This window comes from Myxocyprinus asiaticus, chromosome 2, assembly GCF_019703515.2.
Source record: "Myxocyprinus asiaticus isolate MX2 ecotype Aquarium Trade chromosome 2, UBuf_Myxa_2, whole genome shotgun sequence".
NCBI lineage: Eukaryota > Metazoa > Chordata > Actinopteri > Cypriniformes > Catostomidae > Myxocyprinus > Myxocyprinus asiaticus.
Genome location: NC_059345.1, coordinates 57,040,409 through 57,250,752, shown reverse-complemented (window position 1 = coordinate 57,250,752; position 210,344 = coordinate 57,040,409). Strand labels below are relative to the sequence as shown.

The 210,344-nt window shown below is 37.0% G+C and overlaps 4 protein-coding genes across 7 annotated transcripts; 1 reads left to right on the top strand and 3 right to left on the bottom strand.

Moving 5' to 3' along the window:
- Window positions 1-32,962: 32,962 nt before the first annotated feature.
- Window positions 32,963-70,811, bottom strand: LOC127412492 (palmitoyltransferase ZDHHC21). 3 transcript variants are annotated; one of them, XM_051648903.1, is made up of 8 exons: window positions 70,362-70,811; window positions 66,719-66,918; window positions 63,180-63,278; window positions 60,062-60,173; window positions 57,966-58,104; window positions 54,626-54,742; window positions 41,676-41,719; window positions 32,964-39,469 (listed from the first exon to the last, which is right to left on the bottom strand). In XM_051648903.1, the coding sequence occupies exons 2-8, from the start codon at window positions 66,870-66,872 to the stop codon at window positions 39,340-39,342; spliced, it is 795 nt and encodes a 264-aa protein (XP_051504863.1). In that variant the 5' UTR covers window positions 66,873-66,918; window positions 70,362-70,811; the 3' UTR covers window positions 32,964-39,339. The 3 variants fall into 3 exon arrangements, with proteins under 3 accessions (XP_051504885.1, XP_051504863.1, XP_051504874.1); XM_051648925.1 differs by lacking the exon at window positions 70,362-70,811 and having other exon boundaries at window positions 32,963-39,469; window positions 66,719-66,912; XM_051648914.1 differs by lacking the exons at window positions 32,964-39,469; window positions 41,676-41,719 and adding an exon at window positions 47,919-48,052.
- A 9,297-nt stretch (window positions 70,812-80,108) lies between these two features.
- Window positions 80,109-82,161, bottom strand: LOC127412576 (bolA-like protein 2). The gene is made up of 3 exons (XM_051649045.1): window positions 81,962-82,161; window positions 81,714-81,811; window positions 80,109-80,492 (listed from the first exon to the last, which is right to left on the bottom strand). Exons 1-3 carry the CDS (start codon window positions 82,022-82,024, stop codon window positions 80,393-80,395), a joined length of 261 nt encoding a protein of 86 aa, XP_051505005.1. The 5' UTR covers window positions 82,025-82,161; the 3' UTR covers window positions 80,109-80,392.
- Window positions 82,162-82,477: 316 nt separating this feature from the next.
- On the top strand, window positions 82,478-93,200 carry slx1b (SLX1 homolog B, structure-specific endonuclease subunit). The gene is made up of 5 exons (XM_051648941.1): window positions 82,478-82,877; window positions 82,985-83,036; window positions 87,598-87,918; window positions 88,042-88,257; window positions 88,498-93,200. The coding sequence occupies exons 1-5, from the start codon at window positions 82,705-82,707 to the stop codon at window positions 88,525-88,527; spliced, it is 792 nt and encodes a 263-aa protein (XP_051504901.1). The 5' UTR covers window positions 82,478-82,704; the 3' UTR covers window positions 88,528-93,200.
- Window positions 93,201-96,138: 2,938 nt separating this feature from the next.
- LOC127412361 (semaphorin-4F-like) lies at window positions 96,139-204,665 on the bottom strand. Of its 2 annotated transcripts, none has more exons than XM_051648657.1 (14): window positions 203,280-204,665; window positions 122,019-122,167; window positions 114,344-114,403; window positions 110,734-110,838; window positions 109,990-110,101; window positions 109,727-109,846; window positions 107,116-107,270; window positions 106,733-106,914; window positions 106,434-106,575; window positions 102,891-103,113; window positions 102,566-102,675; window positions 102,300-102,445; window positions 102,144-102,196; window positions 96,139-98,809 (listed from the first exon to the last, which is right to left on the bottom strand). In XM_051648657.1, the coding sequence occupies exons 1-14, from the start codon at window positions 203,365-203,367 to the stop codon at window positions 98,058-98,060; spliced, it is 2,397 nt and encodes a 798-aa protein (XP_051504617.1). In that variant the 5' UTR covers window positions 203,368-204,665; the 3' UTR covers window positions 96,139-98,057. The 2 variants fall into 2 exon arrangements, with proteins under 2 accessions (XP_051504617.1, XP_051504626.1); XM_051648666.1 differs by having other exon boundaries at window positions 96,141-98,809; window positions 110,740-110,838; window positions 203,280-204,664.
- Window positions 204,666-210,344: the final 5,679 nt, after the last annotated feature.

The following is a 210,344-nucleotide window of genomic DNA, read 5'->3' as shown; positions in this document are numbered from 1 at the left end:
CCGAAATTGAGATTAGTGGCTAAAGATAGGTCAAATTCCTTTGTGTATTTTGGCCTTAGGGATTTAAAATGGTTCCATGTGGTTAATTCCTTTATAAAGTATGGCAGCAATAAAACTGCAAATAAATAAATTAATAACCTATTTTAATAATAATAATAATAATAATAATAATAATAATAATAAATTAAGGATGATAATAACAGTGCTCTGAGTCTGAGAGAGCATGTGGGTATGTGTGAGTCTCCTGTTTTAATAGCTAATGTTAATTCACCTTCTTTTGCTTTTAAAAGCTTTAATGCCATTCTAATAATGCTATAGACAGGCCAACTATAAATCGGTGGACATAAATAGCCTATAGGCTATATATTTATTTTCGAAAGCTTTGTAAGATATTACAGAGAAAGACATCACTGTTTGAGAGCACAATGATGGCATTGATCCAGACCAGCACACCACCGTCTCAAAGCTACACACGCACGCGCGCGCGCACATACAAATCAAACGTGCATTAATATGAACATGTTTACCGATGCACTTGCTGAAATGGCTGCTGTGGTCACTAAACCAGACGCAATCATAAACAGACAACAAGATACATGAGAGTAATAAAACTGTATACATAGTGACTATTAATGTTTAATTATTTGTTTATTGTTATTTTAAATTTAAAATGTTTTTATTATTATTATTATTTCTATATATGCTATACCACAAGATATGATTTATTATTATTATTATTATTATTATTATTATTATTATTATTATTATTATTCAGTGATTCAGCGTGTTAATCTAATTACTCTTAAATCAACAAAAGAATTTCCAGTTTAATAAGGCAAATACGTATATCGTTTATTATTATTATTATTTTAGAATATTTTTTTTATCTATTCTCTATATAATTTAACCACTATACAATTGCATCCTATTATTTAAATTCGATATTAATCTGTCCGATACACATTTTTTTTTTTTTTTTTTTTTTTTTACTCTTCTCACCTACACTAAGCGTTCCGCTCCGGACTTCCACACAAAGACTGAACTGTCATTTGTGGCACATTTTTGCTCTGCACGACACAAGTATCAGCTCGAAAAGTTGTTGTTCAGTCTCTAATCGTGCTCAAATGGAGAACGGGACTAAATAAATGACGCACGTCAGTTTGTGAAGACAAATGACATATGGAACTGTATGAGTTATTCGGGTTTACATGATCACACTTGTTAAAACAAAAGCACGGCTTGTTGGAGCATTATATCGAGCATGGAGTGTGAAACGAAATTCTTAAAAGTAGCCCAGACTTTGGCAAGCTCCGCGACGAGAGGAGGACAGGGAATCATTATCCATGCAAGTTTTTTTTAAAGCATTAACGCACAGATAGATCGATGTTCTGGAGATATTTGTTATTTCTGTTTACTTGTGGTTGTCAAGTTCACATGTGTTCGGATGTGTCGTGTGCGCGCAGAGAGCCTCGAGACTGCCTCCGATGTTCTCATTTTATATACAGAGGCAGGCTACACTTAAGGCATTCAACGTCGGACTTTTCTAGTCTAGTGTTTTTACCTGTACAGTGTGAATGTAAAGCGGGCACATATGCAGGTTGAAGGACCAAGGCGATATTTCGTTTCCAAAATCTCTAGACATTATCAAGAAGATTCTTATCATTACTGTTTTAGCCCATAATGTAAAGAAGAGACAGATCTAGGTTGATAAAAACAGCATTTATTTCGCTGTTAAGTAGGATATCCTTTCCTCAAGTCCAACAAGTATATATTACAACTGGATTATTAATTGCTTGCAATTAAACAACTTGCTTCCAACTTACAATTTTTTAACTGGTGAACAGTGGCAGATGTTTTTATTAAATGGTAAATAATGAATATATAACGATGTTGATTTTGAATAAATTCTCCCACACATTCAAACAATGATACTTAGTAAGTGGACCATAAATCAGTTAACCGGCCGTAAAGTGGCGCATTGCTATCTTAATTACCTCGCCATCAGATATGTTCTACATGCTTCCTTTTTACATCGTTTTTTCTTCTTCTTCTTCTTCTTCTTCTTCTTCAAGAGCGCAACTTCTCTTGAAAGCCTGTTTTTCCCCATACTGATAACAGCCCATATATGCTGTTTGAACCTTTCACTCTGGAACCTACAAACGCTTCTCTCTCATGAATTAGCAGGTTTTCAAATTAATTTGATACTTATTAATTCATGTTAGGCTATTTTTTACGAGTGCTTTAAATTTGTTGTGAGCCTGCTTTTTTCTACATGACAATTCAGTACCCCAAAAGCTCTACAAAATAGTAAACAAATAATGTATTCTTTTGTTTATATAAAGTAGATATTTTAAGTCATGTTTCAGAACTTAAAATATGGCATAATGATGAAAACCACAGTATAACCTACATGTATGGTTTTTGTTTGCTTATTTGTTTATAAGCAAAGTATTATGTGTATTCCATCATTTAAAAGGCTATATGTATTTTATATTCATTCTGAAAGCAACTGCAGAAGAATAACCCGATACTATGTCTGTATATTTGAACATTAATTTGAATAAATATGAATCTGAATCTGCTCAATTCACTTCTGAAATGAACAATGTAATTTTCCCATTTCAGCAGGAAAAATTGGTCAGTAGTTTACTTGTTTTCAATGAATGTTACATCCTTTGAAAAAAAAAAAAAACTTTTTGTGCAAATTTAATGACATTTTAGATTCAGGCTATAATTTATAATAGCCTACATTTGACATATTTCAGTTGTAAGTAGTAATGGGATTTCCTTATAATTGGAAACCACGTGCTGTGCTAAATGCAAGAATAACATTTAAGACTAAAGATTAGCCTACAGTCAACATTTTTTTTTTTTTTTTTTTTTTTTTTAGCTGCAACTGCAAAACACGGAAAGGGATGCACTTGTGGAAGTGGTGATAGGCCTATTTTTATTTGTGTTGAAAGAACTGTCATTTTTAAGTCTTCTAATAATGTAATTAGTAGTCTCTGCTTTTAAGTGGTCTACCATAAATATATTTTTGGCTTAATAAACTTTCATTTTTTGCCACAAGGCCACAGCCAAAAATGGCTATCAGCAGTATGCTGTGTGCCGCTGCAGTATGCAAGCTGTAAATCAAATGTGTTGAGAGGTTGGGGACGTATTCGATTAATAACACATTCAGAAGACGCGTTTTGATCTACATTTTAGACTGCAACCTCTTCTAACATAAGAATGCTTGTTCGGGAACCATGACCTCACAGGGGAGCACGCGCCATTGACCTCATTCTGCACTACGTCTTCGCTTTAGAATGTATTACCAAAGTCTTTCAAGCAATTCAGTCCACTGTCGGCCATCTTTGGAACGCTCTCGGGAGGCTATTTCCAGTCATGCCAGATCTACTTGAATGGAGAAAAAAAAAAAGATGACGATCTAAGGACATTTTTCAAATCGACAATAAAATCTGAAAATACTGGAATAATACATTGTGATTCTTTACCTCATATTACGCAAAAAAATAAATAAATAAATAAAAAATCGCAATTTTCCCGGCTTATGTAGCTAATGCGCATGCGCCTTCTAAAGATGATTGACAGGCAGTGACTGTATCTAAAAGGTGATTGGCTCTTTTAACTGTAAGGTGGGACTTCCTTTCTACGTCCGTTGACCGTTGGGTGCGCAGAGCTCCTTGGTTGAGCTTTCCAATTTCTCACATTTATTTAAATAGAAGTGGCCCATCTCTGCTAAATAATCTCTGGTATAACTTATAGTTGACTTCCAATAACAATTGTTTTGACAACTGTAGAGACCAAAAAGATAAATAAATAAATTCAGTTGACCAATGCGTACACGAATGGAGTTTAACCGGATCAATTTTGCAGTATAATTAGCCTATGAATCAGTTCAATATTGCGGGTTTTAATAGGCTTTAACAGCAAGAGTCACTTGAAGTAGACATGAGTCATGACGTAAGGTCCACGCAATATATAAATATAGTGTCACTTAATAAATAAATAAATAAATAAAAAACAGTCCATAGAATAACCATTATAATACTACTGTGTCTATATAGAGTTCAGTTAAAATGACTGTAGCGTAAATTACAATATTTGCTTTGGAGTGGTGTACAAGACAATTTTAATACCAATTTATTCCCCAATTCTCCGTGATTGTGTAACGGTTATTGCTTTTGCGTTGTGACCGCAGCCACTCCGATCCGAATGCAGTTCATAATAGGAGTAATTGTCAACAATTTGAGCAGCAATTTTTACGCTGTTCCTTTATTAAACGTGCCAGAGTATAAAAAGTGACAAACTTACCGGTAGAGTCCATTACTTGTATATTACATTTGATCATGCAGAGCAGTATAGTAACTGAAGGTGTACTTCATTTTGAATGTTTGCTTATATTAACTCATTTTTGTCTTTTCATTTTTGTTTTTTCGATCATTTTGGCTGTGTTAATGCCAACGGCATAAATTTACCCAAAGGTGTGTATTTTGGGGGATATTTTGATATTTCAACCTCAGTTCCTATAATACATCTATAATACACTGTGTACACAAAATAGTTACACTCAGGACCTTCAGGACAAAAATATCCCCATTGAAACCCATTAAAACTGCAATATTTGATCCCAGTGCCATTAAAGCATAAAATCATGAAATCTATGATATTATGCTTTCATTCAGGAGCCCTGGCTTCAAAATGTTAATTTTTAATATTTTCCACCAGATGGCGCCATTTTTCTCATGTTTAGCCTATGGAGCAAATACATGCTTTTTTCCTATTTTCTGTTTGCTATATTATAGAGCACTGCAGGCCAACTGAATAAATGATGCAGCTAAAATTGTGTTGGTGTATTGGTATGGATGTTACTGAGTGTGTTTTTATGTGTGTATTGAGAAATGTGTGTGTGTAAAAAAACAACAGTGGCATTATGTAATCAAACTGGTATTTAAAGGGTTAAAATCCTGAAAAAGAACGAATATTTGGTAGTTATGATCAGGACTGGTGTTGGTTAAAAAATCAGTCAGTGAAAGTGAAAAATAATATTAATATTAATATATAATATTTTTATGGCAGTTTTTTGACAGACATTTTTGTCCTCTAAGGTCCTTAATGTGAGGGTTTTTTTTTTTAATCTGACATTGCACAAAAAATAATAGTGCATCAAAATCAGTGTTGTTGCTAATCATTGACATATCCCAGACTGTGATAATCCAAAAAAATAATAATTTCCCCTTAGTATTTAGTATATTAAAAAAAATAAAAAAATAAAAACAATTATATATATATATATATATATATATATAATTTTTATTTTATTTTATTTTTATAAAAAACAACAGTGACATTATGTAAACAAACGGGCATTTAAAGGGTTACAAATCTAAAAATGAATGAATATTTGGTAGTTATGATCAGGACAGATGTTGGTTAAAAAAATTAATTCATTGAAAGTGGAAAATAATATGAATATATAATATTATAATGGCAGTTTTTTGACGTGGACATTTTTGTCCTCGAAGAACAGGTAACTTTTTTTATAGACGCACAAGGGTTAAGATATTTTTGCAATTGCCTAAGCACCGTTTTGCTCTTTCCTGAGTGACCGTTTGTAAAGAACCACAAAATACCTGTTTGTCGAAGGCTTAATATTCGGCACCATAGCTAGAGAGGAGTCATGTTATTAACTGAGTATCTGTAGAAATATCTTCGTAGTTTACCATTCACCCCAAAAGGAAGCAGTAGTGCGCTATTTGGCATTAACTAAAATGTCAGTCGCCTGCTATTAATACTCTGCGTTGTGGTCGAAGCAATGTCGGTTCGAATCCCGGTCACGACAGATGCTCTGACAGTGAGGAGTTGCACATTTAGGTGACAAGCCTATGTATGGTCATGCTGTAAAAACGGCAATTCAATGCCAAACGAATATAAATCATTATAAAATTCAGCCTTAAAAGTATTGTAAGGTAATTTTGGTCATATTTGGCCACTGTTTTAAGGATTTTGCACATCTGAACCTACATAGTATATAGGCTGTAGGACATTCACTCATGCCATAAGCACCAGAGGGCAGCAAACGACTATGTATAGTCAAACCACTGCCTACAAAGGGATCATTATGGCAAATTTAGCAAATGTAAAGACTGATTCATTTTACTATATCAGTTTGAGATTACTGCATCTTTAGGAAGTTTAGACAGTGCTGAATAATGCTCCATAATAGAAATGCTGTGTGCCTTTTTGCTCAATTTTACCAACATTATCTGATCTCAAACACTGTAGCTCTGTCTTACCTGCGTATGTGTTTACAGTGAGTGTTTTCATATAATTAAAGATAATTGAGAGGAAAAATCTGATATTGCTTTGTTGTTTCTTTTATCTTTTCACTTTTCACTGAAATGTACAGTAGTGACATCGCAATTAAAGCGCTATACAAATAAAAATGGCATGACTTTATTTAATAATTGCCAGAAAACATTTTTGCTAAGATTTCACCAATGTTATCGTGCCTCTGTCTCTGTCTGTCTGTCTGTCTGTAGTGACATGCAATAAAAGTTAGAAACACACACACATCTATGTGTCATTGGTACATTTTTAATTTATAACATTTATTATTTTAAAGGGGAGTACGTTTTCTTATTTCATACCTCTTTGCCCTGTAGTCCAGTCTTGAAAAAACTAATTCTCTCTCATACATCAACAAAACACAAATGCATATTCAAACACATGCAGAGGGAGCTCTACTGCACCTGTTGGCAACCATGAAAGGCTCTCCTTGTTCCTTGCTACCACAAACCAGCCATCAAGAACAAGAGCAACAACGAGACGCACGCTCAAATAAACAAGGAGAAAGCTTATAGTAAACATGGAATCCTGCCAAAACCACTGCGCCCCATTCAGACACACACACACACACACACACACACATACACACACACACACGCATGCAACAGAAAACCTTTAGCTACAAGAAAGAAGCAGCAGGTCTTCACAGAAGAGCCAGGCGAAACTGTTGTGTACTTGCTTTCTCTCTCTATGTGCGTCTGTCTCCCTTCTCACTTCAATAGGTCTTGATTGACAAGACAAGCATGCACCTATGTCGCATGAAATGCGCATCTCTGCAGGCTTTTGTCTGGTCTCAGAACACATGCTCCTGTAACAATGTGCATCTTCATTAGCCACAACTTTGGAAGCATTATGGTCTGATATTTAGTATTTATTAGCACTAAAGAAGGGGTTTCCTCCATCCTCAAGAAATCCTAATATTTTTTTATGGTCACTCCACATAAAAAGACTAAACATTAAAGAGTATGCAAAATAATACAAAATATCTTCAAATAGAGTACTGTACTATAAATAGTCAAAGAATTCAAAGAAAATATGCACACCAAAGATTAAGAGTTTGGGGTTTGAATCCAACACTCAATGTAAATGTGCAGCTAAAACGATAGCGAAAATTTGGGTCAATGACGTAATGCTAATTTTTATTACAATTATTCTAAAACACTTTACAAATGCAATTCACACAAAATAATAACTTCACCACACCACGTCTATGATGAAAATGTTTTTAATTACTGAGTTCAGAGTCATTTTGATATTCGTTATGGGGCTTAAAGTAAAAAAATATCATGTGATATAACCATTTAGAGACACTAAAGTTACTAAAAGCTGAAATTCTTGGAGGAAAAAATGCTGGCATGAGTATTGGAGAATAATATTTTATTATTATTTAATAAAAATAAAAATAAATATTTTGCCCGTACGATCAAACTGGTGTGATCACACTAGACTGGGTTCAGACGTGTACAATCAAACCAGTGTGATCTGCATTCATGCTGCTGTTTACCAGCAAAAGAGGGACTGAAGTGGTTGTCATAATGAACCAGCTGCTCAACCTCACAATATTTTTATTTTTATATATTACAAACATTCAAACAATTACTAAATAAAAGTTTAAAGCCATTACCGTCGTTTTGATGCAGCGATGCTATATACAGACTAATTAGTCCACTCCAGCCATCTCCCACTCCATCCGTCACTCATTCTAACCACTTCCGGTGCTGGGAAAGTGGAAGGGCTAGGTTTTTAGAACCTTATATGCTTCTCTAGTGAACTAAGAGTCCCATGTTGCATTGCATGTAAACAAAAATGTGAGCTGAGTGATTTTAACTGTGGCATGATTGTTGGTGCCAGACGGGCTGGTTTGAGTATTTCTGTAACTGCTGATTTTCTAGGATTTTCATGCACAACAGTCTCTAGAATTTACTCAGAATGGTGCCAAAAACAAAAAACATCCAATGAGCAGCAGTTCTGAGGACGGAAACGTCTTATTGATGAGAGAGGTCAACAGAGAATGGTCAGACTGGTTCGAACTGACAAAGTCTATGGTAACTCAGATAAACCGCTCTGTACAATTGTGCTGGTTGGTGCTGCACAAGGGGGCAGCACAAGGGGGACCTACACTATATTAGGCAGGTGGTTTTAATGTTGTGGCTGATCAGTGTATATATATATATATATATATATATATTGTATAGAAAACAGAGAGACCCCTTCAGACCCTCAAGATTGTTTGTGAAATGCAAAAACGTTAAAAATATATATTTTCTCATCATTAAATATTTTGACATTTATATGAAAAGGCATATCTTCTTCAGGTCATTTGGTGAAACCCTGAGAAAATCAAATTGAAAAATATGCTTAAACTTTTTTGAAATTAATGATTTAGTTGCATACACTTTCATGTATTCAGGGTGCAAGGAAAGTATTTTAATACCTTTTACTTGGTGGTTACACAAAGTGACATTTTAAAAATTATTAAATTGTTTTTTTACATTTTTTTTATATATATAAAATATTATACATTTGTGAAACCAACATGGTTTCTATGAAATTGATTTGTGTGTTTTAAACTACATTTTAAAAAGATTTCTCTTTTTTTTTAATCATATATATATATATATATATATATATATATATATATATGTCACGGTATGTAGCAGAGATTAGATGGGAGTCGATGGATCTATATGCAGGTTTTTAATGAAGGTGATGATGGAGATACAAAACAACGTGGAGTTACACAAAGTACCAAATAATCTATGAAAACCAAACACAAGAACATACTAAATAACATACAAGGTAACTTAAAGAACTGACAATGAGTTGGAAAAACTAGAGGGTATATATACAAACTTGGGTGATGACAAAACACAGAACACCTGGGAACAAAGATGGGGAACAGATGAGTGTAATCAACAGGTGCATAATGGGAAGTGTAGTTTGGGGCCAACTAATGACAGAAGACAAACACCATACCAAATAAAAGTCCTAGGAACAGAAAGGTGACAAAACTGTGACAGAACCCCCCCCCCCCAAAAGGGTGACTCTTGTCGCCCAAAGATGGATAAGGAGGGCAGGATGACACAGATGAGGAGGGATCCAGGGGATGAATATAAGGAATTGGCGGATGATCAGAAGGCCAGGGAGGTGACCACAGGACAGGGACAGGGTCAGGGGACCTGGGAGGTGGCCACAGGGCAGGGACAGGGTCACTAGGCCTGGGAGGAGTTGGAGGGTCGGAAGTTCCCCTTGTCCGAGATGTCACAGGGTGCGATGGTCTAGCCGGTGTCTTGGGGGGAACCAGCTGATCAGGAGGAGGAGGAGCTCATGTCCAGGGTGGAGCCAGCAGAGGAGAAAGGGCCATCGTGCTGGATGGAACAAGTGGAGGAGGAAAGGCCATCGTGCTGGACGAAACCAGTGTAGGAGGAAGGGCCATCGTGCTGGACGAAACCAGCGGAGGAGGAAGGGCCATCGTGCTGGATGGGACCAGTCAAGGAGGAAGGCCCATCGTGCTGGACGGAACCAGCGGAGGAGGAAGGGCCATCATGCTGGACGGAACCAGCGAAGGAGGAGACTTAGGGGGCAGAGCCATGGAAGGCGGAGCTGTGGAATGTGGAGCCACGGGAGTCCCGAGGGGCGGAGCCATGGGAGGCTCGAGGGGTGGAGCCATGGAAGGCGGAGCTATGAGAGGTGGAGGCAGGGAAGGTGGAGCCATGGGAGGCTCGAGGGGCGGAGCCACGGGAGGCAGAGTCATGGGAGGTGGAGCCAGGGAAGGCGGAGCCATGGGAGGCTCGAGGGGCGGAGCCGTGGGAGGCTTGGACGAAGGAGCCGTGGGAGGCTTGGATGAAGGGGCCGCGGAAGGCTGGGAGCTAAGGGCCATGGAAGGCTGGGAGCTAAGGGCTGTGGAAGGCTGGGAGCTAAGAGCCGTGGAAGGCTGGAAGCTGACCTCCATTGTCAAAAGCATAGGCGGTGACCGGGGAACTGCCACCATGGATGTAAGTGCTAACATCTACTGGGGAGTCCTTCTCCTCCTCTTCTGGAGAGCTGGGAGCATTATTGCGGGGACCGTCGAGGCTACAGGCGTTGACTCTGGCTCGTTAATCGTGACAGGCATTGGCTCTGGCTCGTTTACCGTGTTAGGCATGGGCACTGGCTCGTTGGCTGTGGTAGGCGTGGAGCAAGGGGTCGTGGCAGGCTGTGGGGCGTTCACTGTGGGAGGTGATTCAGTGTCCTCATCCTCTTTACCCACAGTAAAAGGGGAACCACAAAGTTCCAGAGCCACCTCCACGTATTCACACAATGTCCAGTGGGGATCAGCCGGAGGCATCCGTGCCTTTAGTGCACTATTTAGACCAGTTCTGAAGTAAATTACCAGAGTACGGTCATCATAGTTCATTACATTAGCCAGTTCGAGAAACTCACGGACATGATCCTCCACTGGACGGTCCCCTTGGGTGAGGAGAAGAATTTCAACAGCCGCTAAAAATATGTGAAAAATATAAAATATATAGCCCTTAAAGGAATAGTTCACCCAAAAATGAAAATTATCTCTTCATTTACTCATTTACCCTCATGCCATCCCAGATGTGTATGACTTCCTTTCTTCTGCTGAACACAAACAAAGATTTGCTGAAGAATATTTCAGCTCTGTAGGTCCATACAATACAAGTAAATGGGTGCCAAAGTTTTGAAGCTACAAAAATAACATAAAGGCAGCATAAAAGTAATCCATATGACTCCAGTGGTTAAATCCATGTCTTTAGAAGCGATATGATAAGTGTGGGTGAGAAACAGATAAATATTTAAGCCCTTTTTTACTAACAATCTCAATTTTCACGTTTACATTCTTCTTCTTTTGTTTTTGGCGATTTGGATTCTTTGTGCATATCGCCACCTACTGGACAGGGAGGAGAATTTATAGAAAAAAGAACTTAAATACTGATCTGTTTCTCACCCACACCTATCATATCGCTTCTGAGGATAAAGATTTATCCTTATGGATTACTTTTATGCTGCCTTTATATGGTTTTGTGACCTTCAAAGTTCTGGCCACCATTTAATTGCATTGTATGGACCTACAGAGCTGAGATATTCTTCTAAAAATCATCAATTGTGTTCAGCAGAAGAAAGAAAGTCATACACATCTGGGATGACATGAGGGTGAAAGAATAACCCTTTAACTTACCATATTAATTGAAACAGTTGAGCACCTTAGAACATACAACACACTTTGGACGTGGTTCGTTATTTAGTGTCATACTTCCATTCCACTGGTGCCCCCAGCTGTTGGCGACCGCCTAGTTTTTTATGATTTCTTATCAACTGACACTGGAAAGTTTATGCACTGCAGCATATAAATAAATATGAGCAGCTCCAGGGAGATTAATAAACACTGGCTTAATTACATTAGAACTCGGTTCTTTGAGAGAAGTGAAGAAAGACCAAACTGTAACAGTAGTTCTGTCTGGAATACTTCATGTAGGTGATCTTGGCACGATTCTGCTCTTACAAACAAATTTGGCCTAATCCTGCAGGTAAACAATAAATCATATAAACATAATAAGTCAATGCAGGTCTCACAATGAGTCCCTGGAAGGGCATGTCGGCTGAAAGTAAGCATAAATGAAAGTTTCAACAAAAGCCATGCTAGCAATCCTTGTCTTGTTGGACAAAGATGAACTTTTTTGGATCGTTTTCATGAGCACAAGTGAAAATTACAGTAAAAAAGAGAACTACATTAGTAATTATTAGTTACATAGTTATTATTACTGTATTGCTAAAAAAGTGGCCAGATTGTATTCTATTCACACCATTCCTTCATACAGCACTTCTTGTCCCATACCTTGATGCTTCCCATTTTACTTTAAGTCACCTTCTTTATTTTCTTTCTCAACGTCCCCTCATCGACTCCCCGACCCTTGATAGAACAAAGAGGCCTTTTGTTCCCTAACTGCCCTAAGCAGATCTTCGTCAGGCATGGCTACACATCGCTGTAGTAGTTAAGGAACCCCTGGTCGATCATTCTCTTCAAAATGGTCTCCATCTGATCTCTAAAAGATAAGTTAACTGATAGTCAGTATACTCTCTCCTTCATAGTGTACATGCCTTTTCACAACTTTTTGACAATGCTCTCTGCATTTAAGGAATATTCCGGGTTCAATACTAGTTAAGTTCAATCGAAAGATTTGTGGCATAATGTTGATTACCACAAAAAATAATTTTGATTCGTCTGTCCTTTTCTTTAAAAAAAAAAGCAAAAATCGAGGTTACAGTGAGGCACTTACTATGTAAGTGAATGGGGCCAATTTTTGGAAGGTTTAAAGGCAGAAAAAGCACTTACATTCAATCTTCTGTTACAACTCAAGTATTATATGAGCTGTACAGTTGTTTAAATCGTAATTTTGACAGTTATTTTAGGGTTTTACATTTTGTTGATATTATATCGTCATGGCAAGGAAGTTGTAAAATTGGCCATAACTTCACACAGGAAAAGTTAGTCAGCTATTTTATCACACTAAAATCATGTTTACACACATATTGTGTCCTGTCATGTTTCACGCTCCATGTGAACCAAGGAAGAGGGCTGGACTCAAAAATTCAGAGAATGGGTATTTATTAAATACAGCAAAAAGTAACAAAACAAGCAGATCAAAGCAAACAGGTAACCAAACCGGAGGACAAGACCAACAGGAACAAACTGGAAAGGTAACAAGACGAACTGGCACAGGACAGAGCACATGAGGAGACTAAATAGGAAGAGAAATCAAACAGGTTAACAAAGAGGGCAGGTGCAACTAATGAACTAATAATAAGCAGACAAGGAGGCGGGGTATGACGTAAGACTGAGAGACACGTTGCAATACGGAAACAAAACAAAGCCATGCGCTCTCACAGACACAAACACACAAATGACACAAGCGCATATCGCCAGAAACTACAAAGCAACATGCACTCATGCCAAACGACAGACGAGACAAGAGAATGCACGGCAACACCAACAAAGCAATGCCATGCACTCTCACACTAGACAAAAGCCTGAGCGTACACTCAGTAAGTTTTGTTTTGACTTATTGAAAACAGTTGTTTTAAAATAATTAGCGTTACAAAAGTTAGACAACAATGACATTAGACATAACAATTGCTAGTCATATCAAATAAAATGTGGAAACTATTATAACTTAACTAGCAGGCAAATAGACCAAGGTAGTAACTAGATTAGAGATTGGCATTGTTACCAACATAAACATAAATTTTTTTCCATTGTGCTTCCTTCCTCAAAAATGAAATTGAAAGCACTGCAGTATCACAATCCATAATAAAATTCCCCTTAAGAGTGGCTAACGCTATCTAACAAACTACCTCGCTAAGAGAGCTACCTGGCTAACTATCGGTCCAAAAAATATCTTACCAGTCCAGCAAGAAAAACTCCATCTTTGGGTCAGATTTAAATCCTTTAAGATCACGGAGTTGTCGCCACCTCTGAAAAGCCAATCTGATGTTGTTTCGTGTTTTATTACGGGTTCTGCTGCTTTCCCTTTCTGCTTGCAGGCTCTCTTCTCGGTTCAAGGTTTCTTTATTTTGAAAATGGGTGATTCCCCAGAGGGTTGCCTTTTTGAATGATCCATGGTCAATGTCGCTCATTTGTTGTGGCTACAAGCTTTCAGCTTCAAACTACTACCACACCTACCACCGGACATATACACACGCTGTAGTAGCTGGACCTTATTTTCTTTATTTACGGACATGACGTAAAAATGCACAGATGAATGATGGTTCGTCTTATTTATTTATTTTATTTTTTTATCCTCTTTTCTCCCAATTTTGGAATGCCCAATTCCCACTACTTAGTAGGTCCTCGTGGTGGCGCGGTTACTCACCTCAATCTGTATGGCAGAGGACAAGTCTCAGTTGCCTCAGTCCACTTCTGAGACAGTCAGTCCACGCATCTTATCACGTGGCTCGCTGTGCATGACACCGCAGAGACTCACAGCAAGTGGAGGTTCATGCTACTCTCCACGATCCACGCACAACTTACCACATGCCCCATTGAGAGCGAGAACCACTAATCGCAACCACGAGGAGGTTACCCCATGTAACTGTACCCTCCCTAGCAACCAGGCCAATTTGGTTGCTTAGGTACCTGGCTGGAGTCACTCAGCATGCCCTGGATTCGAACTCACGACTCCAGGGGTGGTAGTCAGCATCAGTACTCGCCTAGTGTTGACAAATGCTGGAAAGTATGGTCTGTTTTATATTAATATTGCTCATTTTCACTCAGAAACATGGCAACACAGTCTTAGAGGAATGGGTTCGGGTTCAGTACAAGATAATCAACAGGATTTGTGGCATAATGTTGATTACAAAATAAATTGTAAAAAAAAATTAGACTCATCCCTCTTTATTTTAAAAGAAAAGTAAGTTAGACACTTATGATGGAAGTGAATGGGGTCAGTCAAAAGTTTCAAAAGTATGGCTACAAGACTTTAAAGATTTTAGATTGATAAAATCAATGATGTATACCAAGTTGTAATATTGGGTATAACTTTACACAGATATGTTTAGTAAGTGATTTTATCACATTTAATATATCTTGACATGTATAATGTTTACGTCTTGTGGCTATACTTTTAAAATAGAATGTATTTTAATGTTTATGGACTGGCCCCATTCACCTCCATTGTAAGTGTCTTACTGTAACTGCAATTTTGCTTCTATTTTTTATAATAAACAAAGGATGAGTTGATATTATTTTTTAGGGTAATCAACATTATGCCACACAGGCTGTTGATCAAGCTTAATTTGTATTGATCCCAGAACATTCCTTTAAGTAGTCATTTAATGGTGCACACTGGAAATTGATGGTAAGGTAAAGGCGGTCGAAGCTCTAGATATGCTCTAACAATATTTAGTGCCAACAGTGTCAAAGAGGACTTAGGGGAAGTCAAGACTGATCCCTCTGATAAGTCTAAAACTAACCTGAACTGTGCCCATGAGCCAGAATAATTAACACTGTGATTACGGAGAGACTTTAGCTGCCAGAGAAACAATATCGTTTACTTATAAGATCAGTTAGAAGATTTGAGTCTAGACCAAAAGCACCAAAGTGACCCATCTAAAACCACAACATCACTACTGTCATAATGTCAGCTGACACTAATCCCATGTTGTGATCAAGTTACATGCTGGTCATTTTAGAGTTAAACCCTAAGCTTCTCATGACTTCTCATTTCAAGAATACATGTGCGGTGTGCAGATGTAAAATTAGCACATGTGAAGATGTTCACAGATGTAAGACAGGCATTCATTAGTTTTAACATGTACAAGTTCTTACATAAGCAGTAATTACTCTGCCTAGCCATTATTAACTGGTTTATTATTAACATTCTCCCATCATCATCTGACCAACAGCCCTGAGCTGATGAGCCCAGTGGTCATCCAATCAATATAATAAACACAGTTGTCACCGAATTTCCTCATTTATTTCTACCCCTACTGCTAATCCTTTTAATTACCACCTTACTCAATGCTAATGTTATTCACGATTAGTTGGTATTATGCTAATCCTCGACCCACATTCGGCAGGATAGCAGGAGCATCGTCTGAAGGCCAGATTGCTGGGAGGCTGCATGCAGGCTGACATCGGTCTCCCAGCTGCACAAAGCAAGCCAGACAGAGGGACTCTCGCCAAAAAAAAAAAAAAAAAAAAAAAGAGAGAGATCCTCAATAAACAAAAAAGAGGGGGCCACAGTGTGTACCTTAATGAACAACTGTTGGCCACAAGGATTAGTGATAAATGCTGCTTTCCTCTCTGCATAGCCCACCCCAGCATCTGCTGACAGTGCACCAGTTTCTTAGTTTTGAGTGTCTGAGTGGTTAACATTTCAAACTGAACATAAAAACATGTCTGCACCCTTTCATTGTTTAGATCATGCTTATGTCCATCTGCAGGTGAGTTCATGCCAGATCCAAGTCATTTTTGTGCCACATTTTTTTATTTCGCATTACGGGACACATGGAAAATCTAAATATTGTTAAATGTGTTGTGTTCCAAATTCTTGATTCAGTTTGACGCTGGTTGAAAAAGATAAAGTCTCCAAACAGTCAAAATGAAAATAAAGCCAAGGAAAATGTTTGTCAAAATGTGATTATTTTACATTAATAGTGAGTTTACTGAATTGCACTTTTCATTTCATATTAATGTACACAATAGGGGATACCTACAACATCCATTGAAAAGAGACTCGTGTGTGTTTCAAAATCAGTGACTGCCATTTTCAGTAATAATGTCACAGAATGCAAAAAAAAAATAAAAAGATTAGAAAAATGAGAACATAGAAATGTCACAAACAGCTGAGCAATTGTGAGTAACATACCAAAGAAAGTCAAAAATGTTACAAAACAAACTTTCCTGATAAGCACATAACACATGTTGTTGCGGTTATTATGCTAAAATATCTCCTTAGTAAAATAATCAGCTTTATATATAACTTAAAATGATGTATGTAACTTTAAAGGAATATTCCAGGTTCAACACAAGTTCAACTCAATCGACAGCATTTGTGGCATAATTTAGATAACCAAAAAAATAATAATAATAATATTTCGACTTGTGCCTCCGTTTCTTTAAAAAAGATCTGGGTTCCAGTGAGGCACTCACAATGGAAGTGAATGGGGCCAATTCGTAAACATTAAAATACTCACTGTTTCGAAAATATAAAGTAAAAAAGTAAAGTTATCTAATCTAATTTTACAACTTAGTTGCCATGACAACCCTAAAACCCTGAAATGACCATAAAAAATATTTAACAACATTACAGCTCAAATAATACACAAGTTTTAACAGAAGAGTTAATGTAAGTGCTTTTATAAAATTATAAACTTCACATTTCTGCCTTTAAACCCTCCAACCAACATTGTGCCACAAATGCTGTCGAATGAGCTTAACTTGTATTGACGAGAAAATGAATGTCTTAGATCAAAGAGTTTACCTGGGAACTACCACAGATAAAAATACCACAAAAGTGTTTAATTGCAAAGTAAGCGACCGCAAAAAATGCACTTTGTCCGAAACAACAAAGATTATTCCTTTCGAAAAAATGTTGTTGTCATGAAACTTTTACGTAGTGAAAACACCAGGAGAGAAAATATCCAAATATCTAAAGTGGCTTGGACTGCAATAGTATAAGCGTCACTTTATACCCCAACCCTTAAACATACATTGTTTTAGCTGTCTTGTAAAAAAACACACAGTTAAAATGAAAACTCACAAAAGGCTGGCAGGCGGAAAAAAGAATGGCAAAATTAATATTCATAGTGCAACGAGAACCAGCAGTAGCTTCTTTGAAAGCGAAGCTTCAAACAAGAGCCTTTTGTCTGCCAGCAGGGGAAATGAACAAACACAGAGAAAAATGTCAACAAGTGCAGAGCAAGACCATGTTTTGAGTGACAATATTCATAAGCTACACGACTAAAACCAGAGGAGCAAGTTACGATCAGAACTGCCACTAACACAGCACGGTTGCAAGACAGATCATCTGGAATAACAAGACAGCACCATTCGTGCACTTGATCTCTCCAACTTCTCACCTGAAGTGGCCATTGATCATCACCAACTTTTTGACATACTCTCATTACTCCGAAACCACTGAAAACTGCTTTTAAAGGTAAGTTATAATCTGATATAGTACATAGGCGGGGATCTCTGAAAATATCCTGACCTTCTGACCCAAAGTCTAGCTCAGGGTCTTGACCTCACCTGACACCAGTGACATCCCTACCCTTCATGCGGTATGGTAAAGAACAACACACGTTTGGATTAGAAGACCAGGTCTAAGGCAGGATTAGAAAAAGTAAGTTGCTAAAAGAAGCATTTAAGAGAAATAAAAGTACAGCAGTGAAAATTAGGTAAATATCAAAACAAGTTAATACATTAATTAAGAGTTTACTGTTTTAAACAGACCACAAAACGTTTCTGTGAATAATTGCTCTTTAAACCTTTCCAAAAGTCTCTAAATGCAATGGATCGCACTGAAGGAGGAGTTACGTCTCTGAAAAATTGTTGGGGGAAAAAACTCGCTCCAAAAAAAAAAAAAAAAAAAGCTCCAAAAACCACCAAACTTACCATCCACCAGGTCCTGGCTGTCATGTCATAGCATAGCTGCCATTTGATGGAGCTGTCTGCCGTTTTCCCAGCCATTCTCCCGTCAGTAGCTTTCATCAGGAGCAGCTCAGGAGTAGATAACACACTAATCAAGCCTTCATCAGATGCCACTCTCTCAGCCCCATGTAGGCCAATCCTTATCACACTGCATTATGGGAGAAAAGTGCACACACACACACACACACACACACACACACACACACACAGATACGCACATAGCCCTGTGCTCCAGCGATGACTCCAGCCTCCAGTGCTGCCCAAAATGACAGGATCAGGATCTGAGACCCACAGACACACACACACACACACACACAGTGCCCCCCACCTCAGCCAGGGATTTAATTTTTTAAGCTGTGTAGAACAGGATGGATCTCTTTTTGGCATCTTGAGCAGTACAACAAGTGGGCAACCAATGAGGGGCTTTTGTGATAAGACACTATTCAAAGTTTATTTGCATTTTCATCTGTTATATATTGCTGATTTGTGGTTTTTGGAATTGCCCCCCTCCAAACACATACATATACACACACACACACACATTTCAATCCCCCCCCCATCCCCCGAACGCTCCTCACTACATGTCGATGTGGGGAGGCCCAAATGGGAATTATATTCCCCAAACAAAGACTGGGGAGTTTCATAGACATGAGAGCCGGGCACGGTTCAGATATCACAGACTTATACACCAAGTGAGGGAGGGAGAGAGAGAGGGAGCGGGGAAGCGAGAAAGAAAGAGAGGCGCAAACACCGACAGGTATTCCAAGTCCATTCACTTAATAGCCAAAGGCACTAACTTCAAGGTTTCAATTGGACAATCTTTAAATGTTACTTAGAAACCTCAGAATCAGCAAGAGGATCTAAGCAGACATTTCATTCAAAGATAAAGCACAGAAACTGCAAGTTCTTATTACACTGTAAAAAAAATGTTTCATCATGTATAACTTCGGTCATTTTACTGGAGTTTCAACTTGATTCTCTTCATCAGAAATTAAATTCAAAGTGGTTGAAAACTTTGGGATGTAACTTTGGCACCACTTTGATTATATTTAAAAATGTAAGGTTTCAATTTAAGTAGGCTGGATTTTTTTTTTAAGTGTATCTGCCACTTCAAAAGCTGAAACATTTGCTTCACTGGTGTAGTTCCATGTGTTAGAAGATAATTGCTTGGCTATATGAGTTTCAGGAAAATTATAAGTATGATTATGAATATGTGTCTTTTGGATTTAGCTCTACTGGAGTTCATTTTCAGTCACTCCCACAGTAAAAGAAATTTGGTAACACTTTACAACAACGTTCCATTCATAAACATAACTGATGCATTAGGTATCATGAACTAACAGTGAACAACATTTTTATACAGCATTTATTAATCTATGTTAATTTTAGTTAATAAACATACAATTATTCATTGTTAGGTCATGTTAGTTCATAGTGCATTAACTAGTGTTAACATATACAACTTTTGATTTTGAAAATGTATTAGCATATGTTGAAATCAACATTAACCAAGATTAATAAAAGTAGTGGTCATAGTTCATGTTAACTAAGGTTGTTAACTCATGTTAACAATTGGAATCTTATTGTAAAATGTTACCAACATGTTTTGTCAGGTAACCTATCAGGTAAATAGGGTGGGTTTATTTAAGTCAAAAAATATCATTTAATATGGATTTATAAACCTGTCTACATTAAGTTACACCAGCAAAAAAACATTGTTAGGGTCAGATCATGTAGAAATAGCTCCTTGAGTTAACAAATGCACAGTTTCATTATTTGCAGTGCACCACTAAATATGACGGGTTATATAAGGTGGAGGTAATGGGCTTGTTAATGTTAATTTAATGTCATCGCATATTTCCAAACTATATCATGGAATTTCTAAGGCTGCCGTATAGTCGATTCTGAACTGAAACAGGAGGTTGCTGTTGATAGGATGTTGATTAAACATTTGTGTGTTGAAATTCTTTATAAATTACACAGATGCAGACAGGGAAGTGCATTAGTAATGTTTATCATTCTGTCATGTTCTCAGGTATCACTGAAACATGAAGAGTCATTTCAACAAAGGATCAAATGGAAACAAAGTCAGAAAAATGTATTTGTGCTCATTTAAATCAAGTGGTGAGGAAAAAAACAGAAATAGCTTTCCTTTTTTTGTTGTGAAACAAATGTTGGCCTTTTTTATTGTGTTTCATAGAACTGAGTGAAAATAAAAGAAACTATAAAAGCATATTCCAATTTAAAACGGAAAGCCCAGAGGTGTTTCAACTCAAATAATCTTATTTAAAGCATCAATTGTTTAGTTATGGACCATTTTTAAGACTTCAAAGAATGCCTAGTTTGATGCACCATGGAGGGATGAAAACTTATTCTCCATCTTGAGATGGAGAAGACAATGGGTGTATTGTTCTGTACATCTCTAGATGTTAAAGGACATTTTTGGGGGGGGGGGGGAGGGAGGGACTTGAAGGAGAGTGAATGGTTTTCTGTTGAGTATGTTAAGCATCGAACTATTAAACGTAAAGGTCTTGATAAGATTAAATGAAAACTTTGCAGCTATTTGCCAAATTTAGATATTCAGGGACAGTTTTGTGCATGGGGAGGTCTAAAAACTAAAAAACTAAAAAACGAAATAAAAAAGTCTTCTCTTTACTTTATCACTTCTTTATCTTTATATTATTATGTGACCCAACAGAGTATGTCTTTAAAAATGGCTAAAGACACAACTTTTTCATGAGCACTTGACCTTAAACTCCAATTACTACTACTACTACTACTACTACTAATAATAATAATAATAAAGAAATACGATTATTGTTGCACTCTAATTTCTGTCTTGCCTAGTACTTTTTGAATGCAATTGAAACTTTGTAATGTAGCACTTTTTGTGTTACTGTCTCCTTAAGATGAATCGTTTATTTTGTAGACTATTCTTCATTATTTTGAAAGTCGCTTTGGATAAAAGTGTCTGCTAAATGAATAAATGCAAATGCAACAGGTGTATTTCACTCTAATATTTATTAGATTTGGGTTAGGTCTCCTAAAGTCATGGAAAACTCAGCAACAGAGCAGATTTACTATTTTGGGCCGCTTATTTTCTTAAGCTGACATGCTTTTTTATACTTTCCCTGGGTTTTTGGGACTTCATCAGGGGCTGACTGGACTATTTCATGCAGGTGTGTAATCCCTTGATCCATTTAAAATTTAGTTAGGTTGAATATGTCATTTTTAGGTTTTACAAACTCATTTAACTTGTTTATAATGTACAGCTTAAGTTTACATAAAACCTTTATTCTTAGAAAGGATTTTAACACTTTGGATACATTATTTCACCAGTCAATCATTACAGACATTATTTCGACTCCTCCCTCGTTTATATATATATATATATATAAAAACAAAACAAAATCATGGTTACAGTTAGGCACTTACAATTAAAGTAAATGGGGCCAGTTCATTAACATGAAGGTACACATTGTTGCAATAGTATAGCCACAGTAAAAAAAATATACATGCTAACATGATTTTATTGTGATACATGATTTTAGTGTGATAAATTTGCTTACAGGGTTTACCGGCGTTACCTCGTCAAGGCAACGAAGTTGTATTATTGGATATTACTTTACACATATATGGTTAGTTAGCATTTTTATCACACTAAAATCTTGTTAACATGTATAAAGTTTACGCCTTGTGGCTAAATAATTGCTACAGAGTATTTTAATGTTTAAATGGCCTGGTCAATACACTTCCATTGTAACTGCTGAGTCAAAATAATTTTTTGTGGTAATCAACATTTTACCACAAATGCTGTAGATTGAGCTTAACTTGTATTGAACCTGAAACATTCTAGCAGCAACTTTATTAGCAACAAGTTTATGCAGTTGCAGTTAGTCTACAAGACACAGAATGGCGGAGAACTTCTTGCAAAGTTTTTGAGTGAACAGCAAAGTCATGTCCTCAAATGAACTTGAGGCAAATGAAAACACATTCAACTGACCTAATTTGTTCAGTTAAGATATTTTCATTGATAATTGCTTACATTGTCTCTGTAAACATCTGTGTATACTGCTCATCCTCACTGAAAAAAAATATGTGTTGGCTTTACTTAAAATATATATGTAGCATTTCTGCATCACGATTCTAAAGTAAATTCAACTTATGGTCAATTTATGTCAGCATAACTAGAAAATCTTTGTTAAAAGATTTAACAACAAATAGCACGTTGTTTCAAATTAACTTTAATATTTTAGTTTCTACTTAATTTAATTGGCTTAAAAGAAAATAATGATTGAGGTCAGTCATTAAACAATTGATTCCCCAAAAAAGTGCAGATAAATCTGCACTTCAATTACACACATTCACATGGTTAAGGATACATGGATTGAACAGGATCCAACTTAGCCAAAGAAACACTAATCACCCTAATTGTGACTTTACACAAAACAACTAATTACAGTAAAACAACATCAATAATACTAAAAAAAAGGCTCAAATCTCTATGAATTTTTAATAACAACTAATTAAATGCCCAATTAGTTCCTTTTGACCAAACAAATGTGCTTAAATTATTCAAGCACAAGGGCTTATTATGGATATTTCCCACAACCTCAGTTCTGTACTTGATCATTTGAGAAAGTAGTACTTAAAAACGTATTTTTATGGATTTTTAAGCCAAAGAAGTTTAAGGAACTGACAATTATTATTTTACTTTATGTATCTTTCACCATATATATTTTGTGTTGTGCACATTAATGCAAATTAATTGAAGCTAAAAACGTTTCTGAGAAGACGCTATTTATTTTCTTACATTATGTTTTTTTTTTGTTTTTTTTCAGTTTTGGCAGCACATACATTCGATGTAAAACCAACAGCAGTCTCTCATTGGACTCAACCACTAAAATGAATTCACACAGCTGTAAAAGCTATCAAGTCTCTAGAAGGTTTTCAACCAGTCAAGCGATCAGAATTTTCCAAGAAGCTGGTGTCTTCACAGGGCGCAATGACATCAGCTAGCACGTAATAACTGGCTTGCATTAATAGCATTAGCACAGCTTTGGCTGTTTAAAGCAATGCAAAGTAGGCTTTAATGAAATTTACTAATTATAAGGATTGTCTTGCATTGGATGTGCAGACTGATCTAACTGTGATCCAACAGATACTGTCAAGTGATTTAAAGTTCTTGTCTGAGCAGTCCAACACCCTCATGTTTTAGGCCTTTAAAGCATGCTTTTGTCCCACTCCTTCGGAATTACGTTCAATACACATACATGCGCAACAAATGAAACAGTGGTCATGCTTTTGACATTTGCAGATTTACGCATCAACCTGACTCTCTGGTGTGAGTAGTGGGGTTTAACGCTGAATGCCAGCTTTGTTCCATGTTTGGGACTCTCTTTGTAACCTATCCAGACCGTTTTCCCTCAGCAGTGCATTCCCAACCTCCACCTCCTCACAGAATGTTCCCGCCTGCAGCTGCTTCCCTCCACGTGAATTGTGGGATTGTGTGAGAACGTCCAGCGAGTCAGGGCACAGCGAGTCTGGCATTCATGGGCCGAGGCGGCATTTCAGAAGCACCAGGGCCAGAATAATACCTTGAGTGTTGTTTATCCTCCTCGCCTTTTGCGTTGTGTCTATCTATTTCCGAAACCTTTCCCAGATTTCTATGCAGGATCCAAAAGAGATTACTCTGTTTTATTACACTTTGGATTTCAGGGTCCTAACTTATTATATCTAAAATACACCTCAATCAGGCTCATCCAATGGAAGCATTAGTCATGTCAATAAAATAATTGCATCAATACTTTTTTTGCTGAATGCTAACTAAAAATGCTAATTTAATTCTAAGTAAAAGACCATAGAGAATCATGTAAAAGCTTCTCAGCAAACACAGAACGTTCCCCTTACGTTAGCACATTGTTGGCATTTGGTTATTTTTTAGGGAACCAATCCCTAACGTTCTAGGAACGTTCGCTTTAGGTTCTATTTTTTATAACCATAACCTAACGTTCCCAGAACACTGCAGTGAGGTTTACATATGTGTGACAACCTAAAAAGAACTTGTGCAGAATTTATTCTAAAGTTATTGTTAGGTTTTATTTTTATAATCACAAACTAACCTTCCCAGAATGTTGAAAAGTTGATGATGTGGTTAACTTTATTTTAATGATCAATTAAACAATGGATCAGAAAACGACAATGAGTTGTAGATTTATTATTGACGTTCAGCAAGGTTGCAGAGAGGATATCGGGATTTAAAGATTAGGAGAAGGTTAGGGGAAAGTTCTCCAAACCTACAGGGAATGTTCTAAAAAGAAGAAGAAGAAGAAAAAAAAACGTTCCTGGCTAACCAAAAGAGAACGTTAGAATGTCCATTCTGGGATCATTCTTTGAATGTTCCACAAACATTCTGTTAAACAATTTTTTTTTAGCTGGGTTTATTTATTGTTACCATTGTGAGATGCTTTCAATGTTTTGTGAACATGCAGCCATTGGTTACTGCAAGGCTAATTGACTTCATTGAAAACATTCTTTTGACATTTCACTTGAATTGTCCTCACACACGCAGTATTGATTTTGACTCTGCAGATCAATACATTTTCTCGCCTTGATTGGATTTGGATTATGTTTTTCAGACCTTAGTTTTAATTGGATTTCTACTCTCTTTCAGTCGTGTTCGTGAGATTTACATGAAAAATCAATGGGCAAATCAATAATTTGAGAGGCCTGAAAGTGAGGACTGTTGAATTGATCCAAGTAACATGAACACCTGCTACATTCGAAACACTAAGAAACAGACTCTGCGTCTATATAAATCTGTTCGTAGACTCTTAGTTTTACGAAATATCTTGGTACTTCCTACAAGTACAATTTAAACATATATATACATATATCAATTTAGGATTTATAAGATATCTACTGCACAATACCTAATTAATTGTTCTAAAAATGTGATATGGTCCAAAAAGTCTCATTTAATTTCATATGGAAAAGCATACACCAGTCAAATGTCAGGGTCATTTAAAGTTTATTCATGTTACTGAATGTATAGAGCATATACAGCCTCGGGTTGACCCATATGGGTTGGGCAGTCAGGCAAATAGGAATATGACAGCGCTTGTCTGTTACTAATTGATTATTAACAATATCCAAAGATGCTTTTTAATCCCAGTCTAGGGCTGTTCAAGAGACTTTGGGATTATAATACTTCCAATCATATCCTTAATAGCTGTGTAAAAGGGATATCGTCCCTCATATCACTCCTCTAGACACCCCTATTAGGTTTTATTCCCATAATTCCCTCTTTTGTTTCACCAGATGTCCACTCCACGAACACTAACAGGTGGTTAATTAGGCCAGTTTACTTAGCAAGCCAGACACATGGGGAAGCAGCAAATAATAATTCAATATACATACAATATATTCAATATACATAATTAAAATACATAAATCCAGATGTTCTTAAAAAAACAAAACAAAAAAAACAAAAAAAAACATTGTGAGCCAGTTTATGATTCCTGTATTTGGTGAGGGTGCAAATAGCAATTTAATTTTTATTTAACAATATTAAACTAGATGAAATGGGATTAAATAAACAGTATTTAATGCAAGAATAGACAATGATTGACAGTAATGAAGTAATCTTGGCTTTTGGAAAGAATAATTTGTTCTTAAATGACCACCTGTTGTTCCACAGAGGAAAATGATGTCTGCATCAGGACAATGGAGAGAAATTAGGATTAATTTACTTCAGTTACAATCCAAATGTGTGTGTGTGTGTGTGTGTGTGTGTGTGTGTGTGTGTGTGTGTGTGTTTTAAGGGATGTGGTTGCTCTTCGGGAAATGCATGAGACCAGATAAAGGATGTTTTCAGACCTGTAGCTTGTTTGATTTGTTCCGAAACAGAGGCTAAAATTGTTACAATGTTGCATTTTCTTCTTGATTCGGTTCGCTTTCACAAGGCAACATTTCAAAACGGACCAAAACTGTGTTGATAAAAGTCACATGTGAGCAAACTGTCCCCCTCATTGGTCAGAATGTTTGTGCACTGATCTGGGATTTAGCTCATAGGCTACACACTGTAAACCCTAATAAGTTAGCAGAACTCAAAAAATTTGAGGCAGTCAGTTATATGCATTTTTTTAAGTCAATAAACTCCCACGTTTAAGTTAATATTACTTTTAGATTTTGATTTTGTACTACACATGCATGCTATTTGCTCTTAACTTGACATATTGAGTAAGCTAATCATACATTTTAATGGCACTTAACTTTAAATTTAACTTTTTGGCTGAACTTAAAATCACCATATAAGCTCAACTTAAATACTTCAAGCAGAGGGAACCTAACTTGCTAGTACAGTGAATGCTAGCATGCTGAATGCATGCTAATTGGAAACACTATGCTTTGATTAGGATAGCAATTGCACAATAAATAAAACAATATACTGTAAAACAGTCTTAAATTGTACCTATCCTCATTGTTAACTCAAGCTCCACTATACACCATAATGATAACCCCCAAAATTTTAACATAACAGAAACTCTTCTAAATAATACACAAAACATTAAACACTAACAAGTATCTCCCTTTACACTGATCTTGCACAAAGACACATTATAAAACACTTAATTTTAACATTTACACTCCCTGTTGAGTGCCATGCAAAGCATGCTGGGAAATAAAAGTTCCCTGCCTAGTTTCAGGTAAATGTAAGTTTCTGTATATTTAAAGAGACATTAAATTCAAAACAATAAAACAATTCAGGTTACTTAAAAGGTGCAAGTTTTGTGAACTCAAAAGAAAGATAAAGTTCTAAATACTCATCAAGGTTCATTTGTATGGTTTAATTTTTCCCTACTCAAAAAAATGTATTATTTCGAGCATTAGGGTTTACAGCGCTTCAATATACTGATTAAAAATATCCAGTACAAATTTTTGAATATTGTTTATGTCACGGTTATGCAAAACGTTGCTGCATGGTACAGAATACATTCCAGTCAGAAGTTGTGCGGCAAATAAACATCATCCGTCAACTGGATGAATATAAGTTGTAAAATTAACCTCATGCTATTTTGATCCATCATTAGTTGCTTTTGCATTATTTCTGCATTGAAATGTGTCTGTTTACAGAGCTCTCCCTCCCTCTCTCACGCATGCGCACAAACACACACACACCAGCAGAAAGAGTGAAGCCATGTAAAGATGGTTTTTATCTGTCAAAAAGTTCCTAGCGCCATCCTACCTGTGTCTGTGCCGCTATCAAAAAGAGAGAAGTGATCGTACTAAAATTACCTCAGAAATTATTAACCAACTCCTATTTTAAACATGCAATTATATTTAATATTGTTACCAAAAGCCTCATGCACGTTTTGATTATGAATTACAGTGATGTGCTGGCCTACGGATTCCTATAATGGTTTTACAGGGATATTGTTTGGTTAATTGGTCCGTTAGGTCGGACTGCATTCTCACCAGAAGTGAACTGCTTCAGGGTTCATTTGCAATCGGACCGAGACTCCCTCATCCAGGCACTTGATCCGAGTGTGATTGCTGTGTTCATATATGCCTAAATGAACCAAACTTAGTGAGAAAATGCACCAGGTTCCCAAAAAATGCTCCAAATGCAATACATTTTAATTTATGCATCGAGAGTTCAGTGGCTTGATTTATTAATACAAAATATTTCTTTAAGATGGAAAAATATAGCTGTATTAAAACAGTCTTGTAACTACATAAAGTATTGATAAAATCATGTCTGGAGAGATCAAATTAACAAAGTCAGTGTCATGAGACCAAATGTCACTCCATATTATCACATACAGTGGCCGCAAAAAGTATTTTGAACACTTAAGCCACACTTAATTATTATTATTTATTTATTTTTTATGTTTTTGCAAGACATAACAAAATACCAAATCAAGTGGCATTTATTTTAAAGAACTATAGCAAAAGCACACTTTTTAAGCAAAAAAGAAATCAAAAAAAAGCTGTGAAAAGCTCTTGCATGACTTGTTTGCATATGCCACTTGATATGATATCTTGTTATGTAATGCAATTAAATGCATATATTTTAGTATGTGGTTTAAAGGAATATTCCGGATTCAATGCAAGTTAAGCTCAAACGACAGCATTTGTGGCATAATGCTGATAACCACATAAATTAACTGGTCCCTTTTCTTAAAAAAATTTATAAATCTTGGTTCCAGTGAGGCACTTACAATGGAAGTAAATAGGGCCAATCTGTAAACTTTTAAATACTCAGTTTCAAAAGTATAGCCACGAGACGTAAACAATATGCCTGGAAACATGATTTTAGTGTGAAAGGGTTAGGGTTAAGCTAACCTAACTTAACCCTTACCCTAACCCTAACTTAATCTAACCCTAACCCGCTTACTAAACTTTTCTGTCTAAATTTATAAGTACCTTTTACAATTTAGTTGCCATGACAATGTAATGTCAACAAACCCTAAAATTACTGTAAAAAATTATGATTTAAACAACTTTGTATGAGTTCTAAAACATGAGTTTTAAAAAGAATTAATGTAAGTGCTTTTATACAATTATAAGCTTTACATTTCTGCTTTCAAACATTCCAAAAAAAAAATTCCCCATTCACTTCCATTGTAAGTGCCTCACTTCAACCTCAATTTTTGCTTTTTTTAAAGAAAAGGTTAACTTGTATTGAACTCGGAATACTCCTTTAAGTGTCAATTCTTTTAAAGGCCACTGTATATCTAGCTATGCAGCTATTTTGAGAATGTTTTATCATCAGAAAAAGGAAAGTTATTCAGCTAATATCTGTATTACCTTAAAATGTACATTTGCGCTGAAATTAAATTAAAAATGAGATGGAAAAATGTAACGGCTTCCTATTAAAGGAACATAATAGAAACTGATTTACATCCAGTGGAGCTCGCCACAAACATGATATGTCCTAGATTAATTTTGGCAGAGAGGGGCAATGCAGGCGAACACTTGCTCAGAGGTCATGACTCAGTCTCTCAGTGCGAGGGCGACATTAAAGAGTCCCAGCCAAGACTTTTTTTCTCTCAGGGATGAGGTGGTCCTGCCATCACACAGGCAATCTTTTAGGTTAATTCAAGGGAGGTACTATATGCTGTCACTCAAGTGAAGAATGCTGAACGCCAGGGAGCCAGTCAGTGCTGACAGGGGCCGTCATTCACACCAGCACACAGTGCAGGACACACGCCGGGCCAATCAACAGAGGCCCCTACTGGGAATGGAGAGCATCAGGGTGGGAGGCATCCAACCATGGCAGGGAGAGAGAGGGTGGGAGCGGGTGGCCGTGGGACCTTCTGGGGCTCTGCCAGAGTTTTACAAGAGTTAATGGAGGCAACTAAACAACCAGTAGGATTAGAGGTTAGGATACAGATTAGTTAAATGAAAGGCCTTGACATTGAATCAGAAGCAGAAGTGAATTTCTATGCAACTAGCGTCACCGAACAGAATTGCAAAGATAATCTCTGTTTTCAAACAGGTTCAAGAAAAACAACCCATCTTTCATTGGTTCTACACACAGTCAGTCCCGCCCCAAACTCACACCATTGGTCGAGCCAAACGTTGCTGTGTCTGGCTGGATGGGCCATTCATACAAACAGAGACATTTTTGATTTGTGTTACACATTTTAGTAAAATCAACCTACAAATTGCTTGCTTATACGATATGAAAAATAATTTTAAAGGTTACGTGCATCAGCTTTAAATTGATTAAGGGGAGTTTTTCCTGAATGAACCAGAAATTGGATCTAATTGCAGATGAAATGAAAAGGCAGAATAGAGTTCAAACAAGGTGGGCAGAAGACAGGGGTAAATCTCACCATAGTGCTGGTTCTTTCTGGCCCAGGTGCTACCTTTCAGTGAGGCACAACAAATGCACACACACACACACTTAACTGATCCAATGAATTGTTCTTTATCCGACACACCATCCGAAGCCCTCTCTCTAAAAGACGTCTCCTCGCAACCGTCCCCTGTGCCGCGGTATTAGACCTGCCAGCCGGGAGGAAGTACATAAGGAGCTCTTTGTTAGGTTGTACTGGAGGGACATTGTGTAAAATACAGTGCCTGCCCAAGATAAAAGGCTTGCCTTTCCTCTCATCTGAGCTAAGTTTATCCTGCCTGAAGTCTCTCCTTTCTGCTCCACAGACAAAGGGAGGACTTTAGTTTATGGACCAACGACCTATCAAAATGTTCATCATTTTAAGAGAGTGCAATCAGACATAAGAAATTTTCCAGTAATCGGTTGAAAGTGGGAGTGTCATAATATGCACATGTACTGGACGCAACCCAAACATGGGAAGGAGGAAGTCCCTCCATCAACGAAATAAAGTACTTTTAGGATATCAAAATCAAACTTATATGACACAGAACTGTTTTGCACATTTGTTTATGCCAGAAAGCCCCATTGAAACATGTACAAGTCAATTCTTTACAGGATTAGACTGCTGCAAATTGAGTCTTGGCTAAGAGGTGGTCTGTGGAGAGCAGTTGGAAGCAGAAGTCAGCCAGTTCATGACTCAGGTAACAGAGTTTTTGGTGAAACACTGAGCCCAGTAAGGCAAGGACAAACAGGATACACACTGTACATTTCCATGGCAACAAACGTTGGCAGCCAGAAACCCTACATTGCTAAAAAATCTCAACAAAGAGTTGGCAACTACCCTGCTCGTAGAATTACCAGATTGTTAGTTAATTTAGGATTATTTTGTAATCAATACTAATAATAGGTTTGATGTCAGAATAAGAGAGTCTTGAGAAAATGTCAAGAGAAGTTTTAAGAAAACTTCACTGAAAACTTATGTTTGAGAACTTACAATGGAGGCTATACTAAACACAGTATTCCAAAGTAGTGGTACTTAACAGGTGGGTCGCAACCCAAAAATGGATTGCAAGTCTGTTCTGATGGGGTCTGATGGGGACAGCAGGGAGAAAACCCTCAATACAATGTGCAAATACTAAAAGTCAGCTAACCATGTAATCATGCAGTCAGAAAATCAAAATAAATAGGCTAAAGAACTTCAAAAAGGGAAGAGAAAACACTTCCTAAAGTATATCTTTTGTTGTTGACATTAAAGGCCATAAATGACATTTCAGCTGTTGATTATGCATTTCCAAAATGATCAATTTTCGTATCCAGCCAAAATAATTTGGGATATTGTTGACCCTGCTAGTTCATAGTTATATTAAGGGAATATTCCAGGTTCAATACAAGTTAAGCTCAATCGACAGCATTTGTGCCATAATATTGATTACCACGTAAATTAATTTCGACTTGCCCCTCCTTTTATTTAAAAAAAAAGAAAATCAGTTCCAGTGAGACACTTACAATGGAAGTGAATGGGCCAATTTAGACATTAAAATACTCACTGTTTCAAAAGTATAGCTACAAGATGTAAACAATATGCGTGTTAACATGATTTTAGTGTGATGAAATCGCATACTAACCTTTTCTGTGTAAAGTTATAGCCAGTTTTACAACTTTATTGCCATGATGATGTAATGTCAACAAACCCTAAAATAACTGTAAAAATGAAGATTTTAAACAACTTTACAGCTCAAACAATACATGAGTTTTAACAGAAGAATTAATGTAAGTGCTTTTATAAAATTATAAGCTTCACATTTCTGCCTTTAAACCCTCCAAAGATTGGCCCCATTCACGTCCATTGTAAATGCCTCATTGTAACTTGGATTTTTGCTTCTTTTAAAGAAAATTAAGGAATGAAATTCATTTTTGTGGTAATCAGTATTATGCCACAAATGCTGTCGATTGAGCTTAACTTGTATTAAACCCGAAATATTTCTTTCATGCATTTCAATGCTTTGGTGCTGTGTTGGGTAACTACTCGATGTCCAGTTTAAAATATGGGTCCTGAATCAAAACCAGTTTAAAATCACTGTTCTAAAGTAAACAGCATAACAGCTGATTGGAGTCATTTTATAACTGTTAAAATCGATATAGCATCGGCTTCACAACTGTCTCATTACTTTCAGAAAAATAGGCAAGATGGAAGTGAGTGAAGACATTTCAAGGCGATTCAGTCTTTACGGAACAGTTTATAGCTAATACTATAATGTTTTATGTAGGAAGTATGATAAAATGCTCCTCTTTATGCTTTTCATGCTCTTCTATGACCAAAACTCCACGTGAGTGTCTCCACGAAGACAAGGTCAGGATTTTGAGCTGAATTTTTGATCATTAAACAAAAGCAGTGACAACTAGCAAACAAAAAAGATGGCCCAAACTAACACTCCATAACACTTAAACTTTTATTCATATGTCATATATCTCTATATTTTAATGTACATAAACTACAGATCTGTTAAGCATCATAAAAGTAAGGGATAATGTACAGCCAGTGGGATTAATTTGGCAAACATGACTAGCCGACTGTATATTAACCAGCTTATTACATGATTAACCCACTTATTACTACTTACCAAATAAGAAAAATAATGGGCATTAAATATTGATTTGATTTTTATGTGTAATATGAAAAGAAAAAGGCAGCAGAGTGATACAAGAGAAATAATGAAATTGGTTACTAGGGACAAATGACGTGCAGGTAGCACTTTTTAATAAGGTAATAAGCAGTAAGTAACTTATTAAGGTTTAATAAGGCTTTAATAAGCAGTAGTTAACAGGAACAGTGAACACACAATACTTTTACAACATTTATAAAACTTAATGTTAAGTACATTAATTACAGGACATTTTTAACATTATAAGATGTATGCGATAACATCAGTCAATGCATTACGAGCACGAACGAACAATATTTTTTTAAAATTAATATTAACCAAGAACATGTAAAAGAATATTGTTCATTGTATTAGTTCATAATACCGCAAGCATTTAACTAATGAATAGAAGTAAACAAAGTGTTACCAATGGTCAAATATACAGTTTAGCGGGCCGCAGAATTCATTGATTGACCAATCAATAAAGTATAACAGGGAGCCTTGTAATAATGTTTGTTAATGACTTATTGAGGAACATAATTACCAAGGTCTGTGTTAAATGTATTAATTGTAGTAAAAAAAAAAAAAACACAAAAAACAATGCTAATTGCTAAGTGAAAAATTATTTATTGGAAGCAAAAGTAAACGTTATGGTAATGGTTTGATGTCCAAGTTTTTGAGAATACAGACCTAATCAAACAGACCTTTTGCACTTTTTCAACCACTGGTTAGAGAGATATTGGCTATCAGTGCATGTGTGTTGCCAGGGCCTCCAACTGGAACCCCAAACTGGCACTTAACTGTCATAGTGACCGTGTGTGGAACAGTGCCTATCACCAGAGAGACCCTGGCACACACCAGGGCATGAGACACAGAAGCAGACAGAGAGGACATTGGGCAACTGGCCAGGCACATAGTGGGTTGCTGGGAGGCAAAACACCGCTGCCACAGCCAACAATATCTTGCCAAAAAAACACACCACAAACAAAACCTTTAACTGCCCAAATAAAAAGGTTATTTCGAAGATAACCCTTGAACAATATTAACCATATCTGCAAAAGCAAAATTTCTAGAGTTGAGGCAAACAGGTTCATTTTTCAAATACCTCAAAGGAATAGCTCGCCTAAAAATAAAAATTCTGGCATTATGTACTTAACCTCATGTTGTTCCAAAGTGATATTCTGTTATTTTTCCGAAGAATACAAAAGGAGAAATATGATGAATCTTCACATTAAACTTTTACATACAACGACAGTTCATAAGGTCCATGGGCTGTCAACACTATATAAAAGCACTATAAAGCACCATAAAAGTAGTTCATACAACTTGTGCACCATATTCCAAGTCTTCTGAAGCCATACAAAAGTTGTGTGTGATCAGCGGACTGAAATTTATGTCAATATAAGATTTCTTGTATTCCACAGAAAATTTAACTGCATAAAGGGTAAAAACAGCATAAGGTTGAGCAAATAATGACAGAATTTTCACTGTTTGGGTGAACCATTCCTTTAATAATTTTCATAAAAAGACCACTATACTAACTCAAAAAATTTAAATAATAAAATAGCTCTTTGGCTGAACTGAATCGTGGACAGTGATTACATGTGTTTGAAGTGAGTTTTCTTAACATTTCTATGTAAGCTCAACACAAACACTTTGTGTAGAAACAAAAAAAAAAATAGTTGAATTGGGTAAACCTAACAAAATTAGATGTGTCAATGTAACGCAAATAAAATCTCTTATTTCTGTATGTACTAACTAGTGAAAGTGAATGTTAGCATGCAAAATACATGATAGCTGGAAGCACTACAGTGTAAATGGAAGTTTACTTAATCCATTTAGGTTGGGACTACATGAATACTTTTTGTGTTAATGTAGCATTGATAAAAACTGGGAAGGGGATTTCCATTTGCCAGCATGCTTTGCATGAGACTGGATAGGAAGAGTAAATGTTGAAATTAAGTGTTATTTTATGCATTTGTAAACAAGATGAGAATAGGACAAGATTTGCTTATGTTTAATGTTCTGTTATTGGTATTTAAAACGATGCCTGTTATGCTGAGGTTTTGGGTGTAACTTTTGTGGTGAAGAATGGTGCTTTTGCATAGGATGAAGATGGATTTTCACTTTCAAGCGATACTTGATCAGAGTGCTGCTTAGCTCAATACTGTAAGCAGTTGCTATTTAATTGGGAGTCCAACAGTTTCACTGTCCTTACACTTGCTCACCTAGTATATACTAATGATTTATAAATTAAGTTGGACCATCATAAGAAAATTAAGTAAACCTAAGTACATCGTAAAGGTTGACAGTACACTAATTTGACCTAATCCAACTAAATTACGTTGGCTCAATGAAACTGACTTTTTTCTGAATGAAAGACATTCTATTATGTGTAAAAACTTTCTATAATTAAATTCAACTAGATGGAATCATAGTTCCATTATGATTTCATTATGACTTCATTTTTTGAGTGTAAATACTTTCCTTTGTTGACAACTATTCAGAGAGCAGGAATATACTGCAGAAAGTGCTTATTGTTTTCTAGGAGGCTTACGGTTTGTCTTTACTATAAACAGCTTTAGAACAGGTGGAGAACCAGCTGACAACTCAGATCAAGTCAGTCATTAGATAAAGGAGACCAAGGTGTTCAAAATGTCAGTTGCTGTAATCTCATCCACAGGCCTCAGAGCTAATTGTTTAACTGTCTCAAGAAAAGCTTTTGATGCAAATGATAAACCATGGTGTTGCAACAGAATAAATCTGGTGTTACAAAGCCTCCGTCCAGACGGTCAGTGTGTGTGGATCTGGTAAGAAATACATGTACTCTAAATGAACATAAATGTATAGGGTTAACTGAAAGGTCACTGTTTAACAACAATGTACAAGTGGAAATGAATGTAATTAACTGAAATTAGTGGATAGAATATTAGTGAATGGGGGAAAACAGAATTTAAAGAGAAAGTTCACTCAAAAATGAAAAGTCTGTCATCATTTACTAAACCTCATGTTTTTCCTAACTTGTATGTCTTTTGTTCCTCTGTAGTCCACTAAAGTGGAAAACCTGTCACCATTAACTTTCATTGCTATTTTTTTTTCCATACAATGAGAGTGAATGGTGACGGAAGCTAAAATTCCGTCTAACATCTTTTGTTCTCCACAGAAGAAAGTCATACCGGTTTGGAAAAACATGAGGATAAATGATGACTGAATTTTCATATTTGGGTGAACTTTCCCTTTAAGTCTGAGACGAAGAAGTAAAAAATGAGAAGATGACGGCACTGGTTTCAAATGTGCTGTAAGAGGTTGTGCAGGGAAGGATGAGTCAAGCTTTATTGGTTTAAGCATATGAAAATAACTCACACGGTAGATTGACAGCCAAAATTCCACAGCAGATGGGACGATTTCATCTTTATTAAAAAGAAACAAATGAAAGGAAGACCTTTGCCCCTCTGTGATTGGACATTGAGGTTGTCGCTCAATATTCCTGTCGTGAAATGAGCTCAACAACATTTATAAACACAAGTTTATAAATCAAACTAATAATGTACAATAAATTACTCTTAAATATACAGTTTAAATATATAGTTCATGTGAAAAGAAGCAAACGTTATTTTTATTATTAACGTCATAAAAATGAACAAAGATCTAGCAAAAAATGATAAAAAAAAAAAAAAAAAAACACCTTCATAAATAACAATTTATATCTGATATACCTCAGGATCCCATGATTAAAAAATAAACATTTTAACTGACACCACATGTGAACAAAATAAACAAAAACACCATTTCAATCATGAACCTGAATAGGGTTGCAGCAATTAGTAGTTTCAATATTCATGAGGAAAAGATTCAATAATGTTCAGTAAGCAGCCTGCATGTACAATAGTATTTGCTATAGGAATGGGGAAATTCTAACAGGCCTTATTATTGCTTCACAAGGGGGACACCGATACATGAACACACCCTATATAAACAAAAAGCTACGAGTACATCATTGCACATCTTAAGCTCTCTTAATAATTTATATAATGTTAATATAAGGATATTATAGTTGCGCCGTAATATTAAACATATTACATATTATTTCATCAAGTAAAGGAATCAATCATATAGCGCCAGCACTGCATCTTTTCCCCAGCATTAAATTGTTGGGCAATGACGAAAAGGATTGCACAACTTCATATCACTGGTTTGGCAACTAAGAAAAAGTTAATGAAAACATCTTGTATGTAAAATATAAAGTGTATCAGAAATTAGTGAAATAACTCACATAACCAAACCCAGTAGTACTTTTACAGCCCATTATACAACCCCTTACATAAAATCACAAGATACAAAATGTAAACTGAAAGTAACATGAACCAGAAAAATGTCAATAAAAGGCTATTTAAAAAAAAAAGATCTAAATAAAAAATGGTGAATGTTTGATATTCACAATACATATTCAGGTAGGTACAATATGTCTAGTATTGAGCTAATGTTGTCAGCATTTAATTGCTGTATCGAAAAGCCAAGCAGCCATTTTACGCGATTATTCAATTGGAGTGTTATGTGTAACCAGTCCTGCTCAACCCATGGGAGGGGGACGCGCTAACGAGGAGGCTAAAGGCTAGTTGCTAGTGCGCCTCTTGAGGCCAGGGGAGTGAGGTTTACACATTCCACACAGCTATCGTGTCCCAGCTGGCTCCCGTTACACTAACCCCCCTAAACCTCACTCCTATCTAGGTCATGGCACCACTGTAACCAGTCCTGCTCGACCCGCTCAGAGCGGGATTCGAACCGGCATCGTCTGGCATGGGAGGCAGACGCGCTAATGAGGAGGCTAAAGGCTACGGCCCCTTGCATCAGTCAATTCAAACTAATCAGCTTTAATAGAAGGGCCTTCACCTCTCAGAATTTAAACGTTGACATTCAGGCCAGAAAGGGTTACCAGCTTTACTCTGCGGCCCAGTAGACAAACACCAGTATTGCACATTGAACCATTTGCTGCAGGTGTAATTCAATATGGATTGTCGATATTAATATGTTAAATACCAATTTGAACTAAAAATTTTGCTTGAGGAATGGGGCAATAACAATATATTATTGTGTATTCAGGCCATTGTAAAGAATATCTGATCTAAAACCACTAAAGTAGCATTGGTGCATGTGGAAAGTGGTGCATGGTGCATGTTTAGAGGCACTTCAGACTATTGGAAATTTGGTCCTTGATTTACAAAAGTAATTAAAAATCCATTTAAATGACAAATCCCATTTGTTTATGGTGTTGTGTAATAGCCTTAGGTAAAATCTGGGCTTAAAAATTAAAATTGTTTCATCCTTGCCTTTTTGGTGAATAAAGTATTTACATCAAGTAAAGCAATTTAGTGACTTTAGATTCTAAAATGTTATACATTTTCACAATACCATTTTCCCCACATGAAACGTATTATTTCATAAATGAGTATTATTACTAACATTGGCTTAACTTCACCTCCAAAATCGTAAAAATAATCAAGTTTGCAATGTGACTTGAATATTGTGATATAAAAATAACTGAGTGAAAAAAATAAGACACAAATAAGTTAAAAACTTGTGGATTTAAAAAGGCACGAAAACAAGAATCATGAAACAAAAGACAAAAGCGTAATCAAACGCAGTTGTAATAGACAACATTTCAGAAGAGGCATTAGCAGTGTTTGGTGAGGTATGTGTAAGCACAAGACAGCATTTGTGTTTTCAAGTCATTGTAAACCACGTTTCTATTTGTAAATGTGTGCATGTGTGTGTGCATGTATGCAATTGTGAGCGACCAGTTTTTGGACTTCAGCAGTGTCTTTCACTCATGCCAGAGGTCATGACTCACCTCTAGAGCCATCAACCCTCAGTGCATAAAACCAGACAACAATCTCCTCCCACTCCGCTTCCCTACTCGCATGACAACCGCTCACGTGACCCATACCTGGGGGAAGCGGGCTGGGCCAAGATGTCAACAAATAAGGGTTACCCTGGAGACAACAAAGCCACAAAATCAATTATTCTCCTTTCATTGGTAAACATGCAGCCTGACCCAAAATTTGAAATTAAAAAAAAAAAGAAGGAAAAAAGAAAAAGAAAAAAGATTTCTGGAAGTTTATGGCATCATAACTTTTTTTTGACATGACATTGTTCAACAGAAACTGTAAGTTTTTTTGCATCTATATGAATAGATATGAGTCAGATCATTGTCAGTTGTTTCAAGAACCTGAAGGAGTTTGATCCTTTAGAGATACCAAGTCATTGTGGGGATGAGGGGGAAGAGAGAGGGCAGAGGGTGGCCCACATTCCCCACTGGAGTGCTGTATGCGTCTCTGTCTGGCTTTCTACACATGAGAGCGGGAGGTCAGGTTCAGCTTCAAAGGCTGTCTGCTCCTGAACGGCAGGAACCACAGGATCTTCCAGCGAGTGCCAAACACCTCAGCCATAGCTTGCTGCCACGGCCGCCGATGGCCACTGGGGGAGAGGAATACATTAATGTATGCATCGTCAGTTGATGTGAATTCATATCACAAAACATTTAAAATAAAACTATACAGAGAAGCTAAGAGCATTTCTTGTATTAAGGATGTAGATGACATTTCATTATTACTAGGGCTGTCAATTTGGTGCAATCAATTACAAAAGAGCAACGCAATTCAAGCTTGAAATAACACCAAAATGCAAAGCATGTTTTTGCAAATTGAATTCTGCAATCAGCGCAGCCCATGCTCCTACCACAGGAAACGTGCTTTGCCAGACCACACTTAAGACTGGATTACACTACACAACTTTAACACTGATTTTCAGTCGGGTCAATTCAGTGCTAGTTGGTGCTAGTCGGCTCCAGTCTGCAGATTTTGGGCCAGTGGGAGAACATCGCATAGGATACAGTATGATGGGTACCGACTCTTCTCGATGTCTTACCCTCCTTCTATGATTCCATCTAGTTGGAATGTAGGTGTCTTGAGACTTGAGGATTTCCAAACTTAACATAGTGTCTTAAAGCCGCACTACGGAACTTTGGTCTCTCTAGCGACATCTGTAGTTGCGGAGGAACATTTGATTTGAGTTGTGTTTTGGCACTGATCGTCTGTGTGGATGAATCTCGTGGTTTGATGTAACTTGCTTAGACTGTGACCGGGACTTTTCCCAATGGGCCGGTCAGTCGAGTAGTGGGACACACAAGATACTTAAAGTGTGACAAAACAGCGCTACCCGATTAAGCCGCACAGCGTATCCGCCGCTGGCCATAACGCAAGAGCAGACGGGACCCGTCTCTCTTACTGACGAAAATAAAAATCATTATAAATATCATTATTGTAGGCTTACAATGGTGAATCAGGGTAAGACAAGGACAGGGTATTGAACATTTTTCTCATGAAAATTACGTGACCCGTCCCACATTTTTGCAAACCAAAATTACGTGCAGTAGTACACGTTTGGCTGCAGTTTCCCAGTGAAATGTCTAGCGGGGGGTGTCAAAATGAGTGAAATGGTGTCGTAAGCAGACAAGGTTTTTAAGGTGAATTTTAGATGGAGGTTTTAATAAGTAAAACGCACTTCCCTAACCTAAGACTTTTGCCTAAACCTAACCAATAGTGTCTTAGAAGCACATGAGAGGTGAACAAAACAGACATCCTTACCCTAAACCAACACCTTAACCTAATCAATAGTGTTTTAAAAGCAAATATGACATGAAAAGCACATTTTCTGAAGGAAACACGTCATATCATGTAGCTTCTATGACATTTCGGCTCACATGTCAGCTTGCGTCCTTGAATAGGCTCGCACCGTGGTCTTCCGAGTCCAAAGTCCAACACTCAATTAGGTGAACTACCGCGGAAGTTAACCACGCTGGAATAAGTGTGTAAATGTAGGTGGGTCTGTAATACAAAATTTACATTTTTCAAATGATGCGTTGAAGTAAAAGTGTTTAGATATCATAACACAGCAGTGTGTGAGTGAAAGAGTGAAAAAAACACGTGTTTATAAAAGTCATAATTAGCCACTGCACTTGTGATTTGTGTGAAAGTTAATAAAATGCACAGTTGTAGCACCTTTAGTGTTAATTTCACCAGGAAAATGCGGCAAAACGTAGAACGAGGCACGTGAAACTCAAGTCTGCAACGATTTAGTTAGACAATGTTCATTTTATAAGACTAGGTGGGTTGATTTTTTTTCATGTAATCACTCATAGTGAACTTTTTGTAACCCCCAAAAAAATCTTAAGGAAGTGCAGCTTTAAAAATGTGCCATTCATGGTGCAAGATGCTGAAAAAACATGTGAGATGTGACAACACATATAAATACGTCTGTTTGACATATGTATACATATTGTATACAAAAAATGGCACAGACAGAATACAAGAACATCTTATGTGTGACGGCCCCCAAGTCTACCCCTGATTGACTAACAAACTTGATTGCAAAATGGATCGCCGTGTACTTGGCCTTTCTTCGATGACAGAAAAAAACATACAATATATTGACTTCTAAAGCCACTTTTACTCTGTCTATTATTCACTAGTCTGCCACGATGTCTTTGAATTATTTTCATTTTGGGGCTTTTCTCTGCAAAAATGATTAATATATTTTATTTATCGAAAAAAAATTTTTTTACCAATTGACAGCCCCAATTATTATTAAATGGCTGAAAGATGCAGCAAGTTCAGATACTTACATGTCTTCCAATGAGTGGGACATCTTCTCTATAGTAGTTGTGTCCTGTTGTGGAAAACATGAAAGATGTTACTTCATATCACCATTAAACCATGAACATGTAATTTCTTATGAATGCAAGAAACAATACAATGACGATTCATGAAATTATCTATGACAGTGAGCCAGTTGATGCGAGGGGGTGAATTAGATCAGTTTTTGATCTTTCTCACGCTGGGAATGAAAACCACTATGGCATACACAGAGACAAAAGAGAGACAGTGAATCTGACAGCAGTAAGACTCCCTTGGTGCCCTCCTCACCTTGCCAAGTTGGCACGGGGGCAAAAGGGCATCTGCCTGCGGACAATAGGCCTGTGTGCATAGGGATGCTAAAATTCCCCCTGCTTGCCAGGTGAAGAGACGTGGCAAACAGAGAAAAAAAAAGACTGAATATGTAAATAAGCAGGGATTAACGGAGGCGAGACTGAAGGGCCTGTTTGTGTGAAACATGGTGGAAGTGTGATTGACAGTGGATTTCTAGAACAATCTGTGCTTTGTGAGTGATCCACTAGACAAATAAATAAAAAGGGCACCATCTCAGAAGTCATGAGATGTTATGCAAGGATTTCTGCAAGTCTGACTTGAATTGTTAAAGAGAAAGTTCACCCAAAAATGACAATTCTCTAATCATTTACCAAACCCATTTGACTTTCTTTCTTCCATGGAACACAAAAGGAGGCATAATGTTAGCCTTAGTCACCATTCACTTTTAATGTGTGGAAGAAATAATCAATAAAAATGAGGTTAACATTCAGCACAACATCTCCTTTTGAGTTCCAAGGAGGAAAAAAAATAAATACGTTTTTGTTTGGAAAAACATGAGCAGGGAATAAATTATATCTTAAAGGTTAAGAACTCTGCATTAGCAGTGAAGTCAAATTTAGATTCTAAAGCACTAATGGACACACTTCTGGCCCAGAGCAGCCAACGCCATGCCAATCCGGCCTGGCTACAATTCATGATGAACTCAGTTGGCCTAAAAGAGGAGGTGTGAGGAAAAGATCTTAGCAGGGATCAATGTTTAAGTCTGCAACCTCAATTGCAATGACTGGCACAGGGCTACGGGCTAACCACCATGTCAGCCGCTAAATCTTGTAACACATGACAACATAGGATAGTAGGCTAAAGGGGCAGCCTGTGTGAAAAAGCATCTAAACGTTGTGTAGCCTGTGGATAAGGAAAAGGCTTAAGGGTAGTACAGGACACAAGATAAGACAGTTTAACATGGATTTTTAGCAACCCAAGTTAGATTAGTGCAGCCACAGGACGTCTCCAGAGGAATAAGTTAGTGTCAAAGGTCACCTTGAAGAAAGGCTGGACACAACTTGCAATAATTAAGGATAACACGATTATGTTGTTTAGTGGTGCATCTTGACTTGCGCAACTGAATAGGAAAACAGAATATGCTAGGGTAACATGTTATCGACAGAGTCTTGAATGAGATAGGTTCAATTAAAAAAAGAAAATTCTGTCAATATTTACTCACCCTCATGTTATTTTTGAACCCATATGACTTTCTACCATGGAACACAAAAAGAGACAGAATGATAGACTCAGGAACCATTCACTGTCATTATATTGAAGAAAAAAACAAAACAACATGCAATAAAAGTGAATGGTGACTGAGGCCAACTTTCTGCCTAAATCCTTTTAAATTCCACGGAAGAAAGCAAGTCATAGGGGTTTGTAACAACACGAGGATGAGTAAATGATGACCGAATTTGCAATTTTGGGTGAATTATCACTTTAACTATCCCTGGTGGTGGTTGAGGAGAGTCCCCCTATTCACCTTATTCAGCCCCGCCACTTTTCATTGCTCCGCTCTTCCGACTTTTGTCATCTAACTTCCTGTTTATATTGATTCTACTGAGAAGAGTTGATCAAAATGGATTGCGTGTGTGTGGGAGCACAGAAAGTATTTTTCACCAAGAGTTGATGGCATGAGTCTACACCACCCCTCTACTACGTGAAAATGCTCGTGAGGTGCTTTGCTGTCACTGTAAATGATCGTTTTTTCCGATGCCTGCGGAGGTAAATTGGACCTGGCAAATCACATTCAGACAGCTTACACACTGCACTTTTTCATAATACAAGCATTTAACTGGTATACGTGTAAATCTGCTTAATTTTTAGGTTTCAAATTGTTAATAATGTGTTAAAATGTCTAGTTGACATGAAATTTCAAACAAGACAGTTCGTATTATTTTACATGCAAGTTCATGACATTAAAGGAAATTATTTTGTACATTTTAAAATAAATTTTTCTTCACTCTAAACTTTTAAGAGGCTTAAATGTGATTAAAATAGTTGTAAACGCAATACAAAATAAAATGTGCACTTTTATGTGTGTGTGTGTGTGTGTGTGTGTGTGTGTGTGTATAAATATAGCTGCACCCTTCCCCCGTCAGGGTATAACACTAAAAAAATCTGCTCAACTAAACTATAACGCATTGGGTGAATGACATGAGAAGATGGCCAGAGGTGTCGTACAGAGATATTTTTAATGATTTTGTGTTGTCTCTTGGAGTTTCATGAGCACAGGAGCATAACAGGATGTCCACAGCGTGAAGGTAAGATCTTGTAAGATGTATTTATGAATGAAGTACTCTTGTTTTAAAATCTCTCTGCTCTACATTCTGTTGTTATGGCATCCCCTGGCCTGAACACTTTAAAATACTCATGATAGCTTTTGACAACTCTATAACCTGTAAATCCACTTCGCTAGCTAATTACACTTTGAAATCAACACCATAGATATCTATATAACGGCCGCTAGAACAGAAGTTCTGAGACAAAATTTTCAAGATGGCTGCGCGCTAGTTTCTCTATATAGTGAATACTATGTAAAGCACTTTGAGTGTCTAGAAAAAGTGCTATATAAATGTAACGTTCATTGATTCATTCATTTAAAGTCAGGTTAACAGAACAAACAACGCCCAAGCAAGTATAAATTGATTCATTATGAGACGACAGAAGACGATAGAACTGGGGAAAGGATTCGAAGAGGGATTAATTCTTTGGCCAGTAGGAAAATGAGGAGTGGGAGACACTTCCACAGCATATGGTGGACGCACGAGGTCAAGTGAACATGACTTGGAACCAGAGAATGTGATTAAGGGGAGGTGGATTCTTTCTTTTCTTTTTTTTTGGGCCACACTTTTTTCCCCCAATTTAACTAGGTCACTACTAATCCTCTTTGCCCTGGCTATTACATAAAGTCATCAATTAAAGGATAAGAGTCAAATGTGATTATCCCACTCCCCCAATCAAAGCCATGTTTTAACCTAATCAACAGAGAAAGGCTGGAGAATATAACAAAGGTTGGTTTTGCCAGCCAAACAGGGCAGTGTGGTTATGATTGCTACACGTTTTTTTTCCCATGATTTATTTCCTTGGTTCACTTGGATAGAAAATATATTTTACAACAGTGAACCAGCAGGTGTAAAGTAACTAGATTGCATTTATATATCATTAAATACCAATGATTCCAAGGCAGCAGAAGAAAACTGCTTCTGTTTTAGGCTGCATCAGAGCAGCAAACAGATAAAAGAAAAAAGTCAATTTGAAATTCAGTATGCAAATTTTGTTAATCATTTAGGGTTCCCACTCTTTTTCCAGTGGGAACCCTAAATGACTTCATGACATACACACACACACACACACACACATATATATATATATATATATGTGTGTGTGTGTGTGTGTGTCATGAAGTCATTTAGGGTTCCCACTGGAAAAAGAGTGTGTATTATTTTATTATTTAATTTTAATTCTTGAATGAAAAAAAAAATGGTAAAACTATATATATATATATATATATATAGTTTTACCATTTTTTTTCATTCAAGAATTAAAATTAAATAATAAAATAATAAACAATAGTTAAGTTGTCCTTTATGATTAAAAATAATGTCAATTTGTTAAAAAAAATTTTTACCTCAGCATTTTTATTGGCAAAAACTAATCTGAACTGAGAGTCGTTTTAAAAAAAAAAAGGACCATGTGCAGTTTATGACACGTATCTACGAAATCAGTTCTTTAATATGAGCTACAGAGATCTTAGACATTGACAAATTGATTAAAACTGAATACACACAGTATCAAATATGAAACTTTATTAGCAACACCGAGGGTTGTTGTACTGTTTAAATAAAATATTCATGGTTGTTGGTATCGTTTTATAAAATAGAAAATTATTAATATTACTGTATAATTATAATACAGTAATGACTGTGTTTATTTATTATATTTAATAATATACAAGTTTTAGGTGATTTCCAACCAGTGGTGCCTGCAGGATTTAATCAGAGGGTATGCACAGAACCCTGCCAAAGTAAATTAGTGTACCCTTGTTGTCTTGGGAGGTCTGGTGGCATGCTCCTCTAGAAGAAATGTTTTGCAAAAACGTTCAATTCTGGTGACTTTGAGAGAAGCATTTTTTTATTTCTTAAGTTTGTGTAGCATTTCTGTAACTATTGGCTAAAGTATACACTACCGTTCAAAAGTTTAGGGTCACTTATGTTTTTTTTTTTTTTTTTTTGTTTTTTTTCACATTTTAGAATAATAGTAAAGTCATCACAACTACGGAATAATAGAAATGGAAATATGGGAATTATGTTGTGACTAAAAAAAATCCAAAATAAATCAAAACTGTGTTATATTTTAGCATCTTTAAAGTACTCACACTTTGCCTAGATTTTGCAGAAATGTACTCTTGGCATTTTCTCTACCAACTTCTTGAGGTATCACCCTGGGATGCTTTTTAAACAGTATTGAAGGAGTTCCCATCTATGTTGGGCACTTAGTGGCTCCATTTCAAAAACCTTTTTTTTTTTTTATAAAATTTTAGTTTTGTAATTAAATAAATTAATATGTTGGCACAATTATATTTTTGTCTACAATTTCAAACATTTGAGCATACACCTTCAGATAAAAAGGTTTTTAAGATCATGAGAAACATTTCAGGCAAGTGACCCCAAACTTTTGAACGGTAGTGAATCTAATAGACTTCACACTAACTGTGTTCTTACCACTGATATATACAGGTGCATCTCAATAAATTAGAATGTCGTGGAAAAGTTCATTTATTTCAGTAATTCAACTCAAATTGTGAAACTCGTATATTAAATAAATTCAATGCACACAGACTGAAGTAGTTTAAGTCTTTGGTTCTTTTAATTTTGATGATTTTGGCTCACATTTAACAAAAACCCACCAATTCACTATCTCAAAAAATTAGAATACATCATAAGACCAATAAAAAAACATTTTTAGTGAATTGTTGGCCTTCTGGAAAGTATGTTCATTTACTGTATATGTACTCAATACTTGGTAGGGGCTCCTTTTGCTTTAATTACTGCCTCAATTCGGCGTGGCATGGAGGTGATCAGTTTGTGGCACTGCTGAGGTGGTATGGAAGCCCAGGTTTCTTTGACAGTGGCCTTCAGCTCATCTGCATTTTTTGGTCTCTTGTTTCTCATTTTCCTCTTGACAATACCCCATAGATTCTCTATGGGGTTCAGGTCTGGTGAGTTTGCTGGCCAGTCAAGCACACCAACACCATGGTCATTTAACCAACTTTTGGTGCTTTTGGCAGTGTGGGCAGGTGCCAAATCCTGCTGGAAAATGAAATCAGCATCTTTAAAAAGCTGGTCAGCAGAAAGAAGCATGAAGTGCTCCAACATTTCTTGGTAAATGGGTGCAGTGACTTTGGTTTTCAAAAAACACAATGGACCAACACCAGCAGATGACATTGCACCCCAAATCATCACAGACTGTGGAAACTTAACACTGGACTTCAAGCAACTTGGGCTATGAGCTTCTCCACCCTTCCTCCAGACTCTAGGACCTTGGTTTCCAAATGAAATACAAAACTTGCTCTCATCTGAAAAGAGGACTTTGGACCACTGGGCAACAGTCCAGTTCTTCTTCTCCTTAGCCCAGGTAAGATGCCTCTGACGTTGTCTGTGGTTCAGGAGTGGCTTAACAAGAGGTATACAACAACTGTAGCCAAATTCCTTGACACATCTGTGTGTGGTGGCTCTTGATGCCTTGACCCCAGCCTCAGTCCATTCCTTGTGAAGTTCACCCAAATTCTTGAATCGATTTTTCATGACAATCCTCATAAGGCTGCGGTTCTCTCGGTTGGTTGTGCATCTTTTTCTTCCACACTTTTTCCTTCCACTCAACTTTCTGTTAACATGCTTGGATACAGCACTCTGTGAACAGCCAGCTTCTTTGGCAATGAATGTTTGTGGCTTACCCTCCTTGTGAAGGGTGTCAATGATTGTCTTCTGGACAACTGTCAGATCAGCAATCTTCCCCATGATTGTGTAGCCTAGTGAACCAAACTGAGAGACCATTTCAGCTCAGGAAACTTTGCAGGTGTTTTGAGTTGATTAGCTGATTGGCATGTCACCATATTCTAATTTTTTGAGATAGTGAATTGGTGGGTTTTTGTTAAATGTGAGCCAAAATCATCACAATTAAAAGAACCAAAGACTTAAACTACTTCAGTCTGTGTGCATTGAATTTATTTAATACACAAGTTTCACAATTTGAGTTGAATGACTGAAATAAATGAACTTTTCCACGACATTCTAATTTATTGAGATGCACCTGTATATCTATATATATATATATATATATATATATACACACATACACACACACACACACAGGTAGCCAAAAGTTTGGAATAATGTACAGATTTTGCTCTTATGGAAAGAAATGTGTGCTTTTATTCACCAAAGTGTCATTCAACTGATCACAATGTGTAGTCAGGACATTAATAACGTGAACAATTACTATTGCAATTTGAAAAAAATTTTAAACTACTTCAAAGAGTTCTCATCAAAAAATCCTCCATGTGCAGCAATGGCAGCTTTGCAGATCCTTGACATTCTAGCTCTCAGTTTGTCCAGATACTCAGGTGACATTTCACCCCACACTTCCTGTAGCACTTGCCAAAGATGTGGCTGTCTTGTCGGGCACTTCTCACGCACCTTACAGTCTAGCTGATCCCACAAAAGCTCAATGGGGTTAAGATCCATAACACTCTTTTCCAATTATCTGTTGTCCAATGTCTGTGTTTCTTTGCCCACTCTAACTTTTTCTTTTTGTTTTTCTGTTTCAAAAGTGGCTTTTTCTTTGCAATTCTTCCCATAAGGCCTGCACCCCTGAGTCTTCTCTTTACTGTTGTACATGAAACTGGTGTTGAGCGGGTAGAATTCAATGAAGCTGTCAGCTGAGGACATGTGAGGCGTCTATTTCTCAAACTAGAGACTCTGATGTACTTATCCTCTTGTTTAGTTGTATATCTGGCCTGCCACATCTCTTTCTCTCCTTGTTAGAGCCAGTTGTCCTTTGTCTTGGAAGACAGCAGTGTACACCTTTGTATGAAAACTTCAGTTCTTTGGCAATTTCAAGCATTGTATAGCCTTCATTCCTCAAAACAATGATTAACTGACGAGTTTCTAGAGAAAGCTGTTTCTTTTTTTGCCATTTTTGACCTAATATTGACCTTAAGACCTGCCAGTCTATTGCATACTGTGGCAACTCAAAAACAAACACAAAGACAATGTTAAGCTTCATTTAACGAACCAAATAGCTTTCAACTGTGTTTGATATAATGCAAAGTGATTTTCTAGTACCAAATTAGCAATTTAGCATGATTACTCAAGGATAAGGTGTTGAAGTGATGACTGCTAGAAATGTCTAGTCTAGATTTGACCAAAAATGACTTTTTTCAAATAGTGATGGTGCTGTTTTTTTACATCAGTAATGTCCTGACTATACTTTGTGACCATTTGAATGCCACTTTGGAGAATTAAAGTACCAATTTCCTTCCGAAACAGCAAAATCTGTACATTATTCCAAACTTTTGGCCACCAGTGTGTCTGTGTGTGTGTGTGTGTATGTGTATATATATATATATATACACACACACACACACACACACACACACACACACACACACACAGTACTGTACTAAGTTTTAGGCACTTGTGAAAAATGTTGCATAGTGAGGATTTCTTCAAAAACAGTGCCATAATTAGCTTTCATTTTTCAATTAACATCATCCAAAGTCTAGTAAACAAAAAAAGCTAAATCAATATTTGGTGTGACCAACTTTGCCTTCAAAACAGCACCAATTAGGGACACCTGGACAAAGTTTTTCTTGGTTGTTGGCAGACAGGATGTTCCAAGCTTCTTGGAGAATCTGCAACAGTTCTTCTATATATTTAGGCTGTCTCAATTGCTTCTGTCTCTTCATGTAATCCCAGACTGACTCGATATTCAGTGGGGGTCTCTGTGGGTCCATGCCATCTGTTACAGGGCTACATGTTCTTCTATTCTATTCTATTTGCAGAAGGAATGCTTGGGAGTCTAAAATGTATATTACCTATTGACACACTACAGCTAAAGATATAAACATCTTAAGACAAATGTTTTTGTTAAACATCTTATGTGCCTAAGACTTTTGCACAGTACTGTGTGTATGTATATATATATATTGCTATGCCCAAACATTCCAATGTGCCTACTGACTTAGCAGAAAATCATCTCATTTCAGTGAATAAACATTGGCCATTTAATCATTTTTTTCCCTAAAATCTGCCAGTACATCCCTACAACGCAAACGTCCTACACATGTAATTATTTATTTGAAGTCGGAAATATTTCCTGTTTTTTAAAGCCTGATCGAGTTATGTATATCTATATCAAACAGTAACTTCATTAGTGAACAGATCAGCTGAATGTCAACAAGTTCACTGAAACGGAGGAAAGATACAAGCAGACATTTTTATTTCACACGTCGAAGTGTTCGTTCAAAGTTACTTGTTTTACGTACGGTAATGTTTTCATTGAAAGTGCCTTTTTCTGGGGGCCTGGGTAGCTCAGTGGTAAAAGATGCTGGCTACCACCCCTGGAGTTCGCTAGTTCGCTAGTTCGAATCCCAGGGCGTGCTGAGTGACTCCAGTCAGGTCTCCTAAGCAACCAAAATTAGCCCAGTTGCTAGGGAGGGTAGAGTCACATGGGGTTACCTCCTCGTGGTCGCTATAATGTGGTTCGTTCTGGGTGGGGCACGTGGTGAGTTGAGCACAGATGTCGCGGTGGATGGCGTGAAGCCATGTCTCCGTGGCAAAGCGCTCAAAAAGCCACGTGATAAGATGCGCAGGTTGATGGTCTCGGATTTTGAAATCCCGGTCCAACTTTTTTAAGGACCCTCCAAGGGAAAGGATGTGTTGTCACCTTAAAACAAGCAGGTAATATAGCTTTTCCTATTTACATTACAACCTGTGGAAAGTTTTGCCATGTCCCTTGATGATCGTTGTGCTGCACCCAGGGACAGGTGAATGCTCTGACATTGCAGATGAATTATATCTTGTCCCTTGTTACATATATTATCCATAACAATCAAATAAAACATTAATCATGACTGTCCAGTTCTATATATATATATATATCTCAGTGGTTCTTTTTTTTTCTCCCCTTTTCTCCCAATTTGGAATGCCCAATTCCCACTACTTAGTAGGTCCTTGTGGTGGCGCGGTTACTCTCCTCAATCCGGGTGGCGGAGGACAAGTCTCAGTTGCCTCTACTTCTGAGACCGTCAATCCGCGCATCTTATCACGTGGCTCGCTGTGCATGACATCGCAGAGACTCACAGCACGTGGAAGCACATGCTACTCTCCGCGATCCACGCACAACTTACCATGCGCCCCATTGAGGGCGAGAACCCCTAATTGCGACCACGAGGAGGTTATCCCATGTGACTCTACCCTCCCTAGCAACCGGGCCAATTTGGTTGCTTAGGAGACCTGGCTGGCGTCACTTAGCACACCCTGGATTCGAAATCGCGACTCCAGGGGTGGTAGTCAGCATCAATACTCGCTGAGCTACCCAGGCCCCAATATATCAGTGGTTCTTAAGCTAAAAAAGCAAGACGTAGCAGAACGGTACGCCTGAGCAGAACGCACGTATCTCTGTATGCATTTTTAATAGTTGAAATTCTTTTTAACTTGACACAGTGTCTAAAAATGCAGCGCCTCTCTGAATGATGCAAAAGACACAATGAACGCAGCAGAGAAGTCAACAACATCCATGTAGCGCATGTTGGAAAACACATCTTGAACTCAAAAACAAGTGCAGTGTGAACGGTCCCTTACATGACACAGCACTGATTGAAGTTTCTCAAACTTACCTCTTAAAAAAGTAGCCTTTTGTTTCAGTTGATTGTAGGCAAATATCCACTTTATCAAGTTCTCTGTGTTCTTAAAGGTGCTGTAAGCGATTATAGCCGTTCTGGAACTTTCCCCAGACTAGCCGATGAATTAGCCACACCCCCTCTTTCCAAAACGCTGCACTCCAAAGACACGTGCACACACACAGACACATAAGAGAGACCGTTGTGTTGGAGCAGATGGAGGGCGTTGTGTCCCTCTGAGCATTTCGCTGTCCAACCCGGAGCGTTTTGGGGGAGTAGGAGAAGGTACCGGCAATTTTACAAGCATATATGGTATATAACGCGCACAATGCTTGACAGGCATAAAGTCTTCTGAATGGCTAAACAATGGACCTGACCGTGGCCCAAGGACATATTTTACCCCGCTGTTTACTGAGCCTAGGGCTGTTACAGAGATATGTGTGATATTTCATGGCAACCATTTCAGTGATATCTGACAGGTAATAGAGGTGTTTTCTTCATATCAATTCATTAAAAAACAAAACAAAACAAAAAACACTTACAGTACCTTTAAAGGTGCACTCAGTAACCTTTGTCTTTGTGTCATCTTGGACTTACACTGACACCTAGCGGCTTGGATGCAGCATCATTTAAAATCAATAGTTTCAGTTACAGATGCCATTGTCGAAATGTTGCATTCACATGATTACTTTAATCAATGAGTGAAAGTGTCAAATAACAGGACGGTTACTGAGATTAAGCGAGTAGTATTTGGCTGGTCATGTGATACTAATATGGCAGCCCCCATGTGCAGACCCTCTCCATGTAGAATAAAACAGCTTTGATAATACTTTTTATAATAAGCTTTTATATTCAATCATAAGTGGTTATGATTTCCTACATTTATTGCAAAATTACAATTCTTGTCTATAGGAGTTAAACTTTTTAATGAGGAAAAAATTACTGAGTGCACGTTTAAGTATATCCGGATAGTCCTACTGTTTTACTGAGTGAGAAACCGCTCCGAATGATTCCGTGAATGAGCGGGCGTTGAAATACTCTCAGGGAAAATGTCTCTCAGGTCAGTCGTAGCACTCATTGTACGCACAGAATGTATATAGCTGCAGGCGCCACTGTATACAGCTATTAGGAGTGTAAATATTTGCTCTGATGAGAATTCGATTACGATTCTACATACAGTATGTTACAGATATTTCTTCATACACATGCAAAGAGTGTGCGCACAGAGAGAGAGAGAGAGAGAGAGAGATAGTGCGCAACATTATCTAGCTGCTGCATGCACCACTGAGAAACATGACCTGAGGTGCGTTCAATAGCAGTGGGGCTTGAATTGCATTTTCCAAGATATAGCTCACGAGTCAAGCTGCTAAAGACTGATTTCGGGGCTGGTGCTGTTCGTTCTCGTAATTTAGAAATTATATAATTATGAGAATCCTACTAGTAAAAATCGTTCACATCTTTGAAGAACTCGTAATTACAACAAAAAAACAACAACAATTTGACCATTGTGACATCATGTAAAATGAAGCAAAACAGCAGTGGCCTATGCAGTTAGTTTACACATTTCTATTTGATATAACATTTTATTATAGCCACTGTTACCTGAAGTGCTTTCAATAGAGGCGAATTAATGAAGTAATGTAGTGATTAAATATTTTGCTGTAATCAACAACAAAGAAACACATGGATCAGTTTTGCCATTATGAGTGTAGCTTAGAAACAAATACTCTTCAGAAACAAATCGATTCTACTCCGTAATTCCCACATGCAGAAGTCAAAGGCCAATTTTCAAACTTTATTTATTTTATTTTAATTTTTTTTCTCCTCCTTTCTCCCCAATTGGAATGCCCGATTCCCAATGCACTCTAGGTCCTCGTGGTGGCGTAGTGACTCGCGTCAATCCGGGTGGCGGAGGACAAATCTCAGCTGCCTCCATGTCTGAGACCGTCAATCCGCGCATCTTATCACGTGGTTTGTTGAGCGTGTTACCGCGGAGTCTTCAAGCTATTCGCCGCGGCATCCACGCACAACTCACCACGCACCCCACCAAAAGCGAGAACCACATTATAGCGACCATGAGGAGGTTAACCCAACGTGACTCTACCCACCCTAGCAACCGGGCCAATCGGTTGCTTAGGAAGCCTGACTGGAGTCACTCAGCACGCCTTGGATTCGAACTTGCGACTCCAGGTGTGGTAGTCAGCGTCTTTACTTGCTGAGCTACCCAGGCCCCCTCAAACTTAAATTTATTAAGTAATTTAGAAAGTGTGACGTTTATATTTTTGTTCGTTTTTAACTCTATGCAAGTCTCTATGGCTATTTTCAATGCAAAATCCAGATTAAAATCTAAAAACCTTTTTATCCCATATAAAAACCTGTATAACCCATATATTTAAGATCCATTTTAATAACAACTCTCTAACTGATTCGGGACTGACTTTGTCAGTATGCAGTTTATAACGACCAACATCAGTACAAAGACTGAAATTATCTACGTTAAATAGTATGAATGGAGTCTGTACATCAAGCTCAATTAATTGCAGAAAACTGGAGAAGAAGAATGTGCTGCCTTGCAAGCAATGTAATTATAGCTAATCAATACAACGATCTCCATGAATAATTCAGTTAAATCTGCTGGATTTACAAACTCATTTATCAAATTCATCCCGTAATGAAAGAAAGAGAGAGAGAGAGACTCACTGTGAGGATTCCTTTGAGCTGTGTGTAGAAAAGGCCGCCCATTCCACCAAACATGATCAGCCCCATGAAACAAGACACACGGAGCAGAGCTAACTCATGACGTACCGCAAACTCCTCCTGAGAGAAAGAAACATGTTACACACGTGATCCAAATGCTCACAGTCAAATCAGCAAATTCCCATGTAAGATTGTTCTGCTACACACACACACACATACACGAGTGATTTTCTAATTTCATAAAAGGGAGTTATGAAAAGTGATGTGACACTATGTTTATGTCCTTTGCTGAAGGCGTTTCTGTGACTATTACACCAAAACACATACAGACACAAATAAATATACAAAATCCACAATATTTTGCCTGGTGTGGGAAAGTTAAGCTTTTCCATGAGATAACGCCACTATCTCTCCAATACAGCTGTTTCTGTGCACATTTCCGCCATCTCTCGCTTCTCAGCTGCGTCTATTTACTCGCATACAATGCTCCGCAGAATAAACAACAACAGGAAATTAAGCGTTATGGGTTTTTATTTGCAGGCGGTCTGCTGTTGTCATGATGGCTCAGCTGTTCTAGTGTTATTGCGAATGAAAAGCATTCAAGTTGTGGGTAAGAATGATGCTCCTGTGAAATTAAATGTTTTGAAAAAAAAAATAAATATATATTATATATATAAAATTATGCATGCATTAAAACGCAGAAAAGGTAAGGTAATATAAGCTGAGGCTTTGAACATGTGTTTTGGGTGAAATGATATGGCATCAAGCCAGGACCAGAACAACTGATCATTGCACAGTTCAGATTCTCTGATTAAGTAGAATAAGGTATTCAGCAGTATTCAGTACTTAGCAGTAATACTAATGCCACCTGAAGGTCCTAAATGCCAGTTAAGAGGTGCAAATCAAGTGCCTCCATTGAGATGATTCCATACTAACTTACTACATTATGTACTATTTGCATGTTTTCTGTATGTATAGAATACCCAGATGTTTAAACTGGCCAAAATGTGTAGTAGTGTACAACAGCATACTGCCTTGGGTACTATATCCCACAATGCAATGCTTCTGACTAGATCTTCCATTTACAATGTGCCAAATTAACTAGAAATATGAACTGCGATTTTACTCATTATTTGATCAGACTGCCAAAAACCAACACATTTTACACAAATTTAAAACATGTTATTACCACCGACAAGACGACTATACTTCACTCATTGAAAAATTGCGACAGGGTGAGCACACTTGACAACAATGTGGCATCCGACTGTTTAAAATGCTTATAAACATTTAACTATTTTACACATAATTATCGTTTTAAATAGAAGGCACAATACAGTATGTTGTGCTGAACATATCCATAGTTTTCTCAAGAAAACATGTAATTTGTGGCACTAGCTCTCATTTGCGGTACCACACAATAAAAATGATTTTGCATTTAAATGATCATAACTTAAAATGTAGAGTAAGAATAACTGCCCTGGATTGATCTTGTTGAGATTACTCAATTATACACGTTTTTACTGGCTAAACTTGTGACAAGTTATTGAATTTAGAAAAACTACTCAGCTGAAATCCAAATTATAAGCCAAAAGAACTAAGCACATCACACACACACATATTCGGATTCCCAGCATGCACTGCGGCATGAAAACATTATGCAAAATGCAGGTGTTACTGACTTTTCATTTTTTACTCTGCTGTTTTTATATATGCTGTTGGTTGTTGTGTATTTGTCATGTAGCAATATTTCAAAGCTCATCTTTTAACTCATGATGTGTTTGATGATTGTCACCATCATTGTGATTTGCATGCAAAGTGTTGAGGACCATGCATTTCTCCTTGACAAGCTTAAGACTAAATGTTATAGAGGGATCAGATTTTGGTCTCTGATCATCAACCTGCCATTTACCACCAAATTGCAGTTTATTTTACCTCTCACAATAAGATGGCCATAACTACTTTATGATTATCAATAATATACAATTATAAAATAATTGAATTTACAGTATGTATTCAGTTTAAACTGAATTAGATTGAAGTTGATTGAACCAAGAAATTCACATTAAGCTCATTTAACAAGTTATACTGATTTAAGGCAACTTCATTTTCTGTTTAAACAACTTTCCCTCTTAAGTTGACACAACTTAAAATTAAGGCAGCATGAACACTTACTTTTTAAGTTAAAACAACATGATTTTTACAGTGCAGAGTTATACATTTCTTATCAAAAACATCCAGTCAAGCAGGGTGTTTTAGGTATTCTTGAGAAAGGATATTACAATAAATATTTAGTGATCTTTCAATTGCAAAGTAACTGTAGCATTAAAACAGCTATTAAAGAAGAGTGTGTTAGGTAGATAACTAAAATATAATAATGTTTAATATATACAGTACAAAATGGAAGCAGGAATTTATAAAAATATCAGAAATGTGAAGGGAAAACATTATTTTTATTTTTATAATTATCAAGTCATCTCCAAATTAAATTTCAATTCTTCGTTTTCCACTTTGTTGAATGTTGTAAAAGCTACAGCTATTCTACAGCTACCTAAATGAGAAATTAAATAAAATCTAGACACAATTAAAACCAGTACCATGGTATTACCATGGAAAATAACATGCTTTGTGGACATGTACCCTGTAAATAACATGGCATAAGGATATGGTAATTATTCAGTACCATGGTATTATTATCTGATACCATTAAAGTACTTTTTATAAGAGGAGAAAGGGAGACTTTTTAATTTTTTGCAATTCCATTGCTTGTTTGTGGGAATTTTTGGTAACACTTTACAATAAGGTTCCATTCATAAACATTAGCTGATGCATTTGGCTTCATGAACTAACAATGAATGATGTCATATATTTTTTTTACAGCATTTATTAATCTTTGTTGATGCTAGTTGATAAAAATACAATTGTTCACTGCTAGTTCATGTTAGTTCATAATGCATTAACTAATGTTAACATATATAACTTTTGCTTTTAAAATGTATTACCATATGTTGAAATTAACATTAACCAAGATTAATAAATGCTGTAAAAGAACTGTTCAGTGTTAGTTCATGTTAGTTAACAAATGGAACCTTATTGTAAAGTGTTACAGATTGTTCAGTGTTTTACAACATTACTGGCCATATGTATAGTGTATCATATAGCGTAAAACAATGTGCACACTGAACTTTGAAGGAAAAGTAGAGGGTGATGATGACACAACAGCTCCAGTGGTATAACTTTTCTTTAAAACTGTCATTAAATGATTTAAACCTATAAAACATGCAGTGATTTAAAGCTCTTAGGACAGCAAAAATGGAGGTGTGTAAATGTAAGCTGGCCTTACCAGGTCCACAGAGGACAGAGGCTGGAAGTAGTAGTACTGGCAGAAGTCCAGCACCAGAGTGTAAAGACTCAGAACCTGAGTGTAAAAACACAGCTGCAGAAAGAGCCAGTGGTTATCCTCCCCAACACAGTTATTAATCCTGCACACATAGAAACAGAGGGATTAAATGTATTTGAACATGTCAACTGACAGAAGCTAGCAGAATGAATTGAACAAAGATTTAAGCTGAAGTGTGTCAATATTTGGATGTTAAAATACCTTCTCCTCCATTTCAAAAAAGTAATGGTATCAAATGGAAAAACCATACTAAAATTCATGCACCATGGTATTTAGTTCCAAGCACACCATGGTACACGTTTAAAAACACAAGGTAGTATATAGTGCCTTTTGTTCACCTCACCTTTTAAACAGTAAGATTGTGCGGTCATAAACATTAATAACATCACAAAGGTAATAACAAGAGGAAGTCACATCAGAGGAAGGAGCACTAGAATAAGCAATAAGAGAGGGGGAGAAGAGGCCAGGTTGAAGTGTTATTCAAACGAAGACGGAAAACGATATGACCACTTTTTTTTCTCTGCCATTACAGGCGATGACAGGGAGTCACGACTTGCTGAATCCAGACAGACAGCAGCCTTCTTCAGCCATACTGTAGGGCTGGATTTAACACGGGCTCCTCTGGTCACTCGATATCGCCTCTCACTCTGTTTTACCTCTCTACAGAGACCACATTAAACTTCCTTCATACAAAACCCAGCAGGAATGTAAAGCTGTCCGGGGTACGGGGTCATTTAAGGTTACTTCGTGACCTTAGGTCAACAGGCCACATTTCAGTTTGTATCCCAAGACGTCATAAAAGATCTGAACTTGTCTCACAGACATAACAAGCCTGAGCACACGTGTGTTAAATTACATTAATTACGTTATTGTTAATAGTTCAAAACAAATTTATTGAAATGTATAATAAAATCATAACAATATTATGAATATAACTAAAATATTAAAGCATTTAGCAATCTTTCTTAAAGTTAATTTCTACATATACCAATACATTTTATACATTAAAAGTTGTATACGTCAAGTAAGACTAAACGGAGGGGTCTTGAATCACTTGGAATGCTCACAGATGAATTTATTTTGCGATAATGACCGACTGACTAGACATTATCCCACTTATAACACGGTTACCTACCAAATAAATACATAAATTGACATGAACTATTGATTTGCGATTAAACTGTTATTATGCAAGAAGAAAAAACTTAATAATTAATAAAAGGGACAGGAAACTCCAAAGAGCCATGTAAAAACAGTAGTTAATGATAAATGAACTAACAAGAATAAATTATAATTAATAGTATTTTGATAAATTAGAGGAGCAATATGTAACATTGACATCAAGCGTTTAAATTAGTTACTGCAGTCCAAATTCAAAATATTAGAGAGAGTTGTCTCCCCCGCCCCCTCCTCCCTAGACTCGAAGCTCATGCGGGTTGCCAGGTTGAGGACACGCAACAGGAACAAGCAAACTGACAATGGCAAGCAACGAGCCTTACACTGTAAGCTGATCAGCTAATGTATACGTTTGCAATGTTTTTATTGTTTGCAAATTATATACCAGCTCATGTGGATTTTTTATAACTCTCTCAATGTTAGCTAGATGTATTGCTGGCTTCCATGGCAGCAGTGCGCTGTGTTTGCCCGCTAACTTGTTTCAAATCTGGCAGCTCAATACTATTGGGAAAGGGGCAGTGGGCGGGATCACACAGGCCAAAACACAAACAGAAATTATGGCCCGAAACGGCCATTTCAAAGTAGAATACACTGGCTGTAGCATTGTTTCAGAGAAGCCAGTATTTCAACTTAGCATGTTTCCTAAATCTCTGATGACACATTATGATAATTGTATGCTTTAGTACAGTAAATATATTATATTAACCAAGATTAATAAATGCTGAAAAAAAACAAAAAACATTTATAGTCATGATATCTAATGCCTAATGAATAGAACCTTATAAGTGTTATCGAATTGTTGGTTTTTACTGCTTTATTTAAAAGAAGTCTAAAACAACTGATGGTGGTGATATTGACTTTACCAAGGACAGTGGTGGTCCATGCGACGGACACAGTGGCCGCAGCGGCTGCAGTGGTGTGACCTCTTTGGCCTCATCATGTTACATTTATTGCACAGTTCCAAACTGTCTCTCTCTGAAACAAAAAGACAAAAAATTAGTCAAGAGAACCTGTCACAAAGTTCTCACAAACCATCAGTGTTGAAAGCACTAGGGTTGGGGTTTGTTTCAGAGTAACAAAAAAAAGGTCTTCATCGCCATCTAGTGGTAAATTAAACAATACATTTTTATTTTTATCATCTTATTTGGAGTATGGATATGCAGGAAGGCAAATTTAATTGAGAGAATGATTAAGACAGCAAAGAAAGGCAACAAACATAAAATGTAGACGAGCCGAATGCTGAACACTACAACAACAACAACAAAAATATGAATGGAGGATAAAAGTTATTTTTATTTATCATCGATTGCATACTGGTATGTATCCCAACTGGTATGTATATCTAATTAATCACACATATAAAGTGGCCCAAAAAACTATTTGGACACATAAGGCACACAAAACTGTATGAATTTTATTGCAATAGATGGCAAAATATCAAAGCAAGTGACATCTGCAAACAAATGATGCTAGACCTTTTCTCAGAACCAACTTCACTTTTCTGTGAAATCATTTTTGGAAATAGGTTTAACCAACTGTCCCAAGGTAACTTTGAATAAATGTATGAAGTCTGCACAGGTGTCCTAGCAGTGTAACCACAGGTGAAGTTCATCACATTAACTATGGACATGTTTCACAAAGTTTGACAACTTGAACATGTCCAAACGATTTTTAATTGTATAATTTAAATCAAACTTATGTTCATGAAATATTATAGTTGAAAAGTGTTGTGCTTTTGCTATCTTTCTTGAAAAGGAACATTGCGGGTTCAGAGGCATAACGCTGATTACAAAAGAAATTAGTATAATAATAATAAATAAATTGACTTATCCATCCTTTTTGTTTTTTTGTTTAAAAAAAAAGAAGAAGCAAAAGTCAATGTTAGAGTGAAGCACTTACAATGGAGGTGAGTGGGGCCAATTTTTTGAGGGTTTAAAGGCAGAAATGTGAAGCTTAGAATTTTATAAAAGCACACATTAATTCTTCTATTAAAACGTCATTAAATAGTCATTTTTACAGTTATTTCAGGGTTTGTTGACATTACATCATCATGGCAACAAAGTTGTAAAATTGGCTATAAATTTACACAGAAATGATTAGTAAGCAATTTCATCACACTAAAATCATGTTTTCAAGCATATTGTTTATGTCTTGTGGCTATACTTTTGAAATAGTGAGTATTTTAACATATACAGATTGACCCACATTCACTTCCATTGTAAGTGCCTCACTGAAACCGAGTTTTCTGCTTTTTTTTTTTTTTGTAAGAAAATGAGGTCAAAATTATTATTTTTTAGTAATCAATATTATGCCACAAATGCTGTCGATTGAGCTTAACTTGAATTAAATCCGGAATATTCCTTCAAGGCAAGACGTTTATTTATTAATTACACAATAGTAATTCACAGTGCATTAAATATAAATAATAAAGAGAAAGAAAATAAAAGTACATAGAAATCCATTTTAAAATCACTTAAGAACATTTATTTGCTTTTTGGCGCTTCAAAGTTCTGGCCACCATTCACTAGCATTGAGGACCTACAGAGCTGAAATATTCTTATGTTCTGCAGAAGAAAGTCATACACATCTGGGATAGCATGAGGATGAGTAAATCATGAGATCATTATTTTGGGGTGAACTATCCCTTTAATTGGGGTCTACATATTCTACTGTTGTTATGACCTTATGGTGGCCATATATACATCATAAAATAACTTAGTGAGAGGCTAAACATTCAAATATCATTATGACCTCATCAAAGGCTACATTTTCCAAAGTCATTTTGGCATCATTTGGGACTATACACTGCAAAATCATTATGAGCTCATCTGAACTATATGTTCCAAAATCACTATAAGTATACATTCTAAAATCAATATGTACTTTTAAGGGGCCTCTGCTTTCCAATAGCATTATTATGTCATCAGAGGTACTGTAATAATTAATGAATAATAACCTTTAAGAAAGAACTTGTTAAAATGCCTGAAGTAAATGTGTTATTGTTTTATTCCGAATCCAACCGCAAATCCCCTCAAACAAGTCAGATGCCACTTTTGTATGTTGTCTTTAAAAGTCATAAAACCAAGCGGATGTCAGGTAATCTGAGCACAGCTAGCTAAGAAAAGCTATTCAGTGCTAACTAGCTTAGCGACAAGCTGCTAATCATAGCAAAGTCAGAGCTGAGTCTTCTGATTCTTTCAGCAAACTGCTATTGCCTAAAAAATCCTTTAAGAAAATGTATCAACCAGTTGTGACAGGAACAGGTTAAAGCAGCAGGACAAATAAGGGAGATATGGCCAGAGAGAAACTTTGTTTTCCTCACCAATGTGATGCACTTTAAAGGTGAAGCATTTCGTTTCTGCGCCATTAGCGTCAACAAACAGAATTAGCTAAATAATGAATGTTTTCAAAGAGGTTTTCTGAACATTCACTTAGTCTTCCATTTAAAAGTCCAACCCCAAACTCACGCCATTGTTGGAGCCAATGATGTTATGTTGGGCTTGTCAGGATGCTCAAACAAACAGAACATTTTTACAACATCACAGAGCCACAGTGTTTACACTTGTTAGGAAAATCAACCTTTGAATGGCTTACTTAAGGTGCCATCACACTGGGTTTTGAGCATGCAAAATTACTTTGGGCACCGCAACAATGCAAACCATGCAGCTTTGGATTGTATGGAGCCAAGAGGTCAATTTGTGAAGTTTAGATCCTCTAATGGTCAAGTATCTTTTCACTGTACAAATTTGCAGGTGAAAGGTTGTTTTAAGATTTTAAATAGGACAAATCAAAATCCAGACAGACCATACTGTTGTAATATGACAATAACTAATAAAGATATGAAAGATATGAATATGAACAAGGGGTGGGAGGAAGTGAATACTTTCGGTGCAGACTGTGGATCAGTAACATAACAGGGCTATAATGCTGTGCAGAGCAAAGGAAAACTAAATATATTGGGGAGTGTTATTTGTTTCTTACCAGCAAGTGGAATTTTGGGTTCCTGAGCAAGTTTTCCGGGGTCAGCGGTGGAAGCCCTGAGCAATGCTGAGACACACAGCAGTGATGCTAGATAGTAACCTCAAGAGAGATAAGAGGGACACAAGGAGAGGAATGCATTGGGGTCCAAAAGTCTGAGACCACTAATGAAAATGCTTCTGCATTTTTCCAAATTAATACATTTTTTAATTACAAATTGTATTATCAGCGTAACAATTAACGTGAAAAATTAACATGAAATTCAGAATGTCTTAGATGTGGTATGTCAAGCTGGCATAAACTCCACAAGCTTGTGCAAAATCTTATGATTCATGATTTTCCAGCATGATTCGAGAAGAGAGAGAGTTCTAAACAGCATCTTGTGTGCTTCAATGAAAGCAAGGAAATCTGGGGCCAGATTCATGGAAATGTTTTTAAGAAAAAATAATAATAAAAAAAAAAGTTTTTAAGATAAATTATAAGAAGTTCGTAAAAATGTTCCTGAATGCAATTCTTGAAAGAGAGAGAGAGAGCTATGCAGTGCATCCGTTTGAATTGACTACCACAATTGGTCACTACATTAAGAAGCTTCAAAACAATATTTGTTTACATTTCGTGATAACCTTTACATTGTTTTAAACCAAAAAGGAAAAACGTGTTTTGGTCTAAAGTGGAGTGGTGGTGGCGTAGTGGGCTAAAGCACATATCTGGTTGCTGGTTCTATCCCCATAGCCATCACCATTGTGTCCTTGATTAAGGCACTTAACTCCAGGTTGCTCCAGGGGGATTGTCCCTGTAATAAGTACACTGTAAGTCGCTTTGGATAAAAGCTTCTGCCAAATGCACAAATGTAAAAATCACATTTCTACATAAACAGCCCATTGCGATTATCGACTCAACAAGATAAAATGGGTCACATTTGAAACAACCTAGTAAATTCATTAAACATCTTACCATTTGGGATTTAAGACAACAGTGAGGTTATCCTAACTTTAAGATGTTATGACAATTTTTAAGAACTTTTTTTTTCTTCTCAAGAATTTTAATTCTTACGTTTTTTTCTTAAGAACATTCTTTAGAGGGGGCCTGGGTAGCTCAGCGAGTAAAGACGCTGACTACCACCCCTGGAGTCGCGAGTTCGAATCCAGGGCGTGCTGAGTGACTCCAGCCAGGTCTCCTAAGCAACCAAATTGGCCCGGTTGCTAGGGTGGGTAGAGTCACATGGGGTAACCTCCTCGTGGTCGCTATAATGTGGTTCTCGCTCTCGGTGGGGCACGTGGTGTGTTGTGCATGGATGCCGTGGAGAATAGCGTGAAGCCTCCACACGCTCTACATCTCCACGGTAATGCGCTCAACAAGCCACGTGATAAGATGCACGGATTGATGTCTCGGACGCACCACCACGATGATTTAGAGCGCATTGGGAATTGGGCATTCCAAATCGGGGAGAAAAGGAAAAAAAAAAAAAAACATTCTAAGAACCAAAATCTAAGTTCTAAATCTAAGAACTTTTAAAAGAAGTTTTTTTTAGGGAAAAAAAAAAAGTTACAAATATTTTGTTAAGTTAGAAATTGAGAAGAAAATGATAATTAAGAATTTTCTTAAGAACGTTTCATGAATCCAGCCACTGATCTTTCATACATATTATTTTGTATTGTCAATGTCAAATATTAACTTTTTTTTATTAGCGACCTAGAAACAGTGCTGAATCTTAAATATTTCTAATTAATTTTACGTCACCGTTTCCTTTTTTTATTATTATTAAAAGAAGAAAAAATTATAAACCTTCAAAAGTTCCTTTTATTTACAGGTTTAAATTAGCCTAGATTTTGAATCCCAGATTTTCAATGTGATCACTTTGTACAGACCGAAAATTAGGTTTGTTATTCACACTCAAATCAAACCAATACTATTAATAAACTCTTTAAATCAAATATGGTGACATAAATAACAACAAACCTCTTTGGTTCTTGAGTCATGGTGTCATGATGTTTGGTCATGAGATGTGCAAGAACCAATGTGATTTGATTAGTGGTGTCAGTCGAGAATTACCTTTTTTAATCACGATAAATCACATAATTTTTTTGTAGTTAATCATGATTAATCACAGATTTTCAAAAATGAATTTTGACTCTAAATATAATTATTTTCCTGTCAAAATTTATTTATTTCCTTCTTAGAAAAGAAAGCTAAACAATATGTAACAATATAATGCTTTATTTTAATTTTTCAAACAAAGCTTTCCAAAGTATAAAGATAGAAATGCACTAAAATAGCACCAATTCAAGTCACATTAAACATTTCCCAGAGCCTAAGTGGGAGTTTGACTAATTGAAAGAAATAGTCCCCACATAGGCTGCATATCCATTGCAATTGGCATTAAATTCTTAAGCTCCACAATATTAATCTGCTGGTTGCAACAATCTCTTTGTTGCAGCAATCGTAAAGGCGCGTCAGGCTGCTTGGAACTCCACATGAAAAGCGCTTGCAGAAAAAATTCCGCGTTTTGGTGATAGTTAAGACTTGGCGTGCTTCTGTGGCAATTAAAATACACCTTAACTAGGCTGAAAAATACTTGATTTCTGGGTTTGTTTTGTACAACAAATAGCGTCAAAAGCTCCTTACTCCATCATCTGATCACCGACACGGCTGTAGTGTGTGTTTGTTGTGTGTGTGTCAGTGTAATGAGTCCGGGCGGACACATCGCAAAGGTTCCGCCCTTCTAACCACTGTTTATATTGTATTAACTGTAAATGTGTTAACTGCAATTATGAAAAAATTAACACATTAAACCTTTTAAATTAACAGCATGCGTTAACGCTCTAGATTTTATGTTATTGAAGTGCCGCCATATTTGATTTACAGAGTTTATTAATGATTTTATTTTATTTGAGAGTGAAAAACAACTTACATTTCAGACTATTCATCATACAAAGGGACTGTTTTTCTTCAGAAGACTTCTAAAGTTTTATGACACTTCTGGCTGCTTTATTAAACTTTAAGGTGAAGCAGTATACACTGATATTGAATGGAAATCAGCTCTCGGGACATTCTTTAAATACATATCCTTTTGTGTTCAGCAGAAGTAAGTCATATTTGTTTGGAACGTCATGAGGGTAAATAATGTAGTAAATAATGACAGAATTGTTGTTCCTATGATTTACTTCCTATTCATTTAAACACATATCCAAGTAACTAGAACTAGAACCGATATAACACCAACAGACGTGGAAAAATATTAAATACCGTTACGGTTCAATGAGTGTTTGTAATTAACTCTCAATAATTGGTGAAGTCTGTTGTAAAAAACCTGTCCTGCAACTACTTTTGTGTTAAACGTGACCACATTATCTCACTGTATTGTTCTAATCTATGAGGAACTCAGGTTTTAACTGAACCATTTGAAGCCTCTCCTCATGTACTGCAAAAACCAGATTGTAGAACAAGATTTCAGTGAAACTATTCTTCATTGAATACAACATTTGATAAGAGCTGTCATGAGCAGATCGTGATCAGAATATTTCTTTTGTAAAGTAACTTACAGACCACTAGCGCAGAAGGTATATGTTCCTCTGCATAATGTGGCAACAGCACCAGCTTGGGAATGAGGAGGGTATTATAGAGCCAGATGAACAGCACTGTGCTAATGCAGAACCAGCCCATGGGGTCCACCACAAAATGCAGTCGCAGCTTCATCCTTCCGGATAATGTACAGTATGTGCCAGGATAACTGGAGCAACTCCTGATCACAGACAGAATGCAGACTTCAGATCAATATGAGCCAAAAGTACAGTTTATTATGGAACGTATTGATTTGGTTGAGACAAAAATAGGAAATTAAAAAAATAAATAAAAAAAATCAACCAGTCTGTATAATGTCTTTACAAATGCATTCACTACAAAATAACAATCAGTGAAAATTCTAAATTGTGCAAAGAGAACAATGATATACCGGAACAAAAAATTTGTTGTAATGTAGCAAATACAGTTTGCACAGAAAACAGCACTACCTGCATGTTTTGAAAGATAAAAAAATAAAAAAAACTTTGAAATGAAATTTCTTTGTAATAACAGCATCTCATATTGTCAAAAGAATATGTTATTTACCACAGAGATGGTGGAATTAAGGATATAAGGTTGATAATTTTTTAATGTATTTTAGTATGGGACTTTAGTTGCAACTTAATACAAATGGTACAAGAGATGTTTTACATATAAGTGACAATAAGCATCTACAGTGCATCTGGAAAGTATTCACAGCGCTTCACTTTTTCCACATTTTGTTATGTTACAGCCTTATTCCAAAATGGATTAAATTCATTATTTTCCTCAAAATTCTACAAACAATACCCCATAATGACAACGTGAAAGAAGTTTGTTTGAAATCTTTGCAAATTTATAAAAAATAAAAAAAAAATCACATGTACATAAGTATTCACAGCCTTTGCTCAATACTTTGTTGAAGCACCTTTGGCACCAATTACAGCCTCAAGTCTTTTTGAGCATGATGCTACAAGCTTGGCACACCTATTTTTGGGCAGTTTCTCCCATTCTTCTTTGCAGGACCTCTCAAGCTCCATCAGGTTGGATGGGGAGTGTCGGTGTACAGCCATTTTCAGATCTCTCCAGAGATGTTCAATCAGGTTCAAGTCTGGTCTCCGGCTGGGCCACTCAAGGACATTCACAGAGTTGTCCCGGAGCCACTCCTTTGTTATCTTGGCTGTGTGCTTAGGGTCGTTGTCCTGTTGGAAGATGAACCTTTGCCCCAGACTGAGGTCCAGAGTGCTCTGGAGCAGGTTTTCATCAAGGATGTCTCTGTACATTGCTGCATTCATCTTTCCCTCTATCCTGACTAGTCTCCCAGTTCCTGCCACTGAAAAACATCCCCACAGCATGATGCTGCCACCACCATGCTTCACTGTAGGGATGGTATTGGCCAGGTGATGAGTGGTGCCTGGTTTCCTCCAGACACGACGCTTGCCATTCAGGCCAAAGAGATCAATCTTTGTTTCTCATGGTCTGAGAGTCCTTCAGGTGCCTTTTGGCAAACTCCAGGCGGGCTGTCATGTGCCTTTTACTGAGGAGTGGCTTCCGTCTGGCCACTCTATCATACAGGCCTGATTGGTGGAGTGCTGCAGAGATGGTTGTTCTTCTGGAAGGTTCTCCTCTCTCCACAGAGAAATGCTGGAGCTCTGTCAGAGTGACCATCGGGTTCTTGGTCACCTCCCTGACTAAGGCCCTTCTCCCCCGATCACTCAGTTTGGCCAGGCGGCCAGCTCTAAGAAGAGTCCTGGTGGTTCCAAACTTCTTCCATTTACGGATGATGGAGGCCACTGTGCTCATTGGGACCTTATAGTATTTGAGTCAAATATTTGACTCATACTCCTAAAAGTGGGTTTGTTTATTCACTACACAATTTCACATAGTTAGCTAATGTATCTTTTTTACCATTTATAATTTTTACATTTATTGCTTGTTTCAGTTCTATTGTCTTTTCCCTACTTACTTTATCATCCATAATTTTTACATTTATTGCTTGTTTCAGTTCTATTGTCTTTTCCCTACTTACTTTATCATCCATAATTTATTGCTTGATTTTGTAACCAAGCCCCCTTCTGGAGTAACCCCACCCTCTTTTGGAGATTCCGCCCCCATTTGGAGGTCTCCAGGCCTGCAGCTATCCACTTTTTTCCTGAACGTGAAAGTGTTCCATGATTCGCCTGTTTTCAGTTTATGGTATATTGTATTATTATATTCTTAGTGGGTAAAGTAAAACATTTGTAGAAATTGTCAAAAAACATGTGGCTCTATAGTGCCGATACTTCACAGAGTCGAGATGACCGATTTTTTTTTTTTAAAGTGCTTCACCTGAGTGCGTAGATGACATGAAGCCATTGTCTGAGGTTAGTTGCGTTGATATAAGCAACTACTTTGAGTTGTTATGACAGCCAACAACTGCGCAAGTTGAGCGTGAAATTAATTTTTACTCCAAATAACACTTAAATGGTTGTTCTCTGTCTGGATCGCTCATTTTGGTTAGTTTTTCATTGCATCTTGAGACCAGAAATTGAAAACAGGCAATTCGAATCATCATGGTGTCACCCAGTGGTTACTCAGGAAAACTGTGTATACCTACTTGGAAATGTTGCCAAATTCGGCCCAAAGGTACTTGCTTGTATCTGGGTTTTAATCTGGGTTGTAATCACGGATTTGAATTGTCATTTAATTATTAACTGTTCACTTGTTGACCATTTTCACCAACCAGTGGCAATAAAATGCTCATTTCCTCATTTACCCATTCAAAAACAACACAGGTTTGCCTAAGTTTTAAAAAATGCAAAGTACATTAAGGTGATGGATACAGTCGCATTAAAGACACCTCCTGGACTGCACAGGCTTTGGTCATGTATATATAGCAGTGGTTCTCAACCAGGGGGTCTGGACACACTAGGGGGCCTCAGCACACTTCCAGGGGGGCCTCAAGATCTCTTAAAATGATTGAAAATATGACAGATTATTATAACTGTAATATAAATTGTATAATTCAACTTACTGAAAATGCTAAAAATGTAATAACTCCCTTCAACAGCTTGCTTTTTATGAAGAATAGACAGTTCTAGACATTTCTGGAATCACAAGTTTTAAGGAAATATCTTATAATATAAATATCTAATAGCCTACATGGGGGGCCTTCGAATATTTTCTCCGACAATGGGGGGGGGCCTTGGAGTCAAAAAGGTTGAGAACCACTGCTGTATAGCATGTATATGCTCGTGTAGATAAAATGATATATCGAAATATTTCAGCCTTTCCGTGAATAAAATTGCTGATAGTCAAGGAAAACATAATACCACAGTATCCGTGATTCCCCTCTTAATATATGTTTTCCTAACAAAGATGTAGTAACAGTTTTTCTTATGAGAACAGTTAAAAAAACAAATCAGTTGGTTTCTAAAACATTCCTAATTTAAAAACCGCATGTACTTGTTTCTATCTTCTAAAACAGTTCTGTTCATTTGTGTCTAATGCTCATCTAACATTGTGACTTGTAAACATGCTCTGGCAATGGCTCATAAGGGATGTACATGAGAATGATACACAAACCAACCTGGAACACTGAGGAATAAAAATCTCGACACATCAATAAATATCACATCTGATTACCTAATGAAAATAATACTTAACTATTTCTTTACACGGCGGATTGTCAGTTCAGCGTTGAGGGTTTGGCGTAGTCTTCTGACTAAAAGGTATCAACGCTTCTTCCTGGACTGTGATTGTACGGAAGCCGCAAAGTGCGAAACACCTTTTGTGAGCAGCACCTCTGAACTGTCAAAATGACAGTAACACATGAATGCGGTCTGTGTGAGAAAGCCCAACTTCCATGTGTTCTGCTTCAAACAAGAAAGCGATCAAAACATACCTGAAAAGAAATATTACCTCAACTGAAAGATAGGCTATTTGTTCAAAAGTGTGTTAGCTTGTCTGGAGGTTTATACTTATTCATTTATTTGTTGTTTTATATTTGTAACTTTATGTATGTGCTTTATTTGTTATTCATTTTCCAGTTTATTTTATGCTGTATTGCTCTTTGCAGTATGTACGGTTTCTAAATTCAAATGTAAGCATTAAATAAAAAATATACTATACAGATATGGAGAACCCCTCTTTCTTTCACACTATATTAGTAGTAACTAATCGGATTCAAGCTTTGGAGCTCGCAACCATAGTTCTGAACAAAATACCATACTTACTATATGTAGCTAGCTACGTACCATGGTATGAAAAAAATTTAAAATATTTAAACTAAATAAAATTGTAACTACATTAAAATAAAATGAAACAAAATAATACATTTTCTGAAAGCTTCTTACGCTGTATGAAAAATATTCCATATGTTTTATGGTTTTACAGTAGGCCAATAGTAACAATAAATTTAGAAACTAGGGTATTTTTGAGGAAACTTTTACCTCAGCAAAATATGGAAGTAAATTATTAATGAGCTGTGTTAATAAAGCTACTTAAATTAATTAAATGAGTCTGCAAGCTTTAATAAAGTGTTTACAAGTAGTAAAAATGCATTATTTATTTATTAATTTATTTATAATAAGAGTTGTGCTTATATTTTGTTCTAAACATATTTTTGTACATGGGAAGCTTCATAGGACTTCGGGGACTTTAATTTTGAAGGATTTGCCTGCCACTGTTTTTGTGCCTTCAGTAGCTTGAAGTACGCTGTTAATAGTGTTTAAATGGATATAAATACACGGTATCCACATTATTAATCTTCAGGTATTTGGTTCAAGGGTAAACAGCGGGACTCGGTTTGTTTTTATGAACATGAATCCACATGTGACAGGCATCGGTGAGGAGCAGATACAGCTAGTGTTCAGCTGTGTTGAGGATGCACTGAAGGCGGCTCTGCGCAGGGCGTTTGAGGTGGCGCTGGAGATCGCCGTGAATGAAATCAGCAGACTGAAGGGTCAAGCGCTGCGGGATGTCCACAACCAGATACATGAGACCCAGTGGGAGAACAGCACCCTCAAATTACGACTACAGCACAAGACAGCACACTGTGTACAGTCAGGCTGATCCAAACCAGAGTAGGACCACATCAGACATTCAGGATGAGGATACATCGAGGAAAGTGTGTGAAAAGCAGGAGTCCGAGGAATCGGATCAGTATGTTGTTGCGAGTGCAGAGATAACCTGTGAGAGGCTGAATGGATCTTTTCATGAAATCCGTGATGAAAACCAACACATCGCCTATTAATGGTGCGTTTATTTAAAGTGTCAAAAAAGTGAGAAGGAAATAACATAAGAAATCAAATGATGTAGTTCCTGATAAATGAAAGAGATCGTTCACCCAAAACTGGCAGTTCTCTCATTATTTACTTTCTTTCATCTGCAGAACACGCATGAAGATTTTTATAAGAATATCTCAGCTCTGTACTATGCAAGTGAATGGTGACTAGAATTTTTAAGCTCCAAAAAGCACATAAAGGCAGCATAAAAGTAATCCACACGACTCCCGTGTTTAAATCCATATCTTCAGAAGCAATGTGATAGGTGTGGGTGAGAAACAGATCAATATTTAAGTACATTTTTACTATAAATTCTCCTCCCTGCCCAGTAGGTGGCGAGATGCACGAAGAATGAGAGTCACCAAAAACAAAAGAAGTGGAACTCATGGGAGAGAAAAGAGAGTGAAAGTGGACATTTATAGTAAAAATGGACCTACATATTGAACTGTTTCTCACCCACACTTATCATATCACTTCTGAAGATATGGATTTAACCACTGGAGTTGTATGAATTACTTTTATGCTGCCTTTATGTGCTTTTTGGAGCTTCAAAGTTCTGGCCACCTTTCACTTGCATTGTATGGACCTACAGAGCTAAAATATTTTTCTAAAAATCTTTGTTTGTGTTCTGCAGAAGAAAGAAAGTCATACACATCTGGGATGGCATGAGGGTGAGTAAATGATGAGAGAATTTTAGTTTTTGGGTGAACTATCCCTTAATCACCCTCTTGTTGTTCCAAACCTAAATGACTTTTTTTTTCTTATGTTGTAATTACTCTTTTTTTTTTTTCATACAGATGCGTTCAGTGCTAAAACAAGCTAGACGCAGTGCAATTATTAGAACTGAACGCAGGTGTCTCGAGATGTGTTTTTAAAAGTTTCCTTTTTTTTTTTTTTTTTTTTTTACCTGGCACGGCGTCTAAAAAGCGTGATGCTGAAAATAACAGTGAGAAACGGAGCAACGGTCAAGAAATGAGTGCATGTTTACATAGAAAATTTAATTTTACCATTGAAAAAACTGCTTTTATGTTCCACGAAAGAAAAGAAGTAATTCAGGTTTGGAACAAGTTGAGGGTGAGTAAAAACCAAATTTATGAACTATACCTTTAAATCTCTAGAACTTCACTTTATTATACAGTACTGTACAAAAGTCTCGGGCACATAAGATGTTTCACAAAAGCGTTTGTCTTAAGATGGTTATTTATATTTTCAGCTTTAGTGTCAATAGGAAATATAAATGTTAGATTCCCAAACATTCATTTTGCAAATAGAAAAGATTAGAATAGAAGAACAGGGAGCCCTGCAACAGATGTCATTGCCCCCACAAAGCCCCCCACTGAACGTCACGTCTGTCTGAGATTACATAAAGAGACAGAAGCAATTGAGACTAATAGACAGAAGAACTGTGGCAAATTCTCCAAGAAGCTTGGAACATCTTATCTGCCAACAACCAAGAAAAACTGTGTCCAGGTGTACCTAGGAGAATTGGGGCTGTTTTAAAGGCAAAGGTGGTCACACCGAATATTGATTTAGCTTTTTTATATTTACTGAACTTTGTATGTCATTAAGTTAAAATGAAAACTATTTATTTCATTATTTGATTCACATCAAGACATCCTCACTATGCAACATTTTTCACAAGTGACTAAAACTTTTGCACAGTACTGTATATTATAACAATAAAGCAAATTTCACTCAAAAAATTGTAGAAAGTTATTACAATAAATGTTATATCTTTCATTAAGATTTATTCAGTTTCATTGAGCCAACATAATTGAGTTGGATTAGGTAAAACTAATGTACTATAGTAGTTTAACTTAACTCAATTAGGTTTATTAATACATTTTCTATGTTGGTCAAACTTAATTTATTTTATTGACATTAGTATATGTCAGGTGAACAAGTGTAAGTACAGTGAAACTGTTGCATTATCAATTTAATAGCAACTGCTTGTAGAGCTAAGCAGCACTCAGATCGAGTATCACTTGGAAGTGACGTCTATACTCAAAATATGCACAAGTGCCATTCTTCACCACAATGTTAACACACAAAACATCAACATAGCAGACACTCTTTTTTAAAATACCAATAACAGAACATTAAACATTAATAGATCTCCTCCTATTCGCATCTTGCACAAAAATGCATAAAATATCACTTTGTTTCAACATTTGTTCCCCCTATCGAGTCCCATGTAAAGCATGCTGGCAAAAGGAAATCCCCTGCCCAGTTTCCTCAATGCTACATTAACACAAAAAGTATACATGTAGTCCCAACTCAAATGGATTAAGTAAACTTGCATTTTGCACATTTAAATGGATAGAACGCAATGAAATCAATTTGTGACAAAATGTTCCAGATTTGTGTTGCTTTAGTTCATTTTAAGTAACTTGAACAAGCAGTAAAAATCCAGTTTATTTATGTATGCTTCTGCCTTGCCATAAATTCAATCTTGAATAATAATGTGTCAATCATTTTGCAATCATATAGTCATTTAATAATAGGACTGTCGTAATAGTTCATGTTTTGTTGACCTTTTTTGTGCTAGAGAAAGAAACCTTAAACTCAAGACACGAGCCCAAGACGGACCACATACAAGACGTAGAGCCAAGTGATCAGGACCCATCATCATTTCTGCCTGAGTTTGAACCAGTTATGGTAAAGTCTACAAAAGCCAGAACCAAAGGAACTGTTGGATGGCAGCTCTGGTTGTGGTTCTGATCCTAGCCCAGACTACAGCTTTGACCCAAGGTCTAATGAGGAGTCTGGACTTGACAGAATAGCTTTTGCCCAGTCTAAACTATTAGAAGACAGGAGGCCTGATCCAGAGCAGCAGCAGGTTGAGACTGAACCTTTGCATCAAGGAGCCAGCTGAAGCCTTGGCAATTGTTAAAACTATTCCTACCTTCCTGAAACATTCTCATTCTTTTGGTTGTTTCTTTTTTCCATCCTCAGAAATCAGTTTGTCCACCCCATTTCATAGCTTCAACCAATCAGCGGACAAAACTTCCCTCAACCAGTCAACTCAAAACTGTAGTGATCCAGTGAGGAAAAAAATCCAGTCCAGCCTGCCTGTTTGTAAATTCTGTGGTCAGGTGTTTCACAGTGGAAGTGAACTGTGTAATAATCATCACATTCAACATCACAGAACTATACTGATAAGAGTGGGAAAAGGCGCCATTGCAACCAGGTGAAAAAAACAGCTTCTTTTTTTCTTTTTTTGCAGCTTTACCCCCCAGGGTGCAGCCCATATCACTGCAATGTGTGCAGCCGAGACTTTAATCGCCTGGAACTTGAAGACTCACTTGCTGATACACACCGGTGAGCGTCCACACGCTTCCGCGTTCATACTGGAGAAAAAACCGTATGTATGTGGAGAGTGTGGAAAGAGTTAGGAACTGTGGAGATCTACCCTTCCACCAGAAATCACACTGCTGAAGACATGTGTGATATTTTGCCTTTTTTAAAGGAACTGAAAAGTGAACAACCACCAGCTCTCTCCATTGGTTTTTAAGGGATAGTTTACAAAAAAATGAAAAATCTTTCATCAATTACTCACCCTCATGTTGTTCCAAACCCATATGACTTTCTTTCTTCCTTAGAACACAAATGGAGTTTTTAGGCAGTATGTTCATTTCAGTCAACAATCACTGTTTTGGGGTGAGGGTGAATAAATGATGACCGAACTGTCATTTTTTTTTTTTTGGTAAACTATCCCTTTAAGATGGTCTACTTGATTGTACAGACCTATTGGTTTTCTCCATACTTGACTAGCACTGTGGGAAGACGGCATTGTAACTTCTGAGATAATACATGCATTCAATAGCCAATTTTAATAGAAGATTTTTAGGAGGATAAACCATAACAAGTGAATGGTGACCAGTACTTTTAAGTTCCAAAAAGCACATAAAGTCAGCATAAAAGTAATCCATAGATTCAGTAGTTTAATCCATGTCTTCTTGATCTAACTGGTCCTGGATGAGAACAGAACAAAATATAACTCTTTTTTTCACTGTACATCTCGCCTTTGCAGTCTCTAGGCACGATCATGATTTCAAGCTCGATTACACTTCCAAGTGTGTGATGCATGCGCTGGGTGCTAGATGGTGCTAGGAAGTGTAATCGAGCTTGAAATCATGATCGGCAAGGATATTGCAGATGTCAAGATTTATAGTGAAAAGCGAGTTATAATTGTGTCTGTTCTCACCCAAAACTGATTGAATCACTTCAGAAGACATGGATTGCACCACTGGAGTCTTATGGATTACTTTTATGCTCCTTTGATGTGCTTTTTGGAGCTTCGGAGTTTTGGTCACCATTTACTTATGTGTACCAACAGAGCTGAGATATTCTTCTAAAAATCTTCGTTTGTATTCTGCAGAAGAAAGAAAGTCATAAACATCTGGGATGGTATGAGGGTGAAAAAATGATGAGAGAATTTTAGTTTTTGGGTGAACTATTCCATTAACATCACACATTGTTTAGAATTTAGTTTGACTACAAACTCACTGAACACTTCTAAATTCTGCAGGCTACTGTGGGCCACTTACTATGGCACAGTTGGTGGTCTTTAAGCAAATGCACATAAGCAATTTCATAAGAAATTACATTTCCGATAGCATGCACCTTTCAAAATACATTGTCATTTTTATCCATTCTATGTTTGTGTATGAAATATAATGTGGCTCCTATATTTAGTGCACAAACTGTGTCTTCAAAGACAAACCTGCAAATGCTGATGAACATTGAGTAATCGATTTAGCATTGGATGCATGATGCAATGGAAGTAAATAAAAGTAGGTATCAAGCATACAAATGGCTTGTCTGTGCACTTAGTGACACAGCAGGATGTGAGGTTATTATAGTTAACTGAAACTAAATTCCAAAAAATAACCTAGAAAAACTCAATTAAAACAAACTAATTTTTTTCAAAAAACTAAACTGAAACTATCATCCATTGCTTCAAAACGAACTAAAACTATATAGAAATGATCACAAAAAAATGTCAGTTTTCGATTTAAATTCTTCTGCATGTTACAAAATCGTTTTTGTTTCTTTTAATGTCTTCATCTGTTGCATCACAAACATGCCATCAACTGGCCATGAGTTTCGTGTGTGTGTGTGTGTGTGTGTGTGCCCACATTCGGTTATGTGCTCTATGTTTCAAGATGAATGGATTAGTTTTTTTTAATCACATCATCCATTGCTGTTAAAAAAATAAAGGGATACTTACACTCACCAACCACTTTATTAGGTACACCTGTACACCTACTTCAGTATTCATGCTATTATCTAATCAGCCAATCATGTGGCAGCAGTGAAATGCATAAAATTATGCAGATACAGGTCAGGAGCTTCAATTAATATTGACATCAGAATGGGGAAAAAAATTTGACCTCAGTGATTTGTACTGTGTCATGATTGTTGGTGCCAGACGGGCTGGTTTGAGTATTTCTGTAACTGCTGATCTCCTGGGATTTTCATGCACAACAGTCTCTAGAGTTTACTCAGATGGTGCCAAAAACAAAAAACATCCAGTGAGTGGCAGTTCTGTGGACAGAAACTCCTTGTTGATGAGAGAGGTCAACAGAGGATGGCCAGGGCTGCGTTTCCCAAAAGCATCGTAAGCCTAAGTAAATCATAGAAACCATTGGTGCAATGCTTTTAGGAAAGACAGCCCAGACTGGTTTGAGCTGATAGAAAGGCTACGGTAAATCAGATAACCACTCTGTACAATTGTAGTGAGCAGAATAGCATCTCAGAATGCATAATATGATGAACCTTGAGTCGGATGGGCTAAAATAGCAGAAGACCATGTTGGGCACTTTATTAGGAGCATAGTGTACCTAATAGCTAATAACTATACACTATGTAGACCTATGTGTAATCTGGACTGGATAGGGAATAGTTTAATTTAAAGAAAATTGGGTGAGAGAGAGCACTTAAAGCTTGCTGCAGTGGTTGTCATTATGTCTGACAGCAGGAGGGCGGTCTGCACATTACTCAGGTTCAGTATGCATAGCAAATGCTTTTAGCTTTATGAAGTAAACATTTGCTCTCGCATTGCTGTTATGACTCACACATTTTACCTGTCTGAACGTGAGAGGTGGGCTAAACCCTCGATCAGAGACAGGTTCCCATCTTAACTGCAACCTGAAAGATTTGTTTTCTCATCTTCTGCATCTCTCTATCTATCTATATACATAAACATACAGTATATCTATATTCTTTAATCCATATATTGTAATACAGTGAGTTTAAAGACTTTCAACTTCAGTGCTTATTCTTGACAAAATCAACATTTGTTTATCTCTCAAGTGGGCCACTGAGATATTTGTTTGGTGGAAAAATCACTTGTAATACACTGATGAGCCAAAACATTATGACCACTCACAGGTGAAGCAAATAACATTGATCATCTCCTAACAAGGCCACATGTCAAGGTCTGGGTAGATTAAATGGTAAGCGAACAATCAGTTCTTGTAGTCAACATGTTAAATGCAGGAGAAATGGGCAGAAGTAAAGACCTGAGTGATTTTGACAAGGGCCAAATTGATTCCGCCAGACGACTGGGTCAGAGAATCTCTGAAAGCACAAGGCTTGTGGGGTGCTCCAGGTCATCAGTGGTGAATACTTACTGAAAGTGGTCTGAGGAGGGACAAACCACAAACCGGCAACAGGGTCCTGGGCGCCCAAGGCTCATCATGCGTTGCCAATGAGTGCAACAAAGGCTATCCTGTGTGGTCCGAACCGACAGAGGTCTACTGTGGTACAAGTTACAGAAAATTGTAATGATGGTTACGGGAGGAATGTGTCACAACACACAGTGCAGCGCACCCTGCTGTGAAGCTGCAGACCGGTCAGTGTCCATGATGACCCCTGTTCACCATTGAAAGTGCATACAATGAGCACACAAGGGTTGGAACTGGACATTGGAGCAGTGGAAGACTGCCTGGTCTGATGAGTCCCATTTTAATTTACATCACACTGACGGCTGTGTACGTGTACGCCTTTTACTTGGGGAAGTGATAGCACCAGGAAGCACTGTGGGAAGACGGCAAGCCGGTGGAAGGAGTGTGATGCTCTGGAAAATGTTTTGCTGGGAAACCCTGGGTCCGGCCATTCATGTGGATGTCAGTTTGACACGTGCCACTTACCTAAACATCGTTGCAGACCAGGTACACCCCTTCATGGCAGTGGAATTCATTGACGGCAGTGGCCTCTTTCAGCAGGATAACGCACCCTGCCAAACTGCACGCATTGTTCGGCAATGGCTTGAGGAACATGATGAAGAGTTCAAGGTGTTGCCCTGGCCTCCAAATTCCCCAGATCTCAATCCGATTGAGCATCTGTGGGATGTGCTGGACCAACAAATCCGATCCATGGCAGCTCCACCTCGCAACTTACAGGACTTGAAGGATCTGCTGCTAATGTCTTGGCACCAGATACCACAGGACACCTTCAGGGGTCTTGTAGAGTCCATGCCTCGGCGGGTCAACGCTGTCGACACGCAACAACATAGGACCAACAGCATATTAGGCAGGTGGTAATAATGTTTTGGCTCATCGGTGTAATTGTCATTAATGGACTTCAGTGTAGTCACTACAAAACGTATGAGAGCTGAAGTCTGATTGTTTATTGTAACTACTACTAATTGTCTGCCAATTGTACTTATTCTTCAGTTTAGAACAATAAAGCCTACAGCAGTAAAAAACAAACAAACAAAAAAAAAACTTTAATTCCAACACTGCAATATAAATTAAATTAACACTAGGTTTAGATGATATAATGAAGAATGTTAATGAGAAAAAATTAATAGTTGGTTAGATCGGAAAGTAAACGTTTTAACACTGATATAAACTTAATCATATGCCATGAGCTAAACACCTTTATATACTGTATATTCCACCACTGGTCAAAACCAGTAGGCAATAATCAAAGGTGGTGATGATATCCTGAACTCCTGGACAGCAAAGTGCATCTATATAAGCATAAGCATTAAATTCATGCTGCTGTACCTTCCATTTCCCCAATATTTTCACGATCAATATCTTGTTTCTGACCCTGAACACAGTAGCAAGTCTTGTCACATAATAACTGTATAAGACTGATTACATACAATACATTCTGTCTGAGAAGTGTCTTTATTGTCAGCATTTCACATTTCAAAATACATTTTCTGCACAGCAATTAATACATTTTAATACTTTGAGATGTTTTCCATAAGTGACAATAAATATTGAAGCATAACTACTTCATAAATACAATCAACTGATTTCCATAACACTGGTATGATTATACTTTAGGATGTAAAATGGGAATATATACACACTAATAGGAGATTAAGTCACCGCTGTTCCATTAGATGGTTGCATGAATGTGTTTTGTGCGTACTGTATGTGTGTGTTTGTGTCACTGTGCTTTCTGTTTCTCCCACTGCTCTGGTGTCAGTGTTTTCTGCTCAAATGCGTGGATCTCTTTCAGCTCCTCAGCAAGGCAATTATTCACCATCCTAAACAACAAACATATAAATACACACAGACTTTTATAAAAACAGTGCATGGGGCCAGTGAGTCTATTGATCCCCAGCATGGCTGCAACTCAGAGCTTGCTTCCACATGACTTGGCCCTATGTAAAGATCCAGATCATTCTACTAAGGGTGCACATCTGTTTCCATGTCCGAAGCACTTTCTCCTAACAATAATTTAGTGATGACTTGAAAACAACTGAGAAATGTCATTTTTAATCACGCATGTATATGCAGTAATTATATACAGTTGCCAAAAAGGTCTTCAGCATGTCACGGAAGGCATCCACATTCAATTAGGCAAAGAAATGTGTGATGTAGCAGTTTCCGTCAGTATCCGAAGCACATGCTTATCATGTTCTACTCAAAAGAGTGCAGACCCATTTTTTTGTGCAACAGAAAGTGGTGTCATTCTGAAAATGTACTGGGATAAACCATTTGGTCTTTGGTTTCATTAAAAAAAATTATCGGAACAAATTTAAATGGTTATTAGCCAGTTCCCAGCATTTAAAAATAACGTTTTCACTCTGGAACAACTAAAAGGGACTTTGTTCTGTTTTTCGGATATGTTCTGCAAAAGCATTTTGTTCGTTTTCTGTTTTCGTTCCTTGAACCATTTGAAGTTCCTGATATTAACAAACCTCTCAGACCTTACATATTTCACTCCCATTCTATGTTGTCATAATTGCAAATTGACCAGATCTCAATTCTGTTTGTTAACGTGAGAACTCTATAGTTACAATAGACATAGTGATTAGACTTATTAACACAAGTAAAATCAGGCATTAATCATTTGCACACCCATGAAACCTATGTCCTCTCTCACCAGATTATGTTTATAAACAGTCTGAGACTGCATAGAAAATCTGAGATTTTTTTAAATGTTACATTTTTTTTTTTTTTTTTTTAACTAATACAAGAGAATAAAAGTTATAAAAACAAATCTGGTAAAAGTTATCATCATATAAAAAAGAATTATACATTTAAGATTCTGCACTATTTACGACGTCACAATTCAATTTAGCAATCGAACTGTTATGCTTATATAATATGATTTGTACTGAAAACATTTTAATTAAATTGGAAAAACACAAAATAAAAGCTTTTCACTAGTGGTCTCAGACCTATGGACCCCACTGTATATAATACAATATTCAATGATTGTCATTGTGTGCAAAAGTTATTTCTATTGAAACTGCACTCACCTGTGCCTTTGCAATAATGGTTTCCCTTCAAACTGAGGAGAAACTACAAGAACTTTAAAACTGGCGGCGCATCTATTTGGAGACGTGTCTTCAACATCCTGAAAGAGACATGCAAGGATTTTGACACAAGGAACAATGGAAACATAGACTGCTTTCTGTTTCATTCCAACTGTCCTTCTCCTATTAAATTCACAGGCTCAAAAATGTGATTCTACCTTTATATGGATGTGTGTGCAGTCATTACATACCACGTGAATCGCAGCAATCCCCGCTATCAGTTTTTCACGAATCAGATCGGGGGTGATTGACATCTCTCGGAAAAAAGTACACCTTTCGGTAAAGAAAACGTTTTATTAGATATAAAGAATTTTAACATAAACAGAGTTGTCTCTGATTATCTGGTCACTACCGGTTTGTTTGAGAGGAGGTGCTTGAACACATTAACAAGCCACGCCTCTGAAATGCAGTGGTGGCCAATCAGTATTTCGACATGTCAAGCAAACGCATGAAAATTGACCAATCATAGAAGAGTATCTGGGGTCCTCGCTTTCATAGCAGTTATCTCCATTTGCCCTTTTCGAAAATGTCAGATAATCTGATAAAAATGATCAAACTCACTAAAATAATATACAACGTCGCAATATTTACAGTGTATGAACGTGAAACAATACATAATTCGTGAACTCGAGATTCTATACGCTAAATACTTTACGGCTCAATCGTATATTTTTTCGGGCGATATCTGAGCACCTTTAACGGGTAACATTTAAATGAAAAAAACACAATGCCAAAACCAAAACAAATGAATGTTTTGAGTTCAGTCCATATTAAATAAAATAAGCGCTCCGGTCACAGTTACAGCTTGCCAAGATGTAAAATTTCTTCGTGTTGTAACTGGAGTGCTTAGATTGTAGTGGAAGGCTGGATTACAGTATGTAGTTCCAGTGCTTTAGATGAGGAAATCTCACAAAGACCTCTTTTAGGATTTAGGATGGTGGTGGAGGTGGAGAGTTTTTATGGAGTGTATATGCTGTACTGTACTAACCCTAAATTTAAGGGTCGTATATATATCGGCTTCACTGTGAACCCGGAGCGCCGTATCGGTCAACACAACGCCGGGCGACATAGAGGAGGAGCCAAGAGAACCAGTGGAAGAGGACCATGGTAATATAACAGCTGAGTATTTAACATGATATTACAATCAGACCTCTTATTTCAGAAGCACAGAAGGTCTTTTTTATTACTAATTATTCATTTAAATTTATTTTAAGGGAGATGGTTCTAATCATCCATGGCTTTCCATCTGATATTGCAGCGCTTCGGGTAAATTCACATGTTCTCTTTCTTCCTTAAAGGAATTTACAGCACTGATTGTCTTGATGCCTGTCAAAAAATGTCCAGGTCATATTTCACCCCTCATTAATTATATACATATATTTTTAAAAATGATAGAAAATGATTTTTTTTTTTAAGAACTATGAGGATTTTGACAAAATGGCAGTACATGACAAAACATTTCCCCCAATAATCATTAATGTAATGTGAAGAAATTATTATATATATACAGTTTAAGTCAGAAGTTTACATACACTTTGGTTGAAGTAATGAAAACGAATTTTTTAACCACTCCACAGATTTCATATTAGCAAACTATAGTTTTGGCAAGTCGTTTAGGACATCTACTTTGTGCATGACATAAGTAATCTTTCCAACAATTGTTTACAGACAAATTGTTTAACTTTTAATTGACTATAATCACAATTCCTGTGGGTCAGAAGTTTACATACACTAAGTTAACGTTGCCTTTAAGCAGCTTGGAAAATTCCAGAAAATGATTTCAAGCCTTTAGGCAATTAGCTTCTGATAGGAGGTGTACTGAATTGGAGGTGTACCTGTGGATGTATTTTAAGCCCTACCTTCAAACTCAGTGCTTCTTTGCTTGACATCATGGGAAACATCAAAAGAAATCAGCCAAGACCTCAGAAACAAAAGTGGACCTCCACAAGTCTGATTCATCCTTGGGAGCAATTTCCAAACACCTGAAGGTACCACGTTCATCTGTACAAACAATAGTACGCAAGTATAAACACCATGGGACCATGCAGCCATAATACCACTCAGGATGGAGACACATTCTGTCTCCTAGAGATGAACGTAGTTTTGTGTGAAAAGTGCAAATCAATCCCAGAACAATAGCAAAGGACCTTGTGAAGATGCTGAAGGAAACAGGTAGACAAGTATCTATATCCACAGTAAAACGAGTCCTATATCAACGTAACCTTAAAAGCTGCTCAGAAAGGAAGAAGCCAGTGCTCCAAAACTGCCATAAAAAAGCCAGACTACAGTTTGCAAGTGCACATGGGGACAAAGATTTTACTTTTTGGAGAAATGTCCTCTGGTCTGATGAAACAAAAATGTAACTATTTGGCCATAATGACCATCGTTATGTATAGAGGATAAAGGATGAGGCTTGCAAGCCGAAGACCACCACCTCAACCATGAAGCATGGGGGTGGCAGCATCATGTTGTGGGGGTGCTTTCCTGCAGGAGGGACTGGTGCACTTCACAAAATAGATGGCATCATAAGGAAGGAAACTGATGTGGATATATTGAAGCAAAATCACAAGACATCAGCCAGGAAGTTAAAGCTCGGTCGCAAATGGGTCTTCCAAATGGACAATGGCCTCAAGCATACCTCCAAAGTTGTGGCAAAATGGCTTAAGGACAACAAAGTCAAGGTATTGGAGTGTCCATCACAAAGCCCTGACCTCAGTCTGATAGAAAATTTGTGAGCAGAAGTGAAAAAGCATGTGTGAGCAAGGAGGCCTACAAACCTGACTCAGTTACACCAGTTCTGTCTGGAGGAATGGGCCAAAATTCCAGCAGCTTATTGTGAAAATCTTGTGGAGGCTACCCAAAACATTTGACCCAAGTTAAACAATTTAAATGCAATGCTACCAAATACTAACAAAGTGTATGTAAACTTTTGACCCACTGGGAATGTGATGAAAGAAATAAAAGCTGAAATAAATAATTGTCTCTACTATTATTCTGACATTTCATAAAAAAAAAAAAAAAATTAAAAAAAGTAGTTATTCTAAGTGACCTAAGAAAGGGAATGTCTTCTACGATTAAATGTCAGGAATTGTGAAAAACTGAGTTTAAATGTATTTGGCAAAGGTGTAACTTCTGACTTCAACTGTATATGTGTATATAATATAATATATATATATAAAATATAATACACACACACACACACACACTCTCTCTCTCTGTGCACTTCATTAGGTACACCTACATATTCATGCGATTATCTAATCAGCCAATCGTGTGGCAGCAGTCCAATGCATAAATCATGCAGATATGGGTCAGGAGTTTCAGTTAATGTTCACATCAACCATCAGATTGGGAAATAAATGTGATCTCAGTGATTTGGACCGTGGCATGATTATTGGTGCCAGATGGGCTGGTTTGAGTATTTCTGCAACTGCTGATCTCCTGGGATTTTCACGCTCTGGAGTTTACTCAGAATGGTGCCTAAAACAAAAAACATCCAGTGAGCGGCAGGTCCGCCTTGTTGATGAAAGAGGTCAACAGAGAATGGCCAGACTGGTTCGAGCTGACGGACAGGCTATGGTAACTCAGATAATTAACGGTAATCCGTACAATTGTAGTGAGCAGAATAGCATCTCAGAATAATACACAACACATCAAACCTTGAGGCGATTGGGCTACACCAGCAGAAGACCACGTCAGGCACTTTATTAGGACCATAGTGTTCCAAATAAAGTGTTAGTGAGTGTATATATGTAGTATATATACAGTGTTGGGAGGGTTACTTTTGAAATGTATTCCACTACAGATTACAGAAAACATGCTGTAAAATGTAATTTGTAACGTATTCCGTTAGATTACTCAAGGTCAGTAACATATTCTAAATACTTTGGATTACTTCTTCAGCACTGGTAGATGTTTTTCACTTGTTTTAACTATAAAATCTCTGCCAGTACAGTAAGACAAAATACACCTTTAAAATACATTCTCTGAAAAACCTAAATATCTTATGCAGTGTTGTTTCTAAAACAAGATAAATCAAACTGATCTTCTTTTAAGGAGTTTTATATATTTTTATAGGAAAATAATACACAAATTATTATCAAGAATATGATTTTTGCCCTAATATCAAAGGTCTTACTAGAAAAAAAAAAATTATGATCCAATTTGAATTTTCTTGATAAAAAAATATGATTGTGCCTGGTAACTCGTGTATGTAAAATGGCTAGAAATAGCATTTTTGCTTAGTGTAAAGCTGACAATTTACACAAGGTTTATTTCTGTTTCTTCTGCTCCAAACTTACTTCTCTGTCTGCTTGTATGAATGTAACACATCATAAGAAAGTGTTTCACCGCTGTTCAAATGCACTTTGGATCGCATCATTTATATGTATAAATGTTTTCCATCTGAAAGGACTAAATATTAAATTAAACAAATGGCAATAAAATGCAAAGTAATCTCTTCAGTAATCAAAATACTTTTTGAATGTAACTGTATTCTAATTACCAATGATTTAAACTGTAACTGTAGTGGAATACAGTTACTTATATTTTGTATTTTAAATACGTAATCCCTTTACATGTATTCCGTTACTCCCCAACACACACACACACACACACACATATATATATATATATATATATATATATATATATATATATATATATATATAATATATTTATTCCATCTGAGCTATTCAAGCTTGAAGTACTACCTGTTTTCTCCAGCAGTCAATAAGTGAAACTTCAGCTTTTTGGGCAACTAAGATTAATAAAAGCTGTAAAAGTATTGTTAGTTCATGTAATTAATTAATTAATAATTTTCTTTATTCATCACACATCTATGGCACATACACAGTGAAATTCTTCTTTTTCACATATCCCAGCTAGGCTGGGGTCAGAGTGCAGGGTCAGCCATGATACAGTGCACCTGGAGCAGATAGGGTTAAGGGCCATGCTCAAGGGCCCAACAGTGGCATCTTGGTGGTGCTGGGGCTTGAATCCCTGACCTTCTGATCAGTAACCCAGAGCCTTAACCGCTGAGCTACCACTGCCCCCTAATGTTAACTAATGTTATTAATTAATGTTAACAAATGGAACCTTATTGTAAAGTGTTACCGTCTTTTTTAATGCTTTACTCATGTGCCACAATGATGTAATGCATTTTAATTACATTATTATTTGTTATAATATATATTTTATTTATAATGTTTTAAATATAACTAAGTATTTAATAATTATTTATTAAATTATTGTTATTTGAGGGGCTTTCTAAGCAAATATTTATATATGTGATCAATTGCGATTCGATTAATCGACATACCATGTAATTAATTCGATTAAAAAATGTAATCGATTGACAGCCGTAATATATATATATATATAATATATATAAACATATATATATATATATAAACATGAGGATTCAAACAAGCGAAAATACTTTCTTTTATCCCAGCCGAAAATGCAGAGACAAATGTAAGTAAACAATTTGTTAGTTTATTTCCTTAAAAAAACTCTCTTTGGCCCTATAAGAATTGCTGAATTTGTTTTGAGCAGCCCATCCTGTCCAACATAGCAACATTGGTTCGACCAATGGCGTGAGCTGGGGGCAGGACTATCTCTTTGATTGTTTAACAGCAGTTGGGGCTTATTCAGAAGGATGTTTGAAAACAATGTTTATTTTGCAATTCCGTTTGATGACGCTAGTGGCACAGAAATTACACACTTCAGCTTTAATTTTGGGGCTGAAATATGACTTGAAAATTTTTTGTGAGATGTACCTTTTCTTTGTTACATTTGTCAAACTTGTTTGTCTTTCCCTCTCTAGTTTGAGTGGGCATGGCAGCATCCACACACCTCTCGTCGGCTATCCCATGTTGCCCGTCGCAACCGCAAAGAGTCCAGTTTGCAGTTCCATTGGCGAGTGGTGTCAAACATGCTGCGGGTGGCGCCATGGAATCGACTCCCCCTTACTGTTCGCTGGCTAAAACAGGAGTACCGTATGGACTTTGCCCCTGACATGCAGCCTCCTCTGCACATCCCTTTATCTTTTGGCTGTGTTCGTGCCAAGAGGAAACCACAGCAGGAGTGCAAGGAGCAAGAGGAGAGACAGGTGGAGCGGTGTGCGTTGTGTAGGGAGCTTGTGAAGGTTGGTTCCTCTCTGGTTTCAAAGTAGTTTTTTTAAAAAACCTGCTCAAGAAGTGTTGTTTGAAAGAGTAATATCTGGGTCTCAATTCTTTCTGCTTTTGATTTGATTTTTTTGTGGTTTCAGGCTGGAGACAGGCTGTCTTGTTTCCACCCCTCCTGTCAAATGGTTAGCCATCTGATTTGCCTGGCCAAAATTTTTTTGAAGTCAGATCCTTCCCACCTACTTCCTGTGGAGGGAGAGTGTCCTGGCTGCCATCACTCAGTGCTTTGGGGGAGTCTCATTCGCCACAAAAATGGCTGTAATGGTGATTTAGAAGAAATAACCTCATCATCGTCTCAGGTTAGCTGTAACGTGTATTTTTATCTTTATGCCATATCTGTATTTAAAATGTATGTAGATATGATCAATAAATACTTGATGTCTTTAAAACCCCAATAGATTAGCATTTTACTTAAAATTTCACACAGTCATTTTGCTGTAGTTTTAGCCAGAAATGGTAGGCTGTAAGCATTGTAGCTTTTAAAGAACTAATGTCTACTGCTGAGTTCATTAAATAACTTGTTTTTATCCTTTACATAGAGTCGTTGGACAGAGGAACTCCAATTATGAAGACGAAGTCTTAGCATTCATTGGACTGGACTATATGAACTGACAAACAGAGGTGTTTTTATTTCATTCAGTCAAAACAAGACATATATGAAGTTCTCTACATCTTTACATTTGGAATTAACAAGGATATTCAGAAGGAACTCAGAATTCAGTCAACCTTTTGAATTAGAAGGTAATGAAGCTTAAAAAAGGTAATAAACATTTTTAATTCAGCAATAATAAATGTTACATCAAATGTAAGCTAATTTATGACAAGAATAATGGATTGTTTTTAATAACCGTGACAGAGTTTTCAAATGTGGCTAATTTAGTCGACCCTTTGAATTAGAATGTAATAAGCCAAACATAGTCTTTGTACATGTATTTTAAAATAAGATATTTCAAGTCAAGTCAGGTCATTTTTATTTGTATAGTGCTTTTCACAGCACACATCATTTCAAAGCAGCTTTACAGAAAATTATGCTTTAACAGAAAATGAAACTGTAATATCTATAAAGTCTGCGAGTCATCATTGTGTAGTTTGATTAAATATGATTGTAAATTGTGAATAAAAATAAATAATTAAATAATAATTGTATTTAGAACCCCTGTGAGCAAGCCTCACAGCCAGCGACTGTGGCAAGGAACACAAAACTCCATAAAATTTTGGTTAATGGAGAAAAATAACCTTGGGAGAAACCAGGCTCACTGTGGGTGCCAGTTCCCCTCTGGCTAACATCATGAATATAATGCCAATATTAGTTATTTATGTGCAGTGCAAGTCATGGTTTAAAATTATTAAACTAAGTAAGTGTTAAGAGTCAGTGTTTAAAACAAAGATTTTGTATGAACTGTAAGATTAATGACTAATGTCTTTGAAGTCCATCCTGGATTAACTGCAGAAGTTCACATAGATGCATTGTCCTTTGTTAGTTGGCTGATGAAGGCTTTTGTTGGCAGTTCAATGATAGTCTATGTTTTCCATTTCAAGAGTGTAATCCATCAATAGACAAAGGTGATGCAGGCAGAGATCAATGAGGTGCATCGCAGTTCAACCGGCAGGCCATTTCGGTGAGGTTCGGTGGGGTCCATCCTAAGTCCAAGGTTGAGGCAGTGGCATATGAAGTATCCCATGTCTTATGGTTGGAGTTGGCATCAGTTCATCCTCTGAAGTCCATCGTAAAAGACTGAAGTGATGTCTGGCTAGCACCAGCTGTAGTTTGTCGTCATCACTCAGCAACACGTAGCAGTAGAGTCCGACACCATGCAGGAACGGAGCTGGATGTGGCCGGCTCTGGTAACCTCAGGATATGAATCCAGAGGTTGAGACAGGGAAACAAATAGAATAATATTTGCGTAGATGCCATTCAATTTATTGCAGCGATATAGATTATGAGAAATGTTTCTGAGAAATGTTTCTGGTTCCGGCAGACCTAACTAAAGCAGCCTAATTTTGAGTTGATGGATTAATTAGGTGTATGCTTGGCTAAATAGATGAGTCTTTAATCTAGACTTAAACTGAGTGAGTGTGTCTGCATCTCGAACAGTTTTAGGGAGACTATTCCATACTTTTGGAGCTAAATATGAAAAGGATCTACCTTCTTTTGTGGATTTTGATATTCTAGGAACTCTTAACAGGCCAGAATTTTGCGATCATAATTAACGTGAAGGAATATAGCATGGTAGAAGGTCACTTAAGTACTGTGGAGCTAGACCATTCAAAGCTTTGTATGTAGTTAACAGAATTGTAAAATTAATACATAATTAAACAGGTAGCAAATGCAATGATGATAAAATGGGGCTTATATGTTCATATTTCTTGGTTCTAGTCAGCACTCTGGCAGCTGCATTTTGAACCAGTTGAAGTTTATTTATTGAACTTGTAGTACATCCTCCCAGTAATGCATTACAATAATCTAGTCTTGAGGTAACAATTAAATTGGCAAAATTCAAAAGAGATCAGGATGATTATAGTGCTGATGCTGTCTATGATTGGGGAAGGGAAGAAAAAGTCATTCAAAACAGAGAAGTAGAAGATCTGTTTTGTTCAGTTTGTCTAGCACTGACGATGAAGTTGAGAGTGATAACAGACAATATGATGTCCGCAGGCCAGCCTAGTCTGCATTCCTCTCACAATTCAAATTAATTTTTAGATCATCACTCCAGGTCACAGAGTCGAAACAAAAGAGGAAAACTCGAAGGGGCATGCGGGGAGCCTCGATACATTTACCAAAGGCTGAAAACACAGAGCCAGAGGAGAGAACGGTGGTGATTAATATCTCAGACTTTTCCCTCTCAAATGATCATCTTTGTGTAAGGGACTCTCTTATGCTCCAACATATACAGGAAACTAAATTCAAACTAAGATAGTTCTATTTAGATTTTATCATTACCGTTAGTTTGTGTATGGAATATATAAGAGAAGCCATGTGACAATTGAAGAATACAGCCTATTACTCTATGCTACCATGCAATCCAATGGAGAATATGTAAAGACAATGTATTGAGCTAATGACTGAGGCAAGAAATGAAAATTGGATTTCACAACAGGAATATCTTGTGGTTCCCAATCCACGTTTACCAGTGTTTTACATGTTACCTAAGGTTCACAAAACTCTAGAAGATCCACCAGGCAAACCAATCTTCAGTGACAATGAGTCTATAACAGAACCGATATCTAAATACATAGATTTCTTTAATAAAACCTTTTGTCATGGAATTGCCATCGTATATTCAGAACAGTACACAAGTTTTAAAAAAAATATCTGCCATTTGAAACATTGGTGATTGCCTTATGCCTACTATGGATGTAGAATCCCTCTACAGTAATATTGTCCATGATGAAGGCCTTGATTCAATGAGACATTACTTAAGATCGAGATCAGATGATTTTTTTTTTTTTTTACCTCCCAGTGATTTTATTGTGCGCCTAACCGAATGGACTCTTAAAAATACTTTTTTTCTGTTCCAGGACCAATTATACAGACAGGAAAACAGAACAGCAATGGCAGTGTGTTTTGCACCAAATTATGCCAATTTGTTTTTAGGACTTTGGGAAGAACAATTTGTGTACTCTACTTCAAATAATTTAGAGATAAGATTTTTTTGGTGGGGGTGTTACATAGATAATATCATTCTGTTTGTTTTTTTGTTTGTTTTTTTGTGTTTATTCAACCAATGAAAATTTAAAAATTAACTTGGTATATGATAAGGCCAAAATCTATTTTTTGGATTTGACTATTTCAAAGGATAGTTGTGGAAACCTCCACACTTCTATTTACAGGAAAACCACTGATCGCAATACCATTTTACATGTGGACAGTTTTCATCTCCCATGGCTTATCAAAAATATTCCATATGGCCAATTCCAGAGACTGAGATGGATATGTGATTCTGATGTAGACTTTGATGTACAAACAATTGATATTACACAGTGCTTTTGACAGAGAAGACATCAGCCATCGGTACTTACAGAAGCATATAATAAAGCACAGTCACTCAAGAGAAATGAATTACTTGACAAAAAACAAAAACAAGACCAGGCACGAAATCAAAAGCCCTGCTGTGTCACAAGGTATAGTACAAAAGCTGTGCAAATCAAAGAAATTCTTAAAGAATTGGAATATTCTCCAAGTGGATGATATTTTAAGGGACATATTCACTGAACTTCCTGGGTTTACCTTTAAACGTGCCCCAACAATAAAGGATAAACTGGTGAGAAGTTACCTTCCAACTCCAAGACGGGATACCTGGTTAAGACTACCAAAATGAAATTTTAGCTGTGGCAGTTGCAACTATTGTATCAACATGGTTAAAAGCAATTCTTTTGAGGACATAAGACGTATGACATCAAGGACTTCATCAATTGCAATTCCATTTATGTAGCGTATAGACTGGAATGCTCCTGCAAATGTTTTTACATAGGTCTTACCAAGAGGAGGTTAAGAGACAGTGGCAGAACACAGGTACACAATATGCACTGGCAACACAAACTACCCAATGGCTAAACACTACTTCCAAGCCAAACATGGAAATGACAGCACTTTGAAAGTATTAGGTATAGAACAGGTGTCACTTGGTACCAGGGGTGGAGACAGGTTGAAAAGACTAAAGCTGCTTGAGACTTATTGGTTACACACATTAAAAGTTATTTTTGTCTCAATGAGAACATACATTTTTCTCCATTCTTATAATCATGGACTGAACTTGTATATTGTGTTCTTGTGGATATTCAGGTCTGATTTCTATGGTAATGTAAAAACTGCCTGATTCTATGAGCATTTTTTATCAAAATTTTTGTATATACATAACTCTCTTTGTACGCTCTTTTCTTTATATTGCAATGTTAGTATGTCTAAGTATTTAATTTGTTTTTGATTATTGGTGTTCAATAATTTCAGGCTTCTAATGGCTAGCACCTGTAGTAGAGCACTATGGTGAGACTATTAATTCACTTCCTGTTTCTTCATTTTGTGACACCCTGATGAAGGCCTGTTTGGGCTGATACGCGTTGGTGCTTTTTTAAGATGTAGCTGCTATAATAAAAGCTTTTAATATTGAAATTCCAGTGCCCTGATGTGGATTTATGTTTCCACCATTTTTGTCATGTAACTAGCCCTCTTTCCAGAACACCTGTGGCATTTTTTTGAGTACCAGATGCGTTCTTGGATATCATTTTTATCCCTTTAAATAAATGGAAAAACCCTTGTTTTGAGAGGTAGTTTTTTTTTTTAAATTTTATTCCAAAGAGCATCACAATGCATTCACACATACAGCCATTCACAAATACCTTCAATTAATGTTTTCAACACAAATGTACATTTATCTTCATCATATATAAATTATAAAAATAGAAACTTAGAATACTACATATCTGTACATCAATTAACATATTTCTTTATTCAGAATGAACAACAAAGAGCATGTAACACTAAATGATCTTGTTTTTTATTAATATTAAACATAAAACCATTGTGGACAAAGCCATTGATAAGAACCTACAGGATATTTACTATGGTGGAGGATAGAGAATTTAAGAATTGGAACATAAATTAGCATTCTTATGGCAGTTTTGGGTTTAGTGTACCTGTTGTTATTATTACTTTAGTGAATGCTGACAATGAGATCCATCCAGAAGACAAGATGCAGTATATTGTACATAACCCGGAGTGTTACTTTTCTTGACATAATGTTACAAATATATATATATATATATATATATATATATATATATATAGTCAAAAGAAAGCACACCCTCCTTGAATTCTATGGTTTTATGTATCAGGACATAATAAAAAAAAAAAACATCTGGTCCTTAGCAAGTCTTAAAATTAGGTAAATACAACCTCAGATGAACAACAACACATGACATATTACACTGTGTCATGATTTATTTAACAAAAATAAAGCCAAAATGGAGAATCCATGTGTGAAAAACTATGTACACCCTTACTGCTTCCACAGGAATTAAGAGGCTAAGTAGTAGCCAGGTGCTGCTAATCAAATGCCCTTGATTAATGATCATCAGCAAGTGTGACCACCTCTATAAAAGCTGCAGTTTTAGCAGTTTGCTGGTCTGGAGCATTCAGGTGTGTGTTAACACAATGCCAAGGAGGAAAGACATCAGCAATGATCTTAGAGAAGCAATTGTTGCTGCCCATCAATCTGGGAAGGGCTATAAGGCCATTTCCAAACTATTTAAAGTCCATCGTTCTACAGTGAGAAAGATTATTCACAAGTGGAAAACATTCAAGACAGCTGCCAATCTTCCCAGGGGTGGATGTCCCAGCAAATTCACCCCAAGGTCAGACCGTGCAATGCTCAGAAATATTGCAAAAAACCCAAGAGTTACATCTCAGACTCTACAGGCCTCAGTTAGCATGTTAAATGTTAAAGTTCATGACAGTACACTTAGAAAAAGTCTGAACAAGTATGGTTTGTTTGGAAGGGTTGCAAGGAGAACGCCTCTTCTCCCTAAAAAGAACATGGCAGCACGGCTTAGGTTTGCAAAGTTGCATCTGAACAAACCACAAGACTTCTGGAACAATGTCCTTTGGACAGACGAGACCAAAGTGGAGATGTTTGGCCATAATGCACAGCGCCACGTTTGGGGAAAACCAAACACAGCATATCAGTACAAACACCTCATACCAACTGTCAAGCACGGTGGTGGAGGGGTGATGATTTGGGCTTGTTTTGCAGCCACAGGACCTGGGCACCTTGCAGTCATTGAGTCGACCATGAACTCCTCTGTATACCAAAGTATTTTAGAGTCAAATGTGAGGCCATCTGTCTGACAGCTAAAGCTTGGCCGAAATTGGGTCATGCAACAGGACAATGATCCCAAGCACACCAGCAAATCTAAAACAGAATGGCTGAAAAAGAAAAGAATCAAGGTGTTGCAATGGCCCAGTCAAAGTCCAGACCTCAATCCGATTGAAATGCTGTGGCGGGACCTTAAGAGAGCTGTGCATAAACAAATGCCCACAAACCTCAATGAACTGAAGCAACGTTGTAAAGAAGAGTGGGCCAAAATTCCTCAAACAATGTGAGAGACTGATAAAGTCATACAGAAAATTATTACTTGAATTATTGCTGCTAAAGTTCGTTCTACAAGCTCCTGAATCATAAGGTGTACTTAGTGTTTCACACATGGCTTCTCCATTTTGGCTTTATTTTTGTTAAATAAATCATGACATGGTGTAATATGTCATGTGTTGTTGTTTATCTGAGTCCATCTGACCTGCTAAGGACCAAATGATTTTTACGTCTCGATACGTAAAACCATAGAATTCAAGGAGGGTGTACTTTCTTTTTTCCGTGTGTATGTATGTGTGTGTGTGTGTGTGTGTGTGTGTGTGTGTATATTACACACAGATCAGCCACAACATTAAAATCACCTGCCTAATATTGTGTAGGTCCCCCTCGTGCCGCCAAACCGCATCTCAAAATAGCATTCTGAGATGATTTTCTTCTCACCACAATTGTACAGAGCAGTCATCTGAGTTACCATAGACTTTGTCAGTTCAAACCAGTCTGGCCATTCTCTGTTGTCCTCTCTCATCAACAAGTCATTTCCATCCACAGAACTGCCCCTCACTGGGTGTTTTTTTTTGTTTTTGGCACCATTTGGAGTAAATTCTAGAGACCCATCTGCACCAACAATCATGCCACGCTCCAGATCACGGAGATCAAATTTTTTTCCACATCCTGATGGTTGATGTGAACATTAACTGAAGATCCTGACCTGTATCTGCCTGATTATATGCACTGCACTGCTGCCACATGATTGGCTGATTAGATAATCTCATGGATGATTGTTGGTGCCAGATGGGCTGGTTTGAGTATTTCTGTAACTGCTGATCTCCTGGGATTTTCACACAGAACAGTCTCTAGAATTTACTCCAGAATGGTGCCAAAAACAAAAAACATCCAGTGAGCGGCAGTTTTGTGGATGGAAACGCCTTGTTGATGAGAGAGGTCAACAGAGAATGGCCAGACTGGGTCAAACTGACAAAGTCTACAGTAACTCAGATAACCACTCTGAACAATTGTGATGAGAAGAATATCATCTCAGAACGCTATTCTGAGATATGGGTTGGCACTCTTTTGGTGGCACGAGGGGGACCTACACAATATTAGGCAGGTGGCTTTAATGTTGTGGCTGATCTGTGTGTGTGTGTGTGTGTGTGTGTGTTTAAGAATTATAAAATAATTCAATGGCGAAAGTAACGTAAATCCAAGTGTTTCTAAGAAAATGGCTGGAAATAGCATTTCAAAGTGGTCAAACATTGAAGATGGGAGAGTGACAGTTTGATACAGTTAGGAAGAATGCCACTAGTGGTGAAAAGAGTTAAATGCTTTGCCACTCTCAATCACAAAGAGAGAATAAAAAGCAGGCATTTTAAAAGATCTTTCCCGCATTTTCTTTTATATTCACAGATATTTACATACATACTCCTGATACATACTTCATTATGGCTACATAAACAGGAGTGCCGTAGCCCCTGATTCATGGTATTATAGATTTGTAGTTCTGTCCTTCAAACTACTTTGTCTCATGCACTTCAGTGGGGATAAATATACCTTCAAAGGAGGCACATTCTCTGTCCTTAAAGGGACAGTTAACCCAAAAATGAAAATTATTTTATCATTTACTCACCCTCATGCCATCCAAGATGTGTATGACGTTCTACTGCTTAACGCAAACAAAGATTTTTTGAAGAATATCTCAGCCCTGTAGGTCCATACCATGCGAGAGATTTTTCATTTTTGGGTGAACTACTCCTTTATAGAGAAACTTAAAACAATCAACAATTTCCTTCACTATTTGCTTTGATCCTGAACATTTCCATCTAATTTCAATAAGCTTTCAAGCTAAAAAGAGAGACATCCATCATTACATGGTCCTCATCTTCATTTAAGTGTGCAGACTATTATGAATAGAACATGCTACATCTGGTCCCTATACAGATGACAGTGATGTGATCTGACACCACAAAATATTGCCAACCCCATTCCAGAGAAGTATAACATTACTTATAGCTCTTGACTTGATTGCATTTCTTAACTTGCTCTGGAAAGGTAAATCATTTGGCAGTTGCAAGTATACAATCTACCATCAGTTCACAGGTTTGACATACTCTATAGAGGGAGACGATTGCTAAAGAGTTTCATTTGTCTTTCTCTTTATGTTCTCACTCCATTCACAGGTCCTTGGGCACACCTCTTTGGAAGCCTATTTTGTTTTCTTTTTAAGATACAGTCTTGGGCCGCACAATCACCCCCCCCTCCCCCCACTCCAGCCCCGCCATAGGCCACAGTACAGCTGTTAGCAGTACTCAGACTACCACTTTATCTGTAAGGCAAAAATAATGTAATTATGATTTCCAGTGTCTCTTGTCATTCCTTCATATTTGCTCCTGTGAACCATCAAGTACAGAGTGGTTTCAAGCCCTTTTTGGTGATTCAGATAAAATCTGCTTATTTTCAGTAATCTGTCCAGGATGAGCGGACTTCTCTGGTTCTATGTTGTTCTGGTCTATGGACAGGTCATTTCACTTCGAAAGACCTTTTTGGACTTTGACCAGACCAAGCATACAGAACTGTGTTTTTCCGTGTGCATGGCTTTGAAAAAGGTGCGTGAAAGTGCTGAGCACTGACTATAAACCCTGCCTGCTCATAATTCTGAACAATGGTCTGATCAAAAACATGCAGAAACAGCAGGATAAACATGGAATTACACACCACTTTATGTACACAGGAATGAATGAACTGGATGAGAATGTAACTGAGTAGTAGATGAGCTTCCAGGTAACATAGTTTGTGTATGCACATATGATTGTGTGGGTGCTTCTTTGTGCGACTGCCTAAGGTTTTCTTCTATATTTGGAATGTATGTTTCAGCTTCTTTGATTGTCTGCTCTCCTCTTCTTCTCCAGCCCTCCATACTTTGAAAAACACACCAAATGGTTGTGTTTCCTGTGTTTGTGAGCCTATGCACTCTGCCTTTCGCAGAGTTCTGTTTAAAAAAATGATGTGCGCACCTGCCTTCAGATAGAGCTTTCCTCGCATTTTGCCAGCGGTGCACCTCTTAGACAAGGCAGCTTATGAAACTCCTCCTCCATCTCACTCAGCACCTCCCCAAGCCCCTCCTCCTCTCCATTTGGCACCACCCTTTCTCTACCATCCAGCTCCTCTGCCAAATTAACAGCTGACTCCTGCAGCTTCAGTCCACTTGAGTTGGTGTAAATATGCCTGCTGTTGTGTCCACCGTGTCCATTTACCGTTCCGTTCCTTTTCTCTGTTAACGGAACAGCCTCTGAAAACAGACTAGCACTGCTTGGAGACTGGGGTGTGTCTGTGGAAGGAAGCAAGTCCCGCCCCTTCTCCAATGTGGACGATGAGTGTCCGCCTCCCCTTAGGCAACCTTGGCGTTTGTAGACCACAAATAAGACTATGACACCCATAATAAAACCTAAGAGGAATAAAAAAATGTGCGAGGCCAGGAAGTGACGGCCGCCTGCAATGGCCACGTTCCCCCCTATGCTGGGGTTGTCAAGGGTGAGCTGGTACTCTGCTCTGCGACAGGGTGGCTGATCTCGCCCCACCTCATCACACAAGCAAATGTAGGTGCCCAGGCTCTCCGGTTTGACCTCCACCTCCAGGTCATAGTTGTGGCGGCGGGTGTGACTTTGTGAAGGATGATCCCAGCGGCAGGGGCGGGGAGAAACTTGCACGCAAGAAAGCAGAACACGTAGGCCATATTCAACACGCATTTCAATTACAGGTGGGGAGCAAAGACCTATCGAAAGAGAGATAGAAAGAAAACGCATGAGAAGTGAATATCAATAAAGCTCAAGCTTTTAATAATCAAACCAGCCCGTCTGGCACCAACAATTATGCAATGGTCAAAATCACTGAGATCAAATGTTTTTCCCCATTATGATGGTTGATGTGAACATTAACTGAAGATCCTGACCTGTATCTGCATGATTTTATGCACTGCGCTGCTGCCACACGATTGGCTGATTAGATAATCGCATGGATGATTGTTGGTGCCAGATGGGCTGTTTGAGTATTTCTGTAACTGCTGATCTCCTGGGATTTTCACACACAACAGTCTCTAGAATTTACTCCAAATGGTGCCAAAAACAAAAAACATCCAGTGAGCGGCAGTTCTGTGGATGGAAATGCCTTGTTGATGAGAGTGGTCTACTGAGAATAGCCAGACTGGTTCAAATTGACAAAGTCTACGGTAACTCAGATAACCACTCTGTACAACTGGCGCTGTTTTGGCGGCATGAGGGGAACCTGAACAATATTAGGCAGGTGGTTTTAATGTTGTGGCTGATCGGTGTAGATGTATAAATGAATGGGAAATGTGATTATAGTGAATATATAATGGAAGCAGGCAAGCAGACAACACCATGAATTTTTTTTTACAAATATTTTGAAAGTGTACCCTCCTACTGCATTCAGGTAATTTTTGACCCGGGAGAGGTAGATAATCATTTAAATACCACATAGTTTTTAGTATGGAAACCAAACTTTGTGACTTTGTCAAGACTACCAAAATACACATAATATATATATATATATATTTTTTTTTTAATAAAACTGTTTAAGAGATATAACCATACATTTTCTTACATATTTTGTGTTAGCACAGAGGTGCACAAACTTTTTCCTGTGATGGGACAAAAATCAAACTTGACCGAGGGCTGTGGGCCAAAAGTAACATTGCATTATAACAAACATATTCTGGTAACCTTATGACTCTGTCATCCTTTTATGTCAAATACTTTAATTTAAACAATTAATTCAATTTTAAAATGGCATGTTTCAATAATTACAAAGTTTAATAACATAAATAGCATAACGTGCATTGTTACTGAAACAAAACTCTTTTTCTCATTCACAAATTTCCAAATATTTTGGCTATTAAATTAACATAGCCTACAAAACAAATGCACCGACACACAGGAGGAGATGACAGCATTTCTCCAGATTTGGAATGAGGAGCTTATATAAAAACTTAGCAACTCCATGCCAATTGAATAAAACAATGCAAAAATAAACATTTAACAATGAACATCAGAGATATGATTCATACATCAAAAGTGCTTAATGTTCTGTAAAATTATTACTGTATCATTAATAATGTTTTATTTAACATCAAGGCAATTTAACACATCCCAACATTACTATTGACTACATTGTAGCATTAGGTATTTTTTAACACAGGAGCACCGAACTGATGCAGAGTGTGTGAAAAAGACAGAGTGCCCATCTGTGCACGTTTATGGTGCGAGCATCCGCCACTGACTCGGCAACATCTGCACAACAGATGGCATGAAACAAATAATGTTCAGCGAAAAATCAAATGAAGATCACTATGTATGTATTTGGAACATACATGGATATGAGGATTTTGTTTTTTTGCCCAGAGCCCCCGTTAATTTCCGACCCTGGATGGAACTAGAGATGGAGATGAGAGATGTAACAGGTGTTTAAGTGTCTTTCTTCACCATAAGCCTACAGCTGGTACATTACACAAAGGATTTTTGCTATTTCAGCCTTTCTTGCAAATGTGCTGCATTATGACTAATGAGGGAGCGTCAAGATATGAAAGGCATTCTCCGTAATGCGCTTGCAATGTTAACAGCTTTGTTGATTATGAACAGAAACAATATAGTTTTATTGCGTCGCTAACTTACGGAGATGCGGTATAACGTCATTTGCATGTGGAATTAACAGGACTAGAAAGGTTTATACATCTGTAACATCTTGAGTTCAGTAACTACGATACAAAGCGCACACTCACACTAAATTTAACAAGCGCTCAAACGTGCTGCTGACAGCTGCATGAGAGAAAGAGGGAGAGACAGACGGATTTACTCGCACAGCTTCTGGAATTACAATTTGATACAAAAATACGTTTATTGATTTGATTTGTTCATCTGTATCTATTGGTTTACAAATTTGCAGCTTCACTGTAAAGTGAGTAAAAGTGTGCGGGAATTTTTCCGCATTATGAACGTGGAACTTAAGGGAATGATTAAAGTTGTGCGCAATACCCGCGCCGAATTTCAGGCCCTGCAAACTGTATTATATTAAAATATGAATGTTGCCATGGTTCCCCTCCTTTATGACTTCATTATACAAAAAAACATTACTCTGAAATCTGCTAAATTAATGCAATGAAAAGCTGCGTCAATAGCATTAATCTAAATAGGGCTTGAAAGAGGAAATTGTCCACATTTTACTCTGCAGCCATCTGATGCCAAACCAGCTTACAGCAAACTCACGCATCAACATTCAGCAGTTCATGCAAGTAACCAGAATAGATTTTGCTTAAAAACATAGTAAAGAAGTATTAATGTTGTATACTTGAGTTGTACAGTTGTTCTGATAGAGTTTATTTGAAAAGAATTCATTGATTTCATAACTTTTGACCACCAAGTTGTATTGAACAGTTAATAGAAAATTAATTCAAATTACTAGCAATTGTCACATTAGATGTTAATATAAATTGCATATTGTTATATTTAGATACAATTTCACAGAAATGTTGGTAAAAAAGATGTCTTCACATGTATCACACAGGTTTTGCTGTAGATAATGTTCATTTTGAAATGTCAAAGAATTTCTACAATTTTGTATTTTTTTAAAAATGGCATATTAATTCATATCTTTTATATCTGTCAGTTAACACATGCCAAAAATATAAATATTTTTACATGTATGAACAGTTAAGAACTTATTAATGACTTACAATATAGTTTTAGATGAAAACCACTGGGTTATGAATGATTTATAAGCTTGAATTCCACCGGGTCAAAATTGACCCGCAAATGCAAAAAGTGTGTGCAGATTCTGAACGCATTAGGGGGGTTAAAATGTACAGTATGTATGTTAGTATGAGACTGGTGTGATAAACTCTTTTACCATCCTTGCCATATATCCAATGTAATTTTCGTCCAAAAAAAAAAAAAAAAAGTAAACCTGGTTACTTTTCCTTGGTATCCATGAGCTAATCAACAGCATGCCACTCAGACATTAAGTTGACAATAACCCAGAATATTCATAAACATATCTTCCAATAAAGAGTTTCTCATTGGTTGTGTCAGACCCACCTTCTTTGTTGCATTGGCTGACCAAATCCTCTGGCTCCACCATTTCCCCAGGCCTGAAACACAAATGCAAATAGGTGTAACTCTGTTTGATGACAATGAACTAGAAAGACTGTTTCTGTGTGTCCTCATGTGAGGGATTTTTTGTGTGTGACTTACTTTGCCATAGCACAAGCTCCCTCTTTATGTCTCCATACACAGCCGAGTCCATGGGCACGTGCACACACCTCACAGGTAGTGAACAGGGAACAACCAACTATGGGTAACTTCACAAGAGAGAGAGGAGAACCAACCAGAGCCTCATCCTTCAGTAGAGGGAGAGAGCAAATATATGAATCCAGGTTGGAGAGACAGTATTGTTTTAAATCACAAACAAAAAAAGCAAATCACAAACCCATATAAAACTGTACATGTGCCTGTGTTACCTTGTATAGCAATATGTTATTCACGGGCTCCTGTGCAGAAAACAGAGGGACTTCTTCAATAAGAGTTGCATTCGGACCAACCACAACAACTTTGTGTAGCTGTCCACGATCTATAAACGTGCACACATTAACACTTTATTATTATCAAGTAAAGCAAGCATATCAATCTACACTCACATGAAAATATAACTCTAAGATATTACAAGTTTATATTTCACTAGCTCCAATTCATCTTCCTCAAAAACAGACAACAACAACTCTTAGCTCTATTTGTGTTTATGTAATATATTGAAGTTTTTCAACTTTAATGTTTAATCTCTCTTACCTGTTCCAAGATGTAAAACAGTGGCCATTTGATGTTTGGGGCCATTGGAGGCAGTTGTTAAGGTAACAGCAAGTTTAGTGTATGTGATGCCGTTTCTGATCATCAGGGGTGCTGCCACCACACTGTTCTCCATGAGCGGGTGATCGCGCATGAATGTCAGTACTTTATCAGGCAGCTTCAGGGAGGACTCAAAGCCCTGCTCCTTTAGAGCATTGTTCAAACACTACAAGTGATGACAGAAGAGAGAAAAACATTATGAAAAAGGCAAATGTGCATATATTTATTTAAAACACACAGTAATGATGACGAATTCTGTTGGGATTTGTTAGCAATTGTATAATGATGTGTAGGATGCATGCAGTGTAGAGCTTTGCCTGGTCTTGTAGCACTGTATAGAGAAGCACAGCATAGTATAGTATTGTATCATTTCACATAATGTGTGCTATAGTGTAGTATATTATATCATTGTATTGTGTTGCATAATGTGTGGTATAATGTATAGAATAGAGTAGTATAGTACAGCATTGTACTGTGCTGCATAATGTGTGGTATGGTGTGGTATAAGATAGTATAGTATTGTTCTGCATAATGTGTGGAATAGTACAGAAATGTCCGGTATTTTATTGTGTCGCATAATGTGTGGAATGTTTGGTATAGTACACTGTAGTATAGTATAGTGTAGTATAGTACTGTGTAATATTGTATAGTATGATATAGCGCAGTATTGTACTGTATAGTACAGTATAATATAGTACAGTACAGTATTGTATTGTTTCACATAATGTGTGGTATTGTATAGTATAGCATATCATTGTATAGTACAGAATAGTATAGTACATTATAGTATAGTATAGCATTGTATTGTGTTGCATAATGTGTGGCATGGTGTGGGATATTAAAGTGAAGTGTAGGATAGTATAGTACAGTATTGTGAAGTATAGTATATTATATTGTAGTATAGTATATTATAGTATTGTGTAATATTGTACAGTATGGTATAGCACAGTATAGTATTGTACTGTATTATATTGTATCATATAATGTGTAGTATAGTATAGTACAGTACAGGACAGTATTGTATTGTTTCACGTAACGCAGGGGTGTCCAAACTATGGCCCGCCGACAGCTCTCAAAAATATTTTATGTGATAATGTGTAGTGCAACTCTTAAAGTAGAATTTTAAGAACTATATCAGATGGTATATAAAAAAAAAGAATAATAAAAAAAAGAAACCAGGGCATTTTTTGCCCCCACATTTTGAACTTTAGGGCATTTTTGTCAATTTTGGGGGAATTTTAGCCCTGAGCCCCCCTTAATTTCTGACCCAAAAACCTATTAGGTTTCTTGGTGATACAAATATCCTTTATTAAGACAAAGTGTGATTAAAAATTGCATAATATTAAGCATACAATATAAAGACGATTTAGTAGCATCTTTTTTTTATTATTATTACAACAATGCGGCCCGCGACACCTTATTTTGTTTTGCATTTGGCCCCCAGTAGAAAAAGTTTGGACACCCCTGATGTAATGTGTGGTATGGTATAGTATTGTATCATTTCACATAATGTGTGGTATGGTTTGGTATAGTACAGTGTAGTATAGTAGAGTTTTGCATAATGTGTGGTATGGTTTGGTATATTATAGTATAGTATATTATAGTATAGTATAGTAGAGTAGAGTTTTGTATAATGTGTGGTATGGTTTGGTATAGTATAGTATAGTATAGTATAGTATAGTAGAGTATAGTACAGTATAGTAGACTTTTGCATAATGTGTGGTATGGTATGGTTTAGTATGTTTTGCATAATGTGTGGTATGGTTTGGTATGGTATGGTACAGTATAGTATAGAAGAGTATAGTAGACTTTTGCATAATGTGTGGTATGGTATGGTTTAGTATGTTTTGCATAATGTGTGGTATGGTTTGGTATAGTATAGTATAGTATAGTATAGTAGAGTTTTGCATAATGTGTGGTATGGTTTGGTATAGTATTGTATCATTTCACATAATGTGTGGTATGGTTTGGTATAGTACAGTGTAGTATAGTAGAGTTTTGCATAATGTGTGGTATGGTTTGGTATATTATAGTATAGTATATTATAGCATAGTATAGTATAGTTTTGTATAATGTGTGGTATGGTTTGGTATATTATAGTATAGTATATTATAGTATAGTATAGTAGACTTTTGCATAATGTGTGGTATGGTTTGGTATATTATAGTATAGTATATTATAGTATAGTATAGTATAGTTTTGTATAATGTGTGGTATGGTTTGGTATATTATAGTATAGTATATTACAGTATAGTATAGTAGACTTTTGCATAATGTGTGGTATGGTATGGTTTAGTATGTTTTGCATAATGTGTGGTATGGTTTGGTATGGTATAGTATAGTATAGTATAGTAGAGTATAGTAGACTTTTGCATAATGTGTGGTATGGTATGGTTTAGTATGTTTTGCATAATGTGTGGTATGGTTTGGTATATTATAGTATAGTACAGTATAGTAGAGTAGAGTTTTGTATAATGTGTGGTATGGTTTGGTATATTATAGTATAGTACAGTATAGTAGAGTAGAGTTTTGTATAATGTGTGGTATGGTTTGGTATATTATAGTATAGTATAGTATAGTATAGTAGAGTAGAGTTTTGTATAATGTGTGGTATGGTTTGGTATAGTATAGTATAGTAGAGTAGACTTTTGCATAATGTGTGGTATGGTATGGTTTAGTATGTTTTGCATAATGTGTGGTATGGTTTGGTATGGTATAGTATAGTATAGTAGAGTATAGTAGACTTTTGCATAATGTGTGGTATGGTATGGTTTAGTATGTTTTGCATAATGTGTGGTATGGTTTGGTATAGTAGAGTACAGTAGAGTATAGCAGACTTTTGCATAATGTGTGGTATGGTATGGTTTAGTATGTTTTGCATAATGTGTGGTATGGTATGGTTTAGTATGTTTTGCATAATGTGTGGTATGGTTTGGTATAGTATAGTATAGTATAGTATAGTATAGTAGAGTAGAGTAGACTTTTGCATAATGTGTGGTATGGTATGGTTTAGTATGTTTTGCATAATGTGTGGTATGGTTTGGTATAGTATAGTATAGTATAGTATAGTGTAGTAGAGTATAGTAGACTTGCATAATGTGTGGTATGGTATGGTTTAGTATGTTTTGCATAATGTGTGGTATGGTATGGTTTAGTATGTTTTGCTTATTGTGTGGTATGGTATGGTTTAGTATGTTTTGCTTAATGTGTGGTATGGTATGGTTTAGTATGTTTTGCTTAATGTGTGGTATGGTATTATACTATACCACACATTATGGAAGAAAAAAATTGAAACTATACTTTATCATATCATACCATACCACACATTATGTGCAACTATACTATACTATAGTATAGTATAGTTGTGCATAATGTGTGTTATGGTATGGTATGATATGGTACATTATAGTATAGTATAGTACAGTATAGTATAGTATAGCATAATATTGTATGGTATTGTATAGTAGTGAGGATGCAGTTGTATACTTGTCCTGGTCGTGGTGTAGGAATGGGCTCTGGGTTTATCCAGTTCTCACAGCTCTTCTTTAGCTCTTTAAAGGGTCCATTCATCACTTTAGTTATCTCCTCCAGACTGTACACACACACTGCAGACAGCTCTTCCCGTTCCCTAAATATTACACATTTACACATGACATTCAGCTGGATATACACATATGGAGAAAATCAATCATGGAGAAATGAAAAGCAAATAAATAAAACGACGAGATCAAATGAAACCAGCTCAGAAGATGAGGTCAGATCAGAGATGAGACAGATCAATGTACCATTGTGAGGTAAATATGCCGTAGAAGTGAGTGCTGCTGGGATTTCCAGGCTGGTGCTGTACAGTGAAGACATCAGTGAGTACATTAAATCTCTGTCCACTTGCTCGATCTTCACACACCAACTGGGCCTTCAAAAACGTAGTCCACCGCCTCTGCAGAGTCTTCATACCACCGACATCAGACTGGAACAGAGAGAGGGAGAGACCAAAATAGGATATGAAATAACAGATATGTAATGTGTGATGAAGAACAGACAGATGGCAAAGAAAGTAAGATATTTTTGACAGCAGAAATCTGAAATCAAGTGGAACAGTACAATTTCATAACACAGCTGAGAGCAGATTGTACATTACAAGCAAGACTATGTAAAGATTTGTTCACACCTTGCAGACTCTAGCTACTCTGGGCACTTTGACCTTGGTGTAGAGGTCATATTCTTTGGCCACCTCAGTGAAGAAGAAGTAAATTTTGTCATCCTCTCCGGCAGAGTTGTTCTCCTCATTCACTTGAATGAAGGCAGAGCTCACAAACTCTGGATCTGTGTTCAGAAACAAGCAGGATGAAAACATTTTGTTTACTGAAATAAAAAATAAAAAAATAACATTATAAAAAAAATAATAATGACTATTTTTGTTTCAGTTTTTGATACACAGTATAATATAAAATGTGAAACTGCCTTATTAAACATGAAAATGCCAATAGGTAGCAATAACACTAGAAGAGAATTTAACATCATTAAAGGTGCACTCAGTTATGTTTTCCTAATTTAAAGTTTTACTCCAAAATAAATCAATAGTAATTTTGAAACATGTGTATAAAATCATGAATATTGACATAAGATGAAGACTCCACTCATATCAGTAACCTTATAAAAGCTTTTTTATTCTACACAGAGAGGGTCCCCTCATGGGGGCGGCCATGTTAGAATCACATGACCAGCCAAATACTACTCACCTAATCTCAGTAACCACCCTGTTATTGGAAACTTTTACTTATGGATTCAATTAATCTTGGTTGACTGTGAATAGTAAGTTTCTATTAGTGGTCGACCGATATGGCTTTTTTAATGCAGATGCTGATATTCAGAGAGCAGGGTGGCCGATACAATGCTGATATATAACACAATTTAATATAGTAAATAACATAAACATATAATTGCAAAAAAAAAAAACAAAAAAAAACAAAAAGAATCTAAAAAATAATATTGTATTTTAAATGGTAGATATCAGTTTCTTCTGATTTCTGAATAAATTGTCAATATATTAGGAAGAAGGAAATAACAGTACACACAGTAGTCCAGCAACCACAGATGGCATGTCCACATTAGCAGTCGTATTTTCTCAAAAAATACCAAATCAAATCAATTGTACATACACTGCATAGTGAATAAGACATTTACTTATAGCACACGTGAAGCACTTTTACTTTGAAGTTGCACCAGAGACTATTTAGCAGAGATGGACCACTTCTTAAAATGAATGGGAGAAATTAGAACACCCAACTGCAGCCAACGGTCAACTGATGTAGATAGGAAGTCCCGCCTTACAGGTAAAAGAGCCAGTCACCTTTTAGATACAGACGCCTGTCAATCAACTGGAGAACGCACATGCGCAAAAGCTACAAAAGCTGGGAAAATCGCGTTTTTTAGCGCTTTCTTATGTAAAGAAGCACAATTAATGATACCAGTGTTGTCAGATTTTACTACTGATTTAAAATATGTTCTTTGATCATAATCTTGACCAACTGTTTTGGAGATTTTGGTCTTTCCCCATTCAAGTAGATAGGAGCTGCACTGTCATGACTGGAAATAGCCTCCCGAGAGCATTCCAAACATGGCCGACAGTGGACTGACTTGCTAGAAAGACTTTGGTTGCACTCACGCACTCATGTGGATCCAGCGAGCGGCAGCAATCTCCTGACAGTTTAAACGGCCTGGATCGCCTGCTTGGAATGTGACCACTGACCACCATGATTTGTGAATCAGAAGAACTTTTGATCCTGATCCTGAAGTTTTGATTCTGGCTGGTAGAATACGCGCTTCAGAGGAAGATATTAGATGAGCGCTCGACGGGAAGAAAACGCTGGATTTTCGTGAGGTTCGTGAATTACATCTGTTTAAATGAGATATTTGCAGACGGTATTTGATAATAGTTTTATTGATATTTGCCTTTTTATCATTAGACAAGACATTTAAAAGTTACAGGGAACTGCTGAGGAGAGAGAGGGAGAATGAAACAGGTGTGCACTTTAACATTATGAGCTTAAACATGTCTGCCTCTGATATGCGGACTGTTTAAATGACACTGTGGTGCACACCGGTCTATTATTGTAGTAACACGATGGCACGTAACAACAAAACGAACCGTGAATGGTTGTTTACATGTCTCAGTCGCTTCACATGCAAGCAGGCGATTCTCAGCGTCCTCAAGAAAAAAATCTTCCAAAGGGGAAAATTTATCGGCCGACTCCGATAATTAAAAAGGCAGAATATCGGCCGATTTATCGGCCTTGGTGATATATCGGTCGACCACTAGTTTCTACAATGCAATTGGTAACTGAAAACTTTTGTGTTTGAATGATGCTGCATTCATACCACTAGGTGTCAGTGTTAGTCCAAGATGACAAAAATTCTGAGTGCACCTTTCAAATACTAAAGCTAAAATAACAAATACCTATACTGAAATGAAAAAAAATACTGAAAACCTAAATTTAAACTGAAAAGTAGTGAAAACTAAACTAAACTGAGAAAAAAGGAAATAAAAAAAAAATCTACCAGTAAATCAAAAATGTAAAACTATAATAACCCTGGCAGGTTTTGTGGAATCACCTTAAATAAAATGAAAATTCCACTTTACATCTAGTGGGTGTGTTTGATGGGTGTGAGTGTAGATGTAATGAAAATGTATGGGTACAAATTTGCATAAATACAGCATATATGCTTGACTGATTACATCAGTGTGTAAATATGTGTATGTTTATATACTTGTGTCTTACCACTAAGCCAGTTGATAGATTGCTCAGTCCGGATGCGTTCCTGCTCAATGCCCGTTGCCCTGGAAATGTCGTACATTGTGCCAAGGAAGTTACTAGTGGCGGCTGTGTAAAGGATCCCTCCTGAAAGAGAGAGAGAGAGAGAGAGAGAGAGAGAGAGCGAGAGAGAGAGAGAGAGCAAAACAGAAACATAGTAATGACTCATGCTCTTTTCTCCTTTTTTCCTATTGTCATATCTGTATTTGTGCATGTGTGTAATATCATACCTGCCATGACTGCAGTGTAATGCTGGCTGGGCTCAAAGGGGCATTTCCCCTTCCCAGTCTCCATCTTCACACTACCATCCTCATGCTTCTCCAGATAGAATGAAGAGATGTTCTAAACGAGGCAGAGAGAAAGAAAATTTTGAGCTGAAATAAAATGAAATGAACAAAAATGGGATGTAGAGAGGGAGGATGAATTTGTTTCCACTGGTGGAAAACTGCCAATCTTTGAGAGCTAGGCTAACAGGATTGTACACATGACCTGTACACAGCTGTGAATTAAAATATACCTGACATTTTTGTGTGTCTATGTGTGTATGAGTGTGTGTTCATGTTTCATCACATGTAGAAACCAGTGTCAGAAATGTACTTTTGTATTAAGATCTAAAATTCACCCCCTGGAATTGTTTTAAGAACATGTTTGTACCTTTGAGGTTAAAAATGTAGTTACCTATGTTATCTAACCATTCTATTCTAACACACAGTTCTTAAATAAAATCATTTAACAGAAAAAAATTATCATTCTGAAAAATGACGTCTGTTGCCTATAAAATCAAATCAATATTAAATACAAAAGAAGCTGTAAATAATGCACAAGATATCATAACACAATAAACACGGTTAGAAAACATTTGAAATAATTGGCCATTATTTCTATGTTAAATTATATCGTTTTCCATTGTCTACCTCTAACCCTACTTTGCAGTTAGACAAGATTTAAGTCAGTGTAATTACTGAAACACATACACTTACGATAAAGGCACACTGGGGGTCGAAGGCAAACGTCCCACAGGCATATATGCGTCCATCTCCTAAAAACTCTAGCAGACGGACATAGTTCTTGCAATCGTCCTGTGAGGGACAGCAGAGTAAAGAATGACATATATTGAGTTCCAAATCCTCTTAGTAACACACAATGATTCTCTATATTTTGGTAAAGAAGAAACTATAGACGTATACCCTATAGCTTTCAGTTTCTATATTGAAATATTACAGATAATTAAAGATTAATTCCAATAAGGTTAAGTTTTAAACTAATCAATCGAGATTCTAATGGTCATTTTGCTCAAAACAAGCAGTTCACCTTCATCTTTCATTTTAATCGTCAATTTGTTTATTTTAAAGGTCTCTTATAAGCAGTAGTGCAAGTGTATAAGACTTTTCAAAGGTTAAAACAACATTCTGGGCAGTTTGCACAAGGTCACACATTTTAAGGCAACTGATGCTCTTCACAGTTTGTGTTTGTGTTTCAAGGGTGACTTTTAACCTGAACAAGGTGTGTATTTCGTAACAATGACAGTGATCAATAACCTGATACCCACTGGGTTGTGTCTGAGACAGTGAGATCTCCCACCACCTTTTATCCTTTTAAAAGGCACGGTAAACTGATAATTATTGACATTTGACAGTAGGAATGAAAGATGGCCAATTTGAAAAAAAAAAAAAAAAAAAAAAAAATATATACACTATATTGCCAAAAGTATTCGCTCACCCATCCAAATAATTGAATTCAGGTGTTCCAATCACTTCCATGGCCACAGGTGTATAAAATGAAGCACCTAGGCATGCAGACTGCTTCTACAAACATTTGTGAAAGAATGGGCCGCTCTTAGGAGCTCAGTGAATTCCAGCGTGGTACTGTGATAGGATGCCACCTGTGCAACAAGTCCAGTCGTGAAATTTCCTCGCTACTAAATATTCCACAGTCAACTGTCAGTGGTATTATAACAAAGTGGAAGCGATTGGGAATGACAGCAACTCAGCCACGAAGTGGTAGGCCACGTAAATTGACAGAGCGGGGTCAGCGGATGCTGAGGCGTATAGTGCGCAGAGGTCGCCAACTTTCTGCAGAGTCAATCGCTACAGACCTCCAAAGTTCATGTGGCCTTCAGATTAGCTCAAGAACAGTGCGTAGAGAGCTTCATGGAATGGGTTTCCATGGCCGAGCAGCTGCATCCAAGCCATACATCACCAAGTGCAATGCAAAGCGTCGGATGCAGTTGTGTAAAGCACGCCGCCACTGGACTCTAGAGCAGTGGAGACACGTTCTCTGGAGTGACGAATCACGCTTCTCCATCTGGCAATCTGATGGACGAGTCTGGGTTTGGCGGTTGCCAGGAGAACGGTACTTGTCTGTCTGCATTGTGCCAACTGTGAAGTTTGGTGGAGGGGAGATTATGGTGTGGGGTTGTTTTTCAGGAGCTGGGCTTGGCCCCTTAGTTCCAGTGAAAGGAACTCTGAATGCTTCAGCATACCAAGAGATTTTGGACAATTCCATGCTCCCAACTTTGTGGGAACAGTTTGGGGATGGCCCCTTCCTGTTCCAACATGACTGCGCACCAGTGCACAAAGCAAGGTCCATAAAGACATGAATGAGCGAGTTTGGTGTGGAAGAACTTGACTGGCCTGCACAGAGTCCTGACCTCAACCCGATAGAGCACCTTCGGGATGAATTAGAGCGAAGACTGCGAGCCAGGCCTTCTCGTCCAACATCAGTGTCTGACCTCACAAATGCGCTTCTGGAAGAATGGTCAAAAATTCCCATAAACACACTCCTAAACCTTGTGGAAAGCCTTCCCAGAAGAGTTGAAGCTGTTATAGTTGCAAAGGGTGGGCCGACATCATATTAAACCCTATGGATTAAGAATGGGATGTCACTTAAGTTCATATGCGTCTAAAGGCAGATGAGCGAATACTTTTGGCAATATAGTGTATATATATATATATATATATATATATATATATATATATATATATATATATATATATATATATATATATATATATATTTTTTTTTTTTTACAAATGCATCCAAATGCATCCTGACTATCATTGCTTCTTAAAGGGATAGTTCACCCAAAAATGAAAAATCTCTCATCATTTACTCACCCTTATGCCATCGCAGATGGGTATCTTCTGCAGAACACAAATTAAGAAGAATATCCCAGATCTCTAGGTACATACAATGCAAGTGAATGGTGACCAGACTTTTGAAGCTCCAAAAATCACTTAAAGGCAGCATAAAAGTAATCTATATGACTCCAGTGGTTAAATCCATATCTTCAGAAGTGATATGTTAGGTGGGGGTGAGAAAAAGATAAATATTTAAGTCCTTTCTCACTATAAATCTCCATTTTCACTTTCACATTGTGAATGTGGAGATACGTATATGGTAAAAAAGACTTAAAATATTGATATGTTTCTCACCCACACCTATCATATCACTTCTGAAGATATAGATTTAACCACTGGAGTCATGTGGATTACTTTTATGCCTTTAAGTGATTTTTGGAGCTTCAAAGGTCTGGTCACCATTCACTTGCATTGTCTGGACCTACAGAGCTGAAATATTCTTCTAAAAAAATCAGCAGTGTTCAGCAAAAGAAAGACTGTCATACACATCTGTGATGGCATAAGGCTGAGTAAATGATGAGAGAATTTACATTTTTGAGTGAACTATCCCTTTAATACGCAAGGTTAGACTTATATTTGGAAAACCACTTGTGTTTTGTAGGAAAAGCTTCCTTTTCAAGTCTAAACAAAGTACATCAATAACGATAAATAGGTGACTCTAGGATACAGATTCTGAGCTTTTCTTCGGGTTTAATCAAATATGTGTGTGTTGCAGAAAGGAGAGAGAAAATGAAGGATATTTAAATGAACAGCCGCAGGTCTGAAAGGTCAATTATCCCATTCTCTCAGAACTCTCTCGTTTTTTCTTTCTCCATTTTCATCATGACATACCTTTTGTTTGCTTTATCACACCCTTTTGACCCTCCCCCACCGAGGCCTCAGCCCAATTGTCAATCATCCACAGAACCCCTCCCCCATCATTACAGCAATATCTAACTGCAAATAAGTGAGCTCATTAGCTCTTTCACACAAACACTCACCCTATGTGCCGCCCTAAGAAAAAGAGATTATTATTATAGATTATTGTTATTTCTTTCTTATTCTCTATCTAATAATAATAATAATCATCATAATAATTCTCATTTAAATTCATAATTACATGTATTAAATTATTATAAAATTAATTATTAAAATTTTATTTTTTTTAAATATTAATATTATTATTATTATTATTATTATCTTTTACTTTATTTTACTTGTAGCTTCATTTTTATTCTTTGACGTCAATTACACTATATATTTTGGAGACATGCATTCAGAGGCAGTGAACTGAAGTATTGCGTAAGGAAAGTAGGAACATTGCTGCTTTCAAAATTAGTAGACACCTTCACACTCACATTCAAACACACTTTGCAACCCTTCCACAAGATTAATATTCTTTGCTGCATAATATTGAGTCCATTACATCCCTCAACACTCTAGCACGCATACCATATACACTCACCTCTGTTTTTCCCTTAGCAACACAAGATTTCCTCTTCTCTTCTGGAACACTCCACTCAATCTTCATAGACATTGAAAGAGAGAGAAAGAAAGAGATCAGTACTTCAGATTCCCCCCTGGTTATACAGCAACTGTGTCAGTCATGAATATGCAAAGCTTCTTTGGCCTGTTTGATAAAGTGTGGATTATAACACACGAGAATGTGCAGGCAGTTCCTGTTAATATTATTTGCTTATTTAATTGTCAAATACCTACATACTGTACATTCAGCCAGAGTCTAAAATATACTCTGCATGGCAAAAAAAAAAAAAAAAGTCGATGTTTGGATTTAAATAAGTAGATACTTAAGAGCCTATGACTGGATCATTATTGCAGTGATTCATATGTTTCAGCCAGCAACAGTTCTGTTAACCCTAACTGATGCAGTGTGTAGCTTCTCATTTCTTAAACAACCATGTCTGAAGACATATCCATGGTCGTGGAAAAGATGTTACTGTGTTTCAGAAGGGGCAAATGATTGGCCTGCATCAAGCAAATAAAACAACTTAGGAGATTGCTGAAATCACTGGAATTGGGTTAAGAATTGTCCAACGCATTATTAAAACCTGGAAGGATAATGGTGAACCGTCAGCTTCGCGGAAGAAATGTGGTCAGAAAAAAATCTTGAATGATCGTAATTGGAGATCACTAAAACGCTTGAAGTCACATGGTAAAAAATCGACAGTAGAACTCACGGCCATGTTTAATAGTAAAAGTAAGATTTCCACATGATTTCAATTTGCTAGGGAGCATAAAGATTGGACTGTGGAGCAATGGAAAAAGATCATGTGGTCTGATGAGTCCAGATTTACCCAATTCCAAAGCGATGGGTGCGTCAGGGTACGAAGGGAAGCGCATGAAGCGATGCACCCGTCATGCATAGTGCCCACTGTACAAGCCTCTGGAGGCAGTGTTATGATCTGGGGTTGCTTCAATTGGTCAGGTCTAGGTTCAGCAAGGTTATCTGGCAATAAAATGAAGTCAGCTGACTACCTGAATGTACTGAATGACCAGGTTATCCCATCAATGGATTTTTCTTCCCTGACGGCACAGGCATATTCCAGGACGACAATGCCAAGATTCATCGGACTCAAATTGTGAAAGAGTGGTTCAGGGAGCACCAGGAATCATTTTAAAGTCCTGACCTTAACCTCATTGAAAATCTTTGGGATGTGCTGGAGAAGACTTTACGGAGTGTTTCAACTCTCCCATCATCAATACAAGATATCTGCCAAAAATGTATGCAACTCTGGATGGAAATAAACGTCGAAACAATGCCACGACGAATGCATGCCATAATCAAAGCTAAAGGTGTCCAATGAAATATTAAGAGTATGCAACTTTTTTTATGGCCAGGCAGTGTATAACATTAGTTTTTATTTACACATGACTAAACTCTAGAATTAAAGGAACGGCTCACCCTAAAAAAGAACTTTCTTCATATTCATATTTTGTATTCTGTATATTTATAATTCATATATTCTTATAACATATTCAAAACTCAGACAGCTCCTGGTAACTGTATGCTTTCGGTCTATGGAAAAGAGCAGAAATGTCTTTTTTGTTCCACAGAGGAAAGAAAATCAAACCCTGAAATCTCTATGCCTACAGACACAACTGCCCATATCAGCAAGGGTAATGAGCTATAATGGCATCAGTGCTATGATCTCACCACAGTAGCTCTAATCTAATATTACATGAGAGTTAACCGAGTAATTCAGCTTTCAGACAATGAGTGAAGTACAGATAGAGGTATGGGGAAAGCATGTTCTGCGCTCTGGCACACTCTCTTTGTGAAGTGCTTGAGGGTACATGGATGTGAAGCCACATTAGAGTGTGTGATAAATTTTGACCCTGATGACAGGAGACAGTAAGCAGTGGCTGGTGGGAGAAATGGGAGGGCCGATGGGAAGGGTTAATTTGGTTAGAGAGCTGCACTCTCGACCAAGGATGAGATCATCCTCCATAGCTTGATGAAAAGCTGTGTATTGAATCCTGTTGAGCTGTCTTTCATGATGACTGTGAGTGAATGTGTATGTACTTAAACAAAACTGTCCCCAAACGTGATCTAAATCTGACAAAACCTCTCTTTTGGGACATTTAGGAACATCCTTAATTGGAAAGTGGATTAATAAATAAAACAAACACTGTATTTTACATTCTAAAAATGCTAAATGCTTTCTTTTAGGGGTAGGAAAAGGGTCTGGCTTAGGGTTAGACGATAGTAAATACAATGAGCTTTTTTATAAAAACAATGGAAGTCTACTAAGTCCACCATTTTGATTGGATTGGAAGGATTTGATTGGGACGATTCTACTGCGTGTATCATTAGTTCATTTCATATTCAATTAGGAATTTAAAATCGGAAAAACAAAAAACGACTTGTTATTTAATTATTCGTTTTACAAAACCAATATTAAAAAACAAATAATGACTTGTTTTTCATAATTCCAATTTAATGCTCATGTTAAAAATAGGAAATTGGAAAAATAGCCACGGGACACTGTGCGTTTTGATTATGTTTTCACTACTATATGGCTTGAATATTTGATTCGCACATATGGGTGGACCTGAAACGCCCCTTTCTTCTGATTGGTCAACCTGCACCGTCGTCTCAGTGCTGTGAGACAGAATAAAACTTCTCTGCTGTTTAATTGTTCAGATTGTTCAGTTAATATTACATTCTTTTACCATTTATTCTCCAAAACTCGCCACGTTTATTGCAGCTGAACTATCTCTCTCATCAAGTAGTCAGATTTATCAGACAGCCCTACACATAAACCTGCTGTCTTTGACATTGTTCCGGTTTGAAAGGCATGGTTTTAAATGAGATGATGAAAATAACCATACATTCATAAGACTATTGAAGCATATGCCTACTGTCATGAATCCCACCTTTGTTGTTCCTCCCGCTCACCACCAGAGGGCTCCATCACCTGGGGATTGACTTTAACTCACTGGACTCCTTTATTTCCCATAACCCACGTACCTGTCAATGATTACCTGTTCACCTGTCTCCAATCCATTCAGCTATTTAAGTCTCACTCTCACTCACTGTTATTGTGAAGTCTTGTTTTGCCCTGGCTGACATTTCTGAGTGTTCTCTGTGTTTATTGCATTACCTGTGTATGATCCTGGACTGTTCACCCTGTTTTGAACCGTTGCTGCCTGCCTACTATTACTGCCTTGTTTACCTGGAAATAACCTGTGATTGACTGCCGCCTGCCCTGACCTCTTGCCTGTTTATTGTCTACCTCTCTGGATTACCTTGGATATTACTGTTGCTGGTGATTGACCCTGCCTGTCTATATTACTACGTTTATTGTTATTAAAAGCTGCATATGGATCTCAACTCCGCTGACTCATCATTACACCTACATTGTAAAGACATAGGCTTACGTTTAACTACATGGTAAAGTTAGATTTAGGTTCGATATTCGTTGGATATTCGCGTAAGGGACCGTCTGAAAACTCCACCCACAACTAAAACGTCACTGGTGTCAGAGCAGTCATTTATCTGACTATTGACATGCATGTTCTATCTAAAAAAAACCATTGTAATTTGAAAAATAAAACAAACCAAAAAGATAGCCAGAGTGATGGCTGTGCATATCAATGTACAGTATTCACTTATATTATGAAAAAACAAATCACTAAAATTAACAAAACATTATTTTCACATTCCAAAGGTTGTAGTAAGTTCCCAGTAGATAGACTGACTTCCTACGGATGAGATTTTTACAGTTAGTCAGACTATCCACTGGGAAGTTACTATAAACTTTGGAATGCGAAAATAACATTTTCAGGACTTTTTATGATGTTTATCCTAAAAGAACCTAACACTGTACTCATATTATTGGATTTACTGTAATAATCTCACCTGTTGTGAATCTGGGAACTTACTACAACCTTTGGAATGTGAAATAACATTGTGGTGAATTTTAGTTTTTGTTCTCGAAAATAATCTAATATTTTGACATTATGGCAACAACGAGGAGGCTAACCCAATGTGACTCTACCCACCCTAGCAACCGGGCCAATTGTTTGCTTAGGAAGCCTGACTGGAGTCACTTGGCATGCCCTGGATTTGAACTTGCGACTACAGGTGTAAAAGTGTACTTTTAATGTTTTATGTTTAACTTGCACGTCAACTGAATGAGTGATTGGACACCGCCTGTGTCTAATAGTGAGTGAATTTTCAGATGGTCCCTTAAGTACACTAAGCAATGAAAGAGCATCAACTGACAGTTCTGAGTGCAGTGTTTCTTCTGCAAAGAAATTAGGTGTTATATTTGATACCAATCTGTCCTTTGAAAATCAAATTTCCAATGTTTGTAGAACAGCATTCTTCCACCTATTTATGGAAATATTACTAAATTACAACACATGCTCTCTGTTGCTGATGCCGAAAAACGAATTAATGCATTCATGACCTCAAGACTAGATTATTGTAATGCATTACTGGGAGGATGTCCATCAAGTTCAATAAATAAACTTCAATTGGTTCAAAATGCAGCTGTCAGAGTGCTGACTAGAACCAAGAAATATGATCATATTAGCCCCATTTTATCATCGTTACATTGGCTACCTGTTAAATTTCATATTAATTTTACAATTCTGTTAACTACATACAAAGCTTTGAATGGTCTAGCTCCGCAGTACTTAAGTGACCTTCTACCACGCTATATTCCATCACGTTCATTATGATCGCAAAATTCTGGCCTGTAAATAGTTCCTAGAAAATCAAAATCCACAAAACGAGGTAGATCCTTTTCCTATTTGGCTCCTAAACTATGGAATAGTCTCCCTAACACTGTTCGGGGTGCAGACACACTCACTCAGGTCTAGACTAAAGACTCATCTATTTAGCCAGGCATACACCTAATTTATCCTTCAACTCAAAATTAGGCTGCTTTTGTTAGGTCTGCCAGAACCAGAAACATCTATCACGATCTATAACTCTGCATAAAATTGAATGGCATCTACACTAATATTATTCTATTTGTTTCCATGAGGATTCATATCCTGAGGTTACCAGAGCCGGCCAAATCCAGCTCTGTTCCTGTTTGGTATCGGACTCCACTGCTACGTGTTGCTGGGAGATGACGACAAACTACAGCCAGTGCTAAAGGAAGTTCATGAATGCTCGTCTCTCAAAAGCTCGACCAGTGAATTTAAAATCAGCATTTACACGTAGTCTTCACATTTGTCCGATAATAAAAGGCACACAAAACTGCCGTGTATACGACCCATTAGGTAAAGGCTACCCATCTTCCCATTCAAAAACATGGATGTCGGAATGATCTGAGCTTGAAATTAGTACTCTTTGCTGCCATGTAAATACATTTTGTCTTATATTAAATATTAAATGTAATAACATCTTCCAATTTATTTGTTATTATTATTATTATTATTTATCATTTGTTATTTATTGTTGTAGCTGTTATAATTCACTGGCATGAATGCTCATCTGTCTTGGATGCACCCTATGATAAGTCTGTATTTTCCCTGAACCGCATCTTTCTTTGTTCATTGCACTGCAGTATATAAAAATGAAAATAAACCGATTCTTTCAATACCCTTTGATGATTTCTCATTTCAAAAATGCAAGAAACACTGATGTCAATTTAAAACGCTTATTTAAAGCAATCAAACTATAGTTGCCTTAGACTAATTATTAGGACAAAAGGTGTCACCCTAACTGTGAATACCAGCCAATTCCCTAGTGCAGTGTGGACCACCAGTGCCCAACTGATCAGCTGCACTGCATGTTACCACATATAAATGAATATAACAAGTAGTATGGCATGAAAAAGGATAACTGTGAGAAGACATTTGGCATACAGAGCGAGAGATTAATCTTAATAAACATCTTAATAATGTGTGTGTGTCACTCTTATCAATTGCTTCACGTGGCAACGATTGTCCTAATTCTGAATCGCATGAAGCCGAAACCCTGTCTGCATTCAGTTAATTTTTTATGGTTATGTGTAGGCACTGTGTCTGACTACTTGATGAGAGAGATAGCTCAGCTGCAATAAACGTGGCGAGTTTTGGAGAATAAATGGTAAAAAATGCAATATTAACTGAGATGAATTCATCTAAACAATTAAACAGCAGAGAAGTTTTATTCTGTCTCACAGCATTGAGACGACGGTGCAGGTTGACCAATCAGAAGAAAGGGGCGTTTCAGGTCCACCCATATGTGCGAATTAAATATTCAAGCCATATAGTAGTGAAAACAAATAATCAAATAGCACAGTGTCCCGTGGCTATTTTTCCAATTTCCTATTTTTAACTTGAGCATTAAATCGAAATAACAAAAAACAAGTCATTATTTGTTTTTTAATATTGGTTTTGTAAACGAATAATTAAATAAGTAATTTTTCCGATTTTGAATTCCTAATTGAATATGAAATGAACAAATGATACACGGATTGATTCTGATCTTCCCTCCGTAAAATCTTTTATTTTGATTGCAGTTAAATAAACACTCTCTTTTCTCTCTATTCAATTCTGAAAAAAATAAAAAATAAAAAATAAAATAAAATCTTAAAGGAATAATTTACCCAAAAATTTAAATTCTTTCATCATTTACTCAACCACGACATCCCAGATGTGTACGAATTTCTTTCTTCTGGAGAACACAAACTAAGATTTTTTGAAGAATATGTTTGATCCATTCAATGCAAGTGAACAGTGGCTAGAACTTTGAAGCTTCAAAAAGCACATAAAAGCAGCATAATAGCAATCCATAAGACTCCAGTGGTTAAATTCATGTCTTCAGAAGTGATATGATAGGTGTGGGTGAGAAAAAGATCAATATTTAAGTCCTTTTTTTAACTATAAACCATTCTATAAACTTTCACCAGCCCTCCTTTGCGCATTCAAGAGAGGTCTTCTTTTGTTTTTTGGCGATTCGCATTCTTCTTGCATATCGCCACCTACTGGGCTGTTGTGCAATTACAATTTATTTATTCTTTTTCTTTCCTTTATCCCCCCCTTTTTTTCTTTCACCTCCCTGCCCAGAAGGTGGCGGTATGCATGAAGCATGCGAATCGCCAAAAAGCAGAAGAAGAACTTGGTCCTCTCGTGAATGCACATAGGAGGTCTGGTGAAAGTGTAGATTTATAGTAAAAAATAATATTGATGTGTTCCTCACCCACACCTATCATATCACTTCTGAAGACATGGATTTAATCACTGCTGTCTTATTACTTTAATGCTGCCTTTGTGCTTTTTGGACCTTCAAAATTTTGGCCACCATTCATTTGCATTGTACGGACGTACAGAACTGAGATATTCTTCTAAAAATCTTTGTTTGTGTTCAACAGAAGAAAAAATGTCATACACATTTGGGATTGCATGAGGGTGAGTAAATCATGAGATAATTACAAATTTTTGCTGAACTATTCCTTTAAACAAGCCTAAGCAGATTTGTTGGTCTTAGTTGGTTTAAGCTAGTCTAGTTATTCTCCCAGCCTCACTAGCTGGCAAGTGCTCAGAACCCCTCTAAAACCAGCAAGCACATCACTGTAGCTGTTTTTTTTCAGGAAGGTTACCACTACAATTATTTATAAAATATAGACATCTAAATAACACACAGTCTCTAACATTCACTGAACAAAAAAGCTCACTGTCTTCCTCTTTGACAGGTTTGCAGTATCCACGGCGATGACTGCATCCCGCGCACCAAGGTAGAGCATTCCAGATGCACGATCCAACAGGAAGGTGCTGAAGTTGTATATACCTCCAAATTCACAGGAATCCAGCTTATATATGCCCACTGAGAGAAGGAGAGAGAAATAGAAGGTTGGATTACATTTAATCACTACAAAGTTTTCTCATAGCCACCTAAATGTCTTAAAAGTCAACATGAAACAGGATTTCCAACCAAACAGCATATTCAGAGAGAAAAAAAATGTAGGGGAGGGACTTGATTGGTTGGTTTGTGAAAAGTGGTCATTCCATATCAGAATGGAGTTGGAAAACGCATTAATTTCATTACGTTTTGGCCTTCCGTCCAGACGGGGACTGCTTTTTTGTCCAGCGAAAATTGAGCTTTTAGAAAATGCTCTCCTATGTGGATAAATTTGAAAATGCTGTCTTTGCGTTTTAGTGTGTATAGGGAAAATGGAGATATTCTAAAACAATGATGTATTTGTTGTCATGTGATGCAGTCATGTGATCTATTCAACCCAAAACAATCAAGATGTCAGCCTATGTTGTAGCGGCATTGTTGTGCCTGCTATCAACTTTGATAGTTGTTAAAGACAAATGTTACTTTGTACAACCTTCACATTGCATTTCTTCAAAGGAAATGGGAAGTTTGCTTGGAATTGCAGTGCGGCGACGAAACATCAGGACAACTGCGTTTCAGACCGTACATGGAAATGACCCATCGACCCATCATTTCAGTGTGGACAAGCAATTTTTGGAAAGCGTTTCGAAAACGGCATTTTCGAATTTATCCGGATTAATGTAGATATAGCCTAAGTTTGCGGTCTATAGTTGAAGAATACTCCCTGCTGAAACACTTTTGAGGAGTCTTTTTGAACGGGATGAGGAGGCTAAAGGCCAAGTTCACCCTCGGAAGCATCTCGATGTATCCCGATGGTTAGCGTTCTTTTTTAAAATAGATTGTTATTTTTAAATTACTACGTAAACTATTGTCAAGATTTAGAAAGGCTGCATTACCTACTAAAACAATGTCTAAACAGATATTTGCCAATTGGTTAACGTTATTTCCATGTTGGTCCATGTTTCATGTTGACTTAATGTAACAGTTACAGAAATGAATTTAAAAGTAGACACAAAAGTACACGACAGATAAACTCTATATAAGCTTTAATGTTTACCATCTAAAAGAATCAGTAATTTTTTATAAATATGTATATTAGTATGCATGTTGATGTTCTGAAACTTTAATAGTGTTTGAGATGTGATATACTGTAGCTCAGATGCCTAGGGCAAATTTAATAAAGCATCTGCGCTGATCCGTTCCTTTTAATTTAAAATGTGAAACACCCAATTGCTCCATTACTCTAACCATAACTAAGTGTATATATTTAAGAGACAGAAAGTGAGAGCAAGAAAGACAGATGAGAGGACAAAGAAAAGAGAGAGGACAGATCACACTCATCTTCTAATCTAGTGTGATAGAAGTGTCAGAGGAAAGAATCACAAAAAGTGGCACTAGAAAATGTAGAAGACTGACAGGGCACAGAAAATGATCAGCTATGAAACACACTGAACGCCATGTACTAAATGAATGCTCCTCCCTTTAGACTGTTAATATCCTGTGTTCCTTCTCTTTCATGTCTGATCTCATGAGCGGACATTAGAATGTGAAACAGAAAGGCTGTGTGTCTGTGATGGGTGACCCTGTGACATTCCAGACATCTGCAGTCATTAGTGTGTGTGTACTGTATGTGCGCATGGACGTGTGTTTGTGCTTGTATGTACTGACTGCACCCATTGGAATCTAAGCACACGTGATCAGATTAATCACTATGTAATCTCTTTCCTCCTACTCTCATTCTTTAATTATCCCTCCATTCCATCTTATTCCTAATCTCTTTCTTATCTTCTTCTGGAGGCTTACATAGAGAGGTCTTGTCCAAAACACTATTCCACATGTTTACTTAGCTAATGTATCTAAATGGAGACATTCCAAAACCTTCTATTATTTTTATACAAAGGTGATTATAATTACTCAAGACTAACACAAACTTTTTGCATTTTTAGAATAATGAAAAAACTAAAACATTATTTACTTTATTTATGGATCATCTTTTCAAATGAGGGCATCACAAATGCCTATAAATTCTCCTCCCTGCCCAATAGGTGGCGATATGCACGCAGAATACGAATCGCCAAAAATGAAAGAAGAAGAATGTGGAACTGAAAGTGAAAATGGAGATTTAGTGTAAATAAGGACTTAAATATCGATCAGTTTCTCACCCACACTTATCATATCACTTCTGAAGACATGGATTTAACCACTGGATTACATTTATGTTGCCTTTATGTGCATTTTGGACCTTCAAAGTTCTGGCCACCATTCACTTGCATTGTATGGCCCTACAGAGCTGAGATATATTTCTAAAAATCTTTGTGTTCTGCAGAAGAAAGAAAGTCAAACACTTCTGGGATGGCATGAGGGTGAGTAAATGATGAAAGAATTTTCATTTTTTGGTTGAACTATCACTTTAACGCAACTGAAGATATTTTTAAGGCATCTGCAGTATGCACGAAATGCTGCACACATTCAGTATAGGGACAGCACACACACACACAAACACACAAACAAAGAAGCTCTCTTGTGTCATCTAATGATGTCATAAGAATGCCTTAGCATTTTTCTTCGCAGTAACCAAACCTACTTTTGGACTTTTACATAAGTTTTAAAGGACAAGCTAACACACACAATTTGACAGGCTGTGCGTTTAATCTCAAATGAAGTTACAAAAGAACAAGAAGATTATCTGTGCGTTTAATTGTCTGTGTGCCAGAAGAAACATCAGTCAAACTGCTGTGCCTTCCACTGAAGAATGGCTTACGTGAAAATGTCAAAATGCAAACAAAGCAAATTCATTAAAATGTCAAATACTATTTGTTATACCACATCATTGTTGAGTCTGGCAGCCATGTTGATACATTTACTGTTACTGCGCAGCTATGAAGTAGCTCCAGGTTTGTTGATATGAAATGAAGTATCATACCATCTAATCACGTTCTTTCCGAACTAGAAACGGCGGTTTGGGCTGTTTCAAGCCAGATCCATAATGTACAGAAGTTGTTTTTCCAAAACCTAAGAGGGCCAAACCCTAAACAATGTCTTGAGATAAACACATTATATTTAAATGTACAGTTGAAGTCAGAAGTTTATATAGCCAAATACTTTTAAACTCAGTTTTTCACAATTCCTGACATTTAATCATAGAAACCATTCCCTGTCTTAGGTCAGTTAGGATCACCACTTTATTTTAAGAATGTGAAATGTCAGAATAATAGTAGAGAGAATTATTTATTTCAGTTTTTATTTCTTTCATCACATTCACAGTGGGTTAAAAGTTTACGTACACTTTGTTAGTATTTGGTAGCATTGCCTTTAAATGGTAGTCTTCCACAAGCTTCTCACAATAAGTTGCTGGAATTTTGGCCCATTCCTCCAGACAGAACTGGTGTAATTGTGTCGGGTTTGTAGGCCTCCTTGCTCGCACACGCTTTTTCAGTTCTGCCCACAAATTTTCTATTTGATTGAGGTCAGGGCTTTGTGATGGACACTCCAATACCTTGACTTTGTTGTCCTTAAGCCATTTTGCCACAACTTTGGAGGTATGCTTGGGGTCATTGTCCATTTGGAAGACCCATTTGCGACCGAGCTTTAACTTCCTGGCTGATGTCTTGAGATGTTGCTTTAATATATCCACATAATTTTCCTTCCTCATGATGCCATCTATTTTGTGAAGTGCATCAGTCTCTCCTGCAGCAAAGCACACAACATGATGATGCCACCTCCATACTTCATGGTTGGGATGGTGTTCTTAGGCTTGGAAGCCTCACCCTTTATCCTTCAAACATAACGATGGTCATTATGGCCAAATAGTTCAATTTTTATTTCATTAGACCAGAGGACATTTCTCCAAATAGTAAGATCTTTGTCCCCATGTGCACTTGCAAACTGCAGTCTGGATTTTAAGGCGTTTTGGAGCAATGGCTTCTTCCTTGCTGAGCAGCCTTTCAGGTTATGTCGATATAGGACTCGTTTTACTGTGGATATAGATACTTGTCTACCTGTTTCCTCCAGCATCTTCACAAGGTCCTTTGCTGTTGTTCTGGGATTGATTTGCACTTTTCTACGTTCATCTCTAGGAGACAGAATCCATCTCCTTCCTGATCGGTATAATGGCTGTGTGGTACCATGGTGTTTATACTTGTGTACTATTGTTTGTACAGATGAACATGGTACCTTCAGGCGTTTGGAAATTGCTCCCAAGGATGAATCAGACTTGTGGAGGTCCACAATTTTTTTTCTGAGGTCTTGGCTGATCTCTTTTGATTTTTCCATGATGTCAAGCAAAGAGGCACTGAGTTTTAAGGTAGGCCTTAAAATACATCCACAGATACACCTCCAATTCAGTACACCTCCTATCAGAAGCTAATTGGCTAATTGGCTAATTGTCTACTTGACATCATTTTCTGGAATTTTTCAAGCTGTTTAAAGGCACAGTTAACTTAGTGTATGTAAACTTCTGTCCCACTGGAATTGTGATATAGTCAATCAAAAGTGAAACAATCTGTCTGTAAACAATTGTTGGAAAAATTACTCATGTTATGCACAAAGTATATGTCCTAAACAACTTGCCAAAACTATAGTTTGCTAATATGAAATCTGTGGAGTGGTTAAAAAAATGAGTTTTAATGGAAACTTTAATGGAGTTTTAAGTGTATGTAAACTTCTGACTGCAACTGTACATATTGTGGTCACCCTGGTCTAAGCAGAATAACTGACTCTGCTTTACTTTACATTGTGGCCAAATTACCACCTTGGATGTGCATTAATTTTCAATAATTCAACTGTTTGCCACCAACCTTTCCTTACATAATTAGTATAGAATAAAAATGTTATGGAATAAAATAATATTAAATCAAACTAAAATGATAAAATGTATAGTTAGAAAAAGTCGTGGCACTAAAATCCTGGAATGAGCCACGCTTGAAGCCATTGTTTATACAGTACATACACATGTGACCACACATCAATTGAATACTATATTTCTTACATGTGCTAAGCTAATTCGCAACCATAAACAGCTTACAGTTAGGTTAATAAACTATATTAATAGGCCAAAGTGTTGTTTATTGTGATTATTATCAATGGTAAATGTAATTTTCTATTGGAAATGTCTTATCATACTGCTTTTGCCGCCATTTTTGCATACTGAATAAAATCACTGTAATGCACGATCTCATTTTTTTGCTTTAATATACTTTTGCAACTTCAGTTAAATAAAAGTTTTCAATGCTAATTTCAATATTCTATTATTCTCATTCTTTCCATCTCCATCTACTGTGCCTCTCACTCAATCTGTGCCTCACAACCTGCCAAAAAAGCCCCACCCCTTCCACCATTTCAAGCTGTCATTCTCAATGAGTGAGAAGTATAAGAAGAAGCAAATGACAGAAAGAATAGATTGAAACAGGCTAAGACACTTGCTTCAGGCAAGGTCCTGCCTAAATGTCCTTGTGTCACATTCCTTCCTGTCCCTCTAGGTCCTACCAGAAATGTTTCCCCCCCCTGCTGCGCACCGATGTGGTGTTGGTTCCTAGAGCTAGACCATCTGCCGCCGATCCCCCAAACCAAATGCCAATCCCCTCTAACTGTGCGTCTGACCACTCGTCTGTGAGTGAAGAGACACGCAGACTCTATATAGTGTGTGTGTGTGTGTGTGTGTGTGTGTGTGTGTGTGTGTGAATATGGCAGACTGCAAGGAAATTTTGGCATTTGTTGTATTGCATCAGCTCCTACAGAGCATCTCTGCATGTTTCCTTTCTGTCTCTTTCCCTCATTCACACACTTTTCATGGACTTGAATTGCTTTTATACTGAGCTAATTATATTTTCTATCACCTAACCTCTAAACCTAACCCTAACACAAACCATTTTGGCTTTTTACATTTTTATATTTTCCTGAAGACATTATTTAGTATGTTTACTTAGCCGTTTTCCTTGTGCAGAATGTTGGCTGGTCTACACAATGAAGGCAAAATCTAACACAGGTAGGTTAAAATGGTAAAATCCAGAGCAATGGCTTGTGTCACTAAACCTCAAGCTCTGGGCTGTCATAGACTGAAAGAGCAGCCAAAGCCAACCTCCTGTCATGAATCATTCAATCAGTCTCAGCACATTAATCATGAATGACGTACGAGTGCTGGTGAGAGAGAGACAGAGAGAGATATGCAGAAAATAGTATTGATTTTCATTAATCTTTCTCTAACGCTGTAATGTAAGGCCACACAGTTGAGTGGGCTGCACACTGTAAATGCTCTGTGATTGCCCTCTGCTTTTGTGCATAAGCATTCAGGTTATGTGACTTAAATCAAATTACCAACAAATTACTAAAATAGAATCCAATAAAAGAGCTGACAGTGATAACATTTGTTTCGATACATCTCATGGTTTAGCTACTGGTTTAGCTGTGTTGTTAACAAATTAGCATTACAGTTTGTGGTTTGCTGTATTTAAACCCCTTTGCTTTTGTGCATAAACACTCAGGTTACATGACTTAAAATTACTGACAATTTATTAAAAAAGAATCCAATAAAAGAGCTTACACTGCTAACATTCATATTAATACATCTCATGTTTTAGCTACTGGTTTAGCTCTGATGCTAACAAATTAGCATTACAGTTTGTGGTTTATCATAATTACAGCTCTGGCTGTTTTTGAGCACATAACCTCAGGTTACATGACTTAAATCAATTAACTGACTAGTTATTAAAAGGAATCCTAAATTTGCTAACATGCTAACATTTGTATTGACACATCTTATGGTTTAGCTACTCGTTTAGCTGTAATGCTAACAAATTAGCATTATGTATTGTGTAATCATTTAGCTCCTGACAGAAATAGGCTACTACGATTATAACACACTAAACTACTGCATTTATGAATCAATGTTTACCCAAGGTTTGCCGTTAAATATACAGGGTTCCAGAACAACATTTTTATTGGTGGCGACAAGGAAAACCACAATTGCTTATTTTAGACATGCTAAATACAGACACACTCACCTAGTCTAACCTCCACACTTTACACATTAACCATGACTCATCTATAAGATTAATTCACACTGTGAATTCCCTATTAGGGAATTTTAGAAGCTTATCTGCTGTCCGAGGAGTAACGGAGAGAATAAAATGCCTAAACCATGATTTATGATTCATTCTGCCCAATCGGTTCATGGTTACTGTAGATGCAGTTGACTGGCCGAACTGATAATGTAAAATAAAAGAGGCAGGTAGAGAAAGAGAGATGGATGCGGTAGAGGAGGAAGGGATATCTGTGGAAAGAACATAATGGATGCAATACATGTTTCATCATGCATTTCCATCATAAAGATAGTGTGGTGTGACTTATTACAAATGATGCAACTAGACGTGACTCTAAATGATGTCACAGTGGGTCATGGCTCACATTGCATCATTCTTATTCATTCATAAGATGAAATCTGAAGAGTTAAAGATATTTAAAAAAGGAAAAGATAGATTTTATTCAGACCAGATGCACGTCAGTCAAACAGACACAACCATTCTCTGTTCCTTTCAGCAAAAAGCAAACATGTCAAATTATCACAGGCAGTAAGCAGGTAAAAAAGTGTTGATGATTTGCATATTAGCTAAAAGATATCAAGTTACTGATATAAATGTCATTGTGAAAACAATTGGGAGTGCATTGTATTTAATTACTGTTAGTAGACATGAAATACTTTTGAGAACCTGACATGTCCTGCGATGTGACATGCTATACTCTATCCAAAACTATTTCAAACAGCATTTTGCTAATTATTATGTATTATGAATGCAGCTTTTATGACTTTATATTAATTGAGAGACTACAAGGAATATTTGTACTTTTGGAAATTCATTTGTCACACTGTAGGACCCATTTCAAATGAAATATTGAAGGCGAAAGGTGTATAAAATGGTGAAAATCAGGTACAGGACCTGTTAAACATGATATACTTTATACACTCATATAAATGTTAATCTAAAACCAAGTTCATGCTTACAACATTGATCATTACTAAGATGCAGACAAAAGTCATTTCCTCTATAACAAAAGTGATCAAATGCAACTGAAACCTTTGAGTCATTGAAAATACTTTGTATTCCTTTACTGAAATAACTTCATGCACATCTCAATGTTTAAGGTGCTGTGAGCTTGTCTGAGTACGAGTGTTTACCTGTATGTGTATGTGTGAACGTGCTTGGCCATTGTAGGGACACTGAGCCTGACTGATGGGGACAGGTTGTATGACAACCGTCTGGTGGGTTGCATATACGCATATACAGTATGTTGACTCTCTTTATCTCACTTTCAATCTCTCTCAATAGCTTCCTGTGCCACCACTCCATGACAGATCACATTATAGTACCTTCTCTAACCTGTCAACATCTATGGAATGTAAATATCTATGTAGTTCACTGTAACCATTTGCAAGATGCAGAGGGATTTGAATGTTGTTAAAACAGATAACACCCAGAACTGTGGCTGTAACTCAGAAGCATTTTTATTCTGTCTTTATGAATAACGTGTGATCCCACTCCTTCTGACAAACAAGTTTCCATGACTTTTCCAGTCTTTCGTGATTACTAAATAAGGATTTTTAAAAATCATTTTATAGAGATTGCATTCACAAAGAGCATTTTTTAGCGATGACACACTTTAGCATACTGTAACTAGAAACATTTATATTCACTATAGAAATTTACATCACATTTCTAACAGTTTATTCATTTCAATGACTTTCCAGGCCTGTAAATTACAATGTTAAAATTCTCTGATAATTCCATGTTTTCCATGATTGTGGAATATAGACTCTATTTTCCATCTAGATTCTCCCTAGATGATGCCATCTGGCAATTGTGTGGCAATCAAGAGAATGACCCCCAAATTAGACCAGACTTGACCACACACAAGGGTCTATTTGACATAATGTGTAATGACAGATGGTCTGGAGGGGAGACTGTAAAAATAATCAGGAATATCTTAAAATGACTGCAGACAGTTAAAGTGTGGGGAGATTCTGTATATAACACTAATATTTAGCAGCTCCACTGTGTGAATTTCTCAAACCCTACATTAACAAAAAAGAGGAAGAGGGGAAGAAAAGTGCAAACACTCCTGTCAGAGACTGAGAATTGGTGATAAATATATAAATGTTCACAATGGAAGTGCATTAAAATCAATGGAACTGAACCTGTCCTGAAAAAGTATGTGAAAGTGTATATTTGATCTTTTTATCATTTGTTTGTCATCATTATGATAATCAAAATGTAACTTTGTAAAAATACAAAAGTTCTACATTATATTAATTAATATTATATCATGATAATATGCCCAATTTACAATTAATTACACTGAGTATACATTCATTTGTATAAGAAATGCTACAAAAGGTTACTGTCACTTTAAGGGTTCAAAGTGCGTCTCACTGTTCCGGTTCAGCGAACATCAACGAGAATCTCTCGGTTTCTTTAGTGCATCCATGCTGTGTGAGATTAAAATTATTCTTTCTTTTTACTTTTTTATATGACTGTAATGAACAGAAAGGATTTTAAGACACATTATTCAATGAAAGTGGAGTGCGCCTCATCTCTGATGGACAAATTACACGGAGGAAATGATACGTTTTAATCTCAAGCGCTTTTCAACAAAACAAGGCAATTTTCCAGGTATTCCAGTACTTACATTTCTAAAAGCTAAATTCAAGCACTTCAAGGACCTTGTGTGAACCTGTAAATAGTGTAGAAAAAATCACAGTAGGGATAAAATCAAGCGAAAATGTTTGACGGTTCATTTAATTTATGATCACATGGACAGATTTTTTTTTTGTGCAAATTTCGAAATATCCAGATTTTTTGGTTTGTGTTATATCGAAATTCAATATATCATCCCATCCCTACAAAAGGGACATTATAACTGAAATATACCCATATGTACTGATACTGAATCGAACCAAAATTATAATCATAATCGAATCAATCAGAACTTGTGAATCGGAATTTAATTGAATCGGGAATCTGTATCAATACCCAGCCCTAATTTATACTATAAAAGAAAGAAGCCAGACTTTTTTCTCCTGGACGAACTAAAGCACCCCAAGCGAACGCTTATGCTACTACGCGCAACGTCATTTTAAAATTAGTTTGCTGAGGGTGACGTCACAGAAGGCTGGCAACTCTCTGGCGGATGACACATCAGGTAACCTGCCTCTGAGACGGGCTTCAAAGTTATCAATTTTAAAGACTCAGCTGGCATGCACGATCTTAAGTAAAATCGGTCATGTCCAAACCACACCCACAATTAGTTTTAAACAAACATTAACGCTCTGCATTTCGTCATCATTTGTTGGCAAACTAAGCAAAGCCTGTTTGTCCAGGAAGTATAAATTAGTCTTTATAGAGACACATTTAACAGCTGCGTCTAGGAGAGTGACAACCTTGGGAATTTTGCAGTTCCATGGTTTAAAACCTTTGTTGTACAAAACAATGGTTCACACTCTGAACAATCTTTGTAATACTGATCTAATATTAACAATGGAAACCATTGCAGTCTCATCTGCTATTCGTACAGCTGTCACATGCTCTTGCTTACTCACAGCTGGTGGAAAGACGTTGTCCAGCTGCGCAGTATAGGATAGTGGTGTGTGTGTGTGTGTGTGTGTTGGAAAGTACAATATGGCTGAGCTTGGACTAGGCCTAATCTATGTAGGTTTATTCATAGTCCAGTTTAAATCACTCCTGTTTCTACTGGGCTTACAAACACACACACACACACACACACACACACACACACACACACACAACCCTTATTAAATGGGAACATAACATAGACCTCTATTGTTTTTTATAAAACTATTTTTTTTTAAATAATTTTAGAATGATATCAAAACATTATTTACTTTATTTATGTAGCCTATATATTTACATATTACAATAATATTTATAATTCCCCAAAAGGGCCATTTTCAGATTTTGAACTTCTGCTGACAATTTTGTCCCTAAGTATGGAAAAACACACTCATTTATTAGATTTCAAATGGGGACATCCAATTGAATTCTATTGTTCTTAAATTATGCTAATTAGACTAGCCTACTAATGACTTAACCTAACCTTAACTCTAATTTTAACCCTAAAATAAAACAATTTGGGGAATAAATAAAGACACTGTTTAGGGTCTGTATGAACCATTTTCCTTTTGAAGATGTCACCAATATGAGGCTTAATTTACAGGTCTTTTGTTCATGTTGTCCCCAAAAGAATATAGCAAGGTCAGAAACAAGACACATGCACACACTCATACGCAAACCCTCATATCTCAAATATTTATTTTCATTGTCTGTTTTCTTGTCTGCCCACAAAGACATACACACGCACACAGATAACCTTTCTCATATCAGTTACACATGTATCACATATGCACGCCCAGTCTAAAATGTATATGCACTGTACAGATACATTTCACTTTAGAAAGACAATTGTTTTTGGTTCTGTGTATGTGTGTGTGCACGTGTTGCTAGACTGCTGGCTAACTGTTCACATTGTTAAACTGAACTGCATTGTGTGTCTGGTGATTGATGACAGAGGTCAGCCACTGAACAACATCCTGTTCACAACTGAATGTGTGTGTGCGTGTGGGCACAACCCATACATGTTAAACTAGTCCTAAAAAGGCTATATTGTCTTCCAGTGATCCTTCCACTCTTTAAATGCTTCCGCTGGAATAGGTATTTTAAAGATTTCATTCATCACTGTACTTTTATAGTTTGGTGTCAATTCACAGAGACTTTATTCATTCAAAGTGATGTCTTGTGCACTTATTGCAGGGACATTCCCTCTGGATTAATTTGATAGGGATCTTGGCAAAGATGTCACAGTGAAGGACTGTGATCTCAGTGAATATGTAATTCCTTCAAATTATAGGGCTCTATTTTCATGAGTGCGCAAGCACAATGTCTTATCCAATTTTCTTGAGAGCGCTAATTCTAAGTGACCATGGGTGGGAGTGTTTGCGCTGTTGGTGTCTGTGGGTGTATGAACACAAACTGTGGGTGTACTGTATGGTAATGAAGTGCCATAAAATGAAATTTGCTATTTTCCTGAGAAATAGATCACTGCGCCAAGACGTTCAAAAGCACAGAATCCAAACTGAGTTCCTGCATTTGCCATTTGGAGATTTCACCAGCAGGTGGTAATAAAGTTCATGTCCAAACTCTGAAAATATATTGGAACATCAAATTATATCCATGACAATCACTGTTGTTGCCATTTTATGAAACAAAAATGTATTAGATTAGTGTTAAACTATCTTTAGGTTTTGGAATTTTGCCACCTGTTGTCGTAGAGTGATTTTTAAGTCACTGCATAAGAGGCCGGAGGAAGAATTTGGACAGAATAAAATGTTAAATGAAGTTAATTTTTCAAAATCACACTAACCGCATCAATAACATCATGAGCACTCCGTGTGTGTATTAATGACAGAGAGCAGATCACTTTATTGATGTGAAGCGCATCACATATAGACTATACAGTATATATTTCTATAATTTAATTATAGCCTTTCGCAGTTTAATAAGCAGATTAGCGAACTGCTTTGCGGAGGAGTGAAGCCGTCAAAAACATCAGTTGTTTCGCCAAAACGCCAAAATAAAAGCTCGATTTAACTAGACACGTGAAATAATAAAAAGAAATGTTACAGAAATATTTTATTTCTGTATAGTAAAATGGAATATTCAATGCAGTTGTAGTAGTAGTAATAATAATCATGACAATAATAATATATCAATAATAATTACATTATATTTAAGCAATATCTTAAGAGTTTCCTCACTGCTTTCATTAATACTGTGATGCTCTACTGTGTAGCACTGTATTTTACCATAATAATAAATAAATAAATAACTCAAATTTTGAGTTTTGGATTGTGCTGTGAAGATCCGTATAGACGCTCTTCATTTACTAAAAAATAATGCAATGGTATGTTAAAAAGTAACCCTAAAGTTCTGTTTTCATTGTATTAAATTCTATTAATTAAACTTTAAAACCCCGGAATTCAGAGAAAATAAAGTGAAAACACCGAATTTATTTATTTAATACATTCTAATATTTATTATTTTATTAATATTTATTTGTATTATTATTTAATTATTTTGTTACATTAACTGACAAAATTCACAAAATAGTTTCGGCAGTTTTGAGTGTGGTATTTCAGCGCAAAAAGCTGCATCTTATTCTATTACCACCCGCAAATAAAATGTAAGTAGGCACAATCAACACTGAAATTGACCTGCATCTGCAGTATTTAAATAAAGTCATTGACATTCCTTTCTGCGCAAACACGACTCCTTTCATTGTAAATTTGCGCTTCATTCACAAAAAGTTCCAGCCACAATTTACATCACGCTATTACTGCCAAAAGAAAGCAGGTGGTAAAATTAATTTTATTTAAAAGAAATCTTTATGTATTAACTTTGTAATTTTTAAAGATTCTGGAGAAGGTGTTATAACCTGGCATATATACAGATGCGCGGTGCTGTCAAGCGCACTTCTGGCATGTTAAAGAGATGATTAAAGCGGTTAGATCACATTTGCCAGTAATGCTGTTCAGTCCCAGCAGAGTGTGTCAGATAACGGTGGTCTGCTGCATCCTCCGCTGTATAGCGTTCAGAATCAGGCTGCAAGATCAGAATTGTGCAAATTGTGTTCAGCACAGGTTTTCTGGGCGCATTTGCGCCATTGCCGGATTTGCATAATCCCTTTAGTGAAATAGGAATTAAAAAATTCTGAGCCCACTCTGAAAATCTCCCATTTAAACCTAGAAATAGGCACACAAAGAACTTTAAAACAAATGTTACTAAAAACTGAAAAGAACTGAAATTCTCAAATTTAAGCACATTTATGACATTGACCATGTGAACTACTTTGTACAATAGGTCAGATTTCCTTGCCTCAAATGAAGCACACAAGATGCTCTTTGGAACATTCTCAAATCATGCGGGATAATAACATGGATCATCAGGTTTTTCACAAACGTGTAGTCCATGTCAGTTAAACATTCAAAAATGTATGTCGATTTTTCAATTAAACTTTTCACTGAAACAAATTATATGCTGATGACATAATCTGTAATAAAAAAAAAAAAAAATCATTAATTTAGAAAAATGCAAAATAGAACCATTTTCAATAGTGGTCTAAGACTTTTGGACACCACTGAAATAAAGGAATATTATGGGTTCAATGCAAGTTCAGCTCAATCAACAGCATTTGTGGAAAATGCTGTTTATGTACCAGTTTCTCAGAAACATTCATTTGCAAGTGTTGAATAAGTCACACGTACACACAAGAACACTAACAATTGCACACATGTGTACAAAGGCTTCACTTGTTCCGATCTCTGTTTACTCTTCCATTGCCATCAGTTGATAGAGATGCCATTTCAACCACTATCAGAACCCTATTAGCATTTCCACACCAACAGTAGCCACTAAACCTACACTAATCTATGCAAGAGCTCAGATCAACTCCATGCTTTCCTGGGCTTAGTGCTGGAAACTTCAAAAGCTCAGTGATTTCGCAATGGGTGAACCTCCTTTGAAAGTGTCTTCAGCAGAGGTAGTCAGCAGCTCCTCCAGAGAGCTGGGATTACCAGACTTTAGACATGGTGAGAAACAGGACTAGGGCATGAGCCAGGACAGGGAAATGGCAGTCAACAGAGACACAGACAAGACAAACAGAGGAGGTTTTTCTGACAAGGAGACAGGTGCTCTCACAGATTTGTCTTATTTCTCTCCTCACCGGTTTGGGTAAGAGGGCATGATAATAGCGTGGGGCCGTCACTAATCGCACTTGCCCTAAATTCGCTCATGATCAAGAGGATTACAGCAAAGTGTGGGACCAAAGCTCAGCCTAAAGCCTTGGAACAGAAAAACTCAGCAGGAAAACCAGCACAGTCTTTCCAAAAATCACACAATTCCTGTGTGGATGTGTGTGTGTGTGTGTGTGTGTGTGTGTGTGTGTGTGTGTGTGTGGCTACAAGCACTGAATTATCTTTATATATTATCAATTCATTTTTCAATTTATAGATTGTAAATCTGTTATTTGTGATGAAGAAATATCTAAGATTCTGCACTATTTCTAGGTCACTAATCAAATAAGCAAATTTATGACCATATTAACTCCTTTGCACAAAATGTAACATTTTCTTGCTTCTATTGAAGCACACAAGATGCTCTTTGGAACATTCTCAAATGGAAAAAATATAACGAAATTCAATAATTACAAAAAACTGTATCAATTTAGACAAATGCTTAATAGAAGGTTTTAAAAAATATTCTCAGACTTTTGGGCCCCACTGTGTGTCATGACACTGACTTATATTGATATATCATGGTATTTGCATGGTACTAAAATGAACTTTAAAGGATACCATGGTATTACCACGGTACATATTAAAAAAAAACAGTAATACCATGGAACTTTTTGTGATGCATTACATGCTGCTGAGCTAAATAGTTAGACAAAATAGAGCAAAACAGTACCTGTCAACATTTTCAGGCATCTTGCAGGGTTGCTGCAGTTCAGACAGTTTAGTTCTTCACCAGGAATTCTGCTATTAAACACGATAAAATGTTGACATTCGTGAATGGCCAGAATGCATGCAGCCATGGGAATGCATCTCTATAAGTGCCGTCCTCAAAGCACCTCAGACTGAGAAGTTCATTCAGGTAACTTAACTGAGCATGGATGCACTGAAATTACGGCACATGGGAATCTAGAAATACACGCAACAGATCCACACATGCACACAACAATCAACAAATGCATGCAACAGATCCATTAGGGAAATGCACGGTTGCATCATATTCTTCCATACTTCTGTATTTTGCAATATCTAGTGAAGCTTGCTATGTACTGGTTTCTTATTTGGATGTTTATAGTATATTGTGTAATTATTAGAGCTCTTAAAATTAATGTGTTAATGCATGCGATTAATTTAAAAGGTTTTAAACGTACATTTTTTTTAATCACAATTAATGTATTTACCGTTTATATAGCATAAAACTAGCATAAACAGTGGTTAGAAGGGCAGAACCTTTGTGATGTGACCGCCAGGAGTCATTACACTGACGCACACACCACAAACACACACACACAACAGCCGTGTCAGTGATCAAAGGATGAAGAAAGGAGCTCTTGATGCTATTTGTTGTACAAAACAAGCCCAGATGGGACTTGTAATAGAAATCAAGTATTTTTCAGTCTAAGTAAGGTGCATTTTAATTACCACAGAAGCACGTCAAGTCTTAACTATCACCAAACCCAGAATGAGACGTTTTTGTCTGCAAGCGCTTTTCATATGTAGTTCAAAGCTCTGAGGCTGTTTCACTATTGCTGAAAATAAGTGGATTTCCACAGTCTACAAGCAGATTAATATTGTGGAAGTTGAGAGTTTAAGAGATTTAATGCCCATTGCAATGAATATGCAACCTATGTAGGGACTAGTTCTTTCATTTAGTCAAACTCCCACTTAGACTTTGGGAAACGTTTAATGTTACTTGAATTTGGTGCTATTTTAGTGCATTTCTATCTTTATACTGTGGAAGTATATACTTTATACTATCTTTGTTTGGAAATTGTTAATAAAGCATTTTATTGTTACATATTGTTTTGTTTTCTTTCCTAAGAAGGAAATAAATGCATTTTGACAGGAAAAGAAGTATATAGAGTCAAATTTCAGCACTATCAAAATCTGATTAATTGCAATTAACAAAAATGTGTCATTTTTGAAAAAGATTTAATCGACTGACTATGTAATTATGCTAAACTAAGTCAATACACTTTAAAAAAGAAACTCCTGTCTCCTCATTTTTAATACCTTGACACAAACACAGATGTTTTCCGCGATTACTGTTCAGTTAGTCAACCGCATCCTCCCCCTCCCCTACAACTGGATTCACCTTTACATTACCTTTACAATGATTTTTGAATTTCAGAGCACTAAACTGAGAGAAAGCCATCGAAAACATACTACAGTTTTCTCTAACCTGAAGATAAATGTATGTAAAAAGTTTGTGTGAACTGCTGAATTCTGCACCCCATATGCAGATTTCTACATTTTGTATCTTTAATTATACAATAATATAACGTCCCCACAGTGAATCTCAGCCATTTTCACCACTTACGTAAAAAATAATTAGAATGTGGGATCCTTGTAAACCTTTTCATAATCTTCTCGCCACTATTAATTCTTGACAAATATCCAACATAAATAGGCCATGTGCTAACTTCATCTATGACCTGATTAGGAGACTGACCCATAAGCATTTAGTGTCATTAGGTCATCTGGTCACTCTTAAAGCAGCTCTCTGTACTTAAGACTGTGCCATAGGCTTTTAATCTCAGAAAATGCTGCGAACATCTATTTTCTATTTTCATTTATCTGACAAATACAGATGGTAGAGTGGAACGACAGATGATTTTAAAAATAGAAAAACATGATCACAGTCCAGATGGAGCAGTCGACGCATGTCAAACTAAGTCTCAGAGTTCATAGTTCAAAGGGTTGTTGCCATGGGATCAGCTTGCGAATGTTCTAATATTCCTCTAATGATCGATGTAAACAATGACTGCACCAGTTGGAATTGACTGAACATTTTGCTTCAAGCTCATTGACAGTTTCTTAAACAGTGCTTTTAATTCCATTAGAGAGACAACAAATGTCAATGGTAGAGTGAGAAAATGAGAGGCTGAATCAAAATTTGAGTCCACTTGTGAAAATGCTTCAATTTTGCATTTTCCTAGTTTAATACAGTTCTTTTTCATGACAATTTCAACAGAACAGTTTAAGTGTAAAGTTGAATTGAAAAATTCTCTCATCATGCACTCTACAAGTTTGTACAAAACTGGATGATGCATGTTATCCCAGCATGATTTGAAAATGTTCGTGCAAAGGGATTAACATGGTTAATGTCACAAATTTGCTGATTTGATAAGTGACCTAGAAATAGTGCAGAATCTTAAATACTTTTTATTCATTTCACGTCATAATGTTTCTTTGTTTTACATTTTTCAAAATCCTAAAATTTTCTTTTTATTGTCAGGTTTAAATTGGATTTTGAACCCAAACATTATAGGTATATTATAGGCCAATATGTCAGAATTTGGACAAACTACCATGTCATAAATTGCGTCTTGATACAACAGACACCTGTGTTGCACACATGATGCACATAGTATTCCATCATGACACCTTTGATGTGCTGTTTTCAACATACCACTGTATAATGAGTTGCACTAATTCTAATGTAGTGGCTTACTACAATACATTGTATGGATAGTATGCAGAGGTGGGTAGTAACGTGCTGCATTTACTCATTACATTTACTTGAGTAACTTTTTGGAAAATATTCACATTTATTAGTATGTTTTATGGTGGGTACTCTTACTCAAGTAAATTTCTGATGAAAAAATTTACTTTTACTTCGTTACAATGGGTAGCGTTCCTGTCGTTACATTACTGATACTAATAAATGCGTAATTTATTGAGATTTTTGAATGGGACTCTTATGACAGCGAACTTCACAGCTGCATGCTTTCACTCGAGTCGCGTTCAACACTACAGCAGCAAGTGCGCAAACAAACATTTCTTCACTCCATGCAATGCCTTCATTTTACACCAAGACAACTATATATTTCAAGATTAAAATTGCGGTAAATTTTAGAGATTGTGATAATGTGGGCTTGTCTGTGTTATGGTGATACTCATTTATTTTCAGTGTGAATCTGTAACTATGGGCTCTTATGACCTCAGTTTCTAAGTTTGCAATTTTACATCAGCACTGCAACATATCAGTTCCTACTATATAAATCCTTGTAAACATCCGCGTTAAGTGCAAATGTTTTGCCCTGTCTATCGCGATTGTGAGCATTTCTACACGTGCAAGGCTGGCATGTGCACAGCGTTTGACATATGCAGGCGGCTTTGTCTTATGGACAACAAGCTTCCAAACACAGAGAAAAGGTGCAATTTACCCTTAATATACAGAACTAATTATCTAAATTCTTTCGACACAGACAATGCTGGACCGTCACTGAACTAAATTCATGCAGGATGTGAAAAGCTGTGAAATAACGACAGAAGGCATGAATAAAGCATGATCTTGCTTCAGTGTATAATTAAACATTATAGAGAACTTTGGACTGTGTGACATTGTTCACGTTTTTCACTGTAATAATTACTAGAAAAAGGTTTCCAAACTTCTTTTCTAATTGACAGATTTGTCCAAATCTGAGATGCATTCTTAAAGTGATAGTTCAGCCTTTAATTAATATTATATCATCATTTCACCGCCCTCATGTTCTTCCAACCCTGTGAAACTTTCTGTATTCTGTGGAACCTAAAATATGTCAAACAGAATCTTAGGGACTGACAGTCTTAGCCACCATTCCCTTACAAAATATGGAGGGGGGAAAAACATGCAGTGAAAGTAAATGATGATTAAGGTTAGCATTCTGTCTAACATCTCCTTAAAGGAATAATTTTTCCAAAATTGAAAATTCTCACATCATTTACTCACCCTCATGCCATCCCAGATGTGTTTTTTTTTCTTCTGCTGAACATAAAGATTTTTAGAAGAAAATCTCAGCTCTGTTAGTTTATACTAGAATGCAAGTGAATGGGTACCAAAACTTTGAAGCTCAGAAAGCACATAAAGGCAGCATTAAAGGAATTCAAATGACACTGGTTCAATCTATCTTTAGAAGGGATATGATAAGTGTGAGTGAGAAACAGATCAATATTTAAATCCTTTTTTACTAATAAATCTCCACATTCACATTATTCTTGTGTTTTTGTGATTCAATTATTTGTGCTTATCGCCACCTACTGGGCAGGGAGAAGAATTAATAGTAAAAAAAAAAAAAAAAAGACTTTATATATTATAAAGTTATAGATATTTATCTGTTTCTCACCCACACCTATCATATTGCTTCTGAAAATCACTGGAGTCATATTAATTACTTTTATGCTGCCTATATTTGCTTTTTGGAGCTTCAAAGTTCTGGTCACTTTGTATGGATCAACAGAGCTGAGATATTCTTCTAAAAATCTTCATTTGTGTTCTGCAGAAGAAAGAAAGTCACACACATCTGGAATGGCATGAGGGTGAGAAAATTTTTTGGTGAACCTTCCCTTTAATTTGATGCATGGAAGAAAGAAGTCATATGGGTTTGGAACAACATGGTGGTGAATGATGACAATTTCCATTATCAACAATAATATAATAATAATAATAATAATTATTATTATTAATCATTCTGTAATGCATGTTAAATGTGTATCATTTACTGGAATATAGGAGAGTAAACATCCATTATGTTATGAATAATGTTTGGAATAATGTACAGATTTTGACAGGTTCATTGAATTCTACCCGCTCAACACCAGTTTCATGTACAACAGTAAAGAGAAGACTCAGGGGTGCAGGCCTTATGGGAAGAATTGCAAAGAAAAAGCCACTTTTGAAACAGAAAAACAAAAATAAAAGGTTAGAGTGGGCAAAGAAACACAGACATTGGACAACAGATAATTGGAAAAGAGTGTTATGGATCTTAACTCCATTGAGCTTTTGTGGGATCAGCTAGACTGTAAGGTGCGTGAGAAGTGCCCGACAAGACAGACACATCTATGGCAAGTGCTACAGGAAGTGTGGGGTGAAATGTCACCTGAGTATCTGGACAAACTGACAGCTAGAATGTCAAGGATCTGCAAAGATGTCATTGCTGCACGTGGAGGATTTTTTGATGAGAACTCTTTGAATTAGTTTAACATTTTTTTCAAATTGTAATAGTAATTTTTCACATTATTAATGTCCTGACTATACATTGTGATCAGCTGAATGCCACTTTGTTGAATAAAAGTACCAATTTCTTTCCATAAGAGCAAAAACTGTACATTATTCCAAACTTTTGGCTGCCAGTGTATGTGAAAGTAACTAGTTACTCACTACTTGAGTGTTCTTTTTATTGGATACTTTCCTACTCTTACTTGAGTAATTTCTAACATTATTACTTTTGCTTCTAATTGAGTAATTATATTTTCAAAGTAATTATACTTTTACTTGAGTAAAGTTTTTGGCTACCCTACCCACCTCTGATAGTATGCGAATTGGAATGCAGCACAGATAGACAGAGACAGAACATAAGAAATGCATATCAATTAGGGTTACGGTTTAAACTTCCTTTTGCACGTATAGTGCAAGTCATTCTACAAATTGCTTCCACAAGGCTGCCATAGGACAGTCATAATATCATATGCATCTCACCCACAGAGAAGTGAACATTTTAAAAATTGCTTTTCTGAGCCTTATCGTTCAGAATCACTTTGGGACATTTGTGGCACATAATCTCTTATGAAAGTCTCAAAAGACCAGCTTTTACCCAGCAGCACTCATATGTCATGATCTCACCCCAGAGTGCTGGCGTAATTCGACTGAGGATTATCTTTTCGCAATGGCAGTAAGTTACCACATCCTTAAGAACAGGAAAATGAAAACATATCAGTGATATAAAGCATGCTGCTAAATGCAGATTAGGGATCAGCAGTATGACCAAAGTTGTATCCTGGTATGAGTAATTCTACAGTATATCACAGTAATGGGAAATTCTATAATAGTCATTCCGATTAGATAAGCGACATTTGAAGCCCTTGTAAAATAAAGCTATAAATCACAAGATGCCACGCTTTACGGTGGTTTTACTAGGTCTGTGTGGGTATTGAAACAGATTTCCCATTTTGTTTCCGATTCACAAGCTCTCAATTCCAATCAAATCCGATTTCGATTCGATTCTATACATTGATTCATATGGGTGAATAAGAAATTCTCTCCCAGCTAATGCTGTTAGCCAGGGGACCTTCTAATAATGTACATTACAAAATATGAATTTTACAAATTATTTTTTATTTGTTTTTCATCATTTTAGTCACATTTTAGCTCTTTAAAAATTTGCACTTCTATGTATTCCATCAGTAAATATGATATTTTATTGCATTTATTTTGTTACTTTTTTTGTTTAATGCATAATTTATACTATTTACAATTGATTATTAGAACATAAGCTAAACATTGGTACTGTCTATTTAAAAACACCGTCAGTTCTGTAAATGAGCGCATATTAACAGCGTGACTCAAAGGGCTTTTTTACAGCATCCGTGCTATTTGTGATTAGAATTAAATGTTTATGTTTTGCTGTTTTGATCAAAAATTGACTGTAAAGAATAGAAAGGATTTAAAAAAGATATTATTCAATGGCAAATGTGGATGACAAGTGTGGATCTTGTCTTTGGACACATTAAACAGAACAAGTCAAATCAGACTTTAACTCTCTACATGCAGTGAAAGGATGCTTAACTTCTTGGCCACTATACTACTTAATCACTGGTTGGTGAAATCTAAACATTTACCAGCCACTGCCTAAACACAGACATTTTAGTCGCATAGTACGAATTTTTTTTTTTTCCTTTTTTTTTTTTTTTTTTTCTCAAATTTGGAATGGCCAATTCCCAATGTGCTTTTAAGTCCTCGTGGTCACATAGTGATTCGCCTCAGTCCGGGTGGCGGAGGACGAATCCCAGTTGCCTCCGCATCTGAGATCGTCAACCCGCGCATCTTATCACGTGGCTTGTTGAGCGCGTTGCCACTGAGACATAGCACGTGTGGAGGCTTCCCGCCACCCGCCGCGGCATCCACGCTCAACTCACCATGTGCCCCACCGAGAAAAACATAAATTTTAATAAGCCATTCAATGTATTATGAATAATAATCTGAGTAAACGATTACTCTTCCAAGTATTTAATATAATTAATTTTCCTATTATGGCAACATCAAAACTTGGCACATTAATACAGAATGTGCTATGCCAGGTGTGTGTTTATATTCATTTTACAACAGCTTCGAACGTAGCTCATCCTTTAAGAATTCAGGGTCAGAACTATCTGTTTTATACATTATTGGATATATATACACACTAGGGATGTGCACAAGTAATCGATTAATCGAGTACTCGTTCAGCTTTAAATATTCGACTAGAAAACACTACTCGAATATTGCAATTTGATTTTCCTTTGTGCCTTTGCCTGCCGTGGGGCAACAATGAAACTAATTCTCTCACCTTAATCTTGCAGTTAGTTCACCCAAAATGAAAATTCTGCCATTATTTAAAATGATTGTATCGCTTCAGAAGACTTGGAATGTATGTTTCTATGTGTGAGTGTTTATTTATTTTTATTTTTATTTTTGAATCTATATCTTGTTGTTTATAAATCCTTCTAATTTTTCATAAGGAAAACAGGTTAGATTTTTTTTAAATTAAATTCAACATTTCAATTAATCGATTACTCGATTTTTTTATGTGTTAGAGTACTCGATTACAAAATTACTCAAAATTTCCATCCCTAATATACACAAGGTGATAGACCTTTTTCACAGACTGTTATGGCGCATTTCCACCTTATTTAGCAGCAAAAATCTAGCAAACTTTTCTATACTTTCCATTTTCAATTATTTAGTATAAAATGTACAACATTATGCTTTGTGTTGTATTATCCTGGAATTAATATAAAAATACAAATCATGAAACTGCAGTCTGTGAATGCGCTACACACCTAAGTGTGATCAGCAACCACAAAACGTTTAGTTTTTCCACCAACAACCACTACAAATTTACTGTAGTTTCTCACTCAGTGCATCTAGATGAGTAAAGTTTAAGCGGATATGAGAAATTCAAACATGTTTGTCTTAATTTTGTGTCTTCATTGAGTCTTTTAAAAAGTTAAATATCATAACATTAGAACACAGAACACACACATCACCTGGGGAGTTTCTAATCATTTCCTGCATCAGTGTTAAATATTAATCTGCATGTGTTCTGCCCACCATCTTGAAATCAATGATGTTCAGCAAATGCACACACGCATGCACACACACACACACACACACACACACACACACACACACACACACACACACACACACACATTCTGTACTGACATACACACAGATAACAGATGGTTTAGTGATGACTCAGTTTCAAGATCAGAACTCACTTCTCCCTCACCCAAAATTCTCTCCTTTGTCTGACTGTCTCTCTCTCTTTCTCTCTCTCTCTCTTTCTCTACCTCCCTCTGTCTTACTCTTTGGATGACATGTTGCAAGTCACTTAATTAAAACTGAATTCTCATTTCCTGATAAATGTGCTCTGCCTGGTACAGGACTGCCATTATCTAAATCTCACCCTCTCATTCTCCTCTTCTCTGCCCCATCCTCATCTAAGCATATACCCATTAATTATTGATTAGATGGCCTCCGACCTTTCTTTATTGAACTAGACAGATGATGTGTGGGTTTGCTTACTTCACTAAATGGACCTATGGGCTCATGGGGCCATGGAACAAATACCAAATTCTAAAGAAGACAACAGAGGACAGAATGGCAAGGACATGTTGAGTGAGAAAGAGAGAGGTGTAAAATGATAATACAGATATGAAAGAGGGAAATAAAAGGTGAACTTAGAAGCAGAAAAAAATAAAGTATCGCTTATTCACCCCCAGTGTGAAATGGTGGATTAAACTAATGAAACACTCTTTAAATGTACCTCTCCCCAAACTACTCAATAAACTTGCATACCTTGTAAACAAAAGGAACATGAACTCCCTGTCGACCTCTTTATTTCTCCTTCCCTCCACCTCGCTTTCTAATAAATATTTGATTAATAAATTATTAATAAACTTAGCTTTTAGTCTGTGAATGCTATTTATTGTATTATAATTTGTCTTCTCTCATGTTTCTTTCTCTCTCTATGTCTCTATCTCTCTCTTTCTCACATTCACACACAAAAAATATGAACTTACCTACAGAGTTCACAATCCAGGAACATACATGAAAAAGAGATAGAGAAAAAAATCACATTAGTCAGATTATCTAGAATACACTTTTTGTTTCTTGTCAAATTAAAACCTTCCTCATCCTTTCAACATTAGTACTGCTTGCTACGACAAAAACACCTTATTGCTAAGCTTAAAATTTTGGCACCTGTCTTGTCCTCTAATGTTTGTACAACGGACATGAATGATCCCTCAAATGAGCATCTTGTTTGAGAGAGGTGTGCTTTTACTGTTCTAATTGATCAAACTAGACTAGTGCACGCTAAAACATGCAAAGGAATCATATAGACTTACACTGAAGATAGGACCCAAGCCACATCTAAAGGCCTTTGTACACCAAACACAAATTTTCTCAACATTTTGAGTACACTAACCCATTCACGTCTGGAGCGAACATTCGCGCCAAATCGTGCACTGACAAAACAAATCTTTTTTCTACAGTGTTTTGTTTTTTTTTCCCGCCCGGTGATGAAATGACCTGACCAATAAAATATAAGCTTTAGGTCATGTGTCGAAAGCCGTGTCAGTTACCAGAACCAGAGCAACTGGTGGCACTAAAGCACAGAAAGCTTTTTGGACCACCAACATTAAACGCTGAAGCACCTCTAGGAACAAATTCTGAACCAGCAGTGAGGATCTGTATTTGCTTTAGGGTGTCCTGATACCATTTTTTTTAGATTGAGTATGAGTACTGATACTTCCTTTTCAGTACTCGCCGATACAATACCTGTTTTTTTGTTATACGTTTTTTTCTGAATTTCATATCAACAGTTTATTTCAATTTTATCATCAAAATGGCATTTAAATAAATGAATTCATTAAAACTTTAATTACATGAAAATAGGAAAATTCATTTTCAACATAATATACTTCTCATCCATATGACCAAGAATTGCATGCTGGTGTGGAATGTCTGTCATAAATATGGTTAGTACAAATGGATAACGCTAAAAACATTCATAGTGTAGACATTCATCTGAACAGAGATTCTGGTAACAAATGGGAAAGCTACTGTTGACCATTAGTGTATCTAAAGGCAATGCTCGGATGGCTGCCTTTGCAGTAACATCAAATTGATTTATGGAGTTGTTATATTAAGAATTTTTTCACAACGTAAATCCAAACTTTCCACCTGTGGTGTATTAATACATGCAGGCATATGTCTGGAGACATTACGCTAGGACATAACAATGTCATGCTTCACTGATAAATCAAAAGCAGGAGCCAGTCAGACATAACAGACACGCACACATTCACACCAACTTACTCTGTCCCTGTTTTGCTCAAATGAGAACAAAACTCTCTTTTACACATGCAAATACATAAGCCATTGTTCAGAGTACCTCCCCCCCCCCCCCAAGATAAAATCTTGAAGACACATCTGCGTCTCATTTCAACTTGTCTCTCTGTGTGTGGTACATAACATCTTTGAAGCATATGCCATGTTCTCCAGAAGATCTGGGTTCATTACGGCCACAAATCAGCCAGTCAGAGTCATTCAGACAGACAACAACAGGCCTGATGGACAAAACTCCAACACCAGTTTGACTCTATTTGTGGAAACAATAAAAAATAAAAATAAATAAATAAAAACTGGTCTCCCAACTTCATCAAGGTTGGTCTGTTTGCTGGTTTCACAGGGGCTATGGGCACTTGTTATCAGCAACAACTGAAGACCAGCTTGGGCAGGCATGGAGACCAGCTAGACCAGCTGAAGACCAGCTTAGCCAGGTTGGTAGACCAACTAGACCAGCTGAAGACCAGTGTAGCCAGGTTGGGAGACCAGCTAGATCAGCTGAAGACCAGTTTGGCCAGTCTGGGAATCCAGCTAGACCAGCTTAGCTAGGTTGGTAGGCTAACTAGACCATCTGAAGGCCAGTCTGGCCAGGCTGGAAGACCAGCAAGACCTGCTGAAGACCAGCTGGGCCATGCTGAGAGACCAGCTAGATGAGCTGAAGACTAGTCTACCCAGGTTGGCAGACCAGCTATACCAGATGAAGACCAGTTTGGCCTGGCTGGGAGACCAGCTAGACAAGCTTAGCCAGGTTGATGTGTGTGTATGTGTGTGTGTGTGTGTGTGTGTGTGTGTTTGACCCATGGGAACAAAGACAGTCTGGCCATTAAGTACAATTTACCAGGGATTTCACAAATTTTCTGTTCAATAAGATGGTATGAAGCTACAGGTCAACCAGAGCAAACTGATGGACATATGTGTTCAACAAAACACATTTCATTTTGTTCCACTTCATAAAACTCCAACCAACTATTCTAACTTCATGTAAGCAACGCTGTGTCCTCATTCACTCCCCACATCCACATTTATTTCATCGTACCGAAAAACAGCAGCCTGTTTCCCGTCTGCTGAGCATTGAAGCCTCAGGCCAGGGAAGATTTAATCTACTGCATTCGCTATATTTGTCTTTACTTTGAAATGTAAGAGGTGAGGGGTAGTTCAGCCAAAATGTCATTATTAAGACTGTCTTTGCCACCCTCAAGTCTTGGGTTGTCTGGTCCCTAGATAAGGCTCGGGTTTGTGAGATTTTTTCATTTTATCATCTGCCAGGCGAAAAGTCTGATCACTTGTCATAATAATAGGGCACCCCTCCTCAACAAGCCAAATGATTTTAGTGATCATTCATGTACGTAGCACAAACAATGTGGAATGTGTTCTGACAAACAGGTAGTCCTGTTACATCCTTATGCTCATTAACCTGTGATATGAGAAAATGTTTTAAAATTGAATTAAATTACACAACAGCTTGTACATATTCCTCTGTCTTTAAATTAAGATTAGGCCAACTAAACATAGAATAAGGAACTAAACTGGAACTAAACTTCCTGCTTCTCTTTGTTTTTTGTGAACAGTCTGTTTGCCTAGTCTGCTTGAAAATTTCACTCTCACCTATTTTCTTCTGTTGTTCTACCGTACAACCTCTTCCATTCTGTGCTGTTTTTCCATATGCTTCTCCCACCCTCCTCATTCCCTTTTTCTGCCATCTCTCCCTCTTCTGGGTTCACACACATCTGACTGGCTCTATTATCCTTGTCCTATCCTGTGCCAGCAGGAAGCCTCTCCTGGGAATCACATCCCTGTCCCTCATTAGAGTTTCACACTCAGGGACAAAAAGCTTGGGGACATTAGTGAAGCTTTGCAGGAATTTGCTTGCTTTGCTGTGAGGGAAAACTTTTGTCTTCTAGCAACACAGGAGGCAAAAATAGAGCTAGTACTGAAGTGAGGACAGACTTTAGGAGAACAGCTTGGTAGAGAAGTGTCAAGTGCGAATGAGATAGAAGAGGATTGACAAATAAAGTTGGAGAGTAGGAAGTAGTGACTTGGAAGAATGACACATGAGTGATGAATTGATCTGGGAAAGAGAGAGTGATGCTCTTGTTACAAGGTAATCATCATACTAAGTTTTTTTTTTTTCAAAACTCCTTCCACATCATTTGTGCTATGCATATGAATAATACTTCATATCACACAGCTTATTGAGGAGAGGTGTGCTATTACTTGTCAAAATCCTATAGAAAAAAAATCCTTTAGACTCAAAGGGGGGACACAAGCCATATCTAGGGACCAGAATATCATAAGCCGCTTTTCCACTATTGGGCCAGTGCGAGCTAAGACTATCAACTGGTCAGCTGGGGCCAAGAGCCAAAATCGATCTTCATTCCCACCATTGGGCCAATAGCCCCACAGCATTGCCCTAAAACCCACCTCAAACCCACGCCCATTTCACAAGCAAGAGGGAAACTAAAGCTGAGGTATCAGAATAGCAAGCCCTCGAAATGAACATGGATTTGTACAGTGTCCACAATACAAAACCTGTACAATTGTGCACTGGATACACAACTTGGCAAGTTCAGCGACAATATACTTAATCACGTCTTCGTTTCAGCAGATGCCACCAACCTGATTTCGCACATTTTCATCAGCCCAAATATTCAGAAGAGCCCCGATTTCGTCTGCTGACCAGTACTGATGATTCTCCATTGATCTGTTGAGGTAAGCTGGTAGCTAGAGATGATAAATGAGTATCTTGGTGCTCTGATTTGACTCAGCGAAACTCTGCCTTAAACACTGACCCCGCCTCAATCCCCTGTTGGCCTCCTTTGGCCCGATAGTGGAAACGCGACTTTAGGGAGTTGGGGGTGGGCTCTTCTGACTTGGGCTAATATGTACCACCAAGCAAATACCCAGAACACCCAAGCAACCACCTAACAACATCCTAGCAATCATCCAGAACACACTAGCAACCCTATGGTAATGCCCTAGCAACCAAATCTGAGTGCTAAAATCTCTCTGTATGTTGGTTATGTTACTCTTCAATATTGGTTTTAACAAAATCTGCTCTCTGTTGCCAGTATGAGCTCTTGTTGCATGTCAGTGACTACATTTACATAGACACCAGAAAGCAGCTTATTGCAACAAAGCGACTTATTTCAAGAAAGCAACGTTCCAGTTTACATGCACTATATAAGCGGCGTACTCTTTACTCCCGTATACGTGTGGCTCAGTCAGTAAAGAGCTTTCTCAGCAACGTAATTTCCCCGTGACGCTTGTGTAAATAACAAACATGGCATCCGAGGAAGACTTTGCTATTTTATTCCACGTTGCTTTGCTTTATTTCCAGGTATTTCAGAGTTGTTGCTGTTTTTGTTTCCTTTAACTTTGCATTGTGACGTGCAGCGGAACTGCGCTGCCATAGTGGGTTTTCCCTTATTTAAAACTCTGGGATTCCCCTAATGTAGGAGCACATACAGTATATGTGAACGTGAGGCACCATCAATATTTTACATTGGTAAGTATAAATGGGTAGTTTATAGTGTATGTGCTAATGCTGAATTCATTCCACTTTGTTGACTTAACTTTAAGTTTATAACCACATGGGGCAGTTAGTTGTAGGGCTTCAGACACAAACAGACAAGAACATTAAATTTGTTGTTGGGATCCACATTTGTTATCCAGTCTATTCACGCACATACGCACTCCTCAAAAATGTGTCATAATGTAGTGTTTACATGACCACATAAACTGCGTTCTCTGGGAGAATCCTGGATGTGTTAACCCGCTTTTTCTTAGTCCCTTAAACGGCAGAAGGAAATTGCCATTCTTGTTTACATGATGTCTCAGAACGCTGCTTACTGCAAAACCCCTGGAATAAACAGTTTTCTTAAGTGCATAGAAACGTGGTCAGTGACAGTAAGTGTTAAACTCACATTGCTGAATAATCATCAGCAAAGAGGGTGTTAAACTGCCCAAACTGTTTTTGCCCCTTTAGATGACTTAAGCCATCTATACGTACACTGCAAAGGTGGCACAGAAGCTGCATCTGAATACAACTGCTATATATACCAAGAAAAGTTGTATTTAATAATGCTCAGAGGTGGCATTTATGCATTTACAGTGCAATTACAATTGCATAAATAATGTTATGAGATTAAAAGGTGTATCAGTAATGTTTTGAATTTGTCATCTTGGACTTACACTGACACCTAGTGGTGTGGATGCAGCATCATTCAACACAATAATTTTCAGTTACAGATGCCATTGTATACATTTATAATTCACAGTCAGCCATGATTAATTTAATCCATGAGTGAAAGTCTGGATTATGAAATATACTGTATTTATGAAACATATGCATTATAATGACGAAAAGTTTAAGGCTGCTCTGATGCTGTATTTCATTTACACAGAACCAATGCAGCATCATAACTGCCTTTGATAATAAGGGCTAATTTGTGTCAGAGCAGCCATTATTTAGTCTGGCTTTTATGTGGAATTGCATCTTTGCACAGAATTTTGAGCAGGCAGATAGCAGCCTTACCTCAGCTCTATAAAGTCGCTTTTAGTTATGTAAACATGCCTTAAGTGCTTGTTACACAGGAGCAATGCAATAAAACAACAAGCGATTAAAGGTATCTCCACCATGTAAATATGACTTTTTGTTCTGACCACAACAAGTAGTAGGACATTTTGTCGGTCATTGGTTTCTATTCCTGCAGAATGGCTCTGGGTAGCCCCACCCATATTGAAGTCCTTATTCTTGCTCCACATAACCATAAATTAAACATTAAATATGTTCCGATTGACTGTGATTGTATCAGGTTATGTAACAGGTATATTATTGCAGATTGAAATGCACATGGTTAGGACACTGTGACTCGGCTGACTGGTTTTGACCTCAAAAGGAAACTTTGAAAACACAGCCTAAAATCACAAATGTATAAACACAAAAGTATCTTATTTCTGTTCACTTCAATAATACAGTCTGTTTATCTCAATTATCTGACTGTTCTCAGTCAAAGGGAGGGAGGCCACATTTTGCATCTCATCACAGCTAGGAGCATTGTCAGATGGACAACCTAAATAAAAAAAAGCTTGTGGAAAAAACGCAATGGAGAGTCGACCTTTAACGCCACATGAGGCGGTTTATGATGAAATGCAAATAAGCCATCTGCAGGTGTAGAACATCCTTTTTTCCAGCTGAGCAGATTTAGTCCACATGACCAGGGTCACAGTTAGAGAGAATGTCAGTTAAAATAAATGAATACTAAAAAGATTCTCATGAAGCACATAGATATGGAAAGGAAACTGGTGACATTCAAACCTGGAACTTTAAAGTAACTCATCTAGAGTGAACTGAAAGCAGGCTGTAAGTCAAAGGCTGTAGAGAAATAGAAAAGTAAAAAGAACAGAGAGCAAGAGAAGGAGACATGATCTCACCAGTGATATTTAGTAGAGTAGGCCAATTCAACTGGGGGGCCCAGGGGCCAAATCAAAATTTTAAAATAATATAGGCCTACTATAGCACGATATCTGTAGATAAGCTTTTCGTTGACAAAATATTCTGGCTTGGTCCGCATGCCCCAAAGATTTTTTCCATCTGGCCCACTTATCAATGAAGTTGAATAGCCCTGCATTAGAGGCAGATCCTTACCAAAAACAGATTCAGTGACCACAGTTTAGCCATAGAAAAATGCAGCCACAGACAAACATGGCTACCAAAGAAGAAGAAATAACATAGTGATGGCGAAAAGGAAAGGACACGATTCAATGGCCTTGTCTGGACCCTGAAAAAGAACAATCAAGATAAATGAGGTACTGTGAAACCCACACTGAGTCAAAAGCCGCTTTTCCATTATCGGGCCAAACAATTCTCTTTGCGAAACCGTGCCGTTCTGTGCTGATCCGGGCCAGTTCGCATAGTTACAGGTTCTTTTTCTGGTGCTTGAATGCACATATCAAATATGTCAGTTGGCGACAGATTGAGAGGTAAACATTGGAGCGACTACACTATGGAGGATGATTACATATGCCAGTTTTTAGGACTGCTTTTCCCCCTGGTTTTTACTCTGCAAAAGCACAGGAGAAACATGTCCCATGTCACAAAAAGGAAAGCAAAGAGAAAAAGGCGAGAGGTTTACCAAACACACAGAAAGGTAAAATGTTAAAGTTCCCAGACTAGCTAAAAAGAACATTTATTGGGGGCCTGGGTAGCTCAGCGAGTAAAGACGCTGACTACCAACCCTGGAGTTCACGAGTTTGAATCCCAGGTCTCCTAAGCAACCAAATTGGCCCGGTTGCTAGGGAGGGTAGAGTCACATGAGGTAACCTCCTTGTGGTTGCTATAATGTGGTTTGCTCTCGGTGGGGTGTGTGGTGAGTTGTGCATGGATGCCGCGGTGGATGGCGTGAAGCCTCCACATGTCTATGTCTCCACGGTGATGCGCTCAACAAGCCACATGCGGAGGCAACTGAGACTCGTCCTCCGTCACCCGGATTGAGGCGAGTCACTACACCACCACGAGGACTTAAGAGTGCATTGGGAATTGAGCATTCCAAATTGGGGCGAAATATATATATATATATATATATATATATATATATATATATATATATATGTATATATATATATTTATATTTAAAAAAAGAACATTTATTGACAAAATATCATACGAGTGGAAAAATTATGTTGGCCTACTATACTAGTTAAACCATCCTCATAAATCATGATACACCAAACACAATTTTTTTTATTAAGTTTTAATAACCTCACCATATCAAACTTTCCCAGCAACCTAGAAATAAATTAGTTACCTTGGCAGTGGCAAAATGACAATTGTGAGTCTCCACATACTTAAGCCATTCCACTAGCACGGTTGAGCACGGTTTGCTAACCGTTCCTAGAAATCTGAGCCGAGAACAGTTTGTAATCGCAATTGAGTCGTGCCAAACAGTTTTGCAGATTTTTATCCAAGCAAAACCTTTCTAGAATGAGAATGTCCCCAGTAAGTCACAAATTATCATAGATCACAGCTGTGGTGCAAACTAAAGACTATTGGCTATTTTATTTTCAAAGTACAAGCCCTTCTACAATATTTCCCCACCCAAATTTCCTGTTTCAATACGAAATACATCAACACACAACTGAAAACTTTGCTCTTCAAGCCATACTCAGCCATACACTGAAAAAGAGTCTGAGAGTGAAAGAGAATGACATGCATGCAAAATAGCTACCTGAAAAGGAGAAAGAATCTCTGTGCTTACAGTTCCCTGTTACTATATGACACATGTTATAAATTGCCTGTTTAATGTTAAGGGCAGAAAAAAGCTAACAGCTCTATTCACCTTTACACAGTAAGAGACCACAAGCTATACCAGCTGCACTTACAGAAACACTGTCAATTAACCTCTAAACTGTGAACTGTGTGAGCCATGTGTTAGTTTAATCAGCTGATGCTCAACGGTCATGAGTTGTTTATGAGCCGCCACGTGTAAAGAGGGTTGATATCACATGATGCTAAATATCAGAGGTGTTTTTCCCCCCAAGGAGGTCAAAACACAAACGTCTTTGTGTGTGGGAATACAGGTGCAGCGAATGTATGCACACAATAACACACACAGACACACACAAGCCCCATAGCATCACAGACATAAGATCAGTCTTATCATCACATCCTGCCCTAAAGTCTTATTACTCTTCTCGGGTTCAGTCTGGTTTTTCTTGTGTCTTTCTGCCCGTACACAGACACATCATCATCCAACCTGCTCTGGCTGGCTTTCCAGACACCCAAACATCCCTCATATCCTTTACTCATAAAGCAACAAACAGAAACAAATGATAAGGAAACACAAATTCACAACGAGAAGAAGGAGAGAAAAGCAAAAATTTACTTAGCTATAATTTGAGGATAAAAGTGTTCTCTAAAACCTCCCTTTGGGAATGGATAGGGATTCCTCAATTAGAAAATCCATTCATAAATAGAGATAGACTATTAATCCTTAAATATTATAAAAGTATAGAAAAAAATATTTTAGTCAATACACATTAGCTGTCCTCATTACTGTAGGGTAACACACAAACAGGTACTCTCACTGTTCCAAAATCTAGTAAGCTGCCTTGCTGTACACTGCCTACATAGATAGCTGCCTTCTATGGCAGCATGCTGACTGTAATAGAACCTCATAAATGACTGATTTGGAAATGCTCTACATTGGCAGCAACCTGTGGCACACAAATAAAGCTGCTCACAGGAAGCGCACAGGAGACTCGATTCACAATTGATTTCAATAGAGTTTTATGTAGGGATGTCCCGATACCGATACCGGTATTGGAATTGGGTCCGATACCGTGCTCATATACTTGTACTCATGCTCGTAAAAATGCTCCGATACCAAAAATCAATCCCATCTGACGTACGAATGTCATTCCGTAAACATTCAGTGCACAAATTTCAATCACGTTATGTTCTAGTGTGATTATTAAACTGCAAATGTTGCGATTCAATGAGATAAATATATAGTTTGCATGTGCTGCACACTTCAAATGTGAGCGCTTGTGAATGTGTGGAGCCGGTGCTGTGCTGACACCCACTGCTCATACGTTTATGAGCTCATTGGATCATAAACGGAAACACCATCATGAGCATTGTGTGCACTTTTTGTAGCAGATGCCAGCGAGCAGAGCACTAATTCACTTTGTAGCATAAAGCACATACAGACTACATATATATTTAATTAAATAGCAGCCTTTTGCCATTTAATAATTACATTGGGTCATGTAGCAACCTCTTCCAGAAGTGAGAATCTATCATCAAAAAAACAAAAACGGAAAGGGCTTCAAAATAAAAGCTTCCACCTACAGAAAAGCTCAATTTAAATGGAAAAAAGTATGACAGAAATATATATCACTACTGTATAGTTATGTAATATTTACTGTAATACTATTACTACTACTACTAATAATAATAATAATAAATAGTAATTGTATTATATTAAAGCATTTCCTTACATCTGTGATGCTCTGTTATGCAGCACTTTATGTTACAAAAATAACCCCAATGTTGTATTTTGGATTGTGCTTTGAGATTCTGTATAAAAGCACTTAATTTGATAAAAAATAATACAATATTATGTTGAAAATTAATTGTTCTATTTTCATTTAATTAAAGTTTTAATTAATTCATTTATTTAAACACCATTTTAATGATAAAAATGAAATAAACAGTTGATATGGAATTCAGAAATAAAACGACACAGGTATTGGTATTGGCGAGTACCGAAAAGGAAGTATTGGCACTTGTACTCCTTCTCAAAAAAAACGGTATCCCTAGTTTTATGTTAGCATGTTGCTAAGCTAACAACACAATACTATATTAAGGACAAAAACAAAACACTTAACACACTATTGGGTAAAGGAATCGATTTTTAATTATATTTAGAACATTTAGAATTAGATTTCAGATAAAACATTTCAATATCGAATGAATTATGAGTATATTTATGAGTATATTTAGTATCTACATTAGTATTTGGCCAAAAAAAGGCGTCTTGGTTACATACTATTGCTTTCTACTATTTGAATCAGCTTTCAAGTCAGGAGAACATCTATGACGCCTTCAAATGCTGTCTAGGTTATAAGGCTGGGTATTGATACAGATTTCCAGATTCGATTCGATTCCGATTCACAAGCTCTCAATTTGATTCCGATTTTGATTCGACTGAATGATTGATTGATTGACTGATTGACAGCTTTATTAATCCCCGTGGGGGAAACTCATTTGCCACCAGTTCAACTCATACATATACAAACAGCAAACCATATAGATATTGCGTTCATAGATATCAACAAATGAATAAAAACGCCATAAAATGACAATTGAGACATTATTATCAGCTGAAGGTACTATAGATCTATCCCATATCTGCCAGTGTTCATTGAAAAATCTGACCGCTGCTGGGACAAAAGACCTTTTTAGTCGTTCAGTAGTACACTGAGGCATCACTAGTCGCTCACTAAATGAGCTTCTAAGTCCATTGAAAACACTGTGTAAAGATGACCATCAAAATACAAAACCATTTTTAATTTGGCCATTTCTCTTTTCTACAGTGACCTCAAGTGAGTCTGGGGTAAGGCCAATCACTAAGCAAGCCTTCCTAATCATCTTATTGAACCTATTTTTATCACCCCAAAGTACAGAAGAGGACACTAGCTAAGATTCCCTGATAAAACATGAAGAAGGATGTAAACTTCCTCAAGAAGAATAGTCTTGATTGCGCCTTCTTGAATACAACCTCACTGTTCTTTTTCCAGTTTAATATTACTGTCCAGATAGACACCAAAATATTTATAAGACTGGAAGATCTCTATCTGCTGACCCTTAATTATCACTGGGAAGACCTCCTCTTTCTTTCTTCTAAAATCAATAATTAACTCCTTAGTCTTCCCAACATTACATTTTTAAAAATTTGGATCACACCAGTTGACAAATAATTCAACCTCTCTTTTGTAGGCCAGGACATTGCCTTGATTATGTATACCCACTAGGGCAGTATTGTACGAAAACTTTTGGATTTGACAAGACACATGACTATGCCTATAATCAGCAGTGTAAAGTGTCAATAAAAAAGCGGATAAAACCATGCCCTGTGGGGCTCCTGTTTTAGTTAAAATCATGTCAGACAATTTATTATCAAGTCTGACAAACTGAGGTCGAGATAAGAGATAATCTAGGACCCAAGCAATAGTTGTGTTATGCAGTTTAAAATTCAGTAATTTATTAGCTAAAGGATGTGGTTGAATTGTATTAAAAACACTAGAAAAAAAAATCCTTACAGAGCTGTTGTTTCCAGGTGGCTGTAAATGCTGTGAAGCTTAAAAATTAGTGCAGTATATATATATATATGCATTGGCAGCCAAATGTTGGGAATAATGTACAGATTTTGCTCTTATGGAAAGATATTGGTGCTTTTATTCAACAAAGTGGCATTCAACTGATCACAATGGATAGTCAATTATTATTAATAATGTGAAAAATTACTATTACAATTTGAAAAATTGTACAGAACTTTAAACTACTTCAAACAGTTCTCATCAAAAAATCGTCCACGGGCAGCAATGACAGCTTTGCAGATCCTTGGCATTCTAGCTGTCAGTTTGTCCAGATACTCAAGTGACATTTCACCCCACACTTTCTGTGGCACTTGCCATAGATGTGGCTGTCTTGTCGGGCACTTCTCACGCACCTTACAGTCTAGCTGATCCCACAAAAGCTCAATGGGGTTAAGATCCATAACACTCTTTTCCAATGATCTATTGTCCAATGTCTGTGTTTCTTTGCCCACTCTAACCTTTTCTTTTTGTTTTTCTGTTTCAAAAGTGGCTTTTTCTTTGCAATTCTTCCCATAAGGCCTGCACCCCTGAGTCTTCTCTTTACTGTTGTACATGAAACTGATGTTGAGCGGGTAGAATTCAATGAAGCTGTCAGCTGAGGACATGTGAGGCATCTATTTCTCAAACTAGAGACTCTGATGTATTTATCCTCTTGTTTAGTTGTACATCTGGCCTTCCACATCTCATTCTGTCCTTGTTAGAGCCAGTTGTCCTTTGTCTTTGAAGACTGCAGTGTACACCTTTGTATGAAATCTTCTTCTTTTTTATGGCAATTTCAAGCATTGTATAGCCTTCATTCCTCAAAACAATGACTGACTGGCAATGTCCTGACTATACTTTGTGATCAGTTGCCACTTTGGTGAATTAAAGAACCAATTTCCTTCCAAAACAGCAAAATCTGTACATTATTCCAAACTTTTGTCCGCCAGTGTTTATATAGTTACATATTTATTGTTAACATGCATACTTTGTACTATTTGCATAATCTTAGCATCTGGAACATTTTGAATTCGACACAAAATGTTACTTTAATATACTATGTGAATTCAAACTAAATTTAATTAACACCTTATTGCTATAGGACTAGTTATTAAATTCTGACTGTACAGAAGAGCACTTTACTGAGTTGGGATATAGCTAGTAAACATTTTTGTTTCCCACTCCTTAACAGATCTAATTTTTCTTTCATCAGGCTCCTAATGATTTGGGAATTTAAGTAATCATTACTGTGGTTAGGCCAATGCAAATAGTCTTTTTTAACACCTGCCACAGTTGTAGTAAAAATGTATAATAAATTATTTAAAACTGTAAAATTTCTGTCAAAATACCAGTTACTGTCACTACTGTAAAATCGTGATAAATGTAAGCAAGGGTGATGTGTAATTTAAAGAAACGCTATTTTGGCGCATGCAGTGTGACTTTTTTCCTTGTCAGTGCTGAATATAATGTCGGGGCTGTCCAGCTGATAGCACTTTAAACTAGAAATTTTCACAATTCAAATGGGTCTTAAGTTTAGAAGTCTGTGCCGCGATAATCAGAATAAGCCTTGTGATCATCAAGAGAAGCCGCCACGATATTAAGTGAACAGCTCTGCACTATCCCATCTCTGGATTGCTAATAGCGAGGGAACCCCAAGCGTCCGTTCCAGAATTACATTAGAACAGTGCAGGGCGCATCACTCACATGAGCTTCTGTGAAGTCTTGCACCACACTTGCGTGAAAAACAGGCTTCAACTGCACTGCACAAATGCGTTAGCATATCAAAGGCCGGACGCCAGCTTCGACATCCAGATTGCGCAATATGTAGTCACATGTTCATGTGCTTTACTTGAATCGATTTAATCAATATCAAGATTCTTAAATCCTAAGATTGATTCAAGTAAATCACATGCACATGTGACTAAATTTTGCGCTAATGTTAGTTATTGTTATGCATTATTAAATAGAGATCCACCTCTCTTTCTTTGTAGAGAGAAGTGTAAAGCTATATATGTGCAGGGCTATACCCACCCAATCTAATATTCAGATTAATTTAATATTCATTTTTTTAATGAGTGATTCTTTCTCTGTAAAAAAAAAAAAGAAAAAAAAGAGTTAATGTGTTGCCGAAATGACAACCTGCAATGAAAAGTTAATGGCTCTTTCTCAACTACTTTGATGTATTCAAATGAAGATTGCGATGCAATGGAAAATCTGTATTTTTACCCACCCCCAATAGGTAAGCGGTAAGGTTTTGGAATACAGGTAGACATGAGGTTTCTTTATCTTAATAAATCAGTTCAGATTACACACAAACACATTAAACATTTAAATAAAGCACACAACATTAATTTTTGTCTTCCTAGCACTTAGGACATGTTCATTGGCTAGTCAACACTACCCTCTTTCACTGAGTACTGTCTATAACACTGAGGCAAAGAGTCATAGACTTTGAAGTTGAGAAGAGGACTGACAACTCTCTGTAATAAAAAGCATTGTCAATGAACAAATCCTGCTTTTCCTGTCTCATCAAAGAGATTTAGAGCAGGGAAGATAATGGGGACAAAAGGGGATGAGAGAAAGAGATTTAACAAAACTTCTCTTAAAACCACCAACAGTGATATATGCTACAGCTGACTCATCTCACTTATTCTGAATAGATAAATTCCCACAATGTATGAAATGTTGTCTTTACAGTGACAGAGTCTTCTAATCCATCACAGTATAAATGCTTAAATTATTTTCCTGCCCAGTAGTCCCCTTCCACTGCAATCATTTATCATAGCCATGCCCATTTTCAACTTAATGATCTTTGCAGTGCAGATTCCCATTTGTGTATAGCCAAGCAGAAAATCCAGTAACTGAACTATCTTGGTTGCAAAATAAACTTGAATGAACTTTAAATGAACCTCATTTTTGCAGCATCTGAACCCAAATTTTGTTTATCTTCTGCAAAAAAAAAAAAAAAAGCCAGGTTAGATCAGTTTGCTTACAGTCTAATTTCTAGACACGGAAAAAGACAATCTAAAATGCTCAAATCAAACACAAAAAAAAACAAAAAAATAATAATTTCTGAAGAAAACTAAAGGTGTGCCTGCGCAAAAATCGCCGCCACATATGGTTTTTTAAGGTAGTTGCCAGGGCATTGCTATGCAGTTGCTAAAGTGTTCTGAGTGGTTGTTAGCATCATAGATATACATACGTAGATGCCTCATTCGGTTGGTTCGGATGCGTCAACCATGGCGCCATCTTGGAACGGTCAACAAGGAGAGCTGTTTGAATGTAAGTGAATGGAGAAGAAGCCTCAGACCGCTGCTTAAACTGCTTTTGTGTGGAAACAGTTTATCATGTAATGAAATGATTGGCTGCTAATTTTCAGTACGTTTGCCATAGTATATTCATTTGTAGAGGGCTTATTTGCAGTTTGCTACGGGGGAAATAAATAAGAAGTGAAGTGAAGTTTTAGAAGTGAAGTTAGGATTTTTTATATCATCTAAAAAATTGTCCAATGTTTATGTAAAACAAATAATCTGAAACTTGGCTTGAAAAGACAATAGACTTTTGCAGACAGTATCTGTCAATTTACATTCATGTGCTGACAGACGGCTCTAGACCCATCCAATATGGGGGACGCGTTGACATATCTCGATCCATGGAAACAGCTACTATTAAGGTATCTACGTAAAGATATATATGGTTAGCATGTTGTGGTTGCTATGGAATTGCTATGTGGTTGCCAGGGTGTTCTAGGTGGATGCTGAGAGGTTGATTACTGGCCTAAGTCAAAAGAGCCCATCCCCAAGTCCCTATGATATTCTGGTCCCTAAATCCCAGGTCCCTCCTTCAGTGTAAATCTAAGAGTTTTTTTCTTTTTGCCTGTTTTATCACCCACCAAGCAAAATTCTAAAGTCAAATTGCTTAGAAAAGTAATAGCACACCTCTCCTCAACTTGCTACAGGATTTGCAGTATCATTCAAATCTGTAGCACAAACGTGCAGGACGAGTTACACACCAAGTTGTTAAGACCGAAACATACACTATTCTTGCTATGCTCTATTTTGTGTTTTGCTGCATTCCAAAATGTGTCAGAGCACAAATTATAAAACAACGCAAGTATGCATTGCATTCTCAACGTTGTCACAAGGGGTGCTATAGCAAACATTAATGTGAACTGTCTGCTTCTATGGTGTTTCGCCTTTAAGTCAACTACTGTCATGGCGGTGCAACAGTTTGAAAAGAATATTGCTATGCAAATAAGTAAATATATTCAAAGCAACTTACATGAATAATAACATAGGTAACTTTAGACTTTGAGCAATCACTACTACTTACTGTTATTTTATATTAGCCTACATTATCCATACTGCTAAAGTCAAACTAAAGCACAAATTTCCCTGCGTTTCCTCAACATTTGCAGGAAAAATATTTAAATGAGAAGACTGATATACAGCATGTTTATTATATCTGCCATTTTTTTTACAGTGACCACATCGCATACAGACACACGCACACACACACACACACACACACACACACACACTGATTAAACTAACAAAATCTCACATACACACAAGCAGACACGCAAAATACCTAGACATGCAAAAGTCCATTTACGACGACTAATCTACACAAATGAGAGTAGGAGAGAGAGGAGCATGAGGCATTTCAAGTCAGACAAGACAGCCATAAGCATTTCCGATACACTTAATGCATTCCATACACTTCCGAGAAAGGGTGGACTGTATGTTTGTGTGTGACTGCATTATGGAACATTCTTTGATGCTTCATAATGTTAGTTATTGTTATGCATTAAGCAGAGATCACCCTCCCTTTCTTTGTAGAGAGAAGTGTAAAGCTATGTATGTGCATGGCTGTACCCACCCAATCTAATATTCAGATTAGTTTAATATAAAACATTTTAATGAGTGATTCTTTCTCTGTAAAACAAAAAAAAAAGTTAATTTAATGTATTGCCAAAGTCACAACCTGCAATTAAAAGTTAGTGGCTCTTTCTCAACTACTTTGAATTTAATTACTGATGAAAAACAAAAAGTGAAACTAATATAAACTAATATAAACATATAAAATTAAGTAGAAATGACAGATATTACTGGGCGACACATTACAATAAGGTTCTTTTTGTTAACTTTAGTAAATGCATCAGGTATCATAAACTTACAATATTTTTGTACAACATTTATGCCTATTAATCTCGGTTAATGTTAATTTAGGAAAATAAGATTGTTCATAGAAGTTCATAATGCATTAACTAACATGTTAACGTACAACTTTAAATTGTAAAAATGTATTTGTATATGTTTACACTGCAAAAAGTTTCAAGACAAGTATTTTTATCTAAGTAAAATTATCTAAACATTCTTAAAATGTGATTTATTTACTTATCAAGCAAAATGGGATAAGATATTAAGTCTTGTTTTAAGATAAATCTGACAAAAGTTAGTACATTTTAGACATAAAACAAGAAAAATAATCTGCCAATGGGGTCAGCAAAAAAAAAAAAAAAAGTTTTCCCTTTGAATTAAGTTTATTTTTCTCACCCCTCTTGGCAGTTTTTTCTTGTTTTAAGCATAAATCTCTCTGAATTTGATAAGATTTCTCTCAAAACAAGGCTTAAAATCTTATATACCAAGTATATAAATCACGTTTTAACCTTTTTCATGAGTAGGGTCTAAATTCCTCTGCAGTGCCCTCAAAAATACTTTTTTGCAGTGTAAAAAAAAAGTGTTCCCTATTATTGAGATAAGTTAAATGGATAGATGGAAACAAAGATGTTGTTATAACATAATGATCAAAATCTTTTACAGTATTAAATATCTGGTTGCAATTTTGGGTGTGTGTGGGTGTGTGTGGACGTGTGTTCTACAGGTATTTTCTCATTACTACCTCAGCCTGTCTGATAGGATGTTTTTCTCCTTCCTGTTATTGTGAAGATTAGCTGTCACTTTTACACATACCAGATCCCAAGCACTGACGGTAGGAACACACACAAACATAATGTATGGTAATTATACTCAGAGGATTTACATGTGCATTACTGAAATCCCATAGAATAAGTCAAAAATCACTCTCATTAAAAACACTCAAAGACTATTTGTTCTTCTCTTTCAACCATTCCCAGTCATTCATATCTGTCTCTTCCTCTCTGTTCTCAATGACACATTCAAAAACACAAAATTATGTGTCAGATCTAGTCTTTCAGAGCGGCAAGCATCTAAAGCAGTGCTGTGGGAGGGAGAACCCAGGGACATGACACTGTGTGCTGGGGCAAACCCTCCCTCTCACCCACCAACTCCAACCCTAGAAGAGAGAGAGATTTGACTGAGGGTACTTTTGTCACAGTTCAAAGAGGCCTACACACCTATACACACCTAATGAGGAGAGGAGACAAGAGGAGACGGGAGAAGAGAAGAGAAGAGAAGAGAAGAGAAGAGAAGAGAAGAGAGGAGAGAAAAGGGATTAATAGCCTATTTATTTTCTATGGTTATTAAAAGAAAATGGAGAGGGCAGCTGGTTATTCAAACTCTTCAAAAACAATATTCAGCCCAGGCTCAAAATAGCATTAATCCCAACCTTTGATGAGGCCCATGAAATGGGCAGTTCAGCATAAATAGACTCTACAGATCTTGGTTAATGGCCTTTAATAAGCAGGGGCTTTTATAATAAGATGATTTTATTCCATGGCCTTAATGAAATAAAACTTGCTTTGATTCTAATTCACATGCCGTTTTTGTTCAAAACAACACAAGATGAGAGTTTTTATCAAATTTAACGAGCCATGGGTACATGTGTAATGTCTTTTTAAAACCAAGGGGTGATTTGATGAAGGGGATTATAGTTTTCTCACCCTTTAATGTCAGTTTGTATGAACTCACTTATAGTTTGGGAAGAACTACATAAAATCACTTTTTATGTAGGAAGACCACAAAGACAGACTTAAAATAGGATGGAGTCTATCTGTATGAGGCGTTTGCAGAAAATGTATTGGAAATCACATTAACCTTGTGCGACCCCGCATACACGTGCGTGGATGTTGTTTTGGCTTTGCTATTTGCAACGTATAATTTAAATTCATTTAAACTGACTGATCTCATCTCAGAAGAATCTGGGCTGTCAGTAAAGAGTTAAACTTTCGACGTACGGAGTCATGTATCAAAAAAACATGGCGCAGCGGAGTTTGTCTTTGGGAGAAATGCCAACAAAACTACATCTGGTAAGAACCCTAATTAAGTTTTTACATTGAAACCTGAGTCAAAAGACTCTCTAGTTAAGAGTTTAGTTTAGAGTCTCTAGTTACATCCGATATGCCGTTTTTAAAATAAGCGATTTATCGAGAAACGCCATGCACGCACAAAGTTTTCATTAGAAATCCTATATTTACTGTGCATTATCACATTGAGAATCAATGGGTTCATCCAAAAGCTGAAAAATGTTGCTTTCAGAGGCTTTATTTGGAGTTAGGATGAAAAAAGGTCAGATGCAGACCAGGGATGTGCCGTCCATATAAGCAAGGTCAGCAGTGCTTACCTAACAGAAGGGTGAAAAGAAAAATGACAATATGAACTATTTAAATATAATTGTTAATATAAACTACTGTTTTCCTTCAAATTCGTCATCTTTCCTCTCACTTAAGCAACGCAGACAGTTATTCATTTATTCGCTTTGGTGCCACCCTCAGGTATAGGCACTTTATGTTATGCTTTCTCTGACTAAGATTCAAAGCATTGTTTACTGCTCTTTCATTCAACACCGTACATTCATCCAAATTGAATCACGCCTACTACTTCAAATGACCAAGGTAAGCATGCTTAACAAAACGTGTAAGCCAATCAGAAGCTCCTTGCTTCAATCACACTATCTGGTAGGCTAGACTTTCGTTTTGCGTCAACACGTTCAATTCACGTAACTAATGCGTTATTAAGCACTTAAATGGATATCTGCAGTGAAAGTATCGACGACCTACACGGATCTGGAAAAGTTCATTTCAATAAAAAATCGAGATAGAGAGGCTATCAAAACTTCAACAAGCAGGCGACTTTTACATCAAAATGATGGAGATGTTCATTTGCAAGGAGAGACGCTAAACTTTCTAAACTGTGGGAAGAGTGACGTGTGAGGCCTATGATGTTGAAACTACTGCATTAACTGGCAATCATTTCTTTTTCTTTTTGTTGTATGTCAAAACAAGCTCTTCAGGCACTATGGTTCATTGTATGATTTAATGGACATAAACATGCTCGGCTCAATATATGACAATCTTTAATTTGTGTGATATGAACAATATTACTGCCCTGAATTTAAAACAATTTGGTCATGAAGTTTGCCACTGTGACAATCGTTTCCATCAACTGGTGGGTTCTAAGTCAAAAATTTACATCAATAACATATCCGCGACATTAGACTCACCTGTATAACACATTTTGGGCACAGCGTTTTATACTGTGTATTAAAAATCTTTGATGCTTGCTCAGTCTCAATGCCCACATCACGTGCCTGGTGCAGACAGACAGCACACTGGAGGTTAAGTCATTCACTAAAAAGGGAGCAAGGGAGGGAGTTCTCTATGCAGCTAAGTGCATTTACTCCTAAAATTTGACCAAAAGTTCAGTTTCAGGCTGCAGATGATGTTTGAACCACTCATAAAATGTTTGACAGACATGGGACAGTGGTAAATAGATTCTGAATTTATAATGTATAATTTTATTTTAACATGGTTGGCAGTGATTGGATGATGTGGGCAATTAATTTGAATCAGAATGAATTATGCTAATTTCTGATGTAATGTCTGTAACATCTCAAAAATCAATAACCAACACTCCTGGAAGCATAATAAACAATTTGATAAAAAAATAAATTAAAAAATTTACTTTCTATAGCTTGGTATTATTTACATTTCACAAATTAGTCCTGCTGTCCACATATGTTGCCATACATTTTTAGGAAAACTTTTTTTTTTTGCAGGTTTATTAGGTGCTATTAATGTTGTCAAAAGTCGATACTAAAATAAAAAAGATGTAACGATACCAGTGTTTCTGCAGTACTGGTAATACCAAGCACCAAGACCGCTAAAGGCTGCAATCTTAGTGTGGAAGAGCTGCGTACTTTGCATGAATGTATAAATCCGACCGCTCAAACATATTAAGAATCATTCACGACATGTTGTATCAGATGACGGAGCAGAGCACTAATCTACTGTGAACCACACAGCACATGTACACTATATATTTATATAATTAAATCACAGCATTTGCACTTTAATCTCAACTCAACTTTATTTATATAGCATTTCAAACAGAGTTGACCAAAGTGATTCACAGTGATACAATTTAAAACATAACATTTAAAAATGACCACATACACAAACACCAGTAATCTAAAACACAAAATACAAACACTCCAAAACTGTCTTACATTTCATTTGTCAGGCTCAAAGGCCAGTGTAAAGAGATGAGATTCCAGACTTAAAAGTCTCAGTGTTGCAAACTGTTTATCCGGAAAGTGAAGATTCAGGCAAAAAATACATGTCATAATAAAAGCACGTTTCATAATATAAGCTAGAGCCCTGAAATTGAAGAAATTACGACAGAAATATGTAAAGTAAAATGTAATATTCACTATAATGATAATAATAATAATAATAATAATAATAATAATAATAATAATAATAATTAAGCAATATATCACAAGCAAGACTTCTTTTGAATAAAAGTTTGGCAAAAAAATACAATGACATGTTGAAAAGTTCTATTTTCACTTGTTAAAAGATTTAAGAATGAATTGATTAGACACCATTTTGATGATGAAATTAAATTAAACTAAAACACAGAGTTCTGGAAAATAATAATAATAATAATAATAATAACAAAAAGGAAAACATGATTTGGTAAAGAATAAAACAGATTTCAGTTGGGCGCTACTTAAAAACACTTAAGCAATGCATATTTGACTGAGAAATACTTGAAGGAAACATGGATTTCTTTTAATTTATTATTTACATAGAAAAGTGACTTTTTAAAGAGGTGTGTTCAATAGCACATTGTCATATTAGCATATTTATGTTGTGGTACCGAAATTGGTATAGAGAACCGTGCAATTTTACTGGTATCGGTACCAACTACTGAAATTTTGGTACCATGACAACACTAGGTACTATTAGTTACAAATCAAAAAGGGAAATGGAAAAAGCACACAGCAGTCATGGTCAGGTCTCATGAGGTTAAATCATTGATTAGATCGGGTTCATTCCTAGTCGATTCCTAAATAAACAAAAGCCACCAAGTAACAGCAGTTATGCAATGACAAAGTTACACACTTTATAAAAAGCTAAAGGAATGAGGGTGGGAGCTAATGAGGGAAGAGGGAAACTGAGGGAGAGATAAATAATTGAAACAGAGAGATGGTTTATTTCTAAATGGATGCACCATCTCAGGTTAACACAAGGTTGATGACGTTGATGACGATGATGGTCTAAATGAAAAGGACAGCTCATGGTTCAGACTGAGCAGTTGAGTTATTCTGAGATCAGAGAAGATGAGAACACTTAAAAATTTAACACAGTGGCCCTCACATGAGAGAACATGGCACAACGAATATAAGAAATTGATTTTAACTAGAATGGTGCTTGCCTGTGCAAAAATCACCACCACAATGATGGAGTTGGCTTTTCATGCTAAGCCATTGGTTTTCAGGGTTGCTAGGTTGTTGCTAGGTGGTTACTTACTAGCCCAAGTCAAAAGTGACCACCATCAAGTCTCTTTTATTCTGGTGTCAATGCTCGGGTCCCTATTCAGTGTAGGCCTAAAGGCCTCCAAATATATCCGGAGAAGTTCTAATTCGTTCTTCGTTCAGAGGTAAAAAGAAGTTCTAAAAGGGCCGAGCAACAGTATACTGTTTGCGAACATTCAGACATCCTCCACACTGCTGTGGGAGATGTTTAGAAGTACATTTAAATATGAGGACACTACTTGTAAAACCTAAACTAATGTGACATTAAAATGTGTTATGACTTTATGCCTCATTCTATGAACAGAATTCACATGAGGTCAGTAAAAGAAGCTGTTTTAACCACTTTATGATGATTTAAAGTAATATATATGCAGTAGAAAATGTTTCATTTGTCTTGTTTACATTTTGAATTCATGGCACTAATGTGCTAACATGCTATCCGCGGCCATAATATGCGCCGGTTACACTCTGTTATTGTAGTTAATGATGACACTGAAACTGCTGCAAAGATCAGTGTATAAAAGTGTTAATATGCAGAATAAAGACAAAAGAATTATGATAGGCATACTTTGGGCAAATGTGTAAATGGCTTTTACTGCAGATGGCACATGAGTGAATGGGCACTTGAGAGTATTTGAGTAGATTTGATTCCTTTTGTAGAGTAATTCAACAAAACAAAACAAAAATCGCATGACATTGTCTTGGAAAATTTCTCTACATGAACGATCATACAGATGTAGGTACATTTGCAACAGCTCACTAACAACTCTACATGCTGGTGTGTAATGTTGACTGATTTTGAATGACTGAACAACATGAACAGAATGAGCTGTCGGTGTCAAGGTAGGTGGAGCTCCAGGTCACACTTATCGATGGTGTGTACCAATGGCAGCAAGAAGGTGTTAAGCAGTCGGTTAGAAGTTTTCCCAAAAGTTCGCCAAGGCGAGCTGTTACGAACCATCAAAACGAATGAAAAAAACAGTTTATCTGGGCCTTTAGGGTGTTTTCACACCTGGCTTGTTTAGAGCATTTGTTTCGGATGAGGTAGTCTAGGTCCGACTGCAAACAAAATCTGGAGGGTTCGCTTGTAGTGAGAATGCAATCCGACCTAAAGGACCAACAAACCAAGCAATATTCCTATGAAAACCATGAGCACACCTGATGGTTCTGCGGAGAAGAAATCTGTAGGTCAGCATGTCACTGTAATTAATAATCAAAACGTGGATGTAGCTTTTGGTGACTATATTAAATATATTTACACACTTAAAATAGGATTTTTGCCAGATAAAAACCATCTTTACCTGGCTTTACTCCTTCTGTTGTTTGTATGTGTGTGTTTTTGAGTGTAAGAGAGAGAGAGCGCTCTGTGACCGTACGAATAGACACTTTTCAATGCAGAAATAATGCAGAAGCAACTAATGACGGATAAAACTATCTATGACATATATTTTACAACTCAAATCCATCTGAATGGCAGATAATGTTTATTTGCTCCGCAACCTCTGACTGGAATGCGCATTCTGTACCATGCAGCGACATTTTGCATAACTGTTACATAAACAATACTTGACAAAATTTTAATGGTATATCATTTTAAATGGTATATTGATGTATGATCATCGCTAAGCACAGCATCAGCACTGGGACGCTGGGACAGTTAGTATCACTCTGCTTGTGTTCGTAGCGTTCCAAACGTGTATGAGCAATGCAGATGTGTAATGCCCGATTCACACATACTCCATGATTGGGGCGTGAGCAATGTAGTCATGTTGAGCTTTCACTGTTGCCACGTCTCTTCTGCGAGACAGAGCTGCGGCTGTGCTTAGAAAAAAAAAGTTATCTCTAGGTTCCTACAGCAACGGCGAGCAGTCACATGCACTTGTTCCGCTTATACATTTTGGTGCCGTCCAACGTGTATGGGAATTATAAAGTTTACTGGACAAATTGGAAAAAATCCAGTCATCTCATTTCTGTGTTTAATTTGCACCGTAACAAGATGGACTATGCATAATATGCTATATAATAACGACACAATCAAGTAAAATGCAAGTAAACGTTTGTTCATTATAGCTGCTTTTCCAATAAAAAAATAAAAAAATGCATAAAAATTATAATTACTGGCTAACGGAACCCCGCTATTCACCTATATATATATAAAACGGGCAAATGTCCTACAGTTTATTTAGCTATTTTGTGTCTGTTGGAATGCAGACCTATAAACCGTAGTGTATTTTAGGTTCAGTTTATATATTTTTCATTTGCCTTTGTGCCTTTATATAATCTTCTTTTTTTCCCTTCTTTTTCTTTTTACACCCAGAGCCGCTGAGTTCACGTGAGCCACGTGGCAAACATCTAAACTATCTCCTTACTACCGTGTCTGGGACACTTCTGTGATGCTACACCTCACAGCTCACGCTAACAATGTAAAGGTTGTAATCTGTTAATATGGGCGGCGAAACAAAAACACATTGCTTACTCACAGCCATTAATCACAGTCATGCTAATAGCAGGACATACAGCACTTTTGCTCATGTGAAATTGCTTTATTAGCAAACAACACTGAAAAGTTCGAACCCAAGACACAAACTTCCTAACTTCTTGGTTGGTGGTGTTGTATAATGGTTAATGCTCGGAAGATTGCCATGAGCCATCACCATTGTGCCCTTGAGTGTGGTGATAAGTGAATAAAGATTCTCATAAGTAGTAGGCAAACCTCTGGAGTGCTAGAGTGCCCAATGGAAAGGCTTAACTTTATCATGCTGCATAAGCATATACTTTATCAGCTAGAGTGAAATTACCATGCTCCACTTAAACAAGAGTTGTGCTTGAAAAAACATCCTCTCCCTGCAGCTATGATGATGCATGCATAAAAACCATGAAAGCTAGTGACAGCAATCAGGACAGTGAAATCAGTTGAGTAAACAATAATAAACTTTATAGTTCAGTACACAGTTCTGTACCTTTGTCTTTTTGTTCGATTTTTAAATACTTTTTTGCTTCAAATCAAAGTTTGTCTTGCTCATGCTGTGATTCACCTCAAGGCTGGTTAGTTTGGTTCATGGCTGAGATCTCTTTTATGAGGGATTTTATGAAATCCCTATGGAAATAAATAAAGAAAAAAATCCTTCCGGATTCAAGATAGCTGAAAAAGTGGCCAGGCACTGTTGCGCTTGATTACACATCTCTCTGAAATACTTGATTCTGATTGGTCAAATGCAACATTCCACGTCGAATGATTCTGTATAATGACCACTGTCTTTTTCTTCTAACAAAATAAGACAGTTATAACTCAAATCAGTATTTCATGCTCACTTATTTAATTAAGCCATGCAATAAGGAGGATAATATACGGACAGCCTGTCATTATAAAAAAAAAAAAAAAAAACACACCTTCCTATTGGGGTCCTGATCACCCTGCCTTGATCTGTATTGCTAGAATGACCATATACTGTATTATGTCTTGCATATATTTACTATGTAACAGCAGCAAATAAATGGTGAAACAACTTCTACTTCTACTGCTTAACACCTTCTTGCTGCCATTGGTACACACCATCGATAAGTGTGACCTGGAGCTCCACCTACCTTGACGCCGACAGCTCATTCTGTTCATGTTGTTCAGTCATTCAAAATCAGTCAACATTACACACCAGCATGTAGAGTTATTAGTGAGCTGTTGCAAATGTACCTACATCTGTATGATCGTTCATGTAGAGAAATTTTCCAAGACAGTGTCATGCGATTCTAACTGGAAATTAGTGCCCTAGAACAACATGATCACACAGGAAGTCGGCATGTTGTTTCCGGGAGTTCCAGTACCCTGGGATCAACTGACAAGTAAGTTGCACACTCAGTGACAAGCGCGATTTGGAGGTTGCATTTTCCTCCATAACATTTCATTTTAACTCCACTGATGGTTAAGTTTGGGTTATAAAATGTGCATTCCTTTTTACAGTATTACAGCCTGTACAGCTGAAAACAACTCTCTTCACAACTTGCTTTTGGTGCCCCTCTGTGGACATTTCACCCAACAACACTTACCACTTTGGTCACTGGTGGCAGTGTTTCGAATTTCGGTAAGCATAGAACAATTTTAGCAAAAGAAAAGTCAACCTACTGTTTCTGATTTATGTGTACTGGAAATTAGTTACCAAGCCAAAACTCTTCTCACTTAAACACACATAGTAAACAGACGCATATAGTGTGTGTGTGTGTGTGTGTTTTCTGGAATCCTTCCATCGATCAATAAAGCTTTCCTTCAACTTAAGACTCGTGATCACATGACTCACTATTGCAGAGCATCCATCTAAAAGTACGGGGGAATATGATAAGGGGAAAAAACAAACTGAGAGAGAGAGAGAGAGAGAGAGAGAGAGCATAATAGAGGGAGAAAGAGAGAAACAACGAGAGAGAAAGGCAAGAAGTGTATATATGCGTGTATATGAGTATGTGTGTGGTGTGTGTGTGCTTGTGTCTCTTTTTGCAGTAGTGCCAGTAGTGCGGTGGATGTGTATTTTTGAAATGTGTAATTACAGTGCCCATAACCAACAGTGAACATTGCGATAGTCTCAGCGGGCAAAGAGCCAATACTGCCAATAGGTCTAAACTGACTGAGTGGGAGATTTGAGCTGGCCTGTGGCAATGAAACAACTGTATAGACTGCAGTGGCCCTCATCCTCCCCCACATATACAAGATCAACTCACAATCCATTACATGTCTACGCTCATGTATGGAGGGATGTCTTCCAGCCTATCCTGTTATCAATCACATGTGACACAAGCCATTATCCTACCACACACTTATTTCATACAGACATACACACACATACAAAAATGCTGACAAAGCAAAACACAAAACACTCTCAGCAGATGTGTAGCATTGATTGAACACCAGTCTCACAGGAAAGCACTCACACACACCCTCTGGCCTGCCCTAGGCCAACTGCATCCCTACTCCCATATTTGTCCAGTCATTAGACCTTCTAACTGTCAGTGAGCCATTTGCCCAAAGCAAAATGCAAAAATGTTGCTTCTAAAATCCTGCATGTAAGCCACACTTACCAATGGAAGCGCTTTACATTCCATCAGCTAAAAGCCCTAAACACTCATACAACCCAATTTGACCTAAAAACATTAGCATTTCAGAAATAGTGGAATAACACTTTTCTTAAAGCTACAACACAATTACTACAACAGTAGTGGCACCAAATGGAATTGCAAAAATAATGACCATTTAAAGCAGGTTTCCCAAAATGTCTCCCATTGACTGTACAAACAGGTAGAATCACTTAGAGCTAGGCAATATGTTAAATATTTACAATATATCCTCAATAAATTCATGATGGTTTTGCAGGCAATATGCGGAATGGTTTAAATGAGCATTTATTTGTCCATTAAGTTTCCTATATACAGCACCTTTTAGATTAGTCTCTCAACCCCTATATCGCAAGTTGCAAGTATGAAAGCGTTAAGACGGATGTTTTAATAGCATCTCTGATTTGAACTTTAGTAGCAAAAAATTCACTTCTGTAAATTAGTAGTCTGTGAATAAAACCATCCATTTCAAGAAATCAATTCATAACTCTGATTCAAAACTTGGATTTGTTTGTGTTATCACTGAAAAGTGTTCACTGAATTCCCGCATTGCATTTTTCAAGTTTTAAAATCTTTAGAAAAAAATATGTAAGCAAATACTGCGGTTCATTACCAAAGGCTTTCTAGCAAGTTAGTCCACTGGCGGCCATCTTTGGAATGCTCTCAGGAAGCTATTTCCAGTCATGAAAGTGAAGCTCCTATCTACTTGAATGGGGAAAAAACAAAATTTCCAAAACGATTGGTCAAGATAACGATCAAAGAGCATATTTCAAATCAGCAGTGAAATCTGACAACACTGGTATCATAAATTGTGCTTCTTTACCTCAGAGTACGCTAAAAAACATGATTTCCCAGGCTTGAATAGCTAATGTGCATGTGCGTTCTTGAGTTGATTGACAGGCGATGTCTGTATCTAAAAAGTGATTGGCTCTTTTACCTTAAGGCGGAACTTCCTTTCTACATCCGTTGACCATTGGACGTTCCAGTTTCTCCCAATCATTTTAATAGAAGTGGCCTGTCTCTGCTAAATAGTCTCTGTCATTACTATGTTGTAATGTTGGTGTATAAAAATTTAAATTGTTAAATATCATTATTCCATTTATAAAATTTGATAAAAGCAGTGTGGAAAATATGCCATGATTACTTCAAACAACATTGCATTTTCCACTTGGCAAGAATGGCAAAACACCCTCAAAGCAAAATTCATGATTACTAAGATATACTGTATATTGCTTCTCGTCAAAAGGCTGAAAAACATAGTGTTTTTAGCTATATCACCCAGCTATTGTCTCACTCCAAACTCACGCCATTGGTTGACCCAGCAGTTGAAATGTCAGGCCACTCAAACAAACAGAGAAATGCTTTGGATGCACCACAGAGCCTCAGTGTTTCCACTTTTCGGGAAATCAATCTACGAATGGTTTACTTGTAATGTCTGCACATTAAGCTAGGATTGGAAAAAGTATTTTAACATAGACAAAATTACACCCTTTACCTTTCAGACAGTCTCAGTACATAGATCTTCACTTAAGTTCACATCAACAGCAGAGGCTAAATTTAAAACTACTGCCACTTCCTTTGTGTATAAGTGTGTGGTGGCATAGCAGTGCAAAAGGTTAAAAGGCATTTCCCTCAATGCCAGCTCCAATGGCATCAGTTTACTTGATGGTGGGGTGGAAAGCCAGTGGGTGGGGCTTCTTCCTTCCTGGCTGACTGTCCAGTACAATGGCAGGGTTTCCCAAATACAACAACACTGCTGGAGCACTGCTGGGAAACTGCATACACAGGCAAGGATAGAGAACTAACAGGAAGGTTTGGGTGAGATGTAGAGTGGCCTCTGTGTGAGTGAGTGTGATTGCATGTGATTGTGTGACTTTACATCCGTGTGACACAAGTTCTGCATAAATCTCTCAAAATACTACCCCTAATGCCCATTTAATGCTGATGAATAACCTTATTCTTACACATTATTTAGATATTTGATATTGAAATGTATAATTAAGTGAGACAAACAGTGGCCTCAAAAAGTATTTGGAATATTCCGAGATCAATACATGTTAAGCTAAAGCGACAGCATTTGTGGCATAATGTTGTTTACCACAAAAACACCACAAATGATGTCAATTGAGCTTAACTTGTATTGAACCTGGAATTCAATATGCTTTCAAATCAAATTTTATTGCTTTAGATAACAAAATATCAAAACTAAATGGCATCTGCAATCAAATAATGGTAAGCTTTTAATCAGAACTAACTTTACTTTTCTTGCTAGTTCATTACATTAACTGTAAACATGTTCCACTAAGTTTGACAACCTTTTTGTCTTAATTTGAAACAGTATATCTGTTGCTTTATTACAACAGATCAGTTTCGCTTGAAAATGGTGTTTGTGCTACTGTATTTGTCTTTAAAATATTGTAAATGACACTTGAATAGATATTTTGTTTTCTAATACAATTGTATTAGGTATTCTAATTGTACATTTTTAAGTGTGGCTTAATTGTCCAAATAAATTTTTTGGCCGTTGCATTTCACCTAATAAAGGAATAACTTCCAATATGGACTAATGATGGATTTGCCATACATTTTTTTATCTTCATATGCACAGGTGCACTGACAAAAGCCTGAGTACAATAGAAACACACATAAACACACACTCATATGCACCTCTAGTGTCAGGCTTACAGTAAAACTGGTTTATTTTTTTCTTTGTAATGCATCTGCAGGTTTTTCATGCTTTGTTATTAAAAACACCCCCCCGCAAGCAAAAGCTGACCTCCATTCCTTGAGCATTACACATCAGACCGGACAAACCAGTTCTCTCTCTTTACATTCATTTCCCTCATATTCAAATACACACTCACACACACTGCTGATGTAAGGGTTTGTGTGGGTGACCTGAGACAGAGTACAGTGTGCGAGTTATGCTATGTGTACTGGGGATTCTCGGTGCATTTTTAGCCTTGGTGATGGTGACACTGTGTGCAAATGGCAGGTGCATAAACAAAACCATCCACCCATGAGTGCGTGTTACATAATGCAACACAGACCATGAATAAGCATCCCTTGATGTGAACAAGAGATGGAAACAAAAAGCTGTAAGGAGCGGGGAGAAAGAAAAGACACATCAAATAGGTATTGTAATGGAATGTAGGGTATAATCAGGGAATGATCTGTAATTTCATGCTATTAAGCTGAGCAACACACACTGACACATGCAAAATTTTGATTCACCAGACGACAAGAATAAACAATGTTGTGCCAGCATAATCCACGCCCAACCAGAGGAAGCCAATCAGAGGAGATATCAAATAACATCAGAGTTCACTTTTAAACAACACACACTTGTAGCTCTCCAAAGGCAGCCCTGTACATTGTGAGTAAATCAGTCGCATTTGCAAGTAAATTTCGCACTATGTCTGTTAATAGCCACTGGCAAGTAAATATTAACATTTCACTAGCCAGTGATAGAGTTGTATAGTGTTTAAGCACCGAGGCCCTTTTACTGAATAAAAAGCAGTTGATTACGAAGCTGGATTCAGCCTCGTCTTTCCCTGCAACTGTCTCATGAGCACGCAGGAAAAAGCACTTGTGTCTCATTCAGTTGAACGCCGGGCATCTCAGGGAACATCACAAAGCAGCTCTCTTGAGAGCGTGAAGATGAACCACTTCTCAAGTGCTACAGATGCTTGCGCCAAACTCCCGCGAAAATATAAACGAGGTATAAACGTACTAATTTTGTGAACGCAAAGCGCCCCAGTTTCACTTAACGGCCATGTAATGGCAAATGTCTGTGGTCATTGTGGGTTTATTCACGCAGTCTTAATAACACGCAGTGAGACAGAGGAGATGCCCTGCTCTATTTCTGTGGAGATGATAAAATGCAAGAAACAGAATCTCAAAGTCTTCCTTCACGAGAAATAAGGGCTTGTGAGTTAATGAGAAAATAATGTGTGAAAGTGAAGAATTTAAGGCAGAAATATTTTACTATTGCATAATATAATATAATATAATGTAATATAATATAATATAATAGCTATACAAGTTGGCTTGGTTACAAAAGAAGCAAAAGAAAATATAGAAATATTATTAAATATTATTAAAATATTATTTTAATTATTTTACATGTTATACTTTTATATTTGACTGTCATTCATATGTTTTTGAAGCCTGAAAAGGAAATCATATACCTTTATTTTATTATATGACCCAAGCTAAATTTGTATAAATGACTTTGTGTGCATAAAGCACACATAGTGAGTTTGTATAGTAATTAATCGTCATATTCGTGAAACACCTAAAATAGACAATTAATCATCATAGCCCTAAAACAGGTAATTAATCGTCATAATTGCAATTATTTGTTTGACAATTAATTGTCAGCCAAATTTCATAATCGTGACCCCTAATTTTCATTACTAGGTTCCTACCTTGTGAACTGTTTTGTTAAAAATGTGTACGAAATTTCGAACAGTGACAACAGCTTGTATCATTATTAAAAATGCGATTTCATGACAACATATAAATTGATAGAATGTGAAATTTGTACATTTTTAAAAAGCTAAAATGGGATTAAAATCATAAAGCAAAATACAATATACTATATTGCGTGAATATATATGAAGAGGCCCCCTCTCTCAGTTTGCTTAATATATTTTTTAGTTACATTATGCTTACATGTCGTCAAAAGTCTGCCGAGTAAAAACAATACAAAAATGTACTAGCCAATGACGATTCTTTCTCCAACATGATCGCAGAGGGTTGAACGAGAACTCTGTTAAAGGAGCTTTAACAGAACAACGATATTTCAGTATTTCACCCCCCCCCACACACTCACTCAGTGACTTCCCCTTTGGCCACTGCATTGCTAGACCGGATCAGTCCATTTACTGCAGAAGCAGGGGTTCTCGGGTCTTTATGCATTATATGGTCCAGTCGTAGAGGCCAGAGAGACGCTGAATTCACCAGTACTTGGTATTCATACTGGATCAATCATAGTGCCCGAGGGGCAGCCAGGATTACTGCCAGCCTGTTGCCATTTTCAAATGGAAAATACAATTATTCAATTTCAGTCTCTTCCTCTCTGTATCTCACTTTGTCTTGCTATTAAAACATCTACAGTAGCTGTTTGTAAGCGAGAATCAGAGCACCTGCTAAACTTACTAAGACATTTTATGTTTACTCTGAATTTAGCAATTTTCCATTTCAGACTGTAATTATTTCTGCTTGTACTGTAACTATATTGCATCTTAATGGTGCACTTTTTTTAGCATACATTTTTTAGATTGCAATTGTTGAAATACCCTATTTGCAGCCATATTTTCACCCATCATTCGTTTTTTTTCGTAACAGAAAGTGTCTAATAATATAATAGGGGGGTATAACGGTATATAGGATGGGCAAGGAGGAGGCGGGAACCGGACGAACCATCAAAGTAATATTAAATGAAAACTTAAACAAAAAGACGCAAACATAAACACACACACGGCAGCTGCGTGTGGCTCTCTCTCCCGAACTGCCGCATCCGGCTCGTCTTTATCCCTCTCCTCGGCTGATTAGCCCCACCCTCCTCCTCGTCACAGGGGGTTACAAAGAAAAAGTGAGTAGCATTCCGGTGATTCTCACGCAACCTATCAAGAAAATGTCTTTGTCATATTTCAATGCAAAAAAATTAAATATGAAATTATTAATTATTAATATAATTAAGGCTTTATTTTTTTGCATTGTGACATTATTTTCAGGACACTTTACCCCCATTTCTTATTGCTGTAACAGATCTGGACGTTTTACTTTTAGTTGGGCTGCACATCGTGACTACTGATTTTTAATAGTCGACTTAGTCGAGCCCATTAGTCTATTTGAATTCGACTAGTCGTGATGTCATTCTACCCAGTGTTCTTGAAGGAGCGAACAACAAACAGGTCAGATGTCCAAGCACACAAAGTTGTGGTGATCATGCTCAAAATCAATTACTAGCACTACTGAGTGCCTTTTTAAATGATTATGCATAGCACTGGTATTTCTTTTATATTTAAAGGCCACTTTGCATATTTTGGAGGTTACTGTAGCATCTGTGTCATCTTTATCAGAGTTAATTTGAGCCACTATGCTCTTTCGGTGAAGAGCCATCGGCCTCCACACCCACTGGTGAGTTGCCGGAACACAGGATGGCAGGGGAAGAGTCATTTATATTCATGAGTAAAGCGATAACTGATTGGATGATTCAGTAATATTCATCAGAACTGATTAGTCAGGGAAACAATTACCCAACCCATAAACCTAACCCTAACAAATCAGGTAGAGCTTTCCTAATTAATATGAATGAGTCTCCCCTTGCCATCCTATGTTTTGGAAATCCGCCACCCGCTGTATTTCCTAAAGACGCGTTTTATGAATCACATGGAAAGCAACTAGTCGACTTCAGGCTAACAGTGTGGACTACATTGGTCTATGCAATCCCTAACTTTTACTATTCCCATTGGTTTCAATGATTATTCTTATTACAGTAAGACAGTCAATGTTTTACGATATTACAGAAAAAAATATGCTGTTGTACAAAGATTTTATTTTTATAAAAACCAGCGAGAATGAAAGGCAGTACCAACAGAGTACTATTATGATGTATAAATACATCACAATTTAAATAATACGTCATTTTGGAATAAAATAGGATCTGGACATTTTCTCAAGGTTGGTCATGTGATCTCAACATAGCAGCCACTGTTTTACATTTATGCATTAGGCAGACACTTTTATCCAAAGCTATTTACAGTGCATTCAATGTACACATTTGATCAGTTTGTGCATTCCCTGGGAGTTGAACTCATGATCTTAGTGTTGCAAGTGCCATGCTCTACCAGTTGAGCTAGAGTAACCCCTCTAAGAGGGGGGACCTGCTCTATAAAGAAAAAAAAAACAGCTTTTTATAGGCCACTGATATTCCTGGAGTCTTCATCTCATGTGTACAGCATTTTAAATATAATTGTACAATTCATTTCTTTTGGGGTCATTAATAAGCAAAAACTGCTGAGAGCATTTTTAAACACTATTTTGAACAATTTTTCAACCATTCTAATTCTAACTCTCTCTCGTATGCCTCTTTGGTTCACTCCATTTATGAGTGTATTAGACTGTACTCCCTCATTTTTTGGCCTTCTATCTCCAGAATGGACTGTAATCCAGCAGTCTGGTCTTTAATCTCTTTTAATGCCCCAAAGGTTAATCACTTACACCCACTACTGTAAGTACATGTTGAGGGATGCTGGTGGTCTCAATCCCTCTGCCTTTCGCACACACATAGGTAAGATAAGGATTAACCTTGTGTTGAAAAAACAGTGAGGCAAGAACCAGGATTCTTAAAGAATCAATGGAGGATGAGCAGATTATGCTACACAATAGACCCATAACTCTGTTTGCCAAGCATGATATTAAATTACACAGGAGGAGGACATTTATTTAAACAGTATTGCATGTAAAAGAGTCCTGACTGGAGTTCATTGTGATAGAAAAGACTGAACCATATAAAAGGAAGGGATAAGAAATAGAGGGTGACGATAAAGTTTGTGTACTCTAAACAATGGATTGTGTGTCCATGTATCTGTGTGTGTGTGTGTGTACAGACCAGTTCACACCCAGAGCAGTCTGCATCTCTTTTTATGACAAGATTAATGACAATGAGATCATAGCTGGCTCTAAAGGAGTGTGTTTGCATGTTTGTGTGTGTCATATGGAGGGTGTGCATGATTTAAGTGTAGGATTTCTCATTTATTGAGTTTCTCTTGCAAGGAATTGAAGGGATGACTTCATGTGTTTATGTTTTAGTTGAGAACTCAAGACTAGTGGTCGACTGACAGGGTTTTTTTAATGACTGATGTCAATATTTACAGAGCAGGGTGGCCGATATAACATTAATATATACTGTATAGCCTGGTGTTTCTTCAACTTCGGGCACTTTTAGCACTACTGGCTTCTAAAAGTCTTGGTAAAATTTTTAACACTCTCACAAGATTTTTCTTTTTATTTATTTTTTATGATTATTATTTGTTTACAGTGTCAATGTAGATGCATCACAAGAGATTTATGTCACTTTTGTTACTTTCATGTAACAAAGCCTAAGTTGCCCTAAGTTGAAAAGAAACCAGGGCTAGTTGTCAAATGTTTTACTTCAGTGATTATTTCTCAGAGTAGGTTTAATTTTGAAAGTTAATTTCTAAATACCCACATACATTTAAGTCTACAAAAAAACACTTGTTTACATTTCCACTTATAGTGCCCAGGAAAAAGATACAGTTCACTGAACACACATTGACCATATGTGACAACATGCCCCAATGGTGGTCTCAAATTGACCAAAAACTGGCAAATGAATCAACATTGGTCTATCTGTACTGAATACAACTCAAGACACCAAAGCAACAGCAGCTCTCATATAGGGACAAAGGGCAAGCTGTAAAATGAACTAGAAATGCCATTACTGTACACTCAAATAAATGATTTTTGGAGGCTGTTCACTTTATTTAAACAATTAATTTTGATTTAACACCATCGAATCAGGTTTCTTGGTCAAACACGATTACATCATGTTAAACTGACTTGAATAGGTGACTCTTTGGCTTAATTCGATATGTTCATTTTGAAAGAGCTCGTTTCGATCAAGCTCGGCAACTGGCAGCAGTAAACAAGCATTATAACATTGAGGAATTTTTGTTTAGTGGAGCCTGTAATTCTTTAGATTAAATTAAGTTTTTTTTTGTTTGTTTGTTTTTTAAGGTTACCATTGTGTAATTTAACTGATAGACTTATATGCTATTTGTTTTTCTCCCCATTCTAAAGAATACTGAGACCTTAAAGGACTTGTTTGGACTAGCTTCCCACCCTAGTTTCAATAAGGTGGATGTATTTTGTTGTTCGCATGGTACACGTTTCTGAGGTAAGTAGCAAATATATATATGTGTGTGTGTGTGTGTGTGGTTACTGTAAAATAGCCATATTTCCATCCCAGATGTGTATGACTTTCATCTGCAGATCACAAACAAATATTTATAAGAGAATTTCAGCTCTGTAGGTCCGTACAATGGGTGTCAGAACTTTGAAGCTCCAAAAAGCAGTTAAAAACAGCATAAAAGTAATCCATAAGACTCCAGTTGTTAAATCCATGTCTCCTGAAGTGATATAATTAGTGTGGGTGAGAAACAGATCAATATTTAAGTCCTTTATTACTATAAATCTCCACTTTCACTTTCACATCTGAAAGTGAAAGTGAAAGTGAAAAGTGAAGATTTGTAACAAAAAAGGACTTAAATATTGATCTGTTGATCTGTTTATTGTATCTGAAGATATGGATTTAACCACTAGATTCTTATGGATTACTTTTATTCTGCCTTTTTGTGCTTTTTGGAGCTTCAAAGTTCTGGTATATTTTGAGATATTTTTCTAAAATCTTCATTTGTGTTCTGCAGAAGAAAGTAAGTCATAAATATCTGGGATGGCATGAGGGTGAGTAAATTATGAGAGAATTTTCATTTTTGGTGGAAATATCCTTTTAAAGAAGATGATTTATAAAAAACAAAAAAACAAAACAAAAAACAAAAGCTTTTGTCTTCCATGAAAGCAATAAAGTCATACAGGTCTGGAACAAGTGAGTAAATAATGACATAATTTTTGTGTAGGTGTGTATTTTGAAACAGATTTTAATAAATTGTTCTTTAATTTTGCCACTTTGTCTATTTCTGCATTACAGGGCTGAAGATTCAGAAGAGCCAAATGTTTCCCTGTTAACAGCGGTCAGAGAACTCACAGATGCTGCAATTCACTACAATCTGGTCAGAAATTTCATTTTCTTGAAAGTAAAGTCATCACCCACCTGCCCAGGCTTTTCAGATTTCTTTTTACGTTTGGACAGATTTCTGCATTGAATCTGAGTTACCCAAAAGAGTTTTAAAGACAGGTGACTTTATAAGGTTTTAACGTTGAAGGATGTGCAACACTAATGCAGCTGTAGACAATTTATCCTGTCGCTGTCAAATGTGGGGGTTTTTTCAGTGTTGTGCCTCATGTTTTGTCAATAATTGTACCTTGTCTTTTTTATATTAAATATGTTTACTAGGGGGCCTGGTTAGCTTAACGAGTACTGACACTGACTACCACCCCTGGAGTTGTGAGTTCTAATCCAGGGTGTGCTGAGTGACTCCAGCCAGGTCTCCTAAACAACCAAATTGGCCCGCTATAATGTGTGGTTCTCGCTCTCAGTGGGGTGCGTGGTGAGTTATGCGTGGATGCCGTGGAGAATAGCGTGGGCCTCCACACGTGCTACGTCTCCACGGTAACCCACTCAACAAGCCACATGATAAGATGCACGGATTGATGGTCTCAGATGCGGAAGCAACTGAGATTCATCCTCCACCACCCGGATTGAGGCGAGTCACTACACCACCACGAGGACTTAGAGCGCATTGGGAATTGGGCATTCCAAAATGGGGAGAAAAAGGAAGAAAGAAAAGGAAAAAAATTGTTTACTACATGCAGTTTGCTTTTCTTTTTTTATGTTTAAGTTGCAAATAAAAAAAAACAATAAAAAACAAGGCAGTTGCAAAACATTTTTAAGTAATACTACTAGCACATTTCAAGTCACCTAAAATTATATAGTTTAATTATTAAGTTAACATGGCTTAAAAAAATGTTAATATAAATATTCATGATTTCAAAAACATATATTTTTAAGCTGTGTAAATATATTAAGTTAGCAGAACTTTACATTTTGAGTTGTGGTTAATTAAAATTAACATTAGTAATTGCATATTTTGATTGGACCAAAATCATTTCTTTTAATTTATAGTTTCTGAGAAAAACAAGTTATGCATACTTGAGACTTAAGTTTTGATACTTGTAAAAGTAAAGGCAATTAGTTGCCTCAAATTTAAGTTAGTAGAACTTATATGGGTTTACAGTGTTTTTAAACCCTCTAATAACTGGCCCCATTTATGTCCATTGTAAGTGCTTCACTTATAGAAAAGGAAGGACGAGTCAAAATAGTTTTGTGGTAATCAACACTGACAATTGCTTTTGATTTGACCTTAACTTGTATTGAACCTGTATTCCCTTATGCTTTGAATGTGGTATGTACAACAGGTTCAGAACTTTTTTCCAATAAATGGATTAGTTTCATACCGTGTGCTGCCTCTGTAGTCTCGTTTGACAGTCACTGAATGAGAAAATATAACTGGCATTATACCTAGTTCCAGTAACTTGACCTAACTGACTTCATTTAACGTGATATAAACATGTAGGCTAAACAAGACAAGAAGGCTTAAATGTAGGAGAACATCACTGATTCATGTTAAACGAACACCACTTATTCAAGTTAAACGAACACCATTCATTCAAGTTAAATGAACACCACTAATTCAAGTTAAATGAACACCATTCATCCAAGTTAAATGAACACCATTCATTCAAGTTAAACAAACACCATTCATTCACGTTAAACGAACACCATTCATTCAAGTTAAACAAACACCATTCATTCAAGTTAAACGAACACCATTCATTCAAGTTAAATGAACACCATTCATTCAAGTTAAACAAACACCATTCATCAAATTAAACGAACATCATTTATTCATGTTAAACGAACACCATTCATTCATGTTAAATGAACACCATTCAAATTAAACGAACACCATTCATTCATGTTAAACGAACACCATTCATGTTAAATGAACACCATTCATCCAAGTTAAACGAACACCATTCATTCAAGTTAAACGAACACCATTCATTCAAGTTAGTTTTACATGGTCCATTTTATTGGGTTTAAATTGATTCCGTTTTGTTGAGAGAACTTGTTTCAGTCACGTGGAAACACTGTCCATGACTGAATCATGTTCAGCCAAAATGCTATTTCTTTGAGTGTATGTGTGTATGTTTATTTACTCAGTAGCAGTCATTTTTACACATTAGCTGCATTCCTGTTTGCGCTTTATCACTGATATCACCAAGCCAAAGAATAACTTCCACTATAAACAATGGTGCACACACACACACACACACACACACAATCATACCATGGCACTGTTTGGAGTTTGAATTAATCTGTACCACGCACACAGGCTTTTATCCAGTAAAACTGTGGTAATCATGTTGTGAAGACACCGTTCAAAAATATTTGCTCACAAGGCTTAAAAAAAGTATTATGTTTGTTCAGTTCCACATCCATTAGTTATTAATGATTATCTAAATGGAGTGCCTGAGATCCTGTTTAGATCCTGCTCTCCTCCTGCGCTTCTTTCTCTTTTAATTTGCCTCTCTTTTTCTTTCATTCTTTCTCTTTGAGATCCCTCGAGGGTAGATCACTTTGCATCAGTGTGTGTCTCTCTGTCGCTGTGGAGCATGAATAGAGGCAGACTCTTTCAGTGTAACACACACACACACACACACGCACAAATAAAAAGTAGAAAAGCAGGGAATAAATTTATCAGCACAGCAGTGCATTGACTTTTTCCAGTTAGTGTCCTTGACCAAAACAATGCCACACATCTGACAGCACAAACATAGTTTAGATAAATGCATTAACCACAGAGCAACATCTGAAATCTCCTTCTATTACTCTATTTCTTCTGTGTGAGTCTCTCTCCTTCTATCATGTCTCAGTATGAGTATGACTTCATTTGTGTCTAGCATTTCACCTTCAAACGCCATTGCCGTAGTTTGTGTGTGTCATTAAGGCAGGATGTGATGAATGAACCCTTAAGCACATTTACACATTTTGTTTATAGCACACACACACTCACTTTAAACAACAAAAAATATCTGCATGTCACACAGGTACATCTGTTTTTTTCAACATTAACAGTAAAAGCGAAATCACTTCTGACACATACCTTAAAGTCTTGACTACAGTAAAGCTTTTGAACATTTCCAGTGTTGTTGCCCAGGAAAAGGTACAATTAATTTAACACATGTTGACATTTTGTGACAACATGCCCCAATAGCAGGGCATGCGATCACACTATATGGGCTAAGTTGTCATAATGGGAATCTGCAATTAAATTACCTGTTATAGTTTTATTACAGTATTAAACTACAGCAGGTGTTTGACCCTAAATACAAAACACCAGAGAAAACAAGCACAAGCATTTAAACCCTTATGGCAACATCACCATGTGACAACTAGCCCCAGTCTTCCCCATTTGTAACTTGTTCACTTATGTAAAAAAAAGTGTAGGCTTTTCTACACACTGTTGCTCGTTCTCAAACATGTTGGTCAGATGTAAACAAACTATACATTATTTTTTCAAGCAAACATGCTGCACCATATTTCAGACTGGCTATATTTATAACACACAAACAAACAAGCAAAGAAACAAATCTCAGCTGACTGTCACCAGGCATGGTTGCCTGGTACCTCTGAACATGGAGCTCTGACGTCTTACATTGAGAACCCTCAAGACTAATGAGAGAGTGAGAGAGAATGATGTAAAACACACAGCTGCCTGTGTTCAATGTCACAAGCCAATGAAACGGTATAAAACAAACACAACTGTCTGCACTCAATCTTTTCAGCAATTCAAGCCCTACAGTATGGCTTATGTCAGACACATTCCAAGTCGCTGAACATCTTTGTGATCTATGCACTATTTATACATTTCTGCTTAACTGTACAGAGTCTAGACCAGGTGTTTTCAAACTGGGGTCCGTGGACCCCCAGGGGGCCGAAAGGGGGGTGCAGAAAATTGTCAGCTTCGGAGAGTGTATACGGAGATCGGATCAAAATCAGGTGTCTTTCAAACTGTTCTGAGACCTGTTTCCATAAGAGCTCCACACATTCAACAGCATTAAGATTAGACAGCAAGTAAGCTGAATAAACGTCGTATGCAGCACGGTGTTAGGCTATGTTCACACCGCAGTTGAATCTAGCCCAGATCTGATTTTTTGCTCTAATCTGATTTTTTTGATAGGTTGTTCACATGACATTTTAAACGTAGCCCATATCAGACACTGGTCTGAATAGCCGACACTCTTAAACTGACCCACATGCATATAACACTTCGTGAGCATGCGTATAACAAACTCCGGCATGTTCACAGTATGAATAATGAATTAAATTCTAATTAAAAATTTAATTATCCATTTTTAACGCAGATAGGACACATGCCTATCTGATAATATGTCCGCGAGTGAAAGACCGTTGATAGATAAATTATTTTTATGTAGTCATTTGCCTTCGTACGGTGGAATTTAAATAATCATCAAAGTTCAAGTGTGATATTACCTATGAGCGAAACAAACCATAAAATGGAAAGACAGCAGGAACAATGGCATTACATATATGTAAGGTAAGAAGAGTTATCTTTATTTATTTAATATATCCATTGACTGGCTTGCATTCGTCTTTTGATACAGTTTGAGAAATATAGAAACTGTGTTTTCTGAGTGAGTGAAAAGCAAAGAGTGTTGTTATATAAATCTACATCTGTATCTTTTCATATGCATATTTAACGTGCAAGCCAAATGAATCACTGAACCCAACTGCTGAAGCCTATACTTTTATTTTCTTTCCTTAAAAAGACACTGAATGCATTAACTAGACAGATATGACTCGCACTTAAAAGTTTATAAATATAACAGGCGTATATATGCTGGAAATCGAGCGTATAAATGATGAATGTAAAAGTCACATTAAATCTGACCTGGTTGTTCACACCAAAGACACGCTGGAAAAAATCAGATAGGTTTCCAATTTAATTCCTCATATGAAAGTGGCCCAGATTGGATTTGAAAATGTCAGATTCAAAGCGCTTTTGGCTGTTCATACGATCAACCAACTAACAGATCTGTGTCACATGTCAGATTTGGGCCACATTCAGCTGCGGTGTGAACGTAATATTACAGCAGTTCTACTCCATCACTCATTATGTACTATACAGAAGTTCAGAACAGCTGTGCTCTGAGTTCGGTTTGGTTCGTACGCGCCGTTAACGTGCGCTGACCGCGTTAAAAAGCGCCCCAGATTTACTTAAATCGCAAATGTAATTTTAAGTGCGCTTGGCCATTACAAGTGCTTAAAAACTCTAAAATAAACCCATGGCACCGGGGTTTTGTGGACCGAGATTGGAGTATTTCAATGTATGGATGGAGCACCAGAGCCTGTCTACAGAAACAACACACACACTTCCTTTTTTGGTATTTGTTTTTTGGTCAAAATAAAGGCTTGAGACCGGATAGCATTTCCACCTGTTAAATTATTACAGAAATATATTACTATTGTTTATTGCAATAATAATAATTATAATAATAAATTATTTTTTAAAGAGAACTCTACAGAGTAACTCTCACATTGGAAGTAAAACATGGGCAAAACATAACTTAATTTTGGTCAAATAATTTACTAGTTTGTAGTTTTAACACCTTGTTCAAAATGAGAGCCGCTGTTTATTGTAATTTGTATTTTTTTATTTTAGAATTTATATCAGAGCAGTGGCAAGAGTATTTTTTTTTTCAAGTCCTGCAGCCATGTATAAAAAATTAAAAAAAAGAATTCTCAAAGGGCATAAAATTTGTGATTAATAATCCTGATTAAAATTTTGAACAAAATATTCATGATTATCATTTTAACCATTATCGTGCAGCCTAACATTATACGTTATTCAAGGATCCGATTACAGTCTGGGGGGTCCCTTGCAAGAGGATCATCATATTTTGGGGCCCTTGGCATCAAAAAGTTTGAAAACCCCTCGTCTATACCACAAATGCTTATACATACCCACTGTATATTTGTGAAATGATCTGCTATATATTTATTGTGACCTCGGTCTCTGTGTGCATAAGATATGTTATGGTTACAGTCCATTAGCATAATGTTTATTGAATGAATGTTCTTTTGTGTCAGCTAAATTTATAGCATGGCGATGGGGTCACGGACACAGGGAGGGCTCACTGACTTGAATAATGACTATAAAAGACAACACTAGCCTTGTACACAAACTCTAATTCAAAGACTATGCTAAACAAATTGTCTAGCCCTTTGGTTCCATTGTAAGTAAAAAGAAACTAGTTGAATTAGGTAAACCCAACAAAATATACATGTCAATATAACTCAAATAAATCTCTTTTATTCCTTTATGTACTAACTAGTGAAAGTGAATGTTAGCATGCTAATTTCATGCTGGTTGGAAGCACTGCAGAGTGTAGTTTAGTAACTATGCTACAGTATGGTTAGCACAAAATCTGCTCAAAGAATTTGTCATTATAGCTCAAGCTCCACTCTTCACCGTAATGGTAACCCCCAAAATTCAAACATAACAGACACTCTTCTTAATCTCAACATAACAAAACATTAAACACTAACAAGTATCCCCATTTATATTCATCTTGCACAAAAGCACATAAAATAACACTTCATTTTAACATTTACTCTCCCTGTCAAATCCCGTGCAAAGCATGCTGGGAACTGGAAATCCCCTACTTAGTTTCGTCAATGCTTCAGTACATTACCACCACAAAAAATTATTCATGTAGTCTCAACTCAAATGGATTAAGTAAACTTCCATTTTACAAATTTAAATGGATAGAACGCAATAAAATCAAATTGTGACAAAATGTTCTAGAATTGTGTTGCTTTAACTCATATTTAGGGGTGGGCAATATGACCAAAATCTTATATCACGATATGAGTAATTTTATATCACGATAAAAATATATATCACAATAAAGTAATTTTTTTTCTGGAAAACCATTAAAAATCAGTTAACATAATAAATAATATTGTAATCCCTATTTTGGGAAAATCTAGTCTAATGAAATAAATACTTTTTACATGAAAACTACTTCCTCTTATATAATTTTCTCCTTATTTAGAACTTGACAAACAGTCAAAGTTAAAAATAAAATAAACACTCTTAAATCAACCTTAGCATAATACTCAATTTCACATTATGCCACATTTCAGTCTGATATGTTGCTGACCAATATTATTATAAACATTTCTTACGAAACTCAAGATCTTTTCAAAGCAAATCAACAAAGAAAATATTACATAATTTTAGATACAAAATACACAACGAAAATAACACGTCTTACAGAAAATACATTTCAAATATATTTATAAACACTTCTTGCAAAAAATCCGTAATTAATGCGGAGCGCATCTTTTGGCTTTCATAATATTCTTTAGCGTGCTTCACTTTGAGGTGGTAAAACAGATGGTTTGTATTACCAAAAGTGATTATCGTCGTGCGACACAGTTTGCAGATTAATTTTCTAATCTGTGTTGGCTTTTGTGTACCTACACAACAGATGTCGCACCTGTTTAAACAACAAGCTCCCCTTCATTTTCTTAACTTTTCTATTGATTATATCAGCAATATTTCATCAAATGATGGAGAAGTACAGATGTGTGGTGTAGTCAAGCGCACCTCAGCATGTTAAAGAGATGATTCGGGTGTCTGGATCACAGTGATGCTGTCCTGGTAGAGTGTGTCAGATCACGGTGAACTGCTGCATCCTCCGCTATAGAGCGCTCGAGTTTGTGGACACGTTTGCGGCGTTGCCTGATCTGCATAATTCTTTTAGTGAATCCGGCGTTAAACCAGCATGCGCAAATTTTACCGGCCGTAACTCATTACCCGCACAAGCCTGGTTTCAGTCTCACGTGACGCATGCCCACAGATATATACGCTGGTGCTGCGCACATGGATATTTAGGCGACATATCGCGATCACTTGACACTTTATATCGTCACCACTATATATATGTGATATCACCTAGCCCTACTCATATTAAGTAAATTGAACAAGCAGAAAAAAAAAAAGAAAAATTAATCTCTTTACATGCTTTCAGCTTTTTTCCAAGCTTCTTTTTAGCTAAAAAAGAAAAAGCCACTGTTTAGCTTAATAATCACACAAAATGTATTTTATTGCATGCAATTCTGCAGCATATGAGCAACGGAAATTAAATGTTAATGCAGACAAAACAATTCAACACGATATAAACCCAAAATTGGGACCCAGTTCTCCATTTGTCTGAACTAATATTGAATTTTAAAGGTCTTGGTTTAAAGGAGGTCAGCTAAGATTAGCGGGTCAACTAGAGTTAAACCTCCAAACCACCGGTTTGTTTTTACAACAAAAGATCTAACTGAACATGTTTATGAAGGAACACCTACAGGGTGTTTGCAAAGCTGCTTATATATCCTCTTTAGTCTTAAATATCCTGTTAGTCAGATATTTTATGGAACCTGGTAGCATTCACACTCTTAGGGTGTGTTCCCACTTGTAGTTCGGTTCTCTTGGTTTGGACCAAAAAAGAAAATGATACATTTAGTCCTGGTTCGCTTAGCATTCACACTGCCATTTTTAACACCGAACCTAACGATACAACACAAAAGGCATCAGGAAAAAGTCACAACCTGAGTGGACAGCTTTTATGACGTATAATTTGCGACGGAACTTTCCGAACATTCAAAACAATGCTGGCTGCTGGGCTAAATTTGCTTGTTATTTTTATATATGTAAATATGGTGGTATTTTTACCAGCTGAGAACAAACAAAGAGCTAATAAAATGTGTAATGGAGTCAAAACAGTGCTAGGAATTCCTCCGTTGCACACACAAACCGACACCGACACCTGTACCGAACTGTAATGGGCAACATAGATCCTATGATGAGAAGAACCAGGTATGCTTAAGGGTCAGTCTTAGGCAAATTACTTCCTGTTTTTGGTCCGTTCAGACGTCTTTGGTCCATGTTGCTTTCAGAGCTCGTTTGGAAGCGGACCAAGACCCACTATTCAGGCGGTCTCGGTCCACTTGTTTGGTGCGCACCAAGGTTCAGATGGCAGCGTTCACACTTGTTCAAATGATCCGCACTAACAGAGCAATCGCACCAGAGTTCATTTTAATCATACCAAACCTGCCAAGTGTGAACACACCCTTACAAGTCAACATGTAAAAACAGTGTTAAGTCTGTTAATTGATTTTTACTGGTTTCAGAGATGCAATTATGTTTGTGTGTACGTGTTTGGTGTGTTCTGCATTGTCCTGATATTGTGACACTAAAAGAACTACACTAGAAGAGAAGACATCAAACATCTGACAACTTCCTGCTGTAAAACAACAGACTGAATTTATTTCCTGTCTTCGAAAGGTAGGAAGAGATGGATGTGTGTCTGGGATGAGTGAGTGTATATTCAGAGTTGTTTATAGCATTACCTGGACCTAGAGTGAACTAACGGTTTCAACATTTTGGTAAAACCCAACATACGCATTTAAAATTCTTCAAGGGTCATTTCCAATGTGTTTTATCATGTATGTTATCTCCTCTCAATAAATCAATCTTATTGGTATGTCCTAAAATAAGAGATATTTTGCCAGTGTTTCTAAATTAATTTACAGTTTTTGCTGTTATGCAAATCTAAAACTCATTTAATGACGATCCAGTGAGCAGAGAGCCTCTGACCAATAGAGCATCAGAGCAAGAAACACTGAACCAATGGAGTGTCCAGTTAGTTTTACGCATCAAAAGACAAGCAAACACAGGAAGGAGGAAATGTGTAACAGGTGGTTTATGAGTCATTCGAAGCTCAATAGAATACGTCTGAATAGATTTTAAAGGGGAAAAAAAGACCAGACCGTTAAGAGATGTTTTGCATTGTGACATAATTTTTATGACAATTAAGTACATTATCTCTTCAAATTCTCATTACCTTAATGCCTTTTTTACCCATTAATATGTTATTTTTTATTTAAAAGCAGCATAAATTATTGGCAATACAACAAATACTACTATAATGTATAAGTACAACAATTTCACAAATGTATTTGCTATTTCAATAACAGAAGAATGAGATTTTTTGTATTATGGTAATGAGATGTAGGGAAAACAATGTGCTTGATTGTCACAATGCAAAAAACATCTTAATAGGCCTTAAAATATGGTTCATTTGACTAGTTTCGTGCAATTCACTCACCTAAACGAAAGAACTGATCATTTTTAGGCAAAGATAATATGTGTGTGTGTCACACTGAGATGGACCCCTCTAATGCAATCCTATTAGTGGATAATACACAGCGCTGAACCTCACGTGATTACAGTCACTTCTGGTGACACTCTGATCTAACGTTCCTCTCCGTTCCTCTCGTCTGCCTCATCCCTCCATTCTGTTCTCTCTCTCTCTCTCTCTCTCTCTCTCTCTCTCTTCTTTAACTCCATTCGATCTCTCATGATCTCACAAAGCTTTCAGCATGGATACAATTTTCCTCAGTAAAGTAAAAGCATTAGATCAAAGGCTGTATGTGCTTTTAGAGTTTCATCCTTTCTATGTCGCTCTCTCTCCATCATGCCCAACTCAGAACCCCTTTTACGTTATAATAACACAACACTTGAATTACCATAAAGGCCATAATGATTTTCTACCCTGCTGCTTTTGCCAAATCCAGAGGAGCAGCCACACAGAAACACAAGCAAAGCAGAGTAGGGCTTTAAATATTATTTGAAATATTAAATTAAAATTTTAAATATATACATTTATAAAATCGAATATATACAGTATATATATGGCAAGTAACGATACACATATTTCACGATACAATACGATACATGGCCTCACGATATGATACAATACGATATGAGCACCCACAAATGTTTCGCTCAAACTAATTCAAGGATTCAACATAAGTGTCTTTTAAATCATAAATGCCACAGAAGTGTCTGACATTGGCAACAAAAAGCAGAGCTCTAAGTAACTTATAAAACAGCACTGCATGTATTTTGATTGTTGAGAAAAACTAATATGAACTCACAATTTTCATGTTTTTCTTGAGAAAATAAATTTGTCTAGACTCTATTCATTTTTATTTGCATTGCACTTTTCACAATACACATAGTTTCAAAGCAGCTTTATAGAAATTCATGCTTTGTTGTCTGAAAGCCCCCTGTGAACAAGCTGAAGTGACTGTAACAAGGAAAAAAACTCAAACTTCAATGTTATTTAGTGGTGAAAAAACGTAGGGGTTTTTACGATATATGTACATCATCCAATATTATTTAGCCAGTGGCTTGAGCAAAAACCGATCAGCACACGTAATTTGATTTGCCCTCTTCTCCCTCTTTCACTTTGCATGTAAACTTTACCGCCGTTATTACTGGCTTATAACATGTGGACAAGTGTTGTTCTCAAAGCTGTTTACATTTCAAAGTCAAAGCAGAAGTCTCATGTAATCGTGGGTTTCTTATGTTGTCAGTTATTTGAATAAGCTGTTTTTTGATAGTTATGACTTATGAGCGTCTTGCTGTGCATGTCACACTCAGTGTCAGCTGTTAAACTTACTGCTGCTGTTTCTGCCTCACAAATCCACCGATTTGCGCAATGATGTCGGCAAATGATATGACCTACTTATTCATGTGATTATCAGCCAATCGTGTGGCAGCAGTTCAGTGCATATAATCACGCAGATATGGGTCAGGAGCTTCAGTTAATGTTCACATCAACCATCAGAATTAGGAAAAAATGTGATCTCAGTGATTTCGAACGTGGCATGATTGTTGGTGCTAGATGGGCTGGTTTGAGTATTTCTGTAACTGCTGATCTCCTGGTATTTACAACACTCCCTAGAGTTTACTCAGGATGGTGCCAAAAACAAAAAACATCCAGTGAGCAGCAGGTCTGCGGACGGAAATGTCTTGTTGATGAGAGAGGTCAACAGAGAATGGCCAGACTGGTTCAAGCTGACAGAAAGGCTACAGTAACTCTGTAAAATTGTGGTGAGAAGAAAACCATCTCAGAATGCACAACATGTTAAACCTTGAGACGGATGGGCTACAACAGCAGAAGACCATGTCAGCACTTTATTAGGACCACAGTGTTCCTAATAAAGTGCTAAGTGAGTGTATATAATATTATATATATATATATATATATATATATATATATATATATATATATATATATATATATATCATATCATATCTAAAATAAATATATATTGTCTTGACCATAATCAATATATATCTCCAAATGAATTTGCTCTGAAATGCCTCTGAAAAAAATTCCAATCAGAAGGGTCTATCTGTTCAACCAAACATTTACTTATGTCAAGCAGATTTAAAACGTTTAATGTGAGAAATAAAATACAGTAAGAAATCTAGTAAAAAATAATCACGGCATGTTTTCAGCACTGTTTTTTACTAAAACACTGTAATACATTTCTGAGAGATGATGCAAACTTGCATTGATTCAGAGTTTTGTTTTACAGAATTGATTTGAACTAACCAACTTTAAAGCCAACGTTTTTGCACCTAAAGTTTAAATCAGAGACGCTACAGAACATCTCTGTCATAATCCGCTCATACTTGCAAGTCACGACTGTCTTTAGGAAACTTAATAGCCAAATAAAAAGCGCATTAAAATCTTTGCAACATTTACGATGTTGCTTGATTTTATATCAAAAGCAAAATCATCATGAATATTTCATCAAGATTTAATATATTGCCAAGCCCTAAACCAAAGGGAGAGAAAGGAAGGAGGAAACACACACACACACACACACACACACACACTGCATCCTTTGCATCATGCATTTCCTTGCCCTGCTTGGCTCAAATCCAAATCATTTCAATTTGTGAAAGAATCTCTCCAGAGAGACATACATCAAAATAATTTCTCTGTCTGAGATTTATTCCAGCGCTCTTGAAAGAGATGCATGTAGTTCAACCTTTTAGCTTGATGAGCGAAAGAGAGAGAGAGAGAGAGAGAGAGAGGCAGGGCGGCATCTGTTGCACAGCCTCCCAAAACACATGCAAAAAATCATTCAGCATCTTTTTCTCATTTCCCCTTCTATATTATAGCCACACACACACAGAAGCTACAACTGTGTCTGGGCTTCCCAGCATCCACCTCTCCTCATAAGGACATGAGCACGACAGGGAGTCTTTTTGTGGTTCTCTTTTCAGTCTGATCTGAATTCAATCCTAACATGTTTAAGATCAGGCTCAGGATTGTAGAAGCTGATCCCAAATCTGCGTAAACAAGCAACCTGTAACCAGACCGTCAGGGAAAACCTCTATTTGACAAATTAACCTTCCTCAGTATTTCACAAGTCATCCTGTTTTAATTACCACCTCCAGAGCCCAATTACAGGCCAGCAATAAAGAAAAGGATGAAAGAGAGCAGGGAACTAACAAGGCATGGATTTTACATCCTCCACCTTCCACCCTGTGTACACACACAACAATCAGTGATTTCCATTAGTAAGGCCTTTTTTGATTGAAGCAGGGAGGGTCATACCCATGTTTGTGTGTGCATGCATGCATGTAGAAAGAACTCAGTCTTCCTTTGTTCTCTCAAGGCTGCATCCTGCCATCATGTCCCATCTTTCCCTCAGATCAATATTTTCCAATCACTGCAGAGCTCAGCAGCTCTAGAGTTCTGTCCCTTCCTGCTGACCTGATAGGCCTCATTCATCAGTCATGATGGCTCATCACATATTTATGAGCTGAGTCAGTAATTGGCCAATGAGAGCATGTACACAAATGTATTTCATTGTGAGATATGGCCACTGCGTCACTGAGCTGCTGCAGTTAACAAACAACAAACCAGGAATATAACACCAGAACCACACACACAACTAAACCCAAACACACCCGTATGCACAAAAATTGGGAACACACTCAATATGTACCAGACAGATGTGAGACTGAGGAAAACAGACACTCATTAAAATAAGCACATGAAACATTAAATGAGACACAGAGATCCGTCTCCTACAACCCTGCAGTGTGAGTTTTATTGAGGGTGCAGCAGTCTTTACTCAGCTCTTCTGGCTAGGGTTGCCACTGTAGAGACCATTACACCTCCCCCAGAGGAAACACATGCACAGCGAGTGTGTATGAGTGAGTGTATTTATGAAACTTCACCACAGAAACAGGTCGTTACATCTCAAGGTGTGGCATCTAGAAATTCAAAGGTCTGCTAATATAAACACCCAGTGGCTGTTCTATTATGCCGCCTTGGGCTACTAAGAATAATTTTCTAGAATTTTCAATATTCTTGAACATTTTGAACGTATTCAAGCAAAAAGATGGTGGACCATCAGGTGCAAAGTTGAATAGTGGCCTCAGATTCCAAATGACCTCAAAAGATGGTGGCCACGGTTTTGCCATGTAGTGCGTGTTTCTAGATCAACATCTGGTTGAGCACCTTCTGTTGGTCCTGGACCAACATTCTTGGCAATCTTAACTATAACCAACTCTTAAAATAAAGAGGGAAATGAATGGTTGATAAGAATGTTGTTCAAGCCCCTAGCACCAGCCATAGCCTAATCCTTTCTCTATCCCCATACCTAAAATCTGATTGGTTGATGAAATGATGTTCCAGCACCAACAAGGATGATGCTGATCCAGAAACATGCCCTACTTGGCAAAACTATTGTAAGCTCTTCTGAGCAAATTCACTGATTACGTTTACATGGACACCAGAAAGCAGCTTTTGCGAGAAAGCAGGTTATTGCAAGAAAGTAGCGTTCCCGTTTACATGCACTGAATAAGCGGCATACTCATTACTCCCAAATACATGCGGCTCGATCAGTAAGCAGCTTTATCCACAGCAATGTACTTTTCCCGCAATGCTTGTGTTAATAAAAAAACATGGCATCCGAGGAAGGCTTTGTTATTTTATTCTCTGTTGCTTTGCTTTATTTCCAGATATTCCAGAGTTGTTTTTTGTGTTTGTTTACTTTCTAACGCGACCTGCAGCAGAACTGCGCATCAATAGTGGGGTTTCCCTCTCATGTAAAACTCCAGGATTCCCCCAATGTACAGTATGAGCCCATTTACATGAACATAGGGGACATTCTGTATTTTACATTGGTGTGTATAAATGGGTATGGAGAAATCCAGGTGTGTTAAACCACTTTCTCTTATTCCCTTAAACGGCTAAGAAAATCTGCATTCTTGTTTACATGACATTTCAGAACGCTGCTTTCTGAAAAATCCCTGGAATAAACCGCATTTTTAAGTGCATGTAAACGTGGTCACTGTAAGAGTCCATGAGAACTCAACACATACTGATGAGCCAGTCCACTATATTACTGTCCAATCACCCTCTGCTGGTGACAATTGGCTGGAAAGGTTTGCCAGGGAGCAGAGGGTGTGGGTGGGTTGTGGAAACATCTGTCTTTGCATTTCTGATATATCACGACATTGGATCATCCTGGGACCTCCTCCCTCCTGGTCTCATACAACACAACAGGCTTTCAAAAATGCTTTTGTGCCATAAAAGTTGATCTGATTGATAAGCTTGAGTGCTAATTGATTGGAAATACTACATGACAGAATATGTCACATGGGTGTAGTGTAGGATGTGTCCGTCATTTGCAGTATTCAAGTAAAAGGCATAAAGAAGCAGGGACAGGGGTATGACACTCATTTACACCTATGCATTTAGCAGATGCTTTTATCCAAAGCAACTTACAGTGCATTCAGTATATACATTTGATCAGTCCATGCGGTCCCTGGGAATCGCTATTGCAAGCACCAGTTCTGACATGCTTAATTAGAACGCTTCGTAACTAGAATATTGTAGTATTGAGAATATGATTTAAGCCTGCACACGAATATACACAAACTCATAGACATATTTGGTCTGTCTGAGGCGATATGAAGAAAAGGAGGGGAAATCACAAAGATGTGTCCTTTCTTGCAACTCTGACACATCCCTAAGGACACAATGTTCATTAGTGCCACTAGCATTCCTGTCTGTTCTCGATGGTCACAGCAAACGTGCCTTCATACCATTTCTCCATCATTACGAATCACATGGATTCTGCATTATAGTGTCAGATAGACAGATGGCAAACACAGATTGACATGTCTTACTTGGCTCTCAGTGACAGTTTAGTCTCCCTGTCTGAAAGTCAGTTGGGACAAGACAGTGTGGCTGGGATTTGGGTTACAATGGCTGAAACTGTTGGTCTGGGTTGTTAGGTAGATATTCTGACCATTAATCAGTTCATAAAGTCAATTTGTGGCTGAAATAAACTGAGAAGCAAAAGGACGAGAGAAAGAGAAATACGGTAGTTTAAGTAAAGGTCATATTCTCCTATGAGACTAGATGACCTATTCACAAAAGCAGACTGACCTTTGACATTTGACCTCAGCTGTCTGCCTCACTGGTCTTACCTTACAACGTCTAGAAGGACATTTATCAGACCTTGTGTACGGATTTTATTCGATTTAGCATAAATGAATATAACCTTGAAAGATAATCAAATCAACACTGCACTTTAAAGTGTTTGTAAAATAATAACAGCACTACAGCAAGAGAATTCCCAAGAGAGAATTCCATTCTCAGCCAGCTATGAAACATTAGCATACTCAAAAAATACACAAAATGTTCACAAAAATTGGATCAGAATTTGGCTAAATGTTTTAGCCTATCCAGTACACATAAACTCCACTTCACTTCCCTCCATACAAACTCTTCACAGAGAATTGAATTGTTATACCACAAAATAAATACAGCTACTATCAGTCTGCTTGCGTTAGCTATGACATTTAACACAGCAAATTCCAATGCCTCTTTGTTAGGAATGCTGAAATAAAGCATTTGTGAAGTTTTCTGCTGATGCATGCAAGCCCATACATTGTAGGAGTGAGCTTTTAGAAGAATGAAAAAAGTCATGACCATGTTTAGGAGGTGAAATTTCTGAAATCAGGGCACAAGAAACACTGTATTTTACCTGTTTACTTCATTTTTGCAGTTTTGCATTTCATTTTTTTTTTTTTTCATGTTGTTAACTTCTATTTTTTTGTGAAACTTTCTGTCAATTAAAACACTTGAAACAATCAGCTCATTCCAAAAGACACTGCAATGCATCACAACCAGCCCTAAACATTCAATTGAAGATCCAGATTCTACAAATTGTCCACCATTGTCTTCGGCTTGTTTCCGAAACATAACATTGAAAGGGTTTGAGTCAGTCATGCTTCACAATGTCAAATTAATGTCTGAAATGGTGACCGCCATGTTTCAGTCCTAATCAGTTTCATGTGAGGGGTATTAGAAACACAGCTATTCAAGTGTACCCATTTGAGCCAAGGGTTGTTTTCTCTCTCTCTCTCTCTCTCTCTCTCTCTCTGCAAACTCAGACAGGGAGGTCATTCCAAGAAGAATGAGCTCCAGGGTAGTAGCATAACGCATTTTGATTATGACAGAAATAATGATAAGTATTATGATTATGATAACCATATGTACTGTAGCTGTCTCCACAGTAGCCACACAAACCATAAGGGAATGTAGCGTGGTCTGGTAGTAAGATAAAGGTGGACTAATGTTGTTGTCACTGCAGGTCAGCACTGAACACTTCTCACTGTATAATGCGCTGTATTTTACATAAGGTGTTTGGACAAAATATACCTGACATAAAGCATAAATGCGGTGTTTCTGAGTGTTCAGTGCTTTGTCCAGTGTTTCAACTCGACTGGAGTATCCTTTCAAACAGTGCTCAGGTGAGGTGAGGAGGGGAGATGCATATGGTGCTCTGGTGTTGGAAAAGTGTAACATTTAAAGTAATTTCAGCACCAGTGTGCTTATGGAAAGCGCAAGATACTTCAGTTTACCCCAAACTTTTGTGTGCATTAAAAGGTGAAGGTCTGCGTGTGTAGCTGCTGAGGAGCGAAAGTGAGACTCAGTTTCGGCTGATTAATGGAAAACTGCCTTGACCGACGTTTTACATTTACAAATCCAGAAAAAACAGAAGAAAAAAAAAACAGGTTGGAGAAAAAACACGCGTGACCCGTGCATGAAGTTGACCTTGGGGGTGTCTCTCACGAGAAGAGATGACCAGAACTCTCTATATATTTACACATCTATTTATCCTTTGAATACATAAGAGAGACTAGGAAAAGTATCATACTTAGCAGCATTAACTATGTTAAGAAATGCAAAGTAATCGGCAGCTGTCGCAAAATGAAAGCTTTAAATGATGCGCGCGCACAGGTTGTCCCCTAGTCTCGCGCCAACCGATGTTAGTAGAGTTTCTTTGCTTCGCAAAATGTTAAGGTTCACACACTAAACGTGTCAAACGATACTTATTTTACTTTTAATAACACCTGGTCATCTGAGGTCATTTCAATGAGCGCTCTCCTTGTAACAGCGTTTATCAAACTGAAAAACGTTGAACTCACCTCCATGGTTGTGGATAGTCGCGCTCCAGGACACGGTCGTTGAACACAGCAACACACTTAAAACAAACAGACTTGCAACTGACTTCATGTTCTGACAATCCGCACCGCTCTTCTATAAGGTCGGAGATATTCCTCAATCTCCAGTCTCAGCTCAGGTCATTATACTGAAAACGTTGTAGATTGTCGCTACGCACGGCGGGAGGAGAGTACTATATGTTTGAAATATTATGTTTTATTTTAGTGAATTAATTTAAAGTCGTCATATTCTTGTTGTAGTACGCAATAGAACAGAAAATAAAACCTCCCCGATGCTCTTTTTTTTTTTTTTTTTTTTTTTTTTACTTTTTTTTCTTTTTTCTTGGTAATCCCGCGGCAATATCCAGCAGAATTCAGAAACAAATTCCGCTCGCCTCCGTGAAACCGTTCAACTTTTCCGAAGTTGAATCCAATGTAAGATTCATTAGCTATCAGAAACGTAAAGCAGGAGAGGCGCGTGTAGTCTTGCTTTCAAATCCCACAGTCCGTGCACTGGCTGCTGAACACACATTCATTAGTCCCGTAAAATCAACCGGATACTCCCGTCCGAACGAATAATATCTAAATAGGTCCAACGTGTAATTTCAGATGCATATACAAAACAGTCAAATGTACCAGTATTAGAAAGGAATCCAAAAAAGCACGAATTTGCTTCACAGGCAATCTCTATAGCCAACACAGAGAGGTTACAGTCAAATCCTAGTGCCCATGCCCCGCCCCGTTTACGACGTCACAACAACAGGTAAGTGCCTTGAGGCTTAAGATCTTATGGAACTTACCTTAGTCTATAATAATTAAATCACTCGTTTTCTTTTTCTTTCTTTCTTTTTTCTTTTTTTTTTTTTTTTGTTATACAATTTAACATTAATCTATTTATTCACATTCAGAATATTTGAAAATGTAATAGCCTACTTAAACTTGAAAATATGAAATCTGTCCCAATTAGTAGCTAATAGCTAGGTGGCATGAGGTGCTGTCAAAATTTTTATTTCGTTGTATGATTCATTTTTGTCATCGGTGCGACGGGAGCGTGCATGCCCAATGAGAGGGGCATAAAGGGAGTGCTTTGATAAATCCACTCTTATTCCCGACAAAGGCACCGGGGAGGGCGGATTTGCGCAGGCCATGACCCGCTGTCCATCTGCCTCTCTGTAATCCACGCAAGAACAAGGACAAACCTCTCCGGATTTCACGGGGCAACAGTACAAAGGCCAGCGAATCTAGGAGGCAGCGAGAGGTCAAATGTGACTGAGTAATAACTTATGGACCGAATAGTCTAGATACATTTTTTTGAGAGAACAAAAAAATGTTGAGAAACTTTCAGGTCAATCCTGGATTGCTCCAAAATTAAATTTCGTCTCGATGACTTCCGTTTGAAGGATGCATTCAGCATGAAGGGGCAATGTTACAACATATAATACCCAGTTTGTTTAATTGTAGATAAAATGAAACTGTAGACGCCCTCTTCTGGGCAGGTGTACATCCTGTTTTAAAGTCAGGCAGTGAGAAGTGTATAGGCCTTTACAGTATGTAGCCTACTGTAAAAGAAAAAAATGTATTGTAATTTTAATGAGAAAGAATGTAAAAATGCCCGGACCAGCTGTTGCATCCATGAGTTTGATTTTCCACTGTAATGTGAGCTCATGCATGAGGCTGCGCCAGTGGCGGATTTAGGCATGGGCAGTTGCCCAGGGCGGCATCTGGGATGTGGGGGGGGGGGGGCGGCACGAGGCACGAGGGGGCTGAACTCAACCCTCCCCACTTTGGGGGCGTGTTGAAGCGGGTTTCGCCCAGAACACCATACAAGCCAGAACCGCTACTGGGCTGCGCAGTGATTGGATGGAAGTGTTCCTTCTCATGAATAATGGGGAGAAACGCTCAAGATCTAGTGATGTCCATGTGTCCTCTCCTACCATTCATAACTCAGAGTTTACGCATATACATTATTTTTGTGCCATTGCTTCAACTTTCATTTTTAAACCGTAAGAACGAATTGGCTCAATAAAATTAAATAAAAATAACCACTTTCCCCTTATCAATAAACATAATGGGTGATATCATTATTTTCAGTGATGTGCAACCTGTAGCCTACATATCTGTTAACATCTAAAAAAATTATTTTGGGGTTTCATGACCCTTTAAGATAATATACTGACAAAGATAAATCTGCCTGATTCCAGCCTTGCTGAAGCACCCCCAGATCATCACCGATCCTCCACCTGGTCATCTAATTGTTAGATGGAGACCTGGAGAGGCCTTCAAGCCACAGTATCTCACACCCACTGTGAAATTTGGTGGAGGATCGGTGATGATCTGGGGGTGCTTCAGCAAGGCTGGAATCGGGTAGATTCATCTTTGTGAAGGACGCATGAATCAAACCACATACAAGGTTATCCTGGAAGAAGACTGGCTTCCTTCTGCTCTGACAATGTTCCCCAAGTCTGAGGATTGGTTTTTCCAGCAGGACAATGCTCCATGCCACACAGCCAGGTCAATTAAGGTATGGATGGAGGTCCACCGGATCAAGACCCTTTCATGGCCAGCCCAATCTGCAGACCTGAACCCCACTGAAAACATCTGGAATGTGATCAAGAGGAAGATGGATGGCCACAAGCCATCAAACAAACCCAAGCTGCTTGAATTTTTGCGCCAGAAGTGGCATGAAGTCACCCAAAAGCAATGTGAAAGACTGGTGGAGAGCATGCCAAGACTCATGAAAGCTGTGATGGAAAATCAGGGTTATTCCACCAAATATTGATTTCTGAACACTTCCTAAGTTAAAACATTAGTATTGTGTTGTTTATAAATGAAAATGAACTTGGTTTTTTTGCATTATTCGTAGTCTGAAAACACTGCATCTTTTTTGTTATTTTGACCAGTTGTCATTTTCTGCAAATAAATGCTCTAAATGACAAGATTTTTATTTGGAATTTGGGAGAAATGTTGTCAGTACTTTATAGAATAAAACAAAAATGTTAATTTTACTCAAACACGAACCTATAAATTATTATTATGTTCTTAAACTCTCCACTAGCTTGACATGAGTACCACTCAACCTTACTGAACTCCAAAAACCTCTTTTATGAGACCAAACAAAAGGATAGAAGTAGGCACAGGTGAATTCCTAGAAGCCCAGAAAGATGTGTGCTTTTAAAAACTGTACTCGTATCAGCTTCCCATGCCAAATATAAGCCCTTATCATGCAGACTAAAGACAAAAACTGATCTCTGATCAGCTTGTAAGGTCTGTCTTCCCCAAAAGGCATCATTTATAGAAAGACCAATCAGCTATGACATGCTGAAAAAGCCATAAAGGGATTGTCATGGAACTTATCTGGTGGAGGACATTATTATTCTTCCCCTGATCTGAGCAAGTTACACAGTGTGGGGCCTGAACCCTTGAAGTAAGGTCTCGCTGTCCCCTGAGCATGGAGAAAGATGCATTGGGGTTTACATAGAGACCCCAACAGAGACATGAATAAATACAGATATATCTCCAGTTTCAACATTTTTGTACTTCAGACAGTTAAAAATGAACAAATTGCCATTACCGAATGAGTGCATAAACAGTCAATGTTCAAAACAATGTCCTTACCTTTCCCCGATTCACAACGTTAAAAGGAAAAGGAAAAGAAAAGGAGAAAGGAGTTGAAATAATTTTTTGTGGTAATCAACATTATGCAACATATGTTGTTGACTGAACATAACTTGTATTGAACCCAGAATATATATTTATACTTCTGAAGTTATAGGCAATCCAACTTTGGAAAACAAAAAAGTGTTGTTGTTTTTTTCACATTTTTGGACTCACACCATTGGCATATAATGCAAAAGGGGGTGCTGAAATCAACTCATTTTAATAATAGACATACCTTCTCTATGTAAAAATAAAATCATGATGATGCCAGCTTTATAAGGTAATTTTATTGACCTGTACATTTGCTAAAAAATGATAGACAAAAGTATTTCAAAATCATTTATTACTCCATAGCAATAGTGATCCATAGCATTTAATATTTTGCTTTTCATCATTATTTTGTTCATCTTTCACCAGTAAAAAAAAAAAAAAAAAATAAGAAGATCAAAAACAATATTTTAACAGGGGACCTCTGGTTGAGTTGGCACAGAAGGACCCTGCAACAAATGTTAAAGTCATTAATTATAAGGATTGCAATTCACAGAGTACAAAAATATAACTAAGATTAAAATGAGTATATGCATATTTGTCTCCCAAAATAAATAAAGAGAGCTAAAAAAGAATGGCCATATAATTCTGCAAAGCAAACAGCACTACAAGTCCAAAACCCTGTACAAGGTGTTTTGGTGGGCACAAGCCAACCCTTGGAACATGCCAGGTCAAATCAAACTGACAGATACAGTACGAGCACATATAGAGGAATTTGGAAAAACAAATTCACAAAATCCAATGTAAAAATATATTTGTATTATTGCAATATCAGCAGCTATCACCAACAAGAGGAAGTCATAAAGACAGAATGTGTCCATTACCGGGTACCCATTATAAGAATTATTCATACACAGGTACTAATGGGCAAACATTTTCAGAGCTGAATATTTTTCTATTCCACCAGTGTTTATTTTCCACTGTATTGCCTACCAGACCTCCCCCTTCCCCCAAACCCTTACCACTTACCTCCAATAACTCCTTACCATTCTCTGCCTCATTACTCCAACACTGTTCATTGACTGGCTGGAGGAGCATGTTGAGTCATCAGGAGCAGAACTGCAGGTCATTAAGCAGTTCTGCCATTCACCCCCTGGTCTTCTCCACCTGAGTAATAACAGTATAACTCACTCATTCACCCCAGGCAACTGGGCCAGCAGGACACAGATATCTATTCACTATCTTTGGTCAAAATCTCCAAATTGGCAATCTGGTTAGTGGTCCCTGAGCAGACAGACATGTCAGATGACTTCTAGCTGGTGTGCTGGTGCGCTGGTGCTCCACGAGGGGGATGGTGAGGGTGTTACCCCCAATCCTTGAGAAAAAAGGAATAACTAAGCAGACTGTCAAGAGGATTCAATGTTGTTGTTAGTGAATGCAAAGAGAGTAGGGGTGTTAAGATTTGCTGTGACAACAATGGATTATTATTCTTTACTAAATGGTGCATATATATATATATATATATATATATATATATATATATATATATATATATATATATATAAAACATGCTCTTTCCAATTTACTTTAATGTACATGCTTTTTCCTACTCTCTCTTTCAATCTCCTCATGCTGTCCACTCATACACATTTCTGCAAGTCCTTTTACAGATGCAATTCAATTATAGCGGTGGACAGAAAAAGGGAAAAAGGCTGAATACGAAATCTGAGAGGTGGTAATGCAGTGAAATTGGGAAAACAATGAAAGAGCAAGAGGAAATGGCAAGGATTTTGAGAATGGAGAAAACTGGGCTAGGAAATGTTTGAGTTTATGAAATGTACAAATGTAGAGATGAGTAAATGAAACCAAAACACCAAATACTGGTAAAAACCCATTGTGCTTGCATTAATAATTAGGGAAATATATTTAGAGACATCTATATTTTAGGAATCCATTCATTTAATTATGTCAGAATTCATCAAGACATTTATTTCTTCATACCAAATATTGCAATACACAGACCCACAGTAGGGAGTGAGATAAGGGGATTGTCATAATCTCACGCCTCAACTGCCGCATAAAATATCAAATCATCCACCAACAAATCACTGATTATTACTGAGCAAACATCAGGGTCTAACAGGTCACTGGGGAGCTAATAAACATGTTCTTACTAAACAAGGCTGAATATTCATGACTAATCTGCATACCTTGAAAGAAGGAAGGCTGACCTACAGTAATGAAAGGGAGGATGGTAATTCTGTGTGTTGCTGTTTAAGTTTATATCTTGGTCGTATCATAGAAATAAGAGGCTAAAACGTGTGCACGTCAACTTTGAGTAAAAGTTTAGAGGATAACTGGTGATGAGGGAATGTTGAAGCAAAACCGTTATAAAGTGACCGTATTAAGGATAGAAGGCAGAGTAGTGTTATTTATTTGGTCTGAAATGTTCATAACATTTAGGATTAAAAAGAACAGTAAAATAAATTGGTTGCAAAAATACAGTCTCCTTGGAATAGGCTTCCTTATAAGCAGTGATGAATATGAACGAGCAGGTGGTGTGCATAGATTAAAGTGCACATTTAGAAGAAGACAGCACGTCAGTCAGTGGTTTTTACCATACATACGCTCTACAATGAGTCATTAGTTCTAATCCACCATGAAAGACCCGATCTAGAAATCCAACAGAGGGCAGATAACATGCTTTCAGTTTACGCCCTCACTAATTAAAGAATGAATATGCATGAGCTAGAACAGCTAGACATGCCAAAGAAGAGGGTGGATAAGTTTATGGGAAATTTTGTTTACTTTTTCAGTCTCTGTACAGAGACTTGTGATAGTGAGTGGTACAAAACTAAACTCTAAATTGGCCTCCACTGCAGGAAGATGTACTGCATATCTTTGATTAAATTTAAACGTGGCAAGAGAGAGAGAGAGAGAGACCTTAAACGAGAGCAACCATGAAATAAATATGGGTTTTGAATATATAATTATGTGTCACATTTTTAAAATAAATAAATAACTTTATAAAAAATCTCCCATAAGGAAGGGATTTGGGCAGATGGATGCTTTTGGGATCATGTTTCCACAAACACACTCCCCACTGCTGCACACACAAGCCAAGAGAACGTTCTGGATAACTCCACTCCTTTCCTGAACTTTGGGAAAGTTTTTCTCTGATTACAGGTCAAACGTAGCCATATTCATTGCAAACTATAACTCAGAAAAGTTGTTACTCCCATGCAATAAACTACTGGTTTTCATGTTTGTACTATAGTAATGATTTCAGTATGGTGAAAATTTACAGCAGTGGTTCTGAACTGGTAGGTTGCAGTGCATCATGGGAGTGAGCGGTTGCTGCAGAGCTTGTTTGGTGCGCTTTGTTGGCCATCATTCACTGATTGG

Excerpts from the sequence above, each read along its gene's own strand:
- LOC127412492 (XM_051648903.1), bottom strand. The coding sequence starts at position 66,872 with ATGAAGCTGCGACTGCATTTTGTGGTGGACCCCATGGGCTGGTTCTGC. Across the intron at positions 60,174-63,179 it reads ACCCAAAATTCCACTTGCTG|AGAGAGACAGTTTGGAACTG; the intron begins GTAAGAAACAAA and ends TTTTTGTTTCAG. Across the intron at positions 54,743-57,965 it reads CTCTGTCCTCTGTGGACCTG|GAGGAGTTTGCGGTACGTCA; the intron begins GTAAGGCCAGCT and ends TCTTTCTCTCAG.
- LOC127412576 (XM_051649045.1), bottom strand. The coding sequence starts at position 82,024 with ATGTCAATCACCCCCGATCTGATTCGTGAAAAACTGATAGCGGGGATT. Across the intron at positions 81,812-81,961 it reads GGATTGCTGCGATTCACGTG|GATGTTGAAGACACGTCTCC; the intron begins GTATGTAATGAC and ends TGTCTCTTTCAG. Across the intron at positions 80,493-81,713 it reads CCATTATTGCAAAGGCACAG|GATGGTGAATAATTGCCTTG; the intron begins GTGAGTGCAGTT and ends TTTGTTGTTTAG.
- slx1b (XM_051648941.1), top strand. The coding sequence starts at position 82,705 with ATGGTGGTGGAGGTGGAGAGTTTTTATGGAGTGTATATGCTGTACTGT. Across the intron at positions 82,878-82,984 it reads ACCAGTGGAAGAGGACCATG|GGAGATGGTTCTAATCATCC; the intron begins GTAATATAACAG and ends ATTTATTTTAAG. Across the intron at positions 83,037-87,597 it reads CTGATATTGCAGCGCTTCGG|TTTGAGTGGGCATGGCAGCA; the intron begins GTAAATTCACAT and ends TTCCCTCTCTAG.
- LOC127412361 (XM_051648657.1), bottom strand. The coding sequence starts at position 203,367 with ATGAAGTCAGTTGCAAGTCTGTTTGTTTTAAGTGTGTTGCTGTGTTCA. Across the intron at positions 110,839-114,343 it reads TTGCTAAGGGAAAAACAGAG|GACGATTGCAAGAACTATGT; the intron begins GTGAGTGTATAT and ends TGTCCCTCACAG. Across the intron at positions 106,576-106,732 it reads GGCATATTTACCTCACAATG|GGAACGGGAAGAGCTGTCTG; the intron begins GTACATTGATCT and ends TGTAATATTTAG.